Source organism: Drosophila guanche, unplaced genomic scaffold (genome assembly GCF_900245975.1).
Source record: "Drosophila guanche unplaced genomic scaffold, DGUA_6, whole genome shotgun sequence".
NCBI classification, from domain to species: Eukaryota; Metazoa; Arthropoda; class Insecta; order Diptera; family Drosophilidae; genus Drosophila; species Drosophila guanche.
In genome coordinates, this window is record NW_022995745.1 from 515,136 (window position 1) to 784,051 (window position 268,916).

The 268,916-nt window shown below is 49.2% G+C and overlaps 38 protein-coding genes across 53 annotated transcripts in view; 20 read left to right on the plus strand and 18 right to left on the minus strand.

Annotated features, from left to right (window-relative positions):
* Window positions 1-13,643: 13,643 nt before the first annotated feature.
* LOC117581191 (protein tramtrack, alpha isoform) lies at window positions 13,644-16,784 on the plus strand. Of its 4 annotated transcripts, none has more exons than XM_034268149.1 (6): window positions 13,644-13,981; window positions 14,043-14,482; window positions 14,554-15,565; window positions 15,621-15,745; window positions 15,806-15,957; window positions 16,006-16,784. In XM_034268149.1, exons 1-6 carry the CDS (start codon window positions 13,691-13,693, stop codon window positions 16,080-16,082), a joined length of 2,097 nt encoding a protein of 698 aa, XP_034124040.1. In that variant the 5' UTR covers window positions 13,644-13,690; the 3' UTR covers window positions 16,083-16,784. The 4 variants fall into 4 exon arrangements, with proteins under 4 accessions (XP_034124040.1, XP_034124042.1, XP_034124043.1 ...); XM_034268151.1 differs by having other exon boundaries at window positions 16,027-16,784; XM_034268152.1 differs by having other exon boundaries at window positions 15,836-15,957.
* Window positions 16,785-17,943: 1,159 nt separating this feature from the next.
* On the plus strand, window positions 17,944-19,753 carry LOC117581311 (trypsin eta). Its single transcript, XM_034268355.1, has 4 exons — window positions 17,944-18,274; window positions 18,679-18,868; window positions 18,934-19,213; window positions 19,278-19,753. Exons 1-4 carry the CDS (start codon window positions 18,193-18,195, stop codon window positions 19,674-19,676), a joined length of 951 nt encoding a protein of 316 aa, XP_034124246.1. The 5' UTR covers window positions 17,944-18,192; the 3' UTR covers window positions 19,677-19,753.
* A 131-nt stretch (window positions 19,754-19,884) lies between these two features.
* Window positions 19,885-21,142, plus strand: LOC117580789 (trypsin I-P1). The gene is made up of 4 exons (XM_034267485.1): window positions 19,885-20,027; window positions 20,086-20,266; window positions 20,333-20,621; window positions 20,687-21,142. Exons 1-4 carry the CDS (start codon window positions 19,955-19,957, stop codon window positions 21,077-21,079), a joined length of 936 nt encoding a protein of 311 aa, XP_034123376.1. The 5' UTR covers window positions 19,885-19,954; the 3' UTR covers window positions 21,080-21,142.
* A 1,194-nt stretch (window positions 21,143-22,336) lies between these two features.
* Window positions 22,337-23,667, plus strand: LOC117581259 (trypsin-1). The gene is made up of 3 exons (XM_034268266.1): window positions 22,337-22,494; window positions 22,551-22,776; window positions 22,859-23,667. Exons 1-3 carry the CDS (start codon window positions 22,431-22,433, stop codon window positions 23,643-23,645), a joined length of 1,077 nt encoding a protein of 358 aa, XP_034124157.1. The 5' UTR covers window positions 22,337-22,430; the 3' UTR covers window positions 23,646-23,667.
* A 34-nt stretch (window positions 23,668-23,701) lies between these two features.
* LOC117581260 (trypsin zeta-like) lies at window positions 23,702-24,758 on the plus strand. The gene is made up of 2 exons (XM_034268268.1): window positions 23,702-24,000; window positions 24,059-24,758. Exons 1-2 carry the CDS (start codon window positions 23,738-23,740, stop codon window positions 24,753-24,755), a joined length of 960 nt encoding a protein of 319 aa, XP_034124159.1. The 5' UTR covers window positions 23,702-23,737; the 3' UTR covers window positions 24,756-24,758.
* Window positions 24,759-26,216: 1,458 nt separating this feature from the next.
* LOC117581494 lies at window positions 26,217-28,065 on the plus strand. Of its 2 annotated transcripts, XM_034268743.1 has the most exons (4): window positions 26,218-26,467; window positions 26,972-27,197; window positions 27,282-27,737; window positions 27,768-28,065. In XM_034268743.1, the coding sequence occupies exons 1-4, from the start codon at window positions 26,392-26,394 to the stop codon at window positions 27,922-27,924; spliced, it is 915 nt and encodes a 304-aa protein (XP_034124634.1). In that variant the 5' UTR covers window positions 26,218-26,391; the 3' UTR covers window positions 27,925-28,065. The 2 variants fall into 2 exon arrangements, with proteins under 2 accessions (XP_034124633.1, XP_034124634.1); XM_034268742.1 differs by having other exon boundaries at window positions 26,217-26,467; window positions 27,282-28,065.
* Window positions 27,926-34,035, minus strand: LOC117581488. Its single transcript, XM_034268733.1, has 5 exons — window positions 33,294-34,035; window positions 33,090-33,225; window positions 32,086-33,037; window positions 31,559-32,029; window positions 27,926-31,501 (listed from the first exon to the last, which is right to left on the minus strand). The coding sequence occupies exons 1-5, from the start codon at window positions 33,902-33,904 to the stop codon at window positions 28,062-28,064; spliced, it is 5,610 nt and encodes a 1,869-aa protein (XP_034124624.1). The 5' UTR covers window positions 33,905-34,035; the 3' UTR covers window positions 27,926-28,061.
* Window positions 34,036-36,090: 2,055 nt separating this feature from the next.
* On the plus strand, window positions 36,091-53,729 carry LOC117581489 (glutamate receptor-interacting protein 2). Of its 3 annotated transcripts, none has more exons than XM_034268734.1 (10): window positions 36,091-36,643; window positions 47,795-47,914; window positions 49,115-49,330; window positions 49,409-49,602; window positions 49,665-50,020; window positions 50,149-50,312; window positions 51,035-52,313; window positions 52,388-52,590; window positions 52,644-53,137; window positions 53,210-53,729. In XM_034268734.1, the coding sequence occupies exons 1-10, from the start codon at window positions 36,463-36,465 to the stop codon at window positions 53,309-53,311; spliced, it is 3,309 nt and encodes a 1,102-aa protein (XP_034124625.1). In that variant the 5' UTR covers window positions 36,091-36,462; the 3' UTR covers window positions 53,312-53,729. The 3 variants fall into 3 exon arrangements, with proteins under 3 accessions (XP_034124625.1, XP_034124627.1, XP_034124626.1); XM_034268736.1 differs by lacking the exon at window positions 53,210-53,729 and having other exon boundaries at window positions 51,035-51,199; window positions 52,249-52,313; window positions 52,644-52,810; XM_034268735.1 differs by having other exon boundaries at window positions 36,463-36,643; window positions 49,412-49,602.
* Window positions 53,730-56,283: 2,554 nt separating this feature from the next.
* Window positions 56,284-67,093, plus strand: LOC117581490 (pancreatic triacylglycerol lipase). 2 transcript variants are annotated; one of them, XM_034268737.1, is made up of 4 exons: window positions 56,284-56,897; window positions 57,731-58,635; window positions 58,702-59,314; window positions 67,071-67,093. In XM_034268737.1, coding segments are annotated over exons 1-4 (1,638 nt in total). In that variant the 5' UTR covers window positions 56,284-56,779; the 3' UTR covers window positions 67,073-67,093. The 2 variants fall into 2 exon arrangements, with proteins under 2 accessions (XP_034124628.1, XP_034124629.1); XM_034268738.1 differs by lacking the exon at window positions 67,071-67,093 and having other exon boundaries at window positions 58,702-59,569.
* Window positions 64,323-67,186, minus strand: LOC117581492 (protein mab-21-like). Its single transcript, XM_034268739.1, has 4 exons — window positions 66,984-67,186; window positions 66,431-66,866; window positions 65,409-65,962; window positions 64,323-65,325 (listed from the first exon to the last, which is right to left on the minus strand). Exons 2-4 carry the CDS (start codon window positions 66,631-66,633, stop codon window positions 64,976-64,978), a joined length of 1,107 nt encoding a protein of 368 aa, XP_034124630.1. The 5' UTR covers window positions 66,634-66,866; window positions 66,984-67,186; the 3' UTR covers window positions 64,323-64,975.
* Window positions 67,187-72,526: 5,340 nt separating this feature from the next.
* On the minus strand, window positions 72,527-75,797 carry LOC117581493 (protein mab-21). Its single transcript, XM_034268740.1, has 2 exons — window positions 74,655-75,797; window positions 72,527-72,935 (listed from the first exon to the last, which is right to left on the minus strand). The coding sequence occupies exons 1-2, from the start codon at window positions 75,400-75,402 to the stop codon at window positions 72,586-72,588; spliced, it is 1,098 nt and encodes a 365-aa protein (XP_034124631.1). The 5' UTR covers window positions 75,403-75,797; the 3' UTR covers window positions 72,527-72,585.
* An 18,929-nt stretch (window positions 75,798-94,726) lies between these two features.
* LOC117580621 (cell cycle negative regulator roughex) lies at window positions 94,727-96,342 on the minus strand. The gene is made up of 2 exons (XM_034267199.1): window positions 96,170-96,342; window positions 94,727-96,107 (listed from the first exon to the last, which is right to left on the minus strand). The coding sequence occupies exons 1-2, from the start codon at window positions 96,198-96,200 to the stop codon at window positions 95,089-95,091; spliced, it is 1,050 nt and encodes a 349-aa protein (XP_034123090.1). The 5' UTR covers window positions 96,201-96,342; the 3' UTR covers window positions 94,727-95,088.
* Window positions 96,343-96,753: 411 nt separating this feature from the next.
* Window positions 96,754-97,935, plus strand: LOC117580622 (malignant T-cell-amplified sequence 1 homolog). Its single transcript, XM_034267200.1, has 4 exons — window positions 96,754-96,891; window positions 96,961-97,113; window positions 97,198-97,500; window positions 97,617-97,935. Exons 1-4 carry the CDS (start codon window positions 96,881-96,883, stop codon window positions 97,696-97,698), a joined length of 549 nt encoding a protein of 182 aa, XP_034123091.1. The 5' UTR covers window positions 96,754-96,880; the 3' UTR covers window positions 97,699-97,935.
* Window positions 97,936-98,147: 212 nt separating this feature from the next.
* Window positions 98,148-107,325, plus strand: LOC117580618 (brefeldin A-inhibited guanine nucleotide-exchange protein 3). Of its 2 annotated transcripts, none has more exons than XM_034267196.1 (8): window positions 98,148-98,659; window positions 99,074-99,453; window positions 100,171-100,304; window positions 100,567-101,207; window positions 101,269-101,589; window positions 101,649-102,963; window positions 103,031-103,398; window positions 103,460-107,325. In XM_034267196.1, the coding sequence occupies exons 2-8, from the start codon at window positions 99,369-99,371 to the stop codon at window positions 106,929-106,931; spliced, it is 6,336 nt and encodes a 2,111-aa protein (XP_034123087.1). In that variant the 5' UTR covers window positions 98,148-98,659; window positions 99,074-99,368; the 3' UTR covers window positions 106,932-107,325. The 2 variants fall into 2 exon arrangements, with proteins under 2 accessions (XP_034123087.1, XP_034123088.1); XM_034267197.1 differs by having other exon boundaries at window positions 98,581-98,595; window positions 99,084-99,453.
* Window positions 107,326-109,797: 2,472 nt separating this feature from the next.
* LOC117580620 lies at window positions 109,798-119,545 on the plus strand. The gene is made up of 7 exons (XM_034267198.1): window positions 109,798-110,376; window positions 116,077-116,439; window positions 116,502-116,635; window positions 116,697-117,513; window positions 117,573-117,800; window positions 118,541-118,732; window positions 118,792-119,545. The coding sequence occupies exons 2-7, from the start codon at window positions 116,095-116,097 to the stop codon at window positions 119,260-119,262; spliced, it is 2,187 nt and encodes a 728-aa protein (XP_034123089.1). The 5' UTR covers window positions 109,798-110,376; window positions 116,077-116,094; the 3' UTR covers window positions 119,263-119,545.
* A 1,674-nt stretch (window positions 119,546-121,219) lies between these two features.
* LOC117580812 lies at window positions 121,220-122,518 on the plus strand. Its single transcript, XM_034267527.1, has 4 exons — window positions 121,220-121,610; window positions 121,675-121,797; window positions 121,865-121,996; window positions 122,256-122,518. The coding sequence occupies exons 1-4, from the start codon at window positions 121,383-121,385 to the stop codon at window positions 122,337-122,339; spliced, it is 567 nt and encodes a 188-aa protein (XP_034123418.1). The 5' UTR covers window positions 121,220-121,382; the 3' UTR covers window positions 122,340-122,518.
* Window positions 122,519-123,029: 511 nt separating this feature from the next.
* On the minus strand, window positions 123,030-127,846 carry LOC117581004 (tetraspanin-9). Its single transcript, XM_034267811.1, has 6 exons — window positions 127,499-127,846; window positions 124,645-124,715; window positions 123,896-124,087; window positions 123,630-123,824; window positions 123,398-123,558; window positions 123,030-123,332 (listed from the first exon to the last, which is right to left on the minus strand). Exons 2-6 carry the CDS (start codon window positions 124,705-124,707, stop codon window positions 123,092-123,094), a joined length of 852 nt encoding a protein of 283 aa, XP_034123702.1. The 5' UTR covers window positions 124,708-124,715; window positions 127,499-127,846; the 3' UTR covers window positions 123,030-123,091.
* Window positions 127,847-129,170: 1,324 nt separating this feature from the next.
* LOC117581006 (protein THEM6) lies at window positions 129,171-130,141 on the minus strand. Its single transcript, XM_034267813.1, has 2 exons — window positions 130,017-130,141; window positions 129,171-129,817 (listed from the first exon to the last, which is right to left on the minus strand). The coding sequence occupies exon 2, from the start codon at window positions 129,785-129,787 to the stop codon at window positions 129,206-129,208; it is 582 nt and encodes a 193-aa protein (XP_034123704.1). The 5' UTR covers window positions 129,788-129,817; window positions 130,017-130,141; the 3' UTR covers window positions 129,171-129,205.
* Window positions 130,142-130,848: 707 nt separating this feature from the next.
* On the minus strand, window positions 130,849-132,571 carry LOC117581005 (protein THEM6). Its single transcript, XM_034267812.1, has 4 exons — window positions 132,491-132,571; window positions 131,826-132,136; window positions 131,544-131,758; window positions 130,849-131,455 (listed from the first exon to the last, which is right to left on the minus strand). Exons 2-4 carry the CDS (start codon window positions 131,983-131,985, stop codon window positions 131,024-131,026), a joined length of 807 nt encoding a protein of 268 aa, XP_034123703.1. The 5' UTR covers window positions 131,986-132,136; window positions 132,491-132,571; the 3' UTR covers window positions 130,849-131,023.
* A 1,299-nt stretch (window positions 132,572-133,870) lies between these two features.
* On the minus strand, window positions 133,871-143,127 carry LOC117581500 (multiple inositol polyphosphate phosphatase 1). Of its 2 annotated transcripts, XM_034268751.1 has the most exons (5): window positions 142,768-143,123; window positions 142,262-142,695; window positions 135,522-135,886; window positions 135,245-135,457; window positions 133,871-135,176 (listed from the first exon to the last, which is right to left on the minus strand). In XM_034268751.1, exons 1-5 carry the CDS (start codon window positions 142,964-142,966, stop codon window positions 135,005-135,007), a joined length of 1,383 nt encoding a protein of 460 aa, XP_034124642.1. In that variant the 5' UTR covers window positions 142,967-143,123; the 3' UTR covers window positions 133,871-135,004. The 2 variants fall into 2 exon arrangements, with proteins under 2 accessions (XP_034124642.1, XP_034124643.1); XM_034268752.1 differs by lacking the exon at window positions 133,871-135,176 and having other exon boundaries at window positions 135,360-135,438; window positions 135,507-135,886; window positions 142,768-143,127.
* On the minus strand, window positions 135,749-141,784 carry LOC117581496 (regulatory-associated protein of mTOR). The gene is made up of 3 exons (XM_034268745.1): window positions 139,879-141,784; window positions 136,052-139,789; window positions 135,749-135,886 (listed from the first exon to the last, which is right to left on the minus strand). The coding sequence occupies exons 1-3, from the start codon at window positions 141,245-141,247 to the stop codon at window positions 135,879-135,881; spliced, it is 5,115 nt and encodes a 1,704-aa protein (XP_034124636.1). The 5' UTR covers window positions 141,248-141,784; the 3' UTR covers window positions 135,749-135,878.
* Window positions 140,182-157,413, minus strand: LOC117581498 (putative inorganic phosphate cotransporter). Of its 2 annotated transcripts, XM_034268750.1 has the most exons (4): window positions 156,404-157,413; window positions 154,821-156,318; window positions 148,726-148,731; window positions 140,182-140,209 (listed from the first exon to the last, which is right to left on the minus strand). In XM_034268750.1, the coding sequence occupies exons 1-4, from the start codon at window positions 156,618-156,620 to the stop codon at window positions 140,182-140,184; spliced, it is 1,749 nt and encodes a 582-aa protein (XP_034124641.1). In that variant the 5' UTR covers window positions 156,621-157,413. The 2 variants fall into 2 exon arrangements, with proteins under 2 accessions (XP_034124641.1, XP_034124640.1); XM_034268749.1 differs by lacking the exons at window positions 140,182-140,209; window positions 148,726-148,731 and having other exon boundaries at window positions 154,345-156,318.
* Window positions 145,132-153,885, plus strand: LOC117581497 (neprilysin-1). 3 transcript variants are annotated; one of them, XM_034268746.1, is made up of 9 exons: window positions 145,132-145,684; window positions 147,435-148,219; window positions 150,471-150,548; window positions 151,479-151,606; window positions 151,666-151,783; window positions 151,846-152,852; window positions 152,923-153,085; window positions 153,152-153,468; window positions 153,531-153,885. In XM_034268746.1, the coding sequence occupies exons 2-9, from the start codon at window positions 147,679-147,681 to the stop codon at window positions 153,801-153,803; spliced, it is 2,625 nt and encodes an 874-aa protein (XP_034124637.1). In that variant the 5' UTR covers window positions 145,132-145,684; window positions 147,435-147,678; the 3' UTR covers window positions 153,804-153,885. The 3 variants fall into 3 exon arrangements, with proteins under 3 accessions (XP_034124637.1, XP_034124638.1, XP_034124639.1); XM_034268747.1 differs by having other exon boundaries at window positions 145,132-145,649; XM_034268748.1 differs by lacking the exon at window positions 145,132-145,684 and having other exon boundaries at window positions 147,418-148,219.
* A 149-nt stretch (window positions 157,414-157,562) lies between the features above and the next one.
* On the minus strand, window positions 157,563-158,662 carry LOC117581501. The gene is made up of 2 exons (XM_034268753.1): window positions 158,453-158,662; window positions 157,563-158,388 (listed from the first exon to the last, which is right to left on the minus strand). Exons 1-2 carry the CDS (start codon window positions 158,558-158,560, stop codon window positions 157,702-157,704), a joined length of 795 nt encoding a protein of 264 aa, XP_034124644.1. The 5' UTR covers window positions 158,561-158,662; the 3' UTR covers window positions 157,563-157,701.
* Window positions 158,663-159,867: 1,205 nt separating this feature from the next.
* On the plus strand, window positions 159,868-163,445 carry LOC117581458 (type-1 angiotensin II receptor-associated protein). Its single transcript, XM_034268670.1, has 4 exons — window positions 159,868-160,556; window positions 160,890-161,036; window positions 162,931-163,000; window positions 163,098-163,445. The coding sequence occupies exons 1-4, from the start codon at window positions 160,509-160,511 to the stop codon at window positions 163,310-163,312; spliced, it is 480 nt and encodes a 159-aa protein (XP_034124561.1). The 5' UTR covers window positions 159,868-160,508; the 3' UTR covers window positions 163,313-163,445.
* Window positions 163,446-163,469: 24 nt separating this feature from the next.
* On the minus strand, window positions 163,470-167,597 carry LOC117581457. Its single transcript, XM_034268669.1, has 6 exons — window positions 167,410-167,597; window positions 164,759-165,081; window positions 164,473-164,589; window positions 164,070-164,356; window positions 163,850-164,009; window positions 163,470-163,793 (listed from the first exon to the last, which is right to left on the minus strand). Exons 2-6 carry the CDS (start codon window positions 164,962-164,964, stop codon window positions 163,631-163,633), a joined length of 933 nt encoding a protein of 310 aa, XP_034124560.1. The 5' UTR covers window positions 164,965-165,081; window positions 167,410-167,597; the 3' UTR covers window positions 163,470-163,630.
* Window positions 167,598-169,197: 1,600 nt separating this feature from the next.
* On the minus strand, window positions 169,198-173,965 carry LOC117581453 (amyloid protein-binding protein 2). Its single transcript, XM_034268666.1, has 7 exons — window positions 173,087-173,965; window positions 171,522-172,189; window positions 171,231-171,455; window positions 171,048-171,149; window positions 170,303-170,979; window positions 170,077-170,234; window positions 169,198-170,012 (listed from the first exon to the last, which is right to left on the minus strand). The coding sequence occupies exons 1-7, from the start codon at window positions 173,276-173,278 to the stop codon at window positions 169,902-169,904; spliced, it is 2,133 nt and encodes a 710-aa protein (XP_034124557.1). The 5' UTR covers window positions 173,279-173,965; the 3' UTR covers window positions 169,198-169,901.
* A 508-nt stretch (window positions 173,966-174,473) lies between these two features.
* Window positions 174,474-176,157, minus strand: LOC117581456 (putative inositol monophosphatase 3). Its single transcript, XM_034268668.1, has 2 exons — window positions 175,255-176,157; window positions 174,474-175,181 (listed from the first exon to the last, which is right to left on the minus strand). The coding sequence occupies exons 1-2, from the start codon at window positions 175,787-175,789 to the stop codon at window positions 174,640-174,642; spliced, it is 1,077 nt and encodes a 358-aa protein (XP_034124559.1). The 5' UTR covers window positions 175,790-176,157; the 3' UTR covers window positions 174,474-174,639.
* A 1,677-nt stretch (window positions 176,158-177,834) lies between these two features.
* LOC117581452 (histone deacetylase 4) lies at window positions 177,835-200,347 on the plus strand. Of its 4 annotated transcripts, XM_034268662.1 has the most exons (14): window positions 177,837-178,119; window positions 180,810-180,878; window positions 187,460-187,572; window positions 191,748-191,855; window positions 192,589-192,903; window positions 192,985-193,058; window positions 193,179-193,309; window positions 193,900-194,046; window positions 194,499-195,460; window positions 195,549-196,835; window positions 196,908-197,027; window positions 197,104-197,538; window positions 197,626-197,759; window positions 198,600-200,347. In XM_034268662.1, the coding sequence occupies exons 2-14, from the start codon at window positions 180,845-180,847 to the stop codon at window positions 198,652-198,654; spliced, it is 3,915 nt and encodes a 1,304-aa protein (XP_034124553.1). In that variant the 5' UTR covers window positions 177,837-178,119; window positions 180,810-180,844; the 3' UTR covers window positions 198,655-200,347. The 4 variants fall into 4 exon arrangements, with proteins under 4 accessions (XP_034124556.1, XP_034124555.1, XP_034124553.1 ...); XM_034268665.1 differs by lacking the exon at window positions 193,900-194,046 and having other exon boundaries at window positions 177,835-178,119; XM_034268664.1 differs by lacking the exon at window positions 180,810-180,878 and having other exon boundaries at window positions 177,836-178,119.
* A 1,477-nt stretch (window positions 200,348-201,824) lies between these two features.
* LOC117581454 (probable peroxisomal acyl-coenzyme A oxidase 1) lies at window positions 201,825-203,972 on the plus strand. Its single transcript, XM_034268667.1, has one exon. The coding sequence runs from the start codon at window positions 201,854-201,856 to the stop codon at window positions 203,888-203,890; it is 2,037 nt and encodes a 678-aa protein (XP_034124558.1). The 5' UTR covers window positions 201,825-201,853; the 3' UTR covers window positions 203,891-203,972.
* Window positions 203,973-204,159: 187 nt separating this feature from the next.
* Window positions 204,160-205,309, minus strand: LOC117581258 (leucine-rich repeat-containing protein 57). Its single transcript, XM_034268265.1, has one exon. It carries the CDS (start codon window positions 204,998-205,000, stop codon window positions 204,284-204,286), a length of 717 nt encoding a protein of 238 aa, XP_034124156.1. The 5' UTR covers window positions 205,001-205,309; the 3' UTR covers window positions 204,160-204,283.
* Window positions 205,310-205,865: 556 nt separating this feature from the next.
* LOC117581213 (proteasome activator complex subunit 3) lies at window positions 205,866-207,628 on the plus strand. The gene is made up of 3 exons (XM_034268190.1): window positions 205,866-205,933; window positions 206,000-206,503; window positions 206,591-207,628. The coding sequence occupies exons 2-3, from the start codon at window positions 206,131-206,133 to the stop codon at window positions 206,956-206,958; spliced, it is 741 nt and encodes a 246-aa protein (XP_034124081.1). The 5' UTR covers window positions 205,866-205,933; window positions 206,000-206,130; the 3' UTR covers window positions 206,959-207,628.
* A 266-nt stretch (window positions 207,629-207,894) lies between these two features.
* On the minus strand, window positions 207,895-243,871 carry LOC117580697 (integrin alpha-PS1). Its single transcript, XM_034267322.1, has 8 exons — window positions 243,089-243,871; window positions 217,600-217,727; window positions 213,114-213,226; window positions 212,875-213,008; window positions 210,535-211,928; window positions 210,315-210,454; window positions 209,244-210,239; window positions 207,895-209,124 (listed from the first exon to the last, which is right to left on the minus strand). The coding sequence occupies exons 1-8, from the start codon at window positions 243,313-243,315 to the stop codon at window positions 208,888-208,890; spliced, it is 3,369 nt and encodes a 1,122-aa protein (XP_034123213.1). The 5' UTR covers window positions 243,316-243,871; the 3' UTR covers window positions 207,895-208,887.
* On the minus strand, window positions 225,420-226,052 carry LOC117580696. The gene has a single exon (XM_034267321.1). It carries the CDS (start codon window positions 225,946-225,948, stop codon window positions 225,469-225,471), a length of 480 nt encoding a protein of 159 aa, XP_034123212.1. The 5' UTR covers window positions 225,949-226,052; the 3' UTR covers window positions 225,420-225,468.
* A 1,129-nt stretch (window positions 243,872-245,000) lies between the features above and the next one.
* Window positions 245,001-248,294, plus strand: LOC117580695 (vesicle-fusing ATPase 1). Its single transcript, XM_034267320.1, has 6 exons — window positions 245,001-245,287; window positions 245,562-245,650; window positions 245,707-245,925; window positions 245,997-247,625; window positions 247,690-247,848; window positions 247,916-248,294. Exons 1-6 carry the CDS (start codon window positions 245,279-245,281, stop codon window positions 248,046-248,048), a joined length of 2,238 nt encoding a protein of 745 aa, XP_034123211.1. The 5' UTR covers window positions 245,001-245,278; the 3' UTR covers window positions 248,049-248,294.
* Window positions 248,295-248,925: 631 nt separating this feature from the next.
* LOC117580785 (protein tilB) lies at window positions 248,926-250,357 on the plus strand. The gene is made up of 3 exons (XM_034267480.1): window positions 248,926-249,021; window positions 249,077-250,139; window positions 250,195-250,357. Exons 1-3 carry the CDS (start codon window positions 249,012-249,014, stop codon window positions 250,280-250,282), a joined length of 1,161 nt encoding a protein of 386 aa, XP_034123371.1. The 5' UTR covers window positions 248,926-249,011; the 3' UTR covers window positions 250,283-250,357.
* A 738-nt stretch (window positions 250,358-251,095) lies between these two features.
* Window positions 251,096-260,627, plus strand: LOC117580954 (actin-histidine N-methyltransferase). Its single transcript, XM_034267740.1, has 3 exons — window positions 251,096-252,186; window positions 259,442-259,711; window positions 259,769-260,627. Exons 1-3 carry the CDS (start codon window positions 251,240-251,242, stop codon window positions 260,289-260,291), a joined length of 1,740 nt encoding a protein of 579 aa, XP_034123631.1. The 5' UTR covers window positions 251,096-251,239; the 3' UTR covers window positions 260,292-260,627.
* LOC117580953 (mediator of RNA polymerase II transcription subunit 15) overlaps window positions 253,077-268,916 on the minus strand; it is a 32,083-nt gene continuing 16,243 nt past the window's right edge. The window contains exons 2-3 of the mRNA XM_034267739.1: window positions 254,898-256,905; window positions 253,077-254,637 (exon numbers count right to left, since the gene is read on the minus strand). Of these exons, the coding sequence (XP_034123630.1) occupies window positions 253,520-254,637; window positions 254,898-256,905 (3,126 nt within the window). The 3' untranslated portion in view covers window positions 253,077-253,519. The remainder of the gene's footprint in view (window positions 254,638-254,897; window positions 256,906-268,916) is intronic.

Consider the following 268,916-nt stretch of genomic DNA (forward strand, 5'->3'; position numbering starts at 1 on the left):
TCTTTTCCTTTCGTTTCGTTTCGTTTCGGTTCTATTATTTATTTGTTGTGATATTAATTTCGTCAAGGTTTCCAAATAAATTTATTTCGCCTTCAAAATCAACAAAAAAATATCAAAATTATACGACAGCTATTTTTGACCGATTTACCAAAAAGAAAACTTATTTATTAAAAAAACGATAAAAATAATAATGATAATGAGCAAAACAAAATGCTTAACAATAAATGTAAGCAAATATCAAAAATGAGGCTTTTTTGGAGCTTCAGATACCCTTTCCTATCCATTTATATAGTGACTATAAGATATGAATTACCGATTTAAATCAACATTTAGGAAACTTTGAGCCAACCTGGCAGCTTTGAAATATTATATCACACAGAATTGATATTTGAACAAGAGCTCCCATATTGAAACATATGTTATATGGATACACTTTTAGTATTTCAGACTTTTCGTATCATATATACCCATATCGGTAACAGTATAACAGCCAAAAACTATGTAAAAATCGTAATATTTTATGAAACAGTATACAAAACAAATCGAATTTGAGTCGAAATTATGAATCACAAAACGTTTTGTGGTCATCGGTTGCGGGTTTGCCTTAATTTTTTTCATTTTTTTTTTTTTTACTGTTTTCGTTAATTTCAATTCAAATGTTTTTTCTCCATCTCTCTTTGGTTTTTATTTGCGTATTATTTTTTTCAATTGAATCACTTCCGTGGCATTGTTGCAGTCAATTGTATACCCTCTGTTTATATGTACACACAGATGTACAGATGTAAATCGATTTTATATTTTTTGTATACCTTTTTTGACTTGTATTTTTGAGCCCTGAGCATTTTGTTGATGATTCAATTAATTTGCTTTGGAATATCATTTTAACGCGCAAATATTGTATGTATGCAGTCGTATTTATGTGTATCAATTTATATTCTGTAATTGCTTGGAAGATAAGGAGGGAATTCATTTCAAGCCTTTTGTAAAGTGCACTGTTTAGATTGGGTTTGCTTTGATGGCCATTTGCTTGAAGCTTTTTCGGTATAGTTTAGAAACAACAAAATATTCAAAAATATATTACAAGATGCCAAGATGGTTTGATTTTGAGGAAACTCCAAGGGTATCCAGAAGAATCGAGCCTTTGAAGTTACTTTTCATTTGTTCTTCTGTTGCATACTTTTGGGAGTCACTTCAGATTAAGGCAGGTCAGTGAAGAAAAGAGGCAGGGATAGAGAGCGACTGAGAGCCGGCTGACACAAGCACTGTCAATCCGCGCAAATGAATCCGATTCTCTCTTAGGCATGAGCCAACCATTTCCTTGCATTCTCCACACACGGCAACAGGTTCAGCCTGCAAAATCCCATCTTTCCACCCACTTCTTAGGGACCATGTACCTAAATATGTACATAAATACATACAATGATGTAAATACATAAATGTACATATTTAAATATTTGAATGGATATCTTTGCGAAAAATTTTGATCCTATTGTTTCTCAAGCTGCTTTAGAGTTCCAACCGAGAGAATCGAGCTGCGCAAATCGGGGAGGAGAAGGGAGCAAAAAAAGTGAAATGCATAAAAAACATAATAGGAAAATCCCAAAGTGAGTGAAGGAGAGGGAAAGAGGAAAAGTGCTGGCGAAAAGTCGTTGGAAACAACAGCAAAAACCATGCATAGAGAAAGGGAAAGAAAATATTAAAAACAAGGGAAAAACACATTGCCAAGCAAAATAAAGTCGAGCATTTAATTTATATCGCCCTCTCCTGCTCTAACCAAAGCCAACTTACCCCACCCCCCTCTCTCTCACTCAATGTAAGCACTGGCCTCGTGTAGAAGAGAACGATAGAAGGGGCAAAAAACGTCCGTTTTACTGTTGCTGTGTTTTTGCCGCTCTCCGCTGCCTATTCTCTGCCCGCTGGCACTTCTCTGCCGCTCTGCTATCACGCTCTAACCTTTCTCTGCCCACTTTTTACTTGCTGCCGCTGTGCTACCACACAGTCTCGTCTCTGGCGGTGCTTTCATTTTTTTTTGGCGCGCGCCCCGACAAAGGACAGCTAAACTATGCTGGTAGCGGGCGGGGGAGCAGGCTGAGAGCTGGGGAGAAAATAAACTGTAACCGAGAAAGAACGAAAAACGGGCATAAAGGGGTGGCCAGAAAAGAAGGTACACGCCAGAAGAAGTAGCAGCTGAAAAAACTTCATTTATATTTTGCACAGAACTAAAATGGTAAGTGCCTGTGCCAAAGCTTTTCTTTTCTCTTTTTGTTTTTTTGCATTCTCGGATGTTGATTATGCTGCCTGCTGCTCTTCTTCTGCTTTTGCTCTGTGCTGCAGAGGAATATTAACAGTTACATGATATTTGTAACACATCTCAGGAGGTGATTGCATACGTTTGCCTATCTCTCTCTGGATAAGGGAAGTTGTGTAAGAAGAGCTTTATAGAGAATCGTGTTAATTCTGTATATTCTGTCCTAGCAGCAGTCCAGTAAGAAAATTATCTAGAAAGAATTTAAAGCCGCTTAAAACGAAAATTTATGAGTGTATGGGAAAGGACATGGAGAAAGAAAGCGCTGCAAATAAAGCAGTTCAACATTTATATTTACTTGTCTTTTTTACGGACCCAAGTGTTCAGTGCAACGAACATTTTGATACCCTGCAAAGCATAAGACATATCATCAATTCGTAAGCGTATCAAAAATGTCGTCACAAAAACCTGATATCCCTTTCTGGTTATGGTCCGGTTTTATATTTTGGTTTTTTTTGCATATAAAACTTACATATATTCACAGCTACACACACACAGTACACATTTCGGTACATATGTACAAGCATGTGTGATGAAAAAAGCTGCACATGTTAAAAACAAGTGAAAAAACATGCACGAAAAAAAACAGTGAAATGGTGTGGGGTGGTAGGTGGTAGGGTGAATGGGAAAGTAAGAGGCAAGAAAGTAGGAGCTGGAGACATGCACATTACCAGAAGAGTAAATCACTTTTGAAAGAACCGAACCGAACCGAACCGAACCTCCTCCTCCTCCCTCCCTCCCACCGAACCATGAAACATGAGAAATATCTCAATATTCACTTTGGTTTGCTAATTCCCATTCCGTCTTTCGTTTTTCCCTTTACCCTCTCCCCAGCACACTGTTTTTTTTGTATTCCGTTTCGTTTTTCCTCTTTTCTGTTTCTTGGGGGGAGGCCATAAGTCGCCCCTGCGACATTGTCTCTTAAAAAATTTGAGCAATTTTATAAAATACTCGGCACTCGTATGCTTCGAAAAAAAGAACGTAATAAATTACAGTCCCCAAAAGCAAAAAAAACAACAGATTTTTATTTCGAAAAAATGTAAACTGCCACAAAAAGAAAAGGACAAAATCAAGTAAGGGAAGTGCAATAACAACCAGAATATACCCATCATGACAAGGAATACGTACGTACAAATATGTACGTGCTTAGGTACTCTTTAAGTACTTCATTAACAGTGCTCCAGAGTCTGGAGTCAGGCCTAAAAAGTTCTCTAAAACAGGCCAAGTTTTGTTTTGTTTTGTGCTTATGAAAATGTATGTACACCGATTCCCATTGAGTGCATCATACCCGCAGCAATACGAGTATACCCCTGGGTATACAGATTCCCATTTCAAGGAGACAGCAGCCAACGGAGAGCTAGCAAAAAAATTCTCTTCTCTTAACAGCGTTCGCCGACTCCGACGCCGCCGTCATCATCATCAACGTTTTTTCTCTCCATATTTTTCCGTTTTGGTTTTGGTTTTGTTTTTGCTTTTTTCAGTTTTTCCATTTATTTTGTAGTTGTTGTTTTCGTTGCATGTATTTTGTTATTAAAGTAATTTAGATGTAATAGTAAAAGTCAGTAGATATATTTCCCAAGAGAAATATGTTTTTGGAAATTGCTCTACTTGATTAAAATATTTTTATGCATTTGAGTTTTGCCATTATAGTTATGAAAATGTTCATACTATGACGCCGAAACCGATCGTAGAAGAAGGTATTTATGGGTAAATTTTAGGTGCAAAGCGATTGTGGCATGAAAGGATTTCCATTTCCATTATCTCCATATGGTGATTCTACATTCTACCTTTACCTCTGGTAAAATATTGCATTGAAAGGGGGTTTCCCGCAGGTGATATTTCACGTTTTTTGTTTCTTGGACCTGTTCCGCATCATTCTCGGTAACAATGCAGAAGGAATATTAAAGTTTACATTTGGCACGGCACGAAAAAAAATATGATAAATAATGAAAATAAATAGAAACGAGCGAGAGCAGGATGAATCTCGGCATACAAAAAGTACCAGAATAAACAAACAGAGAGCGGAGCATGTGGCCATGGGGCACCCGATGCTGGTAACAAGAAACAAAAAACGAAAACCAACAAATAAAGAAAATAAAAGAAAGACAGCAGGAAAGAAAGGGTGGCGGGGAGGCAGTCAGTCGGCAGCGGTACGTACTCGTAATATGAGTAAGAAAATCCATGGCGGGGGCTAACGTACTTGCAGATACAGATACAAGGCGCAGACAAAAAGATACAGATAGCAAATAACCAAAGAAAAAACGACGACAGTTTTCTTGATGAATGTTCTATGTCCCTCCCCACGCTGCTACGCTCTCCTTCACTTTCCACTCCAAGTGGGGTTTTTTCCCCACGAGTATCTTACATTTGTATCTGGGGCCCTGTACTCGCCAGCAGCAGCAGCAGCAGCATCTTTGGCTTTTTCCTGTGCCGCAGAGCCCGTAGAGCAGAGCTTCGCAGAGCGAAGACTAAGAAGAAATAGCTACTGCCTCTACATGTTTCCCCTTGCCGCCCGACGCTTCTGAGATTGTGCAAAGCAGCTTTTCCTTTTTTTCTCGCTTCGCAATTTGTGTGCTACCACCACCCTCCCCCCTTCCCCCCTTCCCACCGTCTGCATGCTCTGTGTCTTCCCTTTTTGTTTCGTCTTATTTAATTTTTTTGTGTGTTTTTCCTTTTGCAGCCAGGTTTTTGTGTGCTTCCACGAAAAAAGCAGCCGCCACAAAGCTACTCCTAGATCCCATCCTGCACCACCTGCTACCCCACTACCCCACCCCAATGGATCTTTGATTCTTTTGACTTTTCCGCGGTGCCAAAGTTCTAAAGATCTTTGTGGCCTGGCCAGCCAGCCAGCCAGACCAAGTTTATTTATTGTTTAGAGGCGGGCACTTGAATCGATCTTGTCGAATATTTTGACCAAATTTATTTACTAGCCAAAGCTACTTACTATCTGATGTAAGTTGGATAGATCTGTTAGGCCTAAAATTGCATCCCTTTTGGTTCGGATGAAACACTGCTTTACACTGCTTGCTGGCAATTCGGCCAGCGATTCGAACTCGATTCGAGCTCAATTACGTGCGTTGGTTCCCTTTATGGAAAAACAACAAAAACAAAACAAAAATGTAAAATATATCAAAAACAATCTCGTTTTTTGGACCTAGGACTCTATTTATGGTCAGGTCCTGTTGTTGTGGTTTTGTTGTGTTTTTATTTTTTGCCCTGCACCCGCTCGCCATCGTCCTCCTTGGCAGCTGAGGTTCAGCAACCTTGAGGTTATGTGCAGATGCACTCGCTCTCTAGCCAGCAGCTTGCAGCTAAAAAAAAAAATATGTTTCCCTCTCACTGTTACCGTTCCCATTCCCGTTCCCCCTCTCTGTCACTGACCCTCTTCCACTTTGTTCGTCCCCTCTTTGGCAATGTCCCGCTCCTTCTGCCGTTTTTCTGTGTGTTGTGTGTGTGTGTGTGCCAAACTGGACGCTGCTGCTGCTGCGTGTTGTGCTGCTGCTGTTCTTGTTGAAATTATTAGACAGCCGCCGCAGCAAGAAGAGAACTGCAGGAAAAAGCTCTGCTCTCTAAGCAAGCAGTGGAAGGGGAAGAGATCGAAGCAGAGGAAGAAGCTGCAGAAGTCAGAAACAACACGAACGTATGAGCTTAGCCTCATATGCCGAAGCGTTTGATACCCTCGCAGATGCATCCCACCTATGGCAGCTATGTATGTATATGATATAGTCACAGTTCAAATGCTTCTTAATTATATAGTGTGTGCAGCGGGGGCTAATTTCTAGCAAAATTACGTTGGATGTTGCATGACGTGATCTTTGGATTGAACATCTCTTGGGAAGGGTATGACCAGCATACGCAGGCAGCAGCAACAGAGAACGCTGCGGCTCATAGCCCAGCATCATAGTTATAGAAGAGGATCGTAAGGTTGTTGTTGTTGTTGTTGTTGTGGTTCTTGTTGTCAGTTTGCTGGTTTTTTATTTTTACTTTGCTTTTGTTTTTGTTTTGTTGAAGGAGAGGGTCTGGGGTTTGGGATGGTTTGACGTTATGATGTTGCGTAGCAGCTCTCTTCCTCCTTCCATCTCTATTAAATGTTATTGTGGATTTTGTTGCCCTGGACTTGATCTTGGGACTTGGACAATTTTGTCTCTTGCACAGGCGCGCCTGCGTCCCAGAGCCCTGGCCTAGGCTGCGTTGCTGCTTCTGTTGCTGCTCTGCTGGCATTTGGCATTCGCAAAAACAAAACCAAATTCGCGTGGCGAGAGAGAGAAACAGAAAGAGAGCCATAAACAAGCGCTCAAAGGCAGCGCTAGCACACACAAACACATCCAAATGCCAAAGTGTGAAGAGGGGAAACTTGCGTACGCTCTTGTTGCTGTTGTTTTTGCATGCTCTTCTTGGCACTTTTCGTAAATTCTTTGTTTTTTTTTGTAATAATTTTTAATAACAGAGAAACAGAGAATGGCACATGACATCCAGCAAGAGTTTGTGGACTCTTAATCCTTTAGAATCCTTTAGAAAAATCCTATTTACAATATACATACAAAATAAGAAAGTCTACCAACTCGACGAGAAAGCAAGAATCGTAAGAAGGTATAGATTTTTCCCTTGAATCGCGTTCGAGTGCTCGAATAGGAATTCTTTCAACATTTCTACGTCTCTTGTTATTATTCTACATTTTTTGTTCCATGTTTCCTTTTCTCTTTTTGTGTGCGTCGTTTTTCTGTTGCAGCGAAACTGCTTAGTCATTTTGGTCGCAGTTGTTTATTTTCCGCAAGCAGGAGAGCAGAAGAGCGGCGAAGCAGTGCAGCTGCTGTAAGCTTTGAAGTAGGATGAGTGCAGTGAAATCAGTGGAACTGGCGGGGGTTTGTTTTCTATCTGTTGCTGATTAAAGGAGAGTTTGTTGCTGCATATCCAGTAATCATTTTATTTGGTGCTCTTAGCTTTATTTTATTAATGCCTCTTTAAATGTAACACCAAAATATTCCCCAGTTCAGCTATTTCAGGCACCAGTAGACGGTAGACTTATTGACCAATTGACCGCTCCCAACTCGTGTGTAAATTTCAAAAGATATTTATGTTTATTAAACTTTTTTTATGGCGCCATGAAATGTATCTCACCCACCCCTGGGTACAGGTGGGGGAGGGGTATACATATGTGTACATAACTCCCAACTCTATAAACAAGGAATTAAACGGAGATGGAACTTTTTCATTTTGTATTAATTTTTTTATTAATATTTATCAAACAAAAACCAAAATGAAATTTTTGTAAGGGAAACGAAAATGAAATAATGCATACATATGTACATAGTGCATAAAAAAAGGTCTGTATGTACACATCCCCCCCTTGCTCAGCTCCCCTTCCCTTTCTACCACCTCCCCATTTAATGTCTCACCCTTCCCCTGCTCTGTTTGCACATAAATTTATATTAAAATATTTCGCTTCTCTCCGAGGAAAGTAACAAAAAATCTTTGAAAAAACCCAGCACAAAAACCGTTACAAAAACCCAAGGCATAAATATAAAAACAAAACAACAACAAAATACAACGAAAAAAACGAGAATGCAGGGTTTGAAAGCTTCTCAGGGTCGAAGCTTTTTATACCCTTTGCAAATTGATTTGTTGCGTATATATTTATGTATGTAAAATATATTCACAGATACAAATTACAGAATGCAAATGGAACTCTCTGAAAGCATAAGTAAAGCCACACTCCAAGCCAAGATATATTTGAATTGTAATTTCGCTGTGTGTATTAAGGTGTTTAAGTATTAAATCTCAAGTCCATGTACAGTCACATGGTATGTATGAGCACAATATAAAACCCTCTCTTACATTCGGTTGCCATTTCCAGTGTTTCCAGTTGATTGATCAAGGAAACGTGCCTCTGCTCCCATCATTTGAGTCATCTTTTTAAACCACATGAAACAATATTCAATTGCCAGCATTTGCCGCGGACATTAGGCAGTTGAAACCGTTCACATGCGTATTAAACATGCAGAACAAAACAACTTTGCCCCGCCACTGTTACTGTTACTGGCCTGCAATTATTGAGTGGGGGCAATGCAACATTTAGTTGGTGAGTGTGGAGTGCTTTCACACTCGTACTCGAACTCGTATATGGAAATGACTTTACTGCGTATTGTGGTGTGGGGTGACGTAGCTGAATGTGGTGGCAAGTTTCAAGGAAATAACTTGAAGGACTTGCAATTGAGTTCCTTCAAATGTTAGGGAATGTCCCATTAATATTTCCATATACATAGCTACGGAAATATATGCAAAAATTCATCATTTTCTGGTTACCCTTTCAACGTGTATTTCCAAACTATTTTTTTTTTTGGACAGTCCCCAAGATTCCAATCCGAAAGTTGGCGCAGAGAAATTACATTTGTTATTCTCAAATGTGTCCTCATATCACGCTGCCATCGAAGCACTCCGTTCCTTCATTAATCATAGCTGGAATTCCTATTCGCGCACTGAAAACAACGAAAAGCAGCGGAAAAACTCACACAAACAAAAAAAGGTGGAAATTACTTGGTATATCTTGGAGTTCTTTTGGCGTGTCCTGTGTCCTGTGTCCTGTGTCCTGTGTCCCTCTGCAAAGCATTTGTAAAGAGGAAATGAGAAAAATTTATACACATGTGTGTACAATATATACAAGAATTAATAATACAAAAAACGACAGCAAGGAAAGGAAGGACAGGACACACATACACACACACACACGATGGCTGGTCCCACACATAGAGTCCTCTTTTTTGCGTTTTTTACATTCCGGCATTCTTTTTTTGTAGGGAAAACTGTGTACCTTTCATTTAAGTTGACATGAAAATCGATATTTAAAAAAAAAGGATAAAAATGCAGAAATAGGGTACAGGGGGAGGGGGGATCGGGGGAATTGGGGTGGCGAAGAAAGCATATAAAACGTCAAGTAAAAAAATTACAGCTTAAAAACCAGCTGCAGGGAGAGAAAAACAAGTATTAAAAAAAACTGGAAGGAATCAAAAAAAGTTTAAAAAAAAAACACCAGCCATAAGAAAGAAAAATAAATGGAGAAAGACAGCAACTGAAAATAATAATAAAGAGGATGTTTTTCAAGGGTCGTGCCAGGGGGGGTGGTGGAGTGATAGGAGAGCAGAACATGGAGGAGCAGAAGAAAGGAAAAATATATATAAAAAAAAGCCAAACGAAATGAAATGAAACGAGAAACGCTCGTTATGCTTTTTTCCCCCACTGTTCGTTCTCTCGAAGCTTTTTGTGTTTTTATTTATTTTTTTTTGCTCTGTTGCTGCTGCTGCTGCTGCTACTTCGTCGCTGCCCTGCTGCTGTAATGTATTATTTCTCTCTTTTTTTTTACATTTTTATTTTTCCACTCGCAACCTTTTTGCGTCACAGAACCGCCCGCCGCCCCGCTGTCCCGCCGTCACACCGACCATCCTGGTCTTCTGGCCCGGTTATGCTGCTGCTGCTGAAGCCAAAACGACGTTTCTTTGCCTTTGTCCCTCATCCTCTCCCTCCCAGTGTGCCCACTGCTTACAACGTACACAAGAAAAACACGAGAAAAAACACTCAAGTCGGCACGAGGAGAGCCGACCATATGAATGCCCTCCATGAATGCCCACAGAGTATCAGTCCATGAGAAGTGAGGAGCCAAATATATTTCTGGCTAACTAAAATATGTTTTGATATTATTTAAGATCGTAGTTCTTATTATATGATACCCCAAAAAGAGCACGAAAATAGTTTCTTCTTCCACTGTTACAAACCCGCACAAATATTGAGCATACCCCGCGAGCCTCTGCCACTGCTGGGAGCAAAAAATACAAATAAAATAACAGCAAAAAAAAAGGGAAGAGAAAAACACAAAACGAAATCCAAAGAAGAAGAAAAATGTGATAAAAACTGAAAAATATTTTCCATGAGAAAATCCAAAAGAAGTAGAAGAAAAGAGACGGGCGGAAGGGGATGGGGAAGGGGAAGAGGAAGCGAGTGAGCGAGCGAATGAGCAGGAGGTGGACTGGGGGGAGTAGTAAAAAGGGGGGAGAGATCCAAGTATGGGTTGTCGAAGGGGATGGGGTTGAGGTTTGGGTCTGGGCGTTGGTGGGGCTTCGTATCTCTCTCTCTCTCTCTCTCGCTCTCTCTCTGTGTGTGTGTGTGTGTGTGTGAGTGCTTGGCGGGAAAAATATACTACAATAAAACATGTATTTTTTTACGCCCCAACCACCCATGGCCCCACTCGGGCGTCCTTGTTTCCTCTTTTTTTTTTCCTTTACTTTTTTTGGTTGGCTCCGCTGTAACTTTTTTATATTTTTATTTTAAGCAACTTAAATGTGTAACGGTTCAAGTAGATGTACGAGTATGTGTGTGTGTGTGTGTGTGTGTGTGTGTGTATTGGGATCAAAAACCCTTACAGTTAACCCTTGTCAGTGTGGGTGTGTGTGTGTGTGTGTGTGTGTGTGTGCCTGCCCTTTTTTGTAGATTTCTTTCAGTGCTGATGAGAAGCCGAATCCCAGTCAGAATCCGGAATCCGTAACCGAACTCAAGTTCGCAACCCAATCGCAGTTTTGCCGGACATTGCGTTTTTCTAATGCTCAACTATTTTTGTACATCAATCATGACAGACAGACACACTCCCAGCCATGCATATAAGTACACTTGTGGGTGTACACTTGTGCTGGTCAAAATAGCAAAAGGAAACCAAGCTCCGATTAGATGGCAGTGGGAAATGCTACAGCAAAAAGTATTCTAAATAATTTCCTCCAAATTTGAACAAATTACAAAGTAAACACACAGAACGATGATGGGCGACAGAGCGCACAAAATCTTTTCACTTTCTACACTCAAATTTCCTTGAATCTGAGCATCGAAACGGCATAGGCGACCATTAGCATTCATATAAATACAGAAGAATGATGATTATTGATCAAAGTTATTCTACAAAGTGTCTCTGACAATTATGACATATTTATTCGTACGAATTGCAGATGGGAAGTTGGCAGTAATATTTGTATCTCATCTCGCACATGTCTGTGTGCATGCTCTTCTCGAAATGCTTTACTTTTTGTACAACTCTCCCTTTATGCAATTTATTTGCCAGCATTCTTCCTTTCTTTCTTCTGCTGCTTTTGAGCTGGAGGTGGAGCTGTTTTTTATTGTGCTGTTTTTTGCTTGTTTGCTTATCGAACTTTCTTTTGGCATTTCAAGCAGCTGCAAAAACAACCAAAGAACTTCTTTTCTTTTTTGGTAGAACCGAAGCTAAAGCTACTCTCAGCGCAGATAGGGAAGATATCCAATAAGATATTTGCACTCCCTAGAAGGCGATTCTTGATCCTTTTCGTCGTCGGTAATATCCCTTGGAAAGGGTATTCAAATGGCTAATGAAATTTTGGTTTTCTATGCCACTTTCTACCCCTTTCTACCCCTTTCTTCAGCTGTGACGGCTCCTTTGTTGCCTGCCTGGCTGTTGGCCTGGCCCCACATTTTCTCTCAGTTCTAAATCTTTTTCTGTGGCGAATGTTGACGAGTTTTTATTTGGGGATATCTTTTTTCACCTCCCTTACACTCACTCTTTACCACTCGTGTGTGTGTGTGTGTTTTTGAGGACCATTTTGTATACTCTGGACATAAAACGCAGCCAACATAAAGTTCCCTTCTCCCCAGCCATCTTTGTTATTTTGGTTTTTTGTTCCCTCATCTCCCCCTACACCGCCATCGTGTATTAGTGCTAAAAGTAAGACTGGCAAAAAACACACAAAAAAAGGACACCCACATAAAAAGGTAAATGGTTTGGGGGCTAAAATTCTTGAAATTTATTACTCGAATAGAGTTAAGGGTTACACGAAGAGATGGGCTGAGTTGGGGCTGTGGGGTATACTTGACCAAAAAAAAACGCAAAACCAAATCTTCGCTTTTATCGTTGCGTAAAAACAAAACCAAAACTGTGAACTAGTTCCCTAAGGATATGCCTTTAACTTATACACAATGTGAGGACTGCTGTATTATCCTTATTTCGAGTGCCATTTACTTATGCGACATTTGCACGCACGCAAATCAGTGTGCCACGAATGTTTCCATCACTTCGCTATGGCCTTGCAGGGAAATCAATTTCCGGTATGTTTTCTGTTGCAATTTGTATGTTGAATCGTGAGCGGAAGGATCCCCAAGGATAATCGTATCACGCAAGTGAGCAAAAAGTGAGCCAAAGATGAGAATCCATTTATTTCGAAATACAATTACAACGAATCTGTGAAACAGATACCACCACAAAGAGGGTTTTATAATTGCGCTTTTTACATTCATCTGCTTTTTGCGCCTGGTTTTCTGTTGTACTCGTTACACCGGGATATCGAGTGCAATATTTAAGTAAATTGACAGATTGGGTTACGTTCCTTTATTTATTTTTATTAAGCATACACTCTCTCTCTATATTATCTGCTATGTAAAACGTTTATTATGTACTGGTATTCCTGCCAGATACTCCTGCATTATGTACGGTTATGGTTATGGGTATGGGTATGGGGGGATATGGTTGGAAAAGCGACAAACAAAATAAACTTTTACCTGGCGCATAATATTTTCCTCGTCGCTTGTATAAAAAGTGAGCACACAAAAAATTATGAAAATTTGTATATGTGTGTGTGTGTGTGTGTGTGTGTGTGTGTGTGGGAGAGGCAACGAAGAAAACATCAAGTGAAGAAAAAAAACGTATAGCCGTGGGAGAGAGAAAAAGTGGAGGAGCGAAAATATAATAATAAAATGAAAACGAGGACGAACATTTTTATGTTGCTGCAGTCTGAAAGGAACAACAACAAAAAACTCCCCCCATTCCCTTCTCACCCTTCACTCCCCGTTACCTTCCACTAGCAACGGTTTTCGCTTTGCCTCGTGCAAAAACCTTCTCTCCCGAAGTCATTGACGCTTCTTTGTTGCTGCGAAAATGATTCCCCTGCATGGCGGCGGGGTCCCAGGCTTTTGGGAGAGCATTTGGATTATTTATTGAAAAATTGTGTGTGAAAAACTGTGGCATAAATGTGATACGGCAAGTACCTTGAAATGAGAAAGAAACAAAAATATACAAAAAAAAAATGCCTACATGCCGCACTGCCACGCACATACAAAAAAAATTGTTCATTAATCATTGAACGGTCCGATTGACATTTGCAGGGACACGCGGGCAAAAGGTTGCAAAAAGGAGAACGGACTTTATCGCGTAATTCGAGCATGATGCTTGAACAGAGCAACAAGCGAAAAAAGATGCAATAAATATTTGTAGATGTGCTGGCATGCAGCGAGTTTTAATTTCAATTTTTAATTGCAGACTAAAAGGAGCAGCTGGAGCAGCAGGAGCAGCAGGAGCAGCAGAGGTGGGAGCGTTACGGCCTCATCATGCAGCCGCAGCAGTACTGCCTGCGCTGGAAGTATCATCATAGCAACTTGCAGATGATGTTCTCGCAGCTGCTGGATCGTGGCTGCTTCTGCGATGTGACACTGGCCTGCGAGGGGCAAATGATACGCGCCCATCGTGTGGTGCTGTGCGCCTGCAGCACCTTCTTTGACTCGGTGCTGACGAGCTATGCCAGCGAGCGGGATCCGATTATTATAATGAAGGATGTGACCTTTGCCGAGGTCAAGTGCCTCATCGAGTTCATGTACAAGGGGGAGATCAATGTGGAGCACGTGAGTGTAGTGAGAGTGACCCTCTCATGCCCAACAGACTTCATTTGCTTTCCCCTTTTAGGCCAGCCTCCCGTCGCTGCTGCGGACTGCCGATGAGCTGAAGATCAAGGGTCTGGCCGAGGTGAGTTGGCGCGACGATGAGGATGGTCCACCGCCGCCCATACCAGCGGCCGTGTTCCTGTCACCGCCACGCAGCCTGGCCGAGAGCTACGCCCAGGACATGCTGCATCACCAGCAACAGCAGCAGCAGCAGCAGCAGGCAGCACCGCAGGCAACGCTGCAAACAGAGCGGGATCTTCACGATCGGGAGCCCTCCATGGAGAGTGTGCTTGGCCGTATGCCCACGAAGACACCACAACCAGGAACAGGAACAGGAGCTGGAACAGGAGCTGGAGCCAGTAGCGAGCTGCAGGCGGCCGTTGCACCCGTGGAACACTTTATGGGACCAAAACGCAAACGGGGACGTCCCCCACTGGACGATGCCTACGATGTATTCAATGTGTAAGCACTCACAGGGAGTTCCCCTGCTCCCCGTCACTCCTTCTAATGTGACTCCTTCCACCCCCCCTTAGCCGCAAGCTGGCCCACTATGCTGCCAGCCTGGAGCCCGCCCAGCGAGCATATTTGGAGTCTGGCCGCCACTTTGCCGAAGAGCCGTTCCAGCAGATTGCTCCACATTCCAGCACGTTGGCCTCCCTGCCCGCCTCCATCACCACCTCGAGCCTGCTGCCCAAGCAGCGCCAGCGACATCGCCATCACCAGCAGCAGCAGCAGCAGCAGCAGCAGCAGACGCAGCAGCTACAGGCAGGCGCCTCTGAGCAGGACTCGGATGCAGCTGATGGCAGGGCCAATGGCTTGCAGCGTGGCAGCTCCACGCCCAAGCCCAGCGATGGCAGCGAGGCAGCCGCCAAGCAAGTGCTCGAGGCAAGGAATGATCAAGTGGATCACCAGGTGCTGGGCACCTCCACCAAAAAGCTGGAGAAGATAAGCGAGCGGAGGGAGCGTCATGGCAAGCTGCGCCATGCACGCCGCCACTATGTGGGAGGAGAGCCGGAGAAGCCCTCCGAGAAGCGTCACTCTGAGGAATCATCGTCACAGCGGCAGAGTGGGGCCAGTGGCCTGCCGCAGCCCGTGGAAGAGATTGAGAACGAGCATCTGGTGGCCAATCGGGCAGAGTCGCCGGCCGCCCGCTGCCCCTCGGCGCTGGTGCCAGCCAGCTTCAGTCGCAAGTACGAATCGGGTGTGGGTGTGGGTGGCGCCGCAGCTGGAGCGTCCACGGGTGCTGGCCCCGGCACTGGCGGCTATTTGATCAACGAGCATGGCCTGCTGATGCCTCACGAATTCTCACCGAATGTGGCCAGTGCCGCAGCGGCCGCTGTGGCCGCCAGTGCCAGTGCCAGTGCCAATGCCAGCAATGGAAATCACAGCCAGGTCGGTGAGCAGGGGGAACTGGAGGATTACGACGCGGCCGAGCTGCGTCTGACCAACGAGGAGCTTTCGGAGTGGCAGGACGTGATCAAGATGGACGACTACTTGGCCAAGGGCCGTCGCCCGCAGTTCTGGGAGGAGCCATTCACCAAGCGCGTAAGTCTGCCATTACCTTAGCCATGAACTGTGTGAACTGAGTGCCATCTTCCAGGTGCTGGATGCCATCAAGAACAAGAGACTCGAGATGAAGAAGGCTGCCCGCATTCTGGGCGTTTCCTATGGCACACTGTACGGGCGCTACCGTGAGGTGTATGGCTGCCTCAAGCATCCCTACAGGTGAGCAGACGCCCACCACCAACTCCAACTCCACCTCCACCACCAGCCATGTCATCCTAGTTCGGCTCTCCTCTCCACTCTTCCACACAGCTTCACGAATTTTCGTAACTTTGGGCCGTCGCCATCGGTCGCTGGCGGCCCGCTGGCCGTTGGTCAGCCACGCTTTGATCTGAATCTACGCCCCGGGGCCGCACAGCCCTCACAGCTGGGTGGTAAGTAGTGAATGAATCGGTGGACACTCCCAGCACCCACTCATACAGATTGCTGTACTTATTTTGCAGAACTGGGGAAGCTAAAGAAGGATCTGAGCGAGCTCTGGACCCGACCACAGATTTGAGAACCAATCAAAAAATCCCGAAATCTCAAGCGCCGCCACAGGCCTATTTAGGAGAGGGACAAACAGAGATGCAGACAAAAGACACACCAAGAAATGATACCCGAAAAAGTGGATCATGAGGCTAGCTAAAGCACACGAAGAACAAGCGGGAGATGAAACCTTTCCAAAAGAATTTCCCACGATAATTTAATTTTTTTTTTTTAATTTTTTGCCTTCGTGCTAAAACAGATTTAATATGTCTGCTAGGGGGGGAATTTTAATTTAATATAATAAATAATAATAATGAAAATATATTGAAATATATACACACACACACACACGCACCCATACATGCACACACATGTAAATGTATGTATGTGTGCTGCATATTAGCTAATGTAAAAAGTACAGGCAGAGCAGTTAGCTGTACGTAGATAACGGTATTAATCAGCATTCAATGTGAAGTGCAAGAGAGTTTTTTTCTTTCTTTTTTTGGTAGTGCAATTTCCGATACAATACGAAAAACCTATGAAATCTAGTTAATCATTAAATAACTGTAATAATGTAACTGTAATGACAGCATCCGGGGAATCCGCAAGCAGTATGGACAATTTTTTGTATATGTTAAACAAACACAGAAAACATAACAAAAAACAACAAACAATATGTATTACATACAAAAGAATATGTTTGAAACGAAATATAAATTAACATCAATTTAAATCATTTCATTTACTTTCGGAAATGCCCGCAACAAAACTAGACGACCGTTATTTGTTAACAGAAATGTGCTTATAACAGCTAACAGCTATTAGCTGAACAGGCAACTGACTATCGCCTATCGCACATAAGTATCATTCAGCGATGGCCAACACAAACGATACTTACTCTATCGAAATGGTAAGCTGCAAAAGAACACGCAAGGAATATATTATGTCTATATTATAAGTCCTATTAGAAACCACTAATAGATTTCTACATTAATGCTTTAAATGAAATATTTTCATGTTTAGTTTTACCGCGCAATCATATCAATAGCAATCAATAATGGTGGGCAGTAGCAATCGATGTTCGGGTTCAATACTCAACAATCGATAGCAATCGAAAGCGCTATTTTCAAAACCATTTCTAGATTTAAAGATATTTTAAGATTAACATTCGTTGCATTCAGTAGGAGACTGCAATTGGTTTGCATTCAGGAAATGAGGGAGCAAGAGCAGCAAACACAATGCTGGATAACGTAGAGGGAAATCGCAGGGGAATGGTTTCTACAGCTACAATACCGAGCTTCCCGTTGCAGTGGCAGAAGGAAAACTATGCTTACATTTGGGTACCAAAATAGTAACTATATTCGCTGCACCCCTGTGCACCTTTAAGGCTATTTGTGGAGGCCACCAGATGGTGTGTCATCTAGATGCATTGCTTATGGATTGTTATCTATGATATTAACTTTATAGACCAATATTCTTTTGAATTCTCTTGGCTTGAATAGAACTTTTATCGCCTCCAGCCGATCGCAAGACAGGCCATAACTATAGGGGTTGGGCGGGCGAAAACCCAATCTTACTCACCCATAAACGATTAGTCACTGTGGGGACTGGCTTAGACCGTGGACATGTTTTTCTATTATATCCTATTCGCCAGAGCCCCGAACACGTATAAATGTCTAGGACTGTGTGTGTGTGGGTGTGTTGTGTTGTTGCCATCGAAATTAAATGAGAATTTTGCTTTGATTTTGACTGGGGGTTTGTTTATGACGCCCGATCGAGCGGTTGTCGATGGGCTGCTACGGGCTTTGGCAACAATCAATTTACGCACAGTTTTTGATAAGATAAACCCGGGGAGCAACCATACTCCGCAGCACGGTACTCAGTACTCAGTACCCAGTGCTCTTCTATAGTTCTAGGTATTCTGTCTGATTTTGAAGTAGCCTTGCCTAGCCGGGTCCGGGCTCATTGCAGTCGCTCGATTCACGAAATTCGGTCGATAATTTCGGCTAATTCGCAGTTTTGCTCCGCAGCGAGGAGGACGATCCACTCACGATCCGCTGCACTCCTTTCAACAATTATTGTTTGTTGTTTTTTTTTAGTTAATTTTGTTCTGTTTTTGTTGTGTTAAAAGTTAATAGTTAATGAATATGCATCCGTTATGGTTCAGTGCCATGGCGGCGACGCTGGTAACGCTTCTTGGCCACACGATTGCCTCCACTGAAAGTGAGTCACGGAGTTTATTATTATTTTTTCCCCTCACCTTATCAATCTCTGATAGTGGGTCTCGATATTTGGTCTCGAGCTCCGGCTCGGGCTCCATTGATGATTTTGTGCTGGAAAGTTAGAAAAACTGATATCAAAATGTGTGTGTGTGCAAAAAACAAAGTGAAGGTTGCCCTTGTGTGGTACTTGGAAATGTTACAAAAAATAAAATATAACCAGCTCTCAACAATCTTCTAGGGATAGATAGTGGAACAATATTCCAGCTTTAGCTGCTTGCCATGTGTATATATAGATATCTACTATATGTATTCTATTTCGAGCAACAATTAATCGAAACGAGTGAAGTTCCCCTTTTTTTTGTATTCCTCTCCAGTAATCACTTCCTTCTCTCGCTTCATTTGCAGACAGCAACTCCACGCTAGTCCTCCAGCCAAAGGTTGTCGGTGGCACGGGCGTCGACATTAGTGTGGCACCGTACACGGTCTCCGTACGTTTGACGTCCCGGGATCGTCGCAAGTACGGATCGGGCCACATGTGCGGCGGTGTGCTCATCTCCCAGCGCCTGGTGGCCACGGCCGCCCACTGTTGCTACAAGTAGGTTCAGGGCACACGTCCGTCCGCGTGGGTGTGCAGCTCCTCTAATGACATCCTAATTGCAGCTCAGACACCAAAGAATATCGTGCGGCCGGCGAGTACGTGCTGGTCATGGGCAGCACCTATCTGTCGAGCAAAACCAACGAGACGCTGGCGTACTATGTGCAGCAGCTGATCGTTCACAGCAGCTACGACCACGGCACGCTGACCAACGACATTGCGCTGATGTTCATCAATGGCTACGTGCCGTGGACATGGCCGACAGCCAAGGCTCTGCCACTCAACGATCAGTCCCTGGCTGTGGCCACTGCGTGCGTCATCACCGGCTGGGGCGTTCGCATTTCCGTGGGTTGACTACAATCATCGCCGAGTTGTGTGCATTTTTCATTATAGAATTCTTTCATTGCAGGGCGGCTCTAGCAGCGATGCGCTGCAGACGGCCACCGTGCCAACGGTCAGCTATCCGACCTGCTACCTGGCCTACCCCCCCTACGTGCCGAGGTCCCAGATCTGCGCAGGGTACACGAGCGGCGGCGTTGATGCGTGCCAGGGCGACTCCGGGGGACCGCTGATGTGCAACAATCGGCTGTCTGGGCTCGTGTCCTACGGCGATGGCTGTGGCAAGCCCAATGTGCCCGGCGTCTACACCAATGTGTCCTACTTCCAAGGCTGGATTGTCCAGCAGAACAACTCGCTCAACTATTCGATATATCGCAATGGCGGCGCCCATAGCCAAGGCTACACAGCCCTTGCGCTGCTGTCCACCCTGTTTGTAGCTGCTGCTGGATCACTGCGAATGAGGGGGTGACTCCCACGAGACTGGGTATTATCGAGATCTTAAATAGTTGTATTAATGTAGGAAAATAAATGAATTTACTTAACGTATGGAGGGAATTTCAAGTGCACGCCACCGCAGCTAACTTTACGCTGTTGACTATCGATAGGTTGTAGCTATCGATGTAGCATCGATTCATGCGCCAGTTGCCGCGGCAGTTTGAAAAGCAAAAGTTTGTTTGTTTATATTTATTTTCGAGTTCTAGTTCAAAACAGGGAAGTTGCCGAAAGGATTTGTATGGAATTACTAACATGGACACACCATGGCAGCTGCAGATGCTCTTGCAGATGCTTATATCGTGGACATTGGCGGCCAACGGTCATCGTGAGTTTCTGTCCCTTTCCCGCTACCAACAACAACAACAACAACCCTCCCAATGCAGACAAATTCGTGATGCTGCCAAAGGTGGTGGGCGGCTACTCGATAGCTATCGAGGAGGTCCCCTTTCAGATATCGGTGCGCCGACGGGCAATGCACGAGAAGGCCTACGGCTTGGGCCTCATCTGTGGCGGGGCGCTAATCTCGCAGCGTGTGGCCTGCTCAGCGGCCCACTGCTATGCCGTGTGGGTGCACTGCCTCTGCTCATGTGTGTCCAGTCTCATCTTTACTCTCCCCATCTTGCATCTTAGGAACAACACGTACAACCCAGTGAGATACTACGATCCATCGATGTTCGTTGTGGTTGCGGGCAGCACACTGATCGACCAGGCTGACCGGCACACCAAGGAGTACTTGCTGCAGCAGATCATCGCACACAAAGCGTACAATGCCAGCACGCTGGAGAACGACATAGCGCTGCTCTTCCTCAACGGCTACGTGTCGTGGCGGTCGCGGGCCGTGCGTGCCATTCCGCTGTCCACCAAGGTGCTGACCGAGGGCACCACCTGCCTGATCAATGGCTGGGGCAAGGTCACAATGGTGCGTCATCCCTCACATCCAGTGCATATTTTCGCCTTACTGTCTCTCTCCCCCTCTTCCTAAAGGTGGGCAAATCGGCGTCGCTGCAGCAGGCGCCAGTACCCATATTGAATAAGATCCTGTGTCGCGCCATTTACATGCTGCCGGTGTCCCAGCTGTGCGCCGGCTTCATGCAGGGCGGCATCGATGCCTGCCAGGGCGACTCTGGCGGTCCCCTAATCTGCGATGGCCAACTGGCCGGCATCATCTCGTGGGGTGTAGGCTGCGCGGATCCTGGCTTTCCCGGCGTCTACACCAATGTCTCGCACTATGTCGACTGGATACGAACAATGAACGCGACTCTGGACTACTCCAAGTATTGGGTAATGGACTCTGCCGATCTGACAAGCGGTGCCCAACGCACCTGGTGGCTGGCCTTGGCATTTCTGCTTATCGTTATCGACTGTTGCGGCTTCTGATTATATCGAGTGATGAATGTTGTCCAGCAAATATAATAATAATAAAATCATCCAACTTGTGTCTATTCTGTCATTTAATAATCTAATCATCCAACTCGCATACGCACTTGTGTGTAGATTGCCCAACAATAGATAGAAACAGCAAAATCGAAATGCCAAAATGACTAAAAGTGTGACACAATAACCGTTTATAATCAGCCATAAGGACTGGAATTGGAACTGGCACTGTTAAACAAACTGGGAGTGGTATTTGAGTGCACTGCGCCCATTCAGATCAACGACCGAGCGAAAGCTTTGATGACAATGCTTGAGAGCCTCTCGAGATCTATCTTTTATTCCTTGATTCTTATCTACTGATAGATTCCAAATCAAACGATAACTGAATCATAAATGTTGCAATTGAACCGAAAACTGTTTGCACTCAGTGTAAGCATCAGCGAAACAAACGGTTATCCCTTCTCTCTCAGTTCCATGCAAAAGACGCAGCTGAGAACCATGTGTGCGAGTATGCGTGGTAGGGAGAAGAGGAGATGCCGATAATGCACACACACATATGTACTTGCTTACATGCATGTACACGCTTTTGCCGCTACTTCTTCTATTCATTCCTTTCTACGCAGTAAACTAAGCAAGTAAATATAAAATTACAAAATAAAACAGTAAGTAGCATAAACCCAAAAGTACACAAACCTCTTTCAAATTACGAAATGTCTGACTGTTTCCTGTTTCCCTCAGCTCGCAGCACTTCAGAATCTTTTACTAATAATATTCCGTATAAATTGTCCATTTGCTGTCCAGTTACGTAAACGTTAAGCATTTATTTAGCCAACACAAGTACTGGGCACACAATTCATTAACGGAAAATCTAATTGAAAATGTGACCCACTGATAATGGGGAAAAAGCTTTCCCCTGCGGCATGTGACAAGCTCTCAAGAATTCGCATTGTAATTTCCTTGCTGCCCACCCACTCTGAAGAGTGTCATAAATCTGTGGGGTAAGCCCAACAAAAAGATTGCGTTACGGGAAATCCAAAGTACTCAAGGAAATCACAAAAGACGGCGCTGGGCATGGGCATGGGCATGGGAATGCCATTTGGGGGCTCCAACTGATGACAACTGACTCCGCGGACGGCAGACTGCCACCACGTTGGGTTTGCTTTGATTAGATTATAATGTTCCGTTAGTAGTAGTAGCAACAGAGATTTATTTGACGCATTTATCAGCCTATCGATGGCCTATCGTCGTGTCGATCGGCTTCAATCCGATCCGATGTTCGGTGAGGTTCGGGCCATGTTCCGCCGTGTCCCAGACATTAGTTTGGATTGCCACGTCGGGCAGCTAGCAACGCAAAATGTTTCAGGGATCAATGCAGCTCCTGTCCATCATCATCTTCCTGCTGCCCTGGGCCCTAAATGGTACGCAAAATCCACACAGATTGGATCGCCCAACTAAGTGACAAATAATCCCGCAGGTGCCTCTGTGCCGACGGCTTACGAGGGCGGAGCGATTCGTCCGCGCTTCGATGTGGATCCGGGCAGGATTATCAACGGCACTGAGGCCACAATGGAGGCCACCAGGCATCAGGTGAGCCTGCGGAGAGCCCTCAACGATGGCTACTTCTTCGGCACGGGCCACATCTGTGGAGGATCACTGATCCGACCCAACTGGGTGCTAACCGCCGCCCATTGCTTTGTGGAGTGAGTTTGCCTCAACGAACATTCCCCTTACCACCACCACCTAATCCGCCTTTTGGGTCTCTCTCTCTCTCTCTCTCGGCAGTCAGGAGATCTACGACGGCACCTTCGTGGACAAGGAAAAGTTCATTGTGGTCATGGGCAATGTGGATCGCTTCAATCGCACCAACACGCTGACCTTTGAGATTGATTTGCTCATCCTGCAGCTGGATAAGTTCGATCTGAGCACCTACGACAGGGACATTGCCCTGCTGCGGCTGAATGACTCGGTGCCGAGCAATCATCCAACCATTCGGCCCATCGAGCTCACAGCGCTGACCGTGCCCGCGGATACCGTCTGTCAGGTGACGGGCTGGGGCACCACGGAGCTGGGCTACAATACGGACTATCTCATGACCGTCGATGTGCCCATGATCAGCGAGGAGGTGTGCATCAACGAGAGCGATCTCGGTCACCTCATCAAGCCCGGCATGGTCTGTGCCGGCTTCCTGGAGCAGGGCGAACGCGATGCCTGCAGCGGTGATTCCGGCGGCCCACTCGTCTGTCGCAGCCAGCTGGCTGGCATTGTCTCCTGGGGCATTGGCTGTGCCCAACCCCATTTGCCGGGCGTCTACACGGAGGTCTCCTACTACTACGACTGGTTACAGGAGCATATCGATGGGGAGACCGAGTCGAGTGGCCAGGGCAGCGGAGAAGAGCCTGGTGAAGGTGAAGGCAGTGGTGGAGAGCCTGGAGAAGGCAGTGGTGAAGGTGAGGGCAGTGGCGATGGCGATGGCGGTGGTGGTGCCATGGCAGTAATTGCTGGAGCAATTAGCATACTCCTGCCAGCCACACTCGCCCTCAGGTTCTCTCCCTCTCTTGTTCCTAGTTGAAAATAAAATTCTATTACTTAAAGTTAGTCTTGGGGATTGGCTTTGGATGTTCACTCAATTCCAAAAACATTCTTGAAACAATTCCTTCCCCAATGAAGCTGCTTTCGCTGCTGCTGTGGCTGGCGTTGGTTCCTGTGGCTTGGAGCCAAGCGAGAACTGGTGGTGAAATTGACACATCTGAGGACGAGAAGAATAATGACGATGGCAAGGACACTGACGGCGTTGCCTCAATCGGGCATCTGGCATCGGTGCGAAGACGGAAAATGGATCGAATCCAATTTGGTGCCGGTCATGTCTGTGCTGGCTCCCTGATCCGCGACAATGCAGTGCTGACTGCAGCCCAGTGCTTTGTGGAGTAAGTTGAATAAGTCTGATTGCTGGCAAATCCTTCTCTGTCGCTGTTGTTGTTCCAGTCGGGTGAGCGGTGATGGCCGCTTCCTGCCCATGTCCGAGTTCTTTGTGGTGCTGGGCACGCGCAATCGCTTCGAGAGCAGCCCCAACACCTTGAAATTCAATCTGAAACATCGCGTCCTCATGCAGGACATGTTCGATATGAAATTCCACGAAATGGACGTAGCGCTGCTCATCCTCAACGGCAGCGTGCCCCAGCCACATCCTGCGGTGCAGCCCATTCGGATCGCAGACCAAATCTTTGGGCAGAAAACCGACTGCCAGATGTCCGGCTGGGGCCGCGACCCAACCGGCTACAGCTCCGAGGTGCCCGTGTCCGTGCGAGTTCCCTTTATTGGAACCCGGATTTGTCACATCAAGCAGATGATGCAAGAGTTTTTCGTTCAGCCGGGCATGATCTGTGCCAAGCACTTTGGGAAGGTGAAGCGCGGCTACTGCACGGGGGATGCGGGCGGTTCGCTGGTGTGCGAGGGCCAGCTGGCGGGCATCGTGTCGTGGGGCATTAGTTGCGCCTCGCCCTACCATCCCGGCATCTACACCGACGTCCTGTACTACACCCAATGGATAAACGACAGTCTGGCCAATCCCACGCAACTCGACGACTACTTTGCGTCTGTCGATCAGCCAATTATGAGTGGGGCCATCGGAAGGAGCAGCCTCATTGTTTACCATTTCATATTTATTTTATACACGAAGTAATAATAGCGGTTTATTCGCTGCAGCCAACTTCACTTTGTACTTCTCGTGGATCTCATACCGATAGCTCCTGTATCGATAGTCTGCTCGCGGCACATGGTTGCATTCCATTGATTTATTGTGCGAAATTCAAATTAAATCTCTGGATCTTTAATAATGCTTTTAAAATCTTACAAACATATTTTGAACTAAGAAATTAAAGGATCCAGGATTCTCCCTTTTGGGCATCAGGGGCTTGGACAGAGTCGAGTCTGTCCCATGAGTAAGTTTTACGAATGTAACGTAACTACGTGTGCCTGTGGCGACACCCGACGGACGCTTTTAATTGCGAGCTTGCGCTGCTCCTCCATAGATGGAGCCACAAAAGTTCAAAGTTTTTGCCATGCGCATTTCCGTTCTTGTTTACATTTTGGCGTTAATGCTCCAACTGGAAGTGGCTTTTTGATCGACACCATCTCCTTGATCGATTGGTACTAATTCTGGGCCATATATCATACAAATCTAGCCGGGAAATGTAAGCGATAAGTGAGGTTTTCGGCAAATCCAAATCCAATCACTGATCCCTTGGTTATCTTTAGCTAAAAATAGTGTGAAAAACGAGACGCAAAACGAAACTAAATAAGAAACTAAAATAAATGGCGCAATGAATGAAAGCCAGCCCCCAGATATGACTAATCTTTATTGGGGATCGATCGGAGGGAAACGGACCTTAGCCGAGCATGCCGTACCGTACTGGACGGAGAGTCTGGCGATTGCTCTCACTCTGGAGACAAGGCGAAGGAGCCTTCGGGCTGCACTGCACTATTAGGCAATCCATGAAACAATTGGGGAGTGGCTCAAAGCCACTCCATCGATGCAATAAACTTCTTATCTATCTGCCTGCTTGTCTGTCTGTGTTTGGGTATTACAGGTCTCAAGGTTCCCGAGTGGCTGTTACAACACCATTGACGTCTGGGGTCTGCTCGTTCAGTTAATCTGAAAACCCCATCGATACCGAATCAAGTGCACTTCATCGATGTCCGTTCCCGATTAGATGGATGGACGATGTGTGTAATACCCTCCAGCAGCTTGTTGAATGGATTGTTGAATGTTCACTCACCAGAAACTCCACTTACTTCCTCCACAAATTAACATAAATTGCAAAAGAAACAAATAGAAAATGGAGCTATAAACAAATGTGATGCCTGCTGACTGCTGGCGGGCTCTACCTTATCGATGATTCCCGATGCGTGTGTTCCCGGTGCGGTGGGGGGTTTGGTGTGTGTTTTTGTTTGTTATTCGATTGCCAGTGGGGCTGATGATCGGTCGGGGCAGTCGTATGTTGCTGCTGCCTTTATCGCCACAACAAAACGAACGCTAGAAACGCAATCAAATCTCACGAAACCATAACAAAAAATTATGGAATTATCTAAGAACGCTTTTTGCGAATTTAGAAAAAGGAAATGCTCAGCTCGCGCCTCTCCACATTCGACGTTCGAAGCTACCGACAGGTGGGCGCGCGACTATTAATACGCGCGACATTAACAAATATTTAACGACAACTGTGCCACCCGTCCTGAACCCACAAACACTACGCCCAGAACCGCTCTGTTGTGTTGTTTTTTTTGTTGTTTTGTGTTAAATTTAAAACGCGTTTGACATGCAGCTGAACGAGCATTATCGCAAGATCATCAAGATCCTGATCTTTGCCTTTCTGTGCACCGAGATGCAGACGAGTAAGTGCGAGTAGTTCATGCGAGAGAGAGGATCTGGCATTAGGTTAAGGCCAACCCGCACACAGCTTGAAGCTAGTGCCAGGAAGGAGCTTAAATTGGTTACAATTATTGATTGCATCTAAGCCTAAATACGCACTCGATGAATGGCACTTAAATAATCATTAGCATGACCAAAACAGGCAGCAGTCTGTGGCAAATTGATCAATTGGCTGCGAGTTCATGGCGTGTTTAGCCGAGCTTCCGCTCTTGTCATATCATACGCTGGTTGGACAGGTGGGAGTGGATGTTTCTGTGTGTGTGGCCTGATCGTGCCGTTGACCATTCAACGCCGCTTGCCCCGCTGATAACGTTGATAAGAGGGGAATCCGTTCCCCTGCGCTGCCAACTGCATTTGCCAGTGACTGACCGACCGACCGACCGACTGTTTCCAAGGGGAATCCGAATCCGTTGCTTATCACATTCTCCCCGTTAACCTTCACCGCGAATCGAATTAACTTTTTGCAGCATTCACGCATCGCGATTTGGCCAAGAAGCGCAGCATTGGCATGGCCCCAACCGCTGGAGCACTGACAGAGGGCAGAAGTGGCGCCGCTTGGTCCCCGATGGCCTCCTACCAGGCCTCGATTCGTCTGCTCGACCAGGAACGGGACTACTTTGGCAAGGGACACATCTGCTCGGGTGCCTTGGTGGCGCCCTCAGTGGTGCTCACAGTCAGCAGCTGCCTCTACAGGTGAGTGGCGAGGAGTCTCTACGCCGAGGAGCGGAACTTCAACTCCAACTCCAACTCAATCTCCGTCTCAATCTTCACTTGTAGCCATGGTCGCAGGAGCTACTATCATCCAGCGGAGCTGCGCGTCATGCTCGGCAATCCTAAGCGCTTTGCACCCAACGATCTGGGGCTCATCCTGGGCGTCACTCATGTCCACAAGCCGCCCAAGGAACTGGCCCTGGCCATACTCATGCTGGAGCGTGATGTGCCACTGGATCATCCACAGATCCAGCCCGTGCTGCTGCCCCACCCAGAGCAGCCATCCAGCTCGCTGTCGGACTCTTCGCTGCAGATCAGCACTTGGGGCTACGAAGGCCACAGCCGCGAGCTGCACGATCTCCTCACACTGAACGCCACACAGATGTCCTGCCAGCAGGCACAGCCACAGCCACAGCCACAGCAAAGAATCTGCGTGCAAGCGGAGGGTCTGGGACAGCTCTACATGGATGCGGGTGCCACGCTCACGGAGCGCAATCAATTGCTGGGCCTGCGCAGTGCCGATGCCGATGGTGATGCTGATGCTGATGGTGCTGGTGCTGGCTTTGTGGATGTGGCCAGCCATGTGGAGTGGATCCTGACACAAATAGGCGATGGCTCCAATCAGAACAGCTCCTTCTGGGGCGTGCTCCTCGTGCTTGTGTTCACGGTCTACGTGCTGACGGTGAGCCGCAAGTCGCTGATGGCTTAGCTCTGGGTTTCAACATTTATTCTGCCCAGAACCTAGACATGGATGAACGTGGGGAATGTGATAATCTCGTAGTGCTCGTAGGAATCTGTACAGAACATAACATAATAATTAACAAATAAACAAGTAACAAACAACAACTAATCCAGCAAAGCTCTGACCAGTGTGCACTCTCCCGCTGCAGCTCCACAGAGCAGCATTAGAGGTGCCTCCTGCTGCTGCAACTCCTCGCCGGAGCGCACCAGCGGCAGGGCCCACTGCTGGCCGTCTCCTTTGTGGCCGTAGGAGTGCTGCAGCCAGCCGCCCACCTGGCCATAGCTGAACAAGTAGAAGGGCTTCGCCTCTGGCTGTGTGAGCACCAGCAGATACCGCTCCCCGCCCACGCTCAGCGGAATCATTTGCTGGATGGGCTCCTGGAAGCGCAACTGCTGCTGCGGCACAAAGCGCGCACCATCCTCCTCCTGCACGAAGATGGCTATGTGGCGACATCCGCGACAGCTGAGCATTAGCTGATCCTCCTGGTACTCCGCCAGATCGTAGTCACCGCCGATGAGCTGCTCAAGCAGAAACCGCTCACTGCGTGGATCCCTCACGTGTATGGAGAGTGCCGGACGATGCCTGTGCACTCCACTGGCCAGCAGCAGCTCCTGCTGCTTGGGTTTCCCCGTGAGTACGACCTTCATCAGGCGGCCATCCACCGAGTCCAGGGACTGCCAGTCGGTGAGGCTGCAATTGCTCGTGCTCAGCCGCAGAATGCGCACTTCGATGCCACTGCCCAGCAGAATCAATCCACCCTCATCGAGCATCTCCAGTTGCTCCACGGGCTGGCGCATGCCCAAGGCAAACGACTCGTTCCTGCACTCGATTTTGATGGTGCTGCGGAGCCGCTTCACCGGTCGCTGGCAGTGATTCTGCACCTTGACGCGTACGTGCCCAGCGTTGAGACGGAGCAGCTCTCGGGACAGGCTGACGTTGCTCAGGTGGATCCTCGCTGGCTGCAACTGGAGCTGGGCTCTCAGCTGGCGGCTCTGGCAGATGTCGGCCGACTGCTGCCCGAGGCTGAGGCTGCCCTGAAGGTCAAAGGATTCATTGGCTGCTGCTGCCGCCTGCGACCAGATCGCCTTGAACGGCTGCTGGTCGTAGTCCAGGTAGAGTAGTCGTCGAGGCTTTTGCTTGCTCTTTTCCAGCAGGTCCTCCAGCGCGTCCAGTGGGGCCTCGAGGTCTCCCGCGCCAGCGGCTTCACGTAGCAGATAATCCGAGGGAGGGGCGGGCGGTGGCCTCTCGTCCACATAGACAAGTCCGGCCGGAAAGTGCGCCTCATCCAGCCACAGGCTGTCAATGTTGTAGTCGCGATCCCTGAAGATGCTCTGCCGATAGCTCTCGCTGAGATCCCTGCCATTGAGGCTCATCACATGCGCGGGTCCCGCGAACTCCACGCCGCCCGCAAAGCTCTTGCTGCCGCCAAACGACTGCAGTCGCGGGCTGTGCCGATAGACGACATCCTCCAGCCCAATGCCGTTGATCGAACGCAGCAGCGGCCTGCCCTCGAGGATCAGCCGCTCGAAGCTCAGGCCACCAAACACCTCCATGGTGGGGCCGCGCAGCGGCACGCGATGCTCGAAAAAGTAGTCCAAGCTCATCTCATTGACGCTGCCCAGCCGCAGGTCCTGCTCCACGCGCAGCTGCCTGAAGCTGGCCCGGGGCCAGGGCTTGTCGCCGCTCTGCACAAAGATGCCCGCGACAGGCGCACCGTTCACCAGGCCCTGCTGCCCCAGCGCCAGTCTGCCCAGCCGCGGTGGCGTGGCAAAGCGCAGCTCCGCGCGTATGGCTCCACCTTGGGACAGGCGGTAGAGGGAGGCGTTCAGGCGCTCCAAATCGATGCCGTTCAGCCGCCCAAAGTGTCCATCGCCTGCCAGGTCCAAGCACTTCGCCCACACGGCACCCAGCAGCAGCTGCGGCGCCTCCACCAGCTGACTCTCGTTGCTGGCCGTCCATCGGAGCAGGGCATCGGCCGCCAGGTGTGTGAAGTTGAGCTCCGCCAGCAGCGGCTGCTCCTGCCTCGTGTGCAGCCTCTCCAGGCGAGGTTGCCGCAAAAGCACGGGTCCGGCAATCGTCTGGTTGCCCTCTCGCCTCACTGCATGCTGCCGCAGGTAGCTAAGATGTCCATCAGGCTCCTGCTCCTCCCAGAGGGCATCGCCTGTTACAACCACGCGGCGCCACGGCTGCTGCCAGAGTGCCGCCAGTCTAGTGTCCAGCTCGTGCAGTCCTGCCGCCACATCCTTGGGGCACCTGAGACTCCCATTGACACTTAGCTGGGCCACGGTGAGATCTCCCCGCAGCAGCAGCTCCTCCTGCCGCGTGTCCATAAAGAGCTGGGCGGGCACATCGTTCAGCAGGGGCACATCCACATTGCTGGCCCTCATTCGCTGGAAGCTGTAGGCTCCCGTGATGGCCTGCGGCGTGGTCCGGAGCAGCGTGTTGTCCAGCTGGCTGCTCACGTCCAGGCCATTGATGTGCGGCGACTGCAGGGCGTCGGTCAGTTGAACGGGTGCCAGGAAGGTCTTGCGGCCAGCCAGCACGGCGTTGGCATCGGGACGTACCAGACGGGAGAGATAATCCTCCCACTGGATGCCATTCACCTCCCGCAGCTGGAGTCCCCGCTCGAAGCGGACATTTCCCTCGATGAGGAGCTGCTTGTGGAGCAGCAGCTGCGGTCCAGACCCAGCCTCGCTGCCCGCCGAAAGTTCGCCCAGCAGCTCGTCAAAGGCCAGACCGTTGAGGCGTCGGAAGTGGAGGCTCTGCAGCTGCACTGGCTCCAGCTCGAGCCGCTGCAGGCTGAGGGCGTGGCCCAGCAACTGGTCGAGTGCCAGTCCATTGAGGCGACTCACATTCAGGTTCCTGCGAATCTCCATGTCCTTGCCAATGACCAAACGCTGGAATCTCTTGGCTCCGGTGAAGTTCTGCACGGACTGAGACTTGAGCATCAGCTCTGCCACAGGCACGCCGTTCAGCTGTTGGCTGAGCAGCGTCTGCACGGTGAGGGGTGCGCTGAAGTGCTTGTGGCCCGTAATATTCGCCAACTGGCCGTGACGCACCGCCTCCTGGGCGATCAAGGCCAGGCGGGAGGTGTAGTCGCGACAGACAATGTCGCCCTCGATGCTCACGTTCATGAAGATGATGTGCACGGTGCGGTTGCTCCACGCCTGACCCATCTGGCTGCCCCTGGTCAGCAGATGCTCCGCCACTGGGTGGCCCTGTATGTGGCTGGTGGCCAGCGAGGGTGTCGTCACTTTGGCATTGCCAAATCTCAGCTGGCTGACATTCTGCGCACCGTGGGCGAGCAGGTAGTGCGAGTGGAGATCCTTCTTGAGCAGCGATTGGCCCGTGGCCAGCTGTAGGCGCGTCCGCGGCGTATCCCTCTTCACATTATTCAGCGTCAGGGAGCCCTTGATGGTCACCCTGCCCGTGTAGTACTGCTGCAGGCGATGGCTGTCCGGCTGCATCTGTCTGCTGCTGTCTCTCGGCTGCTTGCCCACCAGGATATCCCCCGAGACGCTCATCTGATTGATGCGCACAGGCGCTGCAGTAGAGACAATGATTGAAAAGTTGAGTCAAATAGCATTGGGCATCCACTCACTCTTTATCCACGTTGTGTTGCCGCCACGAAAGACTATGTCCCGGGCAAAGTCCAGGCCATTCACGCGCCCCGCCTCCAGGCGGGACACATAGAAGGCGGACATGACCAAATTGGAGCTAATCACCTGATGGCGACGCAGATTGAACAGCTGTGCCACCACCAGGCCATTGAGCAGTGTCGCCTGCAGGTTTACCACACGCGACCGCGACTGAAAGATGACGCGTCCCTCCAGCTGATCATCGCGGGAACGCAGGAACAGCGAGTCGTAGAACTCGAACCAGGACACACCATTGATGCGATCCACAAGCAAATGGCGCACCCACAAATCCGCCCTGGATTTGGTTCCATTCGATAGGGCAACCGTTTGCTGGCCATTCTGGTAGTCCCGCGGCGTGAGCAGCTGCTCTGTGTGCAACGCTTTGGTCCGCAAGGGCTCCCTGATGGTCAACAGAGACGCGTCCAATGTGTGACCTATAGAGGAACGGATGGAAAAAAGCCTTAACAGAAGCGATTGCCGTGGCACTTACCTGGCAGCAACTGGCCCTTGTAGAGGAGATTCTTGACTTTTAATCGCTTCGCCTTCAGCAGCTCAATGGCATCGCTGGCATTGCCCGCCCCAAAGGAACGCGGCACACGGCTACGACTATGGCGCATGGGTTTTGCTACGAATTGTTCACGCAGCTCCTCCAGACGCTGCTTAAGCTGTGTGGGACTAAGCAGGTGACTGCCCTGCAGCTGTAGCCTTTGGATGCGTCCTTTTGCCATCAAGTGAAAGGGTTTCTGCATGTGGATCGATGAGTGATGTTGGAGCAGCTTCTGCCAGCGACTTAGCTCTTCCATGGAAGCTTTGCGACGCAACAGAAGGCCCCTTAGGCTCGATAGGGTATCCTCGAACTCGTGGCGATGCAGCTGCACGACACTCAAGTCTTCTCCACCCACTTGGTTGCTGCTCGCCTGCCGCTCCTGCCCCTGCTGCTGCTGCTGCTGCTGCAGTTGCGGATCTCCACCTAGCTGCACCATGCGCACCAGATCGCTCGACGATCGACGGTAGGCCAGCAACAGGAAGCTCTCGTTCAGCGCGTTGTGATGGCTAAGCAAGCCGCTCGGTTGCACATTCCCATCCCCACGCATAACAAATCCATTGTAGCAGTCCAGCCGCGGGCTATTGAAGACGAGCACTTCGCCGTTGGAGCGTGCGCCAATCAGGAGACGACCCTGCTGGGCCACCGCCAGGCGGGAGAAGTACAAATCCCGCTGCACGTGCTTGCGGTACACCACAAACTGTCCCTCGACCATGCGGAAGAACAGGCAGGCAGGGGAGGCAACACCAGCACTGGCAGTCGCATTGGAGGTGCAAGCGATGAAGCAATTGCGTTCGCGAAAACGGAATGCCAGCACATGCCGGGCCTGAGTGGTCAGGGTCTGACGTGTTCGCAGGCGCATTGAGGCCGAGTCCAGCTCGAAGACGGTGAGCACCAACTGGAAATGGAAATGGTTTACTGACAGTCAATGGGTTTTGTTCGACACTCACCTTGGAATGGGAGCCGCGCAGGGAACGGCCGGTGAGGATGTACAGGGGCTGTTGCCCCACCAGCTGGAGCGTGCGGATGGCGGGCAGGACTAAATCTTCCACGGGATTGAAGTACGTGTCCAGCCACTCGAAGGTTCTGCAACAAGATGATTAGGGGAAAATTCATTACTGAGGGCGTTTTGTTGGTATCTCTGGAGCACTCACTGAATCCGCCCTTGGGATTTCGTGTAGTTGGAAGCCAGCAGCAGCAGCACCTTCTCCGGAGCCGGATGCCTGAGTAGGTGCATCTGCTGGAAGCCTTGTGACAGCGAGAACTCCTGAATGGGCTCAAAGCTCAGCTGTGTGCCATCGGCCATGAGCTGCTCCTTGGGCAGCTGGTAAACTTCCAGTGTCTCGGGCAGCATGATGGCCAGCAGCAGGAACTGGCGCCAGGCCACCACCTCGGCGCCTAGAGAGGCAGCGGGCATCGCCCGCACGCGTCCAGCCAGCTCACCCAGGCGCACCAGACGCTTGTCCCCGCTGGCCACGTGCAGCTGAAAGAGCTCGTGACCGTGCAGCACCAGCAGCACATCCTCGATGGGTTCGCGCAGCAGATAGAGCGGATGCTCGTGGCGCAGCTCCATGTCCATAAACGGCAGACGGATCTCCACGCTGCCATTCACAGTGCCGCGACACGCACTGGGAAGCAACGAGGAAGCCCCAGCACCAGCAGCATCTCCATGAACGTTCACTGAGAGCGGTGGAGGAGCGGCGCCATTCACCGGAAAAACTAGAAAAACACTCACAAAAACTAAGCACACGCCAGGTGCGAACATATTTCACATGAGATCTGATCAATGATCCCGAAAACACATACGAATGGACTACAAAAATGCAAATTACTTTTACTTTGCTCCCCTCTTTTCGGTCTGTTCTGCCGTCCGCATAACAGTTAATATGCTTGCCGCAGCTTCTCGAATGAGAGAAAGAGACTACTAGTGTGCTGGCAGCTTGGTTTCCATGGTATTCGCGAAACAGTTACTTGACGTTTGTAAAAGAATGCGTACGGTGGGTGTCTTAATGAGAAAAGTGAAATAAACTAAATGTGTTACTTACCATTGGAATTATCAGATCAATAATTCCGTACAGCCTGAACGTATACTATGGGAAGCAATCGGAATGTATATTTATGTGGGTATGTACATATGTAATTAAATGTATTTATATTTTTAGCCAATATTCCCATATGAACAATCAATCTCTCTCTCCGCTCTTTCTCTCTCTCTCTCTCTTTTTGGCCCATGGCTGCCTGAAGTGACACCTTTGGTTTAGGACTTGGGTCCAAAAATAACGCAGACAAACTTGGTGGAGTGCCTTAGACGGGGGCTGCTGAATCAATCAGCTTCGATCATTAGTCGAGGTCATTAAAGACATTATATGGGGAGCACCACTCCTGCCACTCCTCCATCCCACTGTGTCCATTGATAGAAAGAGATGAGAAAAGCATTTAACACGAAAGAGCGAAGGCAGAGGGAGGCATAAAAATACATTTGTATTGGCCATGGGTATCTGTGAAGGGGAGTGCGATGTAGGGTAGGAGTCAGGGTAGGCTTATCCCAATATGGGCAGGTCTTAGTATTCCTGGTAGAATTTACGGAATCATCCATAAATCTGCAGCCTTAACCTTAAAGGTGGCAACATTTGTACTCTCTGTTGGAATGAAATTTACGGGGGCCAAGGAAATTTATTGAAAAACCATATCCGTGTCAATAACCTCGAAGAAAGCTTTTTGTGCGTGCCATCTGCTGTGGAGGAATTCGCTTTTAATATTTACTGATTGATCGGCGACACACATTTTGGAAGATGCTGTAAACAGTGCTAGCCACTGCACTCACGCGAGCATAACAACCTACATTGTATAACTGTAACTGTAACTGCAACTGTTGCGTCTATGAGGTAGCGTAAAGTTACGAAAAGTAACTCTTAATGGAACAGGCGGCAGCAGAGCAGAGCAGATGTTTCCTTTCTGTTTCTTGTTCTGCTTCCTAATCCGCTCGCGTGCTGTCCAATTTTGGGCCTGTTTGTGTCTCCCTCTGCCCATTTACGCCGCTTCGTGACTAATTAGCAAATTTTGCGACATCGGTTTTGACCGGCGCAGCGCGCATACACAAAAAGGTCATTCGTGGACAGTAGGGGCCAAACCCAGGCCCATTTTCATCACCCATAATCATCACCATCATCAGCTGATTGTCATGCACTTCCATCATAACACCAACGAATGGATAAAAGGAGGGAGGGTTTAGAGTGGCAGGCACTGATTTGAGTGCTTTTCCCCAATGGCCAGCTCTCATGCAAACGCCACGAATGTACGTTTCCTCTCCTGCAACTCCACCAAAAACTGAAGCAACAACAACACCAATGCACATGTGAGAGCGTTCAGTACTTGGTAAACGAGGCAGAAGCTATTGAGAGGCGTTTGTATTGAATGAAATGTTAATAATGCAAGTTTTGTTAAATTTAACTTATACCAGTATCGTTTTAAGTTTTGTATTATAAAAACTTAAATTTCTCGCAAAGGGGTCGGAGCTTCTGCTCTCTAGTTTAGACGGGGCTCAAGTGTGAGTGAGTCAGCGGCCGCGCTCACCACTTACGCACAAGAGAGCGCAAAAACATTCTTAAGGCCTGTCTAAACTGACTGGCTGCCGACAGTATTCGTATCAGTGTGCTGTTAAGCTTGGCAAGCAACAGACTTGGCAGTAGGAAGCACTGACAATGATTTTATTCAACTTTGAAAAATATTTTGATTTTTAATGCATGATTTGTGTTACATAGTTTCGTTGCGGCAAAGTCCAATTACATTTCTGAACCACACCGTCACTGTGCGTTACCAGGCCGCTGCAGCCGCCCCGTTTAGACAGACCTTCAGAGAGAGAGCATGCGCCTGCGCTGCGTATAGATAGCGAGAGAGAGGGAGCGAGAGCTGGCGCAAGATCGCATTTTCGCTTTGTTGCTGCCTCCTCCATTCGTTCCTCGACCATTCAAAAATGTGCGCGCATCGCGGTGTGTTCTGTGTTCTGTCTCTGTCGTCTGCCTCGAATGGAATTTCGAAATTTGAATTGAAATTGAATTAAAAATCGAACCGCGCGCTTTTCCCCCCGCCTGCCCCAGCACCGTCGCCCATTTCGAGTGTGCTCTGAATTTTTCATTACATTTTTTTTGCTGTTTTGCAACGGTTTTTGTGTGAAAATGTTTTTGAATCTTGTGCAGATTCGGTTCTGCCAGGGCAGACGGTTCTTGGATGGTATTCTGACATCCTAGGCAGCACCTTAAAATCCCACAAAGAGAGATTTAAATACCCCAAATACTGGTCGCGGTCAGAACTGATCAGAAAATAATGAAATTGTGGAAATCAAAGAAGCCCATCGGGGGCTGCGTGCCCGGCAAGTCCTCGGCCCTCAAGCAGGAGCAGGAGCTCCATCATCATCATCATCCGCATCCACATACACATCCGCAACAACTGCAGCAGCTTCCGCAGTCCGAGAGCAACGGTATTGCATTGGCGCCCATGTTATCCGGTAAGTATTTCCTATTTCTATATTTTCCGCCTTGCCCCTCCTATTTTCCAATTTGAATGGAACATCTTTTTCCCTCTAAGCATGTGCGTTCCCATTTTCCGATTTCCTTCTGGGGCCCCGTCCCCGCCACCCGCTTCCTCACCCATTCAGGGTTATCGCATTTCCGCTCAAGGTGGGCACGGACGGCCGCGGCGGCCCTCAAAGTGCTCGTCTTTAGCTTTTCTTCTTTTTATTTTGTTTTTGTTGTTGTTGTATCCAAGTATCCAAGTGTTCAAGTATCTTTGTATCTGTATCTGTGTAGAAGCTTCTTGTTTGACAGTTTCAATTAAAAGTAATTGCTCGCTTTCCGTTTCCATTTTCATTCTCATTTTCCAACTGTTTTGTGAGACGGTGATATATCTGATCTGAAGACCCCCACAAAAAGATTTATTTGCCAGCGGATCGGTTACTCGAGAAACAAGTGTTGCAGGAAATGGAATGTTGCAGATCGATCGTCTAGTTTCCAATATTAATCACATTTATGGATTGATAGAAAGCATTCCAATATTTTAGGAAACAGTTTTGTCTTCCTTTGAGATGGATATAGAGAACATTCCGTAGAAATGGTTGACCATCTCCGATCTATGGGATTAAAGATCCAAGAAAAAGCCGCCATCGAAAGGGATCGCTAAGGGGAGTGGAGAGTTATGGCCCACAAGAAAACAGCTTAAGCATCGCCACTCTTCAAGTTGCAATTGCACAAGAGAGAGAGAGAGAGAGAGGATACACAAGTATCTGTGTATACGAGCGAGACTGTATCTGTGTATATTTTGGTGGGGTCGGGGGGTATCTGTGTGGCTGCGTCGTGTGCGCGGTCTTAAATTGCATTTGATGAATTTATGGCATGGCAGGCGCAATTAAGCATTTAATTAAATATTTCTGATGCGCTACGCATTGTTGTTGCCCGCTCCCCTGCCTCATGCCTCCTCCTGACCCACACCCCTACCACAGCGCTTTGGTCTTCATATTCCTGCGCGGAATGCTGCTGCTGCTGCTGCTGCTGCAGATTGTGTTGATAAGGCGCCAGACACTGGCGATTGATTGTACCACGAAAACGGAAAAAAAAGGCATAGACACAAAGCCAAAGAAAAGCTAGAGATGCAGGCATAGATATAAAAGCCAAAATGTACATACAATATGTAGCATATAACCAAAGGAAAGCTGAAGATACATAGCTAAATAAGCAGATGTGTACAAACATGGCAAAAATAGATAAGTACAGGGTACAGGAGCTTGATACATGTGTATAAACGAAACTAGTAAATGAAGATAAATCTACCATCCACCAGTAAATAAGAATTTAGTCGGACATTTTGGCTAGCAAGAAAATCCGCAATAAGCAAAAATTCAGTATAAAAGTAAAAGATTTTAGCTTTGAATTTAATTTGTTTCCATCAGATATAGAATACTTTATCCATAAACATATTTACATTTATGTGCATACTGTATTGTATGGATATGTACAAATCCAAGCCCAAAGCATAGGCGGTAGCGCACTGCACTCTTCATCCGTCAAACTTCGCTGTCAGCGTCAGCGCCATGGCTGGTGGCGAGAGAGGGGGCACGCCAACGACCAGATGTCACTTGTTTACACAGACAACAACTCCACCAACAACAACAGCAAATACAGAAACAACAATCACTCAAAGCGATTGATTCCGGAATCGAAGAGCAAACACACACACACACATGGTGTGGCCTGGGCCCGAGCGAAAGGTGTGTGCAATGTACCGAAAATGCAGCCGAAGAGAAGCCGCAGCGCTGGAGCCAAAAATCAAGCATAGAAGAGGGCCAACAGATGACACTGAAATGCCACCACCGCACCGGCCACCCCCTACCCCCCGCAGAACACACCCGCACTCCACACACTGCACTCCACTCTCCTTTTTTATGGCTTGTTCTTGTCGCTGGCTCGCCATTAAATGCTCATAAAATCAACGACAAAACATTTGAGATACATACGCGTACATGCTCCTCGTACATCATAAAAAATGAATAAAGACAACATCGATAGTAAGGGTTTACGAGTGTTGGGGAGGGGGTTGAGCGATTGATAGTATAAATGTTTAGGGGAAAGAACAGTCAACAGATTTCTAAATGATAGCGAGGGGATAAATATGTACACCTCGTCCCTCCATCTTTAGATCAAAATTCTAGACTGATCCTTCTGACTGGCTGCAAAGTCTCTGATAAACTAAAACTGAAACAATTTACAATAAATACCAATCTCATAAAATAATGCGATAAAATCTATGGAATTTGGATGGTCATTAGCCAATGACAGCGACAGAATTAGAAAAACATCAAAAGTGGAACTGGAAAATGTCAAATGAAAAATTCGTTGTTCTGTTTATCGCTTACTTTTTGGTTGGTTCCTGTTCCGTTTCTGTATTTACATTTACGAGTTGCATTTTTGAACATTCGATTGATGGAAACGGCAATAAAAAATAGCCTAAAAACTGAAATAGTTTCTGAGTAAGATCTATCTGTCTGCCCTTGAGTGTGTCCCACCGAACACTTCGTACTACTTGTTGCTGTTCCAGTTCGAATTGCTGACTGAAATTTCACAATATTCTCTTTGATGGCTTTCTTTTTTTATTTTCGGTGATCTTGCTCTTCTTCCGCTGCTACTCCTTCATCTTCCTCCGCTGCTACTCCTTCATCTTCCTCGACGATGTAATTCTCTTCTTTCTCGTTTTCCTTCCTTCCTTTTTCTCTGGCTTTCTCCCACCCGTTCTTGCTTCTACCATTCCCCCTTAGACGTCTGCTCCAAGTCTGGAAATCATTTGGTGACACTTTCCATCACTGCTGATGGCTTTATTTCGCTCTCTCGAGAATTGGAGTGCTTGTGGCTGCTCTTATCCCCTACTCTCTCACCAAGCAGCAACAATAAAAACCGCTCATCCAGGGATTTCCATAATAGTACTTCCACATCCAGGAATTGGGTACACATGTGTGGGTAAGTGTGAAGGGAATTACGATTTCTATGGATCACCAAGGGGTAAATGGTATAGCAAGTGGGAATGAGAGCAATAAGCATTCAAATTTGTTTGCCAAGCCCAGAGAGAGAGAGAGAGAGCGAGAAAAACAGACAGAGAAACACACGGAGATAGAAAGAAATTGTTGAGATTCCATTGTCACGACCACCCCTCCTCCTCCTGCAGTGCAACCACTCCATTCCACTCATTTTTGGGCAATCGAACGCATTTGTGTGTAGAAGAGAGAGCATGTGCGTGTGTGTTTATTTTTCGCCACATTTCGGCCATTGAGTGTAAACAAAGCAATGCATTGTGGAAGGGAATAGACGACGGTCGAAAGGCAAGAAGACTCTAAGCAAAGAGAGAATAGCGAGAGAACTCAAAAATTTGACGCAATTAAAACCAAAAGTGGGGAGGGCTGGGGCAGGCGTGATTCCTCTTGCCTCCCTTTCGGCCACCAACAGTTGGTGTTGTTTATGAAGAATGGGTTGTGGCTGTGGCTGGGTATGGGGATGGGGAAGTACCACGCTCCAGAATTTCTTTTGTTTTTGGGGCGTGAAAATCCAATTGCTGCCCCCTCTGTCATAAAGCTGCCAAATCAAACGGAAATGCAAATGTGCGACAAATGCAACGGTTCTGTATACAGAACAGCACCAGCTGAGGGGCAGCAGAATCAACAGAGGGCGAAAGGGAATACACAAACACAAAGCGCAAAGCGCAGTAGCGTCGACAGAGGAAAGAGCTACGGCGGGCAGAGCAGCGCGCTACTCCCAGAAACGGGAAAGCGTAGGAAAGAAGAAGAAGAATGCACAAACAAAGCGCAGTACCAGGGCAGGCAGAGCAGCAGGCAAATGCCATTTGTGTGCACAGTGGGCCACGTAGGGACACACAATAGATCACAACAATCGTTAGGCTGTAGCACGGGGGGGTGGGTGTTGAAGTTTCTGTAGGGATTGGGAGTAGTGGCAGCTGTTGCCGGCTGATAACGCATATAAAGTTCCGTTACAAAAGCAGGGACAAAAAGTTCACTGCACTTCCGCTGAACTTTCTCTGGGTTTGATTTTAGAGACGGGTGTAGGAAGTGGATATATCGAAATAGAAATAAATGAGGTAAATCAATATACAATATTTTTCCTTATATTCCTGGAATCGTGAGAGTTCCATTGATAAACTGAATTTTGAATATATTCTAGAAAGATTAACCAATATATAATATATATATATAAACATACATATGTATGTATCTATTTAAATATGCACTTTTTGTGTGATATTAAATAAAATACAGTTTTACGGAAAAGTTTCGTTCCTCAAGAGAAAATGTAATATTTTCAAGTAATTTTGACAAATATTTTTCTAAGATTTTTCGTGTAATTGTCTGCTTTGGCTATTTCTTGCAGTCAGTATCGTTGGACTCTTTTGAAGTTCTTTTAGTTTTTATTTATTTATGTCTTTTGTGTATGTGTTTCCAGAACCAGAACCAATTTTGGTTTTATGGCCACTTGGTCCCATGGTTTGTGCTTCTCTTTTGTTTTTGTAGTTGTTTTAGCTGCTTGAATGGCGTGTTGCAAACATTTTGGTGCCAATTGGATTGCCGGCTGCTCCCTGCCAATGCCATTTTACTTTGCCGCTGTCGGGGTGTTGCTAGAGTTTGTGGGCCTCTGTTTACTCTTTACTTTTCGATGCTGCGCGAAATCTGCCACAACAACACGAACAACAACAACGACGGCGACGTCACTCAGCAGCAAACATAAACACGAAACAAACATGCAGACACACACTTTGTGAGAAAGAGTCCGAGAGTACTGGTAGAAAAGGGAGTGGGGGAGAGATGGAGAGTGAAAGAGAGTGTGCAATCTATTTAGAATTGAAAATACATTCATATTGCAGTCGCCGTTGCCGTTGCAGTCGTAGAACAGACGCCTCCCTTTGTAATATTGCCAGCCACATTATCCACAATCCACAATCATCCACTCATCCTCCTGCAGTCAGAAATATATACACACACACACCCCACACATATGCAGAAGAAAGAGCAGAAGGAGGAGGAGATGGTGGAGAAAATGTCACAATTTTAACGGTTCTGCTGCTGCGGCGGCAGCGCTGTCTAAAAATAGCAACAACAAAAAAGAAAAACAAAATTCATGGAGCCCTGAGCACACGTTTAATGTAATTTGTTGCTCTGTGAATACCCTAGATGAGGGTATTATGATTGGGGTTAGATTCTCACAGCACACATAAAAAGAAGCTTCTCGGATCTCACGATCAATTCAATCAAGCATTTCCAATTGCAGTTTAGTATCAATTATAAATTGATAAATTTAGAAAACCATGAGAATACTCTTAACAAGTAGTAATTAGTAGCTTTACCCGCAGTCATGGATATTCAAGGGTATGCAAAGGCTCAAAGCATCATTTTTGGTTTGTTGTTGTTTTAGTTGTTGCTGTGTCGCAGCGACTCTTTTGTCGTCGTCTACCGTTTGGATTAATTTGTAGAAGAGACAGATTCCCCCGACCACCTCCGCCTCTTGACTCTCTTCATGCGCACGCCATCCATCCGCGCTGCACACTTCTACCCTCCTCCTGCTTAGCTCTCTCCCACTCTCTGGCCTGCATAAGTCGCAATAATTATTTGTTGTCTGTCTGCACCCCTTTCTCATATGCTACAACAACACCACTCGACATGGCAAGCAGAAACAGCAACAGCAGCAGCAGCAGCAGCAGCAGCACTGTCGCGATTATTTCATTATCCCGCCTCCCCTCTCTCAATCTATCTCTTTCTGCAGTGCACGTGTTAATTATGAATGCACCGAATTTTTGGTTACAGTTACAGACAGATGCACATATTCCTGCTTATGTCTAGCCGTTGATCAAGCAGCAGCCGCAATGAAAGAGCATTAAGAATTACAGTTACTTAGAGATTTGCAGCAGCAGCAACTGTTTTGAGTAAAGTCGAGCAGCTCGGCAATGCGTTACCCATTACCCACTGAGCCGCCTGGCTACTTGTTTTCTACATTAAGACTGTAATGATGCAGTTTTGATAATATGTTGATAAACATAGTTCCGCCTATTAATTCTTATCAAGAATAACCATACAGAAACCACAAAACTTACAACAAAAAAAACCCGCCTTCTGTCCTTCATTCAATCTGATATACTCTGGGGTCTCTGATGGGTGCTTTGCCTGGGGCTGCATCTTTCCCTTTCTCCCTGATTATGATGCTGTTCATTTAATTGGAAGTTCATTCCACTCAAGGGTTGCTTAGAGCTTTGGAACCTGCTTACATAAACACCATCCATCACATCAGGCATCTATCTCATCCATGAGATCTATCACAATCTCATTATGCTGGCACCCCCCAGCCACACACTTGATTGCACTCTCAATATGTCCTCAGTCCCGCACCAAATGAGACTTCAAGTGTCGATGAGTCGCACAAATTTGTACGCATCCTCCCCGAAAAAATCGAATGAGATCTCTCAGGCTCTTCACAAACAGTCTCACACCCCTTACAAAAACAGTTATCAGCAGCTGAGAGCGCGAGAGGGAACGCCTTTCATTTAGTGAACGGTAAAATTCAATAAAGATATCCAACCGTTCGGAGATCTGAACCGAAGCGAACCTTTTTATCAGAGACCAGGGAGGCACTGCGACTGCGACTGCGACTGCACTGCGGCTTCCCGTTCGTGCCCCGTTGCTGCGGCCCTGGATTGGTTATGGGCAATTAACATTTTGGGGCATAAATCTCTGCCCCCTTACTGATCGCGAGCGTAAGAGGAAATAGCAGTGAGAGAGAGAGAGACATAGCAGGGAATGGGGCGTATCGCATATGGCTGTGAAATTGTCAAATATTTTTTTTTTCCAGCGGCGGCGGAAAATGTTCTACAAAAAAATGATGACTCCCCTTCAGCTTACAAAAAAAGATCAAGAGGCCGAAGCTTTGGATACTCTTGCTGATCGATCATCACTGCACAAATTACCCATAAGCGATCTGCACAATATGCCAACATATGCCACACAGTGGGGAGAGAAAAGTGTTGATACTCTCGGCAAAAAGGGTAACTGCAGCTCGAGATGGTCGTAAATCAATTTTGGAATTTAGCAACATTTCATCCTGCTCCTGCTGCTGCTGCTGCTGCCACCATTATGCCATCAGCTGACTTTAATTTGCGACTTGAATTATTTTCACAAGCAGAAAAGGGTGTTTTTGGCACTGTGCAGAAAGGACAGAGACACGGGGAACAGGGCTACAATTTCATACGATGTGTGAGAGGAAGAGTCATAAACCTCGCTCGGTGGTGTTGTCAGGGCTGAAGTAGCTTCCGCAGATATAATCAGAAATAAACTAAATATTTACACAGCTAATCGGAAGATAAATCGATCAAAGTTGCCCATTTCAGTAGATGGCAAAGTAAGGATTTTTCTATAGTTTTTCGTATTTATTATAGGTGAGATTTTGCCAGAAAAAAATGCATTTTTCATGTATATTTTTTGTAGATATTGCAGCGTTTCAATGTTTGTTTTAATGCAGCAGCCCTGATGGTGATTACTCATTTGGTTTTTATGTTGAATGAATATCAAACTTGAGGGCCATGCGATGACGATCCTCCCATCCGCTCCGTGCCATCGCTGACAGTCGTCGCTGTTGTGCGTGTCTGGGCTCGCCTCGCCCTTTTGGTGCAACTTGCGGCTGTTGCACTTTGGCTTGCAACAGCCAGAGGCCTCGCTTTGTTGCGGCTTTATCAGATGTTGACATTTTTCTGTGCGGAACCACACTCGAGTTCATTTGCAATAATTGGTTTTCCTTGTCCTCTCCCTCTCTCAACTGAAGTGGAGTACAGTACCGCACCGAAAGGGAAAAGAGTGTGTCTGTGTGTGCCTTGTGCTAAATAGATATTGTTGGGAAATTTTTGACATATTTTCACGCCCAACGTGTGTCCATTAATAAGTCAACGCCATCCGTCCAACGTCCATTGCGTTGAGGTTAATGGATGGATACATGGGGTACCATGGATGACGTGTGGTCTGCCCCAAGTGGCAGCAGCTCCACTCAATTCCACTCCACTCCTGCCACATTCTGGAGGCTATTACTGTGGAACTGGAACATATTTCCCCAGTGAGCGACGAGGCCAAATGGAAGCAATAACAAAGCCCCAAGTCAATCAATCAATCAGCTACACACACAAACCGTCGAGCCACCAGTCCATCAATTGGCTCCCAGTCAAGTCCGGGCTGGGATCTTCTAGCACCTGTCAATTCGAACCAGATCGTAGCTATGGATCTTTGGCCTATATCTCAATTGAATGGATTGATCTTGTCATGGAGCCAAAGCGGAAAGCAGAGATCGAGTACCACTGTACAAATGTACCCCAAGTGAACGGCCAATTCCGCAAAAACAAACGTGGAAAAGAAGACTCTGAATCAGAGTATAGGAATGTTGGCTCCCTCCCTCATTCCTTCATCGTTGGATCGTTCATCGTTCATCGTTCATCTGCAGATCGTACAATAACAATCTCCTTATAATTAAGAGATCGCGTTGAGCAGATTCCGTTTTCTGTTGCGTTGAATGATGTCTATTTTGTGTCCGTAAATGTGGCAAATCGTCATGGAATCTCAAATGCATCAAATGAACCATTCCAGGGGAGACAGTAAGGCAACAGATACAGCGAGAACAGAGTGAGCAATGCGACCCCCAGCGATGTCTCACAAAGCGGCACTTGATCCCCAGATGGGATACTTAAATGGAAAGATGGAAAATGGAAGACGCTGCCCTATCCATGCTCTGATTGGCAGGGAAAGAGAGATCTGTGTGATCTGTGATCTGTCTAATTGTCAGGATGAGTTTTGAGGAAGTTGCGAGTGCCTTCAACTCCCACACCCATCTAGCATTTAGCCGCCTGCCGCCTGCCTCCTGCCACTTGCCTTCGTTGCGGCTGAGCGCAATTTCCGCTGCCAGCCAACAACTGTCGCCGATAAATTTTGCCCGCAACTTCCACGGCGACATCGTCATCCGCCTTCGAGCGGGCCATAAAAGCGAATAGAAGCGGGCAAAAATAGTCTTAACTGCCCCACGGATATGGGATATGGGATATGGGATATGGATAGGGAAAACGGAACTCTGAATGGCACTGCGAATTGGCTGGCAATTGCCTATGTCCTACAGAATTCTGGGAGTGTGCCCGTGTGCCAATTCAATTTTGTTTGAACTCTAATTAAAAATAGATTTAAGCGCGAATGCTCGTGGGGTGTTCCTTGCCTTACCAAAAGTCGGAGACCGGAATTAGTTCCGATTTGCAGTCCACACGTAAATCGGTTTGGAAATCAACTCGCAATTTGTCCATATATATTTTTTATTTGTACATTTCATAAATCCATACGCACTCCATCACATTAGTTGGCTGTTTTATGGGCTCTCTTTTCGAATTCATTTATGTAAGAGAGAAACAAAAAAGCCAAACTGAAACGTACATAAAATAGAGAGAGAGAGAAAAAAAACAACAGAAAAACTACTGGCCGGCCCCTGTGGAAATCCAAAATAAAAATAGCAGAAAAGTAGCAGAAAAAGCGCATCCAAAAGAAGCAACACGAAAATGTGAAAATTTCACTTCAAAGGCGAAATGCGAATCGAAAAAGTGTTGCACGAAGAATCAGAATAGCCAAAGGTGCAACTGAACCCCAAATTGGCACACCTTTTGGTGGAAAAAAAGCGATTCCGAAGCCGAAGAAAACAAATTAAATGAAAATAAATTACAGAGTGCGGAGCGAAGAGAGCGCCAAGGTGGGGAGAGTGGCGCGTGTGTGTGTGTGTGTGCCAGACAAATGAAGCGAAACGCAAAATACACTTACAGAAATCGGGTATATCGAAGCAACAAAGTCAAAACGTTTTAAGAATCAAAGGAAAATATGTGGAAAATTTGTTGAATTTCATCAAATTTGTAGCTTGGGTTTTCCTCAACTTTTATTCAGCCTCAAGTGCCTCTGTTGAGGAGCGGAAAGAGCATCCACGCGGCGGCCTTGCTTTCGATTGTTTTGCTTGCACTTTTTTAGGCAGATTTTCAGAGCGGCGCCCGACGTTCGTTTTTCCATTTTGTTGTTTCTTCTCGTTTTCGTTTTCGTTTTCGTTTTCATTTTAATTTTCATTTTTGGCTTTTTCCCTAATTATTGTTGTTGCCTCTGGCTGGTTCGTAGTCGGGCGGCGGCGGCGGCGGTCGCATTAAGAAAAACTTTATGCGCCATTGAAGCGTTCGAAAATAAAAGTCGCGTCCGCGTCCGTAGCGGTCGCCGCTTGCCGCTTGCCGCTTGCCGCTTGCCTCTTCCGTCCGTGTGTATCCGTTACGCACAAGACTGTGGTCGGAGCGGGCTGGGGGCGGATGATGGTGGCTGATGTACGCCGTAATTGTGGCAGATCGCGTATACGCCGCATGGTCCAAATGTTGCAACATCAAATGCTGTGGAGAGGCACAGCGCGGGACGCTGACGATGGTTGAGGATGTAATGATTTTTCTTCTACTGGGTTCTACTGATTTTCCACGATGAAAAGCAGCAAGCGGAGCTAAGCCTAACGTTTTTTTTATTCTTAAGTTGATGCGAAAATAAAATGTTCTCAGTCAAAGCTCTGCCTTGATGTACTCTTCCTTTACACAGTTTCGTGATTGCTTTTGTGCCTCAAGTGCCGATCTTTGGCCAGCATATCGATGCGATTGTCGCTGTTTGTGCCATCATCTGGCATTTTGTGGAAAGGAGGAGAACGAATCATAAAAGATTAATTGACTTCTGTTTTGTATCTGTATCTCTGTATCTCTGTATCTCTGTAGCTGTGTGTCTGTTGCCTCGATTGGCTTCTGGTGGCTGGAATTTTAATTGAGACTTTTGGCGACGCTGAAGGTTGATCTCGTATTGGGATTGTATTTTTGGTGGATTCTTCGAACACTGATGAATGTTTCTATGCCTCGGAGGCAGAGGATTGTGTGTTCTTTTGATCTGCGCCCGCAGTTCCCTTCTTTGGTGTGGCAGAATAAATTAAGATTTGCAGCTGCGCAAAACCAACAAAAAAAAGAAGTCAAAGAATGACCAACCGACCGGCCAGCACCTTTGATGTTTTTCTCACTCCTTCCATGCCTCTCCCTGTTGCAGTTGATCGCGCCATGAGCCCAGCACAGTCCGAGGACTCGGGACTGGCACCGGAACGTGGCACCACCTATGCCACCATCACGCTGCCACGCAACGCCCTCCATCTGGCCATCACATTTGCAGGTAAGTTCTCCCCCGTTTTATCAGATTTTAATTGTTCGTTCTGGAGGGAACAGCTGCTTGGGTCAATCTGTAAGGCAGTAATCCGATAATTGCTGCAAAATGCGCGCTCAATCGAATCAATTGATTGACTCAAAGCGCACATTATTTATGCGGGTCCACAGATTATGACAGACAGACGCACAGAACTCAAAATTGAAACAAGATTTTTGTATGCCAATGAGGAGAGACACTAATTGGATGAGACTAACTGGAAGCGAGCAGACTGGGAGTACAACAAGTTCCCATAAGCGAATAGATCTTCTACTTACTAGCTGCTGCTCCCCTCTCCAAACCCAATTTCGTGGCTCTGCCATTGGATTTCCGCCTCTGTGTGGGTCTGTCAACGACTCGTCAGCCGACAGACAGACAGACAGACAGACAGACAGACGAAGCGCGAGTGAATCGAGTGAATAACAAACTCGTAAATAAAGAAATTGAGTAAAAAATAATACAACGCCGGACACTGGGTTTGGGGGGGCAGTCGCAATGAGCTCAAAAGTGGCAGATTGCCAAAAAAAGAAAAACAACAAAATGAGAGAAAAATATAAGCAAAGAAAATGAGAAGGAAAAACACTTACCATCCGGCTGCGACGCTCTATGAGCAACGTGTTGCAGACTACAACTCCCCCGCGATGCTAAGGTTGAACCCTGCGGTCCCTATCACAATCCCATTTGCATTTCCTTTGAGAAGATTAGTCAAAAAACGACCAAAATCTGACATTTTGTTGGACTTTATATTCTCTGTGATTCAGAATCGAACAAAAAAACATGCAAGCCATCCGCATATATATTTATATATATATTATGTCTGGCCAGCGACTGTCTGTCGCTGGGGGTGGGACAGGGACAGGGACAGGGACAGGGGCTGTGGCTGTGGCTGGGGATTTTTCTATGTAGATTGGAACGATGATTTATTTTGGCAGCGACAACAGCAGACGCAGACCCACAGAGCAGAGCAGAGCAGACATTATCGACTGAGACATTCAGACGAAATCAAATGATTCCGGTACCCATTCTGTCTGGTCGATCGGCGGAAATGGAGAAAACCCAGCCCCAAATCAATGGAAAATGAGTTTCTAGCTTCCAGCTGAATTGGTTTTCGCCATGTGTGTCCATTCGCTTATGGGAACTTTCACTTTTAACTCTCATTCTCATGGGCAGAACGCAACGATCTTTCGTATCCGCCCGTTGTGGGCGCCCTCAATCCGGTGGGTCATGCGGCGGACTTTCTGGCACCCGGCGACCGCCTGCACCAGATCGACGGCATCTCCACCATTGGCCTGAGCAATCAAAAGGTGATGAATATGCTCTGTGCCGATGCCAGCGGCGGCGGAGCACCTGCTATCGTTGAGATTGAATACTCGCTGCCGGAATACAGTAAGTAATTGGAAACGAAATCAATATCTGATGTTCTACATCCCTCTGTCTGTGCATCTTCCTCTGTGGTGGCTGCAGCAGTTTCACAGAACAGTCTCTGTGTGTCCTCAAAGCTGGCACAGATCACCGTCGAGCGGGAGAGCGGCTGCCTGGGCCTGACGTTGCGCGGCGGTGCCGATTATCCGCTGATTGTGACCCATGTCCGTCCCCACGGTCCTGTCTACAAAACGGGACGCATCAAGCCCGGCGATCGTTTGCTTCGAGTGGATAATGTGAGTACCAGATCCCCCCGATGATCCCTGAGCTCCTGTTGACTCCCCGTTCCCCATTGCAGATCTCACTGATTGGCAAGACCCTGGCGGAGGCGCAGCAGATCATCAAGTGCGGCGGCGTTCATGTGTCCGGCGGCTACACAAATCTGACCATCGAGTATGACGTGTCCGTTGTGCAGAGCGTCGAGTTCTCCATGGGCCCCCTGCTCATCGAGATCGAGCGTCCCATGAACGACAAGCTGGGCCTTGTGCTCTGCAACTACACAGCGGCCATGGCAGCGGCGGGATCCAACTCGGTGTCCGGCTCTGGCTCGAGCACCCCCTCCAGCGGTGGGGAGAAGCTTGAGGATTTGGTGTTGGTGGTCACCCAACCGGGTGTCTACATAGCGAGCATACTGCCCGCCAGCATTGCCGATCGGTAAGTGGCCATGGGAATGATGTCATCCCAGTCTCACTCTCAGTCTCAGTCTCAGAGTCAGTCTCTGTGTTCGTTTCGGTCTCTTTGCATCTCAAAATGAAACACTTTTTGTGGCTTTTGTGTTGCAGATGCGGCGCCTTATCCGTTGGCGATCAGGTGCTCTCCATCGACGACACCATGATCGAGCATTCGGCCTACAGTCCCGATGAGGTGATGACCATATTGGACACCAGCACAGGACGGGGCTACACGCAAATGCAGATCATGCCCGCTCACGCTCTGGCCCGACGCGGTGAGTCTCTCCAAAATGCAATCCAAGCGATCCACTTTTTCCCATTTGGCTATCGACTTGAAGCGATCAGCGACAGAGGCGGCAGAGGCGGCAGGCTCCCAAGCGACGCGACGAAGCGAAGGTCTGGCGTGGGCGTCACGGCTAATGAACAGAGTCGTTCGATTGTCGTTGGCTGAACCACAGTTGAAACAATAGACAGACGGACAGACAGACGGACAGACAGACGGACGGACAGACGGAGGGAGGTCAAAGTGTTGGGGTCTCTAGAGGAGTTGCTACAGAAGGAAGCTGCTGAGAATGCGTGGAATCTATACTCTGGCGACTGCAACTCGTATTTAGATTATATACCGCGTCATGCCGCCAGCGCCCCTCTGCCGCGCGATTGTCTGCTGTTGAATCCACCCTCGCTGGGGCCCAATCAATTGGCTTCTCTATGTTTTTCGTTCGTTAATTTGTTAAGCAAACACACGCAAAGACGAGACAGACACGGGAGGAAAGACATACAGAGAGACAGGGACTGAGATATGTTCTGTCATTCTTCCCCCCCCCCAAGAATCGATCGACTGAAAATGGAATCAAAGTGGAAGTGGATCGTGTGGCCCCATAAATTGCTCAAGGGCTGGGAGGACGCACAGCAGCTGTGCAGGGGCAGGCACTAAGCTGTGGATCAGTTCAGGGGAGTCTTATTCTATTTGCAGTTCTAATTCGAATCTCTTTTGCAGGTCACACGGCGCTGGGTAGTCCAAAGTATAGCTTCAGCACTTTGGAGTCGCGCAAGTCAACGTCCGCGTCCGCGTCCGCGTCCGCAACGACAGGCAGGCAGCGTCAGCGTTTTGCCCGCAAGAGCTCTCTGCCGCTGGAGGGGCTGCCACTGGCTGTGGCAGCAGGCGGAGCAGGAGGACAGGGCCATGCCAGCAGCAGCTTGGGCCTGTGCCGTGCCGAGAGCTTTCCCGTGCTGCTCGATTGCAGCCAGGGTGCTGGCATTGTCCTTGCGGGCGGGGATGCCGCCGGTGCCATGACCATTGGCCAAATACTCGCCGACTCCGTGGCCGATCGCAGTGGCTGCATTCAGATTGGCGATCGCATCGTGGCCATTAACAAAATGTACAGCCTGGATGCGATGGCCATGCGGCAGCTGCTGGAAGGTGGCTCCCTGCGTCACACCTCAAATGGGAATGGGAATGGCAACGGGTCCAATGGGAACATAAGCGCCATGAATTGTGCACCGGCCAATTGGCTGGAGCTGGAGATCGAGTTCGATATGCCCGACGCTGTGGTGCCGTCCAGCGGCGTGTTCAATGTGAAGCTGCTGCGCGCGGGCAAATGTGGGCTGGGACTGAGCGTTAGCGGCTCCAGTCACGGCGGCCTCGTCATCTCTGATGTCAAAATGGGCAGTCCCGCCCATCGCAGTGGCTCCCTGAGGACGGGCGACATACTGCTGGCCGTCGATCAGCATCCGGTGCAGCACTTTAATGTTGATTCGCTGCTCAAGGACTCACAGCCGATGCAGCAGCAGCAGTCGGGCAGTAGTCCCCCCGTGAGTCCCAGCAGCACGGCAGCTGACTTCACCACGCTGACCATCAAGCGTGTGGTGCTGCCCGACTTCCTGCCAATGGCCAGCAGTCCCATCTACAGCAACTGCCCCTCGGGCATGCCGGAGCACGATCTGTACAGCAGTGCCTATGTGACTTCTGGCAAATATGCGGACTGCATCTCCCTGAAGTCACGCACACCGCAGCCGGAGTACTTCCGCCTGCCCATGCAGCAGCAGCAGCAGCAGCAGCAGCAGCAGCAGCAGGAGGATCAATCCTCGTCATCGGTGCAGTTGCGGCATGTGGGCGGTGGCTCGTTCAGCCGCTCCTTTGGTGGTGCGAATACACAGAGCTTGACCACCGAGCTGCCTGAGGAGGAGGACGAGGACGAGGAGCAGGATGAGGAGGAGGAGCAGCAGCAGCAGCAGGAGCAGCTGTACACGGGCTACGAGCTGAATCGCTATGCCAGGTAGGCCCCCCCAAAATCCCCCCCAACCCACACATCTCCATGTATCCATATTCAATCCTCCCTTTTTTCTGCAGTGTGGACTGCACGGCTCTGCCGCCGCCCATGGAGAGCAAGGTGTACGGCTCGGCGGCAAGTTCGAGCAGCAAGAGCAGCGGCAGCAGCCTGCACCAGATCATCTTCACGGTGCGCCTGGAGCCCAAGGGTGGCCTGCTGGGCATTACGCTGGCTGGCAGCGAGGACATCACCAAGCCAATCACCATCAGTGGCCTCGTGGAGGGTACGTCCGAGGCTAACAGCAGGGAGAAGCATTCTGATAGCTCTGTTTTCCAGGTGGCATTGGCCATAAGAACGGACAGATACATGTGGGCGATCAGCTGCTGGCCATCGATGAGCACTCGGTGCAGGGCATGCCGCTGTCGCATGCCACCAGCCTGCTGCAGAATCTGGGCGACTTGGTCGACCTCAAGATACTGCGCAGCCATGCGGATCTGGCCAATGGCAGCCACCAGCTGCCATCGCAGACGCAGGCCATCTACGCCAAGGTGCAACGACGGCCGCGCAGTCCCAGCAAGGAGTCAACCTGCAACGGAAACCTGAATGCCAGTGCCAATGGCAGCACGAATGCCAGTGCCAATGGGTGTGCCAGTGGCAGTGGCAAACAGCGCGTTTTCCATGTGACGCTGTACAAGGACAAGGTGTACGATGACTATGGCTTCTCCGTCTCCGATGGCCTGTACGAGCGGGGAGTGTTCATCAATCGCATACGCAGCGGTGGGCCCGCGGATATGTGCGGCCAGCTGAAGCCCTTCGATCGCATCATGCAGGTGGGACGATCCCTGAATCACAGATTTATCTGCAGGATAACTTTCAACTTTCTGGTTGCGCCAATGTTTCAGGTGAACGAGATGAAGACGCAGGACTTTGACTGCTGCCTGACGGTGCCGCTAATAGCCGCCGCCGGTGATAAAATCGAAATGATTATGCAGCGCACAGAGTGACCGCCACGCTTCATCGGCCCCCCTGTTAAACTAGTTGTATGCTAAGCTAATCCTAAGTGCCATCCGCCACACAGCCACACAGCCACAAACTAAACCAAACCAAACCAAACGAGAGCCTCAACGAGAAGCTTATCCCAACGAACCAAACTGCTGCCTTGAGAACGAACCACACAACTTTACCGACAATAATGAGCATCAAAATATATCCCAGCTATATCGCTATATCGCTATATTGCTTGGCTTTCCGCATATATCATATATCATTTATAGTATATCGTATATTTAGATCTTTAGGTTCCGCCATAACCAAATAATGCCCTCTTAGGGTAGTTCTGCCATAATTATACTTAAATTCTATCTCTTAACTTGTTTTCTAGCCTAAATAAATAATCTTACTGAAAGTTTGTTCGCAACTAAACATCAACCACAAAGTTATACCATGCTAAGTGCACCGCAATCAAAGGGCAAGAGTAACGGACCCCTGAGAGGACCGAGAGCAGAACAGGCAGAGGATCGCTCACTGGGCGACCATTTTGTAATCGATCAGCTATAGGCTTGGAGTAGTTTTAAAGAAGGTTTCCAGATAACTTCTTCAGTTCCCATAGATGTTCGCACATTGTAAGCCAACTTTGATCCCTTTCTGTTGCATTCGATTGCTTTCAATGTCTTAATCAAGACTAAACGAGCATGCACTATAGTATATAGTGAAACATCTGGCGAGATCTGGCGTTTGCTGCGCTTGTACTATGAACCCCCTTGGCACGGCTCGTGTTTGCGTCGCGTTTGCGTCCGTCACTGATCTTGTAAACAAATACCCCACTGGGATTTATGTGTGCCACTGCGACTATATAAATATTAGCAGCGATTGTTGTTCAATACTCCAGATTCCTCCTGATTCTATTCTATTTTCAGTATTGCTCATATTTATAGTCGGTGCATTGTCGACAAAAACAAATTGTTTTGTGCAAAAGGTCCCAGAGGAGAGGGTCACAGACTCTCATCCGATGACGTTGGGGGACTCTCTCTCAAACAATTGGAAAAACACATGCCATTGCTGCTGCTGCTGCTGCTGCTGCTGTTGTAATGCATTTGGATTTTGGAACCGGAATCCGGAATTTTTGCTCCGAACTCAAAGTTCGATGCTTATCGCTGGAGGCCAAAAGTGAAATTCTTCTGGTCTGACACCCGGAAACCCGCCCGCCTATAGCCGGGCTAACCTATTCAATTGAAACTAACTATTGCTTAGTTAAGTCTATAAAAGTGATCCATTTCGGCCCTGTCCTTCATCTAGTCGTCTGTAGATAGGATTCAGTTCTTGTGAACATAAAATAAAGTAAGAAAATGTTGCACAAACTACGAGTTAATTTCGCAACATAAATTATATTTCATTTTGATCCGTTTTGCTCCTGGCGTAGGTTTTCCTGATCAAAATGGATTAAAATAGGAAAGGGAACACACAGCTGTTGATTTTCACTGCATATTAACTTATTTGGCAATTGTTTTCGACCGAATTTGAAGAATTTTGTCCATAGCTTAAGCGTCAAAGGGTCAGTTTAAGGTTCGTAGCGAGAGTGCTCTTCCAGGTCGAATGGCACTTGTTATGGATGCACAGGGAAGTATCATTAGGGACAAAAGAACTATAAATAACTCTGTGCTGATATTCCATCCTCTCTGTGAAGTGGGGGCGATGGGTTGCTGATGCTGATGGGGTAGCCTATGGGGTAGAATGAGTCGTAAACAAAAACAAATCTTAATCTTGATACCGGGCGAGGCCTTCGGTCTTCGCTCTTCGCTCTTCGTTGTCTTCGGTGTAACTTTTGTCTGCTCCATGAAGCGGCTTCTCGCCTCGTCACGTCTCGTCTCGTCTCTCGTGCCAGAGAACAGCCCCCAGCGATCGATTGACGTCAATCGTCGCATCGAAATCCTGGTGAAATGTCAAACGATCAAAAACCCGTAAACACCTTTTCACATGGACTCTGGAACCGTCCCGGGTCGGCCCGGCCTGGCGGACGGTCGAAAGCGAATCTGTGTGCTGGAGATGTCGATGAGAGCTGATAAGAACGGTGAATGGAATGGTATGGGAAGAACGGAATCGTGTCCAGACATTGACACCACCTGAATGGGACAGCGGCCGAGGTAGTGGCAGGGGAAGAGGAAGAGGAAGAAGGCCCGTCGCGTTGCTTGACACAGTTTCTGGAAAGATTTGGAATTTGGCATTGACAGAGATAGATAGAGTACGAGTCACAGCTCGCTCTCACCGTCATTGGGGGCGGGGGTCCTCTGTTTATGACCCTATAACTCTTTTCTGTTTCTCTCTCTCCCCATTGCACTATGTGCGGCGACTTTGTAGTTGCTTATCATGCATGGAAGGTGCATCCCATTTAGAGAGAGTGAGCGCGAGAGAGAGGGGAGTGAGTGATGTTTTGTACTTTGCATCCGAACTCGCTTTACACTGCACTATGGGGTGAAAAGCTTCAAATTCTTACATTAAATGGATGTACATATGTAAACATGTAACATGCACTGTTAATACACCATGAAACCATACAAAGTATTATTTTAAAGTGCTGATTAAATGCTTGTTTATTGTTAATAAATAATAAAATGTTAAACATGCAAAATATTCGTTGAAGGTTGCACAAACAAAATACATGTTTTTGTTTGTTTCCGTTTTGTAGCTGTTTTTCAGCAGTGGAGCTTGTCCATATGCCTAAAAAATCGTTCGTTTTGCCCATGGTACACTGCAAGAAATGCGTTATTTCGGCCGCTACCTCCCCCTGTGACGCGCTTGCGCTCTTTCCTTTCCCTTTCCTACTCTCTCTCTCTCTCTCCACCGAAAAGCTGCGTGCTTAAGCTCTCGTGCCCAAAGCGTTCGGTTCGGCTGCAGTTATCTGTTCGGTGTTCGGTCTTCGGCTGCGTCTTGAGCTCGCCTAGTGAATAAAAATTGCGTGCGGAGCGGCTGATCGGCTCATTGCTGCAGCAAGATCCACAACGAGACAATCAATCGAATCGAATCGAATCGCATTGCAGTAGTGGATTATTAACCGTTCTCAAAAGCTCAGCAAAGCACAGACTAAGCGGAAAAAAGTAACGGCAACCGCCATTCACTCTCGAGTGTACAGACAGACAGAGGAATAGGGACCAGCCAGCAGTCGATAAGATTAACGTTAACTTAATTAAAAGTAAAGAGAATACGCAACCATCGGAACCGATCCAAAGCCCCATATCGAGTGGATCCAAGTATTATAGAACAGTCCAAGTGTCGTGTCCGCCAGTGCAAGTGTCGGTACAAGCGTTCAAGTGTGTGTGTCTTTGTGTGTGTGTGTGTGTGTGTGTGTTATTGTGCCCACAAGCCCACTCTGGAATTATGCATGAAGGGTGACAACAAAACAGAACTATTAACAGCCTAGAACACAGCAAATCAGCGACAAGCAGCAAAGAATCATTTAAGCAAAACTCAACTCGAAAATGTATGTGGCAAATACCACAGGCGGCCTGATGCTGCAGACGATGCTGTATCTGGCCAATCACACCAGTCGAGCGGCAGTCAACACTTTGATTGACTTGCCACCTGCCCCGAAAAGCGGTAAGTAGTGCCATTGCCGATTGCACCATCCCAACCCAACCCACAAAATAACATGAAACATGGCCAGAATAGTAGTGGTAGGCAAACCAGTAATCAAACGGAATAAGTGCTCTCCCCCTACCCACGAATATGTAGAAACGACCTCCACACACCAAAGGAGGTGGAGTGGTTTCTAAGTGGTCTCTCAGCCTCAGTCTGTTGGCTCAACAAACAAACCAAACCAACAGATCTCTAGGGGANCAACAAGAATTAAGAAACAAAAAAAAAGAGAGGTGAGTGTGGTGGAACGGAGAGAAAAAGGAGGGGGGATGGAGGTGGTTGGGGGGGGGGGGGGGGGGGGGGGGCTTTCTGTATAATTGGCAGAAGCAGCGGCCACGCCTATCTAATCGAAAACTTCCGATACAAAGCGGAAAGCAGTAGCAAAACCCACCGATAAAATACGGAGACAAGAAACAATGACGACAATGATCAGCCAAGCGGAAGACTGGCTCTTGCATGCATCAGTGGAAGGTTAAGATGGGCATCGAAAGAATCGGAATTTCAAAATCATAGATCACGGATCAGTGAGTCAGCAGCAGGGATTCTTCAGCAATCGATGAACTGTTTCAAAGAACCCAATCCAATCCAATCCAATCCAATCGCGTCAGTGCGAACCAGCAGGTTGAGTGTAGATTTGAGTGCAGAGTAAAGTAGATTAAAGGGCTTATCGGAACGAACACCTGCCACACGGAGTACTGCCCGTACTCGTGCTCGGGGGTGGGACTGGCACTCGTATAAATCAAGTCCCCAGAGTCTACATGCAATAATTCCCAATCCGATTTGTGTGTTTGCAGACATCAACGAGGTGAAGTGCTTTGGGGTCTACGGCTGCTTTCCCATTAACGGGCCGTGGAACACGGTGACGCGCTCGATCAATGTCCATCCGCAGAAGCCATCAGAGATCGAGCCGCACTTTACGCTCTACACACGCCGCGGCCTCGACCAGCACAAGTATCTGGACCTCAACGATCCGGACAGTGTGCAGAATATGGGCATAAATAGAAAGGGCAGGATCTACCTGGTGGTGCATGGCTACCTGGAATCGGGCGAGATCCCGTGGATGCTGGACATGGCCAAGGCGCTGCTAAAGCACGAGAAGGAGGGCGAGGCCGCTGTCGTCACGATCGATTGGGGCGGCGGCGCCAGTCCGCCATATGTGCAGGCAGTGGCCAACATCCGGCTGGTGGGCGCCATCACGGCGCACGTGGTGCACATGCTGTACGAGGAGCTGGGCCTGCCCAATCTGGACAACGTGCACATAATCGGCCACTCGCTGGGCGCCCATCTCTCCGGCTATGCGGGCTATCACCTGCAGCGGGACTTTGGCCTGAAGGTGGCACGCATTACGGGCCTCGATCCGGCGGCACCGCTCTTCACGGACACCGATCCCATCGTCCGGCTGGACCGCACGGATGCCCACTTCGTGGATATCGTCCACACCGACGCCAATCCGCTGATGAAGGGCGGCCTGGGCATCAATCAGCGCCTGGGGCATGTCGACTTCTTCCCGAACGGCGGCTTCGATAATCCCGGCTGCGACAAGAAGCTGCAGGACGTGATGAAGAGCAACCGCAAGGCCACTCTGTTCACCACCATGCAGGAGTTCCTCGGCTGCAATCACATCCGCAGCCAGCAGTTCTTCACGGAGAGCATCGGCACCCAGTGCCCATTTATGGGCATATCCTGCGACTCCTTCGACGTAAGTGCCATCGGACGACCGACACACTCTTCCTACTCTCAACTCATTCTCCCTTTTTGTCCGCAGAGCTTCAAGGAGTTCAAGTGCACCAGCTGCGAGCAGCCCGGTCACTCGTGCATGCGCATGGGCTTCCACAGCCAGGAGGACTACCAGGAGCAGGTGGAGCGCGGCCAGCTGCGGCAGGGCGACTCCGCGGGCGTCTTCTACCTGACAACCGGCGACAGCAAACCCTTCTGCCGCCTCCACTACCGCATCACGGTGCGTGTGTCTGGCCACGACGAGAGTACGCTGCATGGCGGCGAGGTGGGAATTCTCTCCATTCGCCTGCACGAAGAAGTAGCCGCAGCTGCCGGTCACGACAGGAAGAAAAAGGCCACCACGGAGCTCATGAAATTCTCACCCAAGGCCATGTACTTTGAGCCGGGCTACGAGTACAAGGCGCTGGTGCCCGGCAAGGAGCTGCAGCGGCCGGGACACGCCACCGTCCACTGGGAGTACCCGACGAGCTTCCTCAATCCGCTCACCTGGCGCATTCTCTCCTCGCCGCGCATCTACCTGGAGTACATACTCATCGAGACGATGGAGTCCAGCGACCTCTACCTGAAGCTCTGTCCCCAGCACGAGGGCGCCATTCTGTCCGGCGCTGAGAATGTGCTCCGCACTAGCTACTGCAGGGATTGATGACGAGATTGTGAGTGACAGCAGCGCACAGCCCAAAAGGCGGCAGCACAATTGATTGTGTGTTCGTGTCTTTGCTTAGCAAGGATATGCACCGCCCGTGGTGGGTGTCTGCTGTGGGAACACTTTTTGGACTGCCCCCGTTTATAGCATCTTTTATAGCACGGGGCTGTGCAGTGGGCATGGGGAACAGACAGCTGGTATTTTATTATAGTATTTTTGAATTGTTTGCAAAATTAACAAAACAAAAAAAAAACCAAAACAACGAAAAGAAAATGAAATTCGCTGGAGAGAACAGAACACAATTATTTATTTGTAACATAATAATTATCTATTATTATTAATATTATTTGTTTTTTTTTTTGTATATTTAAACTATAATTATAGTTAGTGCTTAAATAAAATATGTAAATTAAAAGGAATTCGAGCTGGAACTGAGGGAGGAGCGCTTTCCGCGTACACTCCACAGATACGATCACCGAGGGATGCCCATTCCACGACCATTTGTTGTGACTGTCCCCAGGTACATATACCAGCCATAACTCAAATCAGCTGCTGGCTTCACGGTTTCTAATGAAATTGAGCAGCAAATGGGGGCAGGGGCAGTGGCAGGGGCAAAAATGTCGTGTCAGTGGATCCTTCGCTTCGCTTTGCTTTTCTTGGTTCGTTCTGTGTTTGTGTTTTTGTTTCTGTTTCTGTTTGTGGATGTTAATATTTGAAATGCTTATCGCGTTGAATGTATCTATCGCATGCATGTGTAGATATCTTTTACATATAATTGATATTATCTTCTGCATTGATTTGACTCGTTTCCAAGCCGGCTTTTGCCTCTCCCAGTGTGTACCTTTTGGTCTCAGTTTCAGTTTCTGCTTTTCGTTGTTGCTGTTGCTGTTGTTGGGGTCTTTGTTTTATTATGGAACATTTGGACATTCCAATGACACAGCCACAGAGGCACAGGGCCAAGCCACAGCCACAGCCGCAGTTGGGCCCATAAATATGTTGACAGAGACAGAGACAGCAACAGCAGCTCGAAGCTGGGATTGGAGTCGGAGAGCGAGAGCGAGAGCGAGAGCGAGAGCGAGAGACAGTTGATGATCATGTTGACAATGTTTCGCTGGGAGTTCATTTCGTTTCTTGGAACTGAAATTGTTTGAGAACGTTTTCATGTTTTGGCCTTTCCGTTGCCCGGCACCCACTCCACCTCCTCCGCACCCCGGTGTATTCCCATGATATGCATTCATTAATAATGTTCATCGATTTGGGCTAACTCGCCGGCGTCCCCCTCCCCCACCCAACGCCGCACAGTTGCCACCGAATGTCATTCGCTCTGTCACTTGTTGCATGCTGCACGAATCAGAATCAGTGGAAGGGGGGGAGGGGGGCGGGGGGGAACAATACAAATTGTTTGTCATTTGGTAATGGCCTAAGTGCCTGCCCGAATCTTGCAAAAGCAAATGGCTTGCAGCTGCAACCCGTTCGCTGGTCCGCCTCTTAATTAGTTCACCTTCGCCTGCACACTCGTAGCTCCCTCCCAGCCAGCACTCCATTACTCCTTTCTGCCGCTGCCATCCATCAGGCTGGCATAAATCAGACGCCAGAGCGGGCGGCGGCTGAGGGACATCAAATGGAACTCAAATCAAAATGTCATAATTCCAGACGAGCCAACATCAGCGACAATACGTCAACATGGTGCTCCTCCCGCCCGCTCTTGCATGCCTCCCCCGTGGCAGGCATAACCCTACATCTATTTTCCACCCACTCATCCGCTCTGGCACTCCGCCGTTTAATTAGTCGTCCCGCGCCAATGTCGCAAACAAATCACATAATTATGATTGAGCGCAGGCAACTCTTTGCCGTCTCCCCAGGAAGATCTTTCACCTCCATCCACCATACTCCTCCTGCCACTGCCACTGCCACTGCCACTGCTGCTGTGGCAGCATTTTGGGGTTTGGTTTCCTTTATGGGACGTCAGAGAGGCGCGTGCATAAATATAAATCAGAGCCGGCTCACAGCTGCCGTAATTGAATGCAAATGTCCATCCAAAAATACGACCGACTCCGGCTCTCTCTCTCTCTCTCTCTCTCTCTCGCTCCAAAGAGGCGACAATCTGCTCTAAATTATCACATGTAGGTGCTGGCAATGCCCCTGTCCCCTGTCCCGTGTCCCCTGCCACTGCCACTGTTCTACTCTCCCACTGCGATGCTCCATTGTGTTTGCTGGCGATGCGTGGAAAACTAATTTCCCACTCCCTCGGATTTTTCCATTCCCATTCCCATTCCATTTTGGGATAGCATTTTCCTGTGCCATTCATCTTGTGCATTTTTCTGATATTCATAATTTGTGGCGTGTGCGCTCTCCATGCCAGCCAGCCAGCCAGCCATTTCCCACTCCATCGAGGGATTCCCAGCACATGGAGCAAGAGGATGAGGATGCTCCTGCTCCTGCTGCTGCTCCTGCTGCTGCTCCCCTTTTGTCATGTTGTTAAATTGCACCACGTGTTTTTGATAATGACGACATAATTATGCCCAGCAAAGTGCTCGGGGAAGTAGATGACTCGAAAATGTCCATAGAATGAGTGCATTTAGCTCTAGGATCAATGCAAAGAAAGTGCCCAACTTCCATAGCTAGAGAATGGCCAATGAAACTTCGATGGATGGAGGATGTACATGGGTAAAGGTATGATTGATTCAATGATTGTGATTGCGTGTGCAATTGACTGACAAATGAAGAGCGAGAATACTTCAATCTGCGGAATGGCTGACTGGCTGCCATAACTTCTGCCACTCACAATAATGCTTAAAATAAATGATTGTACACAAAATATGAAGTCAAATCAATTGCTGCCCATGCCCATGATTGTTTGATTGAGTGAATGAGAACGGCAATGGGCAGTCAGTCAGATTAAAGGTAAGCAGAAGAAGTGTGCAGAATAATCCAGAATCGAACGGGGTAGAAGCAGCAACCAACGAGCCACCTCTTTGATGTCACCCCTTCCAGTTCTCCTGCTCTGTGCACAATTCTGTGTATTTTTGTTGTGCTCTTTGCTCTTTCAGTTGACTCAACCACCACCCCCACCCCCGCTGGGCTTTGGCGGATCTAAACAAATGAAATGTCAAAATGCGACGAACAACAAAAACACAAACGAAAACAGTGAGGAAGGAGCAAAGGCGGAACGGAAGGGGAGAGAGCGGAAGAGTCCGGAGCAGGCCCGGGGGTCATTTAGAGCACTAATTTAAATATCATTAGAGAACAATTAAAACAAAGAAAGCCACAGCCACAGTCACAGTCACAGTCACATTCAGATCTACAACAAAAGGAGTCACAAAGGAAGAGGAGGACAAACAGGAGCGACAATGGGACGCAGTTGCCAAGCCACCGCCCACGGCCATGCAGGAAGGGGAGGGGGCAAACATAAATGTCAACACGAAAAACCGAAAAGTTCTCCTACACATTACCTGAGAGGCTGAGCTGGCTCGACCCTGGGGATATCCAGCATTCAGCTGGACCACTTGCGGGAGAGAGAGAGAGAGATTCTGCCCGCTGTGGGGAGCCAACTACTTATTCACCACGATCAGAGAGAGAGAGAGAGAGAGAGAGATTCCCGAAGGAGATTTGCCCTGTGGTGAAGTAAATTCACCTACTCCTCGCTTCTCCCATTTGGATTGCAGTTTGTGGATCCAGTGCGGATGGCCACAGCATGCCCCGCCCCGCCCTCACTGCGCGAGGGTATCAAAGCAAAAGGGAGAACAAAGAACAAGAAAACGGGCGACAGGCGACAGCATTTTTTGTGTGTGTTTTGTTTGTGTTTGTGTTTGTGTGTGGCTTTGGCCAAAGTTGTGACAGGCCATCCAAATGAGGAAAAGGATTGGGAAGCGGAATATGGAATATGGAATATGGAATATGGAATTGTGTAGAGGTAATGCCGGTCCATGAGTTCTACTCCCACTCGACTTTTAATTTCATTTGAAATATAATTTGTCAAAACAAACGGACCTCTCCCCTCTCCTTTGCTGCTGCTGGTGCCAATGGGAATCGTGCCTTATCGTGGCGTGGCTGCGTGCACATGGTCCAGCTCCAGCTACAGCTACAGCTCCAGCTACAGTTCCAGCTCCATCTGGCTTATTCCATTTCCCCCCCCACTCCGTCGCAGCGCCAGAGACCAGTCACGTGCCGTGACGCTGGCGGCAAAGTGCGCAACGAAGCGATTCGGTCACCTGATGATGCTTTTCCCAGGCGCAGGCACAGGGCAAAACCATGGCAACATCCACCCACCCACTCGGGGTGGAACGATGCCCCTGCAGCTGTACTGAAGAGAGAGGGAGAGAGCGGGTAACATGATCCCTGCGTGCTTCGGCATAATTTGTTATTTTGACTATCGCATTATGTGCTCCGTGCGGTGCGGCTCTGCGCCTTTTGTGCTGACATTGATTATTTCTTGTACTTTCCATTACAGGCAGAGGGAGCGATGTGGAGTGGAGTGGAGTGGAGACACCTTTTGTCCGTCCAAGTCTCTTGGCAAAAACCCAAAACCCAAAACAGAAGAAAATATCGATTACATTCGCTGAAAGTTTGCGCCCCGCCCGAACGGATCCGGCGGCAAAAGGGGAAACCGCAAAAAGAGAACAAAGCAGACAAACTACTCTTTTCCTCTCTCTCTCTCTCTCTCTCTCTCTCTCTCTTTGCCCAACACATAACCATAAATAAGGGTAATAAAAGTGATGCTCAGTTGTCGCTGGAGCTCGGGAGATGTTGTGTTGCAGCTGCACTTATGTACCTCGGAGACACAGATACGCGATACGCGATACGCGATGCAGCCTGTTGGCTAAGAGCTGCAAATAAATATCCGCCAATTGGCAATAATCATAACATTAACTCACCAGCAAGCAGGGCCGCGAAGTTCGCCTAATGAGAGCGCAAAAGGGAGCGAATCCCAGCGATGAGACTACCTTTCCGTGTCCCCAAAGGTCAGCCAGAAACCCCCACCCAGAACTCTGCTGTAGTTTGTTGGATTCGTGTAACTGGCCTTTGGCTATTCTTGAATTTATTCAAGCATTATTTCTCACAATTATTTACGAGTATTTGTGCATATTAAACTGCGGATAATCCCTACAAGTGTTATGCTATTGTTTATGGAGACAGTACGAATGGAGCAAAAGGAAAACAATTTTAAGTTGAACTCTCTCTACTTTTCTCTTTGATCTAGGATCGGCAGAAGCAATCGTTGAGTGCTGCCCTACACTGCTGCTGCTGTAAAAGGAGCCGCCGCCTGGCCAAATGTTCCTTTTGCCAGCCCAGAGCTCATTGTTCGCAGGCAGGCAGACAGACGGCAACAAAGGATGTTCCGAGTTATTAAAAACAATATTCGCAGGGCTAAGCCGCTGCCAGGGGCAGGAGTCGAATGGGGAGTGGACTTATCTCGCATCTTTGCATTAACACTTTGCCTTTGACGCACACAAACACAGAGACACAGAGACACAGAGATACAGATACAAAATGGCAGACGCGAATGGCATGGAGGCATGGAGGCAGCGACTCTCTCTCTCTCCACTGGGTCTTATCTCAGATCATCTGGCAGCACTCAACAATCGCAGCGACAATGAAAATTTAGCACCTTTATCGAGTACCCTCCCTCCCACACACTCGCACACACTCGAGGAAACATTTACAACTTCTCGAAGGCATTCGCATTGGCCAGCATCTCTCTGGTCAAGCGCCAGACCTGCTTGGCCGCCTGCTCGAGGGCGCTGGGCGACTTGCCCCTGAACATGTCCAGGCTGGGCAGGAAGTAGTGGGGACAGCGACGGTACTGCAGGCAGGAGATCAGCTGCAGGAAGATGCCATTGATGCGATCCGCGATGCAGCTCTCGTCCCACTCGTAGTCCCGCGGATGCTTCTCGCACTCGTACAGCAGCAGATTCTTGAGGTGATAGGCGCTGATCGGGTTGCCGGGCAGCTCCAAGTGCCGGTCACGCAGCGTCTTCAGTATGCTCAGGCAGCGACGGCGGCAGCCACCTTTTTGGGCAGGAAAAACAGAAACAGTTTTTGGCACTGGCTTCCATGGATATTGGGGCTTGGGGAGCCGGGGAGAGACTTACCCTGCAGCAGACGATTCTCGGCCTCGTGGAAGCTCAGCACCCAGGCATCGCCCTCCATGCTGGCCGCATTGTTGTTCTTGTTCTGCATGGCGGCGCTGTCCTTCGAGAGCAGATCGAAGCCCTCCGTCTTGACCTCGGCCACGATGTTCGGGTGCGGCCAGGGGATGTGCGGCATGGGCCAGTGGGCCGCCGACCGCGGCCAGATGCCGGAGCACTTGAACGCCGGCGTGATCTGCACCACATAGCGCTCCCGGATGCGCAGCTTCACCTCGCTGCTGTCGCCCATGACCTTCACCATGTCGCGGTACATGCTCTTCTCGCACGCCTGCGCCACCAGCGTCTGGAAGCGGGAGCGGATCTTCCGCGACGACAGATACCCCGAGGCCGTGATGAACTCCACCCACAGGGACATGGAGCGCTTGCGGCCGTCGCTCAGCTTGAGGACCGCACAGCCGGGCAGGGTGCCGTCGTCCACGAAGTTGAAGACGCCCATCTGGTTGAGGTACAGCACAATCTCGAACTCATTCGGAGAGATGACCTCAACGCCCTCGAACCTACACGAAGACACAGAAGCAGACAGAGAACGAGCTGAATTGATGCCTGAATGGGTGCAGAGACAGAGCCATGGCATCGATCCACTGGCTTTGCGTAATTCCGGTGCCCGGATGACTGTCATCGCAGTGTCCAACCGCTGCCCCAGGGCCCCGGACTCGCATCATTACATGCATCGTGCAGCGTCATTGTCAGTTAACTGTCAACTCATGCTCGTGCAGTGTCTGTCAGTCCCCGTTGCTGTGGCAGCTCCTCAGTGCCCAGTCGGTGCGGCTTCCCCTTGGATGCCTGGTGGCTTGTGTTGTGCATCAATCGATTGATCGTTCGGGGTCACCATTTGCAAGATTACTTAGCTAATTGGTTAAGGATTGCAGGAATCTGTGACCAATTCAAGCAATCCTGCTCAGACTCTTTGCTCCTCTTTGCGCACCTTTTGCGGTGCATCGATCGGGGTCACCAGTTATGCTCACCTGCCATTGCACTCGACGAGGCTCGAGATGAAGCGCGGCTCCTGCAGCTCCACCTCCTTGAGTATGTCCTGGATAATCTTGCAGATCTCCCGTATGGCTGCCGATGTCTTGAACATGCGACCCTGGACACGCTCGGCACAGTAGCGATTCAGCTGGTAGATCATGCGCGTCTGGGCGGCCAACATATCCGGCGGCACCAGCATGCTGTAAGCCTTCTGCTGTCTCTTCCCTATCCACTGAGCTCTGGCTCCGTGGCGTCGCTCCGTCTGGCGGCAAACTACAAAGCGGCAAGCGGTCGGCAAGTGACTTTTGGCCAATTATGCGAAATACGGTAGGAGTTTCGGCCGGATCGGGATCGGGATCGTTGCTGTAGCTGTAGCTGTAGCTGTAGCTGGAACTGCTTGCTGCTTGCTGCTGTTGCTATTTTGCAGAGCGGCTGCGGACAGAACAAAGGAACAATTCAATTGTGAGTTACGGTGACAGCGCGGACTGCAGAGCCAGGCAACAATGGGCACAAGTGGAGCACGACAATCGGCAGCTTCGTAGCTCGTACCTCTACACTCGCACGTTTATCTCCGTATCTGCGGCAGCACTTGGGTCTTGTATCTGGTATCTACGGCATCTGCATATGGACAGTGGCAGTGTGTGTGTGTGTGTGTGTGTACTTTGTGGCTGTTTCAAGCGAATTCGTATTAGCCATCTATCCGCTTGCGGATGCGTTGAGCGAGTCGTTTTCGTATCGAATGGATGCGATGGATGCGATGAATGTGCCCTGCCATTGCCCGATTCTCCGATTCTCCGATTCACCGATTCGCACGAAAAGATACGCGACGACGTCGCTCGCTGGCGTTGTAAATCTCGCGGATATTTACAGCTTCGGAGCAGATAAAGATAAAGCGCTGAAAGTGCACGGCATGTGTGTGTGTGTGTGTTGGTGTGTGTGTGTGTTGGTGTGTGTTGGTGTGGAGTTGCAGTTTAGCTAACGCATGCGGCCGCCATCTCGTTCGCATGAATGGGCCACACAGATACACAGATACACAGCCACCGAGTTATGTGCATGTCCATGGCTGTCACGTGACAGGCGTCGTCGCGTCAGTGTGGCTCTCTGTCTCGTGCCATGCATTCCACAGCGCTCAATTCAACGAAACTAAAATCGATACTACAGCAAAGATACTGTATCTGTAGCTGTATCTGTATCTGTAGCTGCAGTAAAAAGCAACTTCAACAACAAATAAAACAAAAATCACATGCCTGCAGGCAGGCACTGTGCCGAGTATCTGTGTATCTCGCTCTCTCGCTCTCTCGCTCTCTGTGTGCGCGCTACTCGTGCATTGGCCCTCGGCACAAGCTCCGCCCACAGCGCGGGCCCCGACGGCACGCTGCGGCGAGCGCTTTGAAGTGCTGCTTCCGCTCTCTCTCGCTCTCGCTCTCGCTCTCGCTCTCTCTCTGTGTGTCTGTTTTTCGGTTTGGCTGTTTGCCGTCGCATACGAGAGCTGTGTGCAATAATTTATCTGAAATGTGCACTCATTTAGCAAAGAGCAACCCTCGTCCATGTTAGCAGCAGCAGCGATATCTTTATATCTCACGGATACAGAGACAGAGACAGAGACAGAGGCCGCTGCCACAGATACATTTACACTCATAAATATGTCGCGTGGATTAATGTGCCAGTTGGCAATTTTTGACAGCGTTCCAAGCAAGCAACTTCCACTCGACTGCCCCAACTCCATGCAATTCCATTTGCTTCGACCAGCGCCATTTTTAGCTTCAACAGCAGATACATAAATTGTACATTTGTACATACATCTACGTACATCTATGTACTTTGCACAAGCAAAGGCAAAAGACAAGGCAGCGCAGCACTTTTTGGCATTGTCTCGTCGAATCACTTTCGAGCACACAAAAACTTTGATTACACCTTCCGCAGGGGGAACATCGTATATTTGCACATCGAATGTGCATGGATTTGGCCGATCGATTGATGGAAACTGTCAAGTTTGCGGCTCCCCATTGAAGATTTGCTTGCTCGCTTGAGTGTTGCATCTGTTGCAGGTGCTTCCATCGAACTTGACGCTCTGCAGTCTCTGAGGGAGAGCGGAAATAGAGCGAGAGAGCATACATACTCCTGGCTGCATAAATTGTGTAAGAAAGGACCCGGCAGACAGCCAGTTGGGCTGTGGATCGGTTCGTATGTTTTTCCCGTATTTATTTATATTCGTATCTGATATCTTTTGGATCTGAACGAAAATTTGAATATAATTTATGTGCAATCGTCGCTCGTTTCTTCTTTGTTTTTGCTGCTCGATGCCCGCTGTTACTCCTCCTCCTCCTGCCATCCATCTAAACGTTTGTCACTTCGCTGGCTGGCTGGCTGGCTGGCTGGCTGGCTGGCTGGCGTTGTCGCCGAAACGTTTGTCTTCTCGTCTCCTCCGCCAGCTCTGCTCCTTCGTCGTCGCCGCAGCGTATCTTTTGTCTCTTTCGTTCCTGCAGCAGAACCCAAAACCCAAACCCAAGACCCAAACCCAAGACCCAAACCCAAGACCCAAAACCCACCAAGAGAACATTTTGTAAGCGTAAATTCCGTGGAAAAACAAAGTCAACGAGAAATGTATTTATAAACTAAAAATAAATAATAATAATAATTCTTGTTCCTATTTTAGTTGCATTCTTGAGGCATTTTATTTATTATTATTAAAAGTAAATTGAATTCCCCTTTGAATGCGGAGCAGACACGGCGGCATGTGATGAATTAATAAGCAACAGAGAGAGAGAGAGAGAGAGAGAGAGAGCGAGAGAGAGATCCTGTTGCAGCCACTAAGCGGATTTGCGTTTCTGGCCATTAACCCGCCGCGGGGTGTGCGTGTGTGTTCCTCCTTGAGCCGCTGCCTGAGCTTTTTGCGTAAGTCCAGCTGACATTTGACTACTTTATTGAATTATGACAGCGAACAAATCAGCGACACGATCCCTCGTTCCTCCTTTCTCGCTGTTCCCATTTTTTGTCCACTCATTACGCATGCGACGTCCAAGTCTCGGTTTCAGTTGCAGTTGCAGTTCCAGTGATGATCTACCACTGGGACCTGGACATGGACATGGCATTGCGGACATGTGTTTGCCATCATCTGATTGGAATATTAATTGTGATTGAATGCAGCCGATCGGATCGATCCTCTGCAGCCCCCACTGATGTCGTTATGCTTAACATTAATTTCAAATAATATCATAATTTATCGTTACAACAAGCGGCACATGGAATGGGCTCTGCTTCTGCTTCTGCTTCTGACTCTGAGTCTGACTCTGATTCGGCATGGCAGACACGTACTCTCGAATCGATCTCAATTTCGTAGTTCAGATATCACGCGCACACACTGAAGGGACCCGAAGACCCGCAGACCACGCTCCAGTGCCCAAGCGATCTTCATATGGCCAATATATGCGATGGGCCAGCTTGGCGGCCCTTTTCAAGACGTGGCCCACGATCACGTTGACATTTTGGCTGTGGCTGCGGCTGTGGCTGTGGCTGTGGCTGTGGCCTCGCTGCTGACATGTCGCCTCGGCTGTGATTGATTTAGGGCTCGTTGGCCGCTTTTTGTTTTCCGCTGAAGCGCAGCCGTTTGAACCCATTGTTTTGAGATCCCAAAAAAGGGCGTACAGCAGACCAGAGGCAGCCCAAGAGACGTGAGCTGGGACTCGAACTTGGAGCTTGGATATTTGATTCGTGGAAATGGGAAACATTTCGGGGCAGCATTTTCACTGGGGAACTTGGCACTTGGCACTTGGCACTCCTGGCTGCAACTCCAACTGAAACTGAAAGTTTCCTTGTGTAGATTTTGCTCTGCGCTACAAAGTGGCTTCAGGCGCTTCATTTGCAGAAGCAGCAAACGGCGGAGTTCGTGTTCGAGTTGTGGCCCTGCGGCACTCTCCCGCCCTGCCCTGCCCTGCCCTGTCCTGCTGGAACGTATTAAATTAATATTTACTTTTTGTCAAAAGGCTATAATCAAGCACGCTGGCGATGACAGGCTAAGAGGCTCTAATTACAGCTTGTTACCTTGATGCAGCGGCCACACAGGTCGTGGCTCACTTCGACTTCGGGGGGAGACTTGGCCAGGGTCTTCCGTTTATGCTAAGTGGCAAGCGCCGTCCTCCAGCGCAGCACTCTTCTGCTCCCTCTGCTCCCTCTGCTCTCTCTCCCAGCCAGTTGGCGTGATCCTCGCTGCTGTAGCAGCAGCTTGCCCTGTGGAGCAGCACGTCCTGCCCCGACTGCGCTCCACCTCGTTGCAGTTTGATTGAAGCCAGCAAATTAAAATCCAGAGCCCCCCCTCCCCGCGCCGGCCAGCCAGTCAGCCTCGTCCAATCCGCTTTGGTTGGTGGCATTCCAAATGCAATTCTCACGATTTCTCAGCCATTTGTGTGCCTCTGCCTCTCGGGCCTCATCATCTCCGTGTAAGCTGCTCATTTGGCCGCTGTTGGCTGCCAACATGCGGACCAAAACCTGATCAAATTAACCATTTAAATGAAACATTTGTTTTGATTTAACTCCTTCGAATTGTGTGGCAGCAGCAGGGCAGAGAGCAACATGCTGGCTGACAGAAGTCTCCGAGGCAATGGCAATGGCAAAGGCCAATGGCCAATTAATTGATTGTAATCCATGGATGCTGGGTTGCATGTCGCTCCAGCTCACTTTAGATCTTAGGGATACACAGCTATGGGTCAGCTATCTACTCAAAGTACAGTCTGTGGAAATAGATTCATAGCCACACTCTGGAGCTCCCTGCTCTGGCAACCCATTTGGGGGCTGGGACTGCCTGCTGCCACATCAAATTGTGTGCTTAAAATGTTCACAAATAGAACAAAGAGAGCAAGCGAATGGCCCAATTATCATTTATTTATTAATTGTTAATTATTGTTGAATTTGTGTGGAAAGCGGCGCATCTCCCTCTCTCTGTCTCTCTGCCGATGAAACAGGTGGCCAAAAAATGGAGAGAGAGAGAGAGAGAGCAAACCCAATCCAATAAAACACAACTCATTAAAGGCCAAAAGTAAATATCAGCAGAAAAACATTCAAAAATGCATTTCATATGCGAAACTTGAAACCGCCGACGGCACTCACGATGCCCCATCTGATCGGATAGATTTCTGCCCAGGGGATCCTTGGCTTTCACAGTTTGTGGAGTAATTTACAGCCATAAAATACACATGAATAAATCAGCAGTGAAATCAACATCAAAAAGAAAGAAATGAAATGAAATTATTTAATTTATGAATGACATAAAATTTAATTTGAATCGAAAAGCGAAAAGCTAAAAGCGAAGCAGACACGTGATCAAAATGTTGTATGTGCCCCAGCCAAATGCCAAGTACGACGATTGAGAGAGTCCCAGTCCCAGTCCGAGCTCTGAGTAACTTTTGTGCCCCAAACGACGCCAAGTTTATGGGGATTGTTAGCTGTCTGCAGAATTGCTGTTAATTCGCAATTCAAATGCGCAACATGTCAAGCGCTGACATTTTTCACAGTCATCAATCCATCGATGCCGCCATTCAATGCCATTTATGGGTCTAAAATTTGCTTTGATTATGCACCTGGCAATGGCAGTGTGAACTCCGATAACAGGAACAGGAACAAGATATGGAATATTCAATGAAAAACTTACATTTTATTGACTAAACTCACAAGAAAAAGGCAAAAGCACGTATAGAATAAATAATTGATGACCGACACAAAAACAAACTCCTCCATAATTGTGCTTTTCTTCGTTCGACTTAAGCTTAATTTTTAGCTAATTTTGCTTGGCGCTTCTAAAAAAAAAAAGGGCAATACATATACCTAGATATTTGTGTGTGCGTGTGTGTGTGTGTGTGTGTGTAGTTGGTAACCCTAGTTGTAGGCTCTAATTGTAGGAAACTCTGTAAGCGGCGTATACTTTTCGAAAGCACCTAAAACTTATTTACGATCTAGCGAAATATCAAATAGTATTTGGGTTCCAATTTCACTTCTCTCCACTCTCCACTCTCCACTCTCCTCGGCATCCCCAGCTGGAGTTTCTCTTGTAGCAACACAATGAGAAAAAAAAAAAAAAAAAAAAAAAAAAAAAACTAAAATATTTGAGTAAAACAAAAAGAAAAAGAGATCTGGAGATGCGCTCTGCTCTGTCCCCACTCTAAAGCTCCTCCAGGCATCGGACATTGGTCAGCATGATGCGCGTGAGACGCCAGACCTGCTTGGCGGCGTTCTCGAGGGCGCCGGGCGACTTGCCCTTGAACAGATCCATATTGGGCAGGAAGTAGTGCGGACAGCGACGGCACTGCAGGCAGGAGATCAGCTGCAGGAAGATGCCATTGATGCGATCCGCGATGCAGTTCTCCTCCCACTCCATCTCCCGCGGATGCTTCTCGCACTCGTACAGCAGCAGCGTCTTCAGGTGGTACGACGTCACCGGGTTACCGGGAAGATCCAGATGGCGATCCCGCAGCGTCTTCAATATGCTCAAGCAGCGACGCCGACTGGCCCCTGCAAAATGTATGGAAAGGCGATTATTTATCGGCTAGAGTTGATCGGCTTATCGATTGACAATAAAAGAAATTCGTTAAGTTCTGTCGGGCGTACAGCATGGATCGCTGGGATCTTTCCACTGCTCATGGAACATCGATCGGAGGATCTACTGCGGTGACTTTTCCTGCTCAGGACTGGTCAGCACTTTGCACCTGAAAATTGTCTTAGAGCAAAGCCCCAATGCATTTGATTGATCAACCCTTCGGAAATGTGGTTCGTGGTTTGTTTTCGATTCTCTGGTGGCCATACAGAGTGGCTGGAATATCTGACGTTTATATTTATGTATTCTACGATTCCTAATTTATTGTGGCCAAGTGCGTTGGAAACACATAAATCATGGCTACGCTGGCACCATGTCAGCCCGGCTAATCTCAGCTCTTGCCCCGATAATCGCGTCCGCTGCAGCTCCCGATCGAACGCAGTGGAGTGCCGTGGCGTGGCGTGGCGTGGCTTCGGGTTCAATATTGAGCGATATTGGGACAATGCACACAGTATTGGCACTCGACACTCCCTCTGGAGGTGCTGGAGTCTCAAGTGGCAGCTAATTTAGTACACAAATCGACGTCACCAAATGGATCGAATTGCATCAGACGCCTCTTCAATGGAGGAGGCCTTTGTGTCGATCAGTGATCAGTGATCAGTGATCAGTGAGCAGCGCGGAAGATGAAGAAGCAACGATTGGGAGATCCAGAATTGATTTCGGTTTCTGTTTTGTTCTCCTTTCTTTTTGTCTTAGCTTTTGCCGTCTCCATCTCTACTCTCTCTGTCTCTTCTTGTGGTTTCTTCGTCATCTGCTTGCTGGCCAGCGCTCGCCGTTGTTTTATTTATTTGTTGACTTTATCTAATCGCCGAGATTTAAAATATTTATAAAATCGTTTAGAAATTTATTTATGGCCCATCCATTGGCATTGTTCATGTGGAAACCCGTTTTCCACCAAAACCAAAACCAAAAACAGTGCGGCGGGGCACCGGTGTGTGACTCTGTGACTCTGTGACTCTGAGACTGCGCTTATCTCTCGGGGATCAGCAGATTTGTGTGGCGTTGTCGCCGCTGAACGAACGGAACACACGAAGGTGAAGGCGAAGGCGAAGGCGGAGGCGGAGGCGGAGGCGGTCGCATGGAGCTGTCCAAAATCCCCGAATGAACTCTTTTTTTCTGCGGTCTCGATCGGATCGAACAACAGATTTATGATCGTACCCAAACAGGCGTCGCTGAATCGTATCTCATATCATATCTGGGTCCCCCGATAATCAGATGTCTCGTCGCCAGTCGTTGACTCGTTCGAGTCTAAACGATCGTGATTCCTGCCGCGGTTGGCTGGGGCCCTAATCTCCAGTAGATCTCCAGTAGATCTTGAATGCTTTCTGCTACCAAATGCTTTTCCCATTGATCTTTTCTAGCATGATCTGTGCCTCACAATGTAGCTGCCAGACACAAATCAACTGTTGAGAGCATTCCCCATCTAATGGAACCATCTTCCAGCCAGTTGGACACTTTTGTGGCTAATTTACAATCAATCCAGCTGGAGGAGTCGCTGATTTGTTGGGAATAAATCAATTCCAATTCCATGACTGTCACTGATTACTACGAGAGGGAGAGAGAGAGTGGGCGACCCGTGGATCGACGTGGATGGGTGTGCTTTGGGGCTGATAACTTACAGCCGGATAGTAGCTCACCTTGCAGGAGACGATTCTCGGCGTCGGTGAAGCTCAGCACCCAGGCGTCGCCCTCCATGGCGGAGTTCTTGCCCTGGAGGGCGATGCACTCCTTGGAGAGCATGTCGAAGCCCTCAGTCTTAACCTCTGCAACGATGTTGGGATGGGGCCAGGGTATGCCCGGGAGCGGCCAGTGGGAGGCGGAGCGCGGCCAGAGGCCGGCGCACTTGAAGGCGGGCGTTATCTGGACAATGATGCGCTCCCGGATCCGCAGCTTCACCTCCGTGGTGTCGGCGATCATTTTGACGATGTCGCGGTAGGCGCACTTGTCGCACGCCTGCGCCACCAGCGTCTGGAAGCGGGAGCGGATCTTCCGGGCCGACAGATACCCCGAGGCCGTGATGAACTCCACCCACAGGGACATGGAGCGCTTGCGGCCGTCGCTCAGCTTGAGGACCGCACAGCCGGGCAGGGTGCCGTCGTCCACGAAGTTGAGAACGCCCATCTGGTTGAGGTAGATGATGATCTCGAATTCCGTGGGCGAGATGACCTCGAGGCCCTCGAAGCGGCCGTTGTAGTCGTTCAGGGAGGATATGAAGCGCGGCTCCTGCACCTCCACCTCCTTGAGGACGTCCTGGACGATGCGGCACACCTCCTGGATCTGCTTGTGGATCTGCGCCTTCCGCACCTGCACCCTGTCCGCGCAGTACTTGTTCATCTGGTAGACCATCTTGGATTGTGCCGCGATCATGTCCGACGGCACCAGCATAATGGCGTGGCGGCGGCCCTGGCAATATCCACTCCACTGGCGGCTTACTGGTCTGCTCTTTTGCGCGGAGTTATTCTCTCCTTGGAGTTATTCTCTGAACAATTGGCTCATTATCTGGGATATGAATCACTGGAATCGGCTATGCACTATTTGTATATGTATATTTAGGGGGGGCAGGCACTGGCACTGGCACTGGCACACACACACACTCAAAAAAGAACGAGACAATCCGTGTCGTGGGGCCGCGGACGAGCGAGTGAGCGATTCTGCAGCGTTAAGGCAACTTTGGGCTCCAAAACTTAGTAACTTGCAGTTGGATGGTACTTTGCGGAATTTATGGGAATACTCGACATATTTCTGTGCTTCCTTGTCCGCGGCCGAAAAATTTCTGAGATACAAGATACAATTTTTACACATTTCCTCCACAACCCGTCGAGATCGCTGCTGGCGTCGCTGTCGCTGTCGCTGTCGCTGCGTTGTCGCTTTGCTGCCATATGCGTGGAGAGCGCTCACTTTTGCGTCCAACTGTGAGCACGGGCGCTCTCTCGCAGCAGCTAGAGTGAGAGGCCAACATGCAAACTCCTCCCTTCTGTTGAACGCTTGCCGCTTGCTGGGGTTTGAGTATGAACGTTTCTGTACCCTGTTTATCCCACACATTGACATCTGTTGGATACCGCCGCTAGAGGGTTAATTTTTGGGATAACTTAACTTTAATTTCCCATTTTAATAATTCTAAAGTTATATTTGGTGGTATCAGAGAAACTAACTTGAAAGTGCTGATATGCCACGCCACACTGAGCACCTCATGCGCTCTTTCAAGTCTCTCTCACGCGCACACTGGCGAGCGGGATGGCTGCAGCTTTCTGTTTCGCTCTCTCGCTCTCTCGCTCTCTGCGCGGGCATCATGGCTGGTGGCTGGTGGCTGGTGGCTTCTTCTCACTTTGTTCTCTCTTCCTTTGTTGGTTTTGTGTTCTCGTGTGTTGAATGGTGGGAATTATGGTTATGTTTTGGGTACATCCTTTTGTCCAGCTCTCCCAGGGATTTTATTTATGGTTCCCCCCCTCACCGAAAACATCCACCTTGGCAACAACAGTAATGTTTTCATTATGCTGCCTCTTGGCTCCGCCTCTTTCACACACTCTGCAACGCGCGACAGAGAGCCGCCGCTCACATAGATAAGCACCCATACAGCAGCGCGCCATATTCCGCACTCACTCGCACTCGCACTCGCGTCTCAGGGGGTGGATGAGCATGAGGCTGTGACTGTGGATGTCGGTGGGTGGGTGGAAACGGTTCGACAAATGGTCGAATCGGTTGACGGTTATTGGGGTATGTCAAGCGATCTGCTTGGGCCACAGAAAAGTGCTGAATATGCACAAGGCTCAGCCGAATATTGATTTTAGGCCCATTAAGGGAACATCCTTTGGGATGGTCTTAGTGTTAAATAGGGAAAAAAAATGCATTGCAAATGTGTTCCCAGTCCCTTAGCTGAAAGTTCTTCCTCAAGCATGCCACCATATATCCATCTCTGTCGCTCAGTCCTCCCCCCATCCTGCTGGATACCTGAGTCCCGAGTTAATGCATATCTAATGTGATTAATGAGCGCTTAACACGAGCTCCACTCCAACCACTTTGCCATTGTATCTTTGTGTGTATCTGGGGGTCAGCACTCACCAGCCGGAGACGGCAGCCATTGCGCCCAGCCCAGCCCAGCCCGCCTGTCCACTCGGAGAACATTAAGTTGCACTTTAAAGAGCGGCCAACAAATTATTATGTATAATTCAATTTGAACTGTGTGCCGGAACGTGCATTAAGATAATGCTAATTAACACCTCGCAGCCACTACCCCAAGAGGTAGGACTACGAATCCAGCCCTCAAAGATGCTTTCTCTGTCTCTGTCTTTTGGTGCCCGATAAGCCTGTCCAGAAATGGAAATGAGCAGAGCTGAGCTGAGCTGAGCTGAGGTGGGGCAGGCGGAATGCGGCTGGAATCATTTTAATGGCCGCGTAAATGTGGAAAATTATCAAAGGAACACGAACTTAATTGCGGCCATTATCGCTTTTATGGCATATAAATTGAAAATGAATTATGCAACGGGTCTGCCTGTGGAGGGGGTAACGGGTGAGGGGTAAGATCTCTCGAGAGATCTTCATTAGTGTGGGGGGGGGGAGCTGGGCGATCGATCCTCGATAGGCTGCAATCGATTGCTGCAGTCGGTAGCCGCTGCCCGGTAGTCGCATCTTTAATTAAATTGTGTATGTTCGAGGAGACCCGAGACGACTTCATCTGCGGATTCGTTTTCATTTATCAGCTGCACGAGATCTCCATGGATACCCCTTCCTCCTACTCCCCCTCCTCCTGCTGGTCACATACGCTTTGTGGTTCGCCTGCGGAGTGAACTCCGCAAATGGGCAAATGGCGGAAAATTAAGCAGCCAGCAGCAGAAGCGACAACTGCAGCACAGAGATTGCAATCGCTGCCACAACATTCCCCATTCCCCATTCCCCATTCCCCCTGGCATTCCCTTGTTGTCCCTTCCAGGCAGCTGCTGCTGCTGCTTCCCGACACGACACACTGCAGGGCCTTTCTGGCCCTTTTGTGGCGCTTTCGCAGTGCGACACTTTGACGGGGACAAGTTCATTTCGCCCGAAACGGCGACCCAGCAAGGAGGAGACCACTCTGAGGCCTCTTTTGGCTCAATTCTCATTAGAAGAGAACTTTCATTTCGATGCAGAACTTCTCGTTGAATAACTTCATCAATGCTGGAGGAGCGAATGTTGATCTAATGCCCAGGGAATTCCAGGAACCCCACCCCATCCCATGGTCTGTGGAAATCGAAGGCCCCATCCATGGACTTTCCACAGAGTTGCATAATAAATGATCGGAAAACAGTACCGAAAAAGGTTCGGGAAAGAGCAGGAGCAGCGCTTAATTAGCAGAAAAAATTGGAAGCACCTTGCAGCGGTCACAGTCCAAGTCCAAGTCGATCATCGATCATCTCTCTCTCTCCGCTCTCTGATTATAATTCGCCGCTTCGGGACGCTTGGGGCGAGCTGGGGAGTGGCCTCCAGTGTGCAGTCGAGTTTGTCATTCGATATGATGGCCACGTTGACAGGGCCGAGGGCTAAGCTGATGAAGACAACCGATGGCGCTTGTGGCAAGGGGTCAAGTCAGGCCGGGGCCCTGCCTCGCTGCCACGTTGTGTGTGTGTGTGTGTGTGTGGCATGTGCAAAGGTCAGCTGGCTGCAGAGGGCAATGACATTCGGCAGCATTTTTGAACATTTACCTGCTGCATGTTGCCCTGCCCCTGCCCCTGCCCCTGCCCCTGCCACCGATCCAAACCGATTCCCATCCGATCCGATCCGACTCTGGCCAAGTGGCGCCTGCATCCCGTCGTGCGTCGTCTGCATATGCGGAATATGCGTGAGCGTCGCCCTGGCGGGGGCATGCCACACGAAATGGGACTGGCGAACAAGCTCCACTCCGACTCCGACTCGCATTCAAATCTCTCCCCCCATCCAGGCACCCCCCACCGGCGTGTCCCCTCTGGAGGCCAGCATTAAAACCTGAGCCAAAGATTGAGCTCCGACCGCTGCATACCCCGCAGTCAGGCACTGCCACCATTCCACGCACAGAGCAGAGGCACTCCACGCTCGGGTGCCCGTACTTAGGGTATAATCAGCCAGCGACATGCGGTTAAAAATGCTCAACGCTGGCCGAGGACAACTTGAAATGAAGTAGATGCCAGTCCGCAGTCCGCAGTCCGCAGTCCGGGCTGTGCCTCGATTTATATTTTGTTTGGTCAGAGGAAGTATCAACGCGTTTGCGTAAATGCTGGCTCAATCCATTCATTACGGCCATTAGGCATTGTACAAAGCTGATGTGCCTCTCTCCTCTCGGAGAGAGATCCTCCCGGATCTGGCTACCAATAATTGCAGACAGAGAGACGGGCCGTAATCTTCTGCCACTGGTGGAGCTGGATTAATGGTAATTGTCGGTTGGCAGGCATAATTGTATGGCTTTCAGATCTAACTCTGCGCAAATGGATGGTGCAGCGAGAGTTTCCGACTGCAGTTTCATTCTGTTTGGTTCCATTTAGCAATAGGATCAGTTGCAGACTGGCACTGGACAGTGGACAGCTATGAGATCATTTAGCGATCGTTCGCCTTTAAATTATAACCAAAAACACATGCAGCGATCCGATCGTCGCTGGTCTGGAAGGAGTCTCAACTGGTTGCAGGATTTCTTTTATATGCAAAACTGTGTCTGGCTGTCTCTGTGTCTGTGTGCTGTCTTATCGCCTGCCTTCATTTAAATTATGGCAACGAATTTCAACTCCTTCTTGTCGTTGTGCCCCTTTCTGTTTTGTTTCGAATGCAATTCCCGCGATCGCTCTACATGCCCTGATGAGCCATTAGGCCATTAGTCGACCCGTAAAAGAGCCACCAATGGGAGGAGCAGCAAAAGCGACTCACAGATAAGAAACGTGAGACAGGGAGGGATGGAGGGATTGAGTGTGGCGCCCATAAACATGAGATTGCCATTATGCAGCCCAAATCCCTGCCTCCGACCAGAGCCACTTTGCATTATCGCAAAAGGCACATGGGGGAATCCTCTCCACTCTGTACATCGATCACTGCGGCGGAGGCTGCTGCTGCTGCGGAGGCTGCTCCTTGCCACACATTTCCCATTGTAAAATTGACCAGTTTATGGGGCAGCTTCGCTCGTATTGTACAAGTGTTTATTTTGATGGCCATCACAGTCAGTCGCTAATTAGGATGTCCTGTCCTGTTCCCTGGTGCCGTATCTGCGCTATCGTTAAAATCAGAATCATGCAAACGTTTAACTGCGCTACAAAACTTGTCGCAACAAACCCCATGCCCCATGATGCACCATGCACCATGCACCATGCACCAATCATTATGTGAGCCCGATCACGAATCCACGATCAGTCCTCCGCTGACTGACTGGCCATACAGCATCGTAAAAATGAGGCAGTTACAAGGCAGTTGGGGGCCCCATTGGCGCTGCCCCAAATGCCCCATAAACATGGCAAACTGATGGCCGTGGAAAGCTGGCAGATCCAACGAGAAGAGGTTGTTGTTGTCTCCTGATGGCTCACAATTTGTAATTGAATGCATGTAAATTGATTTCATCTAGCAAAAGTCATAATTTCCAACATTTTATTGGAAGCAGCAACACCAGTTATGGCCCTCTCTCTCTCTCTCTCTCTCTCTCTCGAGCCTAGCTTGCGGATTTCCACTTCCAGTTTCAGTTTCAGTTCTGGGTCCCCTAAAGTGATGGCCGAGTGCTTAATATTATCAGCAAGTACACTTTAGGCCATTAGCAGGCCATTTAGTGGCCCCTGTCTGCCTGTCCACAGAAGTGGAAGAAGATCAAGCGCTCTCCCTCTCTCTCTCTCTCTCGCTCTGGTGTCTCAAGAGCAGTTTGTGTTTGTTCCTGTGAGCGCTGTTCACGCTGCTATCCTGAATTATGTCAATTTTGTAATTTTATGCGAAGCTTGTTAATTGCGCATAAAGCTGCAGACTGTTCGCTCTCTCTTTGCCACTCTCTTTGCCACTCTCTTTGCAGTCGCATGCGCGCACGCAAGCGGCAGCTGCGCAGCTGGAACGAAGGCAAAGAGACGGCACGGGGCGGACATGCTAATGAGAAACTGCAACTAAAAGGAGTGAGAGAACACACGAAATGGAAGCTTTCAATCTGGATATGCTTGCGAAAGGAAATCCACAACAACAAACTGAATGATGAGGCACTTGCATTCAATTGCAGGTGATTAAAGCTTAAAGCTTAAAGCTCTTTGGCTAACAGCAAAAAGTTCACCCAGAGCGCTGCACGATCTGCTGCCCACCCCCGAAATCAACAATCACCAATTCAATACCCCTCCCCCACACAATAGCCTTCCAGAGTAATGGATGCGATGCGGGAAATCAATTTACAAAACAACAGCAGAGACGCCGACGCAGAACCGCCGCAGAACCGCTGGCGCCGCCGCCGCCGCCGCCATCGAAGTCGCTGTCGCTGTTTCAGTCGCACTCTCAGTCGCAGTCGCAGTCGAAGCTCTTCAAAATCGCATAAATTGCGGTTAATAACGCGCGCTTAGGCCACAACTCATGTCAAAATGCATCAAGGGGCACCGTATGGGGAATATTTATATTTCGCTGCAGCAGCAGCAGCAGCAACAGCAACAGACGCAGCGGCTTTCGACGCTTGGCCCAAACCCCAAAACCAAAAGGAAAGGAACAGAGTCACAGCCACACAGCAAAACCAATAAAAGGCTCCAACTGGAGTCGTGGCTTGGGGCAGCAGCAGCAGCAGCACTTCAACGTGGAGCTGCAACTGGAACTCGAACTGTGTGTGTGTGTGTGTGTGTGTGTGTGTGGACTGGAGGCCTGGGATAAATTATTTTGGGACAAGCAAAATATCACTTCGATTAATTCAAACAAAGGACAGCGCGCGGAACCGATTGCTGTCTCTGTCGCGTCCGCCCCTCTCCATCTCCGTCCCCATCTGCGTCTGCGTGGATCGGCTGAGGCGAATGCAAATAGAGTTGAAAGAAAGAGGGAATTGAAATACGCTAAAACATTGCCCAGTGCCCAGTGCCCAGTCCCCCACTCCCACTCAGCTCGAATGGCGACCAAAAGAACAGCGAAAGAAAGGGTATATGCAGAGGGTATGCACGCACTAGCGTTCACTGTGCCTTTGGTATATATTTAATTTTGCTCAAAGAGAACTTCTCTCTGAGGAAGCTCAGTACAGAGCACAGTCAACTCTGCAGACTTAGGGTATGTTCTGTCTCGGTTCACAAAACTAGTTCGACTGTCTTCTGGTTATTGTTTCTTCTCTCTGCTGCTTGGGGATTGGGATTTGGGGTGCACCACGCTTGTTGATTCGGGATCGAACTTAATTTGGAAATGATAAATGCCAGTACCAGTGCCAGTGCCAGTGCAGGGCGGCCTTCTTTTATGTTTTGGTCTCAGTCAGCGGCAGGGGCAGGGGCAGGGGAAGGTTCTCCGTGCGGTGCGGCATATTGATGTTTTACTTGCAAATGAACAAATGCAAAAGCAATGTTCTTGCAGTCGAAGCATTCAATTTCGATTATTTGAAGTGCATTTAATGAAAGGCAATTTTGAGTTGAATTTGATCTAACATATGGATGGTAAACCCCATAGATGTTCCCCATGTTCTCTCTCTTGAGTGTATAACTCTTGTTTCCCTCGGTTATCGGTTTATGCATATTTCTTAGATATTGATCGATTGCCAATCGATCATGCTATCGATACTGCCACATCTTTCTCTCTCTCTCTCTCCCTCTGTTGTCTTGTTAGCCACACACGCTGTTCAGTTCACAGCAAAAGTGTCTTAAATTGCATACCCAAAGCACATGAAAAACAAGCAATTTAGGCCAATTTCGATTAAAATCAATATTTACAAGGCTCGTTCGAGCTGCAAACAAAAACAAAAACACAACGAAAGGTTCAGCTTGGGCACATACCGTCCATACCAGAAGAGGAGATGAGAGCTCCAGTCACGAGGTTCTGACACCACGGGTGGGTCTGACGTTGGGGCGGAGAGTGGGGATTTGTCTTTGCAGTGCGCCAAAATTACAAATTTAAACATGAAGAGTTATAAATAATGCCACGATGATGGGGCCAGCAACAAAAACCCACAGAAGACAAGGCCCCAGCTCCAAACCCAAGTCAAAGTCTGAGCTGGAGACGGAGACGGAGACTGGAGACTGGAGCCCGAAGGCGGAAGACCCAAACCGATCGGACCCAACAATAACCAGGGGTGGGGCTCTGTCCTAAAGAGCTGTTGATGCAGCTGACCGCGATCTGGTCTGAGACTGGAACTGGAACTGGAACTGGGGCTGGTGTTGTTGGTTTGCTTTGGTAATCACCTTTTGTTATAAAGACTGTAATTAGGGCTTCATTAAAAGGGTGGTCCAGGCTTGTCTTCGCCTTGGCAGGCCCATGCCCAGAACGTTGATTGAAAACGTTCTTACGGACCAGGGGACCAGGGGGACCAGGGACTGGCACTGGCACTGGTATGTAGCGCCGATCAACCAGCGGGCCACGCCCACAGCGCACGCCTCATAAATAAAGTGAAATGTGCGTGCGTGCGATCGCGACGATCCCCGTCAAAGCCAAGAGCCAAGTCCAGGCATGAGCGGGGAGCGCACAGTGGAGCCGCATCAGGCGGAAAGGGCAGCCCGCAAGTGGCAAGCTCAATGTCAGCCGAATGCAGCCAGCAGAGTGCACTGTGGTCAAGCAAACAAACAGCAATCCCTGCATAATTATAGCCCGATCAAAGTGTTCTCTTAGGAAGAGGGCGGACACTTGCAGCGCAGTTTATTCACCTGCCAAACCCACTGTGCTGAAGACCCACCGCACTTTCGGGACTGGGATCGGGACTGGCACTCGGACAACATTGGGGAAATTTCACGCCTTGCAGCTATATGCAAGTTTAGCTTTTTGGGTATCCATCTCCGTCTTCGGAATTGGACTCTGATTGCAAGGTACTGCAAGGGTCCAAGGGCTGCCTCTGCTGCCTCTGCTGCTGCGCTGTGTGTGTTTCTGTTTGCTCTGCTAAACGTCGGCAGCGCAATAATTAAAATGCCATCAATGCACCTGACGCACTAGACGAGGGACGGGACTGCTGCTGGCATGCCTCATACCTGTGGTAGCTCTGGACTCGGGCATACCTGCGGCTGGGCTCCCAGACTCTGCCTGTCTCTGCAGTTGGATTGATCGCTTGATCACGCCGATAAGAGCGGTGCACGGGATGACTAGGACAGAGCCAAGAACAGAAAATGTCACCAGATGCGGGGCCGTGGAGTTGGGGGCCTTGGCTCAATGAACATATGATTTATAGATCGGGCCATGTCGTTGACAGGCCGCAGTACAGGATAGGATGGTCCCAGGGCCCAACCCAATGTTTCTGGCCTGTCCTCGTGCACAGGCTGTCTTCCTACTTCATCGACTTGCCTCTTATCGCTTTTTGGACATTAGATAAAACTACCATCAGTCTTGTGCTTGGGCTTGGGCTTGGGCCATGCATTCCCGTCTGTCCACGCCATTCCATTCCGCTGTTGTCAACGTCATTTTTCTCGACTTGATCAATTTCTTCGCCTTTTGTGCTGCGGCAAAGAGGCTAAGGACGGATCCACAGCTGGCTTAGAGTTGTGAGTGGTCGATAAGTTGAGCAATCGATTGCCTTACGGCAACTTATCGATTGTCAATAATTGAATGAAAAAGTATTAAGCATCTCAAATTGAATCATAATGACAGCCATCATCAATATTTTGATTACTTTTGAAGTTCCCTTTGTGTTGGCTGTTGTGACTGCATCAATTGTGCCCGAACAATGGGCATTATCGATGGCTTGGGCGACCAATTTTCACTCTTCCATTGGTCTGGGGCTTTTCTCAGCTCATTATGGCTGCTGTTGTCCCATTGTGGTGGATTGTTTGCTGTTTGCTCTTTGTTTTGGGACCCTCGAGTGGGCCCTGCGGGTTGTCCGTTCGCCCGTTATCCCATTGAGCGAGTGGCGCCTCGATATGGAGCTGGCTGGCCAGACCAGACAATGTGTCACTTTAATGCTGTTCCCAATGATTTTTATTGTCCTCATTTGGGCTGTTGGGTTACACTCCGCGCCGCTCCGCTCCGCTCTGTTCTGGTCTCTTCTTGCTGTTATTCCTACCATGTCTGAAGGAGGGATCGTAAACATTTATTAGTTACGGCTCATTTCGGGGCGAATAAACAAACAAACAAACAAATAAACGCCCCAGACACAGTCACAGTCACAGTCACAGAGGCAGAGACCCTGCCACCTGCCGCCGGCGTGGATCTGCTCGGAGCACGGCTTTTGGCTTCCAGCGATCGCAGATCCTTTCACTTTTTAATGAACCTAATGAACGGCCGCATAAATCATCGTTCGAAGAACCCACAAATGTCGAAAGTTTGTCGCGCTCATTAAAGGGACACACGAGACCACAGACCACAGAGCAGAGAGCTGAGAGCCTTGTGGCCACGCCCAGCTGACGGCGTTAGGTCTCATTTCACGCATCGGGTGGATCGGTCTCATGGAATGAATGCTATTAATCTATTGGATTATGACCATTGGAAAATTAACTTGCCACATCATTTGTAGCCCTTCTGCCTGTCCTCGACTTCAGTACATTTTATGGGCACTCCGCCGCAGGTGGAAATGGCTTAGAAGGGGCTCCCCAAACCCAGTCCCAGGGCTAGCATAAAGAGTGTGTGCTGGACTAATTCGCGGTTATGGGATCTAGATAGCGATTGAGTACAGTTTTAGCTACGCTAATTGGCATTTTAAGGAAGGAAAAACCAACGCCTCAGAGTATGTACAAATCTAAGCCATTTCCCTACCATTCTTCCCCAGCTAATCCATCGAAAAGGTAACACAAATAGGAGTATGAATGCGGCTCTTGCATTGTTCTGCTGCTGAAGATCCTGGCTGATGCATCAATCACTTCACTTCATCATTTCATTTATTACAACAGCTGAGGCAATAACAACAGCCACGCCTCTTGAGTCAGGGGAAAAACAATAGACCGAACGTCAGCTGACAAAAGGCCTCGACAAAATGGCAAATTCTGGCAGCCTCACTCAGTCCCCTCTCATAATTGTTTTGGGCTTATCGGACTTGTTAATCAGTTTGCAGCGCTGACTGACTGCTCCTGTCCCGTTGTCCCGTTGTTCCGTTGTTCCTTGTTCCGGCTGCTTCTTATCGCTGGGGCCTCAGCTTTGGTCTCATATTACTTACCATCAAAATGATGTCAGAAAGTGAGATATGCCCATGGCGATTTGACACGTGATTGGAGATATGCAGGGACCAAGAAAGGGTCCCTCGCCCCTTGCCAGCTTCGCACTGGATTCGGTGAGTTCTTCTAGCGCATTCCCATAAATATTTATTGCTGATTACATTACGGCCTGGCATCACGATATCGGGAAACATGGAAACATCTGTTTGCGGGCCAGCACCAGATCGATAAACGACATTCTGGCCAGCGGCTCCTTGGACAATACCATACCCGTGACTCGGTCGGCAGTCGATGGTCGGTGGTCGGGAGTGCTGCTGTCCATACATGGTTAGGTACTATTGTATATGGTCGGGCACAATGGGCCAAGTTGAGTTGTAGCGGGGCGTAAAGCAACATGTTCCATGTACCACATTGTGATACGCTTCGCATACCGCACACGCGCACTCCACTCCACTCCACTCCAGTCCTGTTCCATTCCGTTCCTTCCTCTGTTTGGTTGCTTTACAGTTACTGTTCTCACTCTCGCTCTATTGCACTCTCTCTCTCTCTCTCTCTTTCTGTTCTTGTCGTTCTGGCATTCCATGCTTGCTGCAGCTATGTACATGCACACATATTTACGTATTATATTGTCACTGCTGTTTCTTTTTAATATCCCTGCAGAGGGTTACATGATTTTGCAACACTTCACGTAACTCTTTGATCGTTCGACAAACCAAGCTGCTGTTCTCTCTTAAACGATGAGATGGATCTCTGCAAGGGTATCCAATGCTTCGCTCCGATCCAACCCTTCTCTTTCCGTTTCCAATTCCTTTTCCTCGGCTCCGTTTTAGTTGTTGTTGTTGTGTCGTGTTCAGTTGCCGTAATGTTTGTGTTAGTGTCGTTTTCTGTATGTGTACGAGTTGTATTTGTTTGTTTTATGGCCGCATAAAATTTAATGCCGCATAAAGTTATCGCCTAACGAGCTCAATGGGCAACAGAGAACACACAAAAGAGAAGAAGACAACCAAAAGGTGGGAGACAGGGAGCTAAGCTAAGCGACTCTGAGGCACCCTGTAACCCAGTCCAGTCCTCCGACCAACCGATCGACCGATTTGTGAGCAATTTTAATTTGCGTTGGATTTTCATTGCGTCGCAGCTATTTTCAGTCCCGTCTCTTTGGATATTTCCAGTCTGTCTTTTTTCAGTCTGTATCTCTCTCTCCCTGTGGACATGTCCACTTTTTTTGTGCAGTACTCTGCTCTCCTCCTCTTGTAATTTGAGCGTAATTCACGTAAACGACACATTCCAAATGCAGTCTCGGCGAAAAGCCAGTGGTGTCGTGCAAGGGAGTAAGCCAATTCCCGTTGCAGCTTTTCGTTGGGACCCCCGCTCAGCGACGCCCGTGAACGAAGCGATAAGCTTTGGCAGTCAATTTGCTTGACACCTCACGTTCATCAATGAATGGCGATGATGCTGTTGCTGCTGCTGCTGCTGCTACTGCTGCAGCTGTCTGTCGTCCGCAGATCTCTCACTTACATAGCTCCTCGTCATTGCTGTTGTTGCTCTGCCCTCCCCGCTGCTCGACTTCTCTGCTGCTGGGCCTGCTGCTGGGCCTGCTCGCTGACATCGTCGCATCGTCGTCGTGGACGAATCAATCTGTAAATGTGTGCGTAATTATTCCAGCAATTTGTTGCTGTGCCAATTGCTGCCTGCATTCCAAGGCAAACACTGCCTTACCGCTCTCCCCTCTCTACGCTCACACACTCTGCTAGCTGAGGCGGCTACGACTGCTGCTCACTCTCTGCCCGTGCCGTACCAGTCGTTGCCTTTCTCTTTCTCGCGCAGTTGACAAATAATTATGTTAAGTTGCATGTAATTGGCAATCCACGCATTCGCTCTCCTCTGCCTTGTGATCTGCTCGCAGCGGCAGCGGCAGCGACAGTGGGCCTGCACACTTTTCGGTCACAGGCCAAGCGCAGTTGTTAGACCGCGCAGAGGGAGCAGACTTTCGGCACACAGTGTGCGCAGATGTGCGAGTTGTTGATTTCTTTTTCTCGCGTTGCTTTTCTTTCTCCTTGCAGAAATGTGCGCACAATTTATCGCCTGCAATTTGGCTGCATGTCATTCCAAAGGCGACGGCGACGTGGCAATAATTAAAAGCGGAAATGCACTGGATGAGTGGCGGGGCAGAGATCTGGAGAGATCCATGAGGAGTGTGGAGCGTGGAGCGTGGAGCGTGGAGCGAGTGCTGCGCCCTGGGGCGTTTCATGCAGCCCCGTAAGCCATTACATTATGTCAAGGGCAGCCCTAATGTGCCTCCATCCATCAAGCGATCTTTGTTACCACAACAGAAGTGTGTTTGTGTGCACGGAGAAAATCAATTGCGACCCCTTAATGGATGGGTGCCTCATCTATCAAAACAGCACCTGCCCAGCTCGATCAGGAAAAATACAGGTAGCCCCTGCCTGCACTGCGTCTCGTGGGTCAAGAATGGATGCGTACATCTGAAGCTGAAGTTTCGGGGCACGCGCGACTCATTTATCATAAGCAAAACTCCCCAAAAACATCAGCGGACAGAACGGACAGAGCAGATAGACTGGACAGACCGGAGGGTTTGCTTCTGCGCTTATTAAGGGGCGCCCAAAATTGACATATTGGCAACGCCCTCATTAGCCACAGTCGCAGACCCCAAGAGGTCACGGACCGGCATCGGAGTCGGAATCGGAATCGAAATCGAAACGACCAGAAAAGAGCCAAGAAGAACAGAACAAAACGAGCTCAAACGAGTTGATGATTTATGCAGATTTTATTACACACAACATAACCGAGAACCGAAACATTTCTCGAAGCCGAAAACCCGCGTGGAGCCCCCCCACCACCCGGCGCGAATCGATTCGAGGGATTGGAACTAAGGCAGAATTAAAGTTAAACGGCCACACGATCCATTAAGATAATCTTTATGATGTCAATCCCTAGTCGCAGCCGCACCGACGGTGACAATCAGCGACTTTTGTCTTGGGCAAATGTTTTGCAGACTTAATGGTGTGGCAGGGGGAATCGGAGGCGCCCCTGATCTATGACCATAAACTTTTAATTATGCCTTCGCTACAAATCGAAGCGTTCCAGGGTGTTCGGGATGTCCAGGCAGAGACAGAGTCACACAGATGAGGCCATAAAACCCGAAACAAAATTGAGTTGTTGGCCAACAGACGCTGAGAATGTGGAAACATGACGATGATAGAGTTGGAGATGGGTGGGTGGTAGCTTTAAATGCTAATCAATATATCAATTAGTTGCATCAATACAGCTGCAAATGATCCCCCCCCTTTCCTCTCTCTCTTTCTTTTCTTGTATAGATCATTGCCCTTGGGGCACTTAACGCGATTACAAAACAAGCTCCAGCCTTTAGGTCCTCCAAAAATTGAAACACTGCACAGAAACTCAAGCGGAAAAACAAAGGAGAGGTTAAAGCAGCATTAACAGGGATGACAGGCTGGCTCTGGGTACGGGCAGGTGCCACACTGGAGAGCAAAGACTGGTAGGCCTTCTCACGAGAAGAAGAACAAAGAAGAGAAACAAACCGAACCGAACCGAAGCGAACCGAAGCGAAGCGAAGCGAACGTGGAACCCTTTGCTATGAAACCAAAGCTGCCAGTTCGAATGCTGATGAAGTCTTGTTATCATTTTAATCCCCAGCAGCAGGACAGGGAGAGAGAGAGAGGGAGAGAGGATGCAGATGGATGGATGGAGACTATCGATGCGAAGTCGCGTTTCCTTTGAATGAAACCCAAAACCGAGAACGGCATGCCCTGATCCCGAGATCCCACTGCGATTCCGCCTCAGCTCTTCGGCTCTTCGGCTCTTCGGCTCTTCGGCCCTGGGGTTTGTTTGCTTGTTGCATCAAGCGTGAAAATACCGCGAAATTCCTTTTGTCTGTCCCACTGCTACCACTCCTCCTCCTCCGCCTCCGCCTCCTCCCATCGGAGTCTCTTTCTTCGCTGTCTTGCTGTTCATTCTTCATCGTCTCTTTTGTGCCTTCTTTCACGTTTAGGCTTTGGCTTCTTAAGCTCCAAAAATGACAAAGACAACGACATTGCCAGCGTTGAAAATTATAAAAATGTAAACAAAAAAGAAGCGTTAACATGGCAACAATGCTGTCCCGCTGCGACACTGCATTACTGTTGCCATACATTTGCGTGACACTGTCCTCCACCCATCTATTCCAGATATTACTAAGTTCCTGCCCTGCACTTCGTGTGCCCTAATTGGAGCAGAGTCGCAATGGAAATGCAAAATGAGCAACCTCATAAACATCAACATCCACATCAACACTGCTCGGCAATCCAATCAGAGATTAAAAAGCGGCCCCGCAGACACAACGCCCACTGATTGTTTCCTTCCTTCCTTCGTTCCAGCCTTCGTTCCTTCCAGCCTTCGGGCACCCTTTCATCCCGCTGCTGGCCGCTGCTCATCCTCAATCCGCTGTCGCCCCCGGGGGTTTCTGTTGTGTCAAAATGCAAAATTCAATTGTTTAGCCCTTCCGTGAGAGTTGCCAGTTCCCAGTTCCCCGTTGAAGTGGATGGCAGTGCTGGAAGGTGAGTATCAGTAATTTGGGAAACAAAAATTGACATAAAAATCCATTTGTCAGCCCCTTTCAGATTAAAATCAAGGATTTAAAGTGTAATTTGATGCAGACACAACCAGGGGCTGCAAAAAGAGCAAAAGCGTGACCCCAGCAAAAAAAATCACACAACAGCGGAGGAGGTGGAAGGAGACAGCCCCCCCCCCGGACAACACCAATAAATGACAACAAACACACCCCTCGGTGCGCCCACCAGCCAGCCAGCCAGCCACCAGCGAACATCCTTAACATCCCATCAGCATCCGGCAGGAGTGGGTCGAGCGACTCTCCTGGGGTGGCTGAGGGGTCTAACCCGAAACGGAAGAGTGATTTTAACGTGACTCCTGCGGCAAGAGGATGAGCAACGCACACACACACACACACACACACTGTGGAGGGTGTCCTGGCTGCCCTCTCGATTCTCCTGAGTGCTATTTTATGCTGAAGTGTGCCAGTACCAGCAGCTTCCCGGTAGCTCCCCTGCCCAAAGGATGTGACCACGACGGCGCCACCATGGAGTCTCGATAGGGTGGGGGGGTAGAGAGCAGCACTGCCAGGAGCTGTGCAACCGGTTGAGTCCATTAATCATTTTCTAATTTGTGGAATGCAGAGTGAGGGCGTCTGCCCTGCACTGTGGGTGGGGGGTAGGCAACATCATCCCCCTTCTGCAGGCACGGAAAATGAAATGAAATTTTCACATCTGTAATTTGTTAAGTGCGTTTGTTATTCCACCGAATTATTTCACTTTTATGGGTTAAGTGCTTTCCGAGTTACGAGTCTGCTCCTGTTCCTGTTGCTGTTTTTGTGTCTCTGTTTTGTGTGCCAGTTGTCTGCCGGCTTCCCCAGGCGATTGACATTAATTAGTTGTCTGGGAATTGGCCTCCCCAGCGGCGAGTTCCAGGAAGATCGCAAGGATCATGCGAGCTGGGAGCCAGCTCTGTGGCTTTGATGCCCAAGATCCTCGCAGCCGAACCATCAACAGAAGATGCAAGATGAAAGATACAACACAGAGACACAGACTCCGCTTGTTGGAGTCTGCAAATCAGACAACTGTAAACTAATGACATTTGCCGAATCCATTCATTCATTTCATCTCCATCTCCCCTGGCATTGCCCCTGCTGTGGCCTCAATGCGTATCCACTTACAAACGGGAGAGTGTCCTGGCAAGCGAGGGTTGTTCGAGTCATTTGTTTGTTTTCGAGTGCTTCGAGGACGCTGGCTGTCCAAATACGCGGCAGCTTGTAACAATTACCAAATGACACCCTCGACAATCGGCAAATGGCCATTGTAGCGACAGGCCCGGGCACGGGTGACAACAAAATGCGCAAATAATATATAATGCATAATGGAATGGAATGGAAGGGGACGGGCATGGGCATGGGCATGGGCATGTGGGTTGGAAGGGAAATCCACTTGTCGCTAAATCAATGGCAATATTTTCACCATTAGTTGCTTGTCCCCTTGTCCCGTCCGCTGATGAAGTAATCAAGCGGGAGGAAGTTCAACTTAAAATTCAGTTTGAGGGTAAAGTTTATGAGCTGGAAGTGCTTTAGTGTCTTTGGGCATTCGATGGGGTTGACTGGTGACTTTTTATACCAGAATGAACTGAAAATCTTGCTGCCACAAAAGGATCTGTGGCAAACATTTCCACTATCGTCTCGTGCCTCCCCATGTGCTGCAGCTGCTGGGAAAAAAGCTTTCCCCTTCCCCATGGAGAAACATCTGTCGATGTTTCGGCTGGGTCCGCTGCTGGAGAAGCTTCTTTTGGGGCGCAGCCAGTCAATATGATTTGTGATTTACAACAGGTTTCAATTAACCGAAAGAGCCCCACCACAGAGCCATTGAATTTTGCATGTTTTTGGGGCCACAAGGGAAGTGAAGTGGAGTGGAGTGGAGACAACGGTGGCAGCTGAGAGGCGTTGACAGGGACATAAATAAACGGCGGTTAAGTATCGTGTAATGCTAGACGAATAGTTTTTCATTATTGTTCTTTTTGGTTTCTCGGTTTCTCGGTCTCTCGGTTTTTCGGCTCTTCGGTTGTGCGTGTAAGTGGAGATGCTGCTCCCCGGGGTAAACAGCCGCTGGCTGGGCTGGCGATGTTGCAGTTGCAACTAATTGAGAACAAGGCGGTGGCGACACAGGCGGGGCAACGCAGGCGGGCATAAATTAGAGGCAAGTTCCACTCGTAAGTGGATGATGCGCCGGGATGGGCGGCTGCGCTGCGCTGCCCTGCCTCTGATGGATTGTCAAAGCAGAAACTGGCGACAACTTTCAATTAAAAATGCATCTGCCACCCCTCCTCCTACTCCACCCCCCACAATCAGTCATCTCAATCCATCTATTCTCACACTCTTTCTCTTTCTCTTTCTCTCTGTCTGTGATCTGTAATCTTTGGGCTCATTAAATTCAAATGGAATTTGTTTCAAAGGCAGAACTTAATCCGCTCGTAAACATCTTCCAGTCCCCACCTTTCGGGCGTCGGCGCCTCCCCAGCAGCAGCACCAGCACCAGCTACCACCCGCTACCGCTCCAGCCATAAATCAGTTGTAGCTAACCCAAGGATTTGCCAGGCTCAACTCAACTCAACTCCAAGAGAAGCGAGACAGCAGCCAAATAAAGACAGTGAAAAGTACACACAAATAGGAGCACGACTGGGCGAATACCCACTACTGATGGTCGCACAGCATTCAAATTCCTCCTCTGACACCGTAGCGCTGGTATCACAGCATATCCCTGGAACCCCATCCGCAGTACAGGGTACACACAAATGGACCAATTCGAATGGGAGAGCGTGTGTGTCGCATAAACCTCGTAGCGAATGCTCAACTCCGTGCTCGAGGCTGGGGCTGGGGCTGGGACTGGGACTGGGCAGTGCCAGAAATCTAATTTCAAGCACCAGAGAGCAAGCGAGAACCCAGGCCTGGGCAGCAGGACGAGAAGCAGAATTTCTGTGCGCCTTTTCCACTTGGGTAGCTTAACGATTCGAACTGCTGTCAGGGTTTGTTTTGTTGTTTTTTTTTTTTGCAAGTTTCTGGTGCGCCCCCCCCCCCCCACCACCACGCCAGCATGCACCCACTTTGTTGTCTATTTGATGTCTTAATGCGAACCACCCCAAGCACCCGCACCAGTAGGTGGATGGGCGGGGCGGGGTTGTGGCAGAAGGCTCGCATCATCCACCCCACGCCACTGCAGGTTGCCTCTTCTCGTACAATTTTAATCAAATGGATTTTCTTTCTATTTTCTATCTAATTTTCTCCCTGTACAGTACGAAAATAGACAGTCCACCCCCTGCCCCTGCCCCTGCCCCTGTCCCTGTCCCTGCCGCTCTCCACCCACTTAAGAGCTGGCAACAGGAGCAACAATTTATTAGCTGTTCCGGGCATTAGCCGGGGGCCTACAGGCCCCCGCAGGCAGGCAGGCAGGCAGGCATTATTCATGATTCCACGAATCGGCGGAGTTCGACGAGCGGCAGCACAAAATTTAAATCGATCGCCAAGCAAGAGCGATACATGTATGTGGCCCACAATTGATCCAAAGCGGTATTTAATCTGGTTCCGGATCGGGCATTAGAGCCGATCCGTAGAGACACTGTTCCCACCCCTTTATGGCTTACAAAATTGGCTGACTTTTTGGTATTTTAATACTGAACACTAATGAAACCATAAATGTAATTTTGCCATAAAATTCTCAATGGAGCTCTGCAGCTATAAAACACAAACTGAGAACAGTTTTTGGTGGAAACAGTCCATGCAAGCACCATTGAAGCGGTTGTGGTATCAGCTAAGCTGTGCAGAAAAGTCCCCTCGGGGAATTGTTTACTTAAATTTCCCCTGTGCAAATCAATCGGTTAATCGACACATGGCATTTTAAAACATAATATTTAATAATTTTGGTATAATTAATTAATTTCTAACATCGAAGCTCAATAAATATATATAGAATTTATGTAAACACACTACATAATTTTGGGGCCTCAGGAAAGGGGATTGCAGTGGTGGGAGGGGTGAGTGTCTTGCCCAAATAAATGGAATCAGAATCAGTCTTTTTGCACCTAGATACGAATACTCTTGCCTAAACGGTGGGCTCTGGGGTGGGGAGGGGCTGGGACTATGGGATTTCGATTTCGTATGCATAGCATACAAGAGGGCCAACAGATGGGGAGAATTTCCATGGATTAATGTTACAAATTGTGCTAGCGGAATTTCAAACCGAACTAATTGGTTATTCAACTCAACTGAATTGCTTTTCGGGCTGTGTGCGGCTTGGCTGGCGCATTGGTCCTAGAAGCGCAGGCCGTAGCGTCCCGGGCGCTTGGGCGACACCTCGGTCTCACGCTGCTGCTGACGCTTGCGTGTTGGATAGCCAGTACTGGTGGCGGGCATGTCTCCTGCGCCATCTGCTGCGGGCGGCGGTGGCGGCGGGGTTGGCGGCACAGGAACTGGGCCCTGGGACTCGCACTGGGACTGCGAGCTGGAGGGCGACGGTTCCGTGGGCACGGGCTCGGCTGAATCCTCCAGTGGGTTCTGTTCCGGCTCCTCGCTCTCGGCCCTGGCGAAGAGTGTGCGCCGCACACTGCGCAGATGGCCTCGCAGAAGGCCGCTGACCGCTGGCTCTTCGGCCTCGTCGTCAGTCAGGGGATTGCTTGTGATGGCAGCAGATGCGCGTGCCCGTTGCCGTGGAAATGTGCGGTAGTCCTCGTAGACGGCCAGGCAAATCTCGATGTCGCGCAGGCTCAGGCTGGCTGTCTGAGTGTGCCGATAGCCCAGCGTCAGCAGGACGTGCTGTGAGTCGCCCAGCTGAATGCCGCCGTCATTGCTGTTCCCCTCGACGTCCTCCATCACACCGCGTGCCTCGATGTACTGCAGCATGTCCATGACGTGTCGGGTCGGACGGGGAGGCGTAACGAGATGAGGGGAACTGCGCGGCAGCGCGTCCACGTCCTCCTCCATGTCATCAACCGCAAGCCTACGTACACCAACATCCGCGTTGGCGCGTTCTCGCTCCTTCTGCTCATGGATCCGGCGGCGCACTCGATCAAAGCTGCGCCCAAAGCGCTCCTTAATGGCTACCTCCTTCGACGGAGTGCAGGGTCGGGCCTCCTCGAAGCCGATGTGCTTGAAGCGGTTAAATATCTGAGTGCGGATGAAGCCCGTCACAGCCACGACGCCCCTAATGTGCCGCCCGAAGAGGCTGAGGATGCAGTCATCGGCCAGATCTGCCCGCACCAGCCCTGTGTCCACGCCCACGATGAAGTTCTGCACAATTTCGCTGGGTGAGGGCTGCGCTGGAGCATGAGTCCCTGCAAATTGCTCATTAGATTCTGCAGAATGAAACCCGAATCGAGTCATGGGATTGTCTTACCCGCTGTCTGGTTGCTGCCGTTCGCGTTCATTTTGCTGCACTTCTGTTGCACGGGTGCGAAAAAGAACAATGCGTTTTTCCACCAAACTGTGTAATTGGAATGACCACTAAATTAAAGTATATTAGCCATTAAAAAGAAAATTGAAAACAAAGCCAGCTTGGTTTTATCTGGAACCGATATGCCGATACACATTTTGTAGGGATGCCTGGTAACTATCGATGCATCGATATATAAACTCAGTTCAAATTAATTGAGAGAGTGAATTCAATTGAGTCTGAACAGTGATTTATGGACTCAGCAGATTTGCAGGATCAATTTTCACTTGATTTTTTTTATCAATATATAAAAGTCAAGGCAGTAGTTGTTCACTGAGTTATTATGCAAAACGGAAAACAGCGATAGTATCGATAATGACATTATGGGGCACTCTACAAAATAACACCTACAGCGGACATTAACAGTGTTGCCAACTCTTCGGGTAACAAAAAAGCTAAACTAGCCTTTGAAAAAAGTAGAAATAGCCAGACAATTTTGATGATAGAATTTTCGCAGCCCGCTTTTTAAAATTTATCGCCATTAGTCAGTTGAAAATGCTAGACAACGCTGGACATTAACCCATTCCGACTATCGATACTATCGATAGTACTTTTATCGTTGCCCACATTTTAGCATCAGCTGCAGCAGTCCCGGTCTTAATAAATTGTAGCAAAATGTTCAAAAAGTATGTATAAAAGATGCGGTGAGGGTTGGCGACACAGTTGAGCTGCCACTAATTCTTGCGGCTATCTAGATTCGAGGAGAAGGACAGCATCTCGTCCATACAACAGCTCAAATCGTCCGTACAGAAGGGGATACGTGCCAAGCTGCTGGAGGCATATCCCAAGCTGGAGACACACATTGATCTGATATTGCCCAAGAAGGACTCGTATCGCATTGCAAAGTGGTAAGTAATTGGTTGAGTACCTTGCCCTGACCTGTTCTTACTGGGGAGTACAACATTTATTCATTTAATGGCTTCCCACGGCAGCCACGACCACATCGAGCTGCTGTTGAACGGCGCCGGCGAGCAAGTATTCTTCCGTCACCGCGATGGCCCTTGGATGCCGACGCTGCGCCTTCTCCACAAGTTTCCCTACTTTGTCACCATGGAGCAGGTGGACAAAGGAGCCATTCGCTTTGTTCTCAGTGGCGCGAATGTCATGTGCCCAGGCCTGACGTCGCCGGGTGCCTGCATGACGCCGGCCGAGAAGAACACGGTGGTGGCCATCATGGCCGAAGGCAAAGAGCACGCGCTGGCCATCGGTCTGCTAACACTCTCCACAGAAGAAATGTAAGTGGCCAAAGAGTGAGAGAGAGAGAGAGAGAGAGAGAGAGAGTGAACAACCACATGGGTTGGCTGTCGCACATTTTACACATAAAAATCTCCTTTCCCTTCTTGCTCCGCAGTTTGGCCAAGAACAAAGGCATTGGCATTGAGACGTACCATTTCCTCAACGACGGCCTTTGGAAGTCGAAACCAGTGAAGTAAGCAGTAAATCAGCACAGGACCCGGACCCGGACCCGGAGCCCTGCACAAGCGGGCGGGCCTACACGACATGCGGCCGTCGCTTTTAGTCTGAGAGCAAAGAATGGTTTTCTTTTGTTTTTTTTTTTTTTATATGCAAACTGAATCCTCCTGATCATAATTAACTTTTTTTATTGTCTTAATTTTAAATTGTCAGTCAAACTATTTAAGCCGATGCAAAATACAATTAATGGCATTTAAGCAGAATGTTCAGGAAGCAACCACCTGTGGAGAAGGATCAGTTCGAAGAGGGCTGTGCAGGAGCGTCGCAAGTTACAGTTCGGACTTAACCATGACACTGCCTGTGGCTCATGCAGCTTTTTGGCGTTGTGCCGCATTTGGTGCAGCTGGACGAGTCGGAGGCAAGTTTAGTAGCTTTATCGAACAGAGTCTGACCAGATACTCGTCTGATGCTTGCCTAATTTACAATTGATTCAGTCCTTTGTTTGAACAGAGCATTTCCATGCAAAGCAAGTCGGGCATTATCATACCAAGGGGGAACGATTTCAAAAGTTTCGGCACATTTATGGCCCAGTTATTAAACCTTACGACACCTGGCATCCCTGGGCCAGTTATCGATGCTGAAACAGCTGTTCGTAAACGATCATGCGCATCGCCAAAATTTAACGGCTATGGCTGTTGAAACAGCTGTTCGTCTACGGTCATGCGCACCGCCTACAACTAACGGTTATGGCCGTGCGCTCTGCGTACTGGACCTCTATTTGTTACCAGCCCTGCACAAACATTTGTGGCGTCACACGGCAACTGCAGCAGCTCTAGGTACCGTACAACACGAACTGAGGATACGGCGTATCCATACGCTCGCTCACATCAAACCACAAGTGGCAGCAGCAGCAGCAAGTAAAAAAAGTTGTACAATTCCAACTCACACATCCGACATCCGCTTTCGAGGAACCTCAATATGGTAAATGGCGGAAGGCTGTGAAAAAGTGAAACAAACATTTAATAAACCATGGAAAAGTGTACATATTGTGAAAAGTAACTGTGCTTGTGGCATATGGAATAAAGCAGCATTGAAAAATCACCGTTGCAGCCAGTGCAGTGCGTGTGTGTGTTTGTTTGTGTGTGGGTGTACGCAAAGTTTTCAAGGAAAACGGATACACACTGTTTGAACTTTTTGAAGGTGCACCCGAGATGCAATGCAGTGTAAACTTTTCGAACAGTGGGAGGACATGTTGAGTCACGTACACAGATACAGATACACAGCATCGAGCGCACTCTTAAGGGGGGTTGCACAGGGTACATATGGCGGCATCTAACATAAACAATATGCAATCCTTTCTTGGGTATTTTATTGATTTTACTCCAATTTTGACAGGCGACAGCAGCAACAACAGCAACATCGGCGCTAATTGAGTTGTTATTGATGGCGTGCAAGGCCAACAGCGCAGCAAAGGAGTCATTCGCGAACTAAGACTCCCTTCCACCACCCCAAAAGGCAGAACCAAACAGCAGGCAGCAGCAGCAAGGCCTACCGATAAGCATAACGGATCACGATACTCCGTGAGCAACAGTACCCCCCCGTAACGAGAACCCAAGCAGCAGCTCGGGAGTTGTGATAGTTTGAGAGCGGGACGGAGAGGGTGGCCGTGGCCCTACTCTCCCAGTGCAATATGGAGGACCTTTTTCTGCTAATTATCAAGGAGTCGACGGGCACGAAGCATAACGCGTTGCGGCAGACGGCGCAAATTGCTTACGGTATGTATATTTACCATTCATATGTGTATGAGTGTGTGTATATGAGGTTTAGTGTGCGTGTTTCCTCGCACCCACAGGGGGACACAAGAGAGGGAGAGACAGAGAGAGAGAGCAAGTGTTAATGGTTGAGAGCGAGCTGGCGATATTGGAAATTGGAAACATGCAAGAACGCAATTTCCTTTCATTCTTCCTTCCTTACTTTCGTTTCGCATGTTGTTGAAATTTAAGTGCTTAATGTTCACCGTTAGTTTATGCCACTTCCTTTGTGACTCTTTTGGAGTGACTCTCTTTCTGCCGTGAGGGCATATTCGTTCTATCATCGTTAAGTCAAACTTCTGATAGTCGCTGAGGAAAACAAATAAATAAATGGAACATTCCATATGCAAATATCTACTCGATCACATTCGAGGCCATTTCGAGTACGAAATCTGATTAAATTGATTACGAAATAAAACAAATTCAATCTCTTAGGGTATTTCCCACTTTCATACTTTCTCTCTCTGCCTGCTCTTTCTCTCCTCTTTCTGATTTGTTATTGACTTTGTGGCGTTTGCTGGAGTTTAGGCAATGATTTGGTCAAGTGCAGGGGGCTCTGTGGCCCGGCGGCCCATTAGCTTTTAATTACCTTCCGCTTATCAGTGGGGAATATTATTGTGTATCCATTGGCTTGGCTCTAATGTTTAATACCCCAATGGCTGGCGTTTTGTGTATTTGCAGATAAACTGTACCGCCAGCATGGCATCCACCGGGATCCGTCGCACGAGCTGCGCTCGGTCTGCTTTACGGCCCTACAGATGGCGCTGGACACCAAGCGGCCAAAGTTCATCACGATGGGCCTCAATGGGCTGCATGTAAGTGAAGGAGGAGGGAAAGGGCAGGGGCAGGGAAAGTTGTTCCGGCCGGAAATTCCGGTGCGCACACAAAGCGTATTTATGTATCATTCGATCTGTACACAAATTTCTCTTTGAGTACTCCCCGGAGATAAGCTAATTGCTCGAACAATCTCTGGGGAGCCCCTGGGCCCTTCTTCCTTTTCCAAGGTCTTTGCTTTTGTATCTATTACTTATGCACTTTTATTTTGGTTCCCCCACACACCCACACTGACACACACAGCGCGTTATCAAGGACGAACGTTTCTATATTGGCCTAGAGCCCGAGGATGATTCCGTGTGGCTGCCATCGCAGCTGCTGCGAGCCACAAATGGCATCCTGCCATCGACCAGCAGCGAGGACACCGTGGTCAATGTGCTGCGACTCTTCCTGGCCATGGCCTGCTCGCCGGCCTGCACCCTCAATGGGCGCCTGCTCATCGAGATACTCTCGCGCTGCGGCGAGTGCTGGGAGATGGGCTCGCGGGCCACCAAGGCCGCCTCCTTGGCGGCTGCCTCCCAGTGCCTGCGCACCTTCTGCGCCTTCCTCATCGAGGAGGCCGAGGAGGTGAAGAAGACGGCGCCGGCGGGTCTGATGACCCAGACACAGGCCTCGGCCGTCTACAACGAGGTGATACCCGTGATGCAGTGGCTCTGCAGCCGCCTGGTGGAGCCCAACGTCAACACATCGCCCAACAAGAAGTGCGAGAACCACAGCTCCCTCTACCTGACCGAGTGCATACTAACCCTCAGCTCGGCCCTGCCCCGCAACGTGCATGCCAACCCGCACTTCACATCCTTCCTGTGGCAGAAGTTCTGTCCCACACTGGCCGCTGCTCTGGGCTCCCCGGGACGCATCAATCTGGACAAGAAATTCACCTACAAGTGAGTGGAAGGCCCATCCAGCCCATGCGATTCTTATGCGATTCTCTTGCCCTTCTGTTAGAGATGCTCTCCACATGATTGAGAATGAGGCACGCGGCTTCTTTACGGGCCCTGGCCTGGACGGACCGCAGGCACGATGCGTCTACCTGACGGCCATACAGTTGCTGCGCATTGCCGGGGCCCACGGCTCGCTGCGTCCGATGCTGGAGGCGCTGTTCCATCGCATGCTGCTGCTGCCGGCGCCCCAGAACCGCACAGAGCCGCTGCGCTGTGTCCGGGAGATATTCAAGAGCCCCGAGCGGCTCATCGATCTGGCCGTCATCCTGTACGTGGACAAGAACACGGCCCAAGGCTGCAGCGATGAAATGGCGCTCTTCAGACTGTAAGTAAATGGAAAGGACAACCGCCAATCGTTTCTCTATGTAAACTTAATCTCTGCAGCTTGGTGGACGCCATGGAGGAGTGCGCGTATGGGGCGAGTGGTGCTGGGGGCAGTGCCTGCACTGAGGCGAGTCTTCAGGCCAGCGTCGAGTGCATGGTGGCCCTGCTGGACAGCCTGCAGGTGCTGTGCAGTGGCGAGCTGACCGAGTCGATGATCAGCGACCAGATTGTCCAGGTGGTGAACTCGCGCCACGATCTGCTGAAGGATGCCGACTACTCGGGCCCGTTGACCTACCAGAGCATGGCCCGGCTGCCGGCCCCCTATCGGGATGCCATTGTGGAGTTCCGGCAGAACGTGTTCGAGACATCGTCGGGGTCGGAGAGTGACGGTGAGCCGCCGAACGAGCAGGATGGGGCCTCCAATGGCTCGGGCGATACGGAGGGGCCCGAGGACGATGAGCACAGCAGCTCCAGTGACGAGACATCGCGCGTGGAGAACCGCTGGCCCTACTCCCACCTCGAGGCGCCCGTCATGCCCATCCGCACGGACAGCGACAACGATCGACAGCATGCCCGGGACTTTGCCCGTGCCCTGAGGCAGGATCTGGTGCCGAAACTGCTGCGGCTGCGCAGCTGCGTCGAGCTGGACGAGGCCATGCAGGAGTTCGCCTCGGCGGTGTGCCAGGAGAACAGCATGAATTTCTCGGACTTTGACTACAATCTGACGGCCATCAATGCGGATGGCATCTACCTGGCCATCTACTCCTCGCTGCTGCTCAGCCTGCAGCTGATGCGCGCCGGCTACTACGACCAGGCGCTGTCTGTGCCCGTGTCCGTGTCCGTGCCCGTGGCCGCGCCACCCAACCGCGACATCCTGGTGCCCATGTCCGAGCAGCAGTTCGTCACCTCCGTGCAGAACACGGGCGTGCTGGTCTACCTCTCATCGCCGTGGCTCTGCGAGCTCTATCAGTCGGTGACCATGTGCAACATCCTGGAGGCCATGACGCGACAGCAGCTGGAGGGCACTGGACCGCGCTGTGCCCTCGTCGACATGCTGTGCGATGCGGGCGGCCTGGGGGCCACACAGATGCTGTCCGAGTGGCAGCGCCTGCAGACGGCCACCCAGGTGAAACACAGCGACGACGAGCAGCACGACAAGCGGCGGGAGGCGGCCAAGAAGCTGTGCCGCCGGCTGCTCACCTGCTGCTGGGACTCAATGGTGATTGTGCTCAGCTCGGGGCTGGGCGATCTGCAGACAGCGTCTGCCTCCAACAAGCTGGTGGCTCTCTCCAAGCGCACGCTGAGGGTCAAGGCCAAGGCGAACAAGTCCAACGGCGAGGCGCTCTATGCCATGTGCCTGGATGGACTGCATTCGGTAAGCATTTGCCTGCTCCAAACAGAAACCATAAATAATTCTGGACTCCCGTCTGCCTCTGCTATAGGCGGCGACGCTCAGCAACAGCCTCAATCTGCAGCATTTGGCTGGCAAGATTCTCAACCTGTTGGCCTCGAATGTGTGCCAGACGACGGGGCCACGGATCAGCGCCAGCCAGGCCATGTCCATGGATGTGGTGCTCACGGGTGGCCTCAATCTGGGCAGCTACAGCGCCGACTGCTGGCCGAGCATCTTTGCCGTGTGCCGGCACGTGAGTCAGCTGGAGCATGAGATATTCAGCATGCAGAATCCATCCATATCGGCATCGCCGGGCAGCAGTCGCAGGGACCTGGAGACGGGCGAAAAGCTGAGCAATGGCAATGCCCAGGACAAGCTGAATCTCTCCTCGATACCCATCGATGATGATGAGACGTGGTAAGGTGGCCCGCCCCTTAAAAATCTTCTCTCTAAATCGAACTCTCTCTTGTCAACACAGCGTGGATGTCTATAGCTTCCTGCAGGCGCCCATGCAGAGCCCCAACACGAACATCACCTGCATACTGAAGGTCTATTCGGGCACCAATGAGACGGTGCTGCTGAGCCAGTGTGACACCTCCAAGGTGCTGTGCGCGCTCTCCCACCAGGCGGAGAATCTGTTCAGTGATGCGGCGGAGCGGCTCAGTCTGCCGTCGCTGTGCCAGTTCCTGAAGCACCTGTGCCGCGCCTCACGCGACCAGCTGTACAAGAGCCAGGTGGCGCGCAAGGGCACACGGATCTGGTGGCCCAGCAAGGGCTGGAAGAAGCTCGACTCGCTGCCCATGTCGCTGCTGCTGCACCGCATCGGGGACGTCACGCTCAAGGTGTTCCGCAGCTCGCGGCCGCTGCTGCACGTGCTCAAGGTGTGGGCCATCACGGGGCCGCATCTGATGGACGCCGCCTGCCACAGGGATCGCATGATCTCGAAGCGGGCCATCGAGTACATACACGACATCATCACGGCCCTGCTGGTGGAGCAGTCGGAGCTGCCGTACTTCCACTTCAACGAGGCCCTGCTGAAGCCCTTCGAGAATCTGCTCAGCATGGACACGGACGTGGATGTGCAGGACCAGATTGTGGCCTGCCTCTACGAAGTGGTTGAGGCGCATCGCACCGAGATACGCTCCGGCTGGCGGCCCCTCTTCGGCACCCTGCGCAACGCCCGCAGTCGGATGCTCAACATGAGCAACATCATTGACATCTTTCGCGTGTTCCTGGACTCGGACAACACGCTGGTGTTTGCCAATGCCGGACTCGACTGCATCCTCTGTCTGCTCTCGTACCTGGAGATCTCTGGCGGTGGCAGCAACAACAATAACACTTGCAGCGGCACCGGCAACGGAGCGGGAGGAGGTGGAGGTGGAGGAGCAGCTGGTGGCGGCGGCGAGGAGGAGAACGCGTTTAGGCCGACAGACTTTCTGCACGAAACGCTGCGCTTCCTGGAGCGCTGCTCGAGCATTCTGGGCTTCATGTACAGCATGCCCAAGTGCCCGAACTTCCACTCCACCTACAAGATCAAGGGCATCTCGTACACGCACATCATCGACGCGAACATACCCAGTTCGATGGAGAACTTTACGTACTTCGGCAACGACTATCTGCAGACGCGCAACGAGCAGTACATGATCTCGTACCGCTCGCTGCACATCGACAAGGACACCATTGTGAAGATCGACGAGATGGACAAGCCCTCGGGCGTGCTCAAGGTGTGGTTCCTGCTGCTGGACGGCCTCACCAACTCCCTCATCGTCTGTCCGTACTCGCACCAGGCGCCCATACTGCAGACGATCTTCAAGCTCTTCAAGAACCTGCTGGCCACGCCGGGCATCGACTTTGGCTTCTATTGCATCAACCACTTGCTGGTGCCCATGATCCAGGACTGGCTGCGGTACATCAACAAGACGGGCGCCACCTGGCAGCTCATCGAGAAGAACTTCAAGCACTGCTGCTGCATGACCACCGATCTGGTGGTGGAGTTCATTGAGAAGTCGGTGCCCGAGCAGCGTCGCCTGGGCGCTGGCACCAAAACCCGCCTCGCCCAGATTGTCCATCCCGCCGATAATCTCATCTACTCGAAGCTCAAGTTCGTCACGGAGCGAATCGAGCAGCAGGATCTACCCAATCTGAATCTGAATCCCACGACACAAACGGCAACAGACAGCAGATACGACAGCAGCTCCAGTTCGGCCAGCGAAGAGCAGCAACAGGGAGGCGTCTCGGGTGTGGCCCCTCCCCCGGCTGGGGGCAGCAGCAGCCTCATCGAGTCACCCACCAAGATCTCCAGCTCGGCCACGCTGGCCCTCAAGCAGCTGCTGCTGGTCCTCATCGAATGCGCTGCGCAGTCGCAGGAGGCGATTGCACGCATCTCGGTGTCCTGTCTGAAGCACGTCATCCTGTCGACGGGCATGCTGTTCAACGAGTCGCAGTGGATGATCGCCTGCTCGGCCATTCATCGGGCCTGCACCGTGACCATTGCCCCGCTGCGGCAGCTCTCGTTCGCCTTCCACGAGAAGTCGAACAGCTTCTACGGCGACTGTGCCAACGTGAAGGTAGCAGCGCGTCGTGACAGCAGCCTCGAGGAGCTGGCACGCATCTACTCTCTGGCCCAGCAGGTTTTCCTCTCGGACAATCAGCGGGAGCCCGGCCAGGGCCAGGGACCCAGTGGCGGCCCCAGTGGCGGTGCGAGCAGCGGCCAGTGCAAGCTGTCGGACGATCGGAGCTACTCCTTCCTGCTGTACCCGCTCAACAATGGCTTCAACTCGAATCTGGACAACTTTGTCATACGGATTCCGTTCAAGAACCTGGTGGTGGGGCTGCTGGCCAACCAGATGCTGCTGCAGCTGGTGGCCAAGCTGCTGCTGTCGCGCCTCAAGTGCGTGCCCCAAGCAGTGTCCACGTGCATCTTTGACAACTATGCGGGCGCGGCGGCGACGCCCAGTCACGACTATGACCTGGACTTTCGCTCGAAGGAGATTCTGCTGCGCTGCGTCAAGCAGTACCTGATGTCCGCCCTGGAGTTCGACTCGCGGCCGGGCCTCAAGTTCCTCATGCAGAAGGTGTCCAACATCGAGTACGCGGCCAATCTGTACAAGCAAATGACCTCCTCCTGGATGATCTACTACATAGCCCTCGTCGACTCGCACCTCAACGACATTGTGGTGTACAACCTGGGCCCAGAGGATCTCAACTTCATCCTCGAGTCGTGCTCGCGCCTGAACACCACCACCGTGAAGAAGAAGGAGAACTTTGTGCGGTATCTGTTCTGCCTGCAGGACGCCTGGAATCTCGTCTGCGAGCTCTACCTCAGCAACTCGGCCCTGCACGATCTCGAGACGGGCTCCAGCAGCAGCAGCAGCAGCAGCAGCAAGCGGGCAGTGCCAGAGGCCCAGTCTGCAGCGGCAGCCAAGAAGCCACCAATGGCTGCACCGCCGCACCATCCGCACCCACATGCCCACACCCATCCTGGCCACGTGCACCCGCATCAAATGGTGGGCAAACCCATGTGCATCTCGCTGAATGGGAATGGCAATGGGTCGGGCGCTGATGCGGAGATGACCGAAGCCGCCGGATCGGGTGGATCGCCCAGCAAGTGCGTGCAGCTGCAGGAGGAGGAGAACGTGACGATGACGACACTGATCAGCGAATTCCAGCCGAAGTGCCGCAACAATCCGTTCGACACGAATCGGCAGGCCAAGTCCGAGGCGGAGTCAATTTCGCCGGAGATTGAGCAGCAGCGGGCCAGCAGCATACTGAAGGACTCCAACTACAAGCGGGCGGCACTCGCCCAGTTGGTGGTGGCCTCAATGGAGCTGCTGCGCTCGCTGCCCGGCGAGGCCGAGGAGAATCTCAAGCTGCTGATGACGCCCACCATACGGGAGGCATTCCGGCTCGTCCAGCTGCAGGGCAACGAGCTGAAGGTCAATCAGTTTTAGGCAATGCTTGTTGAGTTTTATTTTGATCTGTAGGCGCAGCTAAAACACCGGCCCCTACTTAGGATCCATTGAACAGAATCCTGCTACCAGTTATCCCAGTCCCAGTCCCAAACCCAATCCCAATCCCAGTCCCTTTTACCAATGCCTAAACTACAGCTACGTCTGCAACATGAACTGCTCACGCCCTGTGCCACTCACGACTCTTTCTCTCACTCTCTCTCTCTCTCTCTCTCTCTGTGTGTATCTTTATCCGTATCTATGTGTCTCTCTGTATCTATTATTCGTCCGCAGTTCCCTAGCACAGCAGGCAAAACCATTTCAAAGTAAAAGCTCAACATGTCAGCCAGCACAAAGCAAACAAAGCAAAACGAAACGAAACGAAAAGTAAGCAAAGAAAGATCACCAGGATCAAGATTCTAAAGAAGATGGAAGATGAAGCAGTAGATGACTAGAAGAAATAGCGCTTAGCAGCAGCAGCAGCAGCAGCAGCAGTACGTCAAGAACGTGTGTAGTCCTGTAAAATATATTTAGTCGAAAAACTCTTTCTCTCAACCTGAAACCCGTCCTGAAAGCACTTTCCCCCTTGCTCCCCAATATACGTGTACTGTAAAGAACTGTTAGCTAGCACTCTCCCTGCCCGCCACAAGCGGATTCCCCCTCCCTAGAGCAACCCAAAGACAAAATATAATCTAATATACATATAATATATGATATTTATAATATGCATTAAGATTATAGCAGAAACTGTAAACGTATATGTAAAACTTATAGCGAATGTTAACTAAAACAAAATCAGTGCCGCCCATTAATCCACGATTACCACCATTAATGATTAGACAACAAAAATACAGCCTAAACATACGATACATACATACATACATACATATATGTAGAGACATACGATACATACATACATACATAAGTACATACATGTATATGTGTGTAAAAGTAGTCCCATGCTGCCTTTCAAAACTTGCATACCTATGGGGTACCCGTGGGGTACCAAAACCAACAAAGGAAAACCTATAACCTCCTGCACTATCCGAAGCTTATAGCCTCTATCTAGCCTATGTTTTCCGCAACTGCTAACGAACCCAACCGCCCAACTCTGGAATCAGAATCAGTCCCAAATTACCTTTCAAAAGTAAACGCACTCCCACAGCCTGCGCTACATTATGCTATATGAAGATCTAAAGAGTTATATGTCTATATATATACACACATTACTTATACATATGTATTATACATAGTTGTACTCGATGTTGTAAATGTCTAAAAGGATAAAAAACAGAAGCATTTTTATATGTGAAAACTATTAGCAACAGAGCTACAAATCTATACATATAGCAAGCATATACATATACTATATACTATATACATAAATATATTTATTTATTTTCGCTTCGTGGTATATACACACAACAATATACATACACGCATACATATACTATATACATACATATATATATATATATATATATAAAGAACTATGTACTTGTGTTATTTACTTGCCCTCCCCCACCCCCCCACCCTCCTCTCTATCACTCTAAGTACTCGTCTCTCTCCCTTCATAACATTCTCTCTCCTTGTATGAGAATCTCACTGTATCTCGTTGCTATCTAACTGTAAATTGTAAGTGCGAGAAGAGAGTGCAAACTGCGCAAAGCTGTCTGGAAAAAAACGATCATACATAGGACCGCACCGCACCGGATTGTGGTATGGGAGGAGGTCGTACGCGTCATATGATAAGTTAGTACTAAAACTCTCCAAGAGTGCATATGCAATGTGGAATGAAAATAAATGATTTAACAACGCTTTCGCAACTTTACTAAACAATTTCAATGAGTTTTCCGTCTCTATTGGGAGAAATTCTTGCTTAATTCTACTTCACCAATCCAAGAATTCTGGGATTCTCACCCTTTGGAACGAACTCACTTTTTTTTGGATGCGGATTCCGTGATCCCTCGAATGGGTCCAGATTTCTGGAACGATCCGATACTCACTCACTCACTGTGCTCCAAGGTCGCCCACACTTTCTATGCTCTATGCCGATGGTTTTTTCTTAACTAACTGCCTGCCCTATGCAGTCCATCTCAGGGCTGCTGGTCCCTTTCAATCTCTTCTTCTCTGCTTTCCGTTCCCATTTTTTGTGGGTGTGGGTGAGCTGGCTCGGGGATCCCATTATGGATTCGAGCCTCACTTCAGAGCGGTCCTCACCCTCGCTCTCTCTCACCCGCCTAGGTGGCGCCACCGTTAGCCTTGACAGCCTCATTTAAAATACTTCTTCGAAATCCGGTATTTCGCCAATCGATTTCCTTCGAATGCAACAGCAGATATGGGTTTACTCAATATTGTCGACGTTTATTTCGTTGATTGTCCTCCTCCTCCGCTAATGCAAAAACCGCCAATCCCACTAAAAATAATCTCCTGCATGGATCCATTTTGATTTCATTGTTTTATTAACCTTTTATTCACTCTTCACACATTTTCAAAAAAAGCGGCTTCCTGAGAAGTGTAACCGTACGGAATGCGGCTTTTGCTTCTGGTCACACTCTGTAGCTGGCAAAACATATTGCACAGTTTGCTAGCAAACGTGTTTTCGGATCTGAGTAAACTCATAGCCCAAACTCATTCGTATCCATTAAAAAGAGTAGAGATTCATTACTCTGAAAAAATGCTAGTTTCAGCGCCCAGAGTCTTAGTTTGCTGGTAATATTATATAGAAGATCCAAATCGAGGAAAATGATTTTAGAATCAGATTATTTACGGTATATTTTGAAAATAAGAAGGTATATTTGGTATATTTTTAAGGGTCGAATGGTATACTTGATTGATACGACCGTGGTCACACTGGCTGCGTGGTTTGTTTCGCGGGTTACACACAACAAATAAAAAGTTCGTAAACAGAAGAAGTGGTGCGCCGGCGTAAAAGTGTTTATGAGTGCAACAATAGCAGCATTACGTGCACATGTACTTTCCTGACTGTTTTTTTTTGTTTTGTTTACTGCGCAACTGTTGTTTAAATTTGCGTAAAGGAAAGGCACGCCGAAAGTGTTGAAAGTGTTTCAATTTTCCAGTGCACCTGCTCTGTCCCGTCGTCCCGTCGTTTCGGCTGAGCGCGCTGGCACTTCAAGCCACAAAAGTGTAAAGTGCATGCGGCAGCACTAGCCTCCCCGATCTTTTTGTTTTTGTTGCTATTCGCGTCGCTGAATCTGCGATTCCCGCGCCACCGCCGACGCGCAGCCAGCCACCAACCCAACAGATTCTCCGAAGCAAGAATTTGCGCGCTTCTTTGTGATTGTTGCCGCGCTCTAATTGCAAATCTTTCGCGCGTGTGTGTGAGTGTGTGTGTTTGTGTTGCCTTTTTGGTTTTTTGTTTTTGTTTGGCTCTCCTTAACTTTAAAACTTGTGCTGCTTTTGGACGCCCCACCGCACCGCAAATGAGGTAAATACATATAAATGCATGCATGTGTGTGTGTGCTGCAGCCATGGGGGATGTGCAATGTCTGCCTGCATGTTCTGCCGTACTTCTTTCCATGCGTACACAAGCCTGTGTGTGTGCGAGCGTGTAATGTGACGCTATAAGTTTGCCGTTGCTTGGCATCCATCCTCCTTCCACCAAACCGCTACAGGTACGGGTGTGTGTGTGTGTGCGTTTGTTTATGTGTATCTAAGCTGCTTAACGGGCGACACAATTTGTGCGAGAAGAGACGTCGGAGATATTATTAATAAATAATGCATTAATTGTGTCGCGGCCTTCAATTGTGGTGACTCTTTCTTCTGATTTTGTTGTCTGCTGTTGATTTGCTCTAAATACTTTTCAAGTCTAGCCTAAAACGCAGAAGAAGAAAAGAAAGAGCAGCGACAAGACAAGACGAAAGCAGAAGAATACAAAAACAATTGTGCATGCATGTACATATACATATACATATACATATATGTATGTACATGTGCGTATGCACAGTTTGTTCTTGTTCCTGTCCCTGTCTCTCTTTGTTACCTGGTTCTAACTGCAAGAGCACGAGGTTTGCGTCGCTGTCTCTCTCTCTCTCTCTCGCTCTAATGGGGGGGAATGAGGAAGAAAGTTCCCTGTTGCCGTTGCCGGAAGAAAGTTGTATCCTTGCTGTCTCTCTGCATTAGTGTGCAGCCCAGCCTCTGCTGCCACTCCCCCTCCCAACATTATGATTGAACATCTGAATGACTGATTGATCATTGCAGCGACACCCAATCTCTTATGCAATAACCCGCCTCGGCAATTGGGCATTCGAGAGGAGTGGGACTGTGAGAGCACCTGGCCGGCCAAAGGCGCCTGTGGTGAGGCATGAGGCAGCCAGCGGCAGCCGCAGCTGAGACTTTCAAATGACTGAAGCCTGAGTTGTGGGCCAATCGGTTAATTGCATTTCCTGCCCAAAGCCAGCCTCGTCATCACAGCCATCATCATCATCGTCATAATCGCGCTGTTCCCCCCTCATGATGAGGCGTTAATTGTGGTTTAATTGCCCGGACAGTTGCCTGTGGAATGGCCAAACAGTTGCCGCAGTTGCAGTTGCAGTTGCAGTTGCAGAATGGAAATTGCAAAATGGAAAATGGAAAATGGAAAATGCCAATTCGAGTTGCGCGTATCTCATATATACACAAAATTGAAATTATAATGCAGCAAAGCTGAGGCTGCTGCCTGCGGCTGCCCAAAGCACACACAGACAGGCAGTGCCAGAGCCAGGCTCCTTTTGTAACCCAAGCAACGACGAGGACGGGCTGCTGCAGTTGTCTTTGGCCCGGGCAACCAGTTCGCCTCGCCGCCCAGTTAGCCTCAAATGGCATTTCTGCCAGGCGGACAGACAGACAGACAGACAGACAGACAGACAGACAGGCGGCGGCGGCGGCGACTCTCGGACTGGTTGAATTTTCTTGGCTGCTTGTCTGGCATTTGTAGCAAAGCAAAGCCGCCTTTCCAGTCAGCCTGCCTTCCTCCCAATAGGCAAACGACTGCTGCCTGCTGCCTGCTGCTGATGTTAATTTTTATAATCGGTATTTGTGGAGCAGGCTGGAGGGCTGGGGTCCAGAAGTACCCCCCCGGATTCGCATGGCAGGATCCAGTTTTCAGCTTTGCAAGTGCCACAGTTGGAGGAAAGAAAAAAGGAAGATGTCTTTGCCGGAGAGCAAACTTTCGCTGCAGTTCGGCTCTCTCGAGGTGCTGATGATGATCTGCAGATGGTCGAGAGCCAGCAGCAGCAGCAGCCGCGCCCTGCCAATCCCGTTTCTGCATCCAAATGCAACTCCCACTACCACTACACCCCGCCTGTGTGCGGCAGCTGGGCCTCCCATCTGGCAGCTGCTGCTGTTGAGCGTGGGCCCAACAGAGGAGGGCCTCTGTCAGTCAATTAAAACAACTGCCATGGCAGCAGAAATGAAAATGAAAATGAAACCGAAACAGCAAACAGCGAACAGCAAACGAAACATCAATTTATGCAAAACAATTCAATTTTTGCGCGCCATTTCAGCGGTCATTTACCTGTCGGCGCATTAGGGCCAACGCCAAGCGAACTGAACGTACTTGAAACCAGCCAGCCAGCCAGCCAGCCAGCCAGCCAGTCTCAGCTTGTGTTTTGTGTCACGCCTCGAAAGCCAAAAGCTGTTGCAATGTTTCACACGCTGCGCGAGTGGGTGGCTGGCTGCTGGCTGCTGGCTGGCTCTGTGGGATTGGATGGGCAGAGGCAGCTGCTGCTGAGACTCTTTTCTGGCCTGCTGCAGGTGTGTGGGAATCTTGGCCAAAATAGCAAAAGTTCAATAGCAGACACACAGCAGCAAAATTGTTGATCGAGGAGGCGATTGTGGCTGACGCAATATGAAACACAGAGAGACTGAGCGAGGCTCATCTTGCACGCAATCACAGCAAAAAAACACAAAAAAACAAACAAACAAACATCAGAGCTCTGAATGATTCGAGGCGCAAAATGTAAATTGTTTGGCTGCTGATTACTCCCCTGGCAGCGAGAGCTATTGCCACATGCCACATGCCACATATGAGACATTTAATGGGGCAGATGTTGTCATGCCACAGGTAGATGCCATTGCATAAGGCAATCTGCCAGCGCCATCCTAATTGGCTGAAGGTGAAAGCCAAAGCCCAGGCCCAGGCCCCAGCCAATCCTTTGGCGCATTGTTAATGTTCTGCAATTAAAATGAGGCAGAGTAAAAGTTGTGTGCCCCCAGCTTTCTCCCAGACGAAGCAAGGAGCCCCGTTGCAGCTGTGCAGCCAGCACAGAGGAGACGGAGACGGAGACGGAGACGGAGACGCTTCCTTGCACACACGAGGCAGAGGCAGAGGCAGCCGCTTTGGCTTCCAGCATCACGATTATGGTCATGGCTGGGCTCTCGCTTAAGCTCTGGCTCTGTCTCTGGCTCTGGCGCATCCTCCTCCTGTCTGCTGTTTGGTGGCATAACCCACGTTTGACATTGCCTGCACCACACACGAGTGAGGAGTTTCACCAGAAAAATGCCTTCCTTGCTGTGAGCGAGAGGTATGGAATGGCGGCGGCGGGGGGGGCACTTAGATTATCGACAATTTGTCACGTTGTCAGTCGTGCGTTTGCCTGATTGCAGTCAGCCAGGCAGCCAGTCAGCCAGTCAGCATCGGCGGAAGTAAAAGCATTTGCAGGTGCTGCACCAGCCAAAGGAGGATGCCTGCTGTCTGGGCAGTGAAATTCCACAGAAATTTCTCTTTTATTTATTGTAATTTCAATGCCAAGCCAGCCCGTAGACATCTCTGCACAAGCATGGAAATGATTTAGCTTTCAAGGGAAAATAAATGAAGCACAAGAAATACGTGCAAATATTTCCATTTGCCCACCAATAACGAAGCCGAGAGCCGAGAGCCGACTGCGATTGTGTTTGTGGCTTAGGGGCCTGGCTTTTGCTCCAATTTCGGCACGAGAGTGCGACACATTACAGCTGATGCCGCGCATCAATATACAACGATTTGTGATCAAAAAGAAAGCTGCAATTTGTTGGGCAGTAGCCCAAGTGTAGTACCTGTAATGCCTGTAATTCAATGACATTGTGGGCCCACTTATCCCACATCCGTCTGCAATTTATCAGCCGGAGATTGATGTCAATTATCGGAGCCAGTGCCCCATGCTGAGGGTATCCCCTATCCCATCCGCTTATCGATCAGCTCTGGCGCCTGGTTGCCGTTTCAACACTTAATAACAATAGAAAGAGCCAAGAGTCAGTCTCATAATAATAATAATAATGATCATCAGTTTCTGTGGCCGCAACAAATTATTTGGCAGCAGCAGCCACAGCTCGAAAGCTCCACAGCTCCACACAAACGAAAGTCCACAACTCTTTGACGGCCTTTCACCTGCGCTCCACTTGACCCCTGCCCGTCCTCGCTCCTCCCTCCTACAATTAGTTCTAATGAGTTGTTGTGGCACTTCCTGTCACGCCTCTGTGGCATGTTGACACTTTCCGTACGGTTTCCGTTTGGCAATTGCTCAGCTTTCAGCATTTCGGGCTGAGATCTAATTGAAAAAAAACCAGCAAACCGAAACCCAACCCAAGAGCTGCTTTCTGACCATTGCCTGCTGATTATTTCTTGTATTTCCATGCACAATTTTAATGCTCAACATTTCTACAGAAGTGTCCGAAAGTAACAACAAAGAAGAGTCGCACTTTTAGTTACTCTTTAGATACCGAAATATCTTCAAAAAACCACATGCATGTCATGTGCATGACCTGAGCTGAAGTCTCTCTGCAAAGCAAGAGCCAAATTGCTTCTTGTTTGATTTCATGTTTTAGTTTGCGTTTCATCTGCTTAGGCAGCTGCTGCTTGTAGCAATTATTTGAGGAGTGTTTGCCTCCGTCTGCCGCTGGACTTGGACATGGACACAGACACAGACATGGACTTTCTCTGTATAAGTTTTGTTTTTTGATAACTTCAGATGTTGTCTCGGTCTCCAGCATCGCCTCACTGCCACTGCCAGATCCACTTCCAGTTTGTGTTTATGTTTTCTTTTGCTGGCAACTCACGTAGCGGCATTACAATGTTTTCGTTTCTCGTTCTCTTTCTGTTGTTAAGTGTTTTCCCATTTGCCCCAGTCCAGTCCAGACTCGCATTAGCAGCGATTCTCTTTAAATTGATTGTCACGCCGCCGCCTACTCCTACTCCTCCGCTGGGCCTCTGTTGTTGCTTCTTTTGACAGCACAAAGTTTCACCTCAGAACAACTGGGTCTGGGTCTGGGTCTGCCCTCTGTCCGTCAATGGGGAAAGCTGAAGAATCAGCCAAGGAATTGTTTGCTGTCTTCAGTTCGCTCCATTGATCACTTTTACTTAACTGATTAACTGAACTGTGGCTCAGGCACCAACTTCTAAGTCACATCTAAGCAAAGAAGAGCCAGCAACCGAAAGGTATATGAATGCTGGACACTGAAGAGAGAAACAGAGTCATAATCGTGGGGCAGGGTTACGTCAGTGAGCCCCTGTAAGTGGCTTGAACTTTAGCTCTCGAATGGCCGGCCCATGGCTTACACTTCTCGTAAGTGATTTATGATGCCAATCCATCTTGGCGGGGCCCTTATCGGCTTGCAGCCGAAATTTCAATAACAAATTTCTATCATTTTCTTGTCTCGTTTCCTTTCGTTTGTGGCGCTGCAAGTGAAGCGTAGAATTACGTGAAAAAGTGAAATTATGCGACGACAACGACGACGACGACGCTGGTGAATGTGATCCCCGGAGTGGCAGTGGCAGTGGCAGTGGCGCGTGAAAGCAGCCGCAACACCAGCCACCAGCAGCACCAGCCACCATCATCACCATCGTTGTCGATGCGTGTGACCCAATTTTCGGTTAGGGAATTTCGAATTGCAAGTTCAAGTTTTGCTCACATTGAATTCGGGGCTACTCCACTCCTCCCCTCTCTCTCTCTCTCTCTCGCTTGTCAGTCGTTGCACGTCGCCAATCGTGGTGGGCAGACAGGCAGGGGAGGTGCCCCCACGTCCACTTGCTTTCTTTAGCTTTCGCATGGAATGCGAATCGCTTGCCAAGTGCTTGTCGCACTATCGATTGATAGCTCGATAGTTGCAGCAGAATAATCGATCGATTATGCAGTTAAATCAAACCTGTTTCCCCCATCGTTCCTTCTTGCAGCAGCCTAAACTTTCGACAATGCTGACAATGACCGCAACTTCGGCCTCGATATCGACAACGGCTTCGGCATCGGCATCGACGGACTGCAGCAGCAGCAGCATGCAGGGCTCGACGACCAGCTCGGCGGGCAGCGATGTGATGACGCTGACCACCACGGCCGCCTCCTCGTGGTGCGCCATACCGACGAGCTCCAGGCTGCGGGTGCTGCGCCTGGTGCGCCCACACCAGCGTCGCCTCCTGGTGGGCGGCCCGGAGCGTGCCAGCACCTATGGCTTTGCGGTGCGTGGCGGCAGGGAGCACGGCACGGGCTTCTTTGTCTCCCACGTGGAGCATGGCGGAGAGGCGCAGCTCAAGGGATTGCGGGTAAGTGGAGCCCTCACAGCTGACCTCACCCTGTTTCATGGGGTTCTCCTGCTCGCCCGCAGATTGGCGACCAAATACTGCGCCTCAATGGCTTTCGGCTGGACGATGCTGTGCACAAGGAGTTCATTCAGCTGGTGGGCAGCCAGGATCGCATCACGCTCAAAGTGCGCGGCGTCGGCATGCTGCCAGTCCGAGAGTAAGTCAAAGAAACCAAAGCCAAACCCAAGCTAAACGATTTCCCCCCCTGCCCCCCACAGTCAGCCGGAGGAGCGGCTGTCGTGGAGCGTGGTGAAGCTGCCCAGCGTCAGTGGCACGCCCTCGGAGAGCTCCTTCAAGACGGAGCGCAGGAGCGCGGCCAGTCGCGACATCAGCGTGGTGCTGCACGTGGCGCCGCGCACCAAGCTGGGCCTGGGCATCTGCAAGGGGCCGGAGTGGAAGCCGGGCATCTTCGTGCAGTTCACCAAGGAGCGGAGTGTGGCGCGGGAGGCGGGCCTGCGGCCGGGCGACCAGATCCTCAGCGTCAACAGCATCGACTTCTCGGACGTGCTCTTCAGCGAGGCGGTGGCCGTGATGAAGAGCTCCAGCAAGCTGGACATGGTGGTGCGCACCGCTGCCGGCTGTGACCTATTCCCGGGCGAGTCGAGCGGCTACAACAGTTCGGCGAGCTCCGTCACAGGAGACCAGAGTCCCTGCTGGGCCGATGCCAAGTCCAAGCGGCTGACGGCGGTGCGCGAGGAGGCGCCTTCTGGTTCAGCCTCCTGGTCGCAGCCCCAGCCGGCAGTGCCCGGCAAGCAGCTGAACAAAACAATCATAAAGCTGTCCGAGAATGGCACCTCCATCAACAATACGTTCATTGCCAGCCACAGCAGCTCCACGCACATCTTGAAGCAGCACAAAAGTCACCAGAGAACAGCAGCCCAAGGAGGAGCAGGATGTGCACCCATTCCTCCACCGCCAAAGGCAGCCATGAATGAGGCCAGTGGCAGCGGAGCAGGCGGCGCCAGCGATGGGGGGGCAGCTGGGGGCAGCAGCCTCTCCAGTGCCATAACCGAGGAGCTCAAGAAGCGCAAAGAGGTGAGCAGGGGAGCAGGGAGAAGGCGGGAATGTCAGACCATTAATTGAAACTATTCCAGAAGCAGCGCAACAATCGAGACAGCAGCAGCAGCCAAAGCCAGAGCCAAAGCCAGAGCCAGAGCTGTGCGGTTGCCCAAGTGTCACACAGGCAGCGGGGCAATGCAGCAGCAGCATCAACCACAGGTGCAACAGCGAATGGAGGCGATCAGCACACGGCGCTGATGGATGAATTCAAGCGAGCGCATCAGCGAATGTTCAGGAACGGGTTCCATGAGAGTGAGCACAAGGTGAGCCAGCCAGCAGGCAGCATCATCATCGTCATCGTTGTAAAGGTCAAGCGAGCCTCTTGGGCTGCACTTGCTTGCCATTGTTGCGGCTGATTGTTCCCCAATCGAGCTGCTTGGTCCCTGGTCTCTGCTGCCTGCGATTGAGTGCCAATTAATTATGCTTTCAAGTGCATAGTTGGGGCTGAATCCAATGATGGATTTGACTCTTTCGCACTCGAAATGGAAGTGAAATCAATCGGAAACGGAGTGAGTCACGCAAAGAGCGGGCGTCGTGCTGATAGACAATAACCAAAACAAAAGGCAGGCAAACAAATGGCCAAAAGCAAATAGAGGCGGGCACAAAGTGAGAGTGGGGCCGGGCGGGAGTGCCCAAGTGCCCAAGTGTAGTGATTCTGATTGCGAGTGCTCCTCGAATGGGTTTTTATCTAATCGCTTGGCGCCGACGCGTTGAGCGAACTGCGCCGCCAGAGTGGCAGAGCGGCAGAGTGGCAGAGTCAGAGCCAGTGCCAGGTTGGGTGTCAGTCGAGCAGTCTTCACGAACAGATTGAACCGAAATGAGTCTGCTACGTCCGAAGCACGGGCAGGCGGAGGGCAGCAATATGCCAACCATGCGACCAGTGACCATCGGGCGACCTCTGGTTACAATGTCCACCTATCAGGTAGCCATTTGTTGGCCGCCATCCACCCTCCACCCTCCAATTGCCTTGCTAATTCCTTCTCTCTGTGTGTGTGTTTTCCAGGAACGTGGGGAGACCCTGAAGCGCACTTCGATAATGCCAGACGATAGCTGCTATCGGAATAGCACGATTCCCAGCAGCAGCAGCAGCCGCACAACTTCCGCACAGAATTCCAGTCAGCTTGGTGTCACCAATGGAGGAGCAGCAGCACCAGCACCAGCAGCCAGCAATGGGACACCGGAATTGCCGCCACCGGTAAGCCACAGCAGCAGCAGCATTGAGCCAGCATTGAGCCTTTCCTTTGTCATTTGCAGCCGCCGCAGTTTGCCAATCCACAGCCCAGACCGCAAATGCTAAAGCTAACCAATGGCAATGGCAATGAAAGTGTAAATGGAAATGCCAATGGAAATGGCAGCGTGGCCAAAATGAAACAGTCGCAACCCATGTCCCCGATGCGCAGTGCCAGCATTAGTGTGGGCGGCTTTCGGCCACCGGCAACACCACAGCCCGACTACGATGCTGTGCAGCTGCGTGGCAATCGTGGCACCACATCCCCAGCCGCACCAGAAGGTTCCATGCAGCAACGACGAACCCTGCGCTCTGTGGGCACAGTGACCATTGGGGAGTACGGGGAGCAGCGTGCCAAGCGGGAGACACTGAGAAAGGTGAACGGCGGCGACGCGGCTGCAGGAGGATCCAATGGCATACTGAAGAACGGCAGCTCGAACCGGAGCAGCGCCAGTTTCAGTCAGCACGGAGAGAAGACCATCAAATTTGGCAACTGATTTGGGGACTGTCGACAAATACTTTTGTGTGCAATATGCTCGACGGCTGGCCTGGGCTGTTCTAAGGCAGCTTCGAAGAGAGTACAAAATTGGATGTGCAGAGGCGTGTCTTCTTTTTTTTTTACAAATATTAATAGGCATTTTTTTTGGCAAAGATGGATGGAGGATGGACAACGAAGGACGAAGGACGAAGCATTTACTTACGATTAGTTTGTATTATTATTTAATTTACTCTGTAAATAAATGTATGCCACACACACACACACACACAGAATACAGAATAGATATAAATAAATGTGTGTTCAGATGTTTATATATAGAGACAATGGCAAAAAACACAACACAATATCCCACCACCCACTGATAAGACAATGAAAAATGCCTCAACGCTTGCGTCAGACAGCGACAACAACCCGCAAAATCCGCAAAGATATCGCGCGGTTTACTGTACTGCAGTGTGTACCAATTGGCTGCTTGATTGATCGATTTATGGCAGCGCGACACTTTAATTAGACAGCCCCAAGACGGTCTTGCAAGTATTTGCGTGGGAAAAGGGCCAAGGCATGCTCCTACATGTACTGTGGTGGGAAGACTTCTTGCACTTTTAGTAATGGATCCAGGTGTACAGATAATCCCTAAACAAATAACCTGCCAATCGCGGTCACCGCTCGATTATATACTTCTCCCAGATAGCCAGCTCACCTCTCTCGATGAGTGTGTGTGGAAACTGCACAGCCAATTACTCGGTTACTCGGTTCACCCGAGCATCAAATTTGAGATATTGCCACACCGAAGGTAAATGAATATGCTAAGTATATCCAATGCTTGAACCATTTCCCCACGTACGAGGGGCCAGCTCTGAGCCGATAAGCCAGCGCACAGTGGGTAAAAAGAACCAATCTATTGTCAGATTAAGCTTCTTTCAGGGCTATACTTTACAGTTACAGCTCTGATCTGCACTCGATCACCCGTCCATGTGTGCATTTCATAAGAATCTTATAATTTCTTTCAGTATGGTCAGCGTGGGGAATAAGTATTGGTACTCACCACAGCGAATAACAACACCTTTATGGTAAATGCATCCTGCCAAAGATGAATTTACCATAAAGGTGGTAACCTGTCCAGGAAGAACTTACCATAAAGGTTTTGCCATCCGCTGAGTTCCAAACGAAACAGAAGGGGGTTGGTTATACAAGAGTAACTCTTCTGCGGTACACGCTTCTGATTGATTTGTTATTGCTACATGTACCATAAACGACAATCAAACTCAAAATGTTTGCGCTTTTAATTGATGAATGACGCTTGGACTGGGTGGCGGCATGTAATGGACCATGTCTGGAGGCAGTTGCACAAACCCGGTCCGGTCGGCCGGTTGACCAACTAACTGAGTAAACGAACACCGAACGCAGTTTCCTTCCTCATTGTTGCGCCAGTGCCAGTGCCAGCGCAGCTGTGGACTGCAACAAGTTTGCCGCATTGCGGGTTTACTCTGCCAATGGCCAATACCCTCTTCGATGCGGAACAACAGCCGCAACGGTATACCCCACGCGAGCGTGGGTATCCGTAACTTCGTTTCCCTGTTGCGGCTGCTTAAGTCGTTACTCTACGGCGAGCGATGCTTATGACTCGCTGGGTCAGCTGGGGTTACTTTTCAATTGGTTTTGGGTTACGGGAGATTAGGGCAGCTTAGGTTAAAGTAAACGTTCAGTCAAGGCCGCCTGGAATAAAGCTCTGATTGATTTCAAGCAGAGAAAGATCAAGCAGTTGGGCATGCACTGGGATTCCCTTAACCATATTCCACATAGATGGATGATTGCCACATTATGTACTGTAGCGGCTCCCGTTGTCGTTTACACAAGCACCGAAATATAACCCAGCAAGCGGCAGACAGCAAAACTCGCTCAGAGTCCAAGCCCCGACTCGAGGACGGGTTAAGCCAATAAAATCGTTGCGCAGACGCGGCGATTCAGTTGAAATTTGGACTCGGCCGTGCACAGACAGCGACTGGCCAAAAGCGGAGACAGCCCGAAAGTTAGCGACGTTTTGCACCTCACATCGCGCTCAGCTTAGTTCACTTTCAGTTTCGTAAGAGTCCACACCACACACGCACAGGTTTTGCAATGACAACGATGACAACGATGTTGAGGCTGCCGCTGCCGCTGCAACTGCTGATGATGGTGCTGCTGCTGGGGCAGTGCGCTCGCGGTACGCCCATAGCGCCCACAACCCAGGACGGAGCCACGCCCATAGATGCCAGGCTGTCGGCGGAAGAGTTTGGTGCCCTCGACGCATTTGCCGAGGCGGAGTCCACACAGGTAGCGGCCAGTGAGCCATCGGCCGGTTTCAAGGTGAGTCTCGCAAAAGGACGAACGAATTACACCTTGTTGAGGTGCAACCTGGAACTGCTTGCAGATCTCGCTGCTGCCCAAGCCCTCCCAGACGGCGGAATCGGTGAACCTCGAACAGGAGGCCATACAGTCCAAGGTTCTCAGCGCCTATGACAACAGCCAAAAGAAGTTGGCTGAGTTCTCCCAGGTGGGTTATACTTCTCTCTAGCACACTGTAGGCAATTGTATGTACTTTTTTGTTGGTACGACTGTAGCCCGTTCCCATTTTGGATACCATCAGTGAGCACGAGAAGTACGGCAACAATGGCGACATGTTCGACGGCATCTCACGGACCATTGTCCATGGTTACGAGGCCTTTTCCAATCTGCTCAACACACTGATACAGGTGAGTGCGGTGCTGAAATTTACAGTTTGTTTGATTGCTTGTTGGTTCGCACATTGCATTGCACAATAATGTGAAGAGAGCAGAGCGTATGCAGCACTGCTTTGGCCATTGCTTTGGCCACTGCTTTGTCTCCTGCTTTGTCCTCTCTTTATGGCCGCTGCTTATGCAAGCAGTCGTGCGTTGTCGACAAATGTGTTGCGTGTTCAAGGTCAGCTTCACGCTCTCTCTCTTAATCTCGCCTCGCTCTCTCTTTGTACAGAAACCCAAAGAGCTGGCTCGCAGCGTCTCCAAGGGCATCACCGCTCAGCTAGACATCATCGGTGGCAAACTGGTGGGGCTCTGAAGAGAATGCATTGACCCTTGCAGAGGGTGTCACGGATGTTTCCCATAACCATGCAAATAACTGTAATGGGAAGTACTGGGCACTGCTTACAATGTGTACTCCAATAATCATAGATCTACATGCTGCGAGGGTTAAACTTTGATCAAATCCTTCCTGTAAATTGTTTTTTGTTTTGTTTTGTTTGTAATTTAAATAAATACTTTAATTTATTCGTAACTTATCGCGCGAGACATCGTAGTTGTGTAATTGATTATGTGTAGGAATGTGTATTCGATATGTAAATATTATAAATATATAAATAAAATAATCATACGCACAATAAGGTTATTAATTAACTAAACTCTTCTGCTGCTGCTTCCTCTCTGCTGCCTTCCTACTCCACATCTTCGTTTTGTTTTTTGTTGCGCCGTGGGCAGTTTCTTGTTGTTGTTTGTTGCTGAATACTACAAGTGTCCATTAAAATAACATAAATATATGCAGTGGGTTATGTACGTATGTTGCTTTAGCTATTCTGGTCCTGGTCCTGCTACACTACTAGAAAGCACATCACAATATGGATACACCACTAACTACACACAGGCTTCGATATGTGTGTGCGAGTGTTTTTGTTGTTTGCTTTTCTCCTACAAATGATAACATAAAATTAATTTTTGGCACAATTCGCAGAATGATTTAAAAACTAAAAAAGAGACAAAAAAAAAAAAAAAAAAAACTAAAGAAATGCCCGGAGAGGGACTCTGCTAGAGGCGGGTTCAGTCCTCCCAACTGCTGGTGCGGGTCTGGGGGTCGATCGAGGGCGAATAGGATTTGTATGTGTCGGAGGCCCGCTTGTGCTTGACGGTGCAGAAGAGCAGCATCGAGGTGATCAGTCCGAAGAGCTGGACGAAGGCGATGCCCAGCCCGATGGCACCCACCACATTCAGCTGGCCGGTGAACCAGCTCTGAAGCGAGTGGGCGCATCCCTTGTCCCACCACAGCGAAGGGTTCTCAGATCTGTCAATAATAATTCGCAGGGGGAGATTAATCAATCGAAGAGCACTGTGCTTTGTTCCACTCACCTGCCGCAGTCGACGCGCAGGAGGCCATCGCCGGATCCTTCGGTCAGCAGCTGCCGCTGGTCGTACAGGGTGCGGCAGCAGGACTCCGGCACCCAGCGCTTGCCCGTCCACGACTGAACGTCGTACCAGTCCTCGTAGGAGGATACACCGCAGCACTCAAACTGCCAGTGAGAGGGTGTGGAAAGCAGTCAATGTTGGGCCAGTGGCATAGAGGAATGAAGTCTCAACTCACCGACTGCTGCACACTGTCCCAGATGGCGGCCACCGAGGGTGCCACCAGGGAGCCACGGTCGCTGCTGTTGTAGTGGCGTTCGATCCCGAAGCGCAGCTCGTTGGCCAGCGTCCGTCCAAGTCCGCCGCGGAAGAGGAATGCAATGGAGCCGACCAGGAACTCGCTCATGAACAGCATCACGATCAGCATAAAGTACTTTTGGGGACAGAAAACGAGAGAGAATGTGACAGCCAAAAGCTTCAACTTGGTGTCCTTCTGCCACTTACCAGCACCAGCAGACAGCGCGACTGTACCCAGGCGCCGCAGCAGCCAAGGAAGCTCACCACGAAGCCCACACCGCCAATGGACATGAAGATCGTGTCCGCACTGAGTGCGGCATGTTGCGGCAGCAGCGTGGCATATCCCTCGTAGCTGAGGCGCAGCCAAAGGCCGGCGCCCAGGAAAGCGCAGCTGCAGAGCTGTCAGAGAGAGAGAGAGACAGAGAGAAATGGAGTGATGGAGAGGGCTCGAGCAATCGGGACAAAGCTTCCCGATCTGACATCGATTGACAGTTCAAAGAGCAAACGGAAGGGAGACAGAGACTGACTCCAAGCTCCGCCAAAGCCGTACAAGACAATGACAAAACAGACAATGCGACAGGGACAGGGACCGGGAGACGTGCATGCATAAATGTATGTAAATGCATGTACAGATATGTATTTATGTATGCACGTACATACACAGTGGAGACGACACTGCTTGCTTCCGCTGCAGACGCGCGACGTCGGCAAAGTTGTGCCTTTGATTTTTGCTGCCATCTGTCGGTCGCACTGCCTGTTGCTCTGTCTGTCGGTCTGTCTGTGCCGTCTGTTGCTGCATATCCGCTGCATATCTACTTCAAAACAATCCCAGTCTGTGTGCTGGCAGCATCACGTATCGGATTCGAAATCATCAGTTAAGGTAATTCCTTGCTGCTGTCTGACTTCTGCATCCTTCCACATGCTTCCTATTGGGATTGGGGATGTGCGCCACTTACCCAGAGAATGATGTTCAGCCAGCAAAAGGTGCGGCGTATGCACGTGTAGCCGGCGTTACCCATCGCGGGAGCTGCAAATAAATGACAGAGATGCAGCGGGCTTTAGTTATGAGGCAGCTGTGAGGGAGTCCCCTTTCTACACACACACACACACACACACGCAGTGGGGGGGGGGGGGGGGGGGGCATAAATCATGGGCAACGCGATTGCGATTGCCGCGCTGCATTCATTAGAAATGTTCTTTTCCATCTATTAAATAAGCGATTTTGTTTTTTGTTTTTTGTTTTTTTTTATTCGTCGACCCCATTGAGCGAGCGTGAGCGAGTGTGTGTGTGTGTGTGTGTGTGTGTGTGTGTGTGTATAAATAAAACTGAAATTTCATAAATTTAAACAAAAAGAATTTATTGTTGCTATTTTTTTGATGGCTTCCATTGGCATTTCCTTTTGTCTATGGCCATTTAATGGGAGTATCACGGAATGGCGGCGCGCTCTGCCAGCGCAGCTGTTGCACATCCAATCCCCCCCCCCCCCCCACCCACTCGGATTCATTTATGCAAATAACATATATGATATGACCCAATGAAAACAAACAAATGGAACAGCAACCAGATCCGAAATAACAAACGAAAGCAATCGGCAGAAGGGGAATACAGAGGAAAGGGGCCACCGGCGAGGTCTCAATAAGTCATTCAATGGAATAGTAGGATAATAATAGAGGAAAAAATCTATAAAAACTAATTTGATGAATCCAGGAAATCCAGATTGAATATGTAAACTACCTGAAAGCCAAGCAAATATTTACAGACGTTCAGGCGCAAATTTATCTGCTAAGACCTGGAGGATTGTGGCAGTGAAGAGAACCAAAAATGGCCAACTTTCATGGGAAATAGAAAACAGAAATTCAATTGGTTTTATGCTAATTATTACATGTTGTGTGGCAATCATGTTTCGGATCTGGGAAACTTCATGTTCGATTCGCGCGCCACCACAGAGCGCAGCTTAGATGGTCGCATGTGAGTCAGCAGTTAGTCGGAGGCAGGAGAGAGAGAGAGAGAGAGAGAGAGAGAGAGGAGCAAGAAGATGAAATTACAATATTTTGAAAGGTACCAACTGCACTGCTTGCCAAAGCAGTTATGGCTGATCACTGCTTTCCACTGCTTAACGAATGCCACAGCCTGCTTGCCATCTTCGACTGATTGCGCTGGATTAATAGAATCTAAGCGGGGTCCATCCCTAAGCCACCCCACCACACCCTCGTTAATGGATCTGAACTTGAAACCTTGGGGCGGCTGCTGCACGCGACAGACGCATGCGCATGCAGTTTGCTTTCCAGAGTCCTCCTACGATCCCAAACAACTGTGGAATGCCAACCGGAGGGAAAAGAGCTGCTGTGTAATTGGAATAACTATCATCATCATCATCATCAGCGGCAGCAGCAGCAGCGTCCAGCACATCCAACATAATAATGAAATAGTAGTGCAAATAAGCACTGGGGCATGGATAATGGGACTTGGGCCAGGGTTGTGCAGTCCCAGTCGCAGTCCGTCGTTTCCAAGTGCGAACAATTGCAAAGGCACAGCAACGAGAGTAACTGTCGCTCGCTTATTTTCCAATTTAACTCAATAACGCGGACTGGCTTAATGGCATTTGACGCTGAAAATTTGCGATTTACCCCAGACCCGTCCGCCCCACACACAGCTGCACATTTATCATAATTCGAGAGTGGACAAGCCGAAGCTGGGGCTGGACTATGAGTACTACTACAACTAGTGTGTGGCTTTGAGGCTGGACCTCTCCGAGCCTCTGTCTCTGTGTCTGCGGATGTTGCCCGAGTGATTTATGCCATGGAAATTGTTGGTTAACAAATCTGGAAATTATTCTCTGTTTCTTCAAATATAAATATTTCATAATCGGAGGCAAAGATCAAGATAAGAGCGGCATACGACGAAGAGGAAGAAGTGGATGGCAAAGCAGTAAAAAAAAACAGTTTCCAAGAGCGATGGGGAAAAGAGAGCGAACAGCAAGCAGTGGAATCCGCACAGATCCGCCAAGTCGACGACATTTGCGCCAACAACAAACAACAACAAGAAGAGCAACAACAGCAAGAGCAGCAGCAAGCAATGAACAGATTTTCACCGTCTGCCGATGTCTCTCTTGACCATTGACTAGCCAATCTACCCCTCTCGAGAGCTCTTACTGCTGTTGGTCTTTCGGTGTGTCGTCCACGAAAAGTTTTCTCTTTTGAGATACTCTTCGTAAAAATGGGTACTACAATTTACCAACAAGCAGTGTAAGATTTATTCTATTAGATGTCGATGGTAACTGATCACTGGGGAAACATACTCGTATTTCATGGCATTCACGAGACCAATTAAATCCAAGCGTGAGTAAGACGTAAGAATTTAATGCCTGTCCCCTAGCTCTTAACTTTTAAGCTAAATTTAACCGAAACCAGCTTCATCTAAGACCTGTCATAACAAAGACAGCTCGTAAATCACGTCTTAGTGGTAATACTTTCGTTTTGAAAGACAATCCAGACAAAACTTGACCAACTCTTGGCTGACTTTGACTGTCTTTGACGAGGAATAATACGAACTTTAAGAGTATTTAAACCTGCGACGGCCAAGCCTAGCCTTTCTTTTTTCTTTGCTGTTTTTCGTGCCGTTTTGTCTCCGTGGAGGGGGGGGGACTGGAAAAGCAGGGCCAGGCGCTTGCCCGTCGATCGGCCAGGCCAATCTATGTGTTTACTTTTTTTCAGTTTCAATCTGGTTTTTTTTTTTTGTCTTTCTGTTTTGGTTTGCTGGATACATTTGTGGAAGGATTTGCACTTGGATCCTCCCACAGTCACACGTACATTTGTGTTACTCCAACTCAGGGGGAATCGGTTTCGATTTCGGTATCGGTTTCAATCGGTCTGTTTCGATGTCGCGCACTAATGTAACTGCACGAAAATGTAACTGCAAAAAAAATTGTGCTGCAATTTTGTAGAATTTGTTGGTCTCCTTTTGGGTGATTCTTTGCCGACACACGTTGTTGTCCAATTTATTTTTACAACAATTTCAATTTTTGAGAGTTTTCTATTTTGCGCTTTTGTTGCTGCTGCTGCTGCTGCGACTGTTCTGCACGGCACTGCTGGTCGGCTCGGCTCGGCTCGGTCCGCGGGTTCTATGATGCGCTCGCGGCGGCTGCTGAAGTAAACTTGACGACAAAATAAACCAACGGTTTTCCTCGCAGTCGCCGTCGCCGTCGCCGTCGCCGTCGCCGTAGCAGTCGCAGTCGCAGTTAAAAATAGCAAACCGAGCATCGAGCACGAAGCGACAGCGCAGACACGAAGCTTTTTGTTGTTGCATGCAAGCGGTGCATGGCATTTTAAAACGAGGTGGAACCAGTAGAATTTTCATTGCCCCTACAGTTATCATTAAAGCACGCTCTATGGGAATGCCTTACCTTGCGGAAACACACACCTTGGCCATGCAACTTATAGTGTGGGGGAGAGCAAAGTAGTTGCAGCCTCTCCTCTCTCCGGAACAAAGCCAAAGAGAAAGAAATAGTAAGAGATGGAGTGGGGAAGAGTGGCAGAGAGAGCGCGCACGCCGTCTGCACACATACTTTGTGAATGAGATTTATGTTTAGATTTCAGTGTCACGTTTTGATCCACATTTCTAAATAAACGAATCAAATCAACGCATCAGCAGAGAAGCCAGCGTCAGCGCTTAACAAAGAATCCAACAAAAGAGCGGGGAAAAGATAGCGGGGGAGCAGATGCAGAGGCAGCGGCAGAGGTGCCGCGCCGTATGGAAATGACAGAAAGGGAAATGGAAAGTGGAACTAGTGACGCAAGCGGTTACGCTATTGAACCGTTAGCTGTGATGATCACGCACGTCTATGATTGGAAACGACGTAAAGAGGAGATGCTCTGCTCAGTCATAAGTATTACAAAAGAAAACAGTAATCACTGCTTATGGAGGCCATCGAAAAATAGCAAACATAACGCAGGGGCGGGTTAACGAACTCAAAACATAAACAAGACGGAAAATGTGGCTGGGCTTTGGCAACGCAGCTTTGAATACCCTTTGCTAAAATCTTGGTCCCATTTGGTTGTGCTCTAAGGCAATATTAATCAGAGCTCAGTAATACCAGTTCCATCTGAGGATACACTTATTTCATTAGTACCTCTAACGATACCCTTACACGCCAGTGATTATAATTATTTATGATTGCTTTTATGTGAAATCGAAGTTTGAATAATGCTGGCGCAACTCTCGAACCAAAGCAAAACCAAATCTCTGACGCAACAGAGTTGAGCTCTGGCGAAAAAACCCCCCACAAGCCGGCTACAACTCAAATCCAGTGGCGGGCGAGCTTAGCATAAAGGAAAGTTGGAAGATTTCGTTTACCTTTCCATACATAAAATCTCTACAACATTTCTTTATTAAAACTATGTAAAAAAAAAAGGGTGACAGCCGCAACAGAAAGCGGTAGACGCTTAATAAGCGGAGCTGGAGATGCGCGGAGGCGCAGAGGTCATTATGTAAATGGGGCCATCGAGCAGTGATCTGTCTCACTTGTCTTTGCGCAGCTTCTGGCTGGAGAGCTCGATGGCATCCAGCCAGAGCTTGAGATCGGCGGGCATCTCCGGTCGCTTGGCCGCCTCCGGGTAGGTTTTGAGCAGCTCCTCGACGTTGCAGTTGGTGATGCACTGCTTGGAGAGGGCGACGGCACGCACAAAGCCGTCGGACAGCGTCACGAACTGCTGCTCTAGGTAGATGGCCTTGTCGTCCCACCAGACGAGCTTCGTCTGGATCTTGTACGGATGGAAGATGGGTATGGTGCGGCGGTAGCGCACGCTGCTGGCACCCTGCACGGCGCCGCCACGCCTCTGCCGTATGCGCTCGTACAGACCCGTGAGGGCGTAGAAGTGGAAGCGGGCAAAGTCGAGTTCGCGCAGGTAGCGCGCATTGTTCATGTGCCGTATGAAGATGTCCACATCCTGGGAGGTGCACAGCCCGTAGATGGAGGTGCTCTCCGTCACCTTGCGCTTGCGCTGGAACAGCCGGCCGGCGAATACGGTGAACACGCAGCGGATGAAGTAGTTCACATCCCAGATCACGTAGAGGATCAGCAGAAGCACCAGCCACGACATGGTTCAATCGCTCTTCGTATTTGTATTTTTCTATGGGTTGGGATAGATGGGGAAAACCTGTTAGGTCGCTCCAGCGAAAGTTTTGCAACAGACTTTAGTCCGCGTCCCGTGCCGTTCCGTTCAGCGTCTTGCCTACAGCCAAAGTCCGTTGCGCGGGGCGGATGTCAATCGTATGCACTGAACCCGCTGGTAAGCAGTGCGACAATTCCAGCTCTGGAAATCTACTTACATTTGCAATAATCGATCCCTCTCGCTCACACACACAAACACAGAGTGACGCTCAGCTGGCGTGGATACGCGAAGAAGAAGCGAAGAAACAACTACCGTTGACTGGGCAAGGCCAGAGAAGACTGAACGGCGGCGCCACCGTCACCGCAGCGAAGAAAGCTGGCAAGCAGTCCAAAGTTGGAGAGTGGAGAGAAGCACCAGCAGCAGCAGCAGCAGCAGCAGCAGAGGCCCAGAAAGAGAGCGGAGAGCCGCTGCCCAACTCTCAGAGAGCAGCAAGCAGTGATTCTTGGCTGTTGTGATTGCATTCTTGCTATTGTTTATGTTAATTGCCGCTGCAAGCCACTATATGAAAGGTAAACAAATGTAAGTATTTTCATGTTTTGGCGAATACCGTGTGCCGAATGCCGATCGATTGCTTTCCGATTACGATTCCGATGACTAAGTGGGAGTGCAATAAACACGCGATCAATTAACACATTCGCGGGCTTATGTGGAAATGCTGGGAATTACAAAGTTGGCTGGGGCCGAACTCTAAACGCTTGCCAGGTTGTTAAACTGTAAATTACCCAAAAGGTACAAGTCTGAAGTCAAGGGGCGGGCATACGAAGTCAAGCAGTCATCGAAGAACTCTTCTGCAGACTCCAAAATACCGTTGCATGAGGGCATACTTTTGGGCGATTCAACTGGGCAGAGAGAGGGAGAGAGAGAGAGAGAGAGAACCCGTTAAGCGGAGAGTTTTTGATTTTGTTTTACTTAACACAATCCATTGTACATCATAAACTTACACACACTTGGGACTACCAATGGGGCGGTGTTGGGGTTGGGCATTCAGACATGAATGCTGATCATCATCATACATTAGATAAAGCTAGGGTTTAGGGGCGGACACTTACGCCTAGGGTCACTGGGACCACTTAAACATGTATACATAGTACGAGTAGCACAGTTTGTTTTTGTTCTTTAGAAATGTGTCGGGAGAAGTGACGAGCTCCAGTTTGGCAGCTCCCGTCAGCAGCCGCTGCGCAGATTCTTGCTGGACATGTCATTGTACTCGATCCACTTGGACAGCTCCGGTGGCAGGGGTGGCTTCAGCTTGGCACAGTGCCCCAGTGCTGTCGTTGGGGCTGTCGCGGGCGCTGTCGCTGGCACTGCTGCTGCTGCGTGTCCATTCTCGGCCAGAGAGGATTGATCCATCGCTGGATTACTGATGCCGCCGGTTACGCTCATGGGCTGCAGGCCAGCCTCCGAGCCGGCCACCACTTGCCGCTCCATTGGCCGGTACTGGTCGGAGGCCGTTCGTGGCAGCAGCTCGGCCATCACCGCCTCCATGGACACGTCAATGACGCGCTGCCGACAAATGGCTATGCAGTGCACAAACTTATCCGAGGGCCGCACAAAGCGATGCTCCATGAACAGCGACTGCTCGTCCCAGTACACGATCTGCGGAAGAGAAACCCAAAGGTGAGGGGAGCCACAGGTGGGAAGCCGGAGCCGGAGCCGGAGCCGGAGCGGGAAACGGAATACTCACCCTGGAGATAATGTTGAAGCGATGAAAGGGCCGGATGAAGCGGCGATAGCGTATGGTGGCAGCGCCCTGGAACACGGATCCGCCCATGCCCCTGATGGTGCGGTACAGATTGCTCCGCTCGTAGAAGTCGACGCGGGCAAAGTCCAGCTCCCGGAAGTAGCGGGCATTGTTCATGTGATACAGCAGCGTGTCCACATCGTTGGTGAGGCACAGACCTGGGAGGGTCCGAGACTGAGCATTAGTGCACCAGCAAGCGGCCAAGCCAGGGGGACTCGCACTCACCGTTCACCGTTGTGGCGTCCAGTATGTGGCAGCGCCGCTTCACGAATCGCGCCAGAACCATGCAAATGCACATGCGCAGGAAGTAGTGCAGCTCGAGGAGTCCGTAGAGGAACACGATTACCAGGAGGCAGCCCAGGGCCAGGTAGCACAGCTGCTCCATGGTCGCGAAGATGCTGACTGATGTGACTGTTGCGTTGGCCTCTAGCTGTGTGGCTGTTGTGGCTCTGACGTAGGCGGTTGGGCTTTGGGCGGTGGGCGGTGGGCTGGGTACGTGTGGGCCAGGGGCCTTGGTGCTGGAACAGTTCCGGAAACTGAAATGCAGTGAGAACAAATGCCAATCAAAATTGGAAGCTAATTAGAGGAGGCGGAAGTGGGAGGAAACCAATCAAGTGCTGGCTGTGGGTTAGGGTTGGGCAAGCAGTCCGGCAGCCGCTCTCTTTGCTGCGGCTGGGCTGGCTGCTGGTTTTGGTCCTGCCTAGGTCCTAAGCGATAGCCACACGAAAATTAGGTCATCCCGGATCATCAGTTGATTGATTGGAGCACACACGGAAACAAGCGGCAAGCAGGACAAGCAGCGCAAGCAGGGCAAGCAGCGCGAGCGGGGCAAGCAGAACAAACCCCCGGATTTGTTGTTGATTCGCCTCCTGCTGTACCCTCCCACTCACCCACTGTGGTGGCCTGAGGACAGCTGCTGGAATAACGATATTTTCCGTTTTCCTTTTCTTTTTTTTTTTTGCTCTCTGGCCACAACAGGAAAAACCGCCAAGCGCCAGCCGAAACTCGGCAAGAAATCAAAAAAGAAATAATCACACAACACAAAAAGAAAACTTAGCCAAAACAAAAGAAAGGCACAATATATTATTTAAAACGACACCAGGAGGAGAGACAACAATTGTTATTGAGTCAAGCGACGCGCCTTCTACAGCGACAACAAACGCACTGAAACTTACAAACGTTTTTTTTTTTTGAGTGTTTTTTGTTTTTTTTTTTGGCCAAAATGCTCGGGTGCTTCTGCCTGCTGCTGGTGCATCGCTGCTCAGTCTCAGTCTCAGTCACAGTCTCCGCCTTCGTCGCCGTCTCGGTCTTAGTCGCGAGGGGCGCCTCTACGACGCCTGCGCGCTGAGCGAAGTTCGACCCGTCCATCCGCTCGCTTTTTCGCTTTTTTCGTTCGTTTGCTCTCAGCTGACGTCCTCCTCAGAGCAGCAGCTTTAGGCCGCAAAAAGCTCTTGCTCGGTCTGGTAAGGGTTGAAACCTGTTGAGCGAAAGCTTTGGCTTTCATCTCCGCCCGCTTCCGCCTCGGGCAAAAGTTCCTTGGTTGCGCTTTGGAGCCGTTGGGGGTCGCTTGTGGAGCATCTTCAGAGATGACCCTCGAGGTGTTCCTGGCAAATAAACTCAGCTAGATAAGTGCATGGGGGCGGACTGCCTGGGGTGTACCCGTTAGCACTCTTTCCAAATGCATTTTCCCTAACATGCATTTTGCAGACTGACTGGGTAAAAATAGTTCAAATAGAATTTCCATTCAATTATAAGTAGTTTCAGAAGTGAAGGGCTAGCCTTTGGTCCGCTGGCAAATAGGAATGCAATATTGGCCTTTTTGTCGACTAAGAACACAAATAAGCTATCCGCAAACACTAGTCAGAGCACACGCTATGCAAATACGGGAAGTTGACAAATAAATAAAACAACAACAACGACAACGACAAGCTCGTAAGAATGCTATGGGGTCTATAGTCGAGTATTCCGAGTTGAATGATTACAAGTGGAAAAGTATTGAGAACAGCCTCCTGGTGCTGGCACATCATTCACTCAAATATAATTATAATATAACTAATACGCGGCACAAAATACCAAAAAGAGCCAATAACCGGCATCGATTAACCGTTCGTCATTGCTCCCACCCCACCTCACCCGCCATTGATTTTCGCTCCTCCCTCACGTTGTGCATTTTCTCTTCACATGTTTGTATTATTTCTCTTTTTTTTTTTTTGTGTATTTTTAGCTTAAACAAATTGAAAAAAAAAACAAAAACTAAACGTTCAAGCGCGTTAAGCTTTAAACTAGAATTGTGTTAGTTGTATTTTTGTTGTACTGCTTTTGTGGATTTTAGGACAAACATAATTTACGACAAAGGTGATTAAAGTTGTAAGTGCTATGTACAGAGTGGAGGAACAGTTGGAGCAGCCTCTACTCTTCCTTTCGACTCTTCCAACTGTTCACCCGGGCGGGGGGAACAATGCCTATTTTTGTTTGTTGACGTTTTCGGATGCATGTACCGCGTATTTTTCTTTACATTTCTTACATATAACACAGGTTTAGCGCACAACAACAGTTTCTTCCTTTCCTTTTTTTTTTTGATGAGTTTTCTGCGGGGTCCAAGCGGGGACTAACTGGCTCCTTGTTGTATCATGTTATAGACTATAACTAATTATATATTTGTTTATGTGTTTATGTATGTATGTGTGTGTGTGTTTTATGGTTACTAGACTTAATTATGCCATCTCATTATTTATATATTTACAAAAGGGAAAATAAGGATCTTCTTCTGTGTGTAACAATAACAACAAAATTAGTAAATTATACAAGAAAATTGTTAAAAAAAGAATTATTAAAGAGAAATGCCAAATTCTTAGGGCAGCCTGCGGGGACAGACAGTAGTTATAGATCGATAGATAGGTAGGTAGGTAGATGGTAAAGTATTTTGGGATAGTCTAAAAGTTTATTCTGAATCCCTTGCTCTTGCACTCTCCATCCTGCTCTTACTCCTGCTCTCTCTCTCTCTCTCTCTCTCTCTATGTCTATGTCTATCTCTATCACTCTCGCTTGGTTCTTATCTTCGTTCGTGCTTGAATGAGACTAAATGTAATCCCATCCACTGACTATAAGGCATACAAAACGACACACAGATCTCCGACCGAACTCCACACTCTGTGATCTCAGCTCGCTCTTACAAACTAAACCCTACATTTGGGGTTCCATTTCCTTTCCATTTTCGCATCTATTCCATTCAATTTCCGTTGTTTCTTTTTTTTTTTGTAGTAATTCTAAACATTCCGACGAATCCCTTCACAAAGTTCTGCACTGGAGCAGACGAGCAGCGCGGAGCATTGGAGCAGCAGTTGGGCAGGCAGGCAGGCAGGCAGGTGGCAGATGGCAGATGGCAGATGGCAGGCAGCTCCTCATTAAACGTCGTTGGCCTGGCAGAGGGCCTCAAAGTCGCAGCTCTCCACGCTGTGCGCATACAGGCGGCGCAGCGTGGCAAGCGGGCAAAGATCCTCGTTTTGCGGGCAGCCAGGCAGCCGGACTACACGCTCCTGATGCAGCACCAAAACACGAGGCGGCTCCTGCTCGCATCTGTCGCAAGGAAATGGCACACAATTAGAGACTAAATTCGATAGAGGCGAAGCAGCAGGACAACTCACTCGTAGCGCAGAAAAGCCAAGTTGGTCGCAAAGGCATCGATTTCGCTGGTGCGCCAGAGACGCTCGCTGCCGAAATGCTTGTGGGTGAGTGCCTCCTCGTCCTTGGCCAGACCCAGATGGGCCAGCAGCTTCAGCAGTGTGCCCGAGTGGGTGAAGTAAAACGTGGCATTGGCACGCGGCATGGCCTGGGCCTGTGGCTGGTACTCGTCTGGACTGGTGGGGGGAATAAACGTTTTTGTAATGAAATGAGCCCAAATGGAGTGGAGCTGGGACTCACTCGATGGCTGCAAACATATCTGCTATTGCCGGACAGGCAATGCGGTGGGTCAGCTCATAGCCATAGCCATCGTTCCAGTAGTACTCCAGATCCTTGGCAAACTCCAGAGCCCGCAAGCTGGCCACATCGAAGAAGCTGCACCAGACGGAGGCGCGTTGCCGCCGCCGCTGCCAGGCCGTCTCGAAGGCGCACACCATATACATGAGCTCCACGTCGTCGGGCCGGAGGTCCGGCAACTGTGTGCTGCTCCGCACCTGCTCCACTGCTGACTGCATCTCCGGCTCATCGCTGAACCGGCGTGCATTAATAAAAGTTTCGGGATTCTTATCGACGTCAGTTCTCCATCTATCGCAGAGTTTATAGAACTGCAAAGAGAGGCAATGGAAAGTGGAATTAGATCTCAACGGAGAATTGTTTCAGTGGGTGAGATCTCCCCCTCCCCGTTCCCCTGCCCGTTCCCGTTCCCGTTCCAGCGCACAGACCACAAAACGGAGAATGATTTTTATTGAGAGTCATAAATTATTGAATACCTGGCGTGGGACTGTAGATCGCTACCATGTTGTCCACAAATCCCACTGCCAGCTGCGCCTTGTACGCGTGGAAGGATAGACAGGTGGGATGCCCGATTTTGGGCCCAATGAATCCCTCGTTGGTGCGCAGCACCTTCTGCAGATCACCCTTCAGCGAGTAGATGCATATCTTTGTGGCATTGCCGCACGCCACAGTGCCCTCGATTTGGTGGCTGGAAATGGCTGTGATGTCGCTGCCAGCATCCCACTGATACAGCACCCGATCCCCGGTGCCAATGGGGAACCTGGCGCCGCCGTTTCGCACATCCACCACGCTGACCGTTCCGTTCTCGCAGCCGGCCACCAGGAGCGGCTCATTGGGTCGCATGTACGCGTGCAGGATGGGCGCATCGTGGCGTCGCGGCTTGTACACACAGACGGGGGCGTAGCGTGTGGCGCAGCGCATGTCGATCAGCTGCACGCTGCCGTCCTCGCAGCCCGCGAGTATCAGTTCACAGCTCTGGTTGGGCAAGTAGGGGCTGAGCACGCGGACGGTCGTCTCGTTGCGTCGCAGCTGAATGTCGCTCAGTCGCAGCTCCCGCTCCACGTCCCAGATGCGCAGGAAGCGGCAGCCACCGCCGCCCACCACCAGCCGCTGGCTGTACTGCTGCCACGCCGTGATAATGCTGGAGCTCCCCAAGCTGCTGCTCAGTCCGGCGCCTCCCGCTTGATCTGCGCTACCCTTGCCGCTGCTCCCGCCGCTGCCGGCCATGCTGCTGCGCTGTCTCGTGCTCGATCCTGTGGCAGTGCTGGCGACTGTGCCCGTCAGCTGGCTGAGGCCATTCACCGGCGCCAGCGCTGTCCAGGCGGTGATGAGGCGAGACTTGGGCTGCTGTTGCTGCTGGCCCGATCCAGCTGCTGCCTCCTCGCCCAGCGGCGGTGACTGCCACACCCTGACGACACCATCGTCGTGGGCCACCAGCGTGAGGGCCTGGTCCTGGGCATTCAGGAACTCAATGCTGCTGACACGCGCGAACGTGGGCACGGCCATCAGTCCGGACAGCCCCGTCGAGTGCTTGCGGGGCGTGCTGCCGTTCAGCGACGACGACGAGCCCGAGGTTGAGCCAGAGCCGCTGCCGCCGCAACTGGCGCCGGTACCCGTGCCCGTGCCAGTGCCGGTGCCTGTGCCGTGTCCTGCCAACGCCTCCGCCGCATAGGTGCGCACCGAGTTCCACACAAAATCGTAGACGAGCACCTTCTCGCGGTAGGCGACGGCTATCTGGGACTCGTACGGCAGCAGCTTGACAATCGCTGGCGTGAACTGCGTCTTCCGGCTCCAGCTGCAGACGTCGTACCCAAACTGATCCGAGCTCTGGCCATGCTGTGGCCGTCGTGCCAGTACCTGTGCCGGTCCCAGGCTGCCGCTTTGTTCGCTTTGTCCCTGCTGTGGGCGTCGCGCCTGTCGGCGGATCAGCTCGTTGCGCTGGTAGCGATAGCGACGCGTGCGCAGCTCCTGGGAATTGCGATCGACGGGATACCGCTGCTCCCCCTCCGCACTGCCCTCCGCCGAGCTGTAGCGATGCTTGCCCGGTCGCGTGAAGTACGAGATGGCCCACGGTATGAACTCGGTCTGGACAATCGGCTGCAGCGCCTGTCCGTGGCTGCCGTGACCCTTGCTCCCCGGCTCGTGGTAATGATTGCTCTCGCTGCCGCTGCTCCTTGCCGAGTGGCTGCCACCGGCTGCCTCTGCTCCCAGTGCCGGTCCCAGTCCCAGTCCACCGGCGGCGGCAGCTGCTGCTCCTCCTCCTCCTCCTCCTCCGCCGCCACGCACATAAGCCGGTCCGCTGTCAGTCTCATCGTTGATCGAGCTTGTCCGCAGCTTGCGCTGCAATATCATTTGTGGATCCCCCGCTGCGGCACCTGCAGCGGCTCCTCCACTGGCACTGCCCGATAGCCGCAGCTTCTGTGCCCAGTGGCTGGCGCCCGCAGTTGTGGTGCCGCCGCTGGCGCTGGCATTCCCGCCGCTGGTGTTGCAGCCCACAGGCGGCGACTGGCCGGCGCCCACGGCGCCACCCAGGTAGGTGACACGCGTATTGGGGCTGGGCGGCAGGCTGACGCTCAGGCTGTTGCACTTCTCCGAGGCCGTGGCCATGGTGGCCTCCTTGGCGGCCATAATCGGACACAAGGCGGTGTCGCGCACATGATGGACAATCTTCAGTGCGGTGGCCGCCACCTGGGGGAACGGATCCTGGGCCAGCTGGCAGATGCCCAGCCACAGCTTGGTGAAGATCGACTGGAAGGGTATGCTGTTGGTGCCACCGGCCACTCCGCCAGCTGCCACGCCTCCCACGGAGCCCGAGCGCTCGCCGCTGCTCTTGCCGCTGCGACTGCTGCCTCCGGCGGCGCCTGCTGCTGCTCCTGATTGGGCCGCGCCGGAGCCCGTGCCCATATTCGAGATGGAACTGGAGCTGACGCCGCGACGCATCGTCACATGCCGCTCCAGGCTGTGGGTGGACGAGGCGAGGCCATGGGCGCCCGCGGGCAGGGCATTGCCGCCCTGCAGCATCACAAAGGTGGAGGCGGCGTGGCTGCTGCGCATATGCTCGGCCAGATAGACGGCCACGAACTGCGACTCGAACAGCAGCACCATCCACTGCACGGCGGCGACCAGCTCGAGGCGCACCAGCGGCGACATGTCCTCGCCGACAGTCTCCAGCAGCGTGATGGCTATGATCCGGTCAATGTTGTTCGCCTGCTGCTCGCTGCGATCCGTCACGGAGCTGATGAAGGTGCCCAAGGCAAAGACAGCAGCGGCACGCACCTCGGGTATCGAGTCACGCAGCAGGACGTAGAGCTTCTCGTGGGCCAAGTCGCGGGCCCCTGACCAGCGGGCCTTCTCGAAGTTCTGCCAGAGCATGCCCAGGCAGATGGCCAGCCACTGGCGCAGCAGCCAGCTGTGATCGTTGAGCTGCTCGAGGCATATGGAGAGCAGCGGTCCCTGCAGCGCGTTCGTCTGTCCGAGCAGGAAGTTGTGCACGATGGAGGCGAGCACGAAGGCGGAGAGGCTGCGGTGCTCCTTGGAGACGCTGCCATCCTGCAGCACGGACAGAAAGTACTTGTACTCCTTGACCAGATCCACCTGGCAGCTGGGATCCACGGCCAATATCTTGGCCCAAATGAACACCAGCACCGGCCGCAGCTCGCGCGTCGAGCTCTGCAGCAGCTTCAGCACGTACGGAAAAATGCCGACGCCCAGGGCCAGATTGACGGCCCAGGGTCCGAGATCGAGGAAGCGTGCGAGGAGCTCCAGGGCGCGCAAACGATGCACCTGGGAGAGCAGCACTTGCAGCACAATCGGCAGCTGTTCGGGCGGTGTGCGCGACTCCGACTCCGAGTCGAGCCACACCTGAAAGGCGGTCAGCTGGTGCTCGAAGAACGGCAGCTGGCGATACGGTGCGCTGTGGTCGAGTATCTCCGGCAGCTGCTGCAGCGCCAGATCCACCACCAGGTCCCACGCCTTCCACATCGGATGGCGGTAGCAGGGCGGCAGCGCTGGCAGCGAGACGGGCGTGCAGTCGTGGCTCCTCAGTATGCGCTCCGCAAGCAGAAAGTTCCGAAAGAGGCTGGCCACCAGCAGATCCTGGCGAAACAGGCGCTGGAACAGCTCCCTTGGCAGCGTATTCCAGGCTATCGTGTCCGTGATGGCCGTGAAGATCCAATTCAGTTCACCCATCATGGTGCGTCGATCGTTGACTTTGCCTGGCAAAAGCAATAAGAGGAGAAGAGTGTCAGTCGGGGGAGAGAGTCACAGGGTCACAGGGTCACACAGAGCGCACAGGAGATCTTACCTGGTATCTTGTCAATCAATTCGCTTTGGATGCGCGGCACCATGCCCAACTTCTCCTGCATCGCGTACCACTTGAGGGCAATGTTGATGGGCGTGGTCAGGCAGCTGGTGAAGAGATCTGCCGGCAGCTGGGCATTCATGGGGAGTATCTCGTTGGCCGCACACGCTGCCAAATGGATGCAGTTCTTGTAGCTGACCAGCTGCGTCGGCAGCTGCACATTGGCGGCAGCAGCAGCGGCGGCGGCGGCGGCGGCAGCGGCCGACCCAGAGCCCGGCTGTAGATGGGCCAAGCCACGCTGCTGGGCTATGGCCAGCGCCTTCTCGAGCTCGTGCTCGTGCTGCTCGGCGTACGGCTGGAACGAGTTGATGATGATGCCCGCATTAGAGCAGTCGTAGACGTAGATCGAGGGCGCCGACATCCAGGTGATGAGCTCGAAGATGCTCAGCGGTATGTACTGGGTGAAGGTCTTGTTGAACACCCAAATCTCGCCATTGGCCGTCGGCTTGGGCACCCCGTGGCCGTTGTAGTGGAAGAGGATGCGCTCCCCCTTGGCATTGCGGCGCAGCGAGGTGCAGAGCTTCTTCACGTCGTCGACGGTGGGGTCATGGCACTTCTTGTAGCGGGCGCGTGGCTGCCAGCGTTCGTACTGCATCTGGAGATTGCTGCCGATAAGCTCCATGGCCTTGGGCGGCGACACGGAGCTGGGATCGATCCAGCACTCGAGGCGGGAGCAGGGCTGTATCTTCACCACGTCCGGCGGATCAACGCCAATGTTCAGGCAGAGCACCAGCGCGACGCTGGCCGTCTTCATGCGCTCCCGTATGCGCCAGGCCTGCCGCTCGTACTTCAGGCCCTCGATGAGCTCCAGATGCCGCTTGGCGGTGAACGAGAACGAGATGCGCGAGTCGTCGTGCTCGCTGTGCCCGAAATGGAAGCCATTGGGCACCACATCAAAGTGAAAGAGTTGCACGAGCAGCGAGGGGCCGCCGGCGAACTGGCTGCGCCAGTCACCATCGCGATCGCCACGAACACGTTCCCATTCGCGCTCCCACTCCCGCTCCCATTCCCTCTCCCATTCGCGCTCATGCGGCTGCCTGTTCGAGGAGGCGATTGTCTTGTGACTGGCATTCGATGGGCCATCCTGGCCGATCATTAAGCTGCCAATGTCGATGGCGCTACCGTTGCTGCTGCTGCTGCTGTTGTTGCTGTTGTTGCTGTTGTTGCTGTTCGTGCGGTTGTTGGGGAACAGCAGAGGTTCACCGCCACCGTTACCGCCGCCCACGGTAGTGGTGCTGGTGGCGGCGGCGGCGGTGACGTCTGTGTTGGAGGAGACTGCACTGGGCATGGCGCTGTAGCGCGACTCGAGCATGCTTCAATTTCGGATCCACACACACACACACACACACGCACACACACACGCACACGAGTCACACACAGTGTGGTGTGTGGGGTGTTGTTGTGGCGACTGACGGGCTGTGCTGGGTAGGCCTTGGTCTAGGCACGGGACATCCCCGTGACGCGAGGGCGATTACGTCTCCGATTGCAGTTTCTGCGACAGAATTCGTTTTTCTCAGCGACTACGGCAATGACTGCTGCACATAACCAAACACTTTTCGCACTCTCGTACACACAAACATACGCACACACACAGTTACATATAATTGTACACACACACACAGGCACGCAGTCGACTGCCTTCCCGACGGCGACGGACCAAGATTCGTATCGTCGTCGCCTCACGTTTTTACGTTTTACAATTTACCCGAAACCCGATGTGAGGTTCTAACAAAATCTTTTAGTTTCAATACGGCGCGGTGCCCTACAAATGTTTCTTTTAATTATGCGTTCACGTTCGTGTTCTTTTTTTTTTGTATTTTATCGCTACAGCTCAGTATGACCGCGGATTTATCGATAAAATATACCGCCAGACCCTCCAAAATGTACCGAGATATACCTTTTCATATTCAAAATATACCGTTAATATACCGTAAGCCTTAAATCATTTGTCTCGATTTGATATTCTATTTAATATTACCAGCTATTTATTATGCTCATCGCTAAAACTAAAATTTAATGCGATGTATCAGTCAATTAACCACTGATTGGCTAACTTTTATTGTTATGTTTCCAAATGAAGTCAAGCTAGCAGCAGAATTATAACGACAAAACGAAATACGCATTTACGGAGTTTAGAAGTAGACCAACACAAACATAGAAAGACACGCACACAGTCGCACTGCCTGTCACACTTTCTTTTCCTTTTTGCGTTCCGTTTCGTCGCTTTTCTTGCCATGCAGCGCTGCCAGACTGACTCAACAACTCGCCGAGCGCGCGCACCAATTATATTTAAATTTAATTTTCAAAATTATGCCACTGCACTCACCCTAAGCACAGGATCTCGATACACAGGTGGGGGATAGCGCACCGCATGTATGCGGTGACGACCAAACAGACCGGTCGCAAAACTCTGAGCGCTCTTGAGCGTCCTCTGGGTGGCCGTGTACTTCAGGTAGTACCAGGCGGGGTCGTAGATGTCCGGCAATAGCGAGGGGAAGCGCAGCTGCATCCGTTCGGCCAGCTCGATCAGCTCATCCTCACCCTCGGCCACAAGCAGCTTCTCATCCTCGGCCGCGTTCAGGTGCGCCCAGCTCCAGTCACGCAGCTGCTGCATTTCGTCAGGGCAGAGATTAGCATGAGGCTGGCTGAGCAGCCGCTGCTGCAACTCCACGAGACGCTGCTGGGCGCGCAATATGACCTTCTTGCTGGGATTGCGGCTGCCATGACGAATGACCGACCAGATTCGAGTGGGGTGGCAGCCTTGTTTGGGGAGAACAGATGAAACATGTCAAATCAGCTGTTGGAGCGGCGGCTCAATAACACAATACACACCCGCGTACTGCGGTGGCGTCTCGTCTAAGTTGGCTATGGCCCTATAGGGCGTCTTGGTGGATAAATGCCGCTCTATGACGGCCCGCGGGAGGCTGGTGCAGGCAGCCGCAGCCTGGGTATCGGGATCGGCTAACACTGACAGTACTAGTACAGTGGCCAGCAGAAGTGGCAGCAACATAATTGGGAATGGTTTTAGCATTTTTCCGGATAGCGGAAAAACTTGTCAGAAGTAAAAGCAAAAAGGTTGGTGCAACAAAAACGAAACAAATCAAAACATTAAAATTGAGAATTGCACACGCACGCGAAGAAACTAAACACACGAATCGAGAGACACAGAGCAGAGTAGCAGATGAACATGGGATTAAAAGGGAGGCTGCGTAAAGTAAACACGCAAAAGGGAATCGGCAAGTGCGTGATGGTGGCAGCACTGCACAGAATAAACAAGGCTGCCAGATCGCCAGAAGTGTGCCAACGCAAAAAGGCATGGGTGCTCGCATTTGCCAACACTGTTCAAAGGGGAAAGAAGACACTGAAAATCATGTATTTAGATTCGAATCGCCACCGTTGATATATCTATAAATTGACACAAACGAGAGCGTCCTAGAAGCTTTGAGATAAAAATAGAAACAGAGTGAGGGTTTTCCCTCACCAGGGCTGCATTTGGTCTAAATACCGAAATATACTTAAATATCAGGGCCGATATACATAATGCGCGCGGCGTGCAAATCAAATTCAAATCATTTCTCCAATAGACAGCCACATACATAATTTTTGTTTTCAGAAGCAAATACCATTAATATTATCGCCAATTCAGGCACCGCTCCGTGCCTTCTGATTAAACGGAACAACTTCGCGCTTCGCTTTGTGTACGAACAAGAATATGCTCAGTCGCGCAGCCGAATTAGCACTCAACGCGCATTTTGCCGAGAATCCGAGAGGAAATTTCACACTGGCACCGGGAGCCACGTTTATACGCAGTTTATACCCCTCCCACTTCGGTTTCGGTTCGTCTTTTGTTTTGTTCATGTCCCGCCACAGTGTTGGGCTGGCTACGTTAGCGCGTTTCTTGCTGCCATATGGAGCCGGCGTCGGCCAATGTCAACCGCAGCAGCAGCAGTAAGAAGCAGGAGCCACGCCACACAAAGCCACACGCACGTGTCGACCGAACACTTTGCGCCAAAAAATCTGGAGCTGAAGGTAACCGTAATAAAGTCGTTGTCCTGGTTGATTTGTTGTACAGCTGCACGCAATGGTGCTTAGACGATGTTAATCTTCTTTATTGGCCCCAGCCAAAGAACACACGGAACCCAGGGAACAGGGAGCCGCGTGGCTCTCAAAAGTACGCCACCTGTTGGGCGCCAAGAGGGCAAAGCTTTAGGCGCGAATTTTGAATGGTGAATGTTGCATCGGCAGGCAGGACTTGAAAAGCCATTAAATTAAGTGGATTCAAGGATGATGGGTGAAGTAGGGTGCTCGAGGATCGCTTGGAGTTGGAGTTTCGTGTGTGTGTTTGGGTGCGCTGTTCGAGTGGGCAATCAATCAGCGAAATGAAATCAATGGCAACGTAATTTCAACGATTACCCCTGCGGCATCGAGTGGCCCCCGATGAGTGGCAGCAGCGGAAACAAGTGTCACAAGCAATAACAAAGGAAGAGGGGCTGGGGAAAGCCTAATCTCTCTCGTAACTTATCGGCCATCGCACGGAGAGCGGTAATTAATTTTTTGGTATTTGCGGCACCAAGAACATATTGACAATGACACGATGATCACGCACTGATACTGATAATGACCATGCCAATGGCCCAATGGGTTTAGACCCAGACCCGTACATAACCACAGACGCAACCAACAACCAACATCTGGGAGCAATGGCGGCTGGCAGGCTCGACCATAGCCAGCGTCATGCGGTTCGGCAGCAACAGCGCACCTGTCCATCCCCCCAGCCAGTCAGCAGCGTAACGGCGCTGCCACCTATCTCTGTGTGAGGTGTGTGTATGTGTGTGTCTGTGTGGGTGGGTGGGTTATTACGGTGTCGTCGCCTGCACTTTCTTTGACAGCAGCAGTGCCGCAACGCAATAGCAGCAGCAGCAGAAAAAATGGAAGGCTGGGCTGTTTGATACCCTTTTGATGAATGGATTGGTGAAGTCCATAAGGTCCATATACACTTACCAGCACTTACTTGAGTACCAATTATTTTGTCACTCAAAAAGTTTAAATAGTTATTAATTTAACTTTATTTGTAAATTTCAAAATGATTTCCCAACGGAGAAGAATCACCCGTTTCACACATTCCCTCTAAATAAAAGTTATTTTAAATTGTGGGAAAACTTTAATGTGCCAGCTCCTGCCTGACCCCGACCCCCAACCAAGCTATGGAGTAAGCCAAATAAACAGCAATTTAATATACACCTTTTTGGGTGTCAGTTCAGTTCAGTTTCATTCACCCGGTGTCGCTGCTGTGTAGCTGCTGTTGCTGTTGCTGTGCTGACAACGCGCTGCCGTTGACGCTGGCGCTAGCGCTGGTGCTTAAAAGCTAAGGACACGCGCTCAGAACGTTCAGTTCGCCTCGAGTTTTTGCCCCGCGCGGTTTGGCGCGAACAATAACCACCAGACACGCACCGCACGCAGCACACGGACACGCACACTGGCCACAGAGCCGCCGCATAGAGAGCGCTAAATATTAGTTCAAAAATAAAAGTAAAAACGGTACGGAACGGAACGGAACTAAACCGAACGGAACAGAAGGGAGCCGAAAACAGAGAAGAGAAGGCGAGTGAAAGCCATAAAGAACAGCAACAACTGCGAAACTGAACGGACGTCCCCCGGTAACGGTAACACGCAGCAGCAGCAGCAGCACAACGTAACAACAATATCAAACAACGGTAAACGTAACCGTAAAGCAACAACGATTAGAAAAGTAATGGAAAATACAAAACAGAAAAAAAACATCAGCGTATAGCACAACAAAAAAATAACATAAACAATTTAATGAGTTAGTTTAGAACAAAGGCTATCCATACAATTTGTTGTTCTACAATGTCGCATTTCATTTAGTTTTTTAGTTGGGTTTCGAGTTTCGTGCTGTTCTTTGCGCTCTTCTCCGCCGCACACTCTCCTCTCTCTCTCTCCCTTTTGCTTTCTGCCGTTTCGTTTTCATTGGCGCAGTAGCAGAAGCATCCACGATCGGTGGCAGCGGCAGCAATTCGCATTTCACGTGGCGCCCAAAATATTCATGACCATCACGAGATTCGATTCGAGATTCGAGAATCGGTTTGTGGGGGCTTCCTCCTCTGGGCCAGAAACCCACATGCTGCGCCAGCTACTCTGCTGCTGCGCTGCCTCCGGCTCAGGCCTCAGCCTTAGTCTCAGGCTGGGTTAACTAGTTTCGAGTTTTGCCAATTTCGCCGCGCATTAATCTGCGATTAAATTTATACAAAATCCAGCAAACTGTTTGGCTGTGAAGCCCCCCCCCCCCCCCCCCCCCCCCCCCCCCCTCCCCNCCCCCCCCCCCCCCCCCCCCCCCCCCTCTCTCTCTCTCTCTCTCTCTCTACCACTCTCATGTTCTGTGAAGTCGCCGGCTGCGTTTGCGCGGCAACACTCGAAACACGTTGGCCCTGATCGTCACACTCACAAAAGCAGCAACAACAGAAAAGCAGCATCAGGGGAGCAGAGGCAACCAACGCCAGCGCAACGCAATTGTATTGGCAAAGGAGGTGGCTGTGTAGTGGGTAGAAGAAGGAGCACAGAATAAGCAGTGCAGTTGAAAACCCGTGGAGAGCAAGCAATTTGTGGGCCAAAAATATCGCAAGGGGCATGCAGTGCAGTGTAGGAGGTGTCCAGAAAAAGCAGTTGAGCTGAGCTGAAGTGCCGTTGCTTGAGAGTGAAGCCAAGGCAGTGCAGTTGAGTAAGAGGGGAAACCAAGCAGTGCAGTTGAGTAAGATTGGTCCAAAGGAACTGCAGTTGAATAAGAGAGAAGCGCTGTCAGTGCAATTGAATAAGAAAGCAGCGCAAAGGCGGCGGACAAAATGAAGTTGAGTTACAAAAGAAAAAAACATTAAGGAATGGCAGAGGTGTTACAACTGATGCGTTAGAAATGACTAAGTGCAGGAATGTGCATGAAAATTATCTGCAGGCAGTTCAGACTGCAATCAGAGAAAGCAGTAAAGTGAGAATCGCATTTACAAGCAGTGTGTAATTCTTGCAGTCTTCTTCACCCCTTTGATGCTGTGCGCTTGGTAGTGTTATTGCGCAACACAGACATACCGACTTTCATACAGTGGAAACTCGACACGTGACTAACTGTCGATCGACGGTCCGTCCGATTGTATGAGTAGTTGATGATCTGGTTGGGGCCGGTCTGGTCTGGTCTGTGGTGGCTATCGGCTTACGTTTTCCGATGGTACAGTGGAGCCAGCCTAGCCGTAACGTAACTGAACCAAAAAGCACTGCCAAAAATCGAGTTATGGTAGTTCTGGGCAAGGTAAAATGTGCCTGTTATTTCAAGTAAGAACAACTGCTTGGGAATATCCAAGCAGTGCATTTATTTGGGATGATCTGCACTGTACCGCAGTAACAAATGGGCATGTGTCCATCACGGTTTTTATACCCATCATATCTCATCATTTTCCACATCTTTCTCTCTCTCTCTCTCTCTCTCTCTCTCTTAGTGCCGTCGACGCTGATGCCGCAGTCACAGTCAGCGTCGCTGCCGTTGTGAACCGTGTGTGGAGCAAGCAAGCGTCCAGCGTTCGACAGCTTTCGATCAACATCATCGGAGATTACCACGGGCACAAAGCCATAAATAACCGTCCCGTCCCGTCCGGTCCCGTCGGTGTATCAGCCCCCAGCAGGTAAGGAGCTGGGAGCGACGCCAGCGCCGGGCAATAGTTGGCAGTGTCGCCGCCGAGCGATATGTTGGCCACGCCGAGCGGCGGCGCAGCGCCCGCTAATGTTCCCGCCACCGCAACCTCTTCAGCAACTGGTCCCGTATCCGTATCCGGCATATCGATGCCCCCAGCAGTCGCTGCATCGTTGGCCAGCCCGGAGAAGCCCCTGAACAATGGCTACCTGCAGGCGAATGCTATGGACGAGCTAAATGCCACCGTGGTGTCCCCTCTGCTCGGCCAGGCACAGCCGCAACACCAGCAGCAGCAGAACAAGCTGCCAACGGTAGTTTTCCTTAGTCCGGATGGAAGCGGTGGCGTGGGCATTGGCAGCGCCCTGCAGAGGAATCCCATCTCAGGTGCCAGCATACCCCCGGCCACCGTCTCGAGCCGCACCAGCGACTGGCTGCTGAAGGAGTCACAGCAGCGGCGCCGCCTCCTGATCCTGGCCATCGCCTTTACCGTTCTGGGAGCAGCCATCGGTGCTCTGGCCATCTACTTTGCCGGAGTCCATCAGCGCTGCCAGCTTTATCCTCCCCGCTCCCTGGACGCCGCCGAGTCTGTGTCAGGTGAGTGTCTGTTGGGTGTGTGTGAATGTGAAGCTCATTTCCCGTTACCGTTACCGTTACCGTTACCGTTACTGTTGCCCAGTGCTAGCTGTGAACTGGGTCAGCAGCCAATCAACAGGCATCCTGTGCCCTGTCTTCCATATTCCATATTCCATCTTCCATCTCTCATCTGTCCCTCGCTCGTCCCACCCCGTCAAGGTCCATTTACTGTTGTGGTAAGTGAATTTGGCGCCTGCCCTTGCTCCCCTTTTCCCAGCCTTCCATCCCATTGCTCATCCATCCATAAACCGAGTAGAAATTTCAATTTCGCTGAGCGGGGTAGGGGGAAATGGACAAGCAACAGGCTGAAAGAAATGCAAACCAAATTCGTGGTCGATGCTTTTGATACACTTCCAAGTGTGGTTTTTTTTTCGAACAAAAAAGAGTAAGAGTAAGAAAAAAGCAAGAGTAAGAGTTAAGTGTGTGTGTGTGTGTGTGTGTGGCAAGTCAATCAATATTCATATGACCCTCTGAAAGGGTATGTGTATAACAAGATTTTTGTAATCTCCGTCTTGGCAACAGACCCTCCTCTCTTGTCACTAAATGCTGCTGCTGCTGCTGCTGCTGCCCGCTCTCTTCTCACACTCTCTCTCTCTAGTTGTCTATCCATCCCATTCGCTCTGTTTGAAATTCAATTACAGAATATGTCAAACAACAAACGGGAACAGGAGCGCCTCACTAGCACGAGAGAAGGGCATGGAGCACTGCTTGCCTTGGTGCCATTTTGTGTTCCGTTATTTGTTCTCTCTCCATCTATGGATAACAGTGGGATCGGGCAGCGCCCGTGGGCAAGCCGTATGTTTCGCATGGCTTACCACCCGCCTGAACCACTGTGCGGCCGCTGCTCATCTCGGGCTCTGACTTCTTCCGTTGTCCAATTGCCTGTTGTGGTCGTCGGTCTGTGGGTGGAGCGAGTGGCCAAGGCAGGGCAGCCGCGTTGTGTTCCCTTCTGCATTCATTCACATAAGGCATTCACTAAATATGTATGTATGTATGCATGTACGTGTAATGCGAATTCAAAGCAACTGAAATATTCAGGAGGCTATTCGGCTCTGTCAGTGCTCTGCATGAAGCGGTAGATGGGATGTGAACAACATTCGTTTTTATTTTGCAAAATAAAAGGAGATAAAAAGGAGAAAACCAATCAATCGGCTTGGCCCTTGGACCTGGCCAGAGAAATTCTATGAATTTTTGAACGGTCGTTCCAATCGATCGCGTCCCATTGCTCCTTCTGCTTCTGCCTCTTCTTTGTGTCTCGCTTCTTTGCTTTTACCGTTGCACACACACACACACACGTATGTATGCTTACTCCAACGGCATTTTTCATGTGTTTTTTTAATGTTTTGCGCCTAAAATTCATTCATCGACAGCGATGTCAGGATGAGGGTTCACCATCAAAGCCTATTTCCAACAGCTCTACAGCCGTTTACCGTTTACCGTTATAGCCCACGTAAAAATATCTCTCATCTCTCACTCTCTCTCTCCCTCTCCCTCTCTCTCTATAAATATCGAACATCATCATCAGCATCATCCCCCATCTTGTGGTAGGCCCATGTCCTTGATTATGATATCCCCTCCCATACCCCTTTACACACGCAACAGCATAAATAATTCCCACTCCAGTCTGCTCCATTGATTCAAGCAGTAATTTCTTGGGAACTTTTAAAGTGAACTCCGAATTTAATGGGTGGAAGAAAAGAGGAAACAGGAGAACGATTTTTCCAGTAGCTTAAAGGGCGTTCAGGTTCCATTTGGTTTGCCGTGGGACATTCACCTCGAATTATGGTGTTGGGGTCTCGGGTCTCAAACGTGCCACAAGCCACTTAAATCTATTAACGCTGTGGCAAATGCTATTAGCTGTCCATTCGCCTGGATCGGGGGAATCGTTTTAATTAATAACTAATGCTGCCAGCCAGCCAGCCCTCTGTGTTCTGCCCTCCATCCTGTTTGCCTAGATGTCACTTTTGATATTGACAGCCTCGACATGCAACATGTGTGTCCCAGCTGGAGTCGATGTCAGTGGCTATTGTTGTGGATGTTATTTTAATTTAATAAAGCCCGCGACTTGGCAAAGCTTTTTCTTCATAATGAAAAATTCCAATTCAATTTACTTGAGTGGTTTTCGAATCACTCGCCCGCACTGGCCACGATTCGGAGTCCGCTTTTTGCCACTTTTGGAATGCTATAAGAAATCTTTTCTATTTAATTGCAGGCAACACCAGATGGGGCCTGGGCAAGGCCCTCGAGGGGCAGGACAACATTTGCATGACTCAGGAATGCGTGAGAACAGGTATGCTGCTCGGGTTACCACTGGACATGGACATGCAGTAGTAGTGCAAGGGGAACGACGGCTGAATGGAAATGACAGTGAAAAGGGTGCCAGGGATTTGCACAATCATGGAATGTTTGCCATTTATTTGTCCATCATTTATTTATTTGCCATTAAGTTGGTTTAGTCCTTTGAGCGAGCGAAAGCCTGGACATAAACGTTCAATTTAGATTCAAACACCTCCTCGAAGCGACTCCCACGAACTTGGAGCAAGAGCAGCTACTGGGATATTCATTGAAAGACAATTACCAAAGGGTGCAATCAGCAGAAGACAACGGAATGGAATGGCACCCATACCCGTAGACCTACCCGTACCAATTAGCGTTACGGTTTCTGGGCCGTTGACGATTGATTCCACTTGTGTTAGCCTACTTTTTGGGGCAGCCAGAGGCAGTGTCCCACAGTGGGACAGTGGGAATGCCAACAGATGGGCCGCGATTTAACAACAATTATTCGACATGCATGTCCAAGGATGTGTCCAACATTCCCTGATTAGGCCGCTCCCAGTGTTACTTTCCACTTTTTAAGTGCAACCCACTCAAGGTCTGCCACAAAACAAGTTCTGGGGAAACTTTTGCGTCTGCAAAGGGGAAACTTTAAACCGCAGCAGCCGCAATGCAATTGTGTGGATAGAAAGGAACAGGGAGCAGCAGCACCAACTGTGTGTGGGTGTCTTATCGCTTATCATAAAACTTTTTGGCGCATGATTTGTTGGGCAAGTTTTCAGCCAGAGTGCGGCTTGCTATCAGCGGTTGGGTGGGTCGGATGACAGCTGAATGAGATCAAGGTGAATTATGGGCCGTGGCAATTAATGGCCACAGCTGAAGCGTTTCCCAAGATACCCAAGAGTCGAGACAGACCGTCTGACATGTTGATTTACCATCTAAACAGCGGCTTCCCTGCTCTCGGCCATGGACCTGACGGCCGATCCCTGCGAGGACTTTTTCCAGTTTGCCTGCGGCACCTGGAACAAGGTGCATCCCATACCCGAAGATCGCAGCTCCATCAGCACATTTGAGGTGAGCAGAGATTGACATTGGGGCCTCGTGGCTTGAGCTTCTTGTTTCACTCTCCACAGGTGCTCTCCGATCAGCAGCAGGTGGTCCTGCGGGGTGTGCTCGAGGAGCCGATCGATGAGCGCGACAACCAGGCCACCACCAAGGCCAAGACCTTCTACAAGAGCTGCATGGACATACGTGAGTTTAACCACAACAAAATGGAGAGTTAACTCATCAGTTAGCACTTGTTTCCGCCACAGCTCAGATACGAAAGATCGGCTCGGGGCGGGTCAAGCAGGTGCTGAAGTCTCTCGGTGGCTGGCCGGTGATCGAGCGGAACTGGCAGCCACCGGCCGAACTGTCGGTGGAGAAGCTGATGGGCCACCTGCGGCTCAACTACAGCGAACCGGTGCTGATCGAGCTGTATGTGGGGGCGGACGACAAGAACAGTTCGGTGAACATTCTGCAGATGGACCAGCTGCAGTACGCTCTGCCCTCGCGGGACTACTACCTGAAGGAGAGCAGCGCCAATGATCGGAAGGCCTACCATCGCTACATGACGCAGGTGTCGGTGCTGCTGGGCGCCAATCCGGCCACGGCCGCTGCCGAGCTGGAGCAGGTGGTGCTGTTCGAGACGCAGCTGGTGAATGTCTCGCTGGCCGAGGCGGACCGGCATGACACGAGCGCCGTTTACCGCAAGATGACGCTGCCGGAGCTGCAGCAACTGGTGCCGGGGGTCAAGTGGGAGGAGTATCTGCAGACGGCCCTGGGTCCGGGCATTCCTCTGCAGACGGATGAGCCGCTGGTCACCTACAGCCTGCGCTATCTCACCGACATGGGCAAGATATTGCGGCGCACCGATCGTCGCGTCATCCACAACTACATGCTGTGGCGCCTGGTCATGTCGCTGATGACCCACATGATCGACGAGTATCAGCGGGAGCGTGTGGAGTTCCGCAAGATCCTAATGGGCATACAGTCGGAGCGCACGCGCTGGTCCCAGTGCGTCGAGTGGACCAACAAGAAGCTGGGCGTGGCCGTCGGCGCACTCTTCATACGCGACAACTTCAACCAGGAGAGCAAGGAGGTGGCCCTCGAGATGATACACACCATTCGGGCGGCATTCAACGAGCTGCTGGCCGAGAACGACTGGATGGATGACGAGACGCGGGCCGTGGCCAAGGAGAAGGCTGACTCCATGAACGAGCGAATTGGCTATCCCGAGGTGCTCACCAATGTCACCGAACTGGAGCAGGAGTATGTGAATGTGAGTGGTCCAACCTTGAGTCAATAAGGAACCCTATAATCCGCCATATCCTTTTCCTTTGCTCCTTCAGCTGACTGTTGTGCCTGACAATTTCATAGACAATGTGCTGAGCATCTTGCAGTGGGAGTCGCAGAAGCTGCTGCATCTGCTGCGGCAGCCGGTGGACAAAGAGAAATGGACCACAGAGCCGGCGGTAGTGAATGCTTTCTACAATCCCAACAAGAACGATATAGGTGGGTGGCTCCAGACTTTCCTTCTCTTCGCGTTCACACTTAAGATCTCTCCCATTTGTTTGGCAGTATTTCCTGCTGGCATTTTGCAGCCTTTGTTCTACAGCCAGCACTTTCCCAAGTCGCTGAATTATGGCGGCATTGGTGTGGTGATTGGACACGAGATCACCCACGGCTTCGATGACAAGGGGCGGCAGTTCGACAAGGAGGGCAACATGATGCAGTGGTGGAACAATGCCACCATTGAGGCATTCCGCGAGCGCACCCAGTGCGTCATCGATCAGTATTCACGCTACAAGATCAACGAGGTGGACATGTTCATGGACGGTCGGATGACGCAGGGCGAGAACATTGCCGACAATGGTGGCCTCAAGCAGGCCTTTAGGGTATGTCTCGCCTCGCTGCCTCTCTTTCCCTGCTCTGATCTGTTATCTAAACCGCTTTGCAGGCCTACAAGAAGTGGGAGAAGCAGCATGGCAGGGAGCTGCAGCTGCCCGGCCTCAATATGACGCACGATCAGCTCTTCTTTCTCAACTATGCCCAGATATGGTGCGGCTCCATGAGGCCGGAGGATGCGCTGACCAAGATACGCTCCTCGGTGCATTCGCCGGGCTTCGTTCGGGTTCTGGCGCCGCTCTCGAATTCGCGCGACTTTGCACACGCCTACAGCTGCCCGCTGGGCTGTACCATGAATCCCGAGGAGAAGTGCAGCGTTTGGTAGACACACACACACACACACAGCAGAGAACGTTGATGGTTTTTTTTTTATATATTTATATCGCATAATATATATATACAAATACCAATACTGTAGGAAGCAACATCCCAATCGTAACTCCATTCGGTTTTTGTTTTTTTGTGTCTCGTTCTGTGTTATTGTTGTATTTTTTTTTTTGTTTTTTTGTTGTAGTAGTAATGAGTAGTAACGTGTCTATGCATTATAGATGGCATTCTATGAGAGCCCACAAGCCGCACTTTCCGCACACACACACACACACACACACATCAAGCCCGACACACACACACACACCCGAAGAGCGTCCGACGAGAAACGGATTATATTATATTCGTGAATAAAGAAACCAAGAAAGAAAAACCTAAGCCAAGGGATTGATTGATTGCATAAGACAAACAACATACATGTCATGTGCATAACGGTGCACACTGCTGCTGCTGGTTACTCTTGAATTGATTAGAGAATGCCGCGAAACATTACTCTGATGCGTAGAGCTTGACGAATCAGGCCTACCAGCAACGATGCGTAATGTCTACGATATGTTTGTGCAGTTTTATTCTGACAGCAATATCCATTCGTCACAGACTTAGCTACTAGGCATACACATGTCTTACATCAAAATTAGTTCTACGCTGTGTACAGGATGTGTATAGTTGCATTCTAACGATTATAGTTAATGTACATAAAACAATATTCCATATAAAAGGATACACCAATTATCGTTAAAACAGTCAACATCAAGAAGGAGGAGTTGGAGGAGCCGTTTGGCTCCCCCTGGTAGCACTGGAGTTTTCGGTTTGGAAGCTACAACAATACTTTCCTATAAACTATAGACATATACAGATATAATTGCACATTCCAATACGTAAGTTCTGCCTGGATTGGAATTATCACACATGCTTATTCTCCAGCTGCATAGCGATGCTCTCCTTAGGTACAAGGCGCTCTACCTGGCGCCGGAATTGCCGCTAAGTGCGCAGTGAGGCACTGAGTGAGCTGCGACGACGACCGGAGCGCGACCAGCTCTGCTCCTCGGCACTGGCAAAGATTAGATAGATAAAGTTGCCGCCAATGTTGAGGGCCGCGGCCAGCCAGAAGACAATGTGCCACTGGGTGAGGGTCTCGCGGTGATTGATGATCAGCCCGATGACATAGGGGGCGAGGAAGCCGCAGATATTGGCCGCCGAATTGGTGATGCCATACATGGTGCCCGCGTAGCGTGGACTCAGGGCAATGTGATTCATCTGATTGCCGGCGTAGACGGCGCCGCCAAAGGAGCCGACGCCCGCCAGCATGAAGGTGACCCACACCCAGTCGCAGCCCACGTAGATGATGCCAATGAGGCCCAGCGATGGCACGACGGAGGCCACCGTGTTCCACAGCTTGTAGGAGTTGAGCAGCGAGATGTAGCGCCGGGCCAGCATCCAGTCGGCCAGGGCGGAGCAGGCGATGCCCACGAACCAGGCGGTCAGGTAGGGCACAGCGTTGAGCAGGGCATTCGACTGGATGTCAAAGTGCAGGATGTTGCTCATGTAGGTGGGCAGCTCCGTCAGCTGCGTGTAGAAGGCCCAGCCCTGGCCGCACTGCGTCAGCAGAATGGCCCACAGCGGCACCGATGTGAGCAGCGAGCGCCAGGGTATGTTCTCATCCATGTCTCCATGTCGCAGCCGAACGCCAGCATCCCCGTTGCCATCGTCCTCTTCCTCATCTTCCTCCTCGTCTGCATTCTGGCTGATCAGCGACTGAGTGCGAAGACTCCTCTCGATGTACTCCCGCTCCTTGATGGAGATGCGCGGATGCAGGCTGGGCCTGTCGTACACCAGATACATCCAGCAGACGAACCACAGGATGCCCAGCAGCCCAAAGATGTAGAAGGCCGAGGGCCAGCCGCCGAGAAAGTCCAGCGAGCAGAGCCATCCGGCCAGGGGCATGGAGATCACGGTGCCGATGTTCGAGCCAGCATAGACGATTGCCGCAAACTTGTTGCGCTCCAACGGCGGTATCCAGTGGGCCAGCATTGCGTGCATGGCCGGATATGTGACGCCCTCGCCCATGCCCTCGAGTATGCGCACCAGGATGAGCAGCGGCAGGTCCCAGCGTGCCGCCAGCGGCGTGAGGAGCGTGAAGATGGCCGTGACCAGCACACCGTAGCCGTAGATCAGTTTTCCACCAATCAGCTCGGCCATGCGTCCGCCCGGCACTTGGGTGAGCACGTAGCCGTAGAAGAAGCTGCCCAGCACCAGGCCCTGGGTGGCCTCGTCCCAGACGAACTCGCCCTCGGGCATCCGGTGGCCGCTGTCGTTGCGCCCCGGCTCCGGCATGGGGCACGTGTCATCGTCCACCACAGACCCGTTGCTGTGCGGAATCGCCGTCTGGTTGACCATGGCCACAATCGCCACCGACAGGTTCACCCGCATGGCATAGACCACGGCGAAGCCCAGGAATCCCATCAGGCCGAAAATGTGGCGTGTCTTCAGGCCGCAGCTATCACGGCCCTCGACTGTACAACCAATGGTTGTGCGGGGGGAAGGGAGTGGGAACATTGTTTAGAGCATTTTATCTAGCAACAGGCCTTATCTACTTACCCCCCGCTGCGGCCGCACCGCCAACGCCACCGCCGCCGCCCCTAATGAGCGGCCTGTCGCCAGCGCAGAACGCCTCCTGCTCGTCGTCGGCATCATCATCGTCGTCGTCGTCGTCGAGGGAGGAGGAGGAGGGGTGCCGCCTGTTGGCAGCATCATCCGCGTCCGCGTAGTAGCAGGAGGCGTCGCGCGTCTCGTCCGTCCACTTGTGCGGTGGCATTGTCGTGGCAAATTGCTGTCTTCGATGTTTCTGCTTCTACTGCTTGCTTCCACTTCTCTTGCGGTTGTTACTGTCCCGTTGGTGTGATGGCTGATGTTTCAACTGCTTAGTTTTGAGGCTTGTGCAATTGCCAGCTCATTTTCTCTTGCTTTTTGTCTTATTTTTGCGGAAGAACGGGAATCGAATTAGACGCGGTGCGGAGCGGAGTGGAGGCCAACAGCACTGCGAGCAGACAGACGCCTTCGTCAACAGCTGGAGCAACAGCAACAGCCAAAGCATAACCCAAACAAAAGTGGCCACCAATGGTTGAGCGAACAGTCGCTTCCCTCTCTCTTCTAATGCCACTCTCTCTCTAATTCGCTCCGACGCTCTCTCCCTCTCTCAGCACTGCTTTTTGTGAGAGCGTACGTACTCCGCGAGCAGTGTGAAAGTAGAGCAGCAGCAACAGCGCTACGTCACCCGGAGGTGGTGTAAGAAAGGGCAAGAAAGAGAGAGGTTGCAAACGTCGCACTTTAAATATTGTTGTAAAGTACAACATCTTTGTTTAGTTACAGTTTATGTACTTCCCACTCACTCACTCGCGCGCGCACACTCACTCACACATGCAATGGGAAGATATGATGTATCTACTTGCACTGGAATATACAATTTGTATTGAAATATTTAATTAAAGATAGCCGAAACAAAGGGGCAATTTCCGAGTAAGCCAAACAGAGAGAATAACCCTCTGCTCTGCCTTAACGACAACCAATACAGACAACAACGATTATGGTTTAGTGGTACACACACACATACAATGTGCATGCACATACAGTACTTATGTACTGCATGCACTGCTTTGACTTGATTTAGACAGATTCTGCGCATGCCCAAGGAATGGCCTGTTGCATGCGAGGAATCCCTGACCTGACGTACGATACTTTCCACAGATATTTCCGCAAAGGTTCGGTCATGCAACGCGTGTATTGAACAATTATTGGTATAAAAAATAGTTACAAAAGGAGTGCTACATATGTATGGCATGATTGATCAAGCACCTTGTGGAATAGAAATCGGCTCCCAGTCCAACTCCAGCTCCAAATTAGTTGGCGAATATGGTGCCCACCGGGAAGACGACGATCCGGCGCTTAGAATTCACTGTCAGCGTCTCGTAGTGATAGCCCTTGACCAGGCAAACATCGTTTCGGTTGCCCTCGAACGCCGGTCGGATGGGGCTCAGATCCGGGTTGAAGCAGTTGATGGTGATGGTGTCGACGGTCAGTTGACCGAGCACTTCGTAGGCACAAGCTAGCTTCTCGTTCCAGATGCTGACCCGGGCATAGGGCACAGATTCCTTCACATTCACCTGCGTGGCCTCGCGCGCAGTGCGGAAGGTGTGCAGCGTAATGGCGCCGGTAGGACCCGGCTGTCCCAGATAGCTGCTCGAAAAGTCAGACACCAGCAGGGGCGATGCATCGGCTGGGACATCTCCCTCAGCTTTGACCACTTTGGCGTTGAGCTGCTCGATCTGGGCCAGGGTGCGCACATAGCTGGGATTGCTGGCCACCTGTGGCTCCAGTCGCTTGAGGTTCTGTGCCACCAGGCCCACAAACTGTTCCCGCACACTCTCCTGCACCAGCACCGTGGCCACGGCTCCTTCCGCGAACGGGTTCTGCAGCGAGTCGAGCAGGTGCTGCCGTGCCGAGTGCAGGTCCCCATCCTCGAACAAGATCATTAGCTGGGGGGACCGCCACGTAGCAGCCACGCTTCCATCTTGAGTCCCCGAAATCTGGAATTCAAAAAGGTTGAGTGTCAAGGTTATGTCCGGTTTATCGATGTAGGGTCCGAATCACCTTCGCCTTGGACTCCGGCGTCTGCTGCAGCTTGTTGACCATGTCGCTGGTGATCGCGGGCTGGAGTGGGCTGAGTACTTTCTTCACCGGCACGGACTTGTTGGCCATTCCTTGCTCTGTTCGACGAATTTCACAAAGAAATTGAAACCGAATCTAGGCGTCACCGCGCGTTGTCTGATCGCGTTATCAGCAGCTCTCACACGCATGTACACACACACACACACACACACACGCAGAGAGCGCCAGAACATAAACACACGCACGAACTCAGCTGGGGCAGCCCCCACGCGAAGGGGGAATACCCCCAACGCAGGCAACTCCATTGAAATTGATCACAAACACAAGAAAATGCGAATTGGAAGACGAAAAAAATATTTAAATTGCCTGCAACATGTTCTGTACACGTTTTGCAGCACTTTTCGATGTCTGCCAGTGTGCAGCAAATGTGGTCACACTCTTTATTTGTTTTTAATGACAAATAATGTGCATCTGGGCATAAAAATGTAAATAAAATGCATATCTAAGCTCAAATAACAAGTGCCCGGTTCTTTTTCACCAACCTACCACACGCAATTAAGGAAACGCACAAACATCTACAAAAAAAATACCAAGCACAATCACCTTGCGGCGTCTGACAGCACTCTGCCTGATTCAATTAAAAATCGCGCCAAAGACAAAAACATTTCATAACACTAGACAGAATTACGCCACCGACTTCGGCGCTGGCGTCGCTGTCGACGTAGCTGCTGACTCATGTTATAACCATAGAAGGAAAGGTGTGTGGGAGCAATCTCTAAACTGAGTTACCAAAAGTAACCAAATTCAAGAATGAAAAAAAAAACAGAGAAAAATGATTCTCTAACAAGGCTTGAACTTGTATCTAGATATCTTATCTGCCCTAAGTAACTAGTTATGCTTCGATAAAGAGGCTTGTCCCTACCTAGTTCCGTTGCACCATGGGGGGGAAGAACGTAGCCATGATGCACCTATATAAGGTGGTTCCGTATGCAAAACGGCACCCCTAAGTGCGAGTAATGGTGTTCTTCGTGGTAAATGTGAGTGAAACGACAATGGAGTGTGCCGATTAGCCCTTGATGGCATGGGGCTTAAAGTTGCCCACTGCAAGAAAATTAGTTAAAGTTTTCTGTTTTATTTTGATTTTTAGTAATTTACAAACTATAATAAATTAATTAAGTTGCTTAGGCATTCAATTTTAAAACAAATTCTAATATACTTTCTGCAAGAACTGAAAATATTTGTGAACAAAATTCGTCCGCACACACCTCTCACGTCGACAAGCAATCCACTGAACGCTAGGGGTGCGAAAACGAAGCGATTAGGCAGACGTCGGAACCACCTTTTATAATTGCATCATGGACGTAGGCCGCCGCTGGGGACCGTTCGGTCGTTCGTCTGGCTGTGCCCCATGCACAGTCCAAGTTAGATTTAAATTGAAACCGCTCGTGCTCTGTTCGTCGCTCCCGCTTGCCGCTGCAGAATAATACTTATAAATCCAAATATTTTTTTTTTATCCACCTATATTTCTGTGTACCTGTTTGTGTGTGTGCGTAGGCGTTACGGTTGTCCGTGTGTTACTGCTCACTGCCCCCGCAATTAAAGTAAATTCCCACCTGCCCCTTTGTGGAAGCAAGGAAGACCAACAAGTGCTCACACTCATGCGCCCAAGTGCATCAGTGTGCCACTTGCATTGCCCGGAGAGTACGTTCAACCAATTGAAAGTGAATTGAAAGCGACAAGTGAAAATAGATCTGACTAGAGGCGGCAGCAACAGCAGCAGCAGCAGCGGTAGAACAGTAAAGTGACAGCAACAGCGACAGCGACGGGGACACAAAGTAGAATTTAGCAGTTTTTTTTGCACTAAAATAACAAACAGCTGTCTGCGCGACAGCGTGTAAGCGACAGAGTGTGTGTGCGTGCGTGTTGTTGTTGTTTAGAAGCGTAACAGGTCCGCCTGCGTGGGAGAGCCAACAGAGAGCGAGAGAGGAGAGAATAGCTGACTCGTGTGCACAGCTGCATCTCTGTACACAGCATCAGAATGACCGACCTAAACGAATTGCTGGGATCGCCATTTGTGCGCGTCAAGGTAAAGCAGTACTCCTCACCCCACACCAGGCCGCTGCACGCCACGCCACCCCCCACAAAGCCAGTCCACACTTGGTGGGCTGCTTTGCACTGCTTTGTAGACCGTCCTGGCTGGACCCCGCCCCAGTTGCAACGGCTGATTAGCACCGTCCAGCGTGAACAATCCAACCGCAGGGGCATCCAATATCTTCGACAGCGACTCGAGTGTCTGCGTCTCAATTTGCAACTATCCAGAAGCCGCCGCGACTTCGTGGGGCTTCAATTGACACTCCAAACGTCTGGGGCTTGATCCGCTTACACTAACTCTATTTGCCTCTTTGTCTCCCTCTTGCAGTTGGTAGCGTTTGTGCATTTCTTCTTCATATCGAATGCCATGCTGGGCAGCTGGGGGCATGGAGCCTATGAGTTCTACAATTTTCTGTTCATCATTTCCATGTTCTGGTCGATCCACAGCAAGGACTCAATTGAAGCAGTGCAAACGGTAAGTACAAACAGCCGTAGAGATGGCAAGTGAAAAGATAAGACTAACTGTGCATTCTTAAGTGTATCCGATCGGAAGGGGGGAGTGGGACTGTTGAGCGTTAAATTGTGAATGAACTGAAGCTGCGCTGCCATTGGTTTTGCCAGATTACTCCATTTGGTGACACATTCACTCACTCACACCCTAAAGAAGCAGCTGATAAGAAAGTGCACGCATATGTGAATGCTACGACGTATCATCCCACAATTAAAATTAAATGTTCAAGTGCTGAAATTCTCTCACGGCTCTACGACACACATTTTAATCGAAATGAAATTCCGCACTAGTCACATTGATATCGCCACCAAATTGCTAAAACCGGTTCGACGAAACTCTGCCAATTCTCAAATTAACATACAAATAGTATAAGTAATAAATAAAAATACCGAATGTTCTCATTGGAGAAAAATAGTTGCGAGAGCATCTCAACAGAAGCAGCGGCAGAGGCTGAGGCTGTTTCGCAAGAGAGTAGCTTGTCACTCTCTTGCAGCGAGTAAAGAGTAAAGAGCGAGTAAAGCAGTGCAACCAGAAAGCAGTGCTTTGTATGATGCGGGGCAGATACAGACTCCAGCCCGCATCTTTCCATGCCGTGACATTGCCCTGATAAGATATCAAGAATGGGATTATCGTTTATTTTTGAAGGCTTATTCTTAATGATTATTCTGATATACTCTTGAAAAGAGAAAACTTTGAAGCAAAGCTAACAAGGGAAAAGCGTGTTCCCTGCTTTTGGGTTATGGCTAATCAATTTTTTCGCATATGGCTTAGCAGGCAGCCATGCCATGCCACCCCTGCCAAACATAAACCGATGGGCACACGTAAATATGTACATGTGTGTATGTGTGTACATATGTACGTGGTGGCATGCAAATGGAAGCGGATTTATGTCGAATATATGTATGTATGTACGTACGTGTGTGCGTGTGTGAGTACCGTTATTAATAGATGGCTTGGCGGCTACTAGCCAGAAAATAGTTTGCCACTCTCAACTTTGACCTTAGGCCAGCCGAAAAAGTAACGATAGCCTAACGCTAACTGACCAACAGCCACCCCATCCAGACCCCCAAACACCCCACACCATTTACACTTTTTAGAGCCGCAGCCGCACGCGACCTGCCCTCGTTGTTGTTGGATGGTCAGAGGCTAACAAAAACAATATTACTCGTGTAGTATCTGGAATTACAGTTTCATTTCTCCACAAGCCCCCTCTTTTGTTTGGTTCCTTGGAAGCCATTAGCAACGCCTTTTAATCAACTCAACTATGCAGAAGCCCCAACGCAACGAGCCACATCCGAAGCAAATATCCCTTTCTTCTAAGAGGCAAAACCATGAACAAAAATCAATTCATATTATTTATTTAATTCCAAATATGGAAATTGGGCTAACTCGAAGAGGGCGCATGTCGTACATAAATACATTTATGTACATGGTACATATTTACATACATATGTAGAGAGCATTTGAATTGATTGTCTGAACTTCCAATATGAATGCATGACGGGAGATCATTTAATAAATTTTGATACGGAACCATGGGGAAGATTTTCTTGGGTAGATTTCGATTTTATGATCAGGCTGAGGGAAATGCATGTAGATTACACATGTAAATGTAAATATGTATGTATGTATGTACATAAATGATTGGTTCTTGCCTAAAAAGTATTCAAAAGTGACCAAGAGTGAACTGAGTGACTTGACCATGTCATTGCCATGTAGTTGTCTGTGTAGTTGGCATGTAGTACTGCCGCCTCCTCCTCCCCCCGTCAGGGACAGACAGTTGAGTTGAGTATGTAATTATGATAAGTGACATTCCCTCAACTCATGGCTCACCATTTCCTCCAACGTATCTTTGCAGGCGCTCGTCATCGATGCTTCTAGCATATTCTTTGATCTAGTCAGCATTATCATTTATTTCCATTACATGAGTGAGTAGCGTCCAGCATGACATTCCCCACTGCAGCAGCACTCTGTGCACATTTCTGAATGTATTTTGTATATGTTTGTTTGTGTCAACCATTTCAGATGGCTGGGCCATTGCCTTTAGCATTATTAACCTGATCCTGCGACCCGTGAGCGTGGCCCTGCTCTATCGCGAGTTCAATACGCGCGGCGGCAGCCTGCAGACGGGCTCGGTCTTTCCCACCAGCCAGCAGCGCAGCTATCAGGACATCGATCGTCCCACGCAGCCAACACCGACCAACGCGCAGCCGGGCCCCAATGTGGCCAGCATTTTCTAGGCACCAGATCTGACCAGAACACAGAACAACAGCTGCAGCTGGATCCTCTGGGTCGGTTTTGTTCTGTTTATATATTTTATTTCTATTTTATTTCTATTTTTTTTTTGGACGAATAAAGACAACTAATCAGAAATAATCAAGCGACGATCGATCGATGCAGTGTTTGTGGCCAAAAGTATATTATTTTATATTCATATTATTAATATTAACGATTGCAATTTCTACTTAAAAACAATTGTAAAAGTGGGCCAAGCCCCATGTCCTCCTGTACAGTGAATACCCCCCGAACCTTACAATCCCCACCCACCTATGGTATGCCTAGAAGCCCTCCTTGGCCTTGCGGAACTTGTACTGATTGCTGCGCCCATCCAGGCAGGGCACCTGCACCAGATTGAAGTAAATGGAGCCCATCAGCTGGCTGGCCGAGGTATTTGTCTTCTTCAGGCAGCTGAACAGCATGTCGTCGCAGATGCAGTGGGACCTGGCGATCAAATCGAATGAGAACTCACTCAAGATAGATGGCTTCGTGGCACTCACTTGGTGTAGATGGAGTCATTCATCAGGTCGTACTTGGGCTGGTAGGCGCGAATCTTGACCGGGCAGAGATCGTGCTGGCGACAGCAGCGGTCCATGTCCATCTCGCTGCCCAGATCGCTGTACGTCTCCGCAATGTCCCCAGTGCCGCACCACTTGGTGCCTGCAAGGAAAAGTCAAAGTCAAATCGCTTTTATGTGGGTCTACGTCCGTGTAGACTCACCTGGAATAATGCCGCTGAGCAGGGAAAAGGGACTGCGCGGAAAGATGTTGGTGGCCAGCTTGAGGCCATCGGTGCCACTGGCTGCACCGGTTTTATCCGCAACGCTGGTGGTGCCGCTGCTGCTCCTTTCGCCAGTCTCCGCTTTGAGTTTGTGCCGCGAGGCGTAGCTGAGCCTGTCCACGTGCTCACATTGATCCATCAGCTTGAGCATCTCCTCGAACTTGATCTCCAGCGGACGATTGTAGTGGGAGAGTCCATCCAGCAGCATCTTGCCCTCCTTGTCGTTGCTGCCAAAAGCGAACACAAAATGTACAGTGCTCAAAGCTTGATCGATTTTGCTTCCGCAGCACCTCGACAAAGATCCATAGGTATGTACGTGGCCTTAATTCTCATTCATACTCACTAGATTTCGATCAGTTCGCAGCCCAGCAGCAGCTTCTGTGGCCCCAGCTCCGTTACGGCTATGGTCAGATCGTGATAATATATCATAATGAGTGAGTCGTTGCTCAGCCGCTTGCCGCTGTTCCGAGAGAGAGAGGAGAGTGTCATTTATGGGCACATGGCCAGACAGGCACATTGATGGCAGCTACGTGCTGTCCATGGCAATGGCTAAGCTCCAGGTGAAACCATCGACGTGCCGTGCCTTGGCTACTAATTGAGAGCTCCTCTCGCGCTCTCTGCGGACTCACCTGTAGGTCTTCATTTGTCGCACACTGCGCTGCTCGAGTATCTGTTGGGTGAACGATTGAAAGGAGGGAAAGCCCTGCAGTCCCTGTGGCAGGCTGAACGAGAGCGTGGGCTTCGCCGACGATGACGTGAGATAGCCGAGCAGGGCGCAGAGCAGCATCGAGGCCAGCAGCTGGAGCCGGCGCCGCAGCCACAGATTGTAGGGCATACTGGAGGCACGTGGTGAGCACTAGAGAAGCAACTGGTTCTCCTCTGCCAGACCCAAAGGCATCACAGTCTGGTCGGGACTGAGCCGCTCCCAGCGCTGGCGATTCCTGCCCGAAACCTGCGGATTGGTTCCAATATATTGTTATTCTTTAATCAACTCAGCTGTCGCGGTTCTCGGTTCCCTCATTGGACTGAATTATTTAGCCACACATTCGTAGCTAGCCCCCCCAGCTGGCCTCTTTCCCAATGCCCCAAGCCCGTCCACTCCCTTTGTGCCGGCAGGTGCCAAAAACTTGCAACTTCCACTCGCTGGGACTTTTCATTGCTCTAACAATGGCCAGACACGGCATTTGTCATGCATTGCATCAGTGGCCAAGCCCCCAGTCAGCCGAGAACCCATCAGCCTCGCCCAGCCATGCAGCACGTTACGTATACGCACAGTGGGCCACAGCAGAGACAAATGCTGGACAAATTGTTGCGCAACCATTTGCGGATCAAAGAACTGACAATGGGCTGATGCAATGGAATTCCCAGACTATAATTTCCAATCTCATTTCAGGCTCCAAAGCAAATTTGAAGTCACTTCTCCATTTTCATGAGTAATTTTAAAATTCGTTTTTAGCGTAAAAATGGCCCAACGTTGTGGCGAAGAGTTCTTGAATGCCTTGGCCCCACCTCAACTTAAAGTTGCAGTCAATTCTTACATCATGGACCGACCCGTGACATTTTACAAGTCCTTGACCTTAGCCAGGGCCATGGGTCAGCTAGCAAAGCTACCAAAAAGGCAAACCCAACACGCACCACACAAAATGCTAATAAATATTATGTGCCACACGACGCCCACACCTGCCACTGAGGCCCATTGACTTTGGCTGACTGCTAAATATTATTTCTACAGAAAGTTTTACGCAAGCCGGTCAAGATGTGGTGGGACCGAGCATCGGGGCAACGGGGCAACGGGCCCTCGGTGGCGAGCAAAGTGAAAGTGAAATGTTTTCATTGTTTTGGTGGCTCTACTCTGCTCTTCGCCTTGCCGATTTCGGTGCGATTTCAATGGGGGGATTTCAGCCAAAATGTGGCGTGTTTGGCCTCAGTCGCCACACAGATCAAGCTGCACATTTGCATGGCCAGACATGTGTACTTCGAAGCTTAAGGGGTACCTTTTTTATGTGTGTCAAGTGGAGCCCAGCCTGTTGGTTCAATGTTAAACTGAAATGCAAATAGCCAACGAAACGAATATCTTTATCTCACATTTTATGGATCTTTGACTCGGGTTTCGCAACGCTAAAACGAAAACGAAATCTTTGAATTCGTTGGAGGATTTTGTGCAGCTCCAAGCCCACAAATCTGTCAACTCACTGAGAACCAAGACGTGGCGCTGCTAAAACCAGAAATAAATGCCTAAAAAAAAACAAAGATTGCTCTCGAAATTTCGTAGAGTTTTCATCGCTGATAGCGGGTCTAATGGCGGGTCTCAGAGAGCCACGAAGATAATTATAATGAAAGCGTTGGCTGATGGATCTGCAAGGGGAAAGAGATCTGCCATAGAGATCATCGTTGAATGTGAACCGCAGGCGGCCTCCCCACGAGAGTTTCCGGACTGAGCTTGGGCTTGGCCCCAGCATACACTCAACGAAAAGCAAACGAAACTTGGCCAACTTGAACTTGGCCCGAGTAGAGAGTTTAGGAGCAGTTCAAGAGTGCAAAAACATAAAAGAAGAGAGAGAGAAACAAGCAAACGAGCATCAACATACCGCGGGGGCCTTGGCATAGGTCAGTGAAGCGTACCAGCGGCACCACCGACCAGATCTGTTGTCGTGGAAAGGCAGGATGGATGAGCAACAGAAAAAGAAGCAACAGGTTTCATCCGACTGGCAAATGTTTTGGATCGGCATTAACTTTCACATTGGGCACCTAATTGTGGGCTTAATCTTGGTTAATTTGCTCCAGTTTTGATTTCCATTTGTGGCACACGCGATCAGAGCCCAAGACAAGCAAAAGCCAAGACAAGATTCCGCAGCGAAGAAGATGCTTCTACAGCGCATTGGAGATGCGGCCATGTGGATACAGCAGGCACTCTACGCGACACAATTATGCAATGAACGAACGTTGGGGTAGGGTATTCGTGGGTAGATCTGGTCGCACTTCACAACTAGCTGCTAATCAGCCAGCAGCCAGCAAGTTGCGACAGCTCCACCGATCGGGCCATAAAAGGCGGCCCACAGACCACTCCACGAATGGTTGGGAATTGGATCTCCTCACTTTTGAACTCGCGCGCTCAACTTTAATGGGCCAGTCCACCAGACTTCGTTTTATCCACTTCACTCAGAACTATTCGCACACATATAATGTTTCAATCAGTCGAAACTAGTTTCGGTTTCGGCTGGACAGTTTCACTTTTCATCGTGTTCGAACCAAAAACAAGAAACAAAACCAAAAAACTAACCAAAAAAAAAACACTAGGCGCTAACTAGAGTCCGGCGCGCATGCGCAGTGGCAGTAGCAATCGAAATGGCAATGGCAATCGCCGCTTGCAGTAACGGGCAATGGGTAGCCGGAACCACTATCGAAAACGCAATACCGTTCGCTGCCGCGCAAAGTCAGCAACTGATCGATCAAGAGACGCCAAAGCCAAAGCCAAGCCAGACGGCCCAGCCAAGGTATATTCAATCAAAGGTATAAACTTCGCTGTTCACTGCTTGTCGGCGCAGAGCTCGCGCTTGCGGTACTCTCAGTGCCTACCTCACATTATGTATACCTTGGGCGCGACTTCGACAACTACAACGACGAGTGGTTGGGCTCCAAAAACAACAACAGCGAAACGACAGAGCGTCGGCGGCAACGAAAATGTGTCAAAAGCAAAAGCTGCGAGACAACAGCGAAACAAAAAATGAAACTGAAGCACGGCTCATACACGATACGCTTTCTAGCGACGGTTTTTGTTTGAGGAAAAACCGATGGCATTCCGAAATGCATTTCACCGATGCAAACACTTCGACATCAAGCATTTCAATTCCAAGAACAATGCAAATATAATTGACGAAGAGGAGGCAGTGGGAGCAGCCAGACACAACTCAGGTGGTGTCTTGTTTACATAAAGCGCTCGCACATGCACACATGCACATGTGCATCCGATGCAGACTGAGAGAGTGCGCGCGTGAGCAGGTAGCCGCGGGCATGCTAACCTCTGCTGGAGAAGGGAAATGTAACTGCAAGTTTTGGCAGCTTTGCACACGCGCTCATGCACACACGCGCAAAAGCGTCTACCTGAGTGCATTGTGTGTGAGAGAGTAGGCGAGAAGCTGACCCATTTACGGTAACGACGCGCGCGTCTCTCTGCGCTGCGCTGCGCTGCGCCAAATGCTGATCATCGCGATGAAGTTTCCCATCAAAATGACTTGTCGCAAGGGGAGGGGGAGGCCATTAATTGTTGACGGTGAAGTGGCGAAGTGAAAACAAACCCAAACAACTTTTAAAATGTCGCTGCAAGCACAGCGCGCGTACCCGAAGAAAAGTGACAGTGGGGTAAGCAATTAAAACGAGGTTTTACCAGCCGCAAGCAAACACACACATGCACTCGCACACACACAAGGGCACCCAGACAGACGACGATCAAAGGGTTATTGGATGTTTTGCAAGACACTTTCCACGTGTGTGCGCGCGCTTCATTCCCACACAATTTCTCTAAAAATAACACCAAAAAAGCGGCAGCTTCAAGAGTTACATTAACGGGATCCGGCTACGGGCGCTTTCAGGCATCGAACAGAATTTGCGCTCTGAGTCTGAATCTAAGTCATGGCCAGGCCAGAATGTAAACACATCTGCAACAAGGTCAACAATGGGCGGGCACAAATAGAATAGATTGCAACTTCGTCAACCAGAAAACCGAACAAAAAATTGTAATTCTTTTTTTTTTTGTATTTATTTTGAGATTTACGATTTTGCTCTTAAGCAACAGCTAAGTAATGCCAAAAAATTGCTTGCAACATACACATACAGGCGTACATTTTGAATGAACTTAAGTCATACGTTTTCTAGATGTTCACTGGTGACTTTCTGCTCCTCTTCCAAGGCATTTCCACGCATACACGTTGAAGGGTAAATAATTTGCATGTGGGTGGGTGGGTGTGTGTGTGTGTGTGTGTGCGTGCCTACGGCTTAGTTGCTGCATCAACTATTACCGTTATGAAATATCAATCATAGTGTTTGTGCTTCGAATTATACATATTTTTTTGCCTTTTACAACACTTTGTTTCACTTTTCGCCTATGCCTAACATGTACTTGGGGGAAACCTCAAAAATCAAACTTCAAATTTAGCTGCAAAAATGTTTCAATGTTTTTGTTTTGTCCATGGGGAAATATTAACGGCTTATCACCTCAATCACATGTCTAATTTGCTACTTATAAAGCCAAAAGCAAAAAAACAAACAAATTAATAACTTTCTTAGAACGCTGAGCCGACAACTGTCTCGTGCCAGTGAAGTTTTCTACAAACAATTTGCGCACACACACAAACAACGAACAAAAACAAAAATCAACTGAATAATTATTTGTGAAGGAACGATATCAAAGACTATGATATCAGCGAACTAGCAATACTCTTTCTGTCTCATTGTAACTTGCAATCAAAACTTAGCCTATGAGGAGGGGTAGGTTGGGGGCGCGGGTGTGTACTGGACGTATTCAATGGTTCTTAGTAATGAATAGAGGCTAATGGATACGATACCTACTGCTGGCTGGCTGGCTGGCTGGCTGGCTTAGTAAATATTTAACTACACTTCGGACTTAGACTTATTCGATGGAAATGACAAACAAAATAATAAAGAAAACTAATCTGCGTCCGTGCGTCCAGGCAGGACACACACCGGACATACTATTTACAAAAAACCAAAAAAAAAACGTGTATAGAGCAGAGGGATCTAGACTCCCGCCCTGGCCTAGTTCGCCTCCGTTGCCTGGGCGCTGGTGCTGCTCTCGCATGTGTCAAAGAATTTGTTCTTGACCTCATCGATGGAGTAGTCCAGCTCGATGGCGGGGTAGCTGAACTTCTGCAAGAAATAAAACAGAATTGAAACCACTCGAACTCGCATCAATCATGGCAGAAGAACCTACATTCTGGGTTATGTTCTGGCCGCGCAGCATCTGCCAGTTCTCCAGGGTGTGCGCATATTGCAGATACTTCTCAAAGTCATGCAGCGTCTCGTAGACATGACACAGGCCCAGGTAATCGTACTCCAGGCCGGAATATGAGAGACCAAAAAGACGCAGACCTGCACGATGCAACGATACAGAAATTGAGAAAACGAGTTTAGAGGAGCATTAAAGTAATTATAATTACTTATATCGATGCTGCGCAGGTAGAGCTTTTCCGCCTCGCGGTACTTTTTCATTTGGTAGTTGTAGAGCGAGGCCAGGTGGCCAATGGAGAGGCCCACCTCGTAGTCGAAGGGCCCCAGCAGATCTGTTTTGATCTTGATGGCCTTCTGGTGCATACGCTCGGCCTCCTCGAAGCGATTCATTGTCTGATAGAGTCGCCCCAGATTGCCATAATGCTTGGCCGTCTGCACGTTCACCTCGCCGAATACCTGGAGCGAGAGGAGCAGTGCAAAGTTATGCAGCTCCTCGGACTGCAGCAGCAGGTCCTCCTCGTCTATGCCGTCGGCTATCTTGTCCAGTGCAATCTCCTCCAGCAGCAAAGCCTTCACACGCTTCGCCGATGCCAGCATCAAGTGATTGCTGGGCACCAATTTCTTCATAATGCCCACCGCCTTATCCACATGATCCTGGGCGCATTTGAAGTCCCCAGTGCTGTACTCGTGCACGTAATACGCATACGACAGATCCTCGTGTGCAATGGCCACATGGAAGTTCATGTTGCCAAAGATGCCGCGACGCACGCCCAGCGCCTCCTTGTACACGTTCACCGACTGAAACACCGAGTCCACATTCAGCAGGAAGAAGCCATAGTCCAGCAGGGTGTCCCCGTACTTTTGATGATTGCGTCCAAAGTGTTCCCTGTGAGAGTGAGACGACGCATGAGCGGGAGAGGAATAGACAGCCAGAGGCTGAGCTGTAGAGCTTACCGAGCGCGTCGCACAGCCTGACAGATCAACAGATTGGCCCGGGCAAAGTCTCGCTTAACCACACAGGCCTTGGCCGCCTGCCGCAGCACATCGATGGCAATGCTGTGGAGAGAAAAAATGGATTAAAGATTCATAAATCAGAGGGAGAGAGAGAGAGAGAGACACAGAGGCAAAGACACTTACCGCGGCTTGGCCGAGTGCTTGAGGCGACGCATGGCATGCAGGCTCCACATGTGACTGTTGTTGTACTCGTTGCGGGCAAAGAACATGGCCGATATCTGTGTGTAGGTCATGGCCACCAGATCCGAGGGCACACGGTCACTCACCGAGCACTTGAGCTCCATCAGTTCGTTGTAGGTGCGCTGGGCCAGATTGAAGTTACAGTGTGCCGACTCCGCATAGAGCAGGCTGCAGGAAGCAATCAATAAATGTTCAGACATTGAGTATGGATTGCGCGCGTTCGTTGCTGCTTACCGCTGCAGGCAGTCGAGGCGCAGGACTAGCCAGTACTTGTGTCGCGGCAGACGCTTCAGTCTTTCGTTGAGGCACACCAGCACGGAGATGCTCTCCTGCATCCAGCCGGCCTCGGAGAGGAACGAGCCGAGACGCAGGCCCAGATCAATGCCCTGCAGCTCCTCCCCGCTCAGTTCCTCCAGGTCGTCATCAATTGCAGCTGCAGCTGCAGCTCCCAGCTGATCCATGTCAGTGGTAATCACACTGAGTTCAAGCTCATGGTTGGGGCAAATCGGTTGGCTGGATCGGGCACTGGCACTGGCACTGGGGCTGTCCTCGTCCGGCAACGGCAGCGGCAACGGCAACGGCAGCTGGCAGCTGTACTCCTGCTGCAGCAGCTGCTTGGCCTTGTCCTGTTCCAGCTGCAGCTCCTCGGCACCTCCTTCTACCCGCTCCTGTCCGCCTGCCTCTTCCCCATCCGCATCCTCGGCCCGTGCATTTTGTGTGCTGTAGCGCCCCACATAGGCCTCGCTGAGCCGGCTCGAAAGCATCTTTCTGTTGGCCATTAGGGCGGCCACAATGCTGAGCAGTTGGCCGCGTGCTGGCAAGTGGCGCACAAGCCGCGCGAATACCTCCAGGCGTGACAGCTCCTCCAGCAGTGTATCCTGCAGCGACTCCTGCTGCGACATCTATAAAGAAAAGAATTTGAATTAACTCAAAACAAAACAAGACAAATCTCTGGACAATCTGTGGACAATGGAAGTGCGCTTAGACAATGGAATTATCAGCAAGTTCAATGGCTCTTCGGCACAACAGCTGTGCGGCGGCAAGGTCTGCTCGGGCATCATCAGCAGGACAATCCCAACGCCCGTGCCTGCTCTCTGGCTGCTCCCTGGCTGATTGTGGGCAGCTATTTTTAGCCGCCTTGTCGCGCAGCTTCTGTTTATAATTTATGCTTTAATTGCAAGCTTATTATGACAAGATCTTCGCTTCGTGTGTGCACCGCACTTCCCCCCTTTTGGCGACATCCATTCCATTCAAAAGAAATTTACTTGGACTGGAAACTCAACAAGTGGCCAGACAGACAGTGCAGCTACATAGATACATATAATTCTTATGCCAGAGTGCAAATCCGCGAGTTAACGGGCCTTTGCACAGCTGTTTTCTTTTATCTGTGCGCATGTGTGTGTGTGTGTGTGTGTGTGTGTGTCTATGTGTCTGTGTGTGATATCCAACTGTAAGTCTCATAAACATTTTACCGTTGTCAATTACATCAAGCGAAAATCAAAACAAAACAAATCGAAATTTTGGCCAGCGACTACGTTACCGACGACCCGAATAGCGGAAAGACAAGCCCATAGGCGAGCGGGGCGGGGCACACAGATGGGCATGCAAATGATATTTACACACGTCTGGTAATCGCTGAGATGCGAAAACAGTGGTGTCCAGTGGCGAAATACCCAGATAAGCAAGATGAGGTGTGTGGGTGCTGTAACCCCACGCCGAACGATAACGATCGTGAGACGAGTTTGGCCTGCCTGCCTATCTGCATGTTGCATGCAACAGCTGCTGAGCTTTCCACTTACCATTTCGTAGACATCGATAAGCAAATTGCGCGGCAGCTCCGCCAAGCGGCTAATCCGATCCAATGCTGGCACCGTGTTCCCGTCCAAACTGCATATCGATGCGTCCAGGGCCAGATTGTAGAGCAGCTTGGGGCTGGTGTAGTTGGCGGGCGCCGACGGTATGAGATTCATGACTTGATTGTTGTTGGCCATTGCGATGGGACGACGTTGATGCTCTATTCTCTGCAGCTTTCGATACCTGGCTAGGGCTGGGGCTGCAGTTAGAGGCTGGGTCTGGGTGGCGCTCACGTCTCACGGGTCGGGGTGGCAGTCGGGTGCACTCGGCAACAAGTATTCAATTGGATCACACGCACACTTGGGAGGGGGGTGTTAAGGGTCACACAACGCACGTGCCCAGGGCCAGACAGCAAACAAAACAATAACCGATTGGTAGCAGGCAGGGGAAAGGGAAAGCCGTGCGCAGTGTGGCAATCTCTCTGTGGGTGCTCCGGGCTGCTGCTTCGTTCACTTCAATTCACTTTCTTTCAAGACGTTCTCTGATTTTCCTTTCTTTCAAAACAGTGGCTGGTGCTGCTGCTGCTGCTGCTGCTGCTGCTTATGCCGCGGCTGTCATCAACATCGCCGTCGCAGTCGACGCGTTTCTTCTGCCTGCTGGTTGCTGAGAGTTGTGAAGTGCCCCTTTGTTGCCAACTGCAGAGGCTGGCTCTGGCTGGCTTTTGATGGCTTTTTATGGCTTTTGCTGGCTTGGGGCTTACTTACACAAATTCGAAGGCATCTAGCTTGCTCTTTCACGTGTACTGCGGGCCAATCTGGAATATTTTGCTGTTTTTCTGGCCGTGAAACGTAAAAAAACTGACGCAGCCAAATCACTATTTTTTTTTACTTGTTTAGTATTCGATAAGGGCACTGTGACTGAGGAATATACTGACAGCAGACCCTCGGAAATATACCAAAATATACCTTCTCATTTGGAAAATATACCGTCAATATGCCATAGTCTTGAATCGTATTCCACGATTTTGATGTTCCATTTGATATTACTAGCTTGCAAAGACTTTTAACACTGAAACAATAATTTAATCCGATTGAAGAGCCAATTTGCCTCACTACAAATTCTCCTTTTTATTGAATTGTATACCTTATGACCTTATATTTTACAACTTTTTATTTGAATTTGACGATAGCTGACGCGCACAAGCAGTGCAAAAAAAAGTAAGAATGAACTGTAAGTGCCATCGATTGCAGTCGAGTGCAGCCCTGTGCGCGCTTAATTCAAAAGATGCCTAAAATGCTCGAATTGCAAAACAACCTTTTGGTGAGGCAGTTTGAAGCGGGGTTCACGACCCCTGAGATGGTAATTTGGCAAAAAAAAACAGGTTTTTATTTATTTAGAACTTAGAACTATATATTCTCGTATGCTATGCTGTTTGGCTGCCTAAACACTGAACAGATTCGATGGCCGATGGCTACGACCCTTGAGAAATGGAACTGGTGGGTGCTTGAGTGGTGCGGGAGCTCAGGGGGATCACATAAGAGCAGCAGCAGGAGGGCTACTACGTTAGCTTGCCATTGTGCGCTGTGCGATACTTGGCCAGCTGATCCATGTACTCGTCGTGCTTCTCCAGGGTGGCCAGCAGCCCCTCCGTGTTCACCGGCGACTCGTTCGGGCCATAGTGGATCAGTTGGTCGTTGAGTGTGGTCATGGTGCCGCCGAGGGCGTGCAGTATGGCATCGCCCGCACAAATGTCCCACTTCTTGATCTTGGAGGTGTGCAGATAGGCGGTGGCATTGTTGGCCACCACCTGGAGCACCTTGTAGCCAGCGCCGGCGGCCGTCAGCAGATTCACTTGCTCCCCAAATATGCCGCGGGCCAGATCCTTCGCGCCGGCGGTGTGCGAGCGCGAAACGGTGATAATCGGCGGCGAGTCATGCTCCTCGGCGTGCGCCGGATGCAGTCCCGCTAGATACTCCGACATGGAGTTGCCCACCCAGGCCCAGGCCGTCTGCCCGTTGAAGGGACTGTGAATGACACCGATGACAGGACGACCGGCCACAGCCACGCACACCATGGTCGTGACATACTCGTAGAGTTCCTCTGCAAGATCAAACAGACAGAGAGAGAGAGATATGATTAGGGGAAGAGATTCCCTGCCAGCTGCCCGCTTTACCTGTAAACTCCTTGGTGGCATCTAGAGGATCCACCCACACGGTGACATCCTGCGCATTGACCGACACATCCGGCACCTGGGCCGTCTCGTGCAGCACCGTGGGATCCAGATCGTAGCTGTGCGACTCCTTGCAGTGCTCCTTGTCCTCCTCCGAGTAGATGCGAACACGTGGAAAAATGCGCTGCAGTCCCTGCTTCATGACACAGTGGGAGCGGCCGTCGGCATCCGTGAACGGATCGTTGACGCCCTCGTCCGTCTGGCCCTTGCTGCGCTCCTTCAGCTGCCGGGAGCGGGCCACGTCGAGCACCTCGAGACCGCCGCGCTGCGACGCCTGAATGGCGGCGATCAGCATCTTGCGCAGGTTCACCCGATTGGGATTGTCGCTGCGCAGCTTGCCGTAGATCGCGGGCCGCTCCTCCTGGTGGAAGTTTAGGAAGTAGACCAGCACAATGGTCAGTAGGATGGCGCAAATGGTGGCCGGCACACGATTGATGCGTATTGAGCGTCCGTTCATCTCGCTGCTGGTGAAGCTCATCGGTAGCGGGCGGGAAGAGGTGAGAGCAGCGGGGCGGCGGACCAGCGACTAAGCCACTGCCAGATCACCAATATCTATGATGCTGTATCTCTCTGGCTGTATCTGTATGCTGTATGCCGTATGCTGTATGCTGTATCTGTGTTTGTTTCTCTTTTGTTTGCCTACTTGCGACTCGCCCAGCAGCTAAGCCAACAACAAATTTCCACCTGGCCAAAGTGAAGAAGCAGAGAAATGTGCCGCGTTCTGCCGCCAGCGGCAGAGATGAGCAGCTCCAACACGTCCACGTCTCGCGTTTTCGTACACCCCACACACCACACACTCTTCGTCAGGGGGCAAGACAAACAAAACAGAACCAAAAAAAAGTGCCCCAAAAAGAGATATGGAAACGGCAATAAACAATAACCAACAGCTGTCAGGCGCCTATCGATAGCGCTGAGTGCCATATCGATACTTGTATTTAGCGGTATGCCAAAAACGAGTAGTGTGAGCGAGACAAATATATGCAGGTCATTCAACGTTGCTGCTGCTGCAGCCACAGCAAGCACTTCAGCAAAAATGCAACTTCGTCAAACCTGCGCTATCGACAGTGGACCGATAAATGATGCTCGCTGGTGGTGGTGTCGAAGCAGTCGATGACTGCCGGCGCCTATTTTGAAACAGTTTTCACCCACTTCCGTTTAAAATGACTAAAGCAAATAAAGTAAAGTCCGTTATTATTTGTTTAATTTTAATAATATTTTCTACACACCAAAGATGATCCCAATTTTGAATAAAAAAATCAATTGCTAGCTAATAATTTACAGGACAAACCTTTTGCAAAAAAAAAAAGAACTTTTAACAAGAATCAAAAATCAGAACGCTCAATGCTGAATTCACTGAATTTTGCGAATGAAAAAGTCCTAGTCCTAGACACAGAAAAAATCATGGCTTATATAAATTTTAAATTAAAAAAAAAAATTGCTCACACGGAAGAAAGTTTTCGGGTTCAAGCAGTTGTCAGGCCGTTCAAGCAGTATGCAAGATTCAAGCAGTTTTCCGGGTTCGAGATTGGCTTATTGCAGAACAATAAAATGAAGATACACAATTGAGATCAAAGTTTTTATTTATTTTGTATTCCCTATTTTCCTTTGGTTTAGTTTCTTTGAAAACCCCCGCTAAAAAGGCTGGCGATAAATTTGATGGATACATTTTATCGCACTTACCTGTCATCATGTGAAGCGGAAAATGGGTTAATCACGACACGCAAAAATGAGCTTTCCTGTTTCAAAATTGTATTTATTTTATATTGGTATATAATGGTATATTTCATATGTTTTCTGGTATATTAGGGTATATTTCTGTTGGTCATATGGTACCAGGGTGACCGTTTAAGCCTAGTACTCAGATCGAAAGCAAGGGGCCGCTAGAATAATCCGGGATGATATTCGTATGGAATCGAAAAGATATGTTGTCGCGCACAAGTTACTTCAGTTGCTTCATGACCGTTGGTTTTCGAAATAAATGTGACCAAACGTAAAATATCCCAAAAAAATATCAATATACTGATATTTTGGCAAAAAAAATATCACTTATATCGTATTATTTTGAAAAAATATCGATATATTGATATTTTGATATACAACCTTAGCCGACCATTTAAAACGGGACAGGAATGGAAATTGAACATGTTAATTTTCCTGTTCAACTAAAACAAATTTTTTTGCTGTTATAATTTTTTTTCTGTTATTCGGAAGCGCAAAAATTAAGATAAGTGCGTGCGCGTGCAAACGAGAAACCGTAGAAATAAAGTGAAAAATAGAGAGAGAGAGAGCAAAAATTGTGAGCGAATCAACAAGGAAAGAAGAATGAGCGATGATGAGGAGAAGAAGCAGTGGAGGCAGTAAAAAAACTGCGAATACTGCTTGTGAAGTGACAACAACAAAAGCAACAGCAGCAACAAGAAATATACACATAAAAAACATAAATAAATACAATATATGACACAAAAAATTTCATAAAAACAGCGCAAAAAAGCAGTAAAAGCACAGAAATATCAACAAAAGCAACACCAAAATTAACTTAAAAAAACAAAAAAAACAACAAAAACTGTGAATCCGTATACACACACAGGCACACGCACGCACACAAAAGCGCCTGCCTAGAGACTGTGCAGGTGTGTTAGTGTTTAGAGAGAGGAGAGCGCGTGTCTGTTTTATTTTAATATTTTTTCGCATTGTGAAAAACGTTTTTTTCTTCATCAAAACCAAAAACATTAAAACTACAACAACAACAACAACCAGCAGAGAGACATCAAGCAAGCGAACAAGCAGTTTTTGCACCACTTGACAGAGGTACCGTATGTATTTTATGTATTTTTGTTTCACTAAGCTCAGCTGCTGTCGTCGCTGCCATGCCGCAATAATATCAAAGAGCAGAGCGGCAGTAGAGCAGCTGACGACTTCTTTTTTTGCTGCTTCTTGTTGCTTCTCACTCGATTCGCCGTTATTTATGTAACAAGTGTGTGCGTGCTAAATGATGTGTTGCTCTCTCTCTCTCTCTCTCTCTGCCTCTACCTCTGGCCACTGTCTCCAACCCTATGTTGATTTGATTGTTGTTTTCTCTTCCCCCTGATATCCCCCACCCCCTTAATTTTGTAAGTGCTGTTCCCAGCCCAGAGCCAGCAGCTGCCACCCCAAAAAGCTACAACGCAAAGCGCATTGAACTGGTTTATGCTCTCTGCTGCCTGCCGCCGCTTCTTCTTCCACTTGGCTATCAGCATTGACAATGATGCCAGCAGCGGGCATCAGAAGCAGCAGCAGCAGCAGCAGCATGGCAGCGTGGCGACGCAGTCCAGAGCAGAGCCAAAGCAGAGCTCTGCTCTGAATATACGAAGCATCAAGCGGGCGACTGTAATGGAGAACAAAGGAGGGGGTAATCTCTTATCGTGCGGGGATAGATGTAACAGACCGGGCAGAGTCCCCCTCGAAGAAAGTACATAGATCTTGGCTGCTGCCAGATTAGGGAAAAGACAAATACAAATAATTCTCCCTTCCACCACTTAATTTCTAACAAATCTTGGATCCACATGCTGCAGATTACAGATAATAATACAATGTACATAAATGTAATGTTCGTGTAATCCATCATCCCCAATTGGGATTCCATTTTGGCGCTAAATCAACACGTGGAATGCACCTGTTGAAACTAATCGCCTATTAAATGCTGCCCATTTTGGTAGGCCTGGAACTGCTTTAAGGGATCAAAACACGACAAGGAATGCACGAGGATATGCATACCTTGGCCCAGACCTAGACCTAGCTGTAGTCCAACTAGATTTTCCCCCTCTCTTCCCACACAAAACCGCACGCTTTATGTATGAACATGTATGAATGTACATACATACTTATGTGTGTACTCTATCCGTGTCGTTGGTTTTCCCCCGCGATTCATGGCCCCCTTTTGTGATTCATTTGTGTGTACTACAAAGCGCTTCTCTCTCTTTATCTTTCTCGCTCTCTCTCTCTCTCTCTATCTTCGGCATCATCTGTGGTTATACGTACACCTATAGTTTATTTTAATGGGTTTAAATGGGTCTCTTTCACGCACAATGGGCAAGGCATATCCGACACGACACTGCTTTGCACTGCTTGCCTCCAGTGTGACCTTGCTATGCACATTCTTGATGTGCTTTCTTTTTGGGTTCAAGGTTCAGCTTGAGTTTTCACCCTCATCCACAGCTGTGTACATATTTGTTGCTGCTGGATTAAAACGGCCACATTATTGATTGGAATTCTTCTTGAATTATTCATTAATAATTGCGAGCTCCAGGGCCCTCCGAGAGGGCCATTCAACGGCTATTTACAATGCAATATTCCCTACCTTGCGCGCTCCTCCTTCGCTCTGTCCCCTCTTCTTCCACTCTTTTCCCTCTCCATTGGACTTGACTTTGACTTTGGTTTTGGTATCGTTGGCTTCTTCTACTATTGCTGTTCGTCTCCTTTTGTTCTTCTATTTGCTTGTGTAATTAGTGAACGGAAATTGTTTTGTGCGTCATTTATGTATGCATGGCTCTGCATATCTCCTCCCGCTCCCCCTCCCCCTCTCTCTTACTCTATCACTCCTTGTGTGTGTATATGCGAAGGTCAATGGGGCAAGTCGTGGTAACACCCCCGCACCTTAGAGATGAGTGGCGGCGGCAGGATCTAAAATATCAACGGAAATTACATTAAAGCAGTGTTCATGAAAATAGTAGCATTAAAGCTGATTCCGGGATCTTTACTTACAAAGATTGCTTTCGACTGACCGGCAATCTAATGACAGATTCGTTCTTCTATGGCACTTTAACTCGATCCGAATACTAGAAACTTAACTTTCGTATCGGCTGAGATTTGCACGGGAATACCCGCTTTGAAAGCTTCTATAGGGTATACGAAAAGTTTCTCCACTTCCGCTTCCCATTGTCTACTACATTTAATCTGCCTTTCATTTGTTTCTCTTTCATGAAGTCATCAGTTCTGGCAGAATCATTCATTTCGGATTTGTAATTTTGTTTCTTTGGCGAATTCCCAAGCGTCGGATTCAATGAATTTGCAATGAGTACTCCAAAAGAGTGTAAGACGAGACTCATTTCCTTTGACAAACAAGTCCCAGATAAAGAAAAGACATATGTACATATTATGTATACATATTAACATATGTACAGAGTGTAGCGCGAAATGTATTACATTAAAAGACAGCAAAGGGAAATGCTAAAATAAAATGCCACAAGCTTAATGTAAGAATCCTCAAATTTGCGACCCAAAGTTTTCAGATTTTGCTAACAAATTCGGATCCGCTGCGGTGGATAGTGTCCGGTTGCTTATGGACAATTTGTACAGGGATGAAACAGATTTATGTAGGTGGAGTGTTCAGGTTGGCTTAGTATATGTGTTTACTAAATGGTATAGTTTAGTTTAGTTTATAGTATAGTCTAGTATAGTAGTAGTTAATGGATGTTTTCTTATACATTTTGTTTCATTTGTTTCATTCTGATTTGTTGCAGGTTCCGCCCTCCCCCCAAACAACTCCATATGCAAAATGTCTAGTCCTGACGATAGAATACCAATACACGGTAAGTGGGTAAGAATGTCCTGTCTCTCACTCTCTCTCTCTCTCTCTCTCTCTCTCTATGCATCCTTTTCCCAGCTCACCCACACTCTTTGGTGGGGAGGGGGCCTGCTCGGGCTCGAAGCTTTTGGGCCTGGTTTTGTTTTTCTTTTTTCTGTGCTATTTAGTACATAATGTACAGACATATTTATACATTCATACATATGTAAAATAAACATCAACAATATTCGTATGTACATAAACTATGTACAATAGCACGAAAAGTACCCAGAGAGAGCAGAACACACACATACGCACACACATGTGAAAACAAGAGCTTATACACACAGGCACATCAACGGGCGATTGCCTTCCAAAAATAACTGTAATAATCGTACATATGTACATACCTACATACATATACACAACAAAAGCGAGCGTCGTCAAAGCTGTGGCGATGAGACAGGCACAGTGATCCAAAAGCAGTCAGTAATTTGTTTTGCAATCGCAACAAAAGTGCAGACATATTTTGTGATTGTGAGTGCACCTTCTGCCCCCCATAATCACCAACTAATTGTATCACATCTGCTCTTAAGTTCCACATCTCAGACTAAAACTCAAAACTCTCAGGCAGTTTCTCATCCGACTAAAAGTCATTATCCACCTGTAATAGTGAATATAATACGATTTATTACGAGCCAAATCATTCAGTATGGATGAAATTCGTTCAAGTCAATGAAAGCAATGTTTTCAATGCTTGGACCCACTGTGCACCGGCTGTTGGCGTCCTCGGTCTTTGCTTTTTCACAGCTTCTAATGTCCCCCTGCTCCTAGCACTGCTTGCCTACTGTCACTGCTTTTGGCTCATTTCTGCTTTTGCTGCTTTCGCTTTGCTCTCTGCTCCAGGACGTACGCCAAGCGCCATGCTCCCGCTACCTACTGCCGTGTCGTCCCCGTGCTGAGCAGAGGTACAACAACAAGCACATTGTCCATGGTCGCGTAAGCGCCTCTGCTCTCTGTCGGCATAACTGTGGTTGTTGTTGTTGTCAGAGCCATGACAGATGAAAGTTTATTTTGTGGGTGGTTGGTGGGGGAGTGGAAGTGGGGTAGGCTTTTGGTGGTTGTGGCTGTTCCCGTTTTTCTTTTGCCCAACAAAACCACTGTCAATGCCGAGCACGTGGAAGTGAAAGCCATGGCCTGGCCCCTGGCGTAATCTTCTTCCTTCTTATGCTATGCTGCCTCCCCTCCCCTCCCCTTCCGCCACTCTCTCTATCCATCTTTCTCTTTCTGGTATGCCAGCTGCTCTTTCCCCATGGGAATATCTTCTCTGTCTCTCTCTCTCTCTCGCTCCCTGTCTGTTTTGGCTTGAGGTAATGTGATGGACGCCGTGGAACGTTATAACGGACGGACGCAAAACCAAAAAGAAAAACATTCGTTTATCGATTTTCGTCTATTTTTAGACACAAAAACTTACTTGCCATTCAAATGTGTGCGATTGTGTGTGTGTGCGGTCAGACCTGGGCTTTCCTTTCTTCTCTTGGTCTTCTCTTTGCTGCTTGGTGGTTGTGGTGGTGGTGGTACTACTCCTCCTGCTGCTCCTCCTCCTCCTCCAGAGAAAAGACACGTGCAAGCCAGAACAGACATTTTCAGGGATTTGGCTTCGTAAGCTCTCACAATGGGACCATGACCCATGGTCGTTGGTCCATGGCCTCCATGGCCTTACCTAAGTGCTGTCAAGGACGACGGAGGATTGATGTGAGGGGAGTTTTACATCTAAGTAATCGACCTACTCCCACTGCCTACGACCTGCACACTTGTTATCTAAATCATATTAGTAGGAATACAGACATACATTAACTACTGTACATAATATTTAAGCTTACGGTACTTGTTGGAACAGAAGAGGGACTTTGAATTGATTGCATGAGAAAAGCGATGCCAGTAAGTCCCGTATTAAGTGGGTCCATACTTAGAGATAGAGAGAGAGAGCGCGAGAGATTTGTCCAGCTTAAAGTGGTGTCCTCGCCCAAGGGCAACTGACACTGACTGTCCGTTCGTCCGTCTAGGGAAAAAGCCAACTAATTGTCAACCCTCGTTACCCTGACTTTCTACTTCCACCTCCTTTTCTAATGGAATTTGTAAGTCTAAGACGCAATAAGTGAAAAGTTTTTCCTTTTCTTTTGCTGTTCGCTTTTTGTTGGTTTTTGTTTTGTTTTGTTTTATTCCATTTAAAGCACGCATGGGGGGTGCTCCACCTGCCCGAAGGTCGACTGAGGGTGTCCCTCTGCCTCTCCAACTCCCATCAAGTTTATTTGTTTGTAGGTATTTCTAGTGATTGTATTTATTCGATTTGAGCGACTTCTTTTATGGCTCCTTGTCAGGTCTCTTCCCGCCGTTTACTTTTACTCTTTCTCTTTATTTTTTGTATTATTGTTGTTGCTCCTTTCTCGCCCTCTTACGCACCTTTGCCTCCTTCGATCTTCAACCTTCCAGCGCCACTTCTTCTCCTCTCTTTTCTTGGTGGCTTTTCGTTCACTGCCACTTCTCCATTCCTTCTCACTTCTCTACCGCCTCCTGCGACCTTTACTCCTTCGCCACCATCTATTTTGTCATCCGTTGCACTGCCTTCTTCCACCTTTGCGTTCCAAAGCCATCTCCGCGTGCAAACCCTCTCCCCCCTCTCTGTTATTGTAATGGAATTCCAAGAATAAAACTGAACTTTGACTGCTTCTCCCTTGCTCTCTCTCACTCTCTCTGTGTGTTTGCAGCTGTTATATAAAACCGTTATGCTTACAAATGAATGGATGAACATGCATACATACATATGTGTGTACGAGTATGTATTGGCAGTTTAACCTACTGCCCCACTACTCTCCTCTCTAAACCATAAAGGAAAATGTTGAAGCGTTGCTGTTGCTTCTGTTGCTGCTGCTGCGTTTATTTATTCATTCGTTTGTTTTTGGTTTTACTTGTTTTCTGCCTTTTGGCTTTACATTTGTCAAGGTAAACCCCTCCCCCCACTGGCACCAGCTCTTTCCCCCTAGTGGGGCGGGTTTGGTGGGGAGGCCACAGCCTAGAACTTCATTGCCTGACACGCCCACACGCCCCCGCAGATCCAGGCCCTAAACAAAACGTTTCACTGCCGCCGACGTTGTCGTTTGTCTATTTTTAGAATGCGCGCGCTGGAAATTTACCCAAACACACACACACATACACATACCCGTATTGAGCGAGAGCGAGAGACACACCGGCCTGCCTGCCTGCCTATCACTCAAAACAAACTTATTGAGGCAGGAAGACGGAAAGAAGAGAGACAGAGAGTGAGCAAGGGCGCCGAGAACAGAACATTTTTGTGGGCTCAAGCTAAAGCTTCAGTCGCGCTCTCTCTCTCTCTCTAACCCTCTTAATATCTACGTATGTATGTACGTACATAAATATGTATATACATACATACGTACACAAATATGTACGTACGTATGTATGTATGTACGTTTGTATCTCTGCAGAATTTGTATCAACTTCCAATTGAATTTCAGTTTCAATTTCAATGACGAGACCCCCGTCGGCAACGCCATGGCTCTCATAAAGTTTTATAGCGATTTCAATAGCCTTGCCAACGGTATTATTATTTTAACCAGATATGTATTGAAATGCTTAGTAGATTATGTACAGACACGTATTCCTGATCAGCTTAAAGAGCTTTTCTTTGATGTACAACTTTGCGCTGGTTCTTTTTGTTTTTGTTGCACTATTAAAAGATCAGATAACTTATCATAAACCGAAGGCATGCACATGTTCTCATGTTTAGGTGCGTATGTATGTATCTGGGATCGATTGGTTCGATCAACAAGTTTTTATGAGGAAAACGTGTTATTCGATCTATGCAAAGGGTATCAAAATCATCGACTTTCGACGAATTCTTTGTATGCTTTGCTCATACATATGTATTTTTACGACACCACGTGCTCCCTGGAATTGCCTTTGTTGTACCGTTGGTTTCTATGTCAACACAGCACAACACAGAAATTGACCTTGAAGACAACAAGAATAAAAAGGGAGCAGAGCAGAGCAGAGCAGAGCAGCACCAGCTACATAGAGAGATATGTATACGGAATGGAATACGAATTAACTTTTGACAGGAGCTCCTACATCCACCCACCGACATGCTCTCACACACACACACACACACACACATAATTAACTAGCTTGCGCGCTCCCCCCGTCCGGAGACAGCAGTTGGCATGCAAAAGTTTTCTACCTGCAGCGGCAAGTGCACCACCAAGAGCGAAAGAGAGAAGCCCACTTTCCCTATTCTGTTTTGCATTTGCTCATATCTAGTCGACGTGCGGGTACTCTAGAAAATATAACCATTGGGTTTCAATTTAGTAAATCAACAGATTCAATCGAAAAATGCATTCTTCTAAGTACGATTGTGAAATATTTCGAATTGGAAAGGTCAAGATTGTTCGTATATCTGTAAGTTTTATTGTTCCTGATTATTGATCACATAGAGGGTATCTACTGTGCAGTAGACCACAGAAATATATGTACATATGGATGCATACACATTTGAATCTTTTCGCCATGCATTTGTATGAGTATTCCCCACAAGTTATTCTCTACTTTGTGCAATATGTGATGATGATAATGATGTTTTTGCTGCTTTTGCAGTGTTGCCACTTCTAAATATACTCCCCACAGCCATGCACGATTTATAAATGCTTCTAAAAATAGAACAGAACAGCAGAACCAGCACAACGGAGCAGAGCAGCGAAACGCAGAGCAAGCGCAGCCCGCAGCAGGTCACGGCCTGTTCGGTTAGATATGCACACAAACGCACACGCTTACATACATTCTCATGCACATAACCGACTTGGGAACCTGCTGTGCTTTTTTTTTCATATACGCTGGGTGTTATGATTTTTTTGGAGCAGATGTTTACGATGATGACAACGTTTGATGTACTTGTTTTCTGCAAGTAATTACACAAGTACATAGAGGTAGCTAAGATAGTGTGACTCAACACGGGCACGTGAATTCATGTGAAATTTGATATGCCTGCACTTCATTCGAATTATAACTAAGAAAGTTATTGAACACAAGATCGGTTATAGTACATATTTTGAAAGCTAATTAAACACCTGTTGGTGTGTTTGAGAGTAGGTAAGCCTAACATAACAAACACGGAAAACTCGGGCGGAAGGGTATCAAAAGCTTCGGCCCCCCGTTTTTTCTTTTTACTGTTTTTAGCTGCTGCTGCTTTTGGCTTTTGTTGCTCTATTTATAGCCCCCCCTCCGCCCAAAACTCGACTTTGCTGATTAGATCAGCCAGATGTTGTTGGCGTCGGTACGGAGACGCACAGAGCGAGAGCGAGAACATAACAAATTGGACTTTTCGGTTAGTCATATTTGTTTTTTGCGCGCAATTAGTCCAGCAGTAGAGGTGGTGTGGAGTGAGTGTGCCGTGTGCCAGAGCAAATACGAAGAGTGGGAGAGATTAAATGAGCACAAGGAAATGGCAAAACTGTCAGCTTTTACCGTTTCGCTGCTGCTCTTCTCTGTCTTTCCTGCGTCGACGGCGACGTCGACAGCAATATTTATCAATGAAACATTTTGGCGACTGCACTTTTCTAGCCAGAGCCTCAGCCCCAGCCGCAGCTGGCAGTGCTGTCAGATGTTCAGTTACGGCGGAATTTTTCATCATTTTTGTTTGTTTGCTGTGTGGCAGCAAATCAAATTAGTTGATCGGTGTTAAAAAGGGAGAGAGCGAGAAAGAGAGAGAGAGAGAGAGAGAGAGGCAACGAAACAGGTCTGCTGCTGCTGCCTATCGTCACGTGCGAGGCAAAGAGAAAAAGAAGAAGACGATAAAAAGGGGAGAAACATTCAGTGTATTTGTTAGATATCTAAAACATCAGCCACTTTAAGCTGCTGGAACAAAGATACAACGGTAAACACACAAACACCTTCTTCTGCTCTCATACTGAACATCTCAGACAACACATAACCTTTGATACATGTATTTATGTATGGATGTACGGTATGGTCGTTGTAATCGCTGTTAACTTTTGCTGTACAAGGTTACTAAAAATAGTCAACACACATATTTACTTACATACATCCCCACACATGTTCACATAGTCATGTTTTACACGGTACTGAGAGACAGAGGGTGAGAGCGAGAGGGGGTCCAAGTTGAGTCGCTTTGCTGGCATGCTAAATACGTATTAGATTTATTTTTAAAAGCGTCCGATAAGCGCGGCCTTATCTACATAATCAGCCAAGAGAGAGGTGCACACACACACACACAACACACACTTACGCGGAGCACTTCTAGTAAGAGACAAGAACCAAATAATAGAGAGAGCAAAAAACGCCTCCATGCTCTATCCAAGGTGTATTTAAAGAAGGTGCGGCATTGCAAAGCATTTTCTTCGTCGCTCCTTCTGTGGGAATATAAAATGTGTGTTTGAGTATCCATTAAGCACTCTTTGGAAAAACCCCCCACCCCCAACTACAACACTTATCTGGCTCTACATTTCCGCCCAACTGATGCCTGAATTTCGGTCTCTCACGCTTTAAATTTTTGTTTACATTTTCAATTTGCAGATCTGCCACCAGAAGCCGGAAGCGATGAACGATTGCTGCATATAGGGCCGGTCCCATTGACATTGGATTTCAAGCCCCATCCAGCGGTGGATATCGATCAGCAGATCATGGAGGTGAGTGTGCGTTTGCCTTGCTTAATTTTTGGTTCTCTCTCTAAACTCTAGAGAGTGGCACACCCTTGGTTGGTTTGAATAAAAACGGTTGAAATATTTTATACTGAACAAAAAAGTACCTTCGATGAGGAGTAAAAGCGTAACAAAAAACACCTGAGTAGCGGGAAATAGAAGTACTTTGAAAATGAATAGAATTAGTAACTTCGCCTATATTTGTGACTAAAAAGAGATGTAACCTTCTTGCTCATGTTCCGTTATCCTAATCCACTGGCAGTCCCACCTGCCAAACTCCCTTGATCACATTCCATTAACCGCTGCCCCCATTACTCGTACATCTCTATGTTTAGGTGTATTTTTCATCCAGCAGCTTTGTACATATGTAAATATAATTGTTTGCCTTCGACGTCGCTTTTCCTTTTCCCCAATTTCGATTATTTTTGTTTTGTTTTCTATTTGTGTATGCTTTTAGTCGATTTATTAATACTTTTCGCTTTGGCTCTGGCTCTTGCACTGCTTTTATCTGTTCCTCCTCTGCTTTTAACTGCTTTGTTACATGAACATGTGCATGTTCTCATGCGTGTGCTTCTCGCGTGTGTGTGTGTGTGTGTGTGAGTGTGTGTGGGATTGTGCGTTTCCTTCTGCTGTTGATGCCTGCTTCTTCTCGGATGCTTGCTCGCGCTCCTCGTTGGGAGTCTAAATATAAACGCGTGTACAACTTAATGATTCTATATTTATTGTTTTCACTACGAAAATATGTATGAGTTTTTGCGCATTTTTTAAATAAAATTCTCTATAAATAGACGAGAAAACCAAGTCAAGAGAGCCGCCAGCGAGAGAGCGCTGAAGAAAGACAGAGGGGCCAGGCCTTTGATGGACTCATGCCAAAGGGAATGGGTGCTCGGTGCACTTGACGGGTGTTTACTGTTTGCTCTCTCTCTCTCTCTCTCTCTCTCTCTCTATCAGCTACTGGCGGCTGGGCAGCATGTGCAACAGCCTCACCTGCTCTCAGCACTCGTTCCCATACCCCCACCAACTGCTTTGGTCGCTGTCTTCTGGTTCTCCGCTTGCACTGCTTATTCTGGCTTTTATGCTTATGGATGCTTCTTCTTCTAAAGGTGCATTAAAGCAAGGTAAGGCATTCGCATTGAATGCTCTGAGGATAGTTTTATTTTGCCACATCTGCTGCATTCAATTTATAGTCTGGGGAACTTATTTATGCCTCAATTGTTGGCTGCATTTCATTTAGAGTCCTCTGTTGTTTCGTCTTTCGTTAAAAATGTTTTATTTTTAGGGTTAAAAAGTGTTTTAAAAGCACAACATACATACGTACATACGTATGCCCTGCTACAGTTGGCCCCCGGCCACACCCCACAGCAGCAGCCACGAGCTGCCACCGCCACCGCCTTCGGTTTTTCCTACTTCAGCAACGCGTTTGCCGTTTTTGTTATTTTTGGTTTTTCCTTTGAATTTATTTTTGTTCTTTATAAACTCTGCGGGTATTATTTTTAACAAATAGAAACACACACACACACACATACACGAGGATTACACGCACACTGCAACAAATGCTAATCAGTGAAAATGCTTGATAGAATTCCTCATTTCTCCCTCTCCCTCTCCCTCTCCCACTGCCTCTTGCCTGTTCCTTCATCTCGTCTCTTTTTGCGTTCTTCTTTGTGTTCCGTTATTTTCGGTGGCACGAGCAAAATGTAAATTAGCAGAAATTGATGAGGCTCAGGGTGGGGGACGGTAGAGCGTGCCTTGTGTGTGTGTGTGTGGGGTGGTGACTAGAGAGGGTTGACAAGATCTTAATGAACACGATCATTGATCTCTTGATCTTCGCCCACAAAATATAGAATTAGAATCCTATTAGATCGATGATCTAAGAATTAAAGGCATTAAGAATAATTGCTATCATTATCTAGCATATTTGACTCTCTTTGGATCAAATGATTAAAATGATTTAAAATGATATTCTTTTAGATTTCAATGTGGAGAGCTCTCTGCGATATATTTGATTCATGGATCGGATAGTTATAGTTATGGTTTATGTTATTGGAAGTGCATTCCATTGAACTATAACTATGCTAGAATAAATCGGACTTAAAATGTCGAATTGCAGCAGTGATTGATCCGATCCGATCCGCAAGCGATTCGTCAGAAATGTGTTATTTCAATTTTCCGGAAATACCTTCATCATCATCAGCATCATCATTTTAATGATAATGATGATAATCATGATCACTTATAAAGCAGATTGCATTTTCGTTTTCGTTTTGTTCCCAATCCAATTCAATTCTGTTTCTGTTCAGTTTCTATTTATATGGGCGTGCCTGTGTGTGCTGTCTTGTGGCCGCTATAATTATAGCACAGGCATTTATAATTATAGCACAGGCCATAGCAACTGGCGAATGTTGTGCAAGCAGCAGCAGCAGCAGCAGCAGCAGGAGGTGCTTCTGGTCAGTTGGTACTGGCTCGGGGAGGTGCGGTGCTGTGTGTTGTGGTGTGATTTGGTTTGGTTTGGTGTCGGGTCAGGTGCAGTTTTCTAGGAACTGATGTGGCATATGGGATGGGATATATGGGATAGATACATACAAACATTCACATGTACCTACATACATAGTGCATGTGCATATTTAGATAGATGATGTTGATGGTTATAGCTCTCAGTCTATCGCTTCAGTCCCGCCCATATGTCTGTCTGGTCTAGGCAGCGAGAGGTGGCTCTCTCTCTCTCTCTCTCTCTCCCGTCTCTCTCTTTCACCCAGCCATCGTCAAATGTTTCGAAATTTTGTGTTTATATTTGAGTTTTTCGCCAGTTGGGCCAGTCGCCCGCGTGAAACTGAAATGAAAGCGCGTCGTCCATATCCCAGCGAATGCTAATATCAAAACGAAAGCCCAAAAACAGAAGCAGAATCCGAATATCATAAAGCAGAAACAGGAAGAGCGAATGGAAACCAAAACGGACAGAGTTTTTAGCGCCTCCACGTCCACGTCCACGTCGTGTCGCCCTCGGTTGTGTTTCTCTTTTCAAAAATCGAAAATTCATAGCCAAATAGTCGAAAGTCCATGAAAATCATTTTGCATGGCAAAAGTTTTTAACAAAATTAATGTGCACAAAATAACTACAAGCAGAAAAGACAAAGAGAAATAGAAAACAACAAGAAGAAGAGTAAAACAAGAAGTAGAAGCTTGTATGGACAAAGCAGTGCAGACAGTCAAGCTGTATAAGAAGAAGCAGTGGAGCAGCAAAAGGCAGAAAAGATTATTGTCCATTGACTTAACTGTGAGTGCGAGTGCAGTCAGTGCGGAGACCCACCCCACTTTTGACAAGTGCAGCAATAACAATAATAACAATTAGCATTATCAATCCATATTTTATCTATTTTTTGGCCAAAACTATACCTTGTTCGATATTTGGTAGTTAGCTTTAGGTCGGACAAGATGCGATCTGATGTTACACATGGGATCGTAAATGCTTCCTTTTCTGCGTTTGCAAACATCTGGTCAACAGCGGAATACTCTTTCTAAGCGTATAGCAAGAGATAACAATAATTTCGAGAGCAGAAGAGATCATCAACCGTACCGTTACTTTTGCGAAATGTTTTTTGTTTCATTTCCATTCCGAGGTTTCAGCATGCTAGTGTGTGTGTGAGAGGGTTGCGGTGGCGTGACATCTCCCCCCTCACACATCAACAGTAACCAACAGTCGTGTCCAAGCGAAGGTGGAGGCCAAAGAATAAACGAAGAAACGCCGCGACGCCTCGTGCCGCGCGCTCTAAGGTCATGGAAACACCTAACAGCAGAAACATCTCGATGTAGGCGTATACATACATGTGTACACGTGTACTTACATACATACATAGATTATGACGACATAGGAAAGGGGGAAGAAGAAGAACAGTAAAGAATCAAAACAACTGCTGTATATGACATACAAATATTTACACAGTGTCCACCCAAATGAGAAGTACAAATTTGATCAGGGATAGGGATCCATCCGCGTGTATAACAGGCTTCGGCTTTCGCTTGTGTTCAGTTATCCAAAATCAGCCTTTGTTTCCCCTCCCCTCCCCTCCCCTCCGCTTTGTAGGTTTGTTTTGTATGTATCCATCATCACCTACCATTACGATTATCTCTAAATGCGCTTTTCTTTTGTTTTGCATTACTTGCAGCTCAAAAAGAATCAGGAACTGCAGAAGCAACGTCTGATCCACACGTTTCAGGAGCAATCGAAGCAAATGGAATTGGAGCATAAACTGCAATTGGAGCACAAGTATCAAGTGAGTAGACGACAGACTAGACGAGGGGGAGGAAGGCAACGAAGCAAGCCGTCGGCGACGATGTCAAATGTCTCTCTCAAGTTGCATTTTGGGTAGGGTGGAGGCAGTCACAAGAGAAACGCTAAATCAAGGGGCAAAATAAATAAAGAACAGGATCGTTTTCTACAAACAAAATTTACTCGAATTGCGAAAAAAATTTTATTTGTACACAAAAGTGTCCGTTTGTCTCCTCACCCTACACATAAATACACCTTGGCCAGCACCTAGTTGCTGTTGTTGTTGTCCGTTGTGTCGCGGTTTCATGCAGAGATGATAATGATGAAGACGATTATGATGATGGGGGATCAGAATGTTGATGATGATGTGTGGAATGGTGATGGAGATGTGTGGGCAGAGAAACTGAAAACAAAAATGCAAAAAAACAAAACAAGTGGAAAGAGGAATTGAAATGAAATAAGTGAAAATAATAAATAAAAAAAAACAAGAAGAAAAAAAATATTATCATGCCCGTCGTCTGGGCCGGAAGTGCTTCGATGGTGCGCGGCGTATGACTAAGGCCAAGTCGGCGCCATCATCATCATCATCATCATCAACAACAACAATATAATTATTATTTTGAGAGCAGACAAAGTACCAGCAACCATCCACCCACCACCACCTGAGCACGAATAACCAACAAAAAAGCTAATCTCTCTCCCGCTCTCCCGCTCTCTTCTTCTCTTTCTCTTTGCAGTTTGCGGTGCATTCCCATGGTGCCTTCCAGGAATTGCGGGAGCATAGCACATTAACGGTAGCCGCTGCTGCTGCTGCCGCGTTTGCCGAAGAGCATCACCGCCAGCAGCAGCAGCAGCAACAACACCAACAACATCACCAACAGCAGCAGCAACAGCATCATCACCAGCAACAGCAGCAACAGCAACAGCAGCAGCAGCAGCAGCAGCAGCAGCGGGAACAGCAGCAACAGCGTGAACGCCGCGAGCGGGAGGTGATGAAGCGCAAGGAGAACTGCAGCGCCAATGCCAGCCCGGAGGTCAAACAGATTCTCAATGTAATGATCAATGGTCAAACCCTTTCCACCCTGTGAGCTTACTTCTAATCCCCATTTACACTCTCCCCTCTGCCGTTGCAGTGCTTTATTATGAGCCGCAAGTCGCAGGCAGCAGCCTCCAATGGAACAACGACAACGTCGCCCTATCGCAATCGGTAAGCAGAGGTATCAGTGTCTGATGAATCCCTAAATCGATTGATAAACCCCCATTAAAATGATTCAATTGAAGTCTAATAATCTATTTACATTTCACTCATTGAAATTTCCATTCACAGAGGTGTGGTGAAAAGCTCATCGGGTGAATCCCTGCCAGCGGGCACCGTTACCAGTGCGCATCCCTACAAAATACCTCAGCCGCCATCCTCACTGCTCAAATATGAATCTGATTTTCCGCTCAGGAAAACAGGTAAGCCACGTGCCGCAACTCCAAGCTAACCAATTGTGGAAGCAGCTTAAGCCGCAGGACCTAAAATACGCTGCCCTTCTGCTCTGCCTTGAGTGTTGTTTTTACTACTAAAAATCCGTTTTGGCTGCCGCTGTCTGCTGTCTGCTTCTGTTTACCCCCCCCCCCCACCCAATTAGTGTTGAGTCATAGAAATGCTGAGGGTTGCGCTTCACAAATTTCACATAAGCGAATGGCGCACGAATGGAAAGCGAATTTTAAACCAAGAAAACTCTCGCAATGTGGTCCGAAAATATAGAAATCTGAAAGTTGCAACTTGAACGTAATAATCTCATTCAAACCATGTAGAAATTGCGCCCCCCCCCCCCCAATCGGTATTGATCACTGATTCGATCAGTTTCGATCAAACCTGAGCAAAAGAATTCCTTTAGAAAAGCATGTCCAAAAATGACTAACCAAAAGTTGAGCAAGTTGCAGGGGGGTTGCCCCATTAGATTGATTATATTTTTGATTATGTATGCGTTAAGCGTTAAGTTGATCTAACCCCAATCCGAACTAACCGAGCAAATGTGTGTAAACCAAATCCAAAACAGCATCCGAACCGAACCTGCTGAAGATCCGGCTGAAACAGAGTGTCATTGAGCGCAAGGCACGCATCGGAGGGCCGGCAGGTGCACGTCGCCACGAGCGATTACTGCAAGCGGCACAGCGCAGACAGCAGAAGAACTCCGTTCTAACAAGTACGTATACGAAACAGACAAAAACCCATCACACAGGGGAAAGAAACACCCCACAATACGGTACAGATTGGAGCAGGCAATGTTGCAGCTGCATCAGGTGGAACTGAGGTGAATCCTGCACATGATGGAGGAGCAACCCAATCTGGGTTCGTGTATTGCTTCGTTTTTCAGTTGAATTTACTCCGATCTATTCTTAATTTATTATTATGAAATGATTTTAATGTTAGTTTGCTGTTGTTATCGCTGTTATCGTTATCGCCTGTAACTGTTATCTAACCCACGCATTGATCAGCCTCCAGATCCAGTTCCAGCTCCAGCTCCAGATCCAGATCCAGCTACGCTCAGTCCACTAACTGCCGCCGCGCCTGACTGCCTTTGTCCGACCATCCCGATATCCGATATCCCGCAATATTATCGATTAATAATCGAAGCTTTTGTTTCCCCCCCCACAGACTGCAACAGCACACCGGATTCTGGTCCTAATTCTCCGCCCTCGTCCACGGGTCTGCCGCAGGTGGGTGTGGTCGGCAGTCGGGGCTCGCCGACGAGTGCACCCATACAGGAGGAGAACGAGGAGGGTAGCCAGTACCAGCCCGGGCAGAGGAGCAGCATCAATGACCTGCCACTGTTCAGTTCGCCCTCCCTGCCCAACATATCCCTGGGACGACCGCATTTACCAAACTCCGCCCAGGTGCAAGCGCAGGCCCAGGCCCAGGCGCAGGCGAGTGCCCAGGCCCAGGCGCAGGCCACGGCACAGGCAATGTTCGCGGCACTGCATCAGCATGTGGCGGCCGCTGGTGGCCAGCCGACGTACTACAATCAGCTGGGCATGTCCTTTGTGGGACGACAGCCAACCGGATCGCTGGCCATGATGCCGGCCACGGGCATTGCGCCCCAGCAGCCATCGCCTGTGGTCCGGTCCGCTTCGGCCACGTCCACGTCCTCGTCTCAGGCCTCCCTGGTGGGGGATGTGGCACCGCCGCAGGCGCACGCTGCCTCCACAATTCTGCCCTCATCCTCGTCCTACATGCAGCAGCTGGGCGGCGTGTCCGCTGGCTCTGCGGTCAATCTGCATGCGGCCGCCGTGGCTGCAGCAGCAGCGGCGGCTGCGGCAGCAGCAGCCGGCTCCCTGCCACCCACCAATAGCCACGGACACGGCCATGGCTACGCACACGGTCACGGCCATGGGCACGCCCATGCACACGGACACGGGCACGGCCACGGGCATGCTCTGTACGCGGGACATCAGCACAATACGCCCATTACGGATGCGCAGGTGGCGCAGGTGCATCTGCACAAACAGGGACACCGGCCGCTGGGCAGGACACAGTCGGCACCGTTGCCCCTGGGGCATCCGATGCTGACGGGCGCCGGCCAGCTGAATGTGGCACAAACGCACTACGAGAACAGCGAGGTGAGTAGCGTGAGCACCTAGAAGTCTCTTCGATGATCAACTGATTGCTTTTCGCTTTTCGCTTTTCGCTTTTCCTTCCCTCATCAAGGCGGAACGTCAGGCGTACCAGCATCAGGTGCTCACCCAGAAGCTGCGCCAGACTGTGCTCACACGCAGTGGGGCGGCAGCGTCTGCTGGCGTGCGCGAGTCTCAGCTGAAGGAGGAGGAGGACGACTCTGCTGCCGAGGTGATGGACCTCACCGATAAGAAGAAACCGCCCAAAACGGTGCTGACCAGCACCATAGCCACCAGCACCTCACAGAGCCTGCCAGAGGCTTTGGCCGCAGCAGCGGCAGTCTACCGCACGCCACCCACAGCCACAGCAGCGTCCTCAGCAGCCGCAGCAGCAGCAGCAGCAGCAGCAGCAGCGGGAGGCACAGGAAACGGTAGTGGGAGCGGGACCAAGGGCAACAAACTGCAGCGGGATCAGGAGTACCTCCAACAGCAGCGGGAGCTGCTGCTGCTGCAGGAGGAGGAGCTGGCCAAGGGCCTAATGCGGCCACTCTCGCGCACGTTGAGCAGCCCGCTGGTGCCACTCGGGCCGCATGGCCTCAGCCAGCTGGCAGACACGGGCCAGGGCCAGGGACAGCATCCGACGCCGATAGCCACCTCCTCGTCGGCGGATCACATACCGCCCGTCAACCTATCGCTGCCACATCGTCAGCATCGACAGTTTATGGGACATTTCTATGCCGCCCAGCTGCACCATCAGCAACAGCAGCAGCAGCAGCAGCAGCTGCAACAGACGCCGCCGTCCGCATCATTGCCACCGCATAAAATCACCACGGGCCTGGCCTACGATCCGCTGATGCTGAAGCATTCGTGCATCTGCGGCGACAATGCCCAGCATCCGGAGCACAGCGGCCGACTGCAGAGCGTCTGGGCACGCCTGAACGAGACGGATCTGGTGAAGCGTTGCGATCGGCTGCGCGCACGCAAGGCCACCCAGGAGGAGCTGCAGACGGTGCACACAGAGGCGCATGCGATGCTCTTTGGCTCCAACCAGTGCCAGCTGACGCGACCCAAGCTGGAGTCCACGCTGGCGGCCAGCTTCGTGCGTTTGTCCTGCGGCGGATTGGGTGTGGATTTGGACACGACGTGGAATGAGCATCACACGGCGACGGCGGCACGCATGGCCGCTGGCTGTGTCATCGATTTGGCCTTCAAAACGGCCAAGGGAGATTTGCGCAATGGTTTCGCCGTCGTCCGTCCGCCCGGCCATCATGCGGAGGCCAATCTGGCCATGGGCTTTTGTTTCTTCAATTCGATTGCCATAGCGGCTAAGCGATTGCGCCAACAAATGCCCGAAATGCGGCGGATACTCATTGTCGATTGGGTGAGTGGTTCGCCAAGTGGTTCCCAAAGTTGCTGAATTTCCCACCCAACTAATGAGAGATTTCTCTTGCAGGATGTACACCATGGCAATGGCACACAGCAAGCATTCTACCAAAGTCCCGACATTCTATATCTTTCCATACATCGACACGATGACGGCAACTTCTTTCCCGGCACAGGCGGACCCACAGAGGTGAGTCGAGAACAAGCATCAAAAAGAATCATTCCCGAACTAATCGTGGGCTGCTGTGTCTTTCCTCTGTTTCCAGTGCGGCTCCGGTGCTGGTCTCGGCTTCAATGTGAACATCTCGTGGTCGGGCGCCTTGAATCCGCCACTGGGCGATGCCGAGTATATCGCTGCATTCCGTACCGTTGTGATGCCCATTGCCAAGTGCTTTAATCCGGATATTGTGCTTGTGTCGTCTGGCTTTGATGCGGCCACCGGCCATCCGGCACCGCTGGGCGGCTATCATGTGTCGCCCGCATGCTTTGGTTTCATGACCCGCGAGCTTCTGCAGCTGGCCAACGGCAAGGTGGTGCTGGCCCTTGAGGGTGGCTACGATCTGGCCGCCATCTGTGATTCCGCCCAAGAGTGCGTCCGAGCTTTGCTCGGCGATCCCGCTGCACCCATTTCTCAGTCCGAACTGGAACGACCGCCCTGCCAGAACGCCATCAATACGCTACAAAAAACGATAGCCATACAGGTATGAAATATTATTTGTATTCTCCCAAATCACACACTAAATTCCTGCCTCTCTCTCTCTCTCTCTTTCTCTTTTTGTGGCATGCAGCAAACGCATTGGCCATGCGTGAGAATGCTGGAGCATACCGTCGGCTTGTCTGCGCTGGAAACGCTCAAGGTGGAGCATGATGAATCTGAAACGATCAACGCCATGGCCGGCCTCTCAATGCAATCGATGCACAGGTTTGTCACCGTATTAGTAGTGCATCGCAGAAGTGTGCAAACCACCAAAGATAGTTCGCTGTTGGAAATTGTATTTTGTGTGCATGAAATCGAAGCTATAATCAGGCAACTTTCATGCGTTCCATCCATTAGGAATCTCTGAATCGATTCCAAAATATTCCACGTATTTTGTTGCCTTTACTTCGAGCCGCTCCGAATCGATTCATGCAGAGCTTTAATGTGTCTAATAGCTGACTGAATCCACATGAAAAGGAACGGATTGGTCTGCTACTTTGTATAACAAAAGCAAGACAAATTGTTTACCAAAATGTGTCTACAACGTAGACTCTACGTAATACAATGTATCGAAATTGTGTAATTGAATGCATTTGTTTGCAATGTTTCACTTAATTGCTGCCACTTCCATTTTAATTTGATTAATTTCAATTAGTTTCGCGCAAAGTGCGTTCACGCAGTGGTTCCACTCAGTCTCCGATCGTTTGTCTAGCTTTTTGCTAGTTCAGTTTTGAAGGAAGCGAACATCTGTAGAGGAATATTTTGCACTTAACTCTAAAGGGTAAACGAGTGAAGTCCGTGATCAAGTGATTTAAAACTCGAGTGTCTAGTTTATAGAACTAATTCTAACTAGCGGAACTATTTGTGCATGAAATAATGATCTTGTGCTCTTATAAAAAGATGCAAATGCAAACCAGTTTATTGCACTTTATAGACTCAATCTTTAAAGACAGCCATCAAATGGGAAACGCCTCATGGCTGTACTCATACTCTTGCGTGGCACTTTATGAATATATTTTTGAACATGTTGAACATTTCTAATTGTTTGTAAACCCTTTTTTGTAGAAATCTATCGCGCGATGACTCCGAGGAACCAATGGATCAGGATGAAACGAAATAGTTAGCGGAGGAGACGTGGACGTGGATGTGGATGTGGATGTGGATGCTTGGGAGCGGCGTGGGCATGGGCATGGCTGCTGCAACATGCTGCTCAATGCACATTTAGTTATTTGTTGTAGTTGAAATTGAATTGTTGTTGAATTGTTGTAGCGCTTCTCGTGAGCCGTACCTGTCGCTGTCGCTGTCTCTGTCTATGTCACTCACCCCCCAAAACTCTATCTCTCTCTAGTTAGCCCTCTCCCACTACCTCGACCTCTACCTGTAGTTAACAAGCCAAAAGCACAAGGCAAACGCACACCATTTCCCCCCACACCCATAGCGTAGTAAAAGTAAAAGTAAAATCAAACAAATTGATCAACGAAAGTGCGAAGAATGCAGGAAAGCGAGGCCTAAAGTTCAAAATAGTGGCTGTGCCACTCAAAACAAACAAAAAAAAAGAAAAAAAAAATAACGCATGAATCCAAGGGATAAAATATGGCAAGGATGAATATTGAATATTGAATTAAGTTTAGTTATTTGTTCCTCTTAGAGAACGAGAGAGAGAGAGAGCGCGAGTGAACCTATTCCTTTGCTATAATTTTGTTTGATTTTTTTTTTTTTTTTTTTTGTGGAGTTGGTAGACACACGCAAGCAAGCAGTGCATATTTATGTATTTATGAAGAGAAAGAGAGAGCGAGCGAGCGAGAGCTAAAGAAGTTTCAACTAACCTAACGGTAAACAAGTACACTAAAGAGAAAACAGTAGGAGGTTATCGCTGGGACTGGTACTGGTACTGAGGGGATGTGTGTGTGTGTGTGTGTGTGTGTGTGGGGTAGGTACAACCTACAGAAACACACACAAAAGAAAACACTCAACCAGCCCAGCCCCAGGCCGGCGGCCGCTCTATCCGCAGAGACCTCACAAACCTAGAACCGTAGCAACGTAGGCGCCTTGACACCCTAGAAGCCTACAACCCTTAGCCCCCTTTCCCATATTAGGCGACTCCTCAGGGAGATGATTATGTGTTATGTAAAATGCTTTAGTTGTTAAAAAAAAAAACGTAGAACTAATAGAACAATAAGAAGAATATGAAGATAAACACACACAAACACACGCATACACCTTAACAAAGCGAAGGATGGATGGATGGAAAAAGATGAGAGAACGAAATCTTTTTGTACAATTTATAGTTTAGTGCAAGTTTCAAGTACAACATAATATTATTTAAAACAAAATCCTACATATATATATATATATATATTATATACGTATATGGTATATATGTACTACATACATCAAATATATTGTGCAATAAATGTGAGAAAACAAATGAAAAATCGAGTGCAGAGCAAAAACAAAACTAAGGGAAAAGAAACACTTAAACTAAAAACTAAAACCGAATAAGCGAGATAATTGTTGTTAAATGTTGCCGAGATCTTATATAAATATACGTATGTATACCTAATAACTGTTGAAATAATAATAATAATCCCCCAATACACACAAACACACACACACACGTGCACACGTGCACACACATGCATCTACATGGATGTATGCACATATATATGTAGCCGACGAATGCATTTGTATGCGTGTGCATAGCGTTAACGATATGTTCAACAAATGTCTGAAATGAAGTAAAACTATTATTATACATGTATGTATGTACATAAAACACACACAAACACACACACAAATGGACAACAAAACTTCAATAAAAAAAGAAAAACAAAAGAAAGGCAAAATAAGAGTCGAGCCTGAAGGTGGTTCGCGAATATGTTCCATCCGTTAGACACTGTACCTTTGTACCCGCCCCCCCATTTCATTATCTCCTTCTATTTCGCTTAGCCTGTGGCCCCTTCCCACGCTCCATGCAGCGCTGCAGCGGCAATTGCAGTGGCCTGAAGCGATAGGAAGAGCAGAGAGAGAGAGAGAGAGAGTGAGAGAGCACAACGAGTTATCCCACAGCTGTTGGCAATAACTGTTAACAAATTGATAGAGCAAAAGTGCAAGAACAGGAACCACTAACAAAAAGTGTAACTATTAAGCTAAGTTTGTCATTGTACCAGTTTGAAGTCAGTTCCATTGCCAGAGGTGTGACATGCCCGTTACTCTTAGAATTATGGAATATTACGAGACTTAGTCATGTGTCAGTCCGAGTGTTTACACACCAGAGGTCCACCATAGGTGGATCTTGTAAGCTATTAATTCTCTCTTTCTGTTCTGTTCTACTTTGCAACTGATAAGCCTGATAAGGTGACATATTATTGTTGGTCTAAGAAATCCATTAAAACCATCAACCAAGCAGGTCTTGATAAGCCAACAAAGATAAGGCTGTGTGGTATCAACATTAGATTTGTCTTTGAAACAAACAAACATAACGAGATAACAGCTAAAGTTAGTCTTTTAATACTTGAAATATATGCAAAATTAACAGATTCCCCAACTTGGTTGGTCGAACTCATGCATATTGAGTAGCGGGTATACGAATAGTCGGCATACACGCGTCTATAGTTGGTTTTTGGTACGCTAGCAGTTCTCCTGTGGTTATCTGTGGTTACTTTTGGCAATGGAACAGACTAGAACACATCCCGCGACCCCCTTGCACCGAGCCGATCTTGTTCTCAGCTGATAGCGAGACGTGTAAAATATATAAACATAATAAAAACAATAGATTTGAGCAACGCCAGAGCAAGAATTCCAGCACGACGGCATCAAAACAAGATGAAGAGAGCAAGATGAAGGTAGAGCGCGAGAGAGAGAGAAACAAGTATTTATACATACATACATACATACATACATAAATATATATTTTGTTGAATGTTGCACAAATAAGTCCGAGAACCGAAAGGGCAAAACCATTAAGAATAATAATAATCATAAAATAAAAACCAAATGTCTGTGTCGCTTTTTCTAAAAGAAATAAAATGAGAGAAATTCAAGAAAACTTACCGTTTTAACGTTTGTTGTTGTTGCTTTTGTGGAGAGACTGCAAAAAGAAACGAAAATATGTGCACATTGTACGGTAAACAAGCACTGCTTGCAAAGCAGCACACACATATGACCCTTGCAGTGCAAAGAACAACCAGACGAGCATCAACGGTGTTGGTTTGCTCACGCACACTGGCTCCAAGTGGGAGCTGCTGGACTGCTTTGTCTATGTTGTGCAGCCACCAGCCTAGTGCTTCAGTGTACTTTCGCTATTTGAGCAGTGCAGAATGTCGTCGTCTTCGTCGTCGGTGAACGTTGATCTAGCGAGAGAGCGGCAGGGGGCCAGCATTGACAGCGAGGACTTTGCCCGCTGGTGGGCAGGCGGCAGCGATAAGCTGGAAGAGCGCCGCTCGCTGGAACGCTATGTGTTTGAGGATGCCGAACTGGAGGAGGCTGTGCATCCCAGCTGCCTGTCGTACAAGGAGCGCTACGAGCAGACAATTGTGAGATCCACCAAGTTTCTGGCCAAGCTGCGGCAGTGGCACAGCAGCAAGCATCCGCAGTTCAGCGTCAGTGTGGACTCGTTGCGTGAATTTCGCGTGCTGCTCTCGGGCCAGCTGGGCACCGCCCTGTTTCAGCAGAGCTTCCCCCTGCGCCTACACTTGTCCATGTTCCTCACCACACTGCTTGGCCAGGGCACCGACGAACAGCTGCACAAGTGGCTGAGCCGCGCCTGGCACATGGACGGCATCATCGGCACCTACGCCCAAACGGAGCTCGGGCATGGCACCTACATACGCGGCCTCGAGACACGCGCCGACTACGATGCCGAGAGCGAGGAGTTTGTGCTCAACACCCCCAGCCTGAGTGCCTACAAGTGGTGGCCCGGTGGCCTGGGCAACACAGCCAACATGACCATCGTGCTGGCCCAGCTGTACGTAAAGGGTCGCCATCACGGCCTGCAGCCGTTCCTCGTGCGCATCCGCGACGAGGAGACACACCAGCCGCTGCCCGGCATCGATGTGGGCGACATTGGGCCCAAGCTGGGCGGCAATGGTGTGAACAACGGCTTCCTGGGACTGCGCAATGTGCGCATACCGCGCGACCAGATGCTCATGAAGAATGCCCAGGTGCTGCCCGACGGCACCTTCGTCCAGGGCCGGCCGCCGCTGCTGCTCTACGGCACCATGGTGTACGTGCGGGTCATCACCCTCAGGGATGTGCTGCACGGCCTGCTGCAGGCGGCCACCATTGCCACCAGATACTCTGTCGTCCGTCGCCAGAGCCCCATCGATGAGAGTCAGCCGGAGGTGCAGATACTCGACCACATCACGCAGCAGGTGAAGGTTCTGCCGCAGATTGCGCGCGGCGTCTGCTACCGCCTGGCCGCCGACTGGCTGTGGAATTTCTATGCACGCGTGCTGGAGCAGCTGGAGGTGGGTGCCGGACAGCACTCGCTGCCCGAGCTGCATGCCCTCAGCTGTTGCCTGAAGGCCGTGGGCACGGACGAGGCCAGCGAGGGCATTGATCTGCTGCGCAAGTCCTGCGGCGGTCACGGCTTCCTGTCGTCCGCCAACTTTGACAGCATCTACGGCATGGCCACGGCCGCCTACACGTACGAGGGCGAGTACACCGTCCTGCTGCTGCAGACGGCCCGCTTCCTGGTGCGCCAGTACACGGACAGTCTGAAGCGAAAAGTGCTGCCCGTCAGTGTCACGTATCTGCGGAATACGGCACGCCTCAACTGGGGCAAGAACTTGGCCGAGAATGCCGCACGCGCCCTAGAGATCTCCGCCCTGGAGCAGACCCGCCTCGCCTGGCAGAGTCAGAGCATGCATCGCCAGCGAAAGTTGAGCGAGCAGCAGGCCAACAATCTGTCCGGCAGGCAGCTCACAGCGGCCGCCATCGCCCATGCCCACGCCTTTCTCACGCGGAACGCGCTGCAGGAGCTGGAGCGCCTGAGGCGCGGCTCGCTGAGTCCACAAGTCTCCGCAGTGCTGGGCCAGCTGGTGGAGCTGTTCGTGCTGGACACCTTCCTGCGCCAGGCCGGCTCCGTGCTGCGCTGGAACAGCATCACCGGCTCCCAGCTGCGCTTGATGGAGCGCCGATTCGAGCAACTTCTCGCCGAACTGCGTCCCAATGCGGTGGCACTGGTGGATGGCTTCGATTTCCATGATCGCACACTCGGCTCCACGCTGGGCAGCTACGATGGACGCGTGTACGAGCGCCTGATGGCAGAGGCACGCCGCAATCCGCTCAACCAGGAGCCAGTCAATGCCACCTTCCGTAGCCATCTGCAGCCCATGATGCGGGGCAAGCTATAATGGTTTTCCCACAGAGAATTATTGTATATATTTGCACAATGCATTTTCCATACTCACATTATACGTTATAGTAGAACATTTATGCAGTTTGTGTTTGTGTTTTTGGCGGGAGTGCAGCAAGCAGTTTGCTTGGTTAGTTCAGACTTGAACCACCAGCTCATGGTGAAGTTACTAATAAGGTGGCGAGGACCACTAACTTATTCACCACGCTCAAAACAAACGCTAGAAAGGGATAGAGATAGAGTAGTGGTTCCCGACCCTCGACTGTGTTGTATTTACTCTGTTTATTCTCAACGATTTACACTGAAGGCATGCACACAATTAAGCTATTAAATTATTGATTTAAACTTAAATAAAATAGGGGCTATAAAAATGTTCTGTGGGTTTCTGGCCTCAGAACATCTTCTTCTTGACCGCCGTGTAGCGCTCCATGTAGACGTCGTAGCCATCGAGGTCGGTGAACTGCTTGGAGTTGAACAGATTCCCATCGACGGCTAGAATGCAAATCTTTGAGTCCTTTAGGATGCGCGGCGTGAAGGCGTGTGCCTGCAGACAGTTCTCCTCGAGCCGCAGGGTTTTCAGCTTGCGACAGTCGGCCACATCTTCGGCCAGCGAAGAGATCTGATTCTGATTGAGGTTCAGCTCGGTGGCACACAGACTGCCCACCTCCGCGGGCACTTTGGTGATCTTGTTCCTGGACAAATCGAGCACATCCAGCTTGGTTAGGCCGCACAGCATCGAGGGGAACTCCTTCAGCTGATTATTGCTCAGATTCACCGTCTTGAGGTTGGTGCAGTTGACCAACGTTTTGGGTAGACTGGTCAAATAATTATCCATCAGCAGCAGCACCTCCAGCTTCAGCAGCTCACCCACCACGGTGTTGAGCTCCACCAGGCGATTGCCGCTGAGGTTTAGATGCTTCAGCAGCGTCAGCCTGCCCAGCTCGTCGGGCATGTGCTCGAAACGATTCTCGGACAGATCGAGCGTTTTCAGGACATTCGGATAGGCCTTCAGCTGGGGCGGAAACTCCTGCAGTCGCTGCAATGAGATCTTCAGTATGCCCGTCTTCTGTGCCGTCTCCAGGTGCTGTTTGATCTGCTTGTTGCCCATCTTCGACTCCTCCTGCGTCTGTCTGCTCCAACAATATCTGCAAGTGAAGTGCCCTGCTGCGCGTACCTGGAGGAGACTCTGTGTCTATGCAGTTTCACCTTCACCATGGGAGGGCGTCGCACTCGAACTCTGTTCTGCTGTGGCAGGGGATGAATGTTCCCAATTGCTTTGTACTGGACAATCATTAACTATTCGCAGCACATGATATAACAGTGTTTTTCACGCTCTTCATATGTGTTGAATATTAGTTTCGTTAATTATTTATGTATTTACATCGGGGGCGTGTATATATGCGAATATCGATGGCGAAATGAGTCAACCGATAGGTTAAACGAGTGTCCTCATCGACACACTAAATCTTCAGGTGGCCGATATCTGCTATCGATATTGCAGTGCGATATCAGCGAAGGTGACGCGGTCTTTTTATGATCAATAAGAAAAGAGAACAGACTACATATATGAAAAAGACATTATGCAAAAAATAATGATATATGAGACATAGAACCCATTAGATAAGTACGACTATTGTTCCAGTTTTTGCAACCATAGTTGTGATTTTCAAAGCAAGCACCGATAGCTTTCGCTTAACGCACAAAGTTATCGATATTTTTATGCAGCTACCTGTTATGCTAAAAGTCGAATTATAGCTGTTTTAGCCACGTGAAACAACAGAAAAATAGTGAACATTTGCACCAGGTTTAGAAAAGTACTTGCGTCAAAGAGTAGCTGCGTTGCTAGTGCATGCAAAATGTATTATCAATAATAAATACTGACATCGATATACTGGTGAAGCAATATACATTTAACTCCCATAGTATATTTACGGTATGTTTTGGTATATTTTTGAGGGCTGTGCGGTATACTTGATCGATAGTCTCGCGGTCACATCCCTAGAGCACGCTGCCGAATAAATTCGCATCAGTGAAATTCTCGGTAAGTTTTTCCCGGCAGAAATGCAAAAGTTAAAGCACAGCCAGCACTGACAATATACATTTGCAGCATCCAGAGTGCCACTAGTTGAGGGTAATCAAGTCACAACTGTTTTGTTCACCGACCGTCGCAATTTTGTCGTCGACGTCGCCGTTTAGTTTCAACCTTTTGAACATTTCGCAACATATACTGTGACCACAATGCCGAAAGATACAGTTATCAAGGTGCAGGAGTACAAAGACACGCTTATCCAGAAAGCGGAGCTGCTGATTACCAAGTGCTTCCCCGAGAAGATTGTCCAGCTGAATGAGCTGCTCGCAACGCCCATGTTCAATGAGCGCGACTTCGAGGAGGTACATCAGGATGTAAACATTCCTGTGCTGCCGCCGGTGCTGGCCAAAAACCATGACGATAGCGGCAACGATGACCATCCGCCGAACAAGCGTCCACGCAACGATGTCGTCGCTGGCTCCCCCATGCTGGCGCTGCCCAACGGCTCGGTGTCGTGCAACAAGCCGCTCTGCGAGATGATAAAAGTCGTCAAGCCGATCATCCGTACTCTGGTGGAGCATTGTAAGTGAACAAAACATTGAGTGAGAGCTGGGATTTTAAGCTAATTGCCGCATTTGTCATTTGCCATTTGCCATTTGTCGCTTGCAGCCAATCTGCTGAAGATGTGGATCTCGTTCATGATACCGAAAATCGAGGATGGCAACAATTTTGGCGTCTCCATACAGGAGGATACGCTGGCCGAAATCCAGACTGTGGAGTCGGAGGCGGCAGCGTTCTACGACCAGATTTCGCGATATTTCCTTTCGCGCGCCAAGGTTGTGTCCAAGGTGGCGAAATATCCGCACATCGAGGACTATCGTAGAGCCGTTGTCGAGTTGGATGAAAAGGAATACCTCAGTCTGTGGTTGGTGGTCTGCGAGGTGCGCAACCGCTACTCCTCGCTCCACGACATAGTCATTAAGAACTTGGAGAAGCTTAAGAAGCCCCGCTCCTCGAACACCGAGAGTCTTTACTAGTGATCCTCCTCCTTCTCCATACATACATATACATAAAATATCGTATCTACCTACTTTCTTTCTCTATAAAACCTCCTCCGCCCCGCGGGCAAGACAAGAAGACAGACCCTTTCTTTAGAACAGACCCCCAGCCAGGCATAGAAGAGTGTGACGCGTGGCGCTGGCGAACAGAGACAGACCGAGAATCATTTTTTTTTTGGCCACATGGCAATCATACTCGAAACTTTTCCATTTTGAATTACAGATAAAGAAATACCAACTACAATTACACACTTATTCTTATACAAATAACAGTAACAGGTAACAGGTAACGATAACGAGTAACAAGTAACGAGTAACAAGTAACGAGTAACGAGTAAAGGTAATAGCGACTAGCACAGCGAACCAAAAGGCAAATGGAATGTTCATTTCTCATTTACCATTTTCTAGAATCGTTTAAGCTCGAAAGTAACATGCGATATGTATAGATTCCAGCTAAAATATCTATAGCTATACATACTGTAATAAATAAACCCCAAATGTTGCGTTCTCTACCGTGATGCAAAAGAAAAAAAAAAAAAAAAACGAAGAAAGGCGAAGAAGAAGCACACAAATTATTGTTACACTTGACAATTTTTGTAACCTAACAGTGTGTAGTAATAAAAACCCTATGTGACTTTTGGCTGAGTAAGCAATTTGTCTTTGTATTGTTTTTTTCGAACACCTTTGCTGATTTACGGATGGTTGCGTGCATGTGACCTCACTTAAAAGCGCGCGCCAAAAAGTGTTTGAGTGTGCAGCCCTGGTTTGCGGAGTGTCGTAGCAAACACTGCCTGCATGCAAAGGCTCATTGCTGTGTGGCAGCGCTGCAGCTAGAGATGGGCTTTGGGCAGGCACGAGCACGAAACAAGCACGATCCAAACAGTTCTCAGGTTCCCAAAGCAATACAACTTTTTGTGGTTTAAAAAAATAATAGTAAGTATATTAAACAGATGTATAAGAAAAAAAAGAATTCATATTTACAGCTAACATTACCACAATTACACTTAACTAGACTCTTCGCTTAAAACAAACCAAAAAAAAAGAAGAAATTTTATAATAATTACGCGATGGCCAAGGGAACTTGGACTCCTCCCCGGAGGAGTTTTGTCTATGTTGACGACGCCTCAAGTCAGCAGTCAGCTGTGGCGATTCTGCTGCCTAAATTCTGTCTGTCTGTAGTCACTAAATAAATATTGTATGTAAAGTGTAAAAGTGTGCTAATACTTTCGTATCCAGTGCGGCTCCTGCTCCTGTTGCTATCTTCGAGCCCCGATTTAGTGCTGATTATTTTAGTGTTCCTATTGGCAGTGTTTTTCGATTTGTATGAATATATTCGGAATTGGTTCTCACTTAAGCTAAAGCTTAGCCTAGGCCCTACCACATACATACACACACACACACACACACACACACACACACACACATACATATACACCTATGCGATTAAGAACAGTTTATGTTTTTTTCTGTTTGTTTTTTTACACAAATTACACTATCCAACACGATGTGAACCCAAATCGTGTTGGCCTAGCTTATCGTTTAGGCCTAAACAAGGCCTAGACCGGCACAGGCCTCTAGATCCATGAAGCAGTTTTGGCTGCCTTAAGTAAACGAAATGGCACATTGAACCACACAACCCACAGCCCCCGATCCTTCCCCACATTACATGTGCCCCCACCAGTTGGCACTGGCCTGGTAGTATCCATCGCTGCCCCAATTCAGAACGCTTAGGGGCGGCGGTGGCGGCGTGAGCCTCAGGATATCCAGCTCGTTGTTGTTCGAGGATTTGTGTCGTCGCCAGCGTTGGCCGTGCACCCGCTGTCTGGTGATGAGGGGCAGCTGGAGATGGCGTCGCCTCTTCCTGGGGGCGATCCGGCGTGCCAGATCCCAGCCGACGGTGCCCTCTTGTTAGAAAACATGATGGGTGTTCTTGGCCGCCAGGAAGGGCTTCTCCTCGTTCATCTTCTCGAGATTTCCACTCAACGTGGGATCCGTGGGTCGTATCCGCTTGAAGAATCCGCACTTCCACAGGAAGAACGTGAACACGGCCAGCACCACGACGCCCAAGAGTATGGCAAAGCTGATGATCAGCCAGGGTATGGCAGTGTCGGGAGGTGGGGGGGGGGGGCGGGGGTGGCGCGTGCGCTGGGGGGGGCGACGCGGGGCGGGGCGGGGGGGGCCGGGGGAGCGGGGGGGGGGGGAAGGGAGGGGGGGGGGGGGGGGGGGGGGGGGGGGGGGTTGCGCCAAAGCGACGAAAGACTCACCTCGATCTCGTTGTGCTCCATCACCTCGACACCAAAGTCTTCGGGTATCTTGGCGGTGGCCGTGGAGATGATGCGCACTCGATCGACCCGCGGATACTCGCTGACGAGCGTCGAGTTCCAGAGTCGCGCCTTCACCATCACCTGCGCCTCGGATCTCGCTGGCATGTTGTAGATGTCGCACTCGATGCGTATGCACCGTGCCGTGCCCTTGTTGCAGTCGAGCTCGACAATGTCCTGCTTCTTGCCGCTGCCGCTGCCGCTGGACCCAATGCCCGCCAGCTCGGGCTCGTAGGTGAGCCGCTCCAGGCGCGTCACGCGCTCCAGTGTGCTGCGCTGTTGCCTTGAGTGGGTCGCTTGGGTCTGGTTCCTGTTCTGCTGCTGGCGACTACGCATGGGCCACATCTTGAGCGTGGCTGGGGCGCCCAGTTGGGCGATCATCGAGCCCTGTGAGCCGCTATCCAGCTTCAGGGGATTCACATACTCGGGCGCCACATGGCACTCGCCCACACCAATCTCCACGGTGGGCGTTTGCTCCAGATAAAGCAGATACTGATCCTTGTGCCCGCGCTCCGGGTCGCTGTACAGCGACCACGGCCAGTGGATGACCATGTGCACCTTGGGCGCCGTCGAGGGTCCATCGTTGAAGATGGTAAAGCTGTGATTCACCTGCGAGCCCACGTCGCCCATCTCCATGGGCGAGTTGTCCGTCGCCTGGCTGGCGCCACTGTAGAAGCTCTGCTCGGGCATCGCCCAGCCACGGAAGTGCAACTTGGCACGCCGCACCACGGCCACGCTGAGATTCCGCTCCGGCGGCTCGCTGCCCACCAGCTTGGATGTGGTATTCGCGAATATGTGGAACTGCATCGACTTCTCGCTGGGCTCCAGACTCTTTGGCTGGAAGCGGATCGTCACGAATGTGGTGGTGCCGCGCGGCATCGGATTGCCCAGGCTGCAGGCCACCAAAGTGGTGTTGAAGCTGTTGCAAGTGGCATTGGTCTGTGGGCAGGCAGAAGCGCGTAGAGTGAGCATCGGGAATGGGCTAAGCTCGGGTCTCGGGTCTTGGCTACTTACCGGCTTTTTGGTGGCCACGTACGAGACGCCCGCCTGGTGGCTAATAAACACTTGCGCCTCGTAGGCAGAGTCCGCGAGGTTGGTCACGCTGATGCCCACCTCCAGCTCATTTCCGTCTAGGATCACCGTGTACTCGTTGCCTGCAAAACAGCGAGAGAGAGAGAGAGAGAGCGAGAGAGTTAAGGAGTTCGGGAGCGGCGGGGACACACGTTCGACGCACCTATGGCTGTGATATTTGGCTCGGCGCGAATAACCAAATCACTCTCGCAGAGATCATCATCGCCGCAGTCCTTCTGGAAGGTGCCCTCAAAGTCAATGTGTGCTTGGGTCTGATCCAGCATCGGGTTGAGTCGCGTGAGGGCAGAGTCCGCCAGCGGAGGCTCCTGCAGCGTGTACTTCAGCCTGAAGCGGATGGGCGTTTGGATGTCGCGAGTGTTGGCCTTGATGTAACCGGTGCTTATTTGGCAGGCAACACGTCCATCGGTGCGCACCTTGACCACGCGACTGATGACGTTGCTCCGCTTGTTGTCGCGATCGAAGAAGGCGCGCGAGAACTTCTTCAGATGGTCGTAGGTCTCCGCCTCCACGCTGTACATCAGGCTGAGCTCCTTCGTGGTATCATCGTATGGATCGATGCTGCAGCAGGCCTCGAAGCTGAAGCAGGTCAGATTGCTGAACGCATCCGAGCGGCAGCCCGGCTTGTTGGGATCGATGTTGCGCAGCTCATCGCTGCGGTAGCTCGTCTGAATGTTGATAATGGGTCGCGCCAGCAGCACCACCGTGGCGGAGGAGTTGAACGCCCCCACAACCACATCGGGATAGGAGTTGCCGTCGAGGTCCGTGTTGCCCGCTATCGAGATGCCAAAGGTGCGAATGGGCTGGCCCTGGGGCACTGTGGCGCCCAGCTCCGAGGCCTGTATGCGCTGTGCGGGCTTTTCGTTGAGGCCCTGCCGCGAGCCCAGATAAATGTAGACAACGCCCTGGCCCTCGTAGGGCGCTCCCACAGCGATGTCCTCGCAGTTGTCCTTGTTCAGATCGCCCACGTTGGCCAGCGCCAGGCCAAAGCGACTCTCCAGGGCACCCGTCAGGCGCAGCGTGTGCCGCCTGGGCAGCGTGTCCTGATCGTTCTGATAGACATAGACAGCTCCGCCCTCGTTCTTCGAGAAGAAAAAAGGCGCCGCCGCAATCAGATCCGGCCGATTGTCTCCGTTGACATCCGCGGTGGTCAGCTCATAGCCGAAGCTCGAGCCGAACTGCTCGCCATCGATGATGAGGCGCACGGGTATCGGATTGGTGTTGGCCTTGTCAAAGATCACCACCTGTCCGTGGCCATTGGAGCGTGGCGCACCCGCTGCATAGGACATGTTGTCGCCGAAGAAGCGTCCGCCGGTGACGGACATGCCCAGGTAGCTGTACTTATCCACCGGCGAGCTGGCATCCGAGTGGTCGCTGTAGTACGTCGTCTTGTCTCGATGCAGGTACTCGCCACCGATTTGCGTCACCCAGATGGAGCCACGCCACGTGAACGGACCCGGAGAGCCCAGCACCATTGTGTCATCGTCCAGCAGTGCGCCGGAGGTGCCCGCCTGGCACAGGCCATAGTCCTCGTGTTGTCTGAGGTAAGAAAAAGCCCATTTGGAATGATTATTAATGGATGGCCATGGCTCTGAGACTGCCACTCGCTACATTATGGTTGGGGATCCACTCGTTACTTCATTTCTTATCATTGAGACATTATTATGATTAACATTTCCAAATGAAGTCGTTACACTAATAGATGCCTTTCCCCTTTTGTTGGGACATTAATGGATGAGTCCAGGGTCAACTGCTACTCGCTTGATACTGGCGACATTAATGGATGAGTCCAGGGTCAACATTAGAAGTTCTCGTTCTCTCTCTCTCTCTCTCTGTCATCTCTTTGCCCACCCCATGCCCGAATCGAGTTTGGACACGCAAGGAACCTGCTCAATGAAAAATTGCATATCCAACATGCTGACAGGCCTGCGACTGCCCCGTCCACGTTCCTGTCCAAACACCCATCTACCGCTCCTTGAATTTGGTCATTGTGTGGGTGCGGATCCCACATTCCTGGCCACGACCTCATGTCATTTAAATAAATTAAAATTCACCTTTATGACTGCTCGCGTCCTGCAGTTGGTGGTCCGACCAGGGGCCTACGTCATCGGTGTCACACTTGAGGCAAGCCATGGAGTGGCCTCGCTGCATGCTAATTGGCCAAAAGCGAAACACGCGCACACATATGTATGTCTGTATGTGTCCCTGTCCCTGTCCCTGTTCCTGTTCCTGTTCCCCCACACCCTCAGACCATTCATCAAATGCCAGTTCGCCCCAGAACCCCATCCCACAGATAATTCACCTTGACACTTTTTTGTTCGTGGGTGTCGCGTCCCTCTCCCGACCTGACCCTTGTCAGCTGTCCCAGAAGGCTGTGGCTATGTGGAGAACCAGTTATGATAAGCTTATAATCCCATAGATTGATTGATGGACAGGTTGAAGCTGCACGCTGCACGCTGCACGCTGCACGTTTTCCACCACTCACCTCTGTACAGGGCGACCCTTGCACGGCTCGTGCACTTCATCGAACTGCAGATCGTTGGTGAGGACGTAGCACAGTCCCTGGCCATAGCGGTTCTCGCGTACAATGTACATGTAACGGTGGGCACACACGAGCACCTGCATGAACAGAAAATAGCAAAGAGAGCAAATGAAAGTGATTCTAAATAAAGAGCGATGAAAGCTCTGTGCAAAAGGAGAGAGTTAAAATAAGGAAAAGCTTACCTTGCCACCCGATCCATTGGCCTGAAGCGGATTCGATCGCACCGTGACGCCCATCCACTGTCCCTCCTTGATCTCATCGCTGGAGGGCGGCGAGAGGACCTCGCTGTCGTATGCTGTACGTACACGGACACGTGCAGGAGTAGAAGTGCAGTGAGAGAGAGAGAGATACGGAGAGGGAGAGAGAGAGAGAGAAGAGAGAGATACCAATATGTTAGCAAGTGTCGTAGAAAGAGTTGCAACGTGTGTGGTGGTGGGTGGATGTATGTATGTGTACATGTGTTTCGTGTGCGTGTACGTGTGTGTGTGTGTCAGCAACAACAACAGTAAAAACATCAAAATTAACAACAAGAACAATAATTATGTAAATCATTAACTTTCAAGTGTAATAGTAGTATGTATGCATTATTAACAATAATATTTTGTACGAGTAATAAGTATAAACAATAAATTCAGTCACATTTCACATTCATACGTACATAAATTGAAGTATTTTAAACTCCAAATTGATTTTGAAATGCAATATGTAATTATTAACAGTTGAGTTTGGGGCACAACATGTGCGTGTGTGTGTTTGTGTTCTTGAGAGAAGAGAAAGAGACCCGACCCTGAAACTGTAGCTGGAGCTGGAGCTGGAGAACACATGTGTTCCGCTGAGTGAGCAACAACAACGTAGGAAGGAGATTAAGAGAGAGAGAGAGAGCGAGCTAGAGCGTAAGACGCAAAGTTGGATACCCTTTGAGACCAGAGCTCTGCCAGCAATCGAATTGTTTCAACAGAATATTTCTGATGTTCATTCATTGCTTGATGTTTATTCATTGCTCTGTTATTTCGGTAATGTTTTTTCTCATGGCAACACACCGACGTACAAACTCCACTTCAGACTTGCAATATTCGTCACTGCATTGCAAACTTCTCTTTGAAGTCATAGTTGCAGCATCAAAGAAAGGGTATGAGAAAATGGAAAGCGCTGCCAAGTCTAACAGAATGCTGCCGCAATGGGGAGGGAGAGTAATGTTGGCAGCCAAAGCAATGGAGAGAGAAAGAGCGACAGAGAGCGAGACCCGAAACGTAACGAAATTGATTTAGAATGCATTTTAAAGCATCAAAGTGTTGAAATATGATAAATGATTATTGCACCGGTTGGAGGAGAGATGGAGTCAGATATGTGGACATACACACACATGCACACATGCATGGGTTCGGTGAGAGAGGTAGGGTACGGCACTTTTAAGCGGCGTTTTCTTTTTGGTTTTCTTCGCCTTTCGTTGCGCTGCAGTGCCTTGGGGCGTGGGCCGTTCTTGACGGGTTTGACGCGTTTAAAACGCGCCCGGTCGGGCCTGCAAGTGAAAGTCGCCGCCATCCACGCAGGCGCGCAGCTGGAAGTGCAGTGCAGATTTCCCCAGCAAACCCCCCGCACCCCATCCGCATTTGATTGGCCCAGCACCAAATGAACTTTGCACTGTGTGACGCGTAGTTGACATTGGCAGGCGTAAAAGAAAAACGAACACGGAAGACGAAAAGACGTAGAAAACCTAAAGAATGCAGAAGGCTGCTGCTGCTGCCGCTGCTGCTGCCAGGGGCCCCCGAAAACGTATTCTGAGTTATTTTTCACTCAGGAATTTGCATTCTTAAATTTTCAGTTATTTTTATGCCGCTGCCAACATTGGTTTTGCTGTGTGTGTGAGTTTTTTTAACACACTTAATGCGCAGTGCACACATACAATGTATGCAGTTTTGAGAAATTTGTCACGTTCTGACACGCAGACAAAGTCTTGAGCGGCCGCCACGCTCTGATTGCCAAAACAGCGACAGCAAGAAGAACAGCAAGAGCGAGAGAGCGCAATGGAAGGAGTCGAAGCTGTTGACACCCCTTGAACAGACAAACGATGGAGTTTGTACATTAGTATGTGCGTTAAATGATTATTAAGATGTACATATGCATAAAGTGAAATGATTTCGATCAATTACATGTGTAAGTAAACTTTTAGTTTCTGCATTGCAAATATTTGGACAAAATACGCAAACCCCTCTGCGCGAGGGTATCAAAAGAACATTCATTCGAATAAGCAGACGAAGTGAAAGAATTAAAGCAGAAAGAAGAGGCAAAAACACGGTCACAGTGGTGTACGAAAAAAAGTGCAGTCGACCCAGTTGTATGGCGTCTTCATTGGGTGAATATTAAGGAGGGGCAGGGCAAAGCGCAAATGAATTTACATCCAAATGTAAATTTATGATCGAAAGAGAATGAGCAAGAGAATGGAACGATATAATTATTGCTAAATGAGCCGCGAATTGGAGCCGCCAAAAAAGTAAAGCCTGGAATAATCCTCAGCCCGGGGACGATGTTCGCATTCCGAGAACCAGCTTGGGCATGCAGAGGAAATGTCCAACATGTGAGGCCGATAATGAAGTTGTTGCTGCTGCTGCTGCTGCTGCTGCAATCGAAGCGTACAACGGCATATCCCCCACAACAGTTCGGGAAATGTTATCGCCCAATGCAAATGTTGAACCAAGCTCCTGCTCAATGGGGAGCTGTTACGTGTCCGGAGGGCGCTGGCCTTGTGACGAATTCGAACATTTTGCCGATGGATGGGGGATTATTGGAACATATGTATGTACAGTACATTGTACATAAATAGATGGTTCATGCATGGGTTGGGTACAAATACAGTGCGTTTCATTGCTATAAGACTGTACTATGCCATGAAAGATCAATTTCAAATTAAAGTAAAGCAAGTTAAATATTTCATTTTAAATTTGTAATCAAATTTAACTCCAACTTTTACTATCGGAAACAAAGGTATGATATTTTGTACAAGAAGATTTTAAGTTCAATGTAAATAAAGAAAAAAATGTACAAGTGAGCAATGGCAGCTTAGTTAGAAGATTTCTGGGTTCTGATGAGCTACTAGCGTCTCCTTCATGGTGCAAGGGTTAAATGATAACTTAGTTAAATAGTTTATCGAAAATACATACATAATTAGAGATAAACAACTAAACAAACATAATTATGTACATACGAGTATAAAGTATATTTAGCTAACTCTATGACTAGTGGGTAGTATGGTACAATATTGTTTATCTGATTGCAATTACGAGTGGTGCGCGCATGCGTGGCAAGTCAGGAGCAGCAGCGAAAGATAAGTGAGAGGCGGCGGTAAGGAGTGTGATAGGTTAGGTGGTACATAAGTAAGCAAGATGGCGGCCATTGGCATGCGTGTGCGTGACTGTGCATTCGGTGATCGCTGATATTGTATGTACAAAAGCGAGCGATTCGACTGAATCAAATGGTTAATCAATAAAAGAAATCAAAACACAAGTGTAAGAAATTGAAGCGCAAAACCAACAAGATTTTACACCATTTTTTAATGGGTGTTAGAAAATTGCGATGCGATGCTTTGACCAGGGATGTGTCGATTTTAGTTGGGTTTTTTTTTCAGGTTTTTGTGGGGCAAGACAACAATTAAAGCACCCATACCACTTACGCTTATTAATCTCATAAACTCCGCTCGATGCTAAATGATTCGTTCGTTATCGTTATCGTTATCGTTATCGTGATCGTGATCGAATTTGCAAATATCGAAAATAATTTGGTCAGTATTTTGGAAAAGTTGGATTGGGTTTGGGTTCAGGTTGGAGATTGGAGATTGGAGGTTGAGGTTGAGGTTGGAGGGGTACCCGAATGAGGTTTCCCAGTTAGGCGCACCGAATATAAATTTCCATTTAACCAAAAATCAAGGGGTAGAGAGATAAACGAAAAAAAAACGATAAAGGAAGAAAAAAAAGAAGAGTACAAAAACAATTAAAATAATTAAATTAAATTAAATATACAATAGTAGATCTCGGATATCGATATGGTTCGTGTTCACACTAAGACTAAGATGCTAGGGCAAAAGTGGTTTGATCTTTATACAATAAATTACTAAAAATATGTAACGCAGAAGCGGTGAGCTTAGTGAATGATTCATTGGGTAACTCTTCGATTGAACAATTCATCAGCTGCTCACAGCTTCCATTTCCTAATAACTTAAAATCGAAAACTGAAAAGGTTCCATTAGGGTTAGAAAAGTTTAGTCACAGAATCTCTGTACAGGCAATTGTTTATATACAATTTATTGAGTGAGAGAGTAGAAACGGAATTGCTGGAAGGTTGTTGGGATCCATGACATTGGCTCAAACCAGTCAACCTTCCAAAACATAAAAAGTTTATAGAGATATATAGAGAGAGAGAGAGAGAGAGAGAGAGAGAGAGTGGGTGGCAAAAGGTACCAAAGCTTGGTTAGTAGCTATCGCCTAACTTGATATTATATACGTAAGAATTAAGAATTATTTTGCATCTTAACTAATCAGAATCGACATGGAGATCGTAAATGATTGTAAACCTAAGAATTTTGGATGTGCACAGAAAGTTCCATTTGCTTCTTGAAATTCCTCATTATAAAGATCCTAGTTATAGTTATAGATACTCGTGACATTCGTGACTTACAACGTCGTCCATCGGTTATCACCTGTTCGCAGTCATCGAAGCTCTGCGTTATGGGACACTTCCAGAGGGCGCCCGAGTGTGAGGTGTTGGGCTGTCGATTATGATCCAGTGGCGCTCCCACGAGCAGGCTGAAATCAAAGAAATCAAATCGTAAGCACAAGATAATATCAAAATACATAATATGTATATGAATGTATGTGAATATGTACACAAGTACGAGTACGAGTACGAGTGGGCAACCGCAAAAAGGTTTAGTTTCGCATCGGGTTTCGAGCGATCTGCGGTCAGTGCTTGGGTTTTACGCTAATTGCGGGTCTGTCTGCTTGGAGCGGGGTGCTGCTGCGGTGGTGTGCGGGGCTGGGCACACCGTTCTGTAATCGATTTGTAGGTGGGCACTGAGACACGGCCCACGACAATCCCGACTTGGTTCAATGCACTGCGCTTCTTGCCTTCTATTTTTCACGGGGCTTGGCCCTGCCAAAATGTAATTACTCGAGGCGATAAACGTGTGCAGTGTGCTGTAGGTACAGAGGGACAGCGGGACAGCGTGGAAGGGGGTAGTGGTGAGTGGTGAGTGGGAGTCACGGAGCAGTGGCTGGGCGCGTCTGCACGAAAGATGGAGCTAATGAGCAGGCCACAGCCAGCAAGCAAAGCGAAAAGGGAAGAATGAAACGGCAAAGAAACATAAATATGGAACGAGCGGGAAGAAGGGAAACGAATAAACGAATTACAGGATGAGCAGAAGACAGCCAAAGGAGAAGCCAGAAGAGAGTAAGCAACAACAAAATAGTGCAAAGCGGTGCAAAAGTAGACCAAGAAATGGGCAAGGAAGAAGAGTGGCGAAGAGCGGCGTGCAGAAGAGCGGCGTGCGGAAGAGCGCAGTGCGGAAGAGAGGAGCGCTAAAGAGAGTAGCGGTAAAGAGAGGAGCGACAGCCGCATGCAATGCTGCACCCACGCTCTCGCCTGCAGTCGCCTAACGTGTTCAACATGAATGTTCATTATCCTGGCGGCAGCCCGTAAGCTCAGCCATAAACGACAGCAACAGCAACAGCAACAACAACTGAATTGCAACAAGCAACAGCAACGACAACTGCAATAGCGACAACAACAGGAATTGCATGTACGACAACAAACGAAACACGATGGCGAGGAGTGGGTTTATGGCGGCCATTAACTGGCACCTACACACGAGACTCTCTCTCTTGCACACACACACACACAGCAGCAACAAAATCAAAAGAAATCTTTAAGTGCCTCAAAGGCAAACTGGTGGCCAAATTGCCAGGCAGCCAGCAAGTGAAGGAGAGAGAGATGAACAGGGGGGGCGCTGGTGTGGGAGAATGGCGAGGAGGTGCAGGAGGAGGAGGAGGAGGAGGAGGAGAAGAACGGCTGGCGGGTAGAGGAGAGTGTGTGGTGTGGACATTGGCAGCGTCTTCCAGTTTATGGGCGTGCTCAAAGTTATCGCTTTTGTCACCACACAATTGACACATAAAAGACGAAGAAAACAGCGAAAAACCCTCAAAGAAAATGTCAGCGAAAGAGGGCAGGGGGCGATTTGATTTTTGCCAACTTTTAGAATCCCTAAATAAGGTTAGACAATTCCTTATTCCACGAAGAACAAGCGGCGGAAAACAATTCAGTGGAAATTAGGAACAAAATCAAGAGCAAACCCGCTTGCTACCTGCCCACAAGGCAGGTGTGTGTGTGTGTGTGCGTGTGTGTGTGTGTGTGTTTTGTGGTCATTAACGTTCACACTCAGCCCAGAGCCACAGATCAACGCTAAGGAGTTGCAACAGTCCAAAAACATTCCATTGAAACCGAACTAAACCAACCCAAACCTGACCTGACCCCCAGCTCATTCTTGCTGGTTTTTATGGGCTTTCATGTCAGGTGGGTCCAGGTCTTTGGTTGCTACATTTAGCAGCAGTGAGAAAACGAAAGAAATGCCGCTGGCCCATAAATCTCCGCGAGTCCATAAAGCCGAGTCTCTTAATGAACTCTCCACCAGCTCCCCAGTTCGGTATGGAAGTTCTTTGATTCAGCTTGAGTTCTCTTCCCTTTTTTATGGCACTTGCCACTTAGCTTATCAATTAGCAGCGGGAACTGCTCTGGCAGTTGAATTTTTGGTTCAATTATCGCGGCTCCACTCCAATTATAATTTATAAAGCCCCCACCAAAGGCTGAGTGGCATCTCCCAGCGATGTCTTAGAGTGCATTTAATTCAATTTTTGAACATTAATTGCAGGCATTAAGGGAACGCGCGTGGCGTTTCAATTGCCACACGAGAAACCCTTTCAAGTGAGGCCTCAAACCACCCCATTCAACCCCCATGCGCTCTCTGCCAGCAGCCGGAGCTGGAGCTGGAGCTGGAGCTGGAGAGATTGTTTGATTGTTTGATTGCTGAAGTGCTCGAGTGAATTGAATTAGTATTATTTATGGATGAGCCAAGCCAAGAATATCTGCACTTCCGTTGGTGCTATTTATTCTTGATAAACAATCCAAAATTTGCTCCAGAAAAGGGACGCAAAATCTGCGCATCTAAACAACAAGTTCGATTCATTTCGCCCCCCAGCCGAAGTTTATCCCGAATTCTGAGCACTTTCTGCTGACTGTTGGCCCCCGCCCGACCCTCTAAGAACCCGCTCCTTTTGGATGCTTGGGGATCCAGCCGCCAGCCAGCTGTGTTTGTCTTTTGTCGTTGTTTTCTTTGGCTTTATTTTTGGACGGGCTGGCCCTCGACTCGACTGTTTGTGTGTCTTATTAGTCATGATTATCACAAGTGTTTCCAAGTGTTTCCCCCATTCCCAATCCCATCAGCTGCATATTTATTTATTATCATTCGCCCCAACACACAAATACAAAATTTCATTTCATTTTCAACGTTCCTCCTCTTCCATTTATGCTGCTGCCCTTCCCGAGGGACTCTCTTTTCGATTGGCAGCCTTGGCCTCTCATCATTTGCAGTCTGCTGATTGTGCTGAGGTGTCGCCAGGTGAGCGTATTTGTTGAGTATCTAATTAGGCCGCAGGCCAATCGATGTTAGTCACGTCTCGCTCTCTCGCTCTCTGTGTGTTTTCCACTGAAAATTGAGTAGAGAGGCGAACGTGATTTCCAGGATACTTCCTGCTGCGACAGGATGAAGTTATCTAGCGGTGGAAGAGGCTAAGGCTAAGGCTGATGCTGTGGATGAGGGCGATGTATGTACCTTGCCTGGTCTCTTGTTACCTGTCAGATCGTATGGGGCGATAGGCGACATGCAGCTGCCAGCCACAGAAGAGGAAACTGAAGCTGAAGCATCCTCTTCAGGCTGTGGAATCGAAATGCAAATTACGCAAAGTGCAAATGGAAACCAAAGGCCAGCCAATGCCTAATTCAATTTAAACTCAGGAAACTCCAAGAGGAAGCTGAGGGAGCTTGTACTTTGGGCAAAGGCATCTTTGGGACATTTTACGATATTTATTCGAAGAGCGCTGAACCCCGTGCCCCACCCTGCAGAACTGTCGAGTTGCCCAAGGGATTTGTCAGACCCTAAAAGCGAAAATGATTCCAATAAATTGGTCGGCTTTTGTTGTGCTCCAACTTAAAATTCAAGACGGGCAGTCAATTGGGATTTGGTTAAGTCATTCATTGTCAGTGGCAGTGGCAGTGGCTGGGGCTGTGGCTGGGGCAGAGGCGTGGCATGTCAAGGTGTCAATGGCCATGACGCGCGTGTCGAGGAGAGTCATGGCAGCTCAAGGGTCTTATATCAAATTTCTTGTTGTTTGCAGATATGTACAAATGCCATTAGCATTTGGAAATGCTTGGAGCTGATGTTTCAATTTGCACACTGCCAAAAAGCATAATGAGCGGCAGGCACGCGCTTCCGCTGAGGGTCCATTAGGAAGTGGAAGCCCAAAAAAACCGAAGACTGCCGAAGAAGTTGAGCAACGAGGGGACAAGGACTTGTCTGGGTAAACTTATGACAATCTGCATGGCCAAAAGCCAAAAGCCATGAGCCATCTGCCCGCTCCTCACTCTCCAGTGAGCGCTGACGCTGGCCGACCTCGCTCTACATTCGATTGGGTCATCGCTCACGGCTCGTTGATTTGGCCAAGCGTATGGGAAATTGATGCAGCAAATGCAGCGACCGATTCCCCATTAACGATTGTGTGGGACCCAGTTCTGACTGACACAAATGCAGATGATGAAGGCATACATTAGCTGTGGTAACCCACTGGAGCGTTAAATTGCCACAGCAGCAGCAGCGGCTGGGGCACCCGCTTAACCGCCTACCAACCATCCAATCCAATCCGTTCCGTTCCGTTTCGATGTGCGATCCATTCATTCATCTATGGGACAGTAATACCCATGCCCCTGCCCAGCAGAGACGTAACCCAAGTAGCACAAATTGGCCCGCTGCTTTTGTGGTGGCTTTTCAGCTTATCGTTTTTTTTTTTTCTCTTTTTTTTTGTTGGTGTTTTCGGAAAAGCCCCATTCCAGCAACAAATTTGATTTCCCCGACATGCCCGTCATGAGTTTCCATTATGAAAATTGATGGCAAGGTCAAGCGTTGGGTTCAGCGATGTTAAATTTGTCTCTCTGGTAAGTGCGCAGGCGCAGACGCTGCCGCTGCCTTCATATTTGACCTCTTTGAGGCAGCCTCTGCTTCTGTATCCTGTACCGAGGGGGGGGGCTTACCCTTTTGATGGGTAGTCGGGTGTCTCCACAGTCTTCCTTCGTTGCTTGACGCAGCCTCTGTTTATTTTTTTTGTTCACCCGTTATAGTACCCCCCTTCTGCTGTGTGGGGCTCTCCCCCATCCCACGCTCTCCCTTGATCTTGGGCTTGTGCGATCATAAATTGTGGAAGAAACAAATTGTTGTTGCCTTCGCTTGTGGATGGGGGTAGAGCCCTTTTGGGGTTACCAAAGGGGATGTGATTAATTCGATAAGTTGCACGATAAATATCGCTTGTCACCTAACGGCTGTGCAGCCGGGAAGACTTATTAGGGGAAGTGATCGTTAAGGTATCGATTTTTAGAGATCGATTCATTTTGGAATGAAGCCAACAAATCTCTCAAAGGCAATGGATCAGATAGTGTATACAGGAAAAGCTGCTTCATTGGCTCTCTAGGGCACATTGCAAAAGTGTCGGGATTATGTATACATATGTATCTGTGATGTATACATACATGTGTACAGATGTAGACCATGCGATGGATCATAATGAAAGTCCAAGTCGCTAAGCAAGTTGCGCAAGACGTCGGAGACACCAGACAGGTCGGATCAGGTCAGGTCAGGGTCAGGTCAGGGTTAGGCAACACTCTGTTATGTACATATGTACAAATGTATGTACTAATGTATGTATTAATGTATGTGTGTGTTTGTGGCTGTGTTTTTATACGGGTGTTGTATAGCACATGTATGGCAATGACATGGCGACAATAAAAGTCTTAGCACGCCCATGAAGCAGAGCTCGGGCAAATAAGACCTAAGAAGCGAGAGAGGGAGAGGGAGATGGACAAGAAGCAGGAGAAGAAGAGGCAGACTTTGGCATATTTAAACATAATTTCGTTTTTTTATTATCCTTTCATGACAAAGAGCAAACCGCTCCATAAACAAAAACACGAACGAACGAACGAACGAACGCATACACGAAGAACTCTTGAAGGCAATGACAGTTAATGGCGCTCGCTAAGTGGAAGAGCGAGCAAGAGACAAAGAGAGCGGGAGAGAGCAATGAAGTGGTTGAGGATGGTGACGAGCAAAAGAACCGGTGTTTAGGGAAATACCGGGCATAGGTACAAATACACACACATGCACATACATACATACATGCATACAAGTATGCTCTGGCAGGTAAATGATCGAGAAGAACACGAAAAGATGTAGAAGAAATACATATGAGCAAGAGCAGCCGGAGTAGAGGGAGCAGCACAGGTAAACGCAACATCAGAGTGACTGCCAAGGGGGCAGGGGGGGCTGCACAGACGAATCGGAAGTGAAAACGGAAGATGCATAGCAGATGTGCGTGTGCGTGTGCGTGTGTGCATATATAACACTCTCTTACGATTAAGGCAGAATTCGGAAAGTGTTATAACGCAGCGCTGCAGCTCACGTGCGCGTGTATAACAATAACTGCAATGTTCCGTTTGGCCCATCATGTGAGTATGTTGTTGTTTTTAGCACAGTGGAACAGCAGCAAGCTGGATCAAAGGATAAAAGCCACAAGGCAAACGTGCGCCTGGCTGCATATGTATGTATGTACATATGTACTTTTGTATGTACGTACATAAACAGCACACCAGAGCAGGAGGATATGGATATCAGGCTGTTGAGTGAGCATGAGCATTGCTTTTGTTTCTGTTGTTCTTTGAATTTGAAATGGATTGGCAGGGCCACTCCACGCGATTCCACTGGACCCTCCTGGACCACGGGGTGTGTGCAAGCGCTCGCCGTCGGCTGACATGAGAGCCGGCCACACACAGAGAGACAGAGAGAGAGAGACACACACAGGGGGACGACACAGGTAGGGCCAGGTAGCCGGATCGCGTTCTGACGGGGGCGTGTGCTCCACACGAAATTGATACGAGTCCACACCGAAGGTGTACAGTGGCGAACCGTGCTGGGTTCGTCTGTACAAACATATCTCTAAAGATAGAGAAGAGGCTATAACGGCGCTCTCTTTGTAGGTGGTATTACCTAATGCTTGATAAAATAACCGATAATTGTCGCATGCGTAAGCATGATCGATGATATCGCTATCGTTGCCCTACCCCATGCGTAATCTCTCACTCTCGCCTCATAGGGCACAACTCTCTTAGATGCCCGCCCCACTTCAGCAGTCGCGTCACCCTTCCGGGAGGAATGCGGGTGCTGTAAGCCAGTGTCATATAAATTTTAATTATGTCACCATAAACTAAATGAAACGACGCAACGCCCCGCCGAGCCCCATGGAACGACCATGGAACAAATAAACAGCTAAAAAAAAAGCAGCAACTGCGAAAATAATGAAGAAACTCCTAAGGCAGCGGCGTCGATGGTTCAGATACCCTGCAAAAGGGCAGCCGACTTGACTTTGACAATGTATAACAGATTTAGATACCTAATTAATGAAACAAAATAACTCCCATTCGGCTTGCACGTTTCTTGCTGAGCTTCATCCAACTGCTTTGGTCTATTTCGAATACTTCGACGAACCGTCTGTGTCTTCGTATATGCTTTCACTCTTTCGTGTCCATCTGCTCAAAGTTATTACTCTCTTTGCAAGTGTATAACAATTCTGCGTGCGTCTGCGTTTTATGCGTTCGTCGCTGTTGTTGTTGTTTGCTGCTGCTCTCTTTGTCTCTTGTTTCACTTTGTCTGTTTTATTCGCTTCACTTTTGTTGTTGTACTATTTTGGTGTTTTGCTTTTTGTGTGGTGCGCGCATAAAATTTGCATAAATTACAAGCGACGCGACGCGACACTGACAAGTAAATTCGCTTTGCAGGCACCACCGCATCACCGCACCACCCCTTCCGCACTACCACTCCCCACACTGGCAGCCAGCAGAGTTCTGTTTTGGGCCATTATGTTAATGGTTTTCAATTGAGGAACTCGTCAAAAATGAAAATTCTATCCATGAATAATTTTTTGTTTGTTTTGGGAAACATTTTTCAATTTAATTTGCGGGCCATGTGGGTGTGCATGGTCGCCGCATACAGGGGGAGAGTTTGGAAAATTTTAAAGATTTTGTTACGAAAAACAACGCAGGAAAAGCAATCCGGAAAGCAGAGATTACATCAGCATTCATACATTATGTATACATAATACCTACATATGTACGTACATAAGTGTATAATTAAATATCACCAAACTTTATTAAGCACCCATCGATCGTAGAAGCCATTGACTATCGTGACATGCTCTGAAAGTAGTTGACAAATGCCCGACGCAGCCTACCCATTAAGCTTAAGCTCTCCCTTTCCAAGCTCCCTCCCCTCTCCTCACCCCCTTGCTGGTGATCGAGGTGTGGCAGGCGACCCATACGCCACCTCAGCTGGAATTGGCTCACCACGAGCCGCTGGGCGAGCAGACGGGCCCGTTGGAGGTGCTCCGATGTGCCGAATCTCAGCTCGATGCCGTTCGGCAGCCGATTGATGGCGGTTAGATGGCAGAAGCGCATGAAGATGTACAAGATGCGGACGGCCTCGGCGGCCTCAAAGCCATACAGGCTGAGCCAGTAGTTCCGGCGTCGACGCCCATGTTGCATTGAATCGGTTGATTGCTCCACATCGTTGTCATCATCATCCTCATCCTCATCCTCATCCCGAGTCCGAGATGGGTCCTCCGCTTCGTCCTCTGTTTCGGCAGAACCGGCAGAGCTATCCATCGCCGCTCATCAGCCGTGCCCGTGTCTGTGCATGTGCGTGCCAGCACGAGCAAAACTTGATCTATGGACGTTGAATTTGATTGACAGAGTTTCTTTGGCTGCCTACGATTTGGAGTTCTTATCGTAAATTACAAAATAAAAAAAGGCGAGACAGACACCAAGTGAGAGATGACAGCTGTTCAAACATCTGCCAAATAGATATGGAAGCTGATACTTGTTCGTTCGTACATCAGGGCCAAGCTGCATTCACTTCCTGCCCCTTGCTGATGCTGCTGCTGCTCGATAGCCATTGGAATTGGGTCAAGCATTTGGGGGCCATGTGCTTGTCAGTCGGAACCCCTTCACTGTGTAGCCCTGTGATAGTCACTATCAGTAGGTTTTTGGCTGCAGTACAGTGTGCGTGCATACATACATATTTACATAAATACATTCATGTGTATGTACATACACATACATATTCGACGTATATTCGAAATAATCATAATTGTTATGGCGCTTTTTACGGTATTGAACTCTAATCCGTATCGCCTCATTTCATGGACGGAATGCCCAAAGAGTCTGTTTATACATAGTCCCATTATACATAGCACTTGTAGCACTTACAGTGGGTGCTGTTTGTTTTGTTGTTTGAGCTGCATGGCAAATCGCATCCGGAGTGGTTTCGATTTGATTTGGTTTACAATTTGACTTCCCCATCAGTGCGGCACTTCCGATGAATTGCAGCGCTACAGTGGCAGTAGTTAGTATGTGTCCGAATCAATAACATAAGAAAAGAAAGATTCCGGCTGGTAGATCGCGTAGTACAAGTTGGTACAAAAGAAACGCTTTCATTTTTCATTAATCTGAGTTGCAGCTGGCCGCAGGGCTTATAATTTTGTGGCCCACTGTGGGTTATCTCGGCACGCCCACACACACCAGCGCACATTCCGCTGCTACGTTTTATCCGTTATTTTGCATTCCCTCTCAGTCCTGTTTGCCAGCTATCTGCTCTGCGCACTCTCTTCACTGCACTCTACCCTCTCTCTCTCTCTCTCTCTCTCTCTGCCCTTTGTGCACTCTGCCTGTCACGTTTTGGCAACGGCTGTGCAAAAATATGCTTCAAAGATTATGTTGGCTCTGCGAAATTGGAGCACAGGCAGCGACAAAAACAGCGTGAGCGAGAGAGAGAGATCGAGAGCGCGCCCACCCTGATGTTTGGATAACTGTAAAAAGGGCGCAAAGTCGCGGGAATCTGATCTGCCGGCATGCACAATTAACTCGCTAAATTCCTGGGTCACAATAGCCCACATAACAATTTCCAGCGAATTTTCAAATCGGTCTGCAGTGGGTGCACTGCTAAATTTATCGCTTTTGCTCGAGCTGTCAACCTGATCAGCGTCTACATGGCAGCCCAACAACTGCCCAAACAATGCGCAGTGGCTGCTGTCCACTCCACTCTGACTCCCCGACTCTTACCCTGACTCCAACTGCGACTGCGACTCCCAACTCCCCACCGACTCAGACTGCAGGCAAACATACTCGTACTCGTGCGAGTACAACTACTCGTATGACTTCAACTGCAACTCGAACTGCTGTCCTGTCCAGGCGAATGCTCGTTAAAAGTGCTCAAATTTGAATTTCAAATGCGTTTGTTGTTGGCTTGTTTCTACCAGCTATGTATGTATACCCTGCCAGCGAGAGAGGGTATGCTGATTATGCTGATGCTGAGAGCACAAAAGGAAGTTTTTTAAACATATTTTTATGTCTTCAATTTGTACCCATCCAACGATTTGCAGCCACATAATGTATGACAATAGACTCTCTATGAATTCATCGAATTTAATCTTAGAGCAGCTAAATACAAAGACTCCATTTGAAAGGGTATAAAAGATTCAGGAACTCATTTCAGTGGCTGCTGTGGACATTTTTGCAGCTCCAACGGCAGAAGTCTGCCAGTTGTCAGCGGAAGTGTTGATGAATTTATTTGTCAAAATTGCTTTTGAAGCTGACTTAATACACGTACGAGTACTCAGGTAATGAATCTACCGCCATATAGCCTGAACTCCTCCCCCACTAAGCCACGGCGGGTCGTCACGGCGGGCCATGTCCACATGTCCATGTGTCCGCATGTCCATGTGTGTTGATTGACATTTAAATGCGAGCTGCCAGTACGGTCCCCTTTTGGGTTTGCTCTATCAAATGATCCCACCCGTGCCGCACTCACCCATACCATCAAGAGTGTATTGTTCTCACAATGAAATCTCAATTGTTTTCCCTTAATTAATCACAGCTGCAGCTAATGGGTTAAACGCACATACGTACCTGCAAAGAGAAAGAACAGAATTCAATAATTATATTATTGTGATAATGAAAACAGAGGCATCGACTGACAGGGGACTGGCAGAGACAAGGCGGAAGGGAGACAGCACGGGGCTAACAAAGCATCTGCATTCATCACAAAGAGCACAGATGAAAGAAAAGAGAGACAAAAAAACGCACAACAAGGAAGAAAGCGCAGCAGTCGACTATTCCGACTAGCGGATACCCTCTGCGCAGATGTGGTCCAAGGCGGATGCAAAGAGAACTCTCAAAATGCCAAAATGTTTATGTGGCTCGATGGTAATCTAGTTTCCATGTGTACATGAAATCATAATCATAATAAAATATAAGAATATACCAGCCATAAGTATGCGGCGTGCCATCTGCAGCTTCTTGCACTCAAAATCAGTGCAGCCTTGTGCTCCATTTAGTACAGGGTAAACGAAGAACAGTTGGCTGCCATTCAACTCCAATCGAACACAGAAGGCAGGCAGGGAAATGAGAATGCAAATGCAAAAAGAATCGCGAAGAAGGAAGCAGCAGCAGAATCCGCAGCAGCAGCAGCAGCAGCAGGCGCAGCAGCATCTCGTGATTGTGCCTTGGATATCGTTTGAGGGCATCGGCAATGGCTTTGGCCAAAGTGCTGACTGGCTGGATGTTGCAGAGCGACGCAGCAGAAGCTAATTTAAATTCAAATTTAAATTGTTTGCCGTCGCTTTTTTATTGACAACAACAACAACTGACGGGACGGGAAGGGAAGGGAAGGGACGAAGAAAGCAAGCAGACTGCAGCCAGTAATGCGAAATCAGCTGTTTTCTAGCTAGAGTTTTGGCTACAGAATGAATAGGAATATGGCAAGGATCAGTGCTGGAAAGAGTTTTCGAAGTGGAGGACACCATTAGGAGACATCGGAAAATGAAGTGCAGTAAGTGAAGTAGAAAGCAAGAGAAAGGTAAATAAAAAAAGAGTAAAAGCGACAATGAAAGAATGGAAACTCCATCTGGAGCTCAGCCTGAAACTATTGAATAGCCAACACTGATCGGTGATCGGCTGATCGAAGTTGCATGCCGCAGATGCACGCCTCGCGATTGGTGCTGCACTACCTTTTACCAGTGCTACCTCCATTCCTTCCTCCCTCTTGCAGCTTGTAGCCAGTAGGAGGATAGGCTCTGAGCTTTTGAGCTTTTGCGCCCACGCCATCGCGGCACCAGCGCTGGCTTCCATGGGGAAACGTAGCTGCCGCTGACCACGCAATCGATAAAAGCAAATAAATATTATTTATTTATGTATTGTCCAGGAACTAATGCTGGAGCTGGGAAGAGTTCTTAGGAGGAGTTCTTCAGGGGTAATGAAATCTATCCCTCATCGGTATAGCAATTGACGTGGGACTTATGGATCAGTGATTCATGATTTAGTTTGCTCTTACCCATTGGTGGGGGCTACTTTGTTATGAGAGAACTCATTTTTTGCTTACTTTTAATGAATATTTGTATGGATTTTGGCATAGTTTCTGCTCGAAGCATCATGGAAGTTTCCTTTACAAGTTCTGATCGATCTTGGAACATACAAATCATGAACTATCGTGTCCAGACGGCTCAGGTCCCGAGTTCAATTCCATTCCTATTGCCATACCTTACCCAATTCCCTCCCCATTTGCCGATCTTCAGTGGCCAGGCGGAATCGTCATGCATTGCCATTTTTGGTATTTTCAGCCAATTAGCGGCGCAAAGGCTTAAAATGTTAAGTAAAAGCGAAACGGGCTAACGAAACGTGCCAAAGGAGCCCAACCACAGAGCGGAGAGCCAACTGGCCAAGCAACTTGCATTTTTAATGGTGGTGGTGGACTCGCAGAGAGAGAGAGAGAGAGAGATATATAATTTCAGAGTGGTTAGACGGCGTCTGGTACTGGATGTCTCATCTTTATCTATATTTTTACTCATTTCCGATAGCTGCAATTATTAGCATGAATTCCGGTGAATGTTTATGTCTATTTGTTCTATTTTCGCTAAAGCGAAAGCGTGAGCAATCGTGTGAGAGAGAACTCTTAACTATAAACACATATCCGATAAGATACCAGAACATGTGGAGTGACACACATTTTTGCTCCTCGTGCCTCTTCGTTGCTCGGTTCACTGTGTTGTTTTCTTTGTTGACTCACGAAGGGGGATCAGGTTGTCACGATGCCATCGCTATGCTCGTTAGTGGCGCAACAAGGTCCGAGAGGCAATCGCAGTCCAATCAAATGAAATTTATGCGGCGGCCTTAGAGATCCTCCATTTATGTTTCTTTCTCTTCCGTTCCTGTGACAACAGGCCTGTGCTTTGTGCTCCTCTTCCCTACCTCCTGCGATCGATCACTGCTTGCCAAATAAGGTCACGCCCGTTTGCAGGACTTTTAATGAAGCCTTAAATGTCATTGATGAAATAACTGCGCAAGCGATCGCACCGATCCGATTCGTCTCGATTGTCGCTGGCTGCTAATTAAAGCTGACCATCTAAGGCCTGCTCCCCCACTGTCACCCGCCCCCGCCAAGCCCATGGCCATTCCAGGCGACGCCGTCCCGCCTGTCCTCCAGTAATTGGCCAGATTTTCCCTCAAGCGACAGCGAAAGTGATGACAGCTCGGAGATGCCGCATCGGGGGCGTAATTCGAGTTGCATTTTGAGGCAGGAATTAGGGTGGCTCTGACTAAGAGTTCCACAGTTGGCTAATTGGACCATTGGTCTGTGCCTAATGGCCTAATGGATGTTGACGCCGTCAAGCGGTTGCTTCCGTCTCACCCCCACCCCACCCCCATCACTACACTCTAGCGTTCGGTGTGCCCCTTTGTCATCGATTTTGGTAAGTTGGTCAATTTTTGCACAGCTGGCTGGGCAACAGGGTTGGCGGTGAACAGCAGCCGTGGGGAACGAACTTCAAATGTGACTTATGACGCCCACGCATACTTATGCATTCTCCTCGCCTTGATCCACGCTCAGCGCTCTTCTTTTTTGGTTGCGACCTTGGCCGCGCCTTAATTCTTTGGACATTATTAGTTTCACGCAGAAAGGGAGGGAGACAACTCAAGCCACTCCTTTCTACATGTTTATGCATACACATAAGGTAAAAAGGGTATCAAGCACTGCGGCTGCCTCGTTCGCGCTTCTCATTCTTTTTTTTGTTTGCCTGCGGCCACAAAATATGAAAGGAATGTGAGTAGGAGCAGGAGCGCTGCTGCTCTGCAGTGACGGAAGGAGCGAGCAAAGAAGAAGGCGCAAGCAACACCCAAACAGTTGTCGCAGAGCCGCAAAGAGAGAGAACAGAACAGAACAGTAGAGTGGAGAGGAGTGCAGAGAGAGGTAAAGGAACTCCAAATGGAGTTGAAACTGGAAGTGGAAGTGGAACTGGAACTGGAACTGGAGTGTGAGGGAAAGTGTTGGGATTTATCAGCAGGTAAATGCATCCACATACACATGCATTTACATAGATGTGTGTGTGTGTGTGTGTGCGTGCATGTGTTTGCATTACAGATAACCAGATTGATGGAACAACATTGTGGCACATTGTGGTGCGAGTAGGGTTGACAAGTTGTCAGCCTGATAAACCGGCCAACAAGATAAACATGGCCAAGATGCCAGCTATCAGTCAGTGATAAACAATGAATCGAAGGAATGAGCACAGCCAAGTGCCTCGCAGCAGAGATGAGGTTTCCGTTTACGTACCTAATCGAATCTCCCCTCTGTCGCGCACCCAACCCCCGCCAACAGAGCGCAGAGTGCCGCCGCCTCAAGGCTAAACCAAGGCAAGCGCAGCTACCGTTAGCAGCGCAGAACGAAAGCCAAATGAAAGCATTAAATACACTAGCAAAGCGAGCAGCTGCAAGAGTGTGCTAGAAATGAGCAAAAAGCTATTTAACTGCAGTGCAAAGATACACAAAAGAGTTATACGGATATCCAATTGGCATTTAAGTTTAGTTGGTCACCTGGTTAACCCTTTGCCGCATGCACAATTTGTACAAGTTTCAGTTTTGCATCAAAATGCCCGCTGCAAGGGTATGGACAAGAAGAAGCATCGAGCATTGCGGTGCTCGGTTTCTATTTGTACTTTCCATTTGTGTGTTGTCAACAGCAGCAGCAGCAGCAGCAGAGAGAGCAGCAGCAGCAGCAGCAGCAGCAGCAGAGACAGCAGCAGCAGCAGAGAGAGCAGCAGCAGCAGCAGCAGAGACAGCAGCAGCAGCAGCAAAGAGAAGAGACAGCAGCAGCAGCAGCAAAGAGAAGAGACAGCAAGTTTGAGGCATTTTAGTTCAAGTGCAAGAGCGCTGGCAGATCGCATACGGGGGGTGGGGAGGGGAGGTGGTCCGTTCAAGTGGTCGGCATGCCATCCAATAAGTAAAATGCTTGCGCAAGTCGCTCCAAAGATCCGCGAAACAGCTCAAAAAGTGAAAGAGGCAGACAAACAGCAGCAGCAGCAGCAGCAGCCAGGAGTACAGTGGAGTGGAGTGGAGTAAAGTCTTCAAGTGGCCAAACAAATTGAAATTGCGGCACGCAAAAACATCAACCGGACAGTCGAACAAGTCTGTCCGCTCAGCGGGCATGCACTTCATCATCATCAGCATTCATTAGCGTGAGCGGACACCACATCGTGATCTGTGATCTGTGATCGCTCTCTCGCTCTCGCTGCTGCTGCATCAATTGTGGTCTGCCCTTTGCATATGTGCAGCTGGCAAACTGGAGCTGTGCCACTGGTCATGAATGTGGCGTTATTCATTCGGTGGCACTTGCATCCGCACTGGCCATGCAGCAGATTCCGAAAGATTTGGCTTTCCCTCGCTAATTTTTGCATCTTCTAATTATGACAGTCAAGCGACTGCATCTGTGATTAGCTGGCTGTGAAATTGAAAAGTAGAGAGAGAGAGAGATTCCCAGAGCTAATTAAAGTCGAACAGTGATGGGCGCTAAGTGTTGCTTGAAGAAAGTCAATCAAAGCCAGTGATCAATAGGAAGTGATCACAAATCACTGATCAAAAGTGATGCTCCCAGTTCTGTAGACATAAATGTGGTTCTTGGGTGCCGCTTCTCTCTGCAACAACAATGACAGATGCCGGGGCAAGGTGCAAGAATTGCTGCGAGTTCCGGGAACCGGCTGGCTGGGTGGCAGCCCCCGAGCCAGTCTCGGAGCTGGCCATTTATGCAGATGAGTTGCGCGTTGCAGTCGCACTGAAGTGAGGCCCCGACTGATCACTGTGATTATCTGGAGGGGCCTTGGCAGCGCCAAGACGGTGTCCTTCAACTCTTGCAGCAGCATCTTTGCAGAGATTTTTAATAAATTGATCAGAACAAATTGCTGACAGCTGATGAGGCCGCACCCAGTACCCAGTACCCAGTACCCCTTGCTGTTCGTACGGCAGCAACAAGTTCTCAATCAATGCAACAGGTGCTGGATAAATGACAGACAATTGCCCGAGCAATGCCCCAGCCAGGGCCAGCCAGCAGCAGCGGCAATTTGATTGGAATTTATTCTGTGGCATGGCAGGGTCTGAGCAAATTATTCTTACTGCATGCAAATGTCCAGGATGGGGGGAACAGGACTTGCTTTTGGGGGCAATCAACGAAGCGTTGAAAATGACAATGAAGCGGAAGCAAAACTACCACCAAGCAGTGCCAGGGCTGCAGCTCATCCAGCAACAAACTCGCAGCCCTGGCGCATGCAGGCAGCTGCAACATCGAACGGCGAGCGCGTGGGCAGCAGAACTCTTGCATAAAACCCACCGAAGCCCCCCCCCCCACTCCCCGCATAAACAAGTTCTGCGCAAAAAAAACTGCAAACAAAATTTAATAACATTTTGTGGGTACTGTACCCCGGGGCCACGGGGGGAATGCGTAATGCAAAATTACTTGTCGCGAATAATTGAGCGAGAAATGCATGGAAAATTTTAATTGCTCCCCCAGCGGGTGACGCTCGCCCGGGGATAATGTGTGGGCGTTGGTGGCGGGTTGTTTGTTGCCCCATTTTTTTTGGGTTCCATCATGTAATCGGGTCGTGCCGCGGCTAGCGCCTTAACTGCTGAACGGATGAATCAGACGCCGCAAAGTGAATGGCAAAGGCAACGAAATGGAACCAGTTCCAGCTTCGCTCGATTGCTCGATGGGTAAAGGTAAGGCCTTAAAGCAGGCCTTCAACTCGCTACTCGTTACCAGCTACTCGTTACTCGTACAACAGTTCCACCAGCTACAAGGATCAGCCGTAAAGAGTGCCAGTAACCAGCTTCAGTTCCCAGNCCACTAACCCCTTTTATTTCCCAGAAAAACCCCCCCCCCCCCCCCCCCCTTTGGGCCACTCCAAAAATCCAAATTAAAGCACAAGTGAGCGAGAGCTGATCTAAATTGGATCGCCCCTCCCCTAAGTGGATTATGTTCGCGAAGCCAATCCCCATGGGAACGTCTCGTTGTGGCCCCAAAACAGGCAAATTGGGGGCCATAATTTTTGATGGCTTTTCGCCATTTCGATGGGAAACTAACGAAAACGTTTAGCGGCAGCAAAAAGCGTTTTCCCGGTGGCTCCGGCGAAGCGTTACCAATTAATTGAGGGGCGTCGTCCGCGCATCGTGTACAGGCGGGGGTGGGGTACGGGGTAAGCATGTGGCATAATTTTTCCCATTCGATGCTTGCCGCTTCGTTTGCGTGCGATTTACGCACTCGAGAATTAATTACCGCGGAGGAGCTGTGGAGAGCGGAAATGCGCCCAAAAACGGTGTGGGGAGGGGGTAGGCTAGGGTAGGGTAGGGGTGCCAATTCGGTGCCTTTCACTGACTAGCACGAAAATGAAGCGATAGCAGCAGCTGCCCACGCCCCCAAAAGAAACGTGATTTGCTTTTTAATTATAGTCCACAAAAAAAAGGAAAAATATAAAAAAAAAAAAAAAAATTTAAGAGCGAGAAGGAAAACCGCCGAAAAAGCAACTTTTCCGCCAGAGCGATTTTTCGGCTCTTTTCTTTTTTGTGTGTGTGTTTCGATGATGTCTGGCGTCAACGGCTCATAAATTTAATGGCGACTGAAATTTGAGCTGGGAAGGAGTCCTACTTTTTGGGTGCACAAGAGAGGCGGAAAACCCAACCAGATCCATGGATAAGCGCCACTTGATGGCAGAAAATCGATATGCCAGCGATGAACGATAACATTGAACGCAGTTATCGAAAGAGGCTCTGGCCTGAACGCGCGATCTCCAGTTGAATGAACCACTCGGAGGGAACTCTGAGGCCTCTGGGCCTAATCGCACCTTTTATCGCCTGTACGCCCCCCAATGGAGACGCCCCCATGGCGTGGACTGGCCCCAAATACGCCCTTCGAAGCGTAAAGAGAACACACGAAAAGGGAAAAGGGAAAACAATAACCTTATCAATTAACCCATGGGGAGTTGGAGTTGGAGTTGGAGTTGCTGTTGCAGCACCTATTGAAGTGGCAGACACAGACAGAGGCCCCGACGACGGCGGCAGCCAGACGACAATGACAAAAGCGAGTGCTGGCTGCGGCAAAGAGAACACAGAACACTGCAGCTCCAACTTCAACTCAGTCTCGCCAGATAAATGCGGCAACTGTCGCCGCTGCCGCTGCCGCTGCCACTGTCGCTTGGAGTGGCTTTTACCTGGAAAGCAAATAAGCCGCTGCATTGCCATCGCCAGAGTTCTGTGGACTAATACAACTCATAAACTGGTGCTCAAGTACATAAAACACGAAACGGAAAACGAGTTGCAGAAGTAAAAACGGCTGAGCAGCACCAAAGATGCTCTAAGAGTGCTGTAACATAAAAGCTGATGAAGTTTCCAAGGGCATAAGTTCATAGATATTAATTCTAATGGTGTTCAAACGGTGCCTCTTTGCTGCGGCACTCTTGTGCAAACGAGCATGCCTCGTGCGCTGCGAGGGTACTTCCAGCTTCGACTCAATCTTGTTCTTTTCCCTCTAGCTGCAGTTGGTTTTTTTTAAGTTTTTTTTTTGGCTTGTCAACATTGTGTGTATGGGTGTAAGCATTGGTGTGTCCCTGTGTGTGTGAGTTGGTTTGTGTCTGCGGCAAGTTTGTTCTTATCAAGAGTTGTGTGTCGCCATCGCCAGTTTTTCGATTTTGGCGCCCACACGCAGTCGAACTGAAAACTCAGAAAAGACGCAGCTGAAAAGCTGAAAAGCTGAAGTTGAAGTTGCAGCTTGGGGTTTGCCGTTGTGGCTGCGGCTGTGGCAAGTCAAAATTCGTCAGGGGTACGAGACACCCACTTGCAAGAGTCTCGCGACGTTGGGGCGGCTAGGTGTGGCATGTCGATTGACGACAGGATTTGCATTTGGGCAGTCGCACAAATGGTGCCAAACAGGAGGGAGAATGGCAGGCGTGGCCGACGTCGAGAAGTACAAAGGAAAAGGCATAACTTCAGCTGAAGAAATCGAATCAATCCTCAGCCCCATGAAGCAACTATAGAGGAGGACTCGTCGTCGGCAGCGTTCCTCGGGTCATTTCCCCCCGAGCTCAGTGCTTCAGGCGCACACTCCATTGTCGTTTCACTCACACCTACAGCGAGAGCCTTGACAGAATTGTTACGTTTCCCTCTGAAAAGCGGACGGGTCCTCCTTTATTGTTGCTCCATGCTCAGCCCTACTCCATGTGTGTCTCTCTCTATCCCTGTGTGTGTTGCCCCCACCCTTCCAAACAGCCTGATGGACTGCCAACATCTGTGGCAGACAGCAGCCACAAACTAAGTTAAGACAAAACAAAATAAATAATCATAATAAATAAACGAGCCACGAAAAAACTCACAGTTCCATGTGAGAAGAGGCAGAACCAGATGCACAGCGGCACAGCGGCACAGATGGATGAGGAACGGTGCGAGAAGCGGCAGTTGGCGGGGGATGATGGGGCGGGGGCTGCAACCAAATTGCGCGAAGCCAACGCTTCGAAGTGCCAAGAGGCAAGGCGCGATAGAGCCAAGACCAATCATTTGCGACTGACCAGCAGCGAGCAGCGGAAGGGAGGAAAGCCTGCAGGAAATTCTGCAAGAGCTGCAGTAAAAGTCGGAGCAAAGTGAACAGTGGAAGGTGGTAAATGTAGAAGGAAATAGCTTAGGAAACGAATTTTTATAGTTTTGAGAACTGTGAGACTCCACAGAGAAAACAATCAAAGAAAGTTGCTTACAGCTTAAGTTGAGAATAGTAATAGGATTTTGAGCTCACGAATTCCACTGGAAAATCGCACCCTACATGCAATCCTCTCTGGCAGAGACTCAGCCTGTGGCTCTCCTAGGCCGAAAAGCTTACAGCTGAACAAATACGAGTGAGAGAGACAGCGACAGGGGAGGGGAATTGCTTCTTAAGGTGTCAACGTCGGGGTCAGCACTTTGTAGCGCTTCATAACTGATTAATGAATAGTTTCAATCCCTTCGAATGCCACTAACGAAGTGCCAACGAAGACATTTACCCACGGAATTGTTGTGTGTGTGAAATGGTCCAAAAACAGTTAAGCATAAGGAAAAAAAAACGCATTTCTAACAGACAAATAACAAAACACAAAACGGAAAGAAAAACAAGACAACAACAGCCCAAAACGATCTGACAGCACGCAAAGAGAGCCACCAAAAGCGAAACGTAGAAGAAGACAGAGAGAGAGAGAGAAAGAAATGAGAAGAGCCGAAAGCAAAACCAAAACGAAAACAACTTAAGTTACCAGCACGGCGTCAATTTTCATTAGAAACAAGCGAAGAAATGGTGAGCAAAGAGAGGGGAAAGAGAGGAGAGCAGAGCAGAGATCTGCAAGAAGCAGCAGCAGCAGCAGCAGCAGGCAGCAGCACCAACTTTGGACCGGATTGAGGTAGATGCCAAGGCGCTGGAGTAGCGGGAACGGGTTGGGGGGTAAATCCCAACAAAGTTTCAGTTTACTTCAACTTGAGCAGGGACTGAAACGGTGGACTGGCACTGCAGACTGGGGCAGGTATTGGCAATGCTTCGATCCATCTGCGGCTTTGTCTGGCCTTCTTTCTCTTTCGCTCGCGCTCGCGCTCTCTCCCGCTGCCGCTCTCTTTGCTTTTTGGTAACGAGTTTCATTCGCACAATTCTTGACTAGCCTTAGGCGGTAGCACTGAGAGAGAGAGAGAGAGAGAGAGAGAGCCACAGTAAGTATTTGCTCCATAAATCTCACCCATGTGACTGGGACTCCAGCTCCTACTGCGACTGCGACTGCGACTGTGGCCAGGGTTAATGCCATGGGAAGAAAATCTGCGTGAGATGAGGATGAGCCACGCGATAAGTTACATCTGGGCACTGTTGTGGGTTCTGCGATAGCTTTGCGACTGCGGTCAGGGAATCTCTGGTAATGGCTTCCCTTATGCCTCAAATAATAATTGTGTTTCAATTATGCTTTCAGTGTTTGTTTGAAGATTAAACCTTTTATATACTACTCAAATCTCTTTTGTTATTTTCCATTCCATTCCATTCCTCTTCCTCTGCTGATCTTTGTGAACTTCTTGATCCTTTTGCTCATCCTCCATCATTATGGGAAACAATTTTGCCGGCAATTTGTCGGCAGCAGCAGCACAAGCAGCCCCAAACAGTTGCCTCATTTTGGGATTTATTGATTTATCGTGTGCCCATCCATGGAGACAATTCTCGTTGTACCCTACCCTGTACCCTACCCAAAGCGTGGGCACTTTGATTTCTAAGCGCAGCAAAAGCACAAATTTTTATATTTTTTGCGATGCTTCGTGTGGAACCCACGCGACAATGGATTTTGATTTTGATTCGGATTCGGATTTCGGATTTCGAGTGGGGCAGACACACATCTTCGCTTAGCTCGAGCCTCCTCAAAGACTCAACAAAAAAAGACTTCAACTCTTTTTTCCTCTGCCTACCAATTGGCAATAAATCAAGACGCCCACACGCCGTTCGCTCAACGATCTCTGGGTCTCTGCGTGGAGCTTTGAGGCGGAGTGCTTGGATCTGTTGTGGCAACACTTTCAGGGGCCTCGAGCCTCATTAGTTTTGCCTGGCCTGAAATTATGTTGCAAGTTTTTCTTCGCAGTTTCTTCGCATTTGCAAATGTTCCCCTCCTCCCGCCCGCGCAACATTTCTTGCCTCACTCGACACCCCAACAGCTGCGGCACAGACTCGCGCACATCAAATCGCCATCCAATCCCATACGATACGATCCGCGATCTTGCTGCTTGTTTCCCACACAAAGATGGGCAATTTCCTTTCCTATTCCTGCCTGTTCTTTCGGCTCTTTTTGGTCTGTTGGTCTATAAATACGCAGCGCGGCACCGCGCTGGAAAATCAATTGAATTTTCACGCATGTTTATGGCCCCCGCTCAACTTTCCATTGAGGCACGACGAAGACGACGGCGACTACAGTGGGCAGTCGCTAAGATGGCCACTAACTGAGTTATTTGCATGTGGAAAGTAATAATTATTGCTGCATATTTTGTGTGGGGTGCAGGAGCACTCGCATGGCTGCATCTTTTGTGTAATTTGCAGAAAATGCATTTCTGAGGCATTCATAGTCTGTTTTTACTGTGCTTTCGATTAGCTAAATCTGCGTTCTGTTCGTCTTCCTTTCCCTTCGTGGAAACAAGTGAACTTTTTCGTCGTGGAGTGAGTGGTGGAGCCACTAGAGTCGCAGCCCTTCCGCCTTTGGCTGCTCCGCTAAGACCAAAAGTTAGCACTTAATATCCCTAGAACATCGTACAGCGTACAGCGTACAGCGTACAGTGGGGGACACAAAAGTAGTGCATGTGCCATGGTCCATGATGGCTGCTGTTTATAATTATAATTTTTCTATCTGCCATGATGGATAAGCTCTGACAGATTGCCACTCATTGCTGCTGTGTGCTGCTTTAACCGTGCCTATGCCGTTGAACGCGACTGTGTCTGTGTGTCTGTGTCTATTCGCTGTGCGTATTGTAAATCTCTTTAGCAAGTGTTTTCTGCCCATTTCTTTTGCGTTCTTTGCATTTTGGCATTTTTGACTTCATTTGTTTATGTCCGCCAGGATTGGCAGGGGAGTGGCAGCGTGCCAGTGGGCAGTGGCAGGGGGAAAACTCTGCACATGAGGAGGAGGAACGGAATGGAATGAGCTCGTTGTTGGGTGTTTCGGCCTGGGCCAACACGCACAGAGAGCGAGAGAGCGAGAGAGCGAGAGAGCGAGAGAGATGTGCGAACATCCACGATGGTCCCAAAATGGGGAATGGGGAATGGGAACGAGCAGCAGCAGCACCAACAATAATAACCATAAACTGTCGACCAGCCCATGTCTATGACTAGGAGACCGCACACCAAAACACCACCCAAGCGTACCCCCTGCCCCCTGCCAGCCGACTCTTTGGCGTCTGTTGACCTCATTTCGGCGAACAATTTTTTTTCGTATTTAGTTTTGTTATTTTTTTGTACGGCTCATGTCTATCTCGGTGCGTGGTTTTAGCAGAGCAGAGAGAGAGAGAGCATGTCGGCAAAGCAGTTCACAGAGATCCGTATAATATCCAGGCGTAGAAGAGAGCAAAGCAATAACGAAGATGATTCGCAACCTTGTACAAGTATTGTTATATTTGCCACGATTTCCAACGATTTTCACTGGAGTATCGAGTGCTGCACGTTGCGCGCATACTGAGCAGGCGATAAAAATTATTTTAATTATAATTGCTGCTCCCACAGCACAGCGAAACAATTTCGCTTATCTCGGGTTGCACCTGAGTGACATTTTGCATTTTGCATTTGCATTTTGCATTTGCATTTCGTTGGCCGCCGCATCTCATTAACAAAACAAACACCCACACCACACCGCTCGTCGTGTAGGGCGCGACAGAAATGCGAGTATTCCGTGTGTTAACAAGTGGATGCGACATGGCCGCCAAATGAGATCAGACTTTCAAGGTGCTCAATGGCCATTTATGGCAACTCTTTACCGAGTGCAAACGGAAAGGTATTCGCTTTAATCAGTGCCTTTTGCTATGAGTCCGCAGCGAAAGAGAATGACTGTCCTTGCGGGTACAAAAGAGAGCTGACAACAATGCAAGGGAAGGGAACGTTTGGGAATGAACTTAACTGCGCTCTTCATTACGCGCTCTGCTACGCTGTACGCTCAGCTCTTGATCTCTTACTTGAATCTTTAACTTGTCCTCTGTCACTCTCTAAGCTGATGATAGCTTCACCTTCACACACACGTTCCATGGGTCTTTCGCGTGAGAGGTAACCAAAGTACTTGCCTCTCGTACAGAGTTCGCAGTGCTCACAGTCCACAGTCCGGTGGACCCCACAAAGCGCGTGATCTGCACGTTCGGCCAACGGACCGTTGGACAGTCGTAAAGAGAGCGAGTGGGAAAGAGAGGCAGTGGGAAAGAGGGACAAACAGACAGACAGCGAGGCAGACGACAGGTAGACGGTTGGACAGCAATAACAGTGGTGGGGTGTGGGGGAAAGCATGACGGACATGACGGACATGACATTCGTTTGTCAGAGAATCCAAAAAGCTTTGCTGCATGCATTGTACGTAGGGCACTGCGCGGCGACCGCAGACAAGGGGGGCGGCTGGGTATTGTGCGGGAATGTAAATGGATTTTTGATTGCAGGCAGCGGCAGCGGCAGCGGCATCGTGTCTTTTGTTCTTTGTTTCATATTTGGGGGAACTCGCTGCACAGCCTTGCCTTGATCGTGACCAGCTGATCGTCACTCGGTTTGCAACGGGACTGCCCTGTTTCTCTCTCTCTCTCTTTCTCTTCAGTCAGCTGAGACGATTCAAACTCAAATCTTTATGGAGTAATGCTGCTGTCTCCATCTCTGTCTCTTGTCTGTGCCTCCAACTACATCTGTTCGGAATGTCGATTAATTCTTTATAAGGTAAGCCAAACAGTAGCTGCAGCGGGGGAAATCTAATTGCTTTGACCCACTGGCAGCAGCAGTCGCCAAGTTGTAGGACCAGGAACCACTTCGAGAGAGAGAGAGAGAGAGATTCATCAATGTCATGGCTATGGCGTATTGCCACTCTGTCTATTGATTTCTGATTTGCTTTCTGACCATTTTTATGGCCATAGGCTCCGCTTTGGCTGCCCAGTTTTGGCCAGCCTGTCGTCTGGTCTGGTCTGGTCTGGTCCGCAGTGACACCTTTAATGACTCGAAGCCAAATCGAAGCCCAGTACCAGACAGGCGAGCAACCTAGTCATATGCAAATCAATGGACATCCGGAGGAGTGGCACAGCCGCGCGTATCTGACTGACTCCTCGCCACCTATCCCCTTTTGGCAACAAATATTTGGCAAAAAAATAAACTAAATTCTCCAAAAAGAAGTGAGAGAGAGAGAGAAGAGAATCAACAGAAAATGGCAAAAGCAAACAAGGAAATTCTCACACATGTGGTGTTGGTTTTTTTTTTCCGTTCGTTTTGGTATCGCAAAACAAACACAAAACTGCGATACGAAAATCCTGCAAAATGGAGCAAAAGAACATAAAGATAACTGGCAGTCATCGGGGGTTTCAGTTGAACAAAATTATGGATTTCCCGTTAACTTGCAGCCACATTTTGTTGTTTAATATTTGTGGCCTGGCATCATCTCTCGAAATAATCAATATGCAAGCACTTGAAGCAAACAAATTAGTAATAAAAACTTGGCCCAAACAAGTTTCGCGTCCCATTAGCAACGGAGGCAGCCAGCCAACAACAATTGCAATGAAAATTCGCAATTTGCAAATAGCAATGCTGCTGATTAATAACAATCAATGCTTGGAATCGATTTGGCTAATATTGAAACCAGTTTTTTGGCAGTAGCTGCCTTCCTCCAGTTACTACCAAAGTAGTAGTAGTAGTAGTAGAGAAAAGGTGTTGCCGAGTCCACCGATCTGCACTTACCACTTTGTATTGTTTGCCGCATTCGCCTCGCCGATGGTGTGCGTGGCCACGGAGTAGCCAAAGTGCGAGTGGGGATGTCCGTACTTGATCAGCGGCAGTCGCTGCTCCAGATTGAAGCCAGCGACGGCAGTCAACGCCATCATATGGAGCAGCAGCAGCAGCAGCAAGGGCAGCGATGGTGGCCGATCTGCCGCCGATGCTCTGCCCGCAATGCAACGGTGCAGCATGATTGTGTGGCGGCTTTTAGCCGTTGCTGTTTACAGTTGCACGTGCACCGGGCACGGCCCTGGCACGACCTTCGGCAGTCTCGGCGGAGATCTTCCGCACAGCAAAAAATAGGCAGGGGTAGCGACGCGGCGCTTCGATCGATCAACAGGTAGTTGCAGATGAATATTCCACACTCCTCTACACTGTTGCACTGCTTGCTCTTGCTCTTGTTGTTGTTGTTGTTGTTGTTGTTGTTGACGACACGCACACAGGTACACGCACAGGTAAAAAAAATTACGTAACACGCTCCACTGATATTAGTATTATAGTTAGGAATATTATACGGACACGTCTATTTGTTGTTGTTTTTTAATCAAATTCCAGCGATTAGAAAAAGCGCGCGACGAGTCAGTGACGTCACTCAGCGTTGACTTGACATTTCCTTGAATATTCGTTTATTTTTTTCTAAGTTTTTGTATTCGATATTAATGGTTTGTTTTTGAAATATTTCAACGTACTTTTCTGAATTCAGAAAACAAAAATCGACCCTATTTCTTATGTTGTTGCCCTTTTCCCTGTCCCGTTTTGAATGACGGGTCGGCTAGGGCCGTCAAAAAGATATCAATATATCGATATATTTTCAAAATAATAATATATTTATATCGTGATATTTTTTTGCCAACATAAATATATATTGATATTTTTCTGTGATAGTTTTTGATATCTAACGTTTGGTCACACTTATTTTTCGAAACCAACGGACATGAAGTAATAATATAAGGAGGGACCGTCGTCGGCAGCGTTCCTCGTGTAATTTGCCTTTGTTTGCTTGTGCAAGCGGAAGGTTGGGCGCAGTCTCCATTGTCGTTTCACTCACACCTACAGCGCAGTGCCCTTTCGCACGCATTGCGAAGTGTGACAAGCTGCTAGCAACATACCAACGAATACCACAAAATACTATTGGCTGACTTTCTAGATTTAGTCGGGCCGTATTTTTTTCGATCTGAGTACTTTCCTGCGGAACTATCGATAAAATATTCCAAAATAGTATTCCGTAGTCTTTAACCGTATTCCTCAACTCTGATCTTCTATTTGATATTACCAGCTTCAAAACACTTTTAACACTGAAACAATAATTTAATACGTTTTAAGAATCAATTTGGCTTGTTCTAAATACTCCTATTTATTGGATTGTAAACATATATTTTACAAATTTGTATTTGAATGTACACCATGAAAACTATTTAAAAATAGCGCGCGCAACAAAAGAGGAAAATAATTATATTGTTTCCCTAAAAGGGAAAAGGAACAAAAGTAAATATTATTATAAGCTCGGAGTCTTTTCTTCTATATATTTAAAACATACTCGGGGCTAGACTCCGGTTTATACATTGGAATTCTCCTTTCTTTTGCTAATGAACAAATCATCATGCACAGTAAAAGAATAGTTTAATACGATCAAAGAATCAATTTATCTCTTTCTAAGCACTCCTTTTCATTGGATTGAGTTCAAATGAGAAGCAATTATTATTTATTATTATTATTCAACTCAAATTGAATTTTGTTAAATTCCAACTCGAAATGAAGTCTCGCATCGTTCCACTTATGCGCGTTAACAGTTGCGTGTGCCAGCCCTGGCCGCAGCACACACAAAAGCCAGCAGCTACGCAACGCGGTGCTTGTAGAAATCGATAAAATAAAATCGTTTCGCCAGTCGCACCGTGCACGCTCCTACCTTTAATTCGCAAAAAGCCAATCAAATAGCCAACCCAAAGATAGTTAGTTACACCAGAGAGCCACAGAGGTACACGTACCACGATCCGAGAACCGAGAACCGAGAAACAATCCGAACAACATTTGCTGTGTGCAATTTCCGTTGCGCGAGTGCCAGAAATTTGAATCGATAATCGCGAGGGAGGAGGCTGTAAACACAAAACACTTAAAGTCAGGCCCAGAGCTAGCGCAGCAGCAGCAGGAGTCATCATGTCTTATGTGAGTGCAAATAGAATTAATTATTGAAATGTGCAAATATTGGGATGCTGCGCTTAAATGTTGCTGCATACCCTGAGGCGTCTTTGGTGCTGCCAAAGGAAAGTAGTGCCAAATGCTGGAAATTTTCAGCATTTTATGTAACTTTTTCGCATGCAAAAAAAAGCAGAAAAATCTAAATGCATATGTGTGCACATACATAATATGTAAACCCTAGTCAATGCCCTAAAAGTCTCTCATTTGTGCACCCAATTGATGTGCTAAAACTTTGTTGCAGCGCCTAAAAGCCACCAAATGCCCCACGGACGAGCTGTCGCTCACCAATCGCGCGATTGTCAATGTCGGCGACTTTCCCGACGATGTCAAGTAAGTGCCGCCACAAAATCAATGCCAAAATTGTATCACTAAACCCCCCCCAAAAGGTACGCGGACATTTCGCCCGCACCTGGGCAGCACTTCATTTTTGCTCTCGAGAAGACCGTGGAGGTGCCGCGGGGCTATGTGGGCTTCTCGCTGGTGCAGCGCAAGTGGGCCATGGTGTCCATCAACCAGGAGCTGGAGGTGCGTCCGTATAGGTTTGATGCCAGCTCCGATGTCATTACGTGTGTGTCCTTCGAGACGGACTTTTTGCAAAAGAAAACGTGAGTGGAAATGGGCGCCGAGATGGCGAATGCTGGCTGGAAACTGCCTGTTTCCCTTTTGCCTGTTGCAGCGTCTCCCAGGAGCCCTACGACTCGGACCAGATGGCCAAGGAGTTCATTATGCAATTCGCAGGCATGGCCCTGACCGTGGGTCAGTCTTTGGTCTTCAACTTCAAGGAGAAGAAGCTGCTGGGACTGGCGGTCAAGTCGCTGGAGGCCATCGACCCCAAGACCTTGGGCGAGGGCAAGGAGGCGGCCACGAGGAATGTGCGCTTCGGCCGCATCCTGGGCAACACGGTGGTGCAGTTCGAGAAGGCGGAGAACAGTTCGCTGAATCTGCAGGGCAAGTCCAAGGGCAAGGTGGTGCGGCAGTCGATCATCAATCCGGACTGGGACTTCGGCAAGATGGGCATCGGCGGCCTGGACAAGGAGTTCAATTCGATATTCCGGCGAGCGTTTGCCTCGCGCGTCTTCCCCCCGGAGCTGGTGGAGCAGCTGGGCTGCAAGCACGTGAAGGGCATCCTCCTGTACGGTCCCCCGGGCACCGGCAAGACCCTGATGGCCCGCCAGATTGGCACCATGCTGAATGCCCGCGAGCCGAAGATCGTCAACGGACCGCAGATCCTGGACAAGTATGTGGGCGAGTCGGAGGCGAATGTGCGGCGTCTGTTTGCGGACGCCGAGGAGGAGGAGAAGCGCCTGGGACCGAACAGCGGGCTCCACATCATCATCTTCGACGAGATCGATGCCATCTGCAAGCAGCGGGGCTCCGTGGCGGGCAACAGCGGTGTCCACGACACCGTCGTCAATCAGCTGCTCACGAAGATCGACGGCGTGGACCAGCTGAACAATATTCTGGTCATTGGCATGACCAATCGGCGGGACATGATCGACGAGGCGCTGCTGCGGCCGGGCAGGCTCGAGGTGCAAATGGAAATCAGTCTGCCCAACGAGCAGGGCCGCGTGCAGATCCTCAACATCCACACGAAGCGGATGCGCGACTTCAACAAGATCAACGAGGATGTCGACTGCAAGGAGATTGCGGCCCTAACCAAGAACTTCAGCGGTGCGGAGCTGGAGGGTCTGGTGCGTGCCGCCCAGTCCAGTGCCATGAATCGTCTGATCAAGGCGGACGCCAAGGTCACCGTCGATCCGGAGGCCATCGAGAAGATCAAGGTGAATCGCGACGACTTCCTGCACTCGCTGGAGAACGACATCAAGCCGGCGTTTGGCACGGCCCAGGAAATACTCGAGAATATGCTGGCCCGTGGCGTCATCAATTGGGGCACGCCCGTGAGCAATCTGCTGGAGGATGGCATGCTGTATGTGCACCAGGCACAGGCGCCCGAGTCGAGCGGCCTCGTCTCGGTGCTGATCGAGGGAGCGCCCAACTCGGGCAAGACGGCGCTGGCCGCCCAGCTGGCCAAGATGTCGGACTTTCCCTTCGTGAAGGTCTGCTCGCCGGAGGACATGGTCGGGTACACCGAGTCGGCCAAGTGTCTGCACATTCGCAAGATCTTCGACGACGCCTATCGCTCCACACTCAGCTGCATTGTGGTGGACAATGTGGAGCGGCTCCTGGACTACGGCTCCATTGGGCCACGCTACTCCAACATGACGCTCCAGGCGCTGCTCGTGCTGCTCAAGAAGCAGCCGCCCAAGGGCCGCAAGCTGCTCATTTTGTGCACCTCCAGCAGGCGGTGAGTTCCCAGTGCCCTTCCCTGCTGTTTCCCCCTTTAATCATACTCCCCTTTTGCAATCAAGTGAGGTGCTGGAGGAAATGGAAATGCTGACAGCCTTCACCTCGGTGCTGCACGTGCCCAATCTCTCCAGTCCGGAGCACGTCCTGTCCGTGCTCGAGCACACGGATCTCTTCAACAAGGGCGAGGCCCAGGCCATTGGCAAGAAGATGGCAGGCAAGCGGTGGGTCCAGGGTCCCAGGTGCTCCCAGAGAGCCTCGAAGTTGATACTCTTTTATCCTCCTTTTCAGCGTCTTCATTGGCATTAAGAAGCTGCTGGGCTTGATCGACATGGCCCGGCAAACGGAGCAGTCGCAGCGTGCCATCAAGTTCCTGTCCAAAATGGAGGAGGAAGGCGGCCTGGACATGGTCGCCCGGCAATAAGCGAACTCACTCCTTGCTGTCTCAATTATTAGCTACTAACTGAGGGAACGGAGCGCCGCTTATAACTATAATTACAACAAATAGTTCATTAGATCCAGACCCGCGTGACCTGATCGATGGCCAGCTAAACATTTCTTTTTGTTTTTTAATTTGTCGTTAAAAAATGATTGGGGATTCGTCGCTGATTGATTGAATCCACTGAAATGTGTACACCAAAAGCTATATTAAATAATTGTTAATCGCCAATGTTATAGCTATTTATATATACAATTATATTATACACCAAAAGAAAGGAAGCGAAAACGACACTGAAGGACGACGTCTGGTTAGGGGAGCGGAGAAGTTCGTTTTTTGCATGTAAAAAATACTCTAAAAATAAAATACGTTATTAGCAATATAATTATAATAATACAAATAATAATATGTAATTCCTCCTCCTTCCCACTACTTGCTAGTTAATTCATTTATTATGCAAACTTATCAAAACTCACATTTAAATATTGTTCACCCGACAAAAAATGTTATAAATATTTATCTACTTGTATCTTCAATAAAGACAAAGCAACAAAACTAAAAACCATGAAGAATCTCTCTAAACCTTTAGCAATAAAGAAGAGCCTTTTCGGACAATCAATATTGTGCAAAATGAATTGATTAATCGTTTAAAATTATAGTTTTAGCGCTGTGCATGCCAGCTAGCTGGTAATATTAAGCAGAAGCTCAAAGTTGAGCAAAATGATCAAAGATATGCGGTATTTTTTTTTTGTAAATGTTATTTGGTATCTATTTATCGATAACTTCGCGGTCGCAGTGATGGTCAGTGTTGGCATCCTGAAATGGAAAGAGACGGAGAATATGAACCACCTGACAGTTGCCGGGCAACGACAAAAACTCAGTTGGCTTTTGCCCAGTTGTTTGTTGCTTTTTGTGTGTATTTCGGCTCGTCACATCACAGAACGAAACATGGTGCGCAGTAAGTGGAAACCGCAAGAGTTCTCCAAGAGTTTATTCCAACTTATTTCCAACAGTCACCGAGGAATTGGTGCGCAAGAAGTCGGAGCACAATGAGCGGCTGATCAGCACACTGGAGGAGATCTCGCTGCATCAGGAGGACATTGAGCGGATTGAGCATGTGCAGAACTGGTGCAGAGAGCTCAAGATTCTGCTGCTGCAATCGAATCTCATTGCACGCCTCGAGAACCTCCACAAGCTGAAGCGCCTGGAGTACCTCAATCTGGCGGTGAACAACATCGAACGCATCGAGAACCTGGAGGCGCTGGAGTCGCTCAACAAACTCGATCTCACGCTCAACTTTATCGGGGAGCTGACCAGCGTGGAGTCGCTGCGCGGCAACTACAATCTCCGGGAGCTGCTCCTCATTGGCAATCCCTGCGCGGATTATCCGCACTATCGGGAGTACGTGGTGGCCACGCTGCCGCAGCTGCAGAATCTCGACTCCCAGGAGATTTCCCACTCGGAGCGGCTGCAGGCACAGCGGCAGCTGGGGAAGCATCGCTCGATCATTGTGCAGCGGCAGGCGGATCAGGCCATCGAGCGGGACGAGCAGCGAGTCCGCGTGGCCGAGCAGCAGGCGGCGCTGGCCGATCAGTGCGCGGACATCGAGGACGAGGAGGAGCGCACGCGCGCCTTCTGGAACGCCAAGAGCGAGCACTGCCCGGAGATACGCACAGAGATCGCCCGACGGCATCGCCTGGGCAGGGAGAAGCACGAGCCGCAGTCCGCGCTGCCACAGGCCAAGCGACAGCCGCACCTCTTCGCCCCCTGCGGCCGCCCGTACAACCTCAACCAGGCGAAGCTGCCCTTCAGCTTCCAGGACGAGGCCGATCACTACTCGCTGGAGCTGCAGGTCTACCGGCACCTGGACACGGCCTTGATTGACGTCGATGTGCAGACGAACTACACGCGCGTCACCGTCAAGGGAAAGATCTTTCAGATTGCCTACAACGAGGAGGTGCAGCCCGGCGAGTCCACAGTTCAGCGTTCCCAGGCCACGGGCCACCTGATGATTATCCTCAAGAAGTTGAAGGTCAACGAAATGCTCACCATCAAGCGCAGTACTAAGGCCAAGGGGTGAGTCAGCAAATCTGGCTACTGTGTGGTACCCTTTACTGTCTCTTTCTTTCAGAGCCACTGGACAGGAGTCGCTGCCCCTACGCGGCGCTGTGGACATTGCCAACATCTGTCCGCCCGACGATCTGCCAGATTTGATTTAGACTTTTACTCGCTTTCATATTTCTTTCGTTCATCAATCAATCAATCAATCAGTCATTCAATCAGCCATCCTACACTATTATTATACATTTAAAATGCAATAAATGGAGCTAAATATGTGGAATTTTTATGTGATGCACGCATCCGAAGAGCACAGCGAATCATCTGCCCTCTTTTTCTTTTTTATATTGCTACAAATTAAAAACCTATTTTGCAAGCACTTCACACAAAATAAGTCATGAGAACCAGCCAATCATGTGGAGAATTCATTGATAAACCGTATAAAACTCTATTATTAGCGCTGCAAATCCTGACTAGTTAGCACTATTGAATAGAACATCAAAATGGATGAAAATGATTTAAGATTTATGGTATATTTGCGGTATGTTTTGAACTTTAAGAAAGTATATTTCGGTCATTTCTGAGGGTCGTGCCGCAGCGTTGCCAATTCAGCTCTTTTCCCACTAGGTCTAGCGTTTTTCAACTGCCAAAAAGGGATGGGAGCGGGTTGCGGGAATTATAGCTTTGTAAATCTAGCATTATTGCTAAACAGCCAAACATAGATATGTCAGTCTTCGTGGTCTTCGAACCAAATGCCGTTTGTTGCATTATAAAGTGCCAGCAGAATGCTGAAAGCGAAGACAGAGTGACTTACTTAAGTTCAGCTTGAGAAGACTTTATCATTATATCAATAAAAATAACGTTTCACTACTCCAGCGTTTTTTTTAGCTGTCATCAAATTTGTCTGGCTATTTCTAGCTTTTTTCTGACCCGAAGAGTTGGCAGCACTGGTCGTGCGATGCATTTTATCGATAGGTCCGCTGTCAGAAACACGCACGTGCCCACTAAACTTGTATTTTCCATATTTGGCTGTTGTTTTGGGACGCCGCCGTCCCCTCTCTGCACTCTGCACTTCGCACAACAAACGCCGCACGAACAACGCCGCACAAGTCGCTGAAATGGGCAAGAATAAGCGCAAGAACAAGCAGCAGCAACAGCAACAGCAACAGCAACAGCCGTCGCAGTCCCAGGCCCAGGCCCAGGCCCAGACGCCAACGCAGACGCAGTCGGATGCAGCCTCTGGATCTGGTTTGGCCCTGACCTCGGCCTTGGGCTCAGCTGAGGGGGGAAATCAAGCAAGTGGCAGTCAAGGTCTTCAGGACAAGAACAACATCGATGGAAAACGCTTCCCCAGCCTGAGTGGCCAGCGGGGCGAGCTGAACGCGCTGGTGGTGCGCCTCCTCGAGCTGGTGGCCATGCAGCCGGCCAATCCCAACGAAGAGTGGAAGCAGTATGTGGAGCTGCAGCTGCGCCTACAGCGCATCATGGTGCTGGAGGAGCCGTTGCAGCGGGCCGTCTGCCTGGACACCAGCGATGACCAGACGCGCCTGGCCAAGGTGAACGCCTTCAGCGAGTGGGCCAAGGCGGGAGGCGTGAAGAGCGATTGCCTGGAGATAGCCATCTTCCCGGGCTATCAGCTGGGCCTGCGCGCCACCCAGGACATTGCCGCCGAGCAGCCAGTGCTGAGCGTGCCCCGCACGCTGATCTTCTCCGAGGAGCACTTGCCCGAGACCGACCGCAAGCTCTTCTGCAACTTTCCGCTGCTGACAAACTTCAATCTGGCCTATGCCCTGGTCATCGAGAAGGTGCGCGGCCCCGACAGCGTCTGGCGTCCCTACATCGACGTCCTGCCGGCCCGCTACAACACCGTCCTCTACTTCACCATTGAGCAGATGCAGCGCCTCCGCGGCACCGCTGCCTGCACCTCGGCACTGCGCCAGTGCCGCGTTATTGCCCGCCAGTATGCCAACATGTACAAGTGTGCCCACATTCGCCCCGAGGCCAGCAGCGCCTCCTCCATGGGCGTGCTCTTCACCCAGCACGGCCTGTGCTACGAGCTCTATCGGTAAGTGATTCCAATTAGATGTTCAGCAATAATCAATTGGTGGCTGCTTAACAGTGGCCGAATTGCGCCCAAAAATACATCTGTTAAGTTAACATAGCGACAGCAATGTTAAGCTGCAGTGCAGAGCCATGTTAAGCTGCAGTCTTAACAGTGCCCATGCTAACTAACAGTGCAGCTGGCATGCAGCTAACAGTACTGCACTTGGGTCGCTTTTGTGCGGCCATTTCCAGTCTCCACAGGTGGCAGGAATCGCCTACGAACATCCATGGCAGTATATGTATTCTTACCCCCCCGCTGGTGGGTTTTCTGTGGAAATATTTTCAAAGTTCTCAGCCAAAATGTTTGCTTCTACATTTTAATTCTCGAAAAAAAAAATGAAATTGAAACTTATTTACATACATATTTGAGCGTGCTTAGACATAGATACATTTGTATGCATATTTCTATTTCTATTTATCGGTATGTCTATGATGCATATACTCCTACGGTCGCCCGACTTTCTAGTCCATCAAATTCTAGAGTGGAAGGTGTGACGTGTGAGGATTGGGGCTGGGGGCTGAAAGAGAAAATCAAATCTATTCTCTTGTTGGGCATTTATGAACATTTATGCCTATTAGTGTGCATTTAGTCGGTGTTCGCTTTTTGTTGCTGTTGCTTGCTGCCTTCCTCCCTCTTCCCTTTTGTTCGAGCATTTTAATTTGGTTTTTTTCATCTTGTTTTCTTTTTCTCTCAGTGCCAAAGAATTTGTTTCCTGTTTTTGCTTTTCTTTTAATATTTATTGTCCTCATAAGTTTTTCTCTTTTTTTGTTTACTCTTAGTCTTCGATTTTCGGGCTTGGAGTCTGAACACAACTGTACTTTTATTTTACTTTTGGCTACGATTCTTCTCTGTTTTTTTGCTGCTATTCCTACTTTCCCTTTTGTTTTCGCTTGGTGCTTTAGAAACCCATTTGAATGCCGTGTTCTATGTGCGTGCATTTATGTGTGAACTTGAAAGATCTTCAGCATGGATCTGGAGGCTTGCAACACTAAGTACAGTCGCGCTTCGTGGCCATGCGGAATGAGCAATGAGGATTGTGGGAGGTCTGGAGTCTGGAGTCTGGGTGTCTCCTGTCGTTCAGTTTAGGGTCTTAGTTTTAGCTTCTCGCACAGAATTGATTCTAATCGAAATTTGAGCACACACAAAAAAAATGTTTCACTTCTTTCTTAGACTAAACTAATTAATTAACTAACTTTTACGCGCTCTCTCTCTCTCTGTAGATTTGTTTATCTGTGTGTGTGTGTGTGTGCCTATCGCCCTATCGTTTATCGCTCAGTTATCGATAGCCTGGTGCCTAATTGTCGAACGACTTGCGCAACGTGTCGAACAGATACTCCTGCACCTCCGGCGAATTGGGATCCATGGTGTTTAGCTTCTGGTGTGCACTGCGCAGCGAGAGGGCCAGCGAGGCGGAGGCTGAACTGCCGCTGGAGCTGCCTGCAGCTGCACCAGTTCCAATTCCAGTTCCAGCTCCGCCTCCGCCTGTCGTGGTCATGGAGGTGGCCGTGCTCAACGTGGCCGATCCGTCGCGTGTGAAGAGCATTGAGCTTTGGCGCTGCAGCTGGTGGACGGGCGTGCAGCAGGAGACGGCGGTCGAGATGCTCGCAATGCCAATGCCTGGGGCTCCTGTTCCCGCCGATGGGGCCGCCCCTCTGCTGGAGCCAATGACCAGCTCCTCCATGTGCTGGCGCATCGAGGAGCGACGCGAGACGGAGGCCGAGGCACCCGACTGTGCCATCTGCGGCAGCTTGCTCTTCATCGCATTGTAGGTCCTCAGATAGCTGGTCTTGCGCCGGCGATGCTGCTTCCAGCGGCACACCACAAAGATCACAAGAAAGGTGGCCAGGGCGGTGATCACGATGGCGGCACTGGCAACAATCGCCGACCGAATGCCGGACGGCATGCTGGCATACACTGTGCCCAGATGCTGTTGGGACACCGAGGTGGCCGCCGCGGCCGCCGGACTGCGATGGAAGCCGGGTCCGGACAGCTCCAGGTCGAGCAGATCGTGCGCCCGTGCCACCTCCTCCTCGATCTCATCGATCACATTGTCGTTCGCCGGCAGCAGCTTGCTGTTGGCCAGCTGTGACCTGTTGCCGTCTTCGCCTCCAGCTCCACCGTAGGGACTGACGCTCAGGTTGATGTCGATGCTGCTCGGCTCGAGCAGCTCATCCGGATCCGTGTCCACCTCCTGGGCACTGCCATTCCCATCGAGCAGCAGTCGCGGCGGTGGCAAAAAGTAGCCATTCCGCTCCTCCGTGGCCGTGGCCGTGGCCGTGGCCAGCGAAGCCAGCGCCAGCGTCTTCCACGACGGGAAGAACCCCAGCGACTTCTCTCCGCGCGACTGTTGCTGACGATTGAAGGAGACTCCTGCTGCTTGCGAGGCGGACGATGTCTGGGCATAGGCGGGTCCTGCAATTAGACGAAAAGCGAGAAGCGAACAAAATGGTGGGTGGTGGGGCGAAAGAGCAGACAGACAGAGTTGCGGATCGGGGATAGGGGATCAAGGCTTAGAGCGTGTGTGTGTGTGTCTCTGTGTGTGTTTTGTGTGTGTCTGGGATTGTGGACGGGGGGTTGCGGACACTCGCGACGACCAACTCAGACCAACTTCTCTTGCTGTTGGCGTTGCTGCCAGCGCTGGCGTTGGTTTCGTAGCCGCAAGGCGGTAATACCTCGATTCCCACCGGACTGCTGCTGCTGCTGCTCGCTCTCGTTCGGCTCAATGTCGATGATGGATGTGAAGTAGCTGGAGCCCTGCGAGTCCGTCTTGATCTCATCGGGCTTGACGCTCTTCAGGTCCATGAGATTGAAGTGCGGAAAGTTCTCAAAGGCCGTCACAATGTCCATGTTGTCCTGCAGCACCACCTTCTGGCCGGGATAGAAGCGCGAATGCTCGTCGCCGCCGCTCACGATCGTGGACAGATGCAGCTGGCTGGAGCCGCGTTTCCGGTGCTCGATCAGCTCCTCCAGCGTCATGTTGCGCTGCTCGAGCACCTTGAACAGCCGATTGCCCGAGCGTCGATCCTCGATAAGTTCCAGCAGATCGGTGCGATCGTCCACATCGTCCACCAGAGTCAGTTGTGGCTGTGGCTGTGGCTGCGGCTGCGATGCAGAAGGTTGTGGCTCGATATCCCTCTCGGGTGCCGGCACACGTGTGTGATGCGTGTGGCTCTCCACTTCGTCAAAGAAGTTCTCCAGATCGTCATCGTGGTAGTTGAGCTCCTCGCTGGCATTGCCGCCCGGCTGTGCTGCCGATGGTGGTGCTGCCTCTGTGCTGTTGCCTCTCGCATCCACCGCATCCAGCTGCACATCTTCCATGCTCTCCACCGCATTCCTGTCGTAGTGCTGCTGTATAAAGTTATCCTTGAGTCGCTTTTGGCTCTCCTTGCTGCTGGCATTGCGCAGTCTATGACGTGGATTGCTCGTGCTGCTGCTCGCAGGTGGTGCCTCCGTTTGTGCCATCTCCCCAGACTCCACTTCAATCGAATCGGGCTCGGTTTCGGGTTCAGGCTCCTCCTGCTCCTGCTCCTGTTCCTGCTCTTCAATCTCCTCAATGCTGTTGGCCAATGTGCTCGTAATGATGGGCGTGCTCGTGTCCACCTCCAGGCTGCTGCTGCTGCTGCTGCTGCTGGTTGTGGTTGTGGTGGTTGCTGCTGTCGTGCTGCTGCTGCTGCTGCTGGCTGCCTTGAACAGCCCCGGGGGCTTCAGCGTGGGGCGCAGGTGTTGCCTCTTCTTGTAGAGCGGCAATCGCGTGGTGGTGGTGGTGCTGCTGCTGCTGCTGCTGGGTGCCACTGTGCTGCCCGCAGTGGACTGCTGGCTGCGTCTTGTGGTGCTGCTCTCACGGGAAGAGCTGCCAAAGAGCTTCAAGCGCTGCAATGTGGGAAACTTGGCTCGCATCCTCAGAGACTCTTCCTCCTCGCTCTCCTGGCTGTGGCTGTGGCTGGGGCTGGTTGTGGTGCTGCTCAGATACGCACTCGGTAGGCGCCGCACGCCCTGCTTGCTCTGTTGGCTCTGCTTCTTCTGCACTGCTTCCCCTTGCGGCTGTGGGGGCGGGGCTATGGCCGTGGTCTGCAGGGCAAGCAGTGCATTCTGCTTGCCCTTGAGCAGATCGTCCAGCGAGAGATTCTTCTGCTGCAAAATCTCACTGAGACTCAGGCCGCCCGAGTTCTTCAGAATGTTCTTGAGGTCCACCGATGTCTGCAGCTTGCCCCCACTGCCAGGTGCCTCCTGCTCCTGCTCCTGCTCGTGTTCCTGCTTCTTGGACTGTCCGTAGGGCCGGCGATAGGCTTTGCTCTGGCTGCTCGCCTGCGCGCTGGCATCCAGCGTGGATGCTGGTATGTGTGTGGGCTCCTGCCGTTGCCGCTGCTTGTCCCGCTCGCGTTCCAGCGCTGCCATCGGCTCCCTGACCAGCGGCTGCTTGCGTCGCCTCAGTGCATCGGCATCGTCCTCGACATGACCACGCCAGTAGGTCGATCCAGCGCCAGAGCCAGCTGCCGTGTCCTCTTCGGTGACTCCCAGCGCTGCCAGCGGCAATTGGGGTCGACGCTTTCGCTTCCGCATGCCCGCCTGGGCAATGCGACGACGATTCCCATTCCCATTTCCATTACCGTTCCCATTCCCATCATTCCCAGCTGTGCCCTTGCCATCGTCCACAATCAGCGAGACGCCCGTCTGCAGCAGCTGCGGAAAACAGAAGAAACAAAAAAAAGATTACAAAATATTTCTATTGCTTTTGCTGTTGCTGTTATTGCGAAGGTTCGTGTGGAAGTGTGTGTTTATTGTACAACTGATTGATGGAGACGAGACGCATTGATTGATGGCTCCAATGAGTCTGCCCAGAAAATGGAGAAGAGAAAAAATGCAAAGTCGTGGCTAGAGAATGCCGAAATCCCGCACCATTACACGCATTTCTCTCACGTCATTTGCCGTGACAACTCTCTTTTCAGCCGCTGCCTGCCTGCCTGCTGCTTCTCTTCCTCTGCTTCTCTCTCTCTTTTTCTCTGCCGCTGCATCTGCCTGTGTCTCTTCCTCTGCCGCTGTCTCTGCCCTTGCTTAGAAATATTTGTCTTAGAGCAACAATTTAAGCAAAACTGGCAGGGCTATGTAACATTTTACATTAATTTATGTAAATTGCAAGCATTCTTGTCATCAATTTGGCTGTGGCTGATTTCGTTTCAACGATGCATAATGAATGGGTTTGCGCCGGGGGCGCCTTTTGTGCTCACGTAATTAGTTTTCAATCAGAATTCAGGGCAGCAGCGGACACTGAGTAGCTGCAGCTGAGATGCAGATAACGGTACACATCTGTGGGTGTGGGTGTGGGTGTGTGTGCAATGTCATTATGTATGTGTGCATAATGCATGTTGCGTTTGTGTGCCTAAACCATCATCATCCGCATACAATCAGCCTAATGCAGATTGGCCATGTATGAGTGGGGGAAGAAGCATGCGGCTTTCCATTGAACAGGGGCCCCCGTGAATAGAGCCTTTGCACCATGCGTGATGCTTGAATGGATGGATGGATGGATGGATGGATGGATGGATGGATGCATAGTGAATGAACTGGCAGACTGAAAGGCACAAAGAGAGACAGTGGAAATAATTAACCAAAATGGAAATGACACAAAAATGTGCCAGTGCAAAGCGAAACTAAATTTGTTGACGAAAAACTTGTTCCTTTGGCGACAGCAACAAAAACTCATTACTCTTGGCCAAGAGAAATTGTGTAAGGAAAGCTGCAAGTTTTGCCTCAGTTGCGAAATGAAAACTGCCACACAATGCAAAAATAATGGCAAGCTGAAAAGAAGCAAACGAACAACGACAGAGAGACAGAAAGACAAGAAGTGCGAGCAAAGTCGTTGCCATAAGACTGAAGAAAATCGAATCGACAAGAAAGGGAATAGAGAATGCCGAAATCCCGCACCATTACACGCATTTCTCTCACGTCATTTGCCGTGACAACTCTCTTTTCTGGCGCTGCCTGAATGTAGCTCTGCCGCTGCCTGCCTGCTGCTGCTTCTCTCTCTGCCCTTTCCTCTGCTTCTGTCTCTGCCGCTGCTTCTGCTTCTCTTCCTCTGCTTCTCTTCCTCTGCCGCTGGCTCTGCTTCTGCTTCTGCTTCTGTCTCTGACTCTACCTCTGTGACTCCTTTCCAGCTCACGTTGGTTTCAATATTTTCTCTGGTTCTTTTTCCTGTTTGCGGAATGAGCGAAAGGAGCCAGCCGTCTATGCATGAGCAATGAAGGCAGAGCGACATGAGCCGGCAATCCGATTGTATTGCAAGAGTCTCAACTTGTCCCAAGGAACAAACACGCAAATTTCAGACAGCGGAGAGAGGGAGAGCGGGAGAGCATCGGTAAGGCAGTCGAGCAACTGCACTTCATTTGCATTGGGAGCAGGCAAAGAGGAGCTTGAATATGCACAACAATAACCATGGCCATGATAACTAATTAATATTGAGGAATAATTAAGCGAAAGTGCAATCGGTGCAAACAAGTCAAAAGGCAGTGTAGAAAAGCTGTGTACAAGATGTGTCAAACATTGTGATGTGGGGAAAAGCGTTGAACTTGTCATCGATAGGGCCCACCAAGGCGCCTGCCAAGGTGAGACACTGCCTGCGGCAGCGACACCAAAACTTTCTCGCTACTTAGGGAGGGTGAGACTTCTTTGTATGCTGATTGACTAAAGGCAAAGTCAGGCTCAAAGCACACTCACTTGAGGCTTTCCAACACTGGCCGTGCGCACTGATAACTTATTATTACTCTTATGAAAAAATATTCACCCACTCGTGAGTCTGGGGAAACTTTTTGCCATAGGGACATATAATACAAAGGGAAAATGGTTGAGTGAGAAAAAAGTTAAGAGATTCTCCTGCCGCCAGCCGCCAGCCGCCACTCCTCTTCCCTTTTGCAAGAGTTTTTGGTGGGAAAGTCGGAGTGCCTTTTGCTGGTGTTGTTTTTGTGGTTTCGGTTTTGGTTCTCGCTCTGATTTCTGGCTCTAGTTGCTGCTGATTTCTAACAAAGTGAGTGGCGGCGAGGCCCGGCCCGGCCCGACCCTTGACCACTTCAGAGCAAGTTGCTGCTTTTCATAATTAAATTGAAAAATTTATGCACAATTAAATGGAAAACTTTTCGTTGTGGTCAGACGGCGGAAAGCCAAAAAGCTCTTTCCTTTCAGCTCTCCATTCATTTTCCTTTGCTTGTTTTTTCGGCAATTGCAGCTGGGCCGTGTCGACGGTGATGACGCGCCAGAATTTGGTGCCGCGCCAGCTGCAGGCCAACGAGGATGGCGACGATCTCAGCCAGTTGCCCATCTCGGCCTTGATCCCCTACTGGGACATGGCCAACCACAGGCCAGGGAAGATAACGTCCTACTATGACAGCGGCGTGCACCAGATGGACTGCACGGCCCAGGAGGACTGCAAGGCCGGAGAGCAGTTCTTCATCTACTACGGCGATCGATCCAATGCCGATCTGCTGGTCCACAATGGGTGAGTGCGGGGCGGCTCAGAGACCTCTAACTGAAACTCTAATTGTCTCTCTCGCAGCTTCATCGATGTGAACAACCGCAAGGACTATGTGAAGATCCGCTTGGGCCTGGGCCAGTCCGACCCGCTGGTGGAGCAGCGTGCCAAGATCCTGGCACGTCTCAACATTGAGCGCAAGGCGGAGCTGCGGGTGCTGCCGGCACCCGAGCACATCTCCGGCGAGCTGCTGGCCTTTGTGCGCGTCTTCAATATGAGCGCCGATCAGCTGGAGCATTGGGGCAGCGATCTGGAGCGCGCCGTCGATCTGCTGCACATCGACTGTGCCCTGGAGACGGACCACGAGACGCGCACCTGGCACTACTTGTATCAGCGGCTCAAGCTGCTGCTCGGCGTGCTCGAGGCCACGTGCAAGGAGTCCGAGGAGCTGCAGCAACTGGAGCAGCTGCAGCTGACGGACGGGCCAGAGGCCAAGCAGAAGCAGCCGGGACAGGACATCGATCTGCTGGTGGTGCAGTATCGCCAGCTCGAACGCCGCATACTCGCCGACGCCCTGCAGTATGCACAGGAGCGGTGCAAGGTCTAGGGCGGTTGGGCCCCACGCCTGCACAACCCAAGCAGATGCGAAATTCGAGTGGCCATCTACGCGGGAATAACTAAGCTACTCCCTTAGACAGTAACGACACAAATGCGTTTACTTAAGTTTAATTTATTTTTAATTTCAATTGTTTTTGTTTTTTCTCGAAGTCGTTTGAAACCAAAAGAACACACACATCCTCATGCCTCATGCCTCATGCTCTCCTCCATCGATAGTTTATCTACATGGTAGTCTACATTGTATCTACATGTTAGTTGACATTGTCTCGGTCCCAGCACGCACCCAGAAATTTGATTATGAATCGAGTTGCTAGCGAGAATTATTTGTTTTGTTTTCATTTGTTTTTCCTTTTTTCTCCATTTATTTGTAATATTTTTTTTTTGTTTACGAAAATAAATATGAAAATTAAGTACAGAATTGTTCTCGGCGTGCCCTTGCACCTTATCGAACACTGCTCCACGCGTCACCCCAGTTCAAAGAGCTAAAAGCTTCTCGATGGCCTATGACACGCTTGGCTGCTCGACAACCCTTTCTGTGCTGCCAAGAATGGATGGTTTACATTTTCCCCATGGCCGATTTGTGAGCTCTTTGCTCTTCGTTTGCTCAAGCATAAGTATGTGGGCTGTGTGTGTGTGTGTGTCACCATTCAATTGCCAATAACTAAATGACTTGCCAGACGTCCAGCTCTGACAGCCTCAAAAAGCAATCAATTTGCAAATCTAAATGCCCACACAGCCACACCGCTCGGATGCCGCCAGTGTTGGTAGATGTAAAATATTTGATTACGTTGGGGAAAGGAGTGTGTGCAGGTCAACACTGCACTGATGGAGGGACAAGTGGAAGTCGATCAGGCAAGCTGCAGTGGCATCCCACCTCTCGTGGGAGCTCTTAGCTGCTTATGGGACCCCTTCGCTGCCCCTGCCAGTGTTGTGTTTGGTGTGTGTGTCAGGGTTGCTGAATTAACGGCATCGCCGACAACAATGCACTCGGCATGGCCAGCTTCAAGTGTTGTTAATTGTGGACCCAATGGAAGCTGCAACTTCAGGCAATGATAATGATGATGTTGCTGCGGCTGGGAAGCCAAATTGCGATTTGCGAATTGCGATTTGCGAACACTCGCAGAAATGTCATTAAAATGGCTCGACAACCCACAAAACTCAATATGCACGAGGCACTGCCACTGCTCGTACTCGCATTGCCGTCGGGAAGGCCTCGACTGACATTTGATTTGACACTCGAATAGCTATTTTCCGTATGCACATCCAGAGTGGTGAGTGGGGAGTGGGGAGTGTGGAGTGTGGAGTGCCCACCACACCTGCCCCACTCGACACAGAGTGTTGCCACAGAGTTGGCACTCAATTTTCACGCTCGTTTGGGGAAAAGGTTTCCCTGTTGCTGTGCGAAAAGTGTGTTTAGGCAGTTGATTGAAATATTTGAAATATTCGAATGGGCTGGCGGGCAAACTGGGTCGTGGGTTGTGGTGGGGGTGGAGCACCGTTATCGATTCGCTCTCAACGCTGATCTCTCTCTCTCTCTCTCTCTCTCTCTGTCTCTGCCTCGAACTCTGCTAATTGCTTCGACAATTTTGTTGTGCCGGCCAAAGCAATTAGCAAATGGCAAATGTTCGCTACACTCCGTACCCAAACTATGCACTCTCCAGGATGCTCTCGACAATGCACAAAACTTAAGCTGCTTAAAATGCATGCACCATGGGCCATAAAAATGATGACCGCTCCGAACAAAAAGCGAACCAAATTGTTGACACACACACCGCACAGCCCGCACAGCCAGCACAGCCCGCTGCTCGGCCCGCCTCCAGCATAGCACCCACACACTCGGTGCAGGGTGCTTGCTTGCTTGCGGGCAGAACATGTGTACGCGTACCGTTCTATACATGTATACTGCAGAACTTAGCTCTATACTTAGGGGTAATGTAGTGGTGCTCATCAGCGCCTATTTGCTTTTGTTTGTCAGTGATTAAGTACAGTGTTTAAGTATGGATTACTACACTGGGCCGCCTCGAGTTACTCACACTTTCGCTACAACTTTGAGCAGCACGCACCTTTGCTTATATGCATAAATATGTATGTATACATGTATTTTGTTTGGGGCTCGCGCCGTGTGGGAAGTGTGCCGACACCCTGTACTCGACTGAATAAATGCCGTTGAGTGTCGAGGGTCTTTCTCTCTGTGTGTGTGCGTGTGTTTGCTTGTTTTTGTGTATTTCTCCGTGCGTGTACGCGTTATTTGTTCGGAAACTGTTGCCAACTGCTGGAATTCCTTTTGTGTGTGTGTGTTTCTGCCTTTTATTTTGTTGTCGGAAATAAATCTATCCACCCCCAGCCACCTTGCACCATCCACCGACCCGTGGTTAGGGGCGGCATGTTTGCTTAAATCCATGCTTTGTCTCGCTCGCCCTGCTGTACAACGGCACTGCACTACACCTCTCCTCCCCCTTAAGCACTTAAGCGCATTTCCATAGATTTTAAGGCGATTTGATTTTCAACGCTCATTTGCATGCGACCAATTGCTGTTGTCACCGCATACAGTTGTTGTTTGTTTGTTTTTGTTGTTGGACTAGAGCTCATGTTGTTCGGCTTGTTGCTGCTGCTGCTGCTGCTGATGCAGGATGTTGCCATTATTAAGTTATGCTCTTTGTTGTCGCTTTGTGTATTATCAAATGATTGCATTTATTTGCCCAACTTAAACGTTTCAGTATTGGCTTAGTTTGCATTTTGACATTTGCTAAAGTCAGAACAACAATAGAAAACATAAAAAAACCATGAACAGGAAATGTTAAAATATGTACAAATAAAAGTTACAGCGAATCGAACTTGTATTCTGCTCTCTATGTGAATGAAATCTCTTTCGGCTTCTCTTGGGCCGATCTGCTTTGGGCTCTCATCTTAATTCGCTCTTTCGCTCTTGTGCGTTGCGAATTCGCCCTCGCTCGTTTTTGCTGCCCAGCCACACATGCACTCACATTCTTCTTGCTTCTCTGCCGCTGCGCAGGTTCGCTGTGCACTCGAAGCTTTTACGCTGTGCGTGCGTCGACTGCGCTGCACGAGGTAGGGCGCTGCCTCTGATCTTCTTCTATGTACAACAGTGGGCAGGACTGTCCTGGCACACTATAATATTTGTGTTATCTTTGACTTTCTTGACATTAAACTTACAGAGTACTGACTTTACTAACAGCAAGACAGAATTCATGACCGATGGTTCACTTCGTTTATCATCTTTCCATATAATGACTTCTTTGATTCGAATTTTGGCATATTTTATCTGAATTTTTTCATTTACATATTTTAGCATTTCTTAACCTCTCGTTTTCTCTCTCTCTCTCTCTCTCTCTCACACTTCTTAAACCAGCAGCAGCCGTTATATCTGCCAGTGCAGGCTATGAATACCGCACTGCTTGCAAATGAGCGAACATTTTTCCAGTGCTTTTGCTATGATTCCTTTGACATTGTCGCATGTTGCCCTGAAGCAGATTGTAGTCTGTATGAAGATCAAAGTAATTGGAATCCCTTTTGTTCTTAAATGTGCCACTCTATGGGACACTGCTTGTCTTGTTGCTTAATTTTAGGCACTCGGCAACATGAAGAAAACATGAGGCAGTGGGACAGAGATACAGTGAGGCTGAGGGGCGACGATGTCAGCTGGCTCTAACAAGGTTAAGTTGAATGGAAACTAATTTGCATGGGACGTGACTGCACCCCCAGCAGAGTCGCCTGCATCGTGTTTGTTTGCAATTAACTCGGCCATTGTTGTCAACATTGTTGTTGCGCGAAACGAAGCAGCCGAATAGCGACTAGCAGCAGCACAATGAGACCTAGGAATGGGCAGCGAAAGCGATAGAGAAGGTGGCCAAGAGAGAGAGAGAGAGAGAGAGAGAAAAAAAGAGTAGAGAGTAAGAGATTCCTGCACTTTACATTGGCAATGCCCACGCAGCGAGTGCTACTTATTTTATTTGCTAATTGCAACACTCAAGACAGGGCAAGTGCAGTAGACGGCAACGGCAACGGCAACGACGACAAGTGCTCGACAAGTTTGTTGCAAACGAAGACAACGAAGACAGCGAAGACAACGAAGACGAGGGCAGTGAGGCATACAGTGGCAGTGGCAGAGCCGGAGGCTGATGAACAGGCAGCACGGCAAACAAATTAAAAGTGACGCATTTTCCTCACTTTGCCTTCCTGCGCTAAGTCTTCGCCAGTTGCTGTTGCTCCTCAAATAGATACCCTAGATAATTAGGGGAGAGTTTCGGGAAATATTAGCACCACTTGCTGGATCAGTTTGGATTGCAGTAGAGATTTGCAGTAGCTGCACTGTTACTCTCTCGCTTGCCCGCTCTCCCGCTCTCCTGCTCATATTTGCGTGCACACTCAGGCGGAGGTGAGCTGACGCTGGCGAGAGAAGAGAATGTGCAAGAAAGAGTTTGCTCACTCTCTCGTGACAGGTGCGAGCAAAATGAAGAGAGTGATCGCGCAGAGCTTTTGCCCTTTGATTGCGCTCTTCATCCATTCATTCATTAACTCTCCACTCTTCAGCTTGTGCTTGCCATCAATGGGCATCCCCCATTCTATTAAACTTTTTTAGCTGCATTTTTATGCTCGCCTCTGCTAGCACCAGCAAACAGCATTTACGTAAAGGCCACAGAATCAGGTACAAGAACTTGGGCTGCACTTGCGTGGGCGCCGTAGGCGTGCCATTAACCCAAAAAGCCAGCAAAAAAGCGCTGAAGACGTTTGTTTTCTTAGGACCCTCGCCAGAATGCTGTGGCAAAAGAAAAGCTGCCGAGCTGAAGTGCCTCGCAGCTCTGCTTATTATTTTTCGAGGGAAATTAAGTTTTCATTCAGCTCAGGCAGGGATCAATCCCACGAAACTAGCATTTTGTATTTGTCTGGCCAGAGGCCAGTGGTAACTGCTTGAAGTTTCGAAATTTGAAAATATATTTATTCGCATTTTGCAACACTTGCAGCTGTCGCTCCAGCGATTATGCACACTGGCAGTCAACATCTTTGCAAATATTTATGCACATAACTCATAAGTAACAATATTAATAGTAATATCCGGAGCCACGAATGTCTACGCATACTTTTGGACCACAATTAATAATTGACAATCGACTTGAGCAGTTTGAAGGGAAAGGACCTGCCGGCCCACGTGCATAAGCACTCGCCATAAATCGCTCAGTTATGCCCAAGTACAACTACATTCTGGGCGGATTCATGTTGCTCTTAAATCTATAATGTGCACATTACGCAATCAAGCAGCAGCAGGAGGAGTACATCCCTTGGGAGCAGCCGTGGCAGGCAGCAAATTGACAGATCTGAGGCGCATGGGACGCTGGGAGCGGATGGCAGCGGGGGCTCCTGCCCGCTGTTAAGTTAACGAAATTTTCACAATTTTCCAGCATATGACAGGCAGCTTCATAAATGAAACAATTTTGTAATTAATTGAAGTGCAATCAAGAGGGAGATGGCCATCGCCTAACTGAATTTCCCTCGTGCAATCCCGACATTTGTGGTACACTTTTCAGGCCACACACAACAAATAAACAGCAACAGAAACAATCTGGCAGCGAAAAAAACGGAGAGACGGATCTGCAACAAAATGGCGTCAACTGTCATTTCCGCTTGTCAAAGCAGCAAAAGGCAATATGGCCGCGCACGGGACAGGCAGGCTGCGGTCTGGGTCTGGGTCTTGATTAACTGCGGCCAGACACATTCTGCTTGCGGTGTTTTAATTTGTTTGCCACACAGAGCACACATTGAATCAATTAATTGATGTGCATAACTCGATACATTCTATGAAATGCGATTAAATGCTTTAACGAACGCATAATTGATTAATTACACACGCACACGAAACATCTCTCAAAAAAAGGAAAACATTTGCCTGCCGGCAGTCCAAAGCGATTTATGGCCACGATTAAAATGACAAAAATCCACTATGTGCCATCAGATTTCACATCGTACATAATATTCGCTTTAAAGCACTTTAATTACATTACAGATCACATATGCACAGGAAACTGAGCCGCCAAGCAGCGTGGGCCTTCAGCTGCTCTTGTGCAGAATTCGTGGCCTACTTTTTGGGGCAGCACATTTTCATATTTGGCATGTGTGTAGCAGCCAGCGCGCTGCTGTTAATATTTCAGCTGGTGAATACGTATTTTGACAGTTGCTAATGGCAGGCACTTGCATATTTATTTGCAGAAGAAAAGGCCAAATGGGAATGGGAATGGAAATGGGAATGGGAAACCTTGAAGCTGCCGTGTCCGTCGCTTGACCCGTCCGTTGTGTAAATGTGTCGAGCGTTAAATATTTAATATTTCAATTATAAAGCGGCAAATGATGCGTTTCAAAGCTCCTAAAATATTGCCAAAAATATACACAAAACGTGAGGTGAGCGATGAGGGTCGCACATGGGCCGCCACGTTGACATCACATGCTTGACGGGACTGTACTGAATAATTCACCGAACGCTTTCAAAATGAGGCATCATAAAAAACCGCAAGAGCAAATTACTGCAAATTGACCGCACTCAAAGCAAGTCGCAGGGAGCAGCACGGCAAGGCGGCTGAGCCAACGTACAGCCACAGCCATAAATATAAGTCCCTGTGTATAAAACACAATTTAAATATTTAATTGCGACCACAATTGAAGCTCGTATTAAAGCGAAAGGCAAACTAAAAGTCAGAGCGTAAATGTTGCAAGTTGGAAACATCACGAGGCAGAGTGCCGGCTGGGAAGTCACCTACTGGTTGGGGCATTAAAAAAGCTCTCACACAAAGTGCCGCCAGGATGGACCTTTGTTCCTTCCGCTTTTTATTTGCCTTCCTGCTCAGGGGCCCAGAAATCTCTAACGCTGATCCGCGGCAACGAGAGAGAGAGAGAAGCAAAGTTAATGAGCATTTTGCCGAGGGCCAAGGGTCGCTCCTCCCTTTGGCATGTCGATTGGGGCTGCCATTTTGTTGCTTCTTGGCCAACACATAATGAAATGATTGCCAGTGCTGCACCAAGAGTGAGTATCCTTCCATTTCTCCTGCTTTCCTGCTGGTTCATTTAAATTTCAATTTCTGCAAATTCTGCAGCTCTCAGCCATGTGTGCCTCTGCCACTTCTGGCGCGCTCAACCCAGGCAACAAGAATGTTGGCCATAAGATATGATAATGTGGCCACATCTTTGCAATTCCCAACCCACCCCACCCCCCTGGCAGCTTGCAGTGGGTTAATGATGTGTGCATTTCAGTTGGTTAAGCTAAGTACCCTCAGCGATGCATGGACGAGTCCACGAAGGAGCCCAAGCCGGCAGAAAGCAGTCCCCCGTCACTGTCATTGGCAGCGAAACTGACGCTTGCATGACGCTGCATGGCATGCAGTGGCGCTCACTCCGATAGGTGGCGCTCATGCTACAAGATGCAGCGAGGCTTTGAGAGAGATTCACGCATTTGCATAGATCTCTGTCCCAACTCAACGAAGTAATTAACTGCATAATCTAATACTTTAATTGGCAATCATCTACTCTCAAATAGCTGACAAAAGCAGTACAAAAGTGAGTAAAATATAATGACAAATGGCCTCAACCTACGCAGCTGCTTGGCAGCCATAAGTGAAGTTTAAAGCTGCATTTATTGTGACATTTTTCCCCACTTCCCCCTGTGCCATTCGACGGCTGATAAATATCCATTTGCTTGATGTAATCGACAGCAACTCCGCTTGCCTGTTGTGCGTTTTCGACATTTACACACATGTAATGTACATAACCGTAAAATGTAACTGTCAAGCCACACAGACTACTGTCAATTCTTTCGGGAGTGGGCACACCGAGTGGGTGGGGTGGAGGGCAATTATAATTCCCACAATTTGGGAACCATTTATGCCATTTAACACGATTATGGCTGGCAACATTTGTAATAGACAATGAAAACAGCAGACAGCAGACAGCAGTGGAAAGGACAATCTGAAGCTCAGCAAATTTCTCGTATTCTCGATTCCCGGAACCAAATCGATTCAGATGCAGTTCCCCATCTGGCCAGGGTCAGAATCCAATTAGAAAAGAAAACAAAATGTGGACAGGCAGACAGAACAGGAGAGGAGAGGAGAGGCTTGTGGGCGCATGATAATAATATGAATTCCATGAAGAGGCAGAAGGGAGATTTCAATTTAAAGTGTGGCAATAACAGCAGTCGGCACTCGTCTCTATGGCAAAGGACAAAACACACTCACGTGTGGCAGGGCACGGCCCCCGTCACGCTGTCAAAGTGGCAAAGAATGAGTGAGGGAGAGGGCAACGTCAATTGACAGCAACACACATAAAAGCTTTTAAATCTTAATAAATCTTGCATACAATTTAAACACACACAGAGACACAGAGGGGGAGAGAGAGAGAGAGGCAACACAACGAAAAAGTAAAAGCGAAAGGCAAAAGTACATAAGTGAGAAACAACAGATCGCAGGGGTCGGGCGGTGGCGGGGCGCAGGGGCGTCGCAGTTCCCCGGACGAACTTTTCAGCAGGCGGAACCGGTAGGCGGCAGGGGTAGGGGTAGGGTACCGCTACTCTGCATTCTCGCCCTCGCCCTCGCTCTCTCTTTGTTTCCTTTTTGGC

What these genes read in the sequence shown, in the direction of transcription:
- LOC117581191 (XM_034268149.1), top strand. Translation starts at nt 13,691, where the DNA reads ATGCAGCCGCAGCAGTACTGCCTGCGCTGGAAGTATCATCATAGCAAC. An exon ending in GCCTACGATGTATTCAATGT is followed by an intron (nt 14,483 to 14,553) that starts GTAAGCACTCAC and finishes ACCCCCCCTTAG; the next exon opens with CCGCAAGCTGGCCCACTATG. An exon ending in ACAGCCCTCACAGCTGGGTG is followed by an intron (nt 15,958 to 16,005) that starts GTAAGTAGTGAA and finishes CCACTCATACAG; the next exon opens with ATTGCTGTACTTATTTTGCA.
- LOC117581311 (XM_034268355.1), top strand. Translation starts at nt 18,193, where the DNA reads ATGAATATGCATCCGTTATGGTTCAGTGCCATGGCGGCGACGCTGGTA. An exon ending in GCCGCCCACTGTTGCTACAA is followed by an intron (nt 18,869 to 18,933) that starts GTAGGTTCAGGG and finishes TCCTAATTGCAG; the next exon opens with CTCAGACACCAAAGAATATC. An exon ending in GCTGGGGCGTTCGCATTTCC is followed by an intron (nt 19,214 to 19,277) that starts GTGGGTTGACTA and finishes CTTTCATTGCAG; the next exon opens with GGCGGCTCTAGCAGCGATGC.
- LOC117580789 (XM_034267485.1), top strand. Translation starts at nt 19,955, where the DNA reads ATGGACACACCATGGCAGCTGCAGATGCTCTTGCAGATGCTTATATCG. An exon ending in ATTGGCGGCCAACGGTCATC is followed by an intron (nt 20,028 to 20,085) that starts GTGAGTTTCTGT and finishes CTCCCAATGCAG; the next exon opens with ACAAATTCGTGATGCTGCCA. An exon ending in GCTGGGGCAAGGTCACAATG is followed by an intron (nt 20,622 to 20,686) that starts GTGCGTCATCCC and finishes CTCTTCCTAAAG; the next exon opens with GTGGGCAAATCGGCGTCGCT.
- LOC117581259 (XM_034268266.1), top strand. Translation starts at nt 22,431, where the DNA reads ATGTTTCAGGGATCAATGCAGCTCCTGTCCATCATCATCTTCCTGCTG. An exon ending in GCTGCCCTGGGCCCTAAATG is followed by an intron (nt 22,495 to 22,550) that starts GTACGCAAAATC and finishes ATAATCCCGCAG; the next exon opens with GTGCCTCTGTGCCGACGGCT. An exon ending in GCCGCCCATTGCTTTGTGGA is followed by an intron (nt 22,777 to 22,858) that starts GTGAGTTTGCCT and finishes CTCTCTCGGCAG; the next exon opens with TCAGGAGATCTACGACGGCA.
- LOC117581260 (XM_034268268.1), top strand. Translation starts at nt 23,738, where the DNA reads ATGAAGCTGCTTTCGCTGCTGCTGTGGCTGGCGTTGGTTCCTGTGGCT. An exon ending in GCAGCCCAGTGCTTTGTGGA is followed by an intron (nt 24,001 to 24,058) that starts GTAAGTTGAATA and finishes TTGTTGTTCCAG; the next exon opens with TCGGGTGAGCGGTGATGGCC.
- LOC117581494 (XM_034268742.1), top strand. Translation starts at nt 26,392, where the DNA reads ATGCAGCTGAACGAGCATTATCGCAAGATCATCAAGATCCTGATCTTT. An exon ending in GTGCACCGAGATGCAGACGA is followed by an intron (nt 26,468 to 26,971) that starts GTAAGTGCGAGT and finishes AACTTTTTGCAG; the next exon opens with CATTCACGCATCGCGATTTG. An exon ending in GTCAGCAGCTGCCTCTACAG is followed by an intron (nt 27,198 to 27,281) that starts GTGAGTGGCGAG and finishes CTTCACTTGTAG; the next exon opens with CCATGGTCGCAGGAGCTACT.
- LOC117581488 (XM_034268733.1), bottom strand. Translation starts at nt 33,904, where the DNA reads ATGTTCGCACCTGGCGTGTGCTTAGTTTTTGTGAGTGTTTTTCTAGTT. An exon ending in TGCGCGGCTCCCATTCCAAG is followed by an intron (nt 33,038 to 33,089) that starts GTGAGTGTCGAA and finishes TTCCATTTCCAG; the next exon opens with TTGGTGCTCACCGTCTTCGA. An exon ending in CAAGGGCCAGTTGCTGCCAG is followed by an intron (nt 32,030 to 32,085) that starts GTAAGTGCCACG and finishes GTTCCTCTATAG; the next exon opens with GTCACACATTGGACGCGTCT.
- LOC117581489 (XM_034268734.1), top strand. Translation starts at nt 36,463, where the DNA reads ATGAAATTGTGGAAATCAAAGAAGCCCATCGGGGGCTGCGTGCCCGGC. An exon ending in CCCGCCAGCATTGCCGATCG is followed by an intron (nt 50,021 to 50,148) that starts GTAAGTGGCCAT and finishes TTTGTGTTGCAG; the next exon opens with ATGCGGCGCCTTATCCGTTG. An exon ending in CCTTCGATCGCATCATGCAG is followed by an intron (nt 53,138 to 53,209) that starts GTGGGACGATCC and finishes CCAATGTTTCAG; the next exon opens with GTGAACGAGATGAAGACGCA.
- LOC117581490 (XM_034268737.1), top strand. Translation starts at nt 56,780, where the DNA reads ATGTATGTGGCAAATACCACAGGCGGCCTGATGCTGCAGACGATGCTG. An exon ending in GCCACCTGCCCCGAAAAGCG is followed by an intron (nt 56,898 to 57,730) that starts GTAAGTAGTGCC and finishes GTGTGTTTGCAG; the next exon opens with ACATCAACGAGGTGAAGTGC. An exon ending in TATCCTGCGACTCCTTCGAC is followed by an intron (nt 58,636 to 58,701) that starts GTAAGTGCCATC and finishes TTTTGTCCGCAG; the next exon opens with AGCTTCAAGGAGTTCAAGTG.
- LOC117581492 (XM_034268739.1), bottom strand. Translation starts at nt 66,633, where the DNA reads ATGCTGGTGCCGCCGGATATGTTGGCCGCCCAGACGCGCATGATCTAC. An exon ending in CTCGTCGAGTGCAATGGCAG is followed by an intron (nt 65,963 to 66,430) that starts GTGAGCATAACT and finishes GTCTTCGTGTAG; the next exon opens with GTTCGAGGGCGTTGAGGTCA. An exon ending in CGAGAATCGTCTGCTGCAGG is followed by an intron (nt 65,326 to 65,408) that starts GTAAGTCTCTCC and finishes CTGCCCAAAAAG; the next exon opens with GTGGCTGCCGCCGTCGCTGC.
- LOC117581493 (XM_034268740.1), bottom strand. Translation starts at nt 75,402, where the DNA reads ATGCTGGTGCCGTCGGACATGATCGCGGCACAATCCAAGATGGTCTAC. An exon ending in CGAGAATCGTCTCCTGCAAG is followed by an intron (nt 72,936 to 74,654) that starts GTGAGCTACTAT and finishes TACATTTTGCAG; the next exon opens with GGGCCAGTCGGCGTCGCTGC.
- LOC117580621 (XM_034267199.1), bottom strand. Translation starts at nt 96,200, where the DNA reads ATGAACGCGAACGGCAGCAACCAGACAGCGG. An exon ending in CGGCAGCAACCAGACAGCGG is followed by an intron (nt 96,108 to 96,169) that starts GTAAGACAATCC and finishes AGCAATTTGCAG; the next exon opens with GGACTCATGCTCCAGCGCAG.
- LOC117580622 (XM_034267200.1), top strand. An exon ending in TCGTATCGCATTGCAAAGTG is followed by an intron (nt 97,114 to 97,197) that starts GTAAGTAATTGG and finishes TTCCCACGGCAG; the next exon opens with CCACGACCACATCGAGCTGC. An exon ending in ACACTCTCCACAGAAGAAAT is followed by an intron (nt 97,501 to 97,616) that starts GTAAGTGGCCAA and finishes CTTGCTCCGCAG; the next exon opens with TTTGGCCAAGAACAAAGGCA.
- LOC117580618 (XM_034267196.1), top strand. Translation starts at nt 99,369, where the DNA reads ATGGAGGACCTTTTTCTGCTAATTATCAAGGAGTCGACGGGCACGAAG. An exon ending in GACAAGAAATTCACCTACAA is followed by an intron (nt 101,208 to 101,268) that starts GTGAGTGGAAGG and finishes CCCTTCTGTTAG; the next exon opens with AGATGCTCTCCACATGATTG. An exon ending in GAAATGGCGCTCTTCAGACT is followed by an intron (nt 101,590 to 101,648) that starts GTAAGTAAATGG and finishes TAATCTCTGCAG; the next exon opens with CTTGGTGGACGCCATGGAGG.
- LOC117580620 (XM_034267198.1), top strand. Translation starts at nt 116,095, where the DNA reads ATGCTGACAATGACCGCAACTTCGGCCTCGATATCGACAACGGCTTCG. An exon ending in GGCATGCTGCCAGTCCGAGA is followed by an intron (nt 116,636 to 116,696) that starts GTAAGTCAAAGA and finishes TGCCCCCCACAG; the next exon opens with TCAGCCGGAGGAGCGGCTGT. An exon ending in AGCTCAAGAAGCGCAAAGAG is followed by an intron (nt 117,514 to 117,572) that starts GTGAGCAGGGGA and finishes AAACTATTCCAG; the next exon opens with AAGCAGCGCAACAATCGAGA.
- LOC117580812 (XM_034267527.1), top strand. Translation starts at nt 121,383, where the DNA reads ATGACAACGATGACAACGATGTTGAGGCTGCCGCTGCCGCTGCAACTG. An exon ending in AGCCATCGGCCGGTTTCAAG is followed by an intron (nt 121,611 to 121,674) that starts GTGAGTCTCGCA and finishes AACTGCTTGCAG; the next exon opens with ATCTCGCTGCTGCCCAAGCC. An exon ending in AGTTGGCTGAGTTCTCCCAG is followed by an intron (nt 121,798 to 121,864) that starts GTGGGTTATACT and finishes GTACGACTGTAG; the next exon opens with CCCGTTCCCATTTTGGATAC.
- LOC117581004 (XM_034267811.1), bottom strand. Translation starts at nt 124,707, where the DNA reads ATGGGTAACGCCGGCTACACGTGCATACGCCGCACCTTTTGCTGGCTG. An exon ending in GGCTGAACATCATTCTCTGG is followed by an intron (nt 124,088 to 124,644) that starts GTAAGTGGCGCA and finishes TCTCTCTGACAG; the next exon opens with CTCTGCAGCTGCGCTTTCCT. An exon ending in CTGCGCGTCGACTGCGGCAG is followed by an intron (nt 123,333 to 123,397) that starts GTGAGTGGAACA and finishes TATTATTGACAG; the next exon opens with ATCTGAGAACCCTTCGCTGT.
- LOC117581006 (XM_034267813.1), bottom strand. Translation starts at nt 129,787, where the DNA reads ATGTCGTGGCTGGTGCTTCTGCTGATCCTCTACGTGATCTGGGATGTG.
- LOC117581005 (XM_034267812.1), bottom strand. Translation starts at nt 131,985, where the DNA reads ATGGAGCAGCTGTGCTACCTGGCCCTGGGCTGCCTCCTGGTAATCGTG. An exon ending in GGACGCCACAACGGTGAACG is followed by an intron (nt 131,759 to 131,825) that starts GTGAGTGCGAGT and finishes GGACCCTCCCAG; the next exon opens with GTCTGTGCCTCACCAACGAT. An exon ending in GCTTCAACATTATCTCCAGG is followed by an intron (nt 131,456 to 131,543) that starts GTGAGTATTCCG and finishes TCTCTTCCGCAG; the next exon opens with ATCGTGTACTGGGACGAGCA.
- LOC117581496 (XM_034268745.1), bottom strand. Translation starts at nt 141,247, where the DNA reads ATGCTCGAGTCGCGCTACAGCGCCATGCCCAGTGCAGTCTCCTCCAAC. An exon ending in ATTGATTGACAAGATACCAG is followed by an intron (nt 139,790 to 139,878) that starts GTAAGATCTCCT and finishes TGCTTTTGCCAG; the next exon opens with GCAAAGTCAACGATCGACGC.
- LOC117581500 (XM_034268751.1), bottom strand. Translation starts at nt 142,966, where the DNA reads ATGCTAAAACCATTCCCAATTATGTTGCTGCCACTTCTGCTGGCCACT. An exon ending in ATCGAGATCCTGTGCTTAGG is followed by an intron (nt 135,887 to 142,261) that starts GTGAGTGCAGTG and finishes CTCTCTTTGCAG; the next exon opens with TTCTATAAACTCTGCGATAG. An exon ending in GATATGTTTGCAGCCATCGA is followed by an intron (nt 135,458 to 135,521) that starts GTGAGTCCCAGC and finishes TCCCCCCACCAG; the next exon opens with TCCAGACGAGTACCAGCCAC.
- LOC117581497 (XM_034268746.1), top strand. Translation starts at nt 147,679, where the DNA reads ATGTTGGCCACGCCGAGCGGCGGCGCAGCGCCCGCTAATGTTCCCGCC. An exon ending in GCTCCATCAGCACATTTGAG is followed by an intron (nt 151,607 to 151,665) that starts GTGAGCAGAGAT and finishes CACTCTCCACAG; the next exon opens with GTGCTCTCCGATCAGCAGCA. An exon ending in GCCTCAAGCAGGCCTTTAGG is followed by an intron (nt 153,469 to 153,530) that starts GTATGTCTCGCC and finishes ACCGCTTTGCAG; the next exon opens with GCCTACAAGAAGTGGGAGAA.
- LOC117581498 (XM_034268750.1), bottom strand. Translation starts at nt 156,620, where the DNA reads ATGCCACCGCACAAGTGGACGGACGAGACGCGCGACGCCTCCTGCTAC. An exon ending in CGGTGCGGCCGCAGCGGGGG is followed by an intron (nt 156,319 to 156,403) that starts GTAAGTAGATAA and finishes TTGGTTGTACAG; the next exon opens with TCGAGGGCCGTGATAGCTGC.
- LOC117581501 (XM_034268753.1), bottom strand. Translation starts at nt 158,560, where the DNA reads ATGGCCAACAAGTCCGTGCCGGTGAAGAAAGTACTCAGCCCACTCCAG. An exon ending in CGCCGGAGTCCAAGGCGAAG is followed by an intron (nt 158,389 to 158,452) that starts GTGATTCGGACC and finishes TTTGAATTCCAG; the next exon opens with ATTTCGGGGACTCAAGATGG.
- LOC117581458 (XM_034268670.1), top strand. Translation starts at nt 160,509, where the DNA reads ATGACCGACCTAAACGAATTGCTGGGATCGCCATTTGTGCGCGTCAAG. An exon ending in CGCCATTTGTGCGCGTCAAG is followed by an intron (nt 160,557 to 160,889) that starts GTAAAGCAGTAC and finishes TCCCTCTTGCAG; the next exon opens with TTGGTAGCGTTTGTGCATTT. An exon ending in CAATTGAAGCAGTGCAAACG is followed by an intron (nt 161,037 to 162,930) that starts GTAAGTACAAAC and finishes GTATCTTTGCAG; the next exon opens with GCGCTCGTCATCGATGCTTC.
- LOC117581457 (XM_034268669.1), bottom strand. Translation starts at nt 164,964, where the DNA reads ATGCCCTACAATCTGTGGCTGCGGCGCCGGCTCCAGCTGCTGGCCTCG. An exon ending in TGCGAACTGATCGAAATCTA is followed by an intron (nt 164,357 to 164,472) that starts GTGAGTATGAAT and finishes CGCTTTTGGCAG; the next exon opens with CAACGACAAGGAGGGCAAGA. An exon ending in GCTCAGCGGCATTATTCCAG is followed by an intron (nt 164,010 to 164,069) that starts GTGAGTCTACAC and finishes TTTTCCTTGCAG; the next exon opens with GCACCAAGTGGTGCGGCACT.
- LOC117581453 (XM_034268666.1), bottom strand. Translation starts at nt 173,278, where the DNA reads ATGGCCAACAACAATCAAGTCATGAATCTCATACCGTCGGCGCCCGCC. An exon ending in CCTGCGCAGCATCGATATAA is followed by an intron (nt 170,235 to 170,302) that starts GTAATTATAATT and finishes TGCATCGTGCAG; the next exon opens with GTCTGCGTCTTTTTGGTCTC. An exon ending in GCCAGAACATAACCCAGAAT is followed by an intron (nt 170,013 to 170,076) that starts GTAGGTTCTTCT and finishes TATTTCTTGCAG; the next exon opens with AAGTTCAGCTACCCCGCCAT.
- LOC117581456 (XM_034268668.1), bottom strand. Translation starts at nt 175,789, where the DNA reads ATGAGCTTCACCAGCAGCGAGATGAACGGACGCTCAATACGCATCAAT. An exon ending in TGCCACCAAGGAGTTTACAG is followed by an intron (nt 175,182 to 175,254) that starts GTAAAGCGGGCA and finishes TTGATCTTGCAG; the next exon opens with AGGAACTCTACGAGTATGTC.
- LOC117581452 (XM_034268662.1), top strand. Translation starts at nt 180,845, where the DNA reads ATGTCTAGTCCTGACGATAGAATACCAATACACG. An exon ending in TTTTCCGCTCAGGAAAACAG is followed by an intron (nt 193,310 to 193,899) that starts GTAAGCCACGTG and finishes AATCCAAAACAG; the next exon opens with CATCCGAACCGAACCTGCTG. An exon ending in AAAAAACGATAGCCATACAG is followed by an intron (nt 197,539 to 197,625) that starts GTATGAAATATT and finishes TGTGGCATGCAG; the next exon opens with CAAACGCATTGGCCATGCGT.
- LOC117581454 (XM_034268667.1), top strand. Translation starts at nt 201,854, where the DNA reads ATGTCGTCGTCTTCGTCGTCGGTGAACGTTGATCTAGCGAGAGAGCGG.
- LOC117581258 (XM_034268265.1), bottom strand. Translation starts at nt 205,000, where the DNA reads ATGGGCAACAAGCAGATCAAACAGCACCTGGAGACGGCACAGAAGACG.
- LOC117581213 (XM_034268190.1), top strand. Translation starts at nt 206,131, where the DNA reads ATGCCGAAAGATACAGTTATCAAGGTGCAGGAGTACAAAGACACGCTT. An exon ending in CCGTACTCTGGTGGAGCATT is followed by an intron (nt 206,504 to 206,590) that starts GTAAGTGAACAA and finishes TGTCGCTTGCAG; the next exon opens with CCAATCTGCTGAAGATGTGG.
- LOC117580696 (XM_034267321.1), bottom strand. Translation starts at nt 225,948, where the DNA reads ATGGATAGCTCTGCCGGTTCTGCCGAAACAGAGGACGAAGCGGAGGAC.
- LOC117580697 (XM_034267322.1), bottom strand. Translation starts at nt 243,315, where the DNA reads ATGCTGCACCGTTGCATTGCGGGCAGAGCATCGGCGGCAGATCGGCCA. An exon ending in GCGGCAAACAATACAAAGTG is followed by an intron (nt 217,728 to 243,088) that starts GTAAGTGCAGAT and finishes CTTTGATTTCAG; the next exon opens with CCTGCTCGTGGGAGCGCCAC. An exon ending in TGGAGCACAACGAGATCGAG is followed by an intron (nt 209,125 to 209,243) that starts GTGAGTCTTTCG and finishes CGCCCCCCCCAG; the next exon opens with CGCACGCGCCACCCCCGCCC.
- LOC117580695 (XM_034267320.1), top strand. An exon ending in GACTTTCCCGACGATGTCAA is followed by an intron (nt 245,651 to 245,706) that starts GTAAGTGCCGCC and finishes CCCCCCCAAAAG; the next exon opens with GTACGCGGACATTTCGCCCG. An exon ending in TTGTGCACCTCCAGCAGGCG is followed by an intron (nt 247,626 to 247,689) that starts GTGAGTTCCCAG and finishes TTTGCAATCAAG; the next exon opens with TGAGGTGCTGGAGGAAATGG.
- LOC117580785 (XM_034267480.1), top strand. An exon ending in CGCAGTACTAAGGCCAAGGG is followed by an intron (nt 250,140 to 250,194) that starts GTGAGTCAGCAA and finishes TCTTTCTTTCAG; the next exon opens with AGCCACTGGACAGGAGTCGC.
- LOC117580954 (XM_034267740.1), top strand. Translation starts at nt 251,240, where the DNA reads ATGGGCAAGAATAAGCGCAAGAACAAGCAGCAGCAACAGCAACAGCAA. An exon ending in CTGTGCTACGAGCTCTATCG is followed by an intron (nt 252,187 to 259,441) that starts GTAAGTGATTCC and finishes CGGCAATTGCAG; the next exon opens with CTGGGCCGTGTCGACGGTGA. An exon ending in GATCTGCTGGTCCACAATGG is followed by an intron (nt 259,712 to 259,768) that starts GTGAGTGCGGGG and finishes TCTCTCTCGCAG; the next exon opens with CTTCATCGATGTGAACAACC.